This window comes from Solea solea, chromosome 2, assembly GCF_958295425.1.
Source record: "Solea solea chromosome 2, fSolSol10.1, whole genome shotgun sequence".
NCBI classification, from domain to species: domain Eukaryota; kingdom Metazoa; phylum Chordata; class Actinopteri; order Pleuronectiformes; family Soleidae; genus Solea; species Solea solea.
In genome coordinates this window covers 27,559,174-27,847,531 of record NC_081135.1, presented here as the reverse complement: position 1 = coordinate 27,847,531, position 288,358 = coordinate 27,559,174, and the positions used below count along the sequence as shown (strand labels likewise).

The 288,358-nt window shown below is 39.1% G+C and overlaps 1 protein-coding gene across 3 annotated transcripts; it reads right to left on the bottom strand.

Moving 5' to 3' along the window:
* Positions 1–47,747: 47,747 nt before the first annotated feature.
* Positions 47,748–282,002, bottom strand: LOC131446111 (receptor tyrosine-protein kinase erbB-4-like). 3 transcript variants are annotated; one of them, XM_058617115.1, is made up of 29 exons: positions 281,605–282,002; positions 209,215–209,253; positions 171,380–171,531; positions 149,981–150,167; positions 127,956–128,087; positions 125,100–125,165; positions 120,671–120,789; positions 119,801–119,942; positions 117,385–117,498; positions 116,902–117,028; positions 116,300–116,373; positions 111,721–111,811; positions 110,519–110,718; positions 106,458–106,590; positions 102,216–102,309; positions 99,081–99,235; positions 97,735–97,779; positions 94,659–94,791; positions 92,157–92,279; positions 89,456–89,554; positions 85,657–85,842; positions 64,584–64,739; positions 61,843–61,918; positions 58,230–58,376; positions 56,486–56,583; positions 55,669–55,839; positions 51,895–52,144; positions 50,161–50,286; positions 47,748–49,947 (listed from the first exon to the last, which is right to left on the bottom strand). In XM_058617115.1, the coding sequence occupies exons 1-29, from the start codon at positions 281,696–281,698 to the stop codon at positions 49,277–49,279; spliced, it is 4,200 nt and encodes a 1,399-aa protein (XP_058473098.1). In that variant the 5' UTR covers positions 281,699–282,002; the 3' UTR covers positions 47,748–49,276. The 3 variants fall into 3 exon arrangements, with proteins under 3 accessions (XP_058473098.1, XP_058473108.1, XP_058473116.1); XM_058617125.1 differs by having other exon boundaries at positions 85,657–85,839; XM_058617133.1 differs by lacking the exon at positions 209,215–209,253 and having other exon boundaries at positions 281,605–282,001.
* Between the last annotated feature and the right edge of the window lie 6,356 nt (positions 282,003–288,358).

The following is a 288,358-nucleotide window of genomic DNA, read 5'->3' as shown; positions in this document are numbered from 1 at the left end:
CATGGTGTGCATATAAAATAAAATGTAATTGCACTGACCAAAAAGAAAATGAGTCAGTGGGTGCACAGTCGGTCTTCTTTTGGGAGCCAGGTCTGCCTGTGGCGGATTTCCTCAGTCTCAGTCTCAGTCTTAGATCACAGGTCACAGTGCTCAGGTATTCTGACAGCGTGTATTCTCTGTTTAGGGTCAAATAACATTCCAATTTGCTCTGTTTTTTTGATTGATTATTAAAAAATGTGCAAGATCATTTTCCTTCTGTGTTTCAATAATTCGGTTTAGTGGAATTGGGTGTCTGTTTGGTTCTGCTTGTATTTGTGAATGGATTCCCAGACTCAGCTGACTGAGGGGGTCTCTCCCTGTAGAGTCTCTCTGTGGGTGTGGGCTTCGTAATGGAGCATATCGGTGTCACTTTGTGTGGTCAAATTTAAATGCTCTCTTTTGAATTTTCATAATTTGTGGGCATCGGCCTAATTCTGCTCTGTATGTGGAAAATGGATTTGCATAACTCGGCATGTAGAGTTTCAATTTTGTGTTTGTCCCATTTGATAAACTCCTGGTTGTCTAGTGGGCCCAAAATCTGGCAACCATAGAGACAAATGGGTTCTATAACAGAATGCTGTTCATATTTTGAGCCAGTTCTAAATTGAGATGTCCAATTTTACGTTTCTTATGGTGGCATCCTCGCCTCACCACTCTCAGGTGGTTCCCAGCTCTGTTGAAGCTACCTGTGGTGCTGATGTTGAGGCCGAGGTAGCTCGGTAGTCTTTTATAAGAAAGAAAATATATGTGTAGTGTTGGACACTAGTTCCTTTTTGGAATATCTTTTGGAATATCAGCTGTGAGAATTGGTGCAGTAGGTTGAGTTGCTCAAGACTTGACAGAAAGAGAAAGACAGAAAGACCACTGGGAATTTCTAGTGTAGCTGTGCACTGTGATCAGGAGGAGGTTTTTAGACCCTGTAGTAAACTGACTCTTTGCTATGTATTTGGACTTGTTGGATGGGGAACATGGTCACGGATGAACCTATATACCACTATTTATTCCCTGAAGCAGACATCCACTTATTTTCTGGCAGGAAGACAAAAGCTGCTTTTGCACTCTTGCATACCTCTGTGCACAGTGCATAAGTATAGATAATGTGCAACTTTCCAGGACAGCAGGGAATATTGCAGATGGGAAGATGAACTAGCTGTCTGCCCAAAATCCTATTTATCACAAAAAAATCTGCCATTGATGCTTGAGAAGTAAGCCACTAGTAATATGATTCATACTGATCTCTATCCCCGTAATCCCTCTCTGTCATTTTCTCTCCATCTTGGTCTGTCTCTCTACTTCTCTTTCTTTCCTATCTCCCCCTCTCTCTATGAAAGGCCACATCAGCCGCCTCAGCTCCCAGAACAAAAGAAAAAAGCAACAACACAAACTATATCATCAAGCTATGACGCAAAAGCCACCTGATAGCTGAGCTGTGGTGTTGTTATCATCAGTGTGATTCTCTTGCCATCGTCAAAGAACGTGAGCATGAATGCAGAGACAATGAACCTGAGAGTTGGCTTGACTTGTTATTTACAAGTTTCAGTGAAATAAAGATACATAAGGTGAATAAAGGTACCTATTTGTTTTACTGATTCTTGTTTCTTGCCTCATTGCCTGTGGTGTATCCTAAATGCAGAGAAAACGTTAGGGTTGACTGACATGAATATAACGTATATGTTATATGTCAATTTTTGTATTGTACAAAATTGGATCAAATTGATTTAGACTGTGCGTTGTCCCATCTACAGTATGGGCATTGGGCTTTTGCTCCCTTAGTATTATTTAACTTGGTGTATAGCATTTATTCCACATTGTTATGTAAAAAGTACTTACTCCACAGGAAAGCTGTATTTGCTTATCTTTAAATCTTTGCCCTTGCACAGGCAAATATTGCCATGGTTGTAACTTGTATCTCTGATAGATGTTACATATTGTTTGTTCTAGAATACAATACAATACAATGCCTTTACTGTCATTACACAATGTACAGTCTTCTATCTCCTCTTTATAGATCTCAACAAAGTCAATTCTCCACTCCAAAAGTTTGACAAACAACACATTTAAAGTACAGTAGCAAAGTTATAGCAGCATGAAGTCATGGAGATGTAACCCCTGTCTTTTTGTTGAACGTGTGCTTCTTAAAGTTAAAATATAAAATTGAGATGTGCCATTTTTGCGCTTGTGAAAGAACACAATTATGCCTCCACGGTAAGACTACAAAGAACTGTCATCAAACCATTATGTTTCACATGAATAGAGCGACATAATTGCAACAGAGAGTTGACTTAAACAATGACGCCTCCTCGCTTAGACTGTTGCTTAATTAAAATGCAGTGTTGCCCACAATTGGTCTCATTTATCATTGTGCTTGCACGTTATTAGTGTGTTCCGTGAGTGGAAGTCATTTTAAAATGTTCCTTCATTTTTTTTGTATCCTAGCAGGAACGGGGAAATGTTAGCTTTCCTTTTAATATGAGTAAGGGGATGCTCTTACACGGTTAATTAGAAATACAATATTGCCGCTTCTGTTCAAATTTGGAGAAACGTATGTGTAACAATGGGATTCAGTGGCAGCATTGTCTCTTGTCTAATAAATGCCAGGCTAACTCAAAAGTTCCCTAAAGTTTCAGAAGAATATGATAAATATGACACATCCAGTTATGTCTTGGCGTGTCATATTTATCAGCAATGATTTAAAGCATAGACAGCTTCACAAACAGCAAGTCTTTTTGGAATATTCATTGACTTCCTATAGGACATATCTGAATTTTGCTACTGCTGTGTCTTTCTGACAGGGACCAAACAATGATGCCACCTTGACAGAGGACAGAGACACTTAAGTTGTCTCACTATAGCATGTCACATTTTTAAGACTTAGTTGCCCTTTATATCAAACACATTGACACGAGGGGAGCATTAGAAGGAGAAATATGGACCCGAGTGAGAAGTAACGGGCAGGGACACACACAGACGGTGCAACTTGTCCCTGAAGATGTATTCACTCATCATGATATAACTTTCTGGATTGGAAGTGAAAGGATATATAAATGAGTTGTAATGGCCACTTCCACATTAGAATGCCACTTCAGTCTCTGTCTCTGTCTCTCTGTCTCTCTCTCTTGCTGTCTCTCTCTCTCTCTGTCTCTGTGAATAGTTTGTCTAACAAAGCGATAAGTGATAAACACTAAATGCTGAGCAGGTCAAATTCAACACTAATCAGATGAGCTGCATTTCACCAAGACCTATGTAAATGACCATTTAGATTGCATTATTAATCATAATATGTTTGCTGTCAGCCATTATTCAGTGAAGTGCTGGACAATGTTAGATCTTCCCATGGTTGAAATGCTGGAAAAATATTCCCCAGATGAAGTAGCTTGTACAAAATCTTTTGACACCACCAACTGAATCATAATATTTCTGGGAAAAAATAAACAAATTTATCTTTAACAGGTATGGGACAGGTTGATTTGTTATGAAAATATTTAAAGAGTCAGTTTTTATTTTTTTTTAAATTCATATTTAGAGTGGGTTTGCTCGGTTTTACCTTTTGTAAATGCTTAGATTTAGTTTCGTTTTTATTGTTTGTTTTTTTCTAATATGGAGTATTTGCTAGGTGCAAGATTTGTCATAATAAAAAGAAATGTCATAATAATTATTGTGTCATCAAAACACAGCAAAAGATGCCATTTTAAAAATGTATTAGGAACAATGAACAACGATCCCTGAATCACATAGAACAATCTACAAGAAAGTAGACTAAAGTGCAAAAGGTGCATCATACTGCTGAGGTTGTATGCAGTTAGTGTGAAAGGTAAAAATCAAATAGGCAACAGACTAAATACACACATGAACATAACATCATCATTATTATTATTATTATTACTAATAATAATAATAATAATAATAATAATACTAGTATATACTAATAATAATAATAATAATGAAAACAACAATGATAATGATAATAATAATAATAATAATAATAATAATAATGATAAATAACCCTCATGAGACACATTACATTGCTTGTGAGCCAGGAGTCTTTGGAAAAACTAAAAATAAATTAAAACAAATCTATAATAAACCCCTAGACTAGAGGTTTGATTCACTTAGGTGAACCAACTCAACCCAATTAACTAGATAACGAATGTTATGTTTAACTTGAATAACCCTAATGTCCCACATTTTAAACAAAAGCAAATTGAAAACATTTTATAATGAATGGAACATGCTGTCTCAAATACTGCCTTTGAGAATTGCCTGCAGAGAAAAAATAAGTACACTTCATATGAACCCTGCTTTAGACAGGAATCACTTGTTTTGTAAACACACAATTCAGTTTCAATTAGTTATCTTTTTTTTTTTTTTTTTAACTCAAGCTTTTATTTTTAATTCAGTTATCAAAAATGTCTTTTCAATTTCCGTTTTCATTATATGATTAGTTTTGGTTAACTATAATAACCTTGGTCATTGGATTGAGAGAAGATGACGATGTTGTTGTTATGATCCTATTCTGAAAAGAGAGGAAAGAGATTTCATCAGCGTGTCTTGTTTTAGAGCAGCTATTGCCAGCTCACCGTAAATGTATTTCAAAGTACAAACGTACTCATGGAAACTCATAAAAAGTCATGAAAGTTTACAAATCAGTGGCACCTGTTGATCTGTTTGTGTTTGATGGTCAGGTGCTGACCTCTTACCCACCGGTTCAACATGTTATGAATTATGGCTACTTATACAATACATTTATAACAAGTTTGGAAAGAGTTCTTTAAATGTAGGATATCAATATCCAAATTATTCATTTGTTATATAAAGAGCACTGAAGACTAATGCATACAGGTTCTACAATTTGACAGTGGGTCACATGACATGAAAGCTATGAAAAAAAGTAAAAAACAAACAAACCTGTATTTGTAACTTTCTTTGCGGCCTGTCCTCTTACAGACTTGTGTGTGGTTTCGTTTTGTTTGGCAGCATCTTGGCTTGCCAAATTCTCCATATGTGACCAACAATCTGGCAAAACCTGCGCCATTGTTCTCTGTTTCCCTAGGATGGACCTGTAACTGTGAACCACCCACAGCCTTGTGTTCATACATCTTCATTAATACTAATATTGATATTAATATCAATACCGTGATGTTGCGGTTATTGTAACCATCTGCCTCTCTTCTATTAGCGGCTGTTACAATTTTTACATTTATGTATTTGTATGTTTCCACTTTTTGTAAATTTGATGTTTTTTTTGTTATCCGATGACACTGCACGTCTATCCGTCCTGGGAGAGAGACGCCTGTGGCTCTTCCTGAGGTTTTCCCATTTCTTTTCCCCCTGCACAAGCGCTTTTGTGGAGTTTTCCCTCACTCGATGTGAGGCTCTAAGGATATGCGCATATAAAAAGCGAATAAAACCAAAAATATACTTAAAATTAAAAGTGCATCCTGTAAACAGAGGTATTTCCTGTTCATGGAGGTTGTTTGTCCAGTTTGTATCCGGCCATTCTCATAATATCAGCCAGGATTGAATACAGCTCAAATAAAACTCAATGAAACTCAAATAACAAGGTGTTTAAACTGAACAAAAAATAAATAAAATGAAATAAATAAAATAATCTGAAAAGAAAATGGAGGAGCAGTCTTTGAGAGGGCAACTGTTGCCTGGGAGACGAGGAACACTGAGATGTATGCAGGGTTATTATTTGAGCAGGAAGTGCTTTGACTCTGAAGCAAAAACACGAGCAGTAATCAAATACATGAGATGAAGTGGGACGGAGGTGGAGAAAATACTAAGTGCTGCTCCTTAAGAAAGTGAACAGTGTGCCTCATTCTCATTGAGCAATTTAACTACCTTCAATAATTTAACATAATCAAATCATTGTAAATGTGCTCCTCTCCCACGATCTGAGACCTTGGCCTAGCTTAGCTCGATTTTTACTGCATCCTCTGCAGCAGACGTGCATGGCTGCTTTTTGTCTCAGCATCTATTTGAGGGGGTAGAAGGCATTGTAAGCCTCAAGTCTCAGTTGGCATAAATCACAATCATGTGTGCACATTTCTTTTCCTCATGAAATCATTTTTTTTTATATATATATATAACAAGAGTCAATGTTAGTTTTGAATTAAGTCTAAACAAGTAGTTGAAATAACCATCATTACCATAAACTTAATGAGCAGATGTTTGCAGCTTAGTTACCTTTGTCCTCCTCCGCTCAGGGTAGACACACTGCATACAGCAGTAGAATGATATACTGTGTGTTCTTCCCTCGATCCTGATGGTGATAAGAATGAGCATCCTTCCATCTGATCGCAGGTTTTTCCAAGATATAAACTCAGGGTGAGCAATACTGTATGTTTCTTTTTTGCTTTTCTTAAAAAGGTATTTTGCGTTTCAATTCCTCCTCTTGTTCATGTGTATGTGGTTCACTTTATTAGGTAAAGAGGAAGACGTGGCATCTGATGTCGTCTTGGTTTTAATGAGTCACTGTTGCCTTTGTATCATTTTGAACCAGTCTGGCCATACCGGCATCAACAAGACATTTTCACCCATTTAATTCTAACCTTTTCCAGTCCATTCTCTATAAACCCTGGAAATGTGTAAAACTTCCTGTCGATCAACACTTTCTGAAATACTTAGATCGACCCACCTGGCACCGACAACCATGCAGCATTCAAAGATCCAAAAATCCAATCTGATTTTTGAACTTCAGCAGTTCTTGTCTACTTGCTTAAATGCACTGCGTTGGGGTCATGTGATTGGCTGGTTCCATGCCTGCGTTAACAAGCAGTTGAACACGTGTACCCGATGAAGTGGCTGGTGTGTGAAGCATCGGAGGAACATAAGGAAACGTAGGAAACATGTCAGCGATGTAAGAAACCAGGTTCACTGAGAATCAGGGAGGGTTGGTTTGCATGTCTTCTATGTTCTCTTTCTCTCTATCTGTGTGTGTGTGTGTGTGTGTGTGTGTGAACTCCGGGAGAGATTGAAGCCTCTGGAGACAGACAGCCTGTGAAGAAAATCCAATATGTTGTTCCATAATGAAAGCTCTCAAGGGGAATTGTAACACTGCTTAGTGGGCTTTGTACAGTCCATTCAGTCACCGACTGCCAACACGCTGGGCTTTGGAGGCTGTCACCCCTGACTCTCTGAGTTAAAGAGATAGCGATGCCCAAACAGCTGGGAACAGGAACAAGTTTTTAAGCATCGACGCTACAGTTTGCTGACATTTTACAACGTTATACAGTACGACTGCATCAGGTGACTGGATGCAATTGCCGGAAGCCGATAAGCAACATCCAACCGTGTGCCCCGGTGAAACATCCACAGTGCATCGCTCATATTTGTTCAGGGTTTATACAGCTTAGTTGCTGTGACAACGGGTTCACTATCCTAGGAAGACAGCAAATACTCAAACAGCGAATGGTGTGTATATGACACCAAATGGCTCTCAACGGGGGGGGGAGCAAAACTTTACTTCTTGCTCACAGCCAGTTCTTAAACCACTATCTTTGGAAGGGTTCACATCAGCAAATATTAAAATAGCTGCACATGGAAAACATGCAGACACTAACTTTGTTTTCCCTCTGCCATATAGCACCGTGTTAAAGATTGATGCACTGTCAAATAGAGCCCTCACTTTTTCACACAATTTTCCATGAGGCATCAGTCAATCGATTCACCTAAAGACATTTAAGATAATTTACGTTCATCTGTGCTGATCATCCCACACATCAGGTAAAAATCCATACACTTTATCAAGGGGGGTTGGCATGTGAGAGTGCGCGGGGAGGCAGTGACAGACGGTTTCGATCACACTCTATTACCATCTTAAGGCAAGTGATTTTACTTTGCATGGGGCAAAGGCTCAAATGCCGATGTCATTATTGGATTTCCCATGATAATGCCATAAAATGTCATCAGCTGCGAAAGAGATGCATCTATCATGCATGAGCAAGTGTCAGGAGTAATGAAACTTGATTATTGAAGCTCCTGCATGCTTTCCTCGCACAGGTTTGTGTGTCTGTGTACATGTGTGTGTGTGTGTCTGAAAGCGAAAACAGCTTTTAATGTGTAAAATAAATGGCCTGAGGAACAGAGGTTGCAGTAGTAAGAGTAAAGCTACTGTCTATCACATTGTTCTTATTAACCTAAAGGCACAATCTGCCTTATGGTGAGGTATTGTATGTCTGTAGCCCAGCCTCATCAGGGAGGAATGAAGATGTCGTGCTGTGACTACAAGCTACACAACACTGGCTGAACTGTGTGACATTTAAAGCACTGTGTAATGATGTAATGGGTCCTCACAAATATAAAGGCTGAATAGAAGTTGGATCCATTTGGAGCACATCTAAAAAGAAGGTAATGACACGTACCCATGGTGAGGTCAGTCACTTTGAATGAAACATAGAATGACATATATGTGCACTTTGACTTTCAAATGTCAGGGAAACACTTCATGGTAGTTAGTGCCAGCTGCTGCAAGGTATACCAGTGAGAACCTAGAGTTCTCACTGGTATACCTTGCCGCATACCACCGAATGTCGTCCAAAATAGGTTAGTAGTCATTAATCAACATAATATACTATGACTTTTTTAAGCGATTTTGGACGACATACTATACTATGACTTTTTTGACCCATTTTGGACGACTTACTATAGTATGACTTTTTTGAATAATTTTGGACGACATACTATACTATGCCTTTTTTAACCCATTTTGGACGACATACTATAGTATGACTTTTTTGAATAATTTTGGACGACATACTATACTATGACTTTTTTGACCAATTTTGGACGACATACTATACTATGACTTTTTTGACCGATTTTGGACGACATACTATACTATGCCTTTTTTGACCCATTTTGATCGACATACTAAACTATGACTTTTTTGAGCGATTTTGGACGACATACTATAGTATGACTTTTTTGAGCGATTTTGGACGACATACTATACTATGACTTTTTTGACCCATTTTGGACGACATACTATACTATGCCTTTTTTAACCCATTTTGGACGACATACTATAGTATGACTTTTTTGAATAATTTTGGACGACATACTATACTATGACTTTTTTGACCAATTTTGGACGACATACTATACTATGCCTTTTTTAACCCATTTTGGACGACATACTATAGTATGACTTTTTTGACCAATTTTGAACAGCATACTATACTATGCCTTTTTTAACCCATTTTGGACGACATACTATACTATGACTTTTTTGACCGATTTCGACGACATACTATACAATGACTTTATTGAGTGATTTTGGACAAAATAATATACTATGACTTTTTTGACTGATTTTGGACGACATACTATACTATGACTTTTTTGACGACATACTATACTATGCCTTTTTTAACCCATTTTGGACGACAAACTATAGTATGACTTTTTTGAATGATTTTGGACGACATACTATACTATGACTTTTTTGAGCGATTTTGGACGACATACTATAGTATGACTTTTTTGAGCAATTTCGGAGGACATACTATAGTATTCCTTTTTTGAGCGATTTTGGACGACATACTTTACTATGCGTTTTTTAACCCATTTTGGACAATAAACTATACTATGACTTTTTTGAGCGATTTTAGACGACAAACTATACTATGACTTTTTTGAGCGATTTTGGACGACATACTATACTATGACTTTTTTGACCTATTTTGGACGACATACTATACTATGACTTTTTTGACCGATTTAGGACGACATACTTTAGTATGCCTTTTTCAACCCATTTTGGACGACATACTATAGTATGACTTTTTTGACCAATTTTGGACAGCATACTATACTATGCCTTTTTTAACCCATTTTGGACGACATACTATACTATGACTTTTTAGAGCGATTTTGGACGACATACTATACTATGAGCTTTTTGAGTGATTTTGGACAATATACTCTACTATGACTTATGACTGATTCCAGATGACATCAGGTTTTGTGGTCAGATTGATTACTGTGCATAGTGCTCTCAGCTTTCAATTGGCCAAGTGGTCTATGACACTGGCCTTATAGTGCAAGCCTCACCAAATAGACACTGGTTCGAATCCCAATCCCGACAATACCAAAAACTTTCTCAGATTTTACCGGATGACTTCATTGACTTATTTTGCACGACATACTATAGTATGAATTTTTTGACCCATTTTGGACGAAATCCTATAGTATGACTTTTTTGAATGATTTTGGACGACATACTATACTATGACATTTTTGAGCGATTTTGGACGACATACTATACTATGACATTTTTGAGCGATTTTGGACGACATACTATAGTATGACTTTTTTGAGTGATTTTGGACGACATACTTTAGTATGACTTTTTTGACCAATTTTGGACAGCATACTATACTATGCCTTTTTTAACCCATTTTGAACGACATACTATACTATGACTTTTCTGAATGATTTTGGACGACATACTATACTATGCCTTTTTTCACCCATTTTGATCGACATACTAAACTATGACTTTTTTGAGCGATTTTGGACGACGTACTATACTATGACTTTTTTGACCCATTTTGGACGACATACTATACTATGCCTTTTTTAACCCATTTTGGACGACATACTATAGTATGACTTTTTTGACCAATTTTGAACAGCATACTATACTATGCCTTTTTTAACCCATTTTGGACGACATACTATACTATGACTTTTTTGACCGATTTTGGACGACATACTATACTATGACTTTTTTAACCCATTTTGGACGACATACTATACTATGACTTTTTTGACCCATTTTGGACGACATACTATACTATGACTTTTTTGAGCGATTTTGGACGACATACTATAGTATGACTTTTTTGAGCGATTTTGGACGACATACTATAGTATGACTTTTTTAAATAATTTTGGACGACATACTATACTATGCCTTTTTTGACCAATTTTGGACAACATACTATACTATGACTTTTTTGACTGATTTTGGACGACATACTATAGTATGACTTTTTTGAGCGATTTTGGACGACATACTATACTATGACTTTTTTAACCCATTTTGGACGACATACTATACTATGACTTTTTTGACCCATTTTGGACGACATACTATACTATGACTTTTTTGAGCGATTTTGGACGACATACTATACTATGACTTTTTTAAATAATTTTGGACAACATACTATACTATGCCTTTTTTGACCAATTTTGGACGACATACTATAGTATGACTTTTTTAAATAATTTTGGACGACATACTATACTATGCCTTTTTTGACCAATTTTGGACGACATACTATACTATGCCTTTTGTAACCCATTTTGGACGACATACTATAGTATGACTTTTTTAACCCATTTTGGACGACATACTATACTATGACTTTTTTGACCCATTTTGGACGACATACTATACTATGACTTTTTTGAGCGATTTTGGACGACATACTATACTATGACTTTTTTAAATAATTTTGGACAACATACTATACTATGCCTTTTTTGACCAATTTTGGACGACATACTATAGTATGACTTTTTTAAATAATTTTGGACGACATACTATACTATGCCTTTTTTGACCAATTTTGGACGACATACTATACGATGACTTTTTTGACCCATTTTGGACGACATACTATACTATGACTTTTTTGAATGATTTTGGACGACATACTATACTATGCCTTTTTTAACCCATTTTGATCGACATACTAAACTATGACTTTTTTGAGCGATTTTGGACGACATACTATAGTATGACCTTTTTGAGCGATTTTGGACGACATACTATACTATGACTTTTTTGACCCATTTTGGACGACATACTATACTATGCCTTTTTTAACCCATTTTGGACGACAAACTATAGTATGACTTTTTTGACCTATTTTGGACAACATACTATACTATGACTTTTTTAACCCATTTTGGACGACATACTATAGTATGACTTTTTTGACCAATTTTGAACAGCATACTATACTATGCCTTTTTTAACCCATTTTGGACGACATACTATAGTATGACTTTTTTGAATGATTTTGGACGACATACTATACTATGACTTTTTTGACCGATTTTGGACGACATACTATGCTATGACTTTTTTGAATGATTTTGGACGACATACTTTACTATGCCTTTTTTCACCCATTTTGATCGACATACTAAACTATGACTTTTTTGAGCGATTTTGGACGACATACTATAGTATGACTTTTTTGAGCGATTTTGGACGACATACTATACTATGACTTTTTTGACCCATTTTGGACGACATACTATACTATGCCTTTTGTAACCCATTTTGGACGACATACTATAGTATGACTTTTTTGACCAATTTTGAACAGCATACTATACTATGCCTTTTTTAACCCATTTTGGACGACATACTATACTATGACTTTTTAGACCGATTTTGGACGACATACTATACTATGACTTTTTTAACCCATTTTGGACGACATACTATACTATGACTTTTTTAACCCATTTTGGACGACATACTATACTATGACTTTTTTGAGCGATTTTGGACGACATACTATAGTATGACTTTTTTGAGCGATTTTGGACGACATACTATAGTATGACTTTTTTAAATAATTTTGGACGACATACTATACTATGCCTTTTTTGACCAATTTTGAACGACATACTATACTATGACTTTTTTGACCGATTTTGGACGACATACTATACTATGACTTTTTTGAATGATTTTGGACGACATACTTTACTATGACTTTTTTGAGCGATTTTGGACGACATACTATAGTATGACTTTTTTGAGCGATTTTGGACGACATACTATAGTATGACTTTTTTAAATAATTTTGGACGACATACTATACTATGCCTTTTTTGACCAATTTTGGACGACATACTATACGATGACTTTTTTGACCCATTTTGGACGACAAACTATACTATGACTTTTTTGAATGATTTTGGACGACATACTATACTATGCCTTTTTTGACCAAATTTGGACGACATACTATACGATGACTTTTTTGACCCATTTTGGACGACATACTATACTATGACTTTTTTGAATGATTTTGGACGACATACTATACTATGCCTTTTTTGACCCATTTTGATCGACATACTAAACTATGACTTTTTTGAGCGATTTTGGACGACATACTATAGTATGACTTTTTTGAATGATTTTGGACGACATACTATACTATGACTTTTTTGAGCGATTTTGGACGACATACTATAGTATGACTTTTTTGAGCGATTTCGGAGGACATACTATAGTATGACTTTTTTGAGCGATTTTGGACGACATACTTTACTATGCGTTTTTTAACCCATTTTGGACAATAAACTATACTATGACTTTTTTGAGCGATTTTAGACGACAAACTATACTATGACTTTTTTGAGCGATTTTGAACGACATACTATACTATGACTTTTTTGACCTATTTTGGACGACATACTATACTATGACTTTTTTGACCGATTTAGGACGACATACTTTAGTATGCCTTTTTCAACCCATTTTGGACGACATACTATAGTATGACTTTTTTGACCAATTTTGGACAGCATACTATACTATGCCTTTTTTAACCCATTTTGGACGACATACTATAGTATGACTTTTTTGAGCGATTTTGGACGACATACTATAGTATGACTTTTTTAAATAATTTTGGACGACATACTATACTATGCCTTTTTTGACCAATTTTGGACGACATACTATACTATGACTTTTTTGACCGATTTTGGACGACATACTATACTATGACTTTTTTGAATGATTTTGGACGACATACTATACTATGACTATTTTGAGCGATTTTGGACGACATACTATAGTATGACTTTTTTGAGCGATTTTGGACGACATACTATACTATGACTTTTTTGAGCGATTTTGGACGACAAACTATAGTATGACTTTTTTAAATAATTTTGGACGACATACTATACTATGCCTTTTTTGACCAATTTAGGACGACATACTATACGATGACTTTTTTGACCCATTTTGGACGACATACTATACTATGACTTTTTTGAATGATTTTGGACGACATACTATACTATGCCTTTTTTGACCCATTTTGATCGACATACTAAACTATGACTTTTTTGAGCGATTTTGGACGACATACTATAGTATGACTTTTTTGAGCGATTTTGGACGACATACTATACTATGACTTTTTTGACCCATTTTGGACGACATACTATACTATGCCTTTTTTAACCCATTTTGGACGACAAACTATAGTATGACTTTTTTGACCTATTTTGGACGACATACTATACTATGACTTTTTTAACCCATTTTGGACGACATACTATAGTATGACTTTTTTGACCAATTTTGAACAGCATACTATACTATGCCTTTTTTAACCCATTTTGGACGACATACTATACTATGACTTTTTTGACCGATTTTGGACGACATACTATACTATGACTTTTTTGAATGATTTTGGACGACATACTATACTATGCCTTTTTTCACCCATTTTGATCGACAAACTAAACTATGACTTTTTTGAGCGATTTTGGACGACATACTTTACTATGAGTTTTTTAACCCATTTTGGACAATAAACTATACTATGACTTTTTTGAGCGATTTTAGACGACAAACTATACTATGACTTTTTTGACCCATTTTGGACGACATACTATACTATGCCTTTTTTGACCGATTTTGGACGACATACTATACTATGACTTTTTTGACCCATTTTGGACGACATACTATACTATGACTTTTTTGACCCATTTTGGACGACATACTATACTATGACTTTTTTGAGCGATTTTGGACGACATACTATATAGTATGACTTTTTTGAGCGATTTTGGACGACATACTATACTATGACTTTTTTGAGCGATTTTGGACGACATACTATACTATGACTTTTTTGAGCGATTTTGGACGACATACTATAGTATGACTTTTTTAAATAATTTTGGACGACATACTATACTATGCCTTTTTTGACCAATTTTGGACAACATACTATACTATGACTTTTTTGACTGATTTTGGACGACATACTATAGTATGACTTTTTTGAGCGATTTTGGACGACATACTATACTATGACTTTTTTAACCCATTTTGGACGACATACTATACTATGACTTTTTTGACCCATTTTGGACGACATACTATACTATGACTTTTTTGAGCGATTTTGGACGACATACTATACTATGACTTTTTTAAATAATTTTGGACAACATACTATACTATGCCTTTTTTGACCAATTTTGGACGACATACTATAGTATGACTTTTTTAAATAATTTTGGACGACATACTATACTATGCCTTTTTTGACCAATTTTGGACGACATACTATACGATGACTTTTTTGACCCATTTTGGACGACATACTATACTATGACTTTTTTGAGCGATTTTGGACGACATACTATACTATGACTTTTTTAAATAATTTTGGACAACATACTATACTATGCCTTTTTTGACCAATTTTGGACGACATACTATAGTATGACTTTTTTAAATAATTTTGGACGACATACTATACTATGCCTTTTTTGACCAATTTTGGACGACATACTATACGATGACTTTTTTGACCCATTTTGGACGACATACTATACTATGACTTTTTTGAATGATTTTGGACGACATACTATACTATGCCTTTTTTAACCCATTTTGATCGACATACTAAACTATGCCTTTTTTGACCAATTTTGGACGACATACTATACTATGACTTTTTTGACCCATTTTGGACGACATACTATACTATGCCTTTTTTAACCCATTTTGGACGACAAACTATAGTATGACTTTTTTGACCTATTTTGGACGACATACTATAGTATGACTTTTTTGACCAATTTTGAACAGCATACTATACTATGCCTTTTTTAACCCATTTTGGACGACATACTATAGTATGACTTTTTTGAATGATTTTGGACGACATACTATACTATGACTTTTTTGACCGATTTTGGACGACATACTATACTATGACTTTTTTGAATGATTTTGGACGACATACTATACTATGCCTTTTTTCACCCATTTTGATCGACATACTAAACTATGACTTTTTTGAGCGATTTTGGACGACATACTATAGTATGACTTTTTTGAGCGATTTTAGACGACATACTATACTATGACTTTTTTGACCCATTTTGGACGACATACTATACTATGCCTTTTTTAACCCATTTTGGACGACAAACTATAGTATGACTTTTTTGACCTATTTTGGACGACATACTATACTATGACTTTTTTAACCCATTTTGGACGACATACTATAGTATGACTTTTTTGACCAATTTTGAACAGCATACTATACTATGCCTTTTTTAACCCATTTTGGACGACATACTATAGTATGACTTTTTTGAATGATTTTGGACGACATACTATACTATGACTTTTTTGACCGATTTTGGACGACATACTATACTATGACTTTTTTGAATGATTTTGGACGACATACTATACTATGCCTTTTTTCACCCATTTTGATCGACAAACTAAACTATGACTTTTTTGAGCGATTTTGGACGACATACTTTACTATGAGTTTTTTAACCCATTTTGGACAATAAACTATACTATGACTTTTTAGACCGATTTTGGACGACATACTATACTATGACTTTTTTAACCCATTTTGGACGACATACTATACTATGACTTTTTTAACCCATTTTGGACGACATACTATACTAGGACTTTTTTGAGCGATTTTGGACGACATACTATAGTATGACTTTTTTGAGCGATTTTGGACGACATACTATAGTATGACTTTTTTAAATAATTTTGGACGACATACTATACTATGCCTTTTTTGACCAATTTTGAACGACATACTATACTATGACTTTTTTGACCGATTTTGGACGACATACTATACTATGACTTTTTTGAATGATTTTGGACGACATACTTTACTATGACTTTTTTGAGCGATTTTGGACGACATACTATAGTATGACTTTTTTGAGCGATTTTGGACGACATACTATAGTATGACTTTTTTAAATAATTTTGGACGACATACTATACTATGCCTTTTTTGACCAATTTTGGACGACATACTATACGATGACTTTTTTGACCCATTTTGGACGACAAACTATACTATGACTTTTTTGAATGATTTTGGACGACATACTATACTATGCCTTTTTTGACCAAATTTGGACGACATACTATACGATGACTTTTTTGACCCATTTTGGACGACATACTATACTATGACTTTTTTGAATGATTTTGGACGACATACTATACTATGCCTTTTTTGACCCATTTTGATCGACATACTAAACTATGACTTTTTTGAGCGATTTTGGACGACATACTTTACTATGCGTTTTTTAACCCATTTTGGACAATAAACTATACTATGACTTTTTTGAGCGATTTTAGACGACAAACTATACTATGACTTTTTTGAGCGATTTTGGACGACATACTATACTATGACTTTTTTGACCTATTTTGGACGACATACTATACTATGACTTTTTTGACCGATTTAGGACGACATACTTTAGTATGCCTTTTTCAACCCATTTTGGACGACATACTATAGTATGACTTTTTTGACCAATTTTGGACAGCATACTATACTATGCCTTTTTTAACCCATTTTGGACGACATACTATAGTATGACTTTTTTGAGCGATTTTGGACGACATACTATAGTATGACTTTTTAAAATAATTTTGGACGACATACTATACTATGCCTTTTTTGACCAATTTTGGACGACATACTATACTATGACTTTTTTGACCGATTTTGGACGACATACTATAGTATGACTTTTTTGACCAATTTTGAACAGCATACTATACTATGCCTTTTTTAACCCATTTTGGACGACATACTATAGTATGACTTTTTTGAATGATTTTGGACGACATACTATACTATGACTTTTTTGACCGATTTTGGACGACATACTATACTATGACTTTTTTGAATGATTTTGGACGACATACTATACTATGCCTTTTTTCACCCATTTTGATCGACAAACTAAACTATGACTTTTTTGAGCGATTTTGGACGACATACTTTACTATGAGTTTTTTAACCCATTTTGGACAATAAACTATACTATGACTTTTTTGAGCGATTTTAGACGACAAACTATACTATGACTTTTTTGACCCATTTTGGACGACATACTATACTATGCCTTTTTTGACCGATTTTGGACGACATACTATACTATGACTTTTTTGACCCATTTTGGACGACATACTATACTATGACTTTTTTGACCCATTTTGGACGACATACTATACTATGACTTTTTTGAGCGATTTTGGACGACATACTATAGTATGACTTTTTTGAGCGATTTTGGACGACATACTATACTATGACTTTTTTGAGCGATTTTGGACGACATACTATACTATGACTTTTTTGAGCGATTTTGGACGACATACTATAGTATGACTTTTTTAAATAATTTTGGACGACATACTATACTATGCCTTTTTTGACCAATTTTGGACAACATACTATACTATGACTTTTTTGACTGATTTTGGACGACATACTATAGTATGACTTTTTTGAGCGATTTTGGACGACATACTATACTATGACTTTTTTAACCCATTTTGGACGACATACTATACTATGACTTTTTTGACCCATTTTGGACGACATACTATACTATGACTTTTTTGACCCATTTTGGACAACATACTATACTATGCCTTTTTTGACCAATTTTGGACGACATACTATAGTATGACTTTTTTAAATAATTTTGGACGACATACTATACTATGCCTTTTTTGACCAATTTTGGACGACATACTATACGATGACTTTTTTGACCCATTTTGGACGACATACTATACTATGACTTTTTTGAATGATTTTGGACGACATACTATACTATGCCTTTTTTAACCCATTTTGATCGACATACTAAACTATGACTTTTTTGAGCGATTTTGGACGACATACTATAGTATGACTTTTTTGAGCGATTTTGGACGACATACTATACTATGACTTTTTTGACCCATTTTGGACGACATACTATACTATGCCTTTTTTAACCCATTTTGGACGACAAACTATAGTATGACTTTTTTGACCTATTTTGGACGACATACTATACTATGACTTTTTTAACCCATTTTGGACGACATACTATAGTATGACTTTTTTGACCAATTTTGAACAGCATACTATACTATGCCTTTTTTAACCCATTTTGGACGACATACTATAGTATGACTTTTTTGAATGATTTTGGACGACATACTATACTATGACTTTTTTGACCGATTTTGGACGACATACTATACTATGACTTTTTTGAATGATTTTGGACGACATACTATACTATGCCTTTTTTCACCCATTTTGATCGACATACTAAACTATGACTTTTTTGAGCGATTTTGGACGACATACTATAGTATGACTTTTTTGAGCGATTTTGGACGACATACTATACTATGACTTTTTTGACCCATTTTGGACGACATACTATACTATGCCTTTTGTAACCCATTTTGGACGACATACTATAGTATGACTTTTTTGACCAATTTTGAACAGCATACTATACTATGCCTTTTTTAACCCATTTTGGACGACATACTATACTATGACTTTTTAGACCGATTTTGGACGACATACTATACTATGACTTTTTTAACCCATTTTGGACGACATACTATACTATGACTTTTTTAACCCATTTTGGACGACATACTATACTATGACTTTTTTGAGCGATTTTGGACGACATACTATAGTATGACTTTTTTGAGCGATTTTGGACGACATACTTTAGTATGACTTTTTTAAATAATTTTGGACGACATACTATACTATGCCTTTTTTGACCAATTTTGAACGACATACTATACTATGACTTTTTTGACCGATTTTGGACGACATACTATACTATGACTTTTTTGAATGATTTTGGACGACATACTTTACTATGACTTTTTTGAGCGATTTTGGACGACATACTATAGTATGACTTTTTTGAGCGATTTTGGACGACATACTATAGTATGACTTTTTTAAATAATTTTGGACGACATACTATACTATGCCTTTTTTGACCAATTTTGGACGACATACTATACGATGACTTTTTTGACCCATTTTGGACGACAAACTATACTATGACTTTTTTGAATGATTTTGGACGACATACTATACTATGCCTTTTTTGACCAAATTTGGACGACATACTATACGATGACTTTTTTGACCCATTTTGGACGACATACTATACTATGACTTTTTTGAATGATTTTGGACGACATACTATACTATGCCTTTTTTGACCCATTTTGATCGACATACTAAACTATGACTTTTTTGAGCGATTTTGGACGACATACTATAGTATGACTTTTTTGAATGATTTTGGACGACATACTATACTATGACTTTTTTGAGCGATTTTGGACGACATACTATAGTATGACTTTTTTGAGCGATTTCGGAGGACATACTATAGTATGACTTTTTTGAGCGATTTTGGACGACATACTTTACTATGCGTTTTTTAACCCATTTTGGACAATAAACTATACTATGACTTTTTTGAGCGATTTTAGACGACAAACTATACTATGACTTTTTTGAGCGATTTTGGACGACATACTATACTATGACTTTTTTGACCTATTTTGGACGACATACTATACTATGACTTTTTTGACCGATTTAGGACGACATACTTTAGTATGCCTTTTTCAACCCATTTTGGACGACATACTATAGTATGACTTTTTTGACCAATTTTGGACAGCATACTATACTATGCCTTTTTTAACCCATTTTGGACGACATACTATAGTATGACTTTTTTGAGCGATTTTGGATGACATACTATAGTATGACTTTTTTAAATAATTTTGGACGACATACTATACTATGCCTTTTTTGACCAATTTTGGACGACATACTATACTATGACTTTTTTGAATGATTTTGGACGACATACTATACTATGACTATTTTGAGCGATTTTGGACGACATACTATAGTATGACTTTTTTGAGCGATTTTGGACGACATACTATACTATGACTTTTTTGAGCGATTTTGGACGACAAACTATAGTATGACTTTTTTAAATAATTTTGGACGACATACTATACTATGCCTTTTTTGACCAATTTTGGACGACATACTATACGATGACTTTTTTGACCCATTTTGGACGACATACTATACTATGACTTTTTTGAATGATTTTGGACGACATACTATACTATGCCTTTTTTGACCCATTTTGATCGACATACTAAACTATGACTTTTTTGAGCGATTTTGGACGACATACTATAGTATGACTTTTTTGAGCGATTTTGGACGACATACTATACTATGACTTAATTGACCCATTTTGGACGACATACTATACTATGCCTTTTTTAACCCATTTTGGACGACAAACTATAGTATGACTTTTTTGACCTATTTTGGACGACATACTATACTATGACTTTTTTAACCCATTTTGGACGACATACTATAGTATGACTTTTTTGACCAATTTTGAACAGCATACTATACTATGCCTTTTTTAACCCATTTTGGACGACATACTATAGTATGACTTTTTTGAATGATTTTGGACGACATACTATACTATGACTTTTTTGACCGATTTTGGACGACATACTATACTATGACTTTTTTGAATGATTTTGGACGACATACTATACTATGCCTTTTTTCACCCATTTTGATCGACAAACTAAACTATGACTTTTTTGAGCGATTTTGGACGACATACTTTACTATGAGTTTTTTAACCCATTTTGGACAATAAACTATACTATGACTTTTTTGAGCGATTTTAGACGACAAACTATACTATGACTTTTTTGACCCATTTTGGACGACATACTATACTATGCCTTTTTTGACCCATTTTGGACGACATACTATACTATGACTTTTTTGACCCATTTTGGACGACATACTATACTATGACTTTTTTGACCCATTTTGGACGACATACTATACTATGACTTTTTTGAGCGATTTTGGACGACATACTATAGTATGACTTTTTTGAGCGATTTTGGACGACATACTATACTATGACTTTTTTGAGCGATTTTGGACGACATACTATACTATGACTTTTTTGAGCGATTTTGGACGACATACTATAGTATGACTTTTTTAAATAATTTTGGACGACATACTATACTATGCCTTTTTTGACCAATTTTGGACAACATACTATACTATGACTTTTTTGACTGATTTTGGACGACATACTATAGTATGACTTTTTTGAGCGATTTTGGACGACATACTATACTATGACTTTTTTAACCCATTTTGGACGACATACTATACTATGACTTTTTTGACCCATTTTGGACGACATACTATACTATGACTTTTTTGAGCGATTTTGGACGACATACTATACTATGACTTTTTTAAATAATTTTGGACAACATACTATACTATGCCTTTTTTGACCAATTTTGGACGACATACTATAGTATGACTTTTTTAAATAATTTTGGACGACATACTATACTATGCCTTTTTTGACCAATTTTGGACGACATACTATACGATGACTTTTTTGACCCATTTTGGACGACATACTATACTATGACTTTTTTGAATGATTTTGGACGACATACTATACTATGCCTTTTTTAACCCATTTTGATCGACATACTAAACTATGACTTTTTTGAGCGATTTTGGACGACATACTATAGTATGACTTTTTTGAGCGATTTTGGACGACATACTATACTATGACTTTTTTGACCCATTTTGGACGACATACTATACTATGCCTTTTTTAACCCATTTTGGACGACAAACTATAGTATGACTTTTTTGACCTATTTTGGACGACATACTATACTATGACTTTTTTAACCCATTTTGGACGACATACTATAGTATGACTTTTTTGACCAATTTTGAACAGCATACTATACTATGCCTTTTTTAACCCATTTTGGACGACATACTATAGTATGACTTTTTTGAATGATTTTGGACGACATACTATACTATGACTTTTTTGACCGATTTTGGACGACATACTATACTATGACTTTTTTGAATGATTTTGGACGACATACTATACTATGCCTTTTTTCACCCATTTTGATCGACATACTAAACTATGACTTTTTTGAGCGATTTTGGACGACATACTATAGTATGACTTTTTTGACCCATTTTGGACGACATACTATACTATGCCTTTTGTAACCCATTTTGGACGACATACTATAGTATGACTTTTTTGACCAATTTTGAACAGCATACTATACTATGCCTTTTTTAACCCATTTTGGACGACATACTATACTATGACTTTTTAGACCGATTTTGGACGACATACTATACTATGACTTTTTTAACCCATTTTGGACGACATACTATACTATGACTTTTTTAACCCATTTTGGACGACATACTATACTATGACTTTTTTGAGCGATTTTGGACGACATACTATAGTATGACTTTTTTGAGCGATTTTGGACGACATACTTTAGTATGACTTTTTTAAATAATTTTGGACGACATACTATACTATGCCTTTTTTGACCAATTTTGAACGACATACTATACTATGACTTTTTTGACCGATTTTGGACGACATACTATACTATGACTTTTTTGAATGATTTTGGACGACATACTTTACTATGACTTTTTTGAGCGATTTTGGACGACATACTATACTATGCCTTTTTTGACCAATTTTGGACGACATACTATACGATGACTTTTTTGACCCATTTTGGACGACAAACTATACTATGACTTTTTTGAATGATTTTGGACGACATACTATACTATGCCTTTTTTGACCAAATTTGGACGACATACTATACGATGACTTTTTTGACCCATTTTGGACGACATACTATACTATGACTTTTTTGAATGATTTTGGACGACATACTATACTATGCCTTTTTTGACCCATTTTGATCGACATACTAAACTATGACTTTTTTGAGCGATTTTGGACGACATACTATAGTATGACTTTTTTGAATGATTTTGGACGACATACTATACTATGACTTTTTTGAGCGATTTCGGAGGACATACTATAGTATGACTTTTTTGAGCGATTTTGGACGACATACTTTACTATGCGTTTTTCAACCCATTTTGGACAATAAACTATACTATGACTTTTTTGAGCGATTTTAGACGACAAACTATACTATGACTTTTTTGAGCGATTTTGGACGACATACTATACTATGACTTTTTTGACCTATTTTGGACGACATACTATACTATGACTTTTTTGACCGATTTAGGACGACATACTTTAGTATGCCTTTTTCAACCCATTTTGGACGACATACTATAGTATGACTTTTTTGACCAATTTTGGACAGCATACTATACTATGCCTTTTTTAACCCATTTTGGACGACATACTATACTATGACTTTTTAGAGCGATTTTGGACGACATACTATACTATGAGCTTTTTGAGTGATTTTGGACAATATACTCTACTATGACTTTTGACTGATTCCAGATGACATCAGGTTTTGTGGTCACATTGATTACTGTGCATAGTAATCTCAGCTTTCAATTGGCCAAGTGGTCTATGACACTGGCCTTATAGTGCAAGCCTCACCAAATAGACACTGGTTCGAATCCCAATCCCGACAATACCAAAAACTTTCTCAGATTTTACCGGATGACTTCATTGACTTATTTTGCACGACATACTATAGTATGAATTTTTTGACCCATTTTGGACGAAATCCTATAGTATGACTTTTTTGAATGATTTTGGACGACATACTTTACTATGACATTTTTAAGCGATTTTGGACGACATACTATACTATGACATTTTTGAGCGATTTTGGACGACATACTATAGTATGACTTTTTTGAGTGATTTTGGACGACATACTTTAGTATGACTTTTTTGACAAATTTTGGACAGCATACTATACTATGCCTTTTTTAACCCATTTTGGACGACATACTATACTATGACTTTTCTGAATGATTTTGGACGACATACTATACTATGCCTTTTTTCACCCATTTTGATCGACATACTAAACTATGACTTTTTTGAGCGATTTTGGACGACGTACTATACTATGACTTTTTTGACCAATTTTGAACAGCATACTATACTATGCCTTTTTTAACCCATTTTGGACGACATACTATACTATGACTTTTTCGACCGATTTTGGACGACATACTATACTATGACTTTTTTGACCCATTTTGGACGACATACTATACTATGATTTTTTTGACCCATTTTGGACGACATACTATACTATGACTTTTTTGAGCGATTTTGGACGACATACTATAGTATGACTTTTTTAAATAATTTTGGACGACATACTATACTATGCCTTTTTTGACCAATTTTGGACGACATACTATAGTATGACTTTTTTAAATAATTTTGGACGACATACTATACTATGCCTTTTTTGACCAATTTTGGACGACATACTATACGATGACTTTTTTGACCCATTTTGGACGACATACTATACTATGACTTTTTTGAATGATTTTGGACGACATACTATACTATGCCTTTTTTGACCCATTTTGATCGACATACTAAACTATGACTTTTTTGAGCGATTTTGGACGACATACTATAGTATGACTTTTTTGACCAATTTTGAACAGCATACTATACTATGCCTTTTTTAACCCATTTTGGACGACATACTATAGTATGACTTTTTTGAATGATTTTGGACGACATACTATACTATGACTTTTTTGACCGATTTTGGACGACATACTATACTATGACTTTTTTGAATGATTTTGGACGACATACTATACTATGCCTTTTTTCACCCATTTTGATCGACATACTAAACTATGACTTTTTTGAGCGATTTTGGACGACATACTATAGTATGACTTTTTTGACCCATTTTGGACGACATACTATACTATGCCTTTTGTAACCCATTTTGGACGACATACTATAGTATGACTTTTTTGACCAATTTTGAACAGCATACTATACTATGCCTTTTTTAACCCATTTTGGACGACATACTATACTATGACTTTTTAGACCGATTTTGGACGACATACTATACTATGACTTTTTTAACCCATTTTGGACGACATACTATACTATGACTTTTTTAACCCATTTTGGACGACATACTAAACTATGACTTTTTTGAGCGATTTTGGACGACATACTTTAGTATGACTTTTTTAAATAATTTTGGACGACATACTATACTATGCCTTTTTTGACCAATTTTGAACGACATACTATACTATGACTTTTTTGACCCATTTTGGACGACATACTATACTATGACTTTTTTGAATGATTTTGGACGACATACTATACTATGCCTTTTTTCACCCATTTTGATCGACATACTAAACTATGACTTTTTTGAGCGATTTTGGACGACATACTATAGTATGACTTTTTTGAGCGATTTTGGACGACATACTATACTATGACTTTTTTGACCCATTTTGGACGACATACTATACTATGCCTTTTGTAACCCATTTTGGACGACATACTATAGTATGACTTTTTTGAGCGATTTTGGACGACATACTATAGTATGACTTTTTTAAATAATTTTGGACGACATACTATACTATGCCTTTTTTGACCAATTTTGGACGACATACTATACTATGACATTTTTGAGCGATTTTGGACGACATACTATAGTATGACTTTTTTGAGTGATTTTGGACGACATACTATACTATGACATTTTTGAGCGATTTTGGACAGCATACTATACTATGCCTTTTTTAACCCATTTTGGACGACATACTATACTATGACTTTTCTGAATGATTTTGGACGACATACTATACTATGCCTTTTTTCACCCATTTTGATCGACATACTAAACTATGACTTTTTTGAGCGATTTTGGACGACGTACTATACTATGACTTTTTTGACCAATTTTGAACAGCATACTATACTATGCCTTTTTTAACCCATTTTGGACGACATACTATACTATGCCTTTTTTAACCCATTTTGGACGACATACTATAGTATGACTTTTTTGACCAATTTTGAACAGCATACTATACTATGCCTTTTTTAACCCATTTTGGACGACATACTATACTATGACTTTTTTGACCGATTTTGGACGACATACTATACTATGACTTTTTTAACCCATTTTGGACGACATACTATACTATGACTTTTTTGACCCATTTTGGACGACATACTATACTATGACTTTTTTGAGCGATTTTGGACGACATACTATAGTATGACTTTTTTAAATAATTTTGGACGACATACTATACTATGCCTTTTTTGACCAATTTTGAACGACATACTATACTATGACTTTTTTGAGCGATTTTGGACGACATACTATAGTATGACTTTTTTAAATAATTTTGGACGACATACTATACTATGCCTTTTTTGACCAATTTTGGACAACATACTATACTATGACTTTTTTGACTGATTTTGGACGACATACTATAGTATGACTTTTTTGAGCGATTTTGGACGACATACTATACTATGACTTTTTTAACCCATTTTGGACGACATACTATACTATGACTTTTTTGACCCATTTTGGACGACATACTATACTATGACTTTTTTGAGCGATTTTGGACGACATACTATACTATGACTTTTTTAAATAATTTTGGACAACATACTATACTATGCCTTTTTTGACCAATTTTGGACGACATACTATAGTATGACTTTTTTAAATAATTTTGGACGACATACTATACTATGCCTTTTTTGACCAATTTTGGACGACATACTATACGATGACTTTTTTGACCCATTTTGGACGACATACTATACTATGACTTTTTTGAATGATTTTGGACGACATACTATACTATGCCTTTTTTAACCCATTTTGATCGACATACTAAACTATGACTTTTTTGAGCGATTTTGGACGACATACTATAGTATGACTTTTTTGAGCGATTTTGGACGACATACTATACTATGACTTTTTTGACCCATTTTGGACGACATACTATACTATGCCTTTTTTAACCCATTTTGGACGACAAACTATAGTATGACTTTTTTGACCTATTTTGGACGACATACTATACTATGACTTTTTTAACCCATTTTGGACGACATACTATAGTATGACTTTTTTGACCAATTTTGAACAGCATACTATACTATGCCTTTTTTAACCCATTTTGGACGACATACTATAGTATGACTTTTTTGAATGATTTTGGACGACATACTATACTATGACTTTTTTGACCGATTTTGGACGACATACTATACTATGACTTTTTTGAATGATTTTGGACGACATACTATACTATGCCTTTTTTCACCCATTTTGATCGACATACTAAACTATGACTTTTTTGAGCGATTTTGGACGACATACTATAGTATGACTTTTTTGACCCATTTTGGACGACATACTATACTATGCCTTTTGTAACCCATTTTGGACGACATACTATAGTATGACTTTTTTGACCAATTTTGAACAGCATACTATACTATGCCTTTTTTAACCCATTTTGGACGACATACTATACTATGACTTTTTAGACCGATTTTGGACGACATACTATACTATGACTTTTTTAACCCATTTTGGACGACATACTATACTATGACTTTTTTAACCCATTTTGGACGACATACTATACTATGACTTTTTTGAGCGATTTTGGACGACATACTATAGTATGACTTTTTTGAGCGATTTTGGACGACATACTTTAGTATGACTTTTTTAAATAATTTTGGACGACATACTATACTATGCCTTTTTTGACCAATTTTGAACGACATACTATACTATGACTTTTTTGACCGATTTTGGACGACATACTATACTATGACTTTTTTGAATGATTTTGGACGACATACTTTACTATGACTTTTTTGAGCGATTTTGGACGACATACTATACTATGCCTTTTTTGACCAATTTTGGACGACATACTATACGATGACTTTTTTGACCCATTTTGGACGACAAACTATACTATGACTTTTTTGAATGATTTTGGACGACATACTATACTATGCCTTTTTTGACCAAATTTGGACGACATACTATACGATGACTTTTTTGACCCATTTTGGACGACATACTATACTATGACTTTTTTGAATGATTTTGGACGACATACTATACTATGCCTTTTTTGACCCATTTTGATCGACATACTAAACTATGACTTTTTTGAGCGATTTTGGACGACATACTATAGTATGACTTTTTTGAATGATTTTGGACGACATACTATACTATGACTTTTTTGAGCGATTTCGGAGGACATACTATAGTATGACTTTTTTGAGCGATTTTGGACGACATACTTTACTATGCGTTTTTCAACCCATTTTGGACAATAAACTATACTATGACTTTTTTGAGCGATTTTAGACGACAAACTATACTATGACTTTTTTGAGCGATTTTGGACGACATACTATACTATGACTTTTTTGACCTATTTTGGACGACATACTATACTATGACTTTTTTGACCGATTTAGGACGACATACTTTAGTATGCCTTTTTCAACCCATTTTGGACGACATACTATAGTATGACTTTTTTGAATGATTTTGGACGACATACTATACTATGACTTTTTTGAATGATTTTGGACGACATACTATACTATGCCTTTTTTCACCCATTTTGATCGACATACTAAACTATGACTTTTTTGAGCGATTTTGGACGACATACTATAGTATGACTTTTTTGACCCATTTTGGACGACATACTATACTATGCCTTTTGTAACCCATTTTGGACGACATACTATAGTATGACTTTTTTGACCAATTTTGAACAGCATACTATACTATGCCTTTTTTAACCCATTTTGGACGACATACTATACTATGACTTTTTAGACCGATTTTGGACGACATACTATACTATGACTTTTTTAACCCATTTTGGACGACATACTATACTGTGACTTTTTTAACCCATTTTGGACGACATACTATACTATGACTTTTTTGAGCGATTTTGGACGACATACTATAGTATGACTTTTTTGAGCGATTTTGGACGACATACTTTAGTATGACTTTTTTAAATAATTTTGGACGACATACTATACTATGCCTTTTTTGACCAATTTTGAACGACATACTATACTATGACTTTTTTGACCGATTTTGGACGACATACTATACTATGACTTTTTTGAATGATTTTGGACGACATACTTTACTATGACTTTTTTGAGCGATTTTGGACGACATACTATACTATGCCTTTTTTGACCAATTTTGGACGACATACTATACGATGACTTTTTTGACCCATTTTGGACGACAAACTATACTATGACTTTTTTGAATGATTTTGGACGACATACTATACTATGCCTTTTTTGACCAAATTTGGACGACATACTATACGATGACTTTTTTGACCCATTTTGGACGACATACTATACTATGACTTTTTTGAATGATTTTGGACGACATACTATACTATGCCTTTTTTGACCCATTTTGATCGACATACTAAACTATGACTTTTTTGAGCGATTTTGGACGACATACTATAGTATGACTTTTTTGAATGATTTTGGACGACATACTATACTATGACTTTTTTGAGCGATTTCGGAGGACATACTATAGTATGACTTTTTTGAGCGATTTTGGACGACATACTTTACTATGCGTTTTTCAACCCATTTTGGACAATAAACTATACTATGACTTTTTTGAGCGATTTTAGACGACAAACTATACTATGACTTTTTTGAGCGATTTTGGACGACATACTATACTATGACTTTTTTGACCTATTTTGGACGACATACTATACTATGACTTTTTTGACCGATTTAGGACGACATACTTTAGTATGCCTTTTTCAACCCATTTTGGACGACATACTATAGTATGACTTTTTTGACCAATTTTGGACAGCATACTATACTATGCCTTTTTTAACCCATTTTGGACGACATACTATACTATGACTTTTTAGAGCGATTTTGGACGACATACTATACTATGAGCTTTTTGAGTGATTTTGGACAATATACTCTACTATGACTTTTGACTGATTCCAGATGACATCAGGTTTTGTGGTCACATTGATTACTGTGCATAGTAATCTCAGCTTTCAATTGGCCAAGTGGTCTATGACACTGGCCTTATAGTGCAAGCCTCACCAAATAGACACTGGTTCGAATCCCAATCCCGACAATACCAAAAACTTTCTCAGATTTTACCGGATGACTTCATTGACTTATTTTGCACGACATACTATAGTATGAATTTTTTGACCCATTTTGGACGAAATCCTATAGTATGACTTTTTTGAATGATTTTGGACGACATACTTTACTATGACATTTTTAAGCGATTTTGGACGACATACTATACTATGACATTTTTGAGCGATTTTGGACGACATACTATAGTATGACTTTTTTGAGTGATTTTGGACGACATACTTTAGTATGACTTTTTTGACAAATTTTGGACAGCATACTATACTATGCCTTTTTTAACCCATTTTGGACGACATACTATACTATGACTTTTCTGAATGATTTTGGACGACATACTATACTATGCCTTTTTTCACCCATTTTGATCGACATACTAAACTATGACTTTTTTGAGCGATTTTGGACGACGTACTATACTATGACTTTTTTGACCAATTTTGAACAGCATACTATACTATGCCTTTTTTAACCCATTTTGGACGACATACTATACTATGACTTTTTCGACCGATTTTGGACGACATACTATACTATGACTTTTTTGACCCATTTTGGACGACATACTATACTATGATTTTTTTGACCCATTTTGGACGACATACTATACTATGACTTTTTTGAGCGATTTTGGACGACATACTATAGTATGACTTTTTTAAATAATTTTGGACGACATACTATACTATGCCTTTTTTGACCAATTTTGGACGACATACTATAGTATGACTTTTTTAAATAATTTTGGACGACATACTATACTATGCCTTTTTTGACCAATTTTGGACGACATACTATACGATGACTTTTTTGACCCATTTTGGACGACATACTATACTATGACTTTTTTGAATGATTTTGGACGACATACTATACTATGCCTTTTTTGACCCATTTTGATCGACATACTAAACTATGACTTTTTTGAGCGATTTTGGACGACATACTATAGTATGACTTTTTTGACCAATTTTGAACAGCATACTATACTATGCCTTTTTTAACCCATTTTGGACGACATACTATAGTATGACTTTTTTGAATGATTTTGGACGACATACTATACTATGACTTTTTTGACCGATTTTGGACGACATACTATACTATGACTTTTTTGAATGATTTTGGACGACATACTATACTATGCCTTTTTTCACCCATTTTGATCGACATACTAAACTATGACTTTTTTGAGCGATTTTGGACGACATACTATAGTATGACTTTTTTGACCCATTTTGGACGACATACTATACTATGCCTTTTGTAACCCATTTTGGACGACATACTATAGTATGACTTTTTTGACCAATTTTGAACAGCATACTATACTATGCCTTTTTTAACCCATTTTGGACGACATACTATACTATGACTTTTTAGACCGATTTTGGACGACATACTATACTATGACTTTTTTAACCCATTTTGGACGACATACTATACTATGACTTTTTTAACCCATTTTGGACGACATACTAAACTATGACTTTTTTGAGCGATTTTGGACGACATACTTTAGTATGACTTTTTTAAATAATTTTGGACGACATACTATACTATGCCTTTTTTGACCAATTTTGAACGACATACTATACTATGACTTTTTTGACCCATTTTGGACGACATACTATACTATGACTTTTTTGAATGATTTTGGACGACATACTATACTATGCCTTTTTTCACCCATTTTGATCGACATACTAAACTATGACTTTTTTGAGCGATTTTGGACGACATACTATAGTATGACTTTTTTGAGCGATTTTGGACGACATACTATACTATGACTTTTTTGACCCATTTTGGACGACATACTATACTATGCCTTTTGTAACCCATTTTGGACGACATACTATAGTATGACTTTTTTGAGCGATTTTGGACGACATACTATAGTATGACTTTTTTAAATAATTTTGGACGACATACTATACTATGCCTTTTTTGACCAATTTTGGACGACATACTATACTATGACATTTTTGAGCGATTTTGGACGACATACTATAGTATGACTTTTTTGAGTGATTTTGGACGACATACTATACTATGACATTTTTGAGCGATTTTGGACAGCATACTATACTATGCCTTTTTTAACCCATTTTGGACGACATACTATACTATGACTTTTCTGAATGATTTTGGACGACATACTATACTATGCCTTTTTTCACCCATTTTGATCGACATACTAAACTATGACTTTTTTGAGCGATTTTGGACGACGTACTATACTATGACTTTTTTGACCAATTTTGAACAGCATACTATACTATGCCTTTTTTAACCCATTTTGGACGACATACTATACTATGCCTTTTTTAACCCATTTTGGACGACATACTATAGTATGACTTTTTTGACCAATTTTGAACAGCATACTATACTATGCCTTTTTTAACCCATTTTGGACGACATACTATACTATGACTTTTTTGACCGATTTTGGACGACATACTATACTATGACTTTTTTAACCCATTTTGGACGACATACTATACTATGACTTTTTTGACCCATTTTGGACGACATACTATACTATGACTTTTTTGAGCGATTTTGGACGACATACTATAGTATGACTTTTTTAAATAATTTTGGACGACATACTATACTATGCCTTTTTTGACCAATTTTGAACGACATACTATACTATGACTTTTTTGAGCGATTTTGGACGACATACTATAGTATGACTTTTTTAAATAATTTTGGACGACATACTATACTATGCCTTTTTTGACCAATTTTGGACAACATACTATACTATGACTTTTTTGACTGATTTTGGACGACATACTATAGTATGACTTTTTTGAGCGATTTTGGACGACATACTATACTATGACTTTTTTAACCCATTTTGGACGACATACTATACTATGACTTTTTTGACCCATTTTGGACGACATACTATACTATGACTTTTTTGAGCGATTTTGGACGACATACTATACTATGACTTTTTTAAATAATTTTGGACAACATACTATACTATGCCTTTTTTGACCAATTTTGGACGACATACTATAGTATGACTTTTTTAAATAATTTTGGACGACATACTATACTATGCCTTTTTTGACCAATTTTGGACGACATACTATACGATGACTTTTTTGACCCATTTTGGACGACATACTATACTATGACTTTTTTGAATGATTTTGGACGACATACTATACTATGCCTTTTTTAACCCATTTTGATCGACATACTAAACTATGACTTTTTTGAGCGATTTTGGACGACATACTATAGTATGACTTTTTTGAGCGATTTTGGACGACATACTATACTATGACTTTTTTGACCCATTTTGGACGACATACTATACTATGCCTTTTTTAACCCATTTTGGACGACAAACTATAGTATGACTTTTTTGACCTATTTTGGACGACATACTATACTATGACTTTTTTAACCCATTTTGGACGACATACTATAGTATGACTTTTTTGACCAATTTTGAACAGCATACTATACTATGCCTTTTTTAACCCATTTTGGACGACATACTATAGTATGACTTTTTTGAATGATTTTGGACGACATACTATACTATGACTTTTTTGACCGATTTTGGACGACATACTATACTATGACTTTTTTGAATGATTTTGGACGACATACTATACTATGCCTTTTTTCACCCATTTTGATCGACATACTAAACTATGACTTTTTTGAGCGATTTTGGACGACATACTATAGTATGACTTTTTTGACCCATTTTGGACGACATACTATACTATGCCTTTTGTAACCCATTTTGGACGACATACTATAGTATGACTTTTTTGACCAATTTTGAACAGCATACTATACTATGCCTTTTTTAACCCATTTTGGACGACATACTATACTATGACTTTTTAGACCGATTTTGGACGACATACTATACTATGACTTTTTTAACCCATTTTGGACGACATACTATACTATGACTTTTTTAACCCATTTTGGACGACATACTATACTATGACTTTTTTGAGCGATTTTGGACGACATACTATAGTATGACTTTTTTGAGCGATTTTGGACGACATACTTTAGTATGACTTTTTTAAATAATTTTGGACGACATACTATACTATGCCTTTTTTGACCAATTTTGAACGACATACTATACTATGACTTTTTTGACCGATTTTGGACGACATACTATACTATGACTTTTTTGAATGATTTTGGACGACATACTTTACTATGACTTTTTTGAGCGATTTTGGACGACATACTATACTATGCCTTTTTTGACCAATTTTGGACGACATACTATACGATGACTTTTTTGACCCATTTTGGACGACAAACTATACTATGACTTTTTTGAATGATTTTGGACGACATACTATACTATGCCTTTTTTGACCAAATTTGGACGACATACTATACGATGACTTTTTTGACCCATTTTGGACGACATACTATACTATGACTTTTTTGAATGATTTTGGACGACATACTATACTATGCCTTTTTTGACCCATTTTGATCGACATACTAAACTATGACTTTTTTGAGCGATTTTGGACGACATACTATAGTATGACTTTTTTGAATGATTTTGGACGACATACTATACTATGACTTTTTTGAGCGATTTCGGAGGACATACTATAGTATGACTTTTTTGAGCGATTTTGGACGACATACTTTACTATGCGTTTTTCAACCCATTTTGGACAATAAACTATACTATGACTTTTTTGAGCGATTTTAGACGACAAACTATACTATGACTTTTTTGAGCGATTTTGGACGACATACTATACTATGACTTTTTTGACCTATTTTGGACGACATACTATACTATGACTTTTTTGACCGATTTAGGACGACATACTTTAGTATGCCTTTTTCAACCCATTTTGGACGACATACTATAGTATGACTTTTTTGACCAATTTTGGACAGCATACTATACTATGCCTTTTTTAACCCATTTTGGACGACATACTATACTATGACTTTTTAGAGCGATTTTGGACGACATACTATACTATGAGCTTTTTGAGTGATTTTGGACAATATACTCTACTATGACTTTTGACTGATTCCAGATGACATCAGGTTTTGTGGTCACATTGATTACTGTGCATAGTAATCTCAGCTTTCAATTGGCCAAGTGGTCTATGACACTGGCCTTATAGTGCAAGCCTCACCAAATAGACACTGGTTCGAATCCCAATCCCGACAATACCAAAAACTTTCTCAGATTTTACCGGATGACTTCATTGACTTATTTTGCACGACATACTATAGTATGAATTTTTTGACCCATTTTGGACGAAATCCTATAGTATGACTTTTTTGAATGATTTTGGACGACATACTTTACTATGACATTTTTAAGCGATTTTGGACGACATACTATACTATGACATTTTTGAGCGATTTTGGACGACATACTATAGTATGACTTTTTTGAGTGATTTTGGACGACATACTTTAGTATGACTTTTTTGACAAATTTTGGACAGCATACTATACTATGCCTTTTTTAACCCATTTTGGACGACATACTATACTATGACTTTTCTGAATGATTTTGGACGACATACTATACTATGCCTTTTTTCACCCATTTTGATCGACATACTAAACTATGACTTTTTTGAGCGATTTTGGACGACGTACTATACTATGACTTTTTTGACCAATTTTGAACAGCATACTATACTATGCCTTTTTTAACCCATTTTGGACGACATACTATACTATGACTTTTTCGACCGATTTTGGACGACATACTATACTATGACTTTTTTGACCCATTTTGGACGACATACTATACTATGATTTTTTTGACCCATTTTGGACGACATACTATACTATGACTTTTTTGAGCGATTTTGGACGACATACTATAGTATGACTTTTTTAAATAATTTTGGACGACATACTATACTATGCCTTTTTTGACCAATTTTGGACGACATACTATAGTATGACTTTTTTAAATAATTTTGGACGACATACTATACTATGCCTTTTTTGACCAATTTTGGACGACATACTATACGATGACTTTTTTGACCCATTTTGGACGACATACTATACTATGACTTTTTTGAATGATTTTGGACGACATACTATACTATGCCTTTTTTGACCCATTTTGATCGACATACTAAACTATGACTTTTTTGAGCGATTTTGGACGACATACTATAGTATGACTTTTTTGACCAATTTTGAACAGCATACTATACTATGCCTTTTTTAACCCATTTTGGACGACATACTATAGTATGACTTTTTTGAATGATTTTGGACGACATACTATACTATGACTTTTTTGACCGATTTTGGACGACATACTATACTATGACTTTTTTGAATGATTTTGGACGACATACTATACTATGCCTTTTTTCACCCATTTTGATCGACATACTAAACTATGACTTTTTTGAGCGATTTTGGACGACATACTATAGTATGACTTTTTTGACCCATTTTGGACGACATACTATACTATGCCTTTTGTAACCCATTTTGGACGACATACTATAGTATGACTTTTTTGACCAATTTTGAACAGCATACTATACTATGCCTTTTTTAACCCATTTTGGACGACATACTATACTATGACTTTTTAGACCGATTTTGGACGACATACTATACTATGACTTTTTTAACCCATTTTGGACGACATACTATACTATGACTTTTTTAACCCATTTTGGACGACATACTAAACTATGACTTTTTTGAGCGATTTTGGACGACATACTTTAGTATGACTTTTTTAAATAATTTTGGACGACATACTATACTATGCCTTTTTTGACCAATTTTGAACGACATACTATACTATGACTTTTTTGACCCATTTTGGACGACATACTATACTATGACTTTTTTGAATGATTTTGGACGACATACTATACTATGCCTTTTTTCACCCATTTTGATCGACATACTAAACTATGACTTTTTTGAGCGATTTTGGACGACATACTATAGTATGACTTTTTTGAGCGATTTTGGACGACATACTATACTATGACTTTTTTGACCCATTTTGGACGACATACTATACTATGCCTTTTGTAACCCATTTTGGACGACATACTATAGTATGACTTTTTTGAGCGATTTTGGACGACATACTATAGTATGACTTTTTTAAATAATTTTGGACGACATACTATACTATGCCTTTTTTGACCAATTTTGGACGACATACTATACTATGACATTTTTGAGCGATTTTGGACGACATACTATAGTATGACTTTTTTGAGTGATTTTGGACGACATACTATACTATGACATTTTTGAGCGATTTTGGACAGCATACTATACTATGCCTTTTTTAACCCATTTTGGACGACATACTATACTATGACTTTTCTGAATGATTTTGGACGACATACTATACTATGCCTTTTTTCACCCATTTTGATCGACATACTAAACTATGACTTTTTTGAGCGATTTTGGACGACGTACTATACTATGACTTTTTTGACCAATTTTGAACAGCATACTATACTATGCCTTTTTTAACCCATTTTGGACGACATACTATACTATGCCTTTTTTAACCCATTTTGGACGACATACTATAGTATGACTTTTTTGACCAATTTTGAACAGCATACTATACTATGCCTTTTTTAACCCATTTTGGACGACATACTATACTATGACTTTTTTGACCGATTTTGGACGACATACTATACTATGACTTTTTTAACCCATTTTGGACGACATACTATACTATGACTTTTTTGACCCATTTTGGACGACATACTATACTATGACTTTTTTGAGCGATTTTGGACGACATACTATAGTATGACTTTTTTAAATAATTTTGGACGACATACTATACTATGCCTTTTTTGACCAATTTTGAACGACATACTATACTATGACTTTTTTGACCGATTTTGGACGACATACTATACTATGACTTTTTTGAATGATTTTGGACGACATACTATACTATTACTTTTTAGAGCGATTTTGGACGACATACTATAGTATGACTTTTTTGAGCGATTTTGGACGACATACTATAGTATGACTTTTTTGACCAATTTTGGACGACATACTATACGATGACTTTTTTGACCCATTTTGGACGACATACTATACTATGACTTTTTTGAATGATTTTGGACGACATACTATACTATGCCTTTTTTGACCCATTTTGATCGACATACTAAACTATGACTTTTTTGAGCGATTTTGGACGACATACTATAGTATGACTTTTTTGACCAAATTTGGACGACATACTATACGATGACTTTTTTGACCCATTTTGGACGACATACTATACTATGCCTTTTTTGAATGATTTTGGACGACATACTATACTATGCCTTTTTTGACCCATTTTGATCGACAAACTAAACTATGACTTTTTTGAGCGATTTTGGACGACATACTATAGTATGACTTTTTTGAGCGATTTTGGACGACATACTATACTATGCCTTTTTTGACCAAATTTGGACGACATACTATACGATGACTTTTTTGAGCGATTTTGGACGACATACTATACTATGACTTTTTTGAATGATTTTGGACGACATACTATACTATGACTTTTTTGAGCGATTTTGGACGACATACTATAGTATGACTTTTTTGAGCGATTTTGGACGACATACTATAGTATGACTTTTTTAAATAATTTTGGACGACATACTTTACTATGCCTTTTTTGACCAATTTTGGACGACATACTATACGATGACTTTTTTGAATGATTTTGGACGACATACTATACTATGACTTTTTTGAATGATTTTGGACGACATACTATACTATGACTTTTTTGAATGATTTTGGACGACATACTATAGTATGACTTTTTTGAGCGATTTTGGACGACATACTATACTATGACTTTTTTGACCGATTTTGGACGACATACTATACTATGACTATTTTGAATGATTTTGGACGACATACTATGCTATGCCGATTTTCACCCATTTTGATCGACATACTAAACTATGACTTTTTTGAGCGATTTTGGACGACATACTATAGTATGACTTTTTTGAATAATTTTGGACGACATACTATACTATGCCTTTTTTGACCAATTTTGGACGACATACTATACTATGACTTTTTTGACCCATTTTGGACGACATACTATTCTATGACTTTTTTGAATGATTTTGGACGACATACTATACTATGCCTTTTTTGACCCATTTTGATCGACATACTAAACTATGACTTTTTTGAGCGATTTTGGACGACATACTATAGTATGACTTTTTTGAGCGATTTTGGACGACATACTATACTATGACTTTTTTGAGCGATTTTGGACGACGTACTATACGATGACTTTTTTGACCCATTTTGGACGACATACTATACTATGACTTTTTTGAGCGATTTTGGACGACATACTATAGTATGACTTTTTTGAGCGATTTTGGACGACATACTATACTATGCCTTTTTTGACCAAATTTGGACGACATACTATACGATGACTTTTTTGAGCGATTTTGGACGACATACTATACTATGACTTTTTTGAATGATTTTGGACGACATACTATACTATGACTTTTTTGAGCGATTTTGGACGACATACTATAGTATGACTTTTTTGAGCGATTTTGGACGACATACTATAGTATGACTTTTTTAAATAATTTTGGACGACATACTTTACTATGCCTTTTTTGACCAATTTTGGACGACATACTATACGATGACTTTTTCGACCCATTTTGGACGACATACTATACTATGAATTTTTTGAATGATTTTGGACGACCTACTATACTATGCCTTTTTTGACCCATTTTGATCGACATACTAAACTATGACTTTTTTGAGCGATTTTGGACGACATACTATAGTATGACTTTTTTGAGCGATTTTGGACGACATACTATACTATGACTTTTTTGACCGATTTTGGACGACATACTATACTATGACTTTTTTGAATGATTTTGGACGACATACTATACTATGCCTTTTTTCACCCATTTTGATCGACATACTAAACTATGACTTTTTTGAGCGATTTTGGACGACATACTATAGTATGACTTTTTTCAGCGATTTTGGACGACATACTATACTATGACTTTTTTGACCAATTTTGGACGACATACTATACTATGACTATTTTGAATGATTTTGGACGACATACTATACTATGCCTTTTTTGACCCATTTTGATCGACATACTAAACTATGACTTTTTTGAGCGATTTTGGACGACATACTATAATATAACTTTTTTGAATAATTTTGGACGACATACTATACTATGCCTTTTTTGACCGATTTTGGACGACATACTATACTATGACTTTTTTGACCGATTTTGGACGACATACTATAGTATGACTTTTTGAGCGATTTTGCACGACATACTAAACTATGACTTTTTGAGCGATTTTGCACGACATACTATAGTATGACTTTTTTCAGCGATTTTGGACGACATACTATACTATGACTTTTTTGACCGATTTTGGACGACATACTATACTATGACTATTTTGAATGATTTTGGACGACATACTATACTATGCCTTTTTTCACCCATTTTGATCGACATACTAAACTATGACTTTTTTGAGCGATTTTGGACGACATACTATAGTATGACTTTTTTGAATAATTTTGGACGACATACTATACTATGCCTTTTTTGACCGATTTTGGACGACATACTATACTATGACTTTTTTGACCGATTTTGGACGACATACTATAGTATGACTTTTTGAGCGATTTTGCACGACATACTATAGTATGACTTTTTGAGCGATTTTGCACGACATACTAAACTATGACTTTTTGAGCGATTTTGCACGACATACTATAGTATGACTTTTTTCAGCGATTTTGGACGACATACTATACTATGACTTTTTTGACCGATTTTGGACGACATACTATACTATGACTTTTTTGAGCGATTTTGGACGACGTACTATACGATGACTTTTTTAACCCATTTTGGACGACATACTTTTGTATGACTTTTTTGACCAATTTTGAACAGCATACTATACTATGCCTTTTTTAACCCATTTTGGACGACATACTATACTATGACTTTTTTGACCGATTTTGGACGACATACTATACTATGACTTTTTTAACCCATTTTGGACGACATACTATACTATCACTTTTTTGACCCATTTTGGACGACATACTATACTATGACTTTTTTGAGCGATTTTGGACGACATACTATAGTATGACTTTTTTGAGCGATTTTGGACGACATACTATAGTATGACTTTTTAAAATAATTTTGGACGACATACTATACTATGCCTTTTTTGACCAATTTTGGACGACATACTCAACTCTGACTTTTTTGACTGATTTTGGACGACATACTATACTATGACCTGTTTGTGTGATTTTGGACGACATGCTATACTATGACCTTTTTGTGTGATTTTGGACGACATACTATACTATGACCTTTTTAACCGATTTTGGACGGCTATGACCTTTTCTGACCAATGTCGTCCAAGATGTGAAAAAAAAGTTATTGGTAAGTATGTTGTCCAAATTTTGAAAAAAATTGTCATAGGTTAGTATGTTGTTCAAATTTTGAAAAAAAATGTCATAGGTTAGTATGTCGTCCAAAATGTGAAAAAAAAGTCTACCGCTGTATGTCCACCAAAATGTGAAAAAAGTCATAGGTTAGTATCGCGATCAAAATCTGACAAAAAGTCATAGGTTAGTATGTTGTCGAAAATGTGAAAAAAAAAGTCTGCTGCTGTACGTCGTCCAAAATTTGAAAAAAAATGTCATAGGTTAGTATCTCGTCCAAAATCGGTCCAAAATGTGACAAAAATGTCATACTTTAGTATGTTGTCGAAAATTTGACCCAAATGTCATAGTTTAGTATGTAGTCCAAAATTTGACAAAAATTTCATACTTTTTACGTCGTCCAAAATTTGACACAATGTCACAGTTTAGTATGTCGTTTGACCAAATTGTCATAGTTGATGACTAATTTTAATTAAACAGTGCATGTGTATGTAAAAGTGTGAAGTGACCATTGGCCCCCGAACATCTTTACATTATCAAATCTGACCCTCATTAAAAAAAGTTTGGACATCCCCAGTCTAAAAGCTTCACGTTTTAAAGTTTCAATCCACCCAAAATTTTCTAGTTAGGATTAGCTCCTCTTCGTAACACAACACATACAAGATTATACATTCTAAGAAAAAAAAGCACGATTAATTCTTAAATATTGACGGATCTTTATTCATATTGAATTAAAAATATAATTTTGACAGATTCATGTAACAAAAGAGCGGGAATACATATTTCAATGTTCTAGTTTGGGAACTGTGTAAATTAACCAGTGAAAAGACTGATAATAAGTGACAAGGTGAGGTCTATAAAACTTAGTTTTAAATCCCTCCGATCAAACAAAATGAGGAAATGCAATCATGGCAAAAGATAACTTCTTCCAAACTTCGAAGTACATTTAAGCAGATTCTATAACTTTTGAATAGCAAAAAAGAAGGATTTCTTTTCACATTTAAATTCATAAATATTTTTTTAAAAACAGTGCGATTGCCACCAAAATCATCAAAGGAAATGCGACACACTTTACAATAGGGAGTGTAAAATAGGCCATAATAGTATTCATATAGGTGATAGGCAATATATAAAAAATGATGATAACATTTAGCTTAGCTTAAGTTTACACAAACCTTTCATTTTCTGGCTCAGTTCCTGCACAACTTGTGCTTGAGTGTCTTGCAATGAAAATATAATACAACCCACAGTATGTTGCAATTGTGAACTTGTGCATCCTTATTTGCTACAATGCCAGAACAAAAAAGAAAAAAGAAAAGGGTAATATGACGATTTTGGTGCCAGTCCTTGTGTCATGTAGCCTATTATGTAGATATGTAGAAGTGGCAACTGGGCCAAACTCCCAAAACATCATGATAATATCCCATTGAATGAAAATATTAGCTTCTTGTAAAACTGTGACTTATAGACAAGATAGAATATTCAAATTCTGAAGCCAAAGTACCTACCAACCGTTATGTACAATTAGTTGTCACTGATATAAATGATCAGTCGTACAAATATTTCATTCAGATCCAAATTTAACGAAAAGAAAAATGAAAGAAAGACAAATCACACTGCAAGATGATATTGTTACATCATTCGATCAGTATTGCCACAAATGGATACACGGCAGAATATGATCTGAAATTAATGACTGTAGTCATTGGAAATATACATAGGACTATGCAAAGAAACAGTGTATAGATCCTCAAAAACTGAGAGTGTAAAGTGACACTGAAGGGTTAGTGACATTTGTGAGCAAAACACTGACAGGAAATGAGGATTAAATGTTGAATATTCATTATTCATTAGTTCGTGAGTGCACACAGTCTCCGAAAAATTGGCACATTATAGCCAAGAAAATTAAAGAAAAAATAATTCGCTCCTGAAGGTTAAAAGTGTGCTGAAAATACAATCTAATATATATCAAATATCAAATCATATATATATATACATATATATGTATATATATATATAAATACATACACATATGTACATATATATATATATGAAATGTAAGATACAGTAGATAGTTGAGAATGGTGCAAAAGGAAATAAAAACATAATGAAGAAAAACGTTGCTTCAGCTGGAAAAAAGAAGCATCATTGTGCTATTTACAGATACGCTGGCCTTTTTTTTTTAAACCTACCTATAAAAATACTATCCACTTTTTTTTTAATTCATTTTTAGTTTGTTTTTTTTAACAATGGGAAAACTGTTGAGTGACCTATTCTCTGAACGTCTTTATCGTTCGATTAAAAGACAAAATATCACTTTTCCCTTTGTACAGTTTTACCATCCGTTCAGTACATAGTGAACTGTGCTTACTCAACCACTGTCACATTTTATTCATGGCATTGTAGAATATACACATCAGAGTAAAACCAGAACATGTCAGATATACACAGTTTGTTTCCAAAACATTAACGTGTTGGGTTTGATGATGCACTGAAACAAAAAAAACAAAGATTCTCGTTTAGATCATTTAGATCACAGGTGGGTGAATTGTGAGCTCTGAAATCATGATAGGAGTAATAAAAGCATAGAAAAGAAAAATGTTCCTGTCCTATTTCAGAGGACTCACAGAACGTAGCTGAAAAATGGCACCTGCCTTTGCTGTGGAGAACACAACTGCTCTGTCGCTGTCCCACAACCACGTATACTAGTAGGGTTTTTAACCCTGTTTGTTTGTGTGGTAACCAGAGAAAGAGAGACACTTGGTAAGAGACATGTAAAATGTAAAGGAGTTGATGAGAAGCATCTTAACAAGTTTTAGTCTTTGTCAACTTAACAAAAACAATGAGACCCCAAAGAACAAAAGCAAAAAAAGAAAACACTTTACACACTATTTATAATACACGTTTACATATGTTCAAAATACGTGAAAGAAAACCAAAAATATATATAGAAAAAATAAATAGAACTGTTACAGTTAGAATAATGTCAATTTTTTTAGGTGAGCAGTCAGTATTGAGAATGACCGTGCTATTTAAAAGTTACATTTTTCTTCACATGAAATTACGACTTACGACTGTGATCAACCAAGACAACTGCTTTTCCGATTTCCGTGCTCCAGGTGCAGAACAGTGTTGGCTACATACAGTATAATTATACAGTCACCTCTGAGTACACTGAAAGATCTGATCTCATCTGCCACTTACAGTGTACTTACACCTTCTCTCCTGCTTTGTAACACTGATGCTTTGGTCGAGGAACATTGCTGGAATGCTAATACCTCAGTTTCACACTAGATTGCCTGTCGTTCAGGGTTTTCTCACCTGGCGCACAGGGTGAGATGTTGGGTAACATGATTTCCCCACAGAACAAGTGAAAGTGGATGAATTAGCATTCAGAAAGCTAAAAGCCCCTTGTGATGCCCGCCGGCTGACAGAGCCAGCAGGGTTTCTCCTGTAGAAGATTGGCTTTATTTTTCCACAGAGATCCATTACAGAGGCTTTTGGTGACTCTCCACTGCTGTCATTGCACTTAAGCACACAGCCACACAGTAGTCTACGAGTATTACAACTAATACTTTTTATGTGTAATAGTAAAATGAACTTAGGTTAAATAAATGACCTTCAACCGTACCTATAAAGAGACACTCATTGCACACATTTACACAAATATGTTTACATTAGTTTAATCTTAAAACAAGTCAGTTTTAAATCAGCAGAACAGTCTCCTAAGGGTGATCTTGTACAGCAAAATGAGGTTAGTAACAGCAATGTCAATGCCTAAGTGAAACTTAACACAGTGCTGTTTTGGAGACTACAAATATTGAAACCCTGTGCTCCATCTACCAACATGATTCAGCTTTCTTTGACATGCAAGTGTCATTACTGCTGCTGATGTGTTGTTATGGCACTCATCTGTCATCTGTTTATGATATGGTAACATGACGTGCCTCCGCTAACCTGGAGCTAACCCTGATGATTATTATTTCACATAAAACGTGAAATAGGTAGAGAACACGGTGCCAGGCCAACGTTTGTGTTTTGGATAGTAAGTAAGTCATGAGCGTCCTGAATCTTTGCCTCGACCTGCTTTCACTTGAGAAGCACAAGACTGTGTAGTGATGGTTGTGCATTTGTACGCCAGCAGTGAAACAAATAGGCATCAGTTGGTCTCCATGTTTCAGTGTTGTGACATAATTCCCTAAAAGTGGGTGATTTGGAGTAAAACATCCATCAAGGTATTTTTGGATTCAAGTTGCGTTTGTTATACATTATGGTATGGTAAAAGTATCAGTAGTTGCCACTAGAAACAGGTATATTTTGAAAAATACCCCACAACGTATCTGGAAATTATAACTGTATATGCTGAAAATCATTGTATTAAATGATATTGTTGTAAACCACTGGTTTTTAATAACTTTAAATAAGTAAAAACATGGAATATTCATCACACCCCATCTCTGTGGATACATTTGAGAGGGGGTAGACGATGCTCTTTGTTGGTAAAATGCCAAGAGACTTGAGAGCAGAGGAAACTTATTTTCTCATTGTTGTTTTTTACTGTAGTTGCAACATAATGGAGGGAAAAAAAACCCACAAACACTTGCACACACAAACTACCATAAAGGGATGTAAATAACAGCAAAGTCATCTGGCTGTGCTATTAATTGAACAAACCCAGCCTAAATTAGGCTTCAAAGTCACTCGAAAACAGATGCTAGTGTTCTCCATCAGAGCTTATTTGTCATCTGGCAGTATTGTATGAGTATAGAAAGCTAGCCAACAGTGCTTTCAGTGATACTTCTAATGTCTCATTTTTAGTGTAAAACATCAATCCCCTTTTTTTATTTTTGGTGTTCCATGGTAAAACTGTGGACGTTCGAACCGTCTCTCCTCCTGAACCACCTTAACCCCATGACACACAGCGGAGGCTTATCGCGACCACATACATAAGTATATGAACTCAGAGAGATGAACAAACAAATATCCTCATCATTTAATGTACTAAAATTATTCCTGGACATGTAATTGGCATATTTACAGCTCTGCAGGGTAAGCAACCTTGTTATTGCCACTGAGCTCTGGCTGAGTGTCTGTGCCGTTTACCCTGCACTTCATTATTCACATCCACAAGGTGACGAAGTAAACAGAGTCCTGATGCCTAAAAAGAAAGAAAACAACTAAACCCATGCTGATCTGGATTTTAAACTCATATTTTTCCCTTAGACCCTCTTTAAAAAAATCTCCACAATCATGCTTCTCGTCCCATGAAAAAGAGTTGTCCATTCCCATTAAGACATAAATCCTAGTGTCGCAGTTACCACTGGTTATGTCAGTCACAATGGTGCTTACAGTGATCTCATGAAGGCAATATTAAACTGAACGGTTTGCTGGCTCTTCGGAGTGGATTGATGTGGAACAGTAGGGATCTCACCATAGGAAGTTATGGGTCATCTTCTGAGTGCTCAATCTTTTAAATCCCTCTCTAGCCATGCAAGTAATCTGTTGAATGCTTTCCACCAAGTTCAGGGTGATACCACTGCCTTTCACAATAATTCTGTGACATTTTCTCCCCTGCTGAACCGTTTTCTGCACTGCAGCACTGACTGCGTGTTGTAGGCTGTTGTCGGTATGGTAAGACATGTGTGTGATCAATGTTTAAATTCCGTCACTGGTGCAGTAAAATGAATACATTTCGAGCTAAAAAAAACAACAACACATGAACAGGCATGTTCAAGCCACATCTGGGCTCCCCGGTATGACTGAAAGTTTGCTGGTTGGTCACAACATAAAGCATGTGTGTGTCATTTGACAGTTTGCACACAAGCAATAGCAGTGTGTACATACTGCAATATGTAATCTAGCCTTGTGGAAAATGAGATTAAAAGAACATGGTGAAATGGGGAATGGTAATTTATTGGTGTGAATAGAAAAGCATTTATAATTAAAAGGTCATGGCAATAATATTCTCTTTGGGCTCACGTTTGCTTGTTTCTTTTTCTTCTCTTAAGCATCTATTTTTTTTTTTGTGATTGTGTTGTTCCTGTACTCAAGTACACAAGTACTAAAAATGCCATGACACGACGAGACTGAACCCACATTGACGTGATGTGTCTACCTGCTCTGGGGATCAAGTGTGAAGCTGAAAAACTTAGTCGAAGTAAAGTGAGGCTGTCAATGACTATTGTGGTCCTGTAAAGGCAGAACCACCGAGTGAGAATAAAAGACTTGCAATCAGATACAACGGAGAGAAAGGGCTCAGGGACGGTGTGAGAAAAGCCCAGGCAGACAAGTGAAGCAAGGAAACTTAATGACTGTTCATGTTCCAATTATCTCAACACTCTAGTCCCCCCTCAGTTGTACGACAGGTGGGTCACTACACTACAGTGTTCCTCTGTCTGTATGGCGGGGGTGGCAAAACATTGCCGGCTTTCATAGCAGCCTCAGACAAATATTCCTGGTTTTCAGCCACAGCGGGGCGAATGCGTCCATTCTGTCGGTAGAAGAAGCGTGTGCTGCAGTCCTGCAGATACTCAGGGTTGTGCAGCGTGGACTTTGGGGGGAGACTGTGCTGCCAGTATTCAGGATTGTCAAACGTGGCTTTTTTGCCTTTCTTATCATACATGATGGTGTTGCTGGTGACGCCCGAGTGCAGAGCATGTCCCGAATGCCCTGGATGCAGGGTGTGTGATGGATAAGAGGGATGGGGGAGGTGGCCAGGAGGTAGCCCATATCCAGTGGATGAGACGGTGTGGCTCGATGTTGATGGGTTGACTGTCTGCGATACTGTCTGCGCGGCAGTGGACCCGGGGCCAGAGATGGAGACTGTACCAGCCAATCCATTTTTGTCCCCAGGGTTAAGGAGAGAATTCAGGTAGAGCGGTTCATTGACATACTCATCGTCCCTGTGGGTGGACTGGATCTTGGGAGCCGCGGTTGCTCCGGTCATGTGCAGGGTGTGGCAACCTGCTCCATCAATCACTGTATGGGCATCACCATTCCGCCGACGTGTGACAAATGGGTTTTCCTCTACAGGGTTGATGTAGTCTAGAAACAAAAAGACGATAGTATTAGTTTTTTTTTTTTTTTTTAAACTCCATTAAAACATCATACTGCAACACTAATCGATATATAAAACATGTGCATTAAAATGAAGCTTGGTTGCATTACAGATGTCAAAGTTCTTGGACCCTCCACTTAAGTATCCATTAACTTTATGGGCACATTTAATGGTTTTCAGAACTGTCAATTTAATGTAACCTGAGTTGTTCTTGTCTCTCATGGCAGCCATTAAGCCCTCCTGGTCCTTGTCCACTTTTGTCCGCTCTGCTAAAAGACCAGTTGGATCGGCACTGTATCGCTGTCCACTACTGTCGTCCCCTCCACCTTGGCACAAAGAAATGAAGCAGGTTTAAAATAAACAGGTTTAAATTATGGCACATGAAAAACTATCCTGGAGACAAGTAAATCTGTGCCATCATTTTAATGCAGGATACACTTTTGCATTTTCAAAAACATCTCTTTAAAATGCTGACTACATCGATAAGGGACTCTTTTAGTTTTGGAAGGAAACTAGAAATGCATTTTCTTTTCTTCTGGCAATAGACTGGTGAATACCTCTGTATAAACAGAGCCATCACTGTTCACACATGGTCGTATTTAATGTGTAATGAATGATCATAATGCTTATTTGAGGCTAAATTACTTCAACAGAGGAGATTATGTTTTTTGTACTATTTGCCTTCTTGTTTGTGAGCACATTTACTTTCAAATTACAAACCAATATTTTATGAATTCTTGCAGAGGAGTGGGGCATGATCTAAGGAAGAACCCATCCAATTTTGGAGCCGATCTGGCACTGGCGTGTGCTCTAGGGAGATTTTCTCAAATTTTCCAGATAAATAAATGCGGAAGGAGGTAAAAACAAAATCTGCTGCTGAGTAGAAGAAATATAAACCAATGTGTGTTATAATAAGTTTAGGGTTAGTTTTGTGCTTCTGCGTTTGTGTGTGCCCACGGGTGAATAAGTGCAACATCTTGCAGGATGGTCTAAAGAGAACTCAAAGTCACTACTGTTGCCTCTCTCCTGTGGAAAGATATGAGCTTAGACTTTTGGTCCTAATTCCCCAAATCCTCAACTAAACAGCTGAGTGATCCATCATCACAGCACAAATCCAATGGGAAAACGGCAGATATGATCAGTCAAGCAGTGAAGCTGGATGCTTACACAAATAACCATAAACCAATTTTTTTTTCACTTGACATTTAAATGTATTCCTAATAGTGAGGAATTGGGTTTTGATGTAGTAAAAGGGACAATACAAGGATTTTAAAACAAAAAAACAGTAATATGATAAAACTAATATAACATAACTAAATAAAGACAGTTCACTGTCAAGTTAGAACCATAGAACTTATGTGTCACTTTAAACAATAACTTCTCTATCTCATCTCTCTATTGTCATATTACACACTGTACAGTAACCGTCAGATGTTGATGTTAAATAACACCATTAGGTTACTCAGGATATAGTTTTTCCATACGGGCAAAGAGTACACAGAGTTGGTAACATTACATATTCATCTCTCGGCACACAGACCTATGAAGATTACTACTGTGAGGGAAATTCATAAACATTGGTCAGTCTTTAGATTTATTTAATATTATTCATTATAAACTTAGAGCCATTAGCAGTTGTAAGTCCAGTTGTTAGGAGATCATGTTATTGCACAGAGCTATTTTCACGGTTGGCTCCAAGCGGAATTGATTTGTGTTCATTCCTTGCCACTCAGAAGCCACTTATTCCAGATCTTCAGAAGTGGAGGTCATGTCAAGTTGAGTTCACCCCTGTCTTCATGTTTCCTGTTCTCCTTCTTCTTCAACATAACACATAGCGGACCTTCTTGTTTCACTGTTCTCCAAAACCTTGATGGCTTAAAAAATACTATTACTGCTCTGAGTTTCCACAGTTTTCAGTTCACACTAAGCTTTACCTTGACTTGCAGTGAGAGCTGAACATGTCCCAAGGGTGCTTGACCTTGGGGAGGCCTGCTTCCTCAGGGTGCCATTGCAGCGAGGGTCGTCTTGGTTGCCACGAACAAATCCACCACCAAGTTGTCCCCCCGAGGCCAGGTCCTGTGGAGGGAGGGAACTCCCAGATACAGGTGGAACAGAGACCACTCTGGGGAGGGTGGCCAGCATGTCCTCCATGCTGAAACTGGGGTCCTGGTAGCTAAATTGGTTCTAGGTAAACGAAGAGTAGGTAGAGGGGTTAGTCAGGGCATAACTGAAGCGATGTGAGGAGCAGCATCTTCTCTAAGTTAGGAGTGGATTGTCCATCTTTTATAATCTATAAAGTATAATCTAAAGTACAAAATAAAAAACAACAACCATGTAAACTAATATACATTAATCATCAAAAATAAACCAAAGTATCATAGTAAAATATTTTGAATAATAAAACGTGGAATCCTTTGTAGTTTTCCGTGTCATCTGTAATATTTCAAAGTGACAGGCAGGGGAGACAAACAGCAGTGCCAAACAATGATATGGCTGCGTGACTGCCAAGGACAATTTAATTAAAATGTTTTTAATTAAATGGCTCCATGCAGCAAAGTCTGAAGCCATATCAGCCCTGCCCTGCTGTGTACATTTGTGTCTATGCTCATAGCAAAACAGTGCTTTTTAGAACCTCACTGTGAGCTTTATTCTAATTTATCTTTGTTCCTCCTTCTTCCAGCAAATGCTTTGTTTTCTCTTTCATGTCCATGGAGTCTGATAAGCCTGTGATCTTCCTACCATGACAAAAAAACCTGTTATTTTCCTGTTACACACATTTTCTCCTTAGACACAAGGACAAGAAAGTCAAAAGGGACAAACCTCCCTTTATTTCTGGTATGTGTATTAAGACTCAGGGTCATATCCCACTTCTAAACTGTGTTTTTGTACTCTTTTATTGAACTGGGAACCCAATTATTTGTCATCATGTAGGCATGTGCCACGATTTAGCCAGAAGAAGCTTTTTATTTAAAATTAAAGGTGATTTTTTTTTTTTGTCATTCTTCAAAATTCAAAAAGATATCAGCACAAAGGAGCAGCAAAAAGCATCTTCAAAGCAAAGTTTGGGTACTTGCATGTCCTGGTTTGAGTACTAAATTATCAACATCAGTTGATAAAAATTTCAGCACCAACAAAGAAAAATCATGATCTTTAAAGAGTAACTAAACCCCTGGTCTGAGGCTAACTCTGCCCAATGCCTGATGCCTGATTTTGGGGACGGAGTGGCTCAGTGGTTAAGACCGGTACCCTGTGTGCGAAAGACATCATGGTCGCAATGGTCGCAAGTTCGACTCCACCCCTGGCTGATTGTACTCAATTCCATTGTAAGTCGCTTTGGATAAAAGCGTCTGCTAAATGACATGTAATGTAATGTAATGTAATTTTGAAAATCTCCAAAAAGTGGGCAGGGAGTATCGGTGAGTGGGGAGGGGAAGGAGGGGTGAGTGAGTACATTCAGCGTGAGACACACGCATTTCAATAAGTTCACACACTCACACATGACATTTCTCACGCTGATGAGTGATATAAGTCACCACACATAAATTTGTAATCTATGAATCGATGGTGCGAAGGCAGATTGCTCTGCGTAGTTCATTCATTCACACAGCTATCTTGAATTAGCAACCTATCAGCCAATCAGAAAATAGTATTCACTGTTGCTGGGCAGAATGGACTTGCTGCGCTCTGGTGCGCACAGCTCAGCCAAGTTACACTTCACTGCTGCCGTCTCACGTCCGCCCGCTTCCACACAGCTGGACAGCTGGAGTCGCGAGACTAGGTTTTTTTGGGGTACTTCTCGCACGGAAATCCACTGTAAATGTTGTAAACACAACAAACGCAGCAGTATTTCTACTGACCAAATAAACAGGAGCTCGCTGAGCTCGTGAAGACTCGTTCTGTGATGTAGTAAAGTGAAGTATGATGTGGTGTCATCACGGGATCTTTAATTCTGAAAAGTAAACCGGGGGTTTTATTTTCCTACATCCTCTCCTGCTCCTGCCCCCATTGCGGGTGTGGCAAGAGGAGGACGGTTGGTGACGAAAGCCCGGGAAGAGCCAGCTAATACGAAAATTCAAATGTAGTGGGAGGTGTTTAGCCAGAGAAGGCAGTACATGCACTCATTTTTAACACAAAATATGTAATTCAAATACTTTACACAAAACTACCAAGACCAAGACCTGGATCACTGAATAATATTACTGGATAGCCGTATACACTAGTTTTAAACTGAAAAAAGTGGTTTTGGGGTTTAGTTACTCTTTAAATAATATGTAAAGTGGTAAAAGTGTGCCACCAGGGTGACTAGCCTATTGTTTTCTTAAACACTTACCATGAAGACCATTGTGGACTTAATTAATCCTCTGTGTTAAAGTCAAACATTGCAGCTGAAGGAGAACAAGGAGTGTGTTACCATGCTTACACTTGAGGCCGCCACTGAATTAAATACTTTTCTTTATCAAATACAACTCTCAAAATGCCATTGGGCACTGGAATGCACAGTAGCTATGACAATTTCTATTCTTCTTTTCAATTTGTGGGTTTAGAAGGTGTTACTCTGTATTACTGTTAACTATGCAAGTGAAAAGTGAATGAAACCACACAAAGTTAATAATTATGTAGCCAATGTAATATGAAAGCACAACAATAGTAGATAAGTTAACTTTTTATATGTGGTCAAAATAATCTTTCACGCTTCTGAAATGCACCGAACAGACCTGGAACAGTTGTTTATGTTATTGGCATTCAGCAGGTGTTTTTACTCTGACACCAACAAAGGGGGATACTAGAATACAAAATGGCTGAGTTGTTTGGCTGTGTGACTGGTTTTTGTGATGGAAAGGAAGAAGATGAAGATTTGAGCAACTGAAGGAGTCTGGCTGTAAATCCCAGTTTTGAAGAAGGAAATTACTGTAGTTTCACAATGGAGCGAGAAGGAGGACATCAGACAGAGAAGAAGACAGCAGGACGAAGATGAAAGTGAAACGGAGATGGCTGTTTGGCTTTCGTTTTGAGATCTCAAGTCATTTTGTGCTTGAACTGGACAGTCCTGCAGCAGCCTGCACACTGAGGAAACTCATTCCCACATCTGTACAGAAACTAAACTAAATGATCTGAATTGTGAAGGTCACATAATATGATTTATGACATCAAAACTTCCACAAGCAGAAGCTGAGTATCCAGATCAGATATGTACTATAAAGCAGTACAGTGCAGTGCAGATCGTCACAGTGCAGTTTGGAACCATACACCTTGATCTGGCTTGTGTTTCCTTTAAGGGGTGTGTGTGGGCCAGATGGTCAAAGCTGTGTTGTTAAATAGCATGACTTCATACCAGTGTAATACAGTTTGCATGTTTGCAAATAAATTACACAAAGAAGAAGAATGTGACGCAGTAAACAAAAGGTAACAATGGAGGGGACATCCAGCATTTTGCCATCTTTCTTCTTGCCACGTGGCTGTTCATCACAGGAGTAGCAGCTTTGTTTGACAGAAGGCAGAAGGCTGCATGGATTAACACTGCTGATTGCCCTACTATCACACATAAGTGATAATTCAACCAGTTAAGGAACTGCAGTGTGTCCAGCTCCACTCTGTAGGAGCCATACCACTTCTCAACGTCTGACAACGGAGACCCAAAAAATGATGAAATGTACAGAATTTAACTGAAGTGTACCCTGAGGGTTTTTAGAGATTCATATAATAGATACCTTGTTGGAGTCCATGCATGGGCGGGACGTGTATGCCAGTGGTGGAATGTTGAAGGAGTGGGGCACCAGGTACTCGTCAACATCCATCAGATCCTCCAGCTCCTCCTCATCCAGGAGGCTTTGAAAGAACTTGCTGTCGTTGGGGCTGGGCAGCTTCATGCGGTCATCACCCTGAGAAAAGTTGTACATTGTGTGTGTGTGTGTGTGTGTGTAGTGGTTTGTTGTCATGAAACAAAGAAATGGACAAAAAAAATATTTTCAAATGTGTTTGGCACCTCTCCAAAATCATAATCAGTTAATGTTTCATTGGAAAAACAAGATTACAAAAAATGTACTGTATGTTAAGGCTGACATTACTAGTCAAGTTAATTTTTTGGAGTAAATAACAATAATGTATGTAATGACTGGATTAGTATTTTTGTGACATTTTCGGCTTTTACATCTTAATTGGTAAAATATCTTCTCATGCTTTTCTTTTTTATTTAAAGGCTTTAAACACAGGCTGCCTCATTATTACCTTAACATCTGCTGCTGACTAAAGCATGACTTTATACCTCTGACTAAGGCCAGCAATAAAACCAAAACATTTTAAGGTAAAAACACAAATAACTAAATGTCGGTGTATTTCGCCAAAAAGCAATATGCAAAGTAAAATGTAATTTGTTTTGAATTTTAATGTCACCCCCTACCATGCTACACCCTCTATAAACTGGCCAAAACAACAAGAGACACTTTTAGAAGTCGTAACATTTGGTTAACACACTGCAGGACATTTAACTATAGTATACTGTCGGGTAAATCAATGAGGATTACATACCTGGATGACGAGGTATCTCTGGGGATCACGCGCCATTCGAGTGAACTCCGCAGCCAGCTCCTTGAATTTAGGCCGGCTGTCTGCATCAATCATCCAGCCTGTTAAAATATGAAGGATAATGTTTGATCAGTACGAGGCTCCAAATACAGCTATTGATATTTAAACAATGACCATATTAATTAATTATTAAATAATGTCGTGAAATCATATAGTTTTATCTCAATGTGTTTTTAACAGAAAGCAAGGTTCCTCAATAAAGTCCCAAGCTCATATGTGTGCTATTTTACTTTCATCCAAATCCTTTGAGACCTAAAAAACATAACTTTTTTTTTGCACATGCACAAATGTGAATGACAATTGAGAGTGTCACTAAACATGAGACGTCCAGAAGGCTACCTCCACAGCACATCTGTCTTAGTAGTTAGATCAGTGACTGGAAGTTCAACCTACATGTAAGTCAAACATTAAATCAGCGAAGCATGAAAAATTACACTATGACAGATGCAAATATGCTTCCTGTCTCTTAAAGTCTCGGAAGATTCTCAATATAACTCATTTTTTAATGGTATGAAATATTGCCATTTGTTCCACAACGAACAATTACTGATTTTTATATGACATTCTCTTTATTTTAATCACTTTTTCCACTCTAAAGATAAACACTGTTTCATCACTTGAGATGCCATATGGAGTAATGCGCTCTTCTGCCAATTTCTCTGTGAGCACATCGTTCCAGTGCCAAAGCAATCATGTGATCTGGCCCTGAGTAGAGCCTGTTGAGGTGTCCAGGGAAATAAGGCAAAGGGGTCCAAAGAGAGAATGTGGCTTTACACACCATACACATACAGATACAGGAAATTTCATATGTAAAAGGGATCTTTTATCTTGGTGCTTATAGTGTCTTGCCAACAAATCTAAAAGTGCATTGAAAATAAAGAATTGTAGGACTGTATAATGTGCAGACTGTGTGTTTGAGAGGAAGAGCTGTATTGTTGTAGAAAGGGAGGTTATAGACTTGTAAGAATGACCTATCCCCGCTGTGTGTGTATTTGCCAGGTTGGCACAGGTTTGGTGTGTCAGTAAGAGTCAAGGTGACAGTGAGGGCCAGAGGCTTCAGCTTGGAGAGTAGAGGACAAGGCCTTGTGCTGCTGGCACCTCTTCTTCCTGGCAGCAGAAGCCAGAAGTTACAACATCACCAATGACCCCAGTGTCTGACAGTGTGACAGTAGTGACTGAGCTATAAGGCTAACGCGTTGGCAGTGGGCCTCACACTCACAGTCAGCCAGAGAAATGACTTCCTAATTATCGTTAACCACTAATCCTCCTAAACTTCATTATATCTGAAGGGTTTCTCACTCATGAATAAAATAGACATTTCAGACATTAATCTTTGACATCACTTGGACTATTTTTATTTCATAAATCAGTGGTGGCATTCTCTTCATTCTCATAAAGTTAAAAAAAAAAACCGGTTTGTCTCCTGTGTACTGTGACCTCAAAAGCTGGAAATCGTGACTATCAGAAAAATGAAGGTTTAACAATGGCACATTTTCAGGTTGTTGATTGCACCGCTGCCAAACTAATTTGTTACATTTGTTAAATCACAAATCTGTTCACAGTGCATTCTGTCAATCAACTAATATCAGATGGTGTTGGTTTCAGCTCCCTCTGCAACCCTCAAAGGATTAGTGGCATGGATAAAAGATGGATGTATCATTAAGCCACCTCGAGTGGTTCTGCTTACATTTGACCATGACCATGTAGACATCGATGGTACAGATTGGCGGCTGCGGAAGACGTTCTCCTTTCTCTAGCAGGTCTGGGATCTCTCTGGTGGAAATCCCATCATATGGCTTCCCGCCAAAGGTCATCAGCTCCCAGATGGTTACTCCTAAAAAGAAAAAAAAGGGATGCAGGAATGAAAAACAGAAGAGATACACAACAATGTCTTACCAAAAGTGTTACCCCACAACAAAACTGTACGTTTTTCAGCAATAGTTATATGATTTTATTTGAGCCAGAATTCTCAAACTGTCTTGACCCAAATCACAATATAAATCATGACAAGAGCACATTTGTGCATAACTAATTTACAACCATATCTGCAACACCTGATATCATTTTGAATTGGTAGATACATCATTTCCCAGTGTTGTCCTTCATTTTATGCATGCTATTTAAAACATATATAGATAAATCTTAACTTAAATGCTTGGAAAATTCTGCTAATTTATTGAGGACGACAAAAATCTCCCTCTGCTCAACTGTGGGTTCCACTTCAGTCCTTTTTGGGAATCACAGATCTAGTTTATATGCACATCATACATGTAAGAAGTAACCCTTATGAAGCAATATTGAAAATGCAGTTTATTGTGTGAAAACAATTTTGAGCATGACAAGGTGGAAATAAACAAGTAAAAGAGAATCAGTAGAGTGCAGAAAAAAAATTAAATGGGAGAAATAAGTGTAAAAGAGACCTTTAACCTTTTAACACCTAAGCCTTAAAATGTTCGTCTGAACTTTTTTTGTGCTTATTTTAACCATAAAAAGGTGTGTTTTTGCCTATTTTTACAGCATTTCAATATCTGCTAGCTATTTACAATTTACTGCATGTTAAAACAGTGTATTAACAATTTAAAATGAAGAAAAAAGTTTTTGAAATTTGAACAGTATAACATATTTAAAATAATGGAAACTATGTACAATCGTTATTCCAACTCTCTCCTCTCTGGTGACAAAGACACTAATTTGCCGGCTTCCTGCAACAGGGCGAGTGAAATTACCATAATAACCACACGTTCACTTCTCAGCTTTTCAGAAACCGTTGGAATTTTTCTTATAGCACAAACCGTTGCATAATTACGATAATGCAAAGAACGCTTGTGGAAACTTGACGTCTTCGATAAGCTCGGTATTAAAGGGTTAAGAAGGGTAAAGTGTGAGAGTCAAATGCAGAGAAGAAATGAGCAAAAACGGAAAGACAAGGAAGAATAATGCATAAAGATAAGTTCAAGTAAGAAAAGAATAAACATGAGAAAAAAAAGATGAAACCAGGAGATCACAGGGCCGGGGCGAAGATGAAAGATGAAGAAAGTAATAACAAGACAAAGTGTAAAGAGGAGACATAAGGGACATGACTTAGTAGAGGACAGGAGAGGAACTCATCACAGTCTTGAAAGTCATCAGCGAGTCTGAACTTTTAGCACTCATCAGCCTTCATCTTGTTAGTGTTAATGAGCTACTGAATGGAAAGCAGAGTAAATGCATACAATGAGATGGAGGTATAATAGCTACCAGTGATTGATGACCCCAAGGGACATGGATGCACTAAACCACACTGATACACACATTGTTCTCTTGATATAACCAATTTTGTCCATTTCTTTATGAAACATTTTAAGAGTCATTGAAAGACCTCAACGGGAAATTGTTCTTTGAAATACAATATATCCATGAAAGCTGCATTAGACTGAGCATAGTAGTCTTTTGATTTAAAGCTTGCTGATGTGCTGATGCCAACATTACAGGAGTTGAAGTTGTAGCTCAGCACTCAGACAGACCGTGATCTGGATCCGGAACCAAATGTAATCCTATCCAAACCTGGACTTATTTCCATTAATCATTGATAATTGCTGCCACATTTGTATTTTAACTAGCATAGCTTTCGTAGCCTTAATGGCACCAGAGGTGAATCAGGATGACCAATTCAACCGATAAAGTGAATGACACTTCAAAGAAAGATAAGGGAAGGAAAAACAAACTGATAATCAGCGAGAGGTAAGAAAAGCAACTACATATGATGTGACTTGAAAATAAGAGTAAACACAATTTGAATTTACTAAATTAATCTAGCGAGCATACATGGATTCTGTCCACAAAAATACAATGTAGTCCGTCGACGAGGTGCAGACTTTGCTGTGTTTGGTGGCGTTTGTGTTGCGTTTAAAACAACGTTAGGGCACTTTCACGTAGCTGTGCTATGACGAACCCACCCACGTTGAGGAGGTACTATGAAGTAATGGAAAATGATGTGCTTGATATCCAAACCGAGTCGAGTCAAGTAGTGCTAGAACTGTATCAGAACTGAAAAGCATCAGAACTTAAAGGAATACACTATAGTGTCACTGGTGGGCACGTAACAAAAAAAAGAATGAATTTATTTCTCGACTCAGGGGAAACTGAGGTTGGGAAGCACAATTTTTGCAAAAATGCTACCCCTATTCCAGTAATAAAAGGTTAAATGCAAATTGGTGAAATATTCATTTAAGTGCAGTTGTAAATACTGGAGGTGATGAGGAAATATTGACTACATGGTTGCACTTTGAATTTGACACTTCAGCCAAGAGGAGTTTGTGAACGTCCATGTTAGGCTTCAGAAATCAAATAATCAGTTCTAGTATAGTTGAGATAACACCAGTATGGACTCACACTGGTGACAAATTTCTAAAGTTGAGAAAATGACTTGTAGTTCCAGACCTAATGCAGTGAGGATAATTCTAGTGGCACAGAGTGTTTACCCAATTTCAAATCAGAAAGAAACATAACAATCTATAGTGCAATTTGCAGGTCTGGTGATCAGGCTGTCTTATCTTATTCTCATTATACTGGAGAACATGTTGGCCATCCAGGATTCCACTAGTTTGTCTATATGAACTTTGCTTGATGAAAGAACTGAAATGTAGTTAATGCAGTAAGCATATAGATGGTGTGGAATTCTAGTTCTCCTGGCCAACCAGGATCTTTTTAAGCTGTTTAAATGTAAACATTATATTTGCCTGCAACTATCCTTTACCATGCAGCTCCAATTAGTAAATGTCTTGGATGTAGTCTGGACTGGAAGTAACGCCATGTTAAAAAACAGATAACCTACCAAAGTACATAAGGAACACACATGCATCACTTTTTAAAATTACATTTTAAGGTGAAGACATGTTTAAAAGTTACACTGAGGTTAGGGTTAGGCCACTAGTAATTATGGTTAAGGTTAGAGTAAGTCTACAGGAAATTAATGTAAGTCAATGCAATCCACTGAAGTCATGAGAGACAGAGAGAGAGAGAGAGAGAGAGAGAGAGAGAGAGAGAGAGAGAGTGGGGGACTGTGGGGGGGATAGAGGTTTCACAATAGAACTTTGAGTGGTTGTGCTTCTGCACAGAGCATACTTTTATATTTATTTGTTTGGAAGACATGCACTGAAAGTGCCTGACACAGGTTTCAGAAACAAGAACATGATTCTAAATGGAAAATAGCTTAAAGAATTCATCCCATCACCGCCCGGTCTCCTAATAAATAGCACAGTAAAAACCTAATGGATTTATCCACTTCATCTGAGTTCTCACAAGTGAATTTGAAAGCTTACCATAACTCCAAACATCACTCTGGTGAGTAAACTTCCTGTAATGGATACACTCCAAGGCCATCCACTTGATGGGCATCTGACAAAAACAAGCATAGGACTGTGTTATTATAAATATGAAATATCCACATTTAAAGGCTGTTAACAATAGTCAGTGTCTCTTTTGTCACTATAAATACAATTTGGAAGATGATGACATAAGTGCTTGGTTGAGACGACATGCTTTTGCAGAAATGACTACGCAATTCACATTAAGGAGAAAAATTAAAGAAAATCGGGTTTACTGAAAGAATGTTTATTTGGATAAGTCTGGGGCAGATGGAGGGTAGTTTTGTGATAATAATTAAACCCGAACACAGTTCTATTGATTACAGTTATGGAGGTCAAGAGGGGGTGTGTGGAAGGTTAGAGTCCGTCTGCCGTTTGCACAGATTCAATTATTTCCTTGAGAAGAGATGGCTTGAAATCAACAATCAAACTAGAAAGAGATGAACAAAAATGAGAAGAGGCCAGAAGTCCACTTAAAGTGAGCCCAGGTTTTGTGATTTCTGTTCCACAAAATAACAAAATGGTCCAATAGAGCGGAATAGTTTCTCACTTACTCCAATAAAACTGTCATTTGTTCCTCTGTCTGGATATAAAACCCTAATAAATGCTAATGTGTTTTGTTTGTCATTGTTGTCTGTTGCTGAGTGTTAACGGTAAAGTCCAAAGAAGTATTTCAATATTATTGTGTATCAGTGCGGAACCAAAAACCAAATATCATCCACAGCAGACTGTAAAGCAGTTGCTGCTGGCTCAAATGATCGCATAGAACATACAGTACAAGGGTTAGGGTTATACAGTGTAACTATACCAACACATCCATATAAGTGGTTTAATAATACCAGAAATATGACAACTGTGGGGAAATATAATTGCCACTAAGATCCCTGTAACTTCATCCATTCAGACCTTTAAGAAAGAAAGATAAATTTTAGTCCTATTAAAATGATTTTCCACCCACCATCCATTATTTAGACCACTTATCCTTTTAGTGGGATGCAGCGAGAGCGAGAGCCAGTCTGTACTGACATCGGGCAAGAAGCAATACAGACAGGTCGAGTAAAACATTATGCCAATACTATTTTTAAATATTGAAGAAAATTGCATTTTCAAATGTAAAAGGTAAATAGTTTATGGCATTGAGATCAATAGAAATGCAATCTCTTCAATCAGTATGCGGCAACAGCCCTGGCTGAGAGCGACTTACCTAGATCTGCTTATGTACTTCCAGTTCATTTTTTTTCATTTGAAGGCAAATTAAATAATTTATTATTTGCATCCATCTGCCCCTTAACATTTTTAAGCAATCATGCCAACTCTAAAATTAATTAAGGGTTCAGAACTGGGAAAAACCGAGGTCATGGATCCCAAACAAGAAATGGATTAAATGCATAAACTGTTGTTTTTATAAAACCATAAAACCACTCATCTTGTAGAACCTGAACATTTAATTTTCCAAAATCACACTAATCCTTTAACTATTAATCTACTCCTGTTTATTTGGTAGCAACATGATATTACATATAATCAAATATCTCAAAACCTTCTCATAATGCAAATTTTTCAACCTGCCTTTCGCCCTACGTCGGCTGGGACTGGCACCAGTGACCCCCCACGTGGAGGATAAAGTGTTAGTTGATGGATTGAGATTCCAGGTAAAATTAGTGCAAAGATGGTAGCAGACGAATTTCATATCAGTTGTGACAGGTGACACGTGTGACATCTGGTGACGCGAAACACCCTAAATTTGGTCATAATTATAAATCTTCCAACATGGTTGCTCTATGTGCAACTGGGCGAAGAAAGCGAAAACGTACGTTGTAAGTTATGAAAATGTGGGTGACACTTTAATTCAAGCTGTTGAGCACACTTTACTATTAACATTTTTATATTATATAAATTATATTTTATATTTCATATTAAGCTTGGGCATTAGCCAAAGACAAGTAGTTGTGGGTTGTGTTTAATCCCCCGAGTATTACAAGACAACACATATGATCCAGCGATCACAGTTGTGTTAGTAACGTGATGTGAAATTCTGCTATGCATTCAGTGTGAGTGCACCATTATTCAAAACACTTCATTCCGTGGGGTCGGTTAACCTTTAGTGGTTTGGGTGCACCCATGGTAAATTGCCGTGGGAATAATACACAACTCATTATATGGACATCCTGGGGGTGTGTGCTTATAAAGTCACATATTCAGGCTTTTAAAAGTGCATAAAAACGAGCCAAGTGAGCTTTGAACTGTGACATATTTACAAAAATTTCACAAATTCAATCCCATTTTAAACATTTTGAGTACTTTTTGCTCAGGTGTGTTTATATAATTGGTGAAAATGAAAAAAAAAAAAGTTTCCTCAGATTGCTGAAAAAAGGATATAAGACTCTTCAATGCACATTCTTATAGCCTCTGTAAATAGTGTACATTTTATCATAGTAATGGAAAAAAGCAGCAGAAATGCTCTGTGTTGTAAGGGTTAAACTGCTGCAGGTTTACACTGTACCTGTTCTGGCTGCATCTGTCTGTATGTGAGGAACATAATTCAAAAAATACAGAGACAGTTTTGGATGGAATTTGGAGATGGATTTTGCCCCAAGAAATAAATGATGAGGTGCTGATCCAGATAAGGAACCAGTTTCAGGATTTTTTTAAATACAATTACCTACCATGCGAGGCAGGGGAGTATTCTTATTTACCTTTCCTCCATCAGCGTTATATTCCTTCTCATTCACGTCCAGCAGGCGAGCCAAGCCAAAGTCGGTGATCTTAATGTGGTTGGGGGATTTGACCAGGACGTTTCGTGCTGCTAGATCTCTGTGGACCAACCGACGCTCCTCCAGGTACATCATCCCCTGCAACATATAGACACAACGCCCTTTCATATAGGAATCATTTATATACAATACACATTCTGTACATGCAGCAGTATGGAGTGCTTCTTCACATATGCAAGTCTGATACTTGTTCACCATCTGTCTTCATCATTATCATCATCATCATCATCATCATCATCACGATCATCACTACCACCACCAAGACCCATTAGAATTTTTTATAATTACTTGTATCATCATCATTACCACACTGCATTGTTATTTTCATGGTTATAATTCCCATCAATCAACAACTAGACTGTGGAAGAACCCTCGTTATTGCTAAATGCTTCGTGATGCAGTAACAGCTGCATCAACCCAGAGGCAGGTTTTCAATTAAAAACAGGAGCCATAGAAGAGAGGACTGTTGGAGCAACACATTTTATGCAATACATTAACTGAACAATTAAGAAACCACCCCTCTGCTCTTTCTGCCTGTCCCTTCTTTAAATAATGATGATTATCTAAGAGGCAAAGACATTTCTCTCTAACATCAGCATTATACTCTGACCAAGTTTCCATGTACGATTAATCTCCAGCATTCATTTCTAGGGAAGGTTTGGCTTATTTTTCAATGAGCGGGCACAGACCCCCCCTCAACACCACACACTGAGCGTCAAACATTTACAGCAACTGAGACACTGAAACCACAGACACTACAAATAAAACTGTTTGATTGTTTGTTTTCTGCAACACAAATGTGTACATTTATTATTGTCATAACAATGAAAAATGTATGATTATTTTATGAAACAGCTTTTCAAATCTCAGCAGCAAAGTGTTCTCAAATAAAAGCAGACATTTGCAATGCTCTAGGTAAAGTGTTCGCACTGTAAAAAATTTTTTTTCTCTCCTTCAAATGGGTCTTTAAGAGTGTTTTAATCCTTAGTACTCACACGGCACGGCTCTGTGCCGCAGGTGCACACTTGGTAAATTGCCGTGGCAATAATAAACAACTCCTTATGACTTACAGTATATGGACATCCTGAGGGTATGTGTTTATAGGTCACATATTCAGGCTTTAAAAAATGTGATTTTTTCATCTTCTTATGTGTTGTTGAGTCAAAGTTATGATTCATTTTATATCACATTTTTAGTAGTGATATAAAGCAGCAATAATTGTGCGGAAAAAAAGACGTTTTTCTTTACTTTTTGTTCATAAAAATGAGCCAAGTGAATTGTGACAAAAATGTGACAATTCAAATTTTGAGTACATTAGTTCTTTTTGCTCAGGTATGTTTATATAGTTGGTGAAAATTACATGTTTTTTTTCATCAGATTGTCTATTACTGTAATACTGTACGTTTAAAAAATAGTAATGGAAAAAAGCAGCCAAAATGCTCTGTGTTCTATGGGTTAAAGTGTGAGTCAGAGTAAGCAGACCTTATTTTCTCAGGCAGATCCTTGCAAAGTGTAGGAGCCCTACATTCTAGTGACCTGTTAGTCTTTAGGCATAAAACTGGACCTTGGAACAACAAGATATATCAAACGGGGAGATCTAATAAATAACTCTGGGCCAGGCGGCAACAGACAGCAATTTCAAAAAGTCAGAATCAGTGAAAAATATAAATCATCATATTTCTTAATCCAAATTATATTTATGTATGTATTAGTAAGGGATTAAAATACTCAAATCAACATTTAACTACGAAGAAATGTATGACCATAAAATCAATAAAGTCAACTGTAAAAGTCTTATATGATTTCATATAACTGTGACATTTTATTACATGTCACAGACTTTCACTACCCACAGTGCATCACTGCAAGAGCGGATCTGTGGAGGAAGAGTGTTTTGAAAAACAATGACGAACAAAAAGCAACCACTTTGTTTGAACTGGCAAGAGGACAGAAAAAAATTAGGCTTTATTTGAAACCATAAATTGGATTTAGCAGGACTTGGTTCAAGTAGTGGAAGAAAGAGTGGACGGTGGTGGAGAGCTGAGTGGGGGGAGGATATGTGGGGCTGCACGGCGACAGTCTAAGAGGTGAGATAAGGCTATAATCACACTGCCTCATTTGGTTTCCTCTCAGGGGAGAGAGTATGTGGTGTTCAGCACACACCTGCACGTCTGCACACATGCAGCTCACTGGTCAATATCACGGCACGTGAGGGTGTGTGTGACAGCGGAACCACGAAAAAACAACATCAAAAGAAAACAACAACACGCGGTGACCAGCAGCATTCAAATGTGTCATCTGATGATGTGTGATTTTAATTCTTGTCTGTGAGGTTGTTGACTGTGAAAGAGAAAGGTTAGGATTTGAGGAAACCAATGCTTTCCATTGTGTTTGGTTCCCATGTCATCAAGTCTGTGTGTATGCCATGCTATACACGGCCAGGCTTCCGAAAGATTATTACTTGTACGTAAATCATGCCCAGTAATCTCCTAAATTTTCTAGACAATTAAGCAGTGGAGGTAGAATAGATGGCTTGGCAAGCCATGAATTCTAATTTAGCAGCACAATAAGGTTGAGTGGGGGATGTGATGGAAGTGTGCAGTGTGGGAAGTGGCTGCAGACATGCTCGAGGAACACACTTCGTTGTTGTTTTTCAGTTGCCGTCCTCCCACGTGGCAATGAAGAGAGCAACTCACTGCCAGAGGTTTGGCAATGCAGCAAAAGTGAATACGACAGCCAGAGAGATGTCACCTGTGGAAACTATATTTTGTGGGTAAGTCTACCACCAGAGAAAATCCATAGGCTTCAGACAGACTCTGATATGATTGCACCTTCAGACATGAGCTGCTTTTCAATCAGTGGGGATCAGGTCTGTGCCCTAAGCCCTGCACATGGAGCTCTTACATGGAAACTGAAGTCAAGAAATAAACCTTCAGTTCCAGGATCAGAAATACCAAGGCTTAGAAACACATAATTTCAGGAAAATACAATGGCACCTAGTACTACTAGAAAGCCAGGTTCAGCATGTGTTCAGATTGTGACAGCATACAGTTAGACAGACGACAGGAGCTTGAATACATCAGGTTTGACATGGTTATACACTGACCAAACTGCATGAATTGAATTTGTAATGCAGATTTAAAGTTTTGCCCCTATTTGAAAAATAACAGTCTGCTATATTTTATTTCCATCATTTTGGTATATATTTCCTTCTTTTTGATCCCTGTAGTGGCTACAGAAATTCTCCGCTAAAAGATTAACTTCATTTTAGTCAAAGCAAGTAGATTAATTCCTTAGTTCAAGTAGTGGTGACGCAATTCTCATTAATAGAGGAAGAAAGAGAGCAAAGAGTGTACGCACAGTGCTTACTGCCCTTTCACTTGTCAAAAGAATTACTGCTTACCCAGGAAATATTCTGACCTCCTGTCCTGGTTATTTATGTTTATTTCACAGAGTCATGCAAACAAAACATGAGCGGACTGGATTATCCACAGATTTGTTTTGTGATGACAGATTTGGCGACAAATGGCAAAGGGCTGAGATTAAATCACTGGGAGGAGAGTGAGGGGAGGTTGTGCTCATTTTTCAACTACTGGCACTTCTCACTACTGTTTATCCTAGAAACACACACACACACTCACAGAGGGGTAGCTCACACACAGGCGGCAAACACACAGAAATCTATAACCTAGTGATTCATCCTGATGCAATGTTATTCATGAGGAAACACTTCTAATGAGTTTGAACATCCTGGGTTCTATAAATATCATGTGTTCTCCTTTTTTATAATGTGTGTGCATGTGTGTGTATCTCCGTGAGGACCAGAAAACATATAAACCATAGGAAGGGAGGACATTTTGGCTGGTTAAGACTTCAGGGTTGGGCTTAGAATTAGGTTAAGGTTAGGGTTGGTTTAAGGTAGAATGATGTAACCCAGGAAATGACATGCAACCCATAATCATCGGCGGGGGCTGTGTAGAAAAGGTCACAGACTTCCATTTCCTGGGCGTCAACACTGAGGATGACCTGACCTGGGGCTTGAACATGACAGTGCTAGTAAAGAAGGCACAGTAGAGACTCTACTCCCTGAGGGTCCTCAGTAAGAAGAACAACATCACTGCTAGTGTCCTCCTACCGCTCCACCATAGAGAGCCTACTCACTGTGTGTTGTATCCCAGCTGCACTGTGGCAAACAAGAGGGAGCCCCAGAGGGTCATCAAAATGGCTGCGGAAATCATCAGGTGCCCTCTACCCACTCTGGAGGATCTGCACAGTTCTCGCTGCCTCAGGAGAGCCACTAACAATCTCAAAGGACACATCTCACCCCGGTCATTCTCTGTTTGAGCTGCGACCTTCATGCAGACTGTACAGCACCATTAAAACAAGAAGTAACAGATTCAAAAACAGCTTCCATCCAACTGCTGTATGAGCTGCAAATGCAGCAAAAACATCAGGGTCATGATCACTACATGTTTTTACATGAATGTAGTTTGTCCCTTTGAGTTTAACCTCATGACAATGACATCCACCGTACTTTCCCCATTCTTTATCTGCAGAGAGCTGTGAACTCTTTCTGCTGATGGTCTGTCAATCTAAAGAATATAATTCCACATTTCATTCCATTATCAGTGGCAATTGCTCTAAGACTCTAAAATGTCGTCTGTCCTCTTTTCAATACACGACAGTCCTGCCTCAGACCTGTGTCATTTGTTCGGCAATATAGCCCATTTTCATTTGTACATATGCACTGTAAATGAAAAACACTATTAGAGCATTTCAGTCTTACATAATGATCGCGTTTCCTTGTTCTAGTTGTTTGTTTGCAGAATTTATGTATAAATAACTGGGCCTGAAATTAACATCCCCTGTTTCAAAGACCAGCAACTGCCACTGATTACAATATTCTGTATTTTCTGACTTGGAGCATGCAAATGCTTGGGCTGCACATAATTATTCAGCCTTAATAAAATAAAGTACAAAACTCTAGGATCCACTGTGCCACTAAGTGACTTGCAGGTACAGTTGGCTATAATATGTCCTACAATGTAGTGATTTGTCAGCACTATAATGAACCAACCAACCCTATATTTTTTTAAATATATTCTTACTTCTTGAATTGGAACTCAGCACACCAGAGGACTACATACACGGTCTGTACCATAACTAGGTCAGCTGCCCCCAACTTCCGGTCTCCATGCATGGTATCCATTGTCTCAATACATTCTATGACAGATGTTATGTAAATAGGGGCTCATTATAGACTAAAGTCAAACTTTATCTAGTCCACACATAAACTTCAGCAGTCAGTGTGATCAATGGGTTATATATATATATATTTTTTCATCACATACTAAAATTATACATCTCCTTTTAAGTGTAGAGTATCAGGCCCAGTAAAAATGTAAAATGACTCTCATTCACTTTGTGAATTGAAGCCATTTAATTCTGAGCACTGAACACTCAGGAGCAAGAAAACATGACTCGTCTGTGCTGTTTTTCTCTTTTATTATTCAGCCTCTTTGGCACATTTTAACTGGGGTGCAGTATTTCTGGAGGGCACAGGATGTTTTGTTGACTGTCTCTTTTGTGTTATCATATGGTAAATAATTGTCGCAGTTTTAGTGGAGGCTCATGACAACATTGCGGCATCTGTTTGATGTATGCATGTGTCGTTTGGATTAAAACAAAAAAAAGGGGGGGGATTCGAGTACGGATTGGAAAAGGTGAATCACTGTTTAAGAAATGAGGTGAAACGACTTACACCAATGTGGAGGAGAAACGAGGAGAAAGGGGGATGGGGGGTGGGTGATAACACAATAATGATGAAAGAGGTAGGCTTTCATTTCATTTTGAGCTACCATGTCATGATGAATTTAGAAAATGACATTAGGGAGCAGTTTGAATATGAACAATTTGTCTCTGTTCAGACTGGGTTAGCACTGTGAGAGGGGAAACCTTGTCCATATACATTTATTCTCTCTGATGAATGCTTGGTGCCGATTCTGCTGACATACCTACAGAACAGAGGAGGGCTTATCCATCCTCTACAAACACAAAACACTCTCACGAGTGTAACTGAACTGGTAAAATATGCAATCACCACTTTTAATTAATAATAAATTGCCAAAAATGACCTGTAATGGTTACAGAATAAGATACAGGAAGAGAATTCTTATATTAAAAGTGTAAGAGCTGTGGTTAATTTATTGCGTGTTACCGAGTCACACATATTCACATTCAGAGCAAAGTTCTTGAAAAACACGACCAAAAAGAGTGCCGATGGCAGAGAAAAATCAGATAAGTATTAAAATATGAATAAGAAACATCACAAAACTTGAGACAATTTATTTGTGTCTTCAGTGTATTATTTGTGGGCCATGTGTGGTGTTGCTGAGGGCCTGTCAAGCTATCACTCTAAATAGGATTCAACCTCTTTGCTGTAACTGTCACTCTGGCAGCTGAGCAGGGAATGACCTCACTTGGCCACGGCTGTTGTTTTTAAAGATAACAACCTTGCTGTCAGGAAATTCGTGTCTGCTGCTTCCAAATAATCAAGTCAGAATTTAGTCCAAGTTCAGCTCATGAATGTGAGCACACTCAGCCAGAAGTTTGTTTGAATTTTGTATTTTTATTAATTTAAGAAAACAACAAAAGAAATCCATAACCTCTCTATTGACTTCTCATGAGAGTTTCCGCCATATTATTTTGCGAAAGAGAAATTATCATTAGCAGATGTATCTTTTATGCACTAGAGTGTTCTCTGTGCACGTTACACATACATTAACTTGATGTGGAAAAAAAGAGACCTACTGTATATGCACACAAATGTTTGAATGAAGCAAAAAATCAAAAAAAAAAAAAAAAAACTCTAAATCTCATACAATAAACAAGAGGAAAGCATCCAGTGCTCTATGCTTGAGAGAAGACGAGTTGAGTTAATATTTCTGAAGTCTTTCATCCAGCTGCCTCTTATGAATGAATGTATGAAGAGCATCCTTTGACCTCACCACCCACAGGAGGAGGGACAGAGAGAAATGCTCAGGCAGCTCGACAAATAAAGAACAATGTGACAGCAATGCAGATATAGCAGATCTGTTGAACAGCAGTTCAGGGGAGACATTTAAGTATACTGTATTCCTGTTCGCTTAAATAACAATCATTGGCTTCATCACAAAGGAATGTCCAGCAGTGGAGGGATTCATAGTTTTATTTCATTATCTTTTATGATCACTTGTTCACAGAAAGAGTGAACAAGTGATCTCTACACGATTCATGGGTCATGTATTTGTTACGTTTGGCTTGAATTTTACACACTCTTACACTGACTTTTAGTGACCCTTGATTATTTTATACTTATTTCTGCTACTCTCTTTTTCTATATCCTTTCAATTTTGCTTTAAACTTCCCCTGAATGGCTTTTTGTACTCCAGCTATGTGATCTTTCTGGCACAGAGACTGCAAGGATTGCCACGCACACACAAAAAATAGTAAATTATGTTATATCATGTCACTATAACTGAATACGGCAGCAACAAAAAGAAAAACAATGCAAAGGCCAGGGACAACGAAAGGTGTTACTTTGTTCATTTGTGTCGTGTGATCCAGATTACATGGTCCAGTCTTGCTTCTGACGATTTACCACGACCACAGAGTAACTACTGCCACCCTGCCAGCATGCCGGTCTGCCAGGGCCCCAGAGGCACCTTTGGGATCAGGTGGCAGATTCATAACATAAGCCAAAAACATGACCTTGTCCTAAAAGGGCCCAGTCCAGCCCGATGATAGGGGCAAGGGGTGAGTTGAGCTGGAGAAAGAATTAGACACCAGATGGCCATGATAATGTACTTGGCATGGTGTCATTTGTGACTGTCCCTCACTGTCTTGTGCTTTCATGTTTTCATCCTGACTGTTTCTTTTACCGACTTTGCAAATGAGCACACACAGCAGCAAACGCCATTGTCAAAGCACCATTAAGAAGCAGATGTCTGTTCGGTTTCTATCAGTGGCCAAAAAAACTGCAGCCACAACAACGGGTGTCTAGCACAGACCCAATAATTTGTCCCTTTAAATTATAATAGCCTGTAATCACAACAGAGAGAGCTCAACTTGCTAATTAACATAATAATAATCTAACACTCCACAAACAAAATACTATAATAATGCATAGTTATGCGGTAAACTAGAGGTTTATTCTTTAAAGCCAAGATTAGGCTGATTAGGAAATGGCTGTTGCATTGAATGCATTGGCTTTAACTTAACTTACATAATAAACTGTTGGGTAAGTAGATAGTGTGCATGTTAGGCTGCATTTGTCTTTGGAGTTCCTCAATGAACTGCTGTTTGTTTGAATAAAGAATAGATAAAACATACGAATGCATCCATAGCAGTGAAAGAAAAAAAAAATGACAAGCAGCTTTGTTTGATTACTCATTTGTTCCTATTGTTACTGTACACACGAGAATCAGATAAAAATATACTAAACTGATTTTTCGGAATGAACCCTAGAGTTTGCATCCTTGTCAGCCATCTTTAAGGTCATGCCTTACATGCATAAGACCAAAAAGTAGTCTAGTATATATTTAAACTCAGGTACCAATTATTTAAGAGCAGTACAAAAGTCATTGTTTTACACGAGTATTGGCTACACATAATAAATCATTATACAATCTTAAGTGCAAGTATGTTACATTATTGGAAGAATTTACAGTGAAAACATGTTTACTCTCTAGTTCATAATTTCTCATTAAATGTATTGACACTTTTTTTTGTTGTTTACAGATGTTTGTGTCACAAACGCTCATCTACGATTTAAATCCTCACTAATTAGGGTCCTTCAGTGCAACATGCACATGCACACATACACTTGTGTGGATAGAAAGAAGTCAATATGTATTCAGCAAACTGCTTGTGCACACAGGAAATGTTTTTAGAGATTTCCTGCTCTCGTCTACTCTCCCGCCTTGTGGTTGGTGGACCACAGGCGTAATCTCACTTTTAGATGTGAAACATCCAGAGTGTCCCGACTTGTTTAGTTTCTTATACTAGTTTTATTCCATTGTGATTATAATTTTACTAGTAGATGTATTCTTCTATTAGGTGGGAATTGAGAGCCAATTTAAATGCACATGTTGTCAGTCCAACTCTAAACGTATTTGTCTTGGCTTTGAAATTTGAAATTACTTGAAAGAAAGTGATGCTCTGCCAGCAGTGCTGTGATGCGATATTCTCCCTGTCCTTAATCACATTGGTACAGCTTGTGTGTCTGGCATACAACAAGCAAAAAAAGGTTTTGAGTCAGGCGCTGACTCAGGTTGGTGACAGTGACAGCAGCTATTTAGAGGCTACGTTTATTCTAATTACTTTATCTTTAAGTGATGGGACAGTCTTCCTACCTAGTGAGCCGTCTGCTTGTGTGTGTGTGTGTGTGTGTAGGCAGTCAAATCCGTTTGTGCTTTCTAGTGAGGAAATGTGTGGTGATTGCCTCAGGTTGTTTGCAAAGGGGTGGGTGTGCTGAAACACACTGCTGAGACAACTCTTAAGTAAACATCAACTGTGGTTGATATGATCTGCGATTTGCCCACAGGATGGGGCTTTAACTGTGCACGCTTATTTGTGTATTTAAGCAGATATTCCAGAGTAAATGTAAAAAAAAAAAAAAAAAAAAAAAAAAAAAAAGCAAAACACACTATAACACAGAATGTCTGCTTGGAATCACTACCTAAATTCACAGCTGTACATTTTATCCACAACATAGTGCACTATTTGTCATGGGATAGACCAAAATGAAGTGTACATGAACTATATAAACTATACAACGTAACCAGTTGCTCTATATATCATATCCTTTAAGGGTTAGTCTTGTGAAACCAGGGCATTAGAATCACCTTTGTCAGATCAAACATACAACTTTAAGTTATATTTATCAATTAAAATTGAAAGGATAAGTTGTAATAACAGTTATTGTTGGTGAGTTAATATAAACAGTCAATGGTAGCTGTCCAAGTTACATGAGATCATGTAAAGAGCTAATGTAACACTGCCTCTTTTGACCAAATTGGTGAAAAAGGCTTTTTTTTTGGAAAGTAACTGGGTAATGTTACTAACTTCTACTTTTATAGGAAGTTTATTTGTTCCATCTGCACCTCCAACACATTGTGTGTACAAATTAAGATGTAATATCTGAATACATTTACTTCAGAACATGCACATGTCACAAACAGTTTCCCGTTAGAAATCACTGTCCTTTCGAATTATTGCTTTAGGGTCAGGTGAAGATGTTGATGGTATGATATGACTGAGGCAGAGAAAAAGACAGTCTCCTCTCTGGCAACACAATAGTTCCCTGCATTTTTTTCTTACATCAATTATTAGACAACTTTAAAATCATTTGTATTAAAAAAAAAAAAAAAAAAAAAAAAAGAAAGTGAAAATTCACTTTGTGAAATGAACTGTGCAATTCCAATTTGCTGGTTGTCACATAAAACTTAATTCGTTATTTTGGGGTTACCCTGAGGGCAGTGGGGCTGGAAACGGTGAGCTCACATGGCAGAAATAGGGAAGAAAAATTAAAACCTAAAAAAAAAGCTGATAAAGTAAGTAGTGCATAACAGTGGAACTTTAAGTGGGGGGTGCAATGCATCCTTTGTTTAACTCAATTTCAGCCTATAGTAGAAACATGACATCTGTTGTAGTTTATCAATTAACCAAAACATACAGGAAATGTTGATACTCCTCCACAATCACTCGAAATTCACCTGGAGAGTGGATTATGTCAGTAGAAGCCACAGCAGGCTCCTGAGAGCAGTACTCCTGATACTGCTCTCAGTATCAGTGCTGGGGAGAATCTATTATTAAGGCAAATCTATCAGAATCTATTAGTCTATCCCTTCTCATTTCTTCTGCAGGGGGTGACAACTCCAGTGTGGCTGTGCTGTGGTGTGGTGGCATCTCCTGAGTCAGGAGGTGAGGAAGAAAGTGACGAGTGAGGAGGAGAAGGAGGGAAGGGATACACCAAACACCAAAGGCCCTCGGTGAGAAAAGAAAGAGGAACACATACCTTGAATTTTAATATGAATTTAATACTGTGCCAATTGTATGTCCATTTTTTAACATCAAGAAATAAAAAACAAACCAATGATTGGAGAATCACTGGACCAGTTACTTATGTACAGCATTTCATGTTTTTAGCCAGACATTGCCAATTTACAGCACAGCTGGCCGCATCTGTAGAAACTTCTCTGCACACTTGGAAGCCTCAGTCACAAGCAGAGAAAAAAAAAAGCATGCAACAAGGCTCACAACTTCTGAGCAACCGATAAATGGAATAACTGCCACTTAGACCATTAAACCATCTTCTTTCAAGTGTAGAGTAATGAACTATAACGGAGAAATGATAATAATGATGATAGTCATAATTAGTGGGATAATAACAGGGCAATCACTGGGTGCCGTAACGGGAGACATTAGCAGTGATGTATGATTGATCTGTTGTGAGGCTGGCAGCTTGGCAATCATGCAGGAGTTCCCTGGAAGTGTGTAAAGCATTCCAGGGGCATCTGAGTGTACCATTTGTTGAGGCAATTCAAACACACTTGCAAATATTACATGCATAGTGGCCATGTTATCATGCATCAATCGTGCGTACCTGACAGTGCTCTCTAACTAATGCAGCCATGTAAACATAATCTTCCATAATCACTCTAATGACCTCCTGCTTTTAGTACAAGCTCATTTTATCTAGGGGTGTGTTCACACTAGTCTTGTTTGGTGCAGTTAAATCAAACCCTGCCGGTTTACCCCTTAGTGGGGATGAGGGCAACACTTGCTGCTTAGTACCGTCCTGCCAGTGGGCGATACACAGTGGCAAGTCAGTGGTTCCATGGCACTCTGGGCTGGCAATGGTAGCACGGAGAAGGAAGAATTGGGACCTCTCAGACCCAGACAACCTCAAAGGTCATCTGACTCTGTTCTGACTTTCTGTGGTTCGCCCCCTGAGTTCTCTCCGCTCATCACTGAAGATGAGAACACCAAGGCTGTAGCCGCTCCACCACACCCCGACCCCCAAACACTGGCCACCTGCCAGCCTTCAGGGCATTGATCATCACCAGTGCAGCAGGGCAGATGAACATTAGACTGTCGATGTTCCATGATGTAGAAATCAGAAGGATTTGTCTCTTTACTGGTCTACATATCTGACCAATTGCTGAGTGGTATTTCTGATCACATGATCACAATTTATCTAGTTTGAAATTTGGTTTTGTGAATGTGAAGTGTATGAAATTGGTGTAGACCAATAAATTGGACTATTAGGTGTGAAGATACCCCAAAGTTAAAACATGTAACTTCCCCACCTCTACATCATAGAGATGAACCAATTAAATATTTTGATCTAAAACATAGGTAACTCTCATCCTTACAGCAGTTACACAAGTTACTCTGAAGTGGATGGAAGTAGGTCAAAGCAGCTCGCTGAAGGCAACTCTCTGGATTTTTTTATATGAAGAAAGTCAGTTATTTGGATAATGAGAGAAATAAGACGAGAGTTAATATTGGTCTGGAATAACTTGATATTAGGTTATGTGACTGCCTAGAATATGGCACGGTGGCTTATTGGCAATAACCCTTAGTGCTCATGTCGCAGGTTCACCTATGGTATATGGTAAAATATACAACTCCTTATATGGACATCCTGGTGGTGTGTGCGTATAAGTCACATATTCAGGCTTTAAAAATGCTAATTGTGCAGAAGTCACAACTTTTCCTTTTGTTTTTGTTCATAAAATCGAGCCAAGTGAACTTTGAACTGTGGCATACTTCCAAATTTCACAAATTCAACTGATTTTAAATTTTTTTATCAGATTGCCTAGGTTGTGCTGAAAAAAAGATATAAGACACATTCTTATAGCCTCTGTATATACGGTATGTTTATACATAGTAATGGAGAAAAAAAAAAGCCAAAATGCTCTGTTGTGTTCTAAGGGTTAACTGACAATTCATTTTGGCCTACTATATCAATGCTCAACTGCAACAACTAATGGCTCTCAAGTATTGCATATTGGACCTTTAAGTCAATTTCCTGGCCACCACCTTTCTCCCTCACACTCTGTTTTCTTTAATTGTCTTTTTTGTCCCCTACAGTTCCAGTAAATAATACATGTATCTCACCTCAGTCCAAGAGGTGGGTGAGTATGTGCAAATATATGCCTTTATATTATGGACTGTATCTGAACCTGCTTGAATGTTTGCATTCCTGACTGTGTGCCCCCAGGTGTCACTGTGTGTGTATGTGTGGCTGTAGGCGATTGTGTGGTAAGGCTCTGAGAGACTGAGGAACTGGCTGCTGCTCTCAATATTGTACAGCTTTCTCTGCTGAGCTCTGGGATGCCTCCCTGTGTTTGTGTGTGGGAGCAAGAGTGTTAGTGTGTGAGGCCTTTACAGCACGCCCCGGTATGCTGGAAGGGTATGTGAGACGTGCCTGAATTTCATTGAAGTTTAACAAAAGCCATATTGTAACAAGAGGATTCTGTCTCTGCCATGATAACAGCTTCAATAATGCCAAACCCAGTGCCATAATCAGGATAAGCGAGCAGGACAGATTGTCTATGTTTTTGTTTGATTTGCTCAATTTCTTAGATGATACAGATGACACTCCAAAACAACCTTGAGCTGCCGAGACTATTCCTTGGGGGGTATCGGTGAGAATTTGAAAGAGCTGTGAGCTTTCCTGTTTTTGGATTTTTTGATCTATATTTCCACAGACAGGGTCCATGGGCACAGGGGTGCACAACTGGGTGAGGACAAGGAAAATTAAAACATGAACTATTTTTTAATAATGATACTTATAGTTTGACCTAAAAACTATTTTTAAAGACAACAAAGTTCCACTGTGATAAAGAGTATATTAGCATAATACAAAACATTGCATAGTTTACGTTTTTCATCAAGGTGCTACAGTGTTCTTTGAAACATTCTAAGAATTTTCTTTTTTTTTCATTAATGGAAACATCAATGTATTTAATGCACATTAATCATCAATGGTCACATCTATACAGACTGAGAGAGTAAATATTAGTGACCTCTGTGGACATAAGGGAAAATTACAGTGCAGGCCTCACTGCAAAACTATATCCCGTGACCTCCACTCAAATGGCTACATCATAAGTCCACATTTTATTGCTAATTGCAATGAACTGTAATGTGGAGAGGTTGAGATCGTTAAAAGGGTTTAATGGCATGTTGGTTGTGCTTGACTCTGCTTTTTTTCCTCTCAATTACCCTCTTCTCATCTTGCAAGGTGCATTACAACAACAAAAGATGACAGTCAGGATGAGTGAGCTTAAAAACAGCTTCAGCTTATCAACCATAAAAAGGATCTTGAGGTTACAGTGCTCAAGTCACACATGCTGTATATTCTACTTTTGATCTTTTCATCATATAAAATTGTCACTGTATGCATGGATTTTGTATTTAATCCACATTTTTGCAGAACCATGGAGGGAATGCTTATTATAATGTATAATGCACACTACAACAGGAATTGGTTGACTTCAATGTGTATTAAATTGTCAATTGACAGCTGATCACATACTCCCTCAGTCAGCTTGTAGTGATTATTGAAACATTCAATACTGGTGTGAAAGATAGATACACACACACACACATACACCTGATCTCTATTTGCAGATATATGAGTGTAAGTATGTCTATTTCCTCTGGGAAATAAATAGAAAATCACAGGGGAACATGTTCTTTAATGAGTAGTGAGAGGAGGAAATATAGGGCAATGGTTTGATAGGGAATACGTCCCCAGCACAATGGTTCTGTTCAGGAAAAGGTTAAGAAGTAATGGCAAAAGTTGTAGTTTTTTTTTTTTAAATATATATATATATATATGAAACAGATGTAAAAAGTTATGTGTGTGTGTGTATATATATATATATATATATATATATATATATATATATATATATTCATATATACACATTCCTTTTTACATGTGTGTTTGTTCCAGGGCATTACCGCACATATTGTTCTGCTTGTACGTTTGCCAGTGCACATCAGTCCATGTATGCCCTACATGAATCCAATCAAATTATGAGACAGTGAATCTGTTCGTGTTTGCCAGTTTCGATACCTACAGGCCTTCATTTACCTGTGCGAGTGTGTGTCTGTGGCAGTCACTCATTAGTGTAGACCTGTCTCCCTGAGCTGCCGGTCTCATCCATTGTGTGGGCTGCCTGCAGTCATCCATTTCCCCCAATGCCCTACTTGGCCACATCCATCTCCACTCAGCCAAACACTGTTAAAACCACGTCACTGCTGTGTGTGTATATGTGTGATTGAGTGGGGGGGAGACGGGGAATGAAAAAGAGAGGACAAATTCCTCTTGGCTTGTCTGTACTTTTGACTGACAACATGGTAACCGTGAGGTTTGTTGGTGTTTGTGAGGGGTGACTATTTATCTTGTCTGCTGCCTTAAGGTTGGTGCCTTTGCATTCATTAGTATTGCAGGTGATGACATTTCATTAGAGAGATTTGTTTTTTAAAACATAATTTGAATAAACTGTGTGATAAATACTAGTATGATGATTGATGATACAAGTGCATGCATTTTCCACTTCTAATCTGCTGTGTGTCATGGTGACAGCCGATTGAGCAAAGTAGCCCAGATGTCTTCCCTGTTCTCTGGCCAAATCCTCCAGTTCTTGCAGGGAAATCCCTGGGGCATCCCCTGTAATCTCTTCAGCATGTCCTTGGATGTTCCAAAAATGCTGCCAGGGAGATGCATCATCCTCCTTTCCTCGAAGCTCTGGCTTTTTCTCAAACAACCGCGAGCAGTAACGCAGCATCCAGCACCTGGGTGCCTCCCCCACCAATCCTGATACAGTTTAAAACGAAAGAAGCCAGTAGTTTTCTCTTAAGGGGACACGAGCATGACTGTTTTTATTTTCATTAATCCTCTCAGCGGGGAATTTAGCTGATAAAGTTTTCCTTTATTTTACAACGGCTGCTTGATGGCTTGAATCTTAATTTACATGGAAATCTCTTTGTCTTGTATGTTTGACTAACTTTGTTTCTAAGACTTTATTTTGCTGATTTTGAATGCTCTCGCTTTCATTTTGAAGGAAGTGGTCACGTTACTTTTATAGATATCACTGCAACAGTGCCCTGTCATTTGTTTGTTTTAACACACAACCGGAAATACAAGTAGGCAAAGTCAACTCTTTCTTAACCCATTCTTAAAAAGACTTCAAGCTGACTGTTTAATATCACAAAGCACTATTAAATTCTACCTATCAGGGACACCTGTAATAAATACAATGGTTATAGATAGATGGAGGTGTAGACATTTCCATCAAAGACAATATGACACTTTTTGCATTGCCAATCCACTATGAGGACAACTGCAACTGAAATGAATGAAACGCATATAAAGCTGTTCACTCAAATTAAACAAGCCTTTCAGGCAGATATTGCAGGGGAAGGTATTCTGGGAACTCACATGGAACCGTACACTTACAGTGTTTATGCTGTCATGAAAGACAACAACAAAAGAGCTTTAAAAATAATTAGTTTGGAAGTAAAAAAAGAGAAGGCAGAGACGGCGACAGAGAGAGTGGAAAGGGGATAGGCGGTCACTTGATATCTAAGGGTAGGTAGTATCAAAGTCTTGACGCCTGTGATCTCCTCCTCGCTCTGTAATTTAACATGTAGTCTCGGAGCAGGCATATACTATCTGCCAGTGCCTCTCAGAACCAAATGTAATTGAAGTGTTTGCTCTAAAAGACAGAAAGGGAAAAAAACAATAGAGGAACGGAATTGTGGTTGATTTCTAGTCTGCAGCCTAGTGTATTATTCTTACACGTTCGGAGGGAGACAAAAATAACAAAACAAAAATAAAATAACCATATACTGAAATAAATATTGACAGAGAGAGAGTGACAGTTGGGGGAAGGCTGAGTTTTCATTGCAACCCAAGGGATATATGTAATGAGCTGGAAAGGGGCATGTTTGCTTAGTCTGGTTTACACAAAGAAATGACACTGTGATACTCAGAGTGGGGCCTTCGTACCACACAGAGACACAGAGAAAGAGGGAGGGGAAGGAAGGGAGAGAGGGAGAGAGGGAGAGAGGGAGAGAGAGAGAGAGAGAGAGAATACCTGATGTGAGCAACAATGTTGAAGAACATTGGAACAGTTTTCACTGAGACGCTTGCTGATATAACTGAAGTTGTTTAAACCATGGTGTTGTATTGATGGGGTTATTATGCATCATTCTAACACAAGTCTCACAGGGAGCCACTACGATTTCTTTCAAAGGTGGCACGAGTGGAGTTCCCACTAAATAATTAACAGGAAAATAAATCCTGTTGGCAACCACCATTGTTGTGTACAAGCTGCGTGTCTGTGTGCGTATATTATTTTCCATCTTTTCATGTTGTTTAGTGTCTCCACTTGTAATTCAAAAGAATTACTGTGGACGCCTCCACATTGTCCCAGCTTACAAAAGGGAGCCTGTTCACGAACAGTACAGTCAAATTGTAATATCAGAATGCAGACAATAACTGCAATAACAGCATTTTCTACTCGTGTTATCACATCAAGCTTGAGGTTGAGATGAAAGCAACTTCACTTTATACTCTGCAAAACAGTCCTATCACATACTGCATTTTGGTTGAAGAAATTGACAAAAATGGCTCTTCTTTTACCAAATCCTGTGACATTTAAAGATACAGTGCATTCATATACATAGTCATAAACATGTTTGTTGAAAGTGGGCTGTAGGAGTCTGAAAAATGAATGTGGCCTCTAAAAGTGCAGTGACCTAGCTAATTGTAATGCTTTACAAATTTAAAAGCAAAATATTTGTTTGTAAAATGTGAATGGCATAATAATAAAGTAAACATACATATTTTTCGACTGACAAAGTTATATTTATTGCTATTAGATGCTAAAAGGTAGAATGTGTCTCTATGACGAAAAAGGAGCCAACATATGCCTGTCAACCTCTCTGAGTTATTTATACTTAACCCTTAGTTATAAAATGATATTTTGATCCTGTGTGTGTGTGTGCGCTTATAGGTCACATATTCAGGCTTTAAAAAATGTGTTTTTGTCTGTCTTCTTATGTGTTGTGTCAAAGTTATGATTTACTGTACATCACATTTTAGTAGTGATATAACAATAATTGTGCTGAAGTCACAAAATAGACCGTTTTTCTTTTATTTTTGTTCATAAAAACGAGCCAAGCGAACTTTGAACTGTAACGTATTTCCAAATTTCACAAATTCAATCTTTTTGATTAGGTGTGTTTATATAGCTGGTGAAAATTGTTTTTTTCTCCATTAGACTGCCTAGGTTGTGCTGAAAAAAGGATATAAGACACTCTATATTGCACATTCTTATAGCCTCTGTATATACTGTACGTTTAAACATAGTAATGGAAAAAAAGCAGCTGAAATGCTCTGTGATCTAAGGGTTAATACCACACATTCTGATATACCGTTGGGTTTCTATTGTAGTGGCAGCTCTAAATCAAAACATATGATATCGTACTCTATATACATGAAGGGAAAAGGCCAAAGAGTTGGGAAACTAGAATATTTAAAAAGCAAGCAGACATAATGAGGAAAAAGTGATATAGTAGGTTGTAGTAAGGGGCTATGGAAAAATAAAACAGGAAAATAAAAAAATAAAAGAATCTGTGGCATCTGAGTCCTGCATGCATAGTAGCTCTGATGAATCTGCTCATTAGTATGACTCTCAGGGCAGATCGCTCCATTAATAATATATGGTTGTGATGGCAGCCATGACAGAGAGGGAGGGCCACAGAGATGTTGCCTCAGAGAGCGGGGCCCTGTCACATGTAAGCGTCTTGACAGACTCACGAGTCTCTGCACAGCATGAGTGGATGTACACAATGAAAAAATGTGTATGAAAAATGATAAGGAAATAATTTGCAGGAAATTGCACATTTCAGGACTTAAGTGTGAAATAAGTTATCATGAAACGTGCATGCTGTGGATCGGGTCAGTCTATGTCCCAGTTTTCAGGTGGGTGTGATGTATAAGATATAATTTCCACTAATGTAGCTATGGTCTGATTTTTTGTTCTCAGGGCTACAAGGACAAAGAAATCCAATCTTCTTTCCCATTTTTCAAATCAGATCAGATGTATATCCGAAATGTGGCCGTGCAACAAGTGAGAACAGTCAAATTACAACACATGCCAGTATGCATGCGCTGAGCCCCGTCTTCGTCACCCTGCACCAGCAGCACAACAAAGCCAAGCAACAATGGAGCACTGTTCAATCTTCACAACAAACCTGAGATAGCTTCTGTTTCTGACCCGCTTAAATATCAAGTTCACATTGTAGTCAGATGCCAGACACTTACAGTATGTTATGAATGAGAACCGTCAAATCTGATGTCTTCCAAGTCTGAGTTGATTCAGAACTGAACAATGTGGATGTTTAATGTAAACGTAGTGTTTATGTGAATGAGCTCATGCACAGGCATTGTCTTGTGTCTAGTGTCCCCCATGGCTATTTGTTTACACATGAGCTAAAGCCAATTATTGAAAATACAAAACAATAACCACTTGAGCTACATAGTAACAGTAGTAAATTATGTATCATCGGATCTACCCTTTATGAATTATAAATCCCTCCATGTCGACAACTGTTCACAGTGGGCACATGCCATATTTATTCATGTGTATATAGCCAATCTCCATGAATTTTCCACAAAGTAATTTGTGTGATTAATTTTGTACCATGTCAATATTTGTGTTATGCGGCACGGGGAGTTTGTCAGCACGGTAACATTAATGCATGCTTTGATTGCCTTTGGTATAAAAAAGCATTTATACGGTACAGTCATAACTGTGTCCCTACATTTAACTGATAGCTCCAAATTTTTTTTCCCACGGAAGCAAACTGTGGTGCTGTGTGCTGATTTAGCCAGAACGTACAGTAAAAAATATTTGTCTGGATATTAAACCTGGCACTGAATGTAATATTTCTAAATGTATATTTCGTTCTGCTTTTCTTGGCTTTTCAACCACTTTAATTACATGCTCGCGGTGTCTGACAGGTTTATCAGCCACCTATCAAACACAGCATACTTAGAAACATAATTACATCATGTACTCATTGAAACTGAATAAAACATGGTCAATTGTATGTATGTTTAGCAAATATTTTGTTGCGTTGGTCGTGTTGAAGTCAGATAAATGTTGATTTAACCAAAGTAAAAGTGGCTTATTTTTTTCAACTAATATTATTGACAACTAAAACTAATTTATGCATTCTTATATCCATGACCATGTAAATTCCCTGCACTCAAAACACATAAGCTTTAAATTATTAACTTCCTTTCTCTAGAGACGCAGGCAAGGAACACCTTTGTCTGCTTTTGAATCTCCCACACAGAAGCACACATTCTGAGACACTTTGCCAAACCCCTCATTCCTTGTCTCTGGCTATCAGCCTTTCCACTGAACATATCTTTTGTCAGTCCAGAGGCAATGGAGTAATTCACTTGGCCGCGATGAGATGACACATGTTATAACAGAGTGTAGAGGTGATTTGGTTGTCGAACCATTTGATCCAAAGAAAATGGATGTAGTTAAATTTTGAAAGGGGACAGGATGCATGGCATGCTGCGGCAACACAAGCCAAAGGATTCTCGAGCTCTCCAAGTCCAAATAACCACTAATCATTGATTCAGACCATTTGAACAACAGTTGAAGCAGCTAAAAGCTCAAGATGGTGAATTGATAAACAACAATCCATCTTAACAAATACAAAAACAAAAATTAAATCACGAAAATCAGCACTTATATCAGCTGCCAACCCACCAGACTACCAAATACCAAAGCCAAGCAATGGACTAGTCAGCGACAACAAAAAGGGCCAGTCAATTAGGCAATTAATAAACCAAAAACAAGTACACAGCCAGACAATAAACAAATGAAGTTAGGTTTCCCATTCTTACCTTGGCGATCTGGACACACCAGTTGAGCAACAGCTGGGATCCAATATTGTCCTTGTGCTCGTGGACATAGTCGAGCAGGCACCCATGAGGCATCAGTTGTGTGACCAGCTGGATGGTGGGACTCAGGCAGACACCCAGCAGGCGGACCAGGTGGGGGTGCTCCATGCTAGCCATAATCAGGGCCTCCTGAATGAGACAGATATACACTCAGGCATGTGGGGGGAGAGAAGTGGAGGTTGGAGTTGAGATTTGTGATAGTTTGCCAACAGATTCCGCAACGTTGTTTACTGCAGGCATCTGCCAACTGTTTTAGGAAACATAAACATGACTATATCACAGCCATGCTATTTATCTAACAGTCCATTTAAAACAGCTTGAAAATCTGCTTTGAAGTGAGGTACCGTCGTGGACTCCTTTTCTCCGAAAATCAAACAAATAAAGGCAAGATTTAAATATTTTCTGGCTGCCATCATTATTTGAGCTTTTATTAAGGGAAAAAATGACATGGACGTTAACAGTCTACCGCAAACAACGTCTCACAAGGTTTTCTGCACAAATGATGACGATGGGCAACCTTATAAGAAATATTAACCAAGGCTACATTAAGTATTCACATCTTGTATTGCACCCGACCAGGTATTTTGTCAAAATGGACTAGATCCAGAGAAGTCCCGGGTATAAGACTCAGCACACTGATAAAGTCCATCATATTTACAAGTGTAGACTGAACTGCTGAAGATCATAGGAGCCACTATTCTGTTTAAGGCTGAAGTTTCTTTTGAAGAAATCTGCAAGGTTCCACAAAGTCAGAAACAGTAGGTTTTTATTCAGACCCTCAACATCAAAGTGACTTGCATGCTTCACAAGGCTGTTAGCCTTCTTTGTAGCAAATACAAATACAGGTGAGATTGTTGTGAATCACGTAACCCTGCCCACAATGTGCTGAGTTTGTTCTATAATATTTCTGTGATTGCCTATGCCACAAACATACTAAAATACACATACAAATTGTGCTTCAGTGCATTATTAATTAAGGATTTTAATTAGCTTGTTGTCCAAGACCTATAGTGTGCCAGGGCTTCTAGAATAAGATTCAATGTATCCTATATAACTATACACAGTACTTCAGAAATAGTTGACCAATACCTGTGCGCAATGTGCCCAAAAGCATTGCTAACATAATGAATATAGGTGTTTGGGCTTTTTTTTTTTTTTTAGCCTTTAAGGAATAGGACAGTGAAGCGTAAAAAGGGGGGGAAGACATGCAGCAAAGGACTGTGGGTGGATTTGAACTCAGGTCACTGCAATAGGCTGTTGGTCCTATATGGAGGCACCAGCTACCAAACAAGACAATTCTGAATGAGATGGATTGATGTGCAACAAATATACACAGCACAGGAAGGCTGCATGTGTAATTGTGTTTATTGAATCTTAAGTAACTTTTCTGGCATCAATAATTATCCTGTCAGTCCTCATGGAAAACAAACCTGGCCCTAAATACAAAGAAGATCATTTCTGAAGAGCTGGTTGAGTTTACGGCTACAATTTGAACTGTGGTTATGGTTAAGGTTAGGGACAGCACTTCATTTAGGCTGTCCAAATGAATGGAAGTCAGTGCAGTCTCCTAAAAAAGAATAGCCACTTAAACCAGTGTGTGTGTTTGTGTTTTTCCCCTTCTCACCTGTAGAGCGGCCAAAAACACACCATCACAGCCATAGGGTGTCAAAGCCTTTCAAGCCTGCATGTATGCATGTGTGTGGCTATAATCACAACAGTGGCTTCAGGCAAACAGGCCATACCATAGTATGCTATTCCCTTTGAAAGCCAACCTCCTGCTTAAGGCTTGTTTTCTAAACCCCAGAGTACAATCCTCCCCCAAAAAGTATCTTGAGCATGCATTCAACACATTTATAGATTCTGTCTGTTCAACGTTACTATGCAGATTTGCAGTCCTTCACTAAAATCAATATCATCTCAGTACAATTCTCTGTAGGAATGTGCATTCCTTTTATATTCTGACTGTTTTTGATATTTTTTGCAATATTGTAATTTTCAATTAAGTTTAGAAATAATTAATGAATGTTAAGAAAAAAAAAAACATATTTCCCTATGGCCACTGGAGTTATATTTACTTAAAAGTGACCCTGCTGTCAAAATTAAACATTCTCTTTCACACATTTACTATTGGTTTAGATGTCATGATTGAATCTCTCTGCTAATATTCATCACAGCATACACATGCACACAAACACAGGTACTGAAAGACAATCAGTCCTTGGTGACATTCTTCTAACAGTCAGTGGCAAGTTAGAGTGGCCTGAAGGTAGAAGGTAATCAGTCCCGAATCCCCAATCCCTCTGGAAAAATATAGCAAGATAAAGTAAACTAAAGGAGCCAGTGTCCTCTCCTGGTGCACAGGTTGAGCACACCGCTGCTCAGAAAACAATTCCAGAAATGTGGAGACTGGATAAATATGAAAGAATGGCTTCAGTGTAAAACAAGATGGAACTTTTTACCAGGGGAAACAACATAACTGAGGTAATGATCAATAGATTAGCACTTTAGTTTTAGTTTAGCTGCTCAACCAATCTCCCATTTCAGAGTAACTGAGTCATCACACAGTACATTTGTTTTAAAGATCGGTGACATTAGGAATTGCTACTCACATGTGATGTCTGCTCCGCTTCGCAATGCCCAAGCAATCCCTCTTAAACAGGGGTCTCAAAATCAAATGACCATGGGGCCACTGAGCATTTAATGTGGTCAGTAGCTGCAATATAAGCTTAAAATGATATCACGGTATTCTATCATGATATTGCAGTGGTATATATTTCAAAATAAAGGTGCCTGTGTTGATATGAAATGCTATGTAGTTCACACTAACAATGTATTTGTGAAGCCAAATGAATCTATTACTAAAAAATATACAGAAATAACTCGAATTTAACTTGATATTCAGTGGCGGGCCACATGGAATCGATTGGAGGACCTCTGCTCTAAAATCTTTCCTGTTTTTTCACACAAACTCTGTATCTCTGTCTCTCCATAGAGTATTAAGCCTTATATCACCATCTTTAAACTGTCCATGGTGTATGCTCCTCATCTATTGCCGATATCTACTTCTCTGATTGTCAGAGAGGCTTTCAAAGCACATACTGCAGAACACACAGGATATTGAACCCTTACAAATTTCAAAAACCCTTCCTCTTAGAATGTCAAACTAATTGCAAAACATGAGCGCCATTGGGTCCCTCCCGTGTGGACGTCTATATCTGCATGTGTGTTGAAGGAGGTTATTTCATCTGCCTTGCATCATTATGGGGGAAATATTTTTTTTTCACTTTTCCTTTTGAAATGAGCTAAGTTGTGAATGTTTGATAAACAGGGCCTTGCCTTGTGCACTGTGCTAGAAGCCTGTGGTGCTGTGAATATCTATGTGGGTGATGAAGCAGTCCTTGTGGCCCCTGATAATTTAACTTCTGGAGTTCATGTGGCATAAGCTTAGTTTGTGATGCTTCATTTCAAGAGTGGTGCTGATGTATCATTTTTCCTTTTAAATGACTGAGACGTGGTTTTTAGTGTTCTGACGTTTAGTCCCAATCCAAAGACCAGTCATGGTGACGACAATGCCTTGAGTTATATATTATATATGAATATTGTAATAGTCCACCACAAAATATCCACATGTTGCTTGACTTGATCTTGTGTTATCGGCCAAAACGAATGACACGAAAAGTAATTAAAGACTGAAATGGGCGATTTTTGTTTCCTTTTGTTTACACATTTTCAAGATACTCACGTCCATGAACTCTACGTTAGCCTTGGGTCCAGTAGCTTCATTTAGAATTTTAATGGCTACAGGAATCTTCACTGTTTCACCCTCTGGGACCCAGATACCCTAAAGAAACATACACAAAAACAGATGATAAGTCAGTGTACTCAATGCAAAGTCATTAAACTCCCACTCACCAACATTTTATGAAAAGAAAAGAAAGGAGCTATAGATTTTCAAAGGAGGAGCACAAGGATCCACTGCATACCGCTTGATTAAACATTATTGTTGCCTTCATCGAAGACCGAAGGGAACTATGTATCATTTTGGGCTGGAATCATGTGAATTTGCAGCTGCAAATGTGGTCAGCGAGGGAGGGAAATCAAGTGCCTCACAATTATCTCTAAATGTTTCAAATGTGCCTCACCTGAGTTTATCCTCATGTGACAACACATCCCTAGTGATTGCAAGCCCACTTCCACCACAGGGTTAAAACACTTGCTCTCTTAAAGCTGTAATTTCTATGAAATACCCAGTTTTTGATTGAACTCGATCTTTCTACAATTGTGTAAGCAATTATCATTTGGAGCAGTGACTGCCATTTCCTTTTTACTGCATTATGATGTGGTGTTATATATGTGTGTGTATATGTGTATATATATATATATATGTATACACACATTAGGGCTGTAAAGTCCCAGTCGACTGGTCGATTAATCAGTCAATACGTTCTGGTTCGACTCAAATTCGACTTATTACTGTGTTAATTTCATACAGTCTGTGGTTAATTTTATTTCATCTGGAGGAATGTACCAAGTGCTAATGGGGGTGTTTTCAGAGCACCCCTGTTCCACAGATAACAGCGTATGGTGGTTTTATTTAATGTTGAGTTACAGTCAGTCCTCCTCTAACATCCATGTCAAAGACATCGACAGTGTGGCAGCATTTTTCAAAAGTAGATGGCGATAAAAAAGTCAAATGCAAAGTTTGCCAGCAACAATTTGCATATCCCAGCTCGACTACAAACATATCATGTAAAAACGGTAAGCTAACTTGTCTTGGTTATGTTGCTCTGTCCATTTTGAGTACATATCAGAATTGGCATATTTCAATATTTTAATAATCATGGATTTGTTTTATTTGTTTTATAACTGCAGGCACACTCACCCGCAACAACGGCAGCGATCTATTTGTGTCTATATATATACACATATATAGATATACATACATACCGACATATGTATGTATATATATATACATACATATATACACACATATGTATGTATGTATGTATGTATGTATGTATGTATATATATATATATATATATATATATATATATATACACACACACACATACATACTTACATATATATACATACATACATATATACACACATATATACAAACATATATACACAGATATATGTATGTATGTATGTATGTATGTATATATATATATATATATATATATATATATACACACACACACACATACATATATATATATACACACATACATATATATACACATATATATATATATATATATATATATATATACATACATACACACACACAACTGAATTGATGTGACTATGACAACACTATTTTAGGTTTGTAAAACTTGCTTTTGTACATTTTTATCAACTTAAGTTAAAAACGCACACAAAATAGGAACAATAAGAATATCCTCCTTAGGGTCCTCCACACAAAAAAAAAATCTAATTTGGTTGCTCAAGAAAGAGATTGGGATTTTATCAACAGTTAAGTAAATACTGCCAACAACTAATTTAACTAAAAGATAGTTTATGGCTTTGCTATCATTTAATAGATCGGGGGCAATTTCTAAGCAAACTCTAGCTATAATATGACCTGTCCCAGTGTGTCCCTTTTGACATGCTCTATACTTGCTTCACCTGTGTGATTGTACAATGACCTGCTCATCAAAATTTTGCACCACCACTACTGGGCAAAGACTCTCAACCTTTAAGTGTAGCAATGATAGTATTTAATATTTTAGGGAAAGTGAGGAAACCCGCACGGCTAAACACTCAATTTACATGTCAATCTGAGTTCTGAGCCTCATTAGCCATGACCTCTGGATTGTGCCTGGAATAATAAGACCATGTGGTGAAGCATCTGAAATTCGCAGCTGACTGCCCTGAGGGATCTCAGCATCACACCACCGTTCCTCCACTGTGAAAGGATCCAGTGAAGAATTATTTACTGCAATGCCCTGTGACCAGCAGGGAAGCGATGACTCCTAGAACTCACCCATGAGACTCTATTTTCCTTTTGTGTTGAAAGGGGACATCTGCACATCACATATGTTTACCGTATGCCTCTGATCTGGAAATGTGCTATAATGAGAATCAATGGATGCAAATGTCCAAAGACAATGTCAATATGAGAGAGAGAGTTTGTTCTTTCTAATTTCACTGCAGTTCCTCCTACCACTCCCCTAGTCATCATCACGCCAGTGGTGACCTCAGCTCCCTCTCATTTCAGTGTAACCCCAGAGGTCTCGGCCTCTGCTATTACTTATTCTTTTCATCCCTTGCCGCCAGCCTTCTCGCTCACATCCAGTCATTGTCTTGCAATCTGTGATTTTTTTCATGATCTTACTTTGTGATCCCAAGTTTCGGATCATAGTGTATTTGATTATTTGCTATCAAATGAAAGCACATGTAGCATTACTATTTAATGTATGTGTGTGTTTGTTTTTACCTTGTAAACAGTCCCAAATGCGCCAGAGCCGAGGATCTTGACCCTTTTGAGTTCTGTCTCTTTCAGGATACGAAGCTGAGCTTGGTTGGGTGCTGTTCCACTGGGTGTTAAAGGTTCCACCAGCTGAAAACACATAGTAAGAAAGGAGGCATTCAATCAGAGGTTTCTCTTATGCAAATCCTAACGCAGAAATTCCCAAAAATGACATACATTATTTTCTCCCACAGTCCCACTCCTCTATACATCACAACCGTCAAGTCATAATGTAATTTAAATATTAAGAAATAGGTCCTCCTGTTGTCAAGCAGTGACATCATGGTAACACAAAACACTTGATGTGCAGGTGGACTGGCTAATCTATGTACTTCACTTAGCTTAAACGAAAACATTTGGTGTAAAAATCTATTTTTGTTTGTTTTTGAATTGCCCGTTCAGCACTTTCACAGAAAAAAAATCTGTTTCTCAAAATGTGACCTCATTTCCAAGAATTCATGCTGTGCAACTCCTTTATCTCAAGGAAACAACCATTACTGTTACTTCAAACTGCAAAAGAAGTGTTTCATAAATTACATTTTCCATCAAGACAAATGTGAACTCTGGAGTGCCAATTCATTTTTGTATCATGAGTGAGAGATTTAATATGTGAGAAGAAGGGAGAGGTGGATGAAGAGTGAGAGAAAGAGGCAGGGGATGTGGATAATTGTGGCGCTTGAAAAGGATTTGACACTTTTGTTGTCTCATTACTGCTCAAGTGGAGGAATGAACAAATGAAATACCTATTGAGAGAAAAAGGTTATGTGGGTAGGGAGAGAAAGAGGGAGTGCGGAATGGAGATGTGCAGTGAGAGAGGAATAGTGGCAAAAAACAACAACAACAAGGCAGCAACGGAGAAGTGAGCAACTGAATTAGTCAGAGGATGCAAAAGCATAAGAGAGGGAGCAATATAACAAGAATTACAAAAAGAGACGAAGATTAGAGAGGGAGGATGGAGAGCTTGTAAATCAGCCTAGCTGTGGTCGGCAGCTTCTGTCCCTCTGGCTTAGCCACTGATTAAAAAAAACAAAACTCAGTCGTCAAATTTGTAAATGGAATAACAAATCAGCTTCTGCAGGCTGGCAACAAGATGGATGGGGAGGCCACACACCATATAAACAAACAAATGGCAAGACAATACAAATGCCTTAAAAAAAAGTACCCATCCATACACATATACTCTTCAGTATGCTTTTCCACAGTGCAGGGGAGCTGTCCGATGTAAGGAGTTCTGAAACTGCAACTCACTGGAGCTGTTCACTCTTCCACTGTATAGACCAGTGCTGAAGCCAGAGCAAAAAACTATTTGTTCATCGTTTTACCAAAGCACAGACACTTATCGAACATATACGAAAGTTACCGGCAGAATGAGAGAACAAAAACAAAACAAAAAAATACAAATAAAAAGAAAGTTGGTAAATCAGTGACAAAATGGTTTTCAAGTGTTTTCTTGAGATTACAGCCAATGCAAATACATGTTTTTCAAACTAGATAGATGTACTGTATATACATACATAATGTGGTACAAGAATGCTTTCATAACTAAATATTAAGCATTAGTGTAGCCACAAGCCACACGTCTTTTGTCTGAAAGAGTAGGTAACCAACAGTGGCAGAAAATATAATAATGAGCCCCATCAGTGCTATTATTTCATTATAGAAGCTGTCAGACACTTCACACATGCTTGTGTGCTCCGAACAGACAAAAAGCGAAAGCAAACCTTATACTTATGGGCACATAAGTGCATTACATGATGCACTCTTCTCATTTTAACACAAAGAAAGAGGACATTTTTCTCCTCTCATGCTCCGGTCCCCCTACCACTTCCCAGCACACATGTCCTCTCCAGTACACCAGAGCAAAGACAACACCTGAGCCTCCACTCTGGACACTTTCTCTACCTCCACATGCAGTCACCATCTGCAAACCTCATTTTGTATTCTCCCTCTTTCGGGCCTGACTTGTTTTGTGCAGCATGTGCACACAGTCGCAGCGACACACAGCGACACCACAAACACATCCAAGCATCTGAGGTGACACAAATCTACAGACAAACAATTAAGTCAAACTAATTAAGGCAAACATCAACAGACATGTCCCATATTTTGATCTGATTTTCCTCCAAAAGTAATGGAATATTGATCCTTGGGAAAATCATGTGTAACATCTGTCAGAGATAATAAATAATTTCAGAAATTCTGCTGCCTTTTTTGTTTTTTACCTATTCTTTTATGATTTCATAGAGCAGTACTTTTCAGCCATTCTCCTGTCATTTATGGCAGCTCTTGTGTGTCAGTATGCTTACAATTCCCTTACCTTATGGTCAGTAAGAAACAATATCAAAGCTCGACACTGTGCTTGCACAAAGTAAAGTCATCTATGTCTGTTCAGTCTACTGCCAACACACACCATTTTAGCGCGATGTTGCTTTTTTTCCAATCCATTTTTCTATCCACTACTCAGCTCACCTCTGTTTCCAGAAAGCGACGGAGGGCTCTCTTCTTCTTTATGTTCTTCCGGCGCAGAGACACTGCTACGCTCAGTGCCATAATCACCACCATGAAGAGGCCACCGATCACCCCTGCTGCGATCAGAGGGGTTCTGAAGACAAGAAAGAAGAAGGGGCTTAGGAAGTAATTTGTAACTGACGGAAGACAGAAGGGACAGAAATGGATAGAAGGTCGCATCTTCCTTAAACTCTCATGTGGCCACACAAAAACAAGTTTATGTCTATGTGGATGATCCTAAAAAAAAAAAAATCTTTTAATCTGAATTTGCAATGAGCTTCATCCAGTAACAAATATCCCTCCATGCCCTCTCACTAAAACCAAGGCTGAGATCAAAAACATGGAAATTACCATCAAAGTGAATTCTCAGCATCACACTGACGCTGTTATTTGAAATCAAGATTCTAACTAAGTTTCTGATATACTCTCCAAATAAGCAGATGCTCCCACACCACATTGAAAGAACCTAATTTGGTCAAAATGTTTTCAGGTTGTGCTCTATATCAGTAGAAAAAAAGTGCTGTTATTTGGACATGTTTATTACCCGTTTATAACTCTGTATCTCCCTGATTTCTCTTTATTTGCCATCAGGAGAAAATCATGGGGAACTAAAGTCAGTCAGTCAGTCATCATCTACCGCTTTATCCTCTGCCAGAGGGTCGCGGGGGGTGCCTTGGCCAATCTCAGCTACATCGGGCGATAGGCGGGGTACACCCTGGACAGTTCGCCAGTCCATCGCAGGGCCACACACAGATAGAGACAAACAACCATTCACTCTCACACTCACTCCTATGGTCAATTTAGAGTGTCCAATTTACCTAATCCCCACATTGCATGTTTTTGGACTGTGGGAGGAAGCCGGAGAACCCGGAGAGAACCCACGCACACACGGGGAGAACATGCAAACTCCATGCAGAAAGGCCCTTGTTCCAACCGGGGGCTCGAACTCGGGTCTTCTCGCTGCAAGGCGAGAGTGCTAACCACTACACCACCGTGTGACCGGGAACTAAAGTAATCAACCATATTAATAATGTAAAGTAATGTATCAGTAATTATCAAATGTCATCATTACACTGATTCTTTACCAGAGAACGTAATTCTAAAATGTTCAGCTTGTTCCTAACATACTCATCTTTGCTTCACACTGGGCACTCATTGAGAAGGTCAAACCATTCTATTGTCCCTTAAATGTCAGTTTGTAATTGTAAGGATTATTATGTAATCTGAAAAAACATAATTATTTAACCACTCAATGTTGACGAAGTAGCATATATGAAGCCAGCTGTGACAAAAGACGTTTAAACAAATCAGTAATAATTTAACAATTATGGTACATTTACAGTTTTTTTGTGCAAACACAGTTTAAATGTGATTACATAATGAATTACAGAGCTGCTATCAAAAGGGAAACATATATTTGTTTTTATGACAAAATAAAATGTAACAAAGAAAAGATTATCAATTACATTTTTCCCCTATATACCCCCCTATTTATATATGTGTTGTAATAACTTTATGATGCACCTTACGTGTGTAGTTTTCTTGTATTTCATTCTGACTAATAGCCAATGACAGACACAAATCACACATCATTTTGTTTTAAACTACATCAAATGGCTCTTCTTCTTTTAAAGCTTCTGTCAAATAAGTTTCCAGAGTGGCAATTAGATCCATTCCAAAAATTAAACCAACCAACGGTAATTTGATTTTTGTATTTGTATGAATATATGTTAACGTTTCATACCCATCACTGATGGCCAATGTTCAAGGACATAGTCAAGCTAAAAATAGCCTCATAGAATACATGAGCAGTAATGGCCACAAAGGATTTGATGCATGACTAAATGTAATTTGAGCACCAAGATTCACTGTACATTATCCAATTCTCCCTGCATGCTTCACTTACTTAGTTTTTCCAACTGACATTAACAGGTCTCCTGAATGATCACATGAAACTTTAAATTCCCAAGACATACTGCACACTTCAAATATCACCCAGAAAGCCACAGGTCAGTGATGCATTTGATCACATTAAATGCAACATTTCTCCCCAATTACAAGAACATCAGTGTTTTAAAAAAAAAAAAAAAAAAACATGGAACCAATAGGGAACGCAAGAGACAATAGACCGCTGAACTAGATGTAAAGAAAGTGCACAATGGAACACGATTGAAGTATTGCTTGTCTCTTTTATCAGATCAAATACTGCACGAGTAAGTGACAGAAACCGCGTAAATCAGATTAATTAGACATGTACAAACTACATATTCAAGCCAGTAGAACAATGGCCTTTGAAGGATTAGAGTAATCATCTGTTTCTTACATTCATTTTCAGAAGTCAATACATCCAGCAGGTAAAGGATTAAGAAGATGTTTGACACCGGAGCAGGCAGCTTGATCTTGTCAGCTGATAATTATATCTCTTCAATTTCTGTCGTTAATCCTGTTGTCAGTGTCACAAACTGATTCAGGGAGGAAAAACGGGTAGAGATTTTAAAGTATCCTATATACCTTCTTTTACAATCTGGACTCAAGATTCAGTATACGGAGTAAATACTGCGTTAAGATATGTGGAATGCTCACTCTGCTTATCAGCCTTTATTTGTTCTTTGGTTGTTGTTTTTTGTTTTTTTTTTGCGATCATCTCTCTGAGACACAATTCTCAGTGCCACCTGATACCAAACTGTTTCTCTTGTGAAACCTTGAATCCATTTGCAGTAAACTGTTAGCGGCATTTTGTTCGCCTTTCTCCCCCAGAGCCTCAGAACAAAAGCTAAAGCACTACCAATTTATCAAGCACCAGGCAAATTGCTTGTGCACACACATACACACCCACCCTCTCTCTCTCATTCTCTCTGTCTTTCTCTCACATGCACAGAGAGGCTTTAAGGACATTCACAGAATTTTTTGGGGGGGCCTTAAAGCTCACTATTAATCACAGACTATGCTTAACTGTGACACTTGCCTTGCATGTCTATGTGTGTTTACATGTGAGCCTGCATGTGAGTGGGGTTTGAATGAAAAAAAACATTTCTACCTGTCCATCCAGCCAATACAGTCCTGTAGTCTTGGTCCAATGCACCTAGGTAAAGAACATAGGTTGAGCACAAGTTAAACATTTTCATGCAGCATATGAAAATAATGAGACCCCGCTTAAGTGATTCAAGCAAAACATTCACTAACAGTCGGAGTCAAAATCGTTTGACAACAATGGCCGGTGTTTGTGGCTGTGTCGGACAGAAAAACAATCGATTGCAGTTGCCTTTTACACAAGATAACAATTTACACCTGCGCAGCATGCACACAGACGGTCTGTATGCACACTTTCATACACTATTAAAATGAAAAAGTGGCTTCGGACACAGCAGCTGATAACATGGGAGACTAAAAAATCACAATATTCTCTCTTCTATTTTTTGTATCTCAAACTTGATATAAAAGATATAAAGAAATACAATGTCTCCATTTGGGATGTCTGTGGGCGAACGTGAAAAAAATCAATCGAGTCCTGAACTAAAACCCTTTCTACGTCTTTTTCAGCTTCATTCTTTGCTCAGTTTCAGAGTGACAATTTAAAAAGCTATACCTTTGAATAAAAAGCTGTGGATCTTTCACACAGAGTATGCACCACTGGCACAGTATTACAGGACTGACAGACTTGGTGGGTCTTCAGCATGTTTAGAAGACGGGAATATTGGTTTCATTGTGATTCTGTCCGTTTCCCTCTCTATCATTGTCTCTCCGCTTTTCCTCGCCCTCCCTCAGCCTGTGTTTTTGAGAGGCAGACCTGCTTATGAAGCTTTACTTGTGACAAAGTGTCAGCCTGGTGTTTTTCATTTACAGCTACATTGTTATGCTCAGGCGAGCTGGAAGCTGTCACTCAGAGGAGGAGGAATAACATTCAAGGGGGTGACATAAACTCCCACAGGAGTTAAATACAAAATGATGTCTCACCAACCCTTGTAGAATATTACGCTGAGAGATCGCTGGCTAGTGAGCATTGGAGAGTGGCGCGGTACTTCACTAACTCCTCTAACTTGCAACCTTTTCTCTTCTCCTCTCTCATCAGTCACCTTTTTATTTATCTTTTATTCATCTCACCCCTCCTGTGCGATACATAAGATCATCATTTCATGTTACAGACGTTTTGACTTTGTTAGATTCAATTTATGTACAAGTAATTATCTGTCAGACACTTTTTCAAATAACTTCCCGCATAAATCCTCTAACTCGGAATCAAATCAAGTGGTTTTTTTTGTTTTGTCTGGTAAAATAATGCCAATAACACATCGATTTAGAGTAATACATTTTTCTTTTACAGAATTAAAGAATGATGTTTTTGAGAGACAACCTCCCCCTCTAACCAGTCTTGACTGGACTCACCCCTGCGTGCAGTTGGAGTGGCAGGGATGGCATTCATTGTTGGTTTCGGCATACTTGAAGATGAAGCTGTTGGCACCTTGGAGGCCATCAGGACACTTTTCCACACAGTTGGGACCGTCCTTGAAATGAACGCATTTCACACAATGTTCTGGGCCCTACAGGAAGTGACAGAAGGAAAAGTGGTTTTGCAGAAACATCTCATTTTAAATCCTGAATGACATATTGCTGCCATTTTATTAACACTTTATACTTATTTATACACCACTTATTCAGCCATTTAAGCTACCTGATATATATTGTTATCTGCATAATTCCAGCTAATGATAAAAGGTGATCAGGTTATAATATGCCATAACTGGTGTTTTTGAAATTATAGGGACGAGAGACCATTTATGATAAAACCTTCACATCAATTCTGACTTCTTCATGACTCCATGACTAGTGGATGTGGAGACAACATTTCCAGTGTTCACTGTTGAATCTGTCTCTCTCTGGGCAAACTTGCATTCAAAACTGTGACAGTTGTCAGTCTTAAGTTGTGACTCAAAATGGGCTGAGATGTAGTCACCTCCGTTTATAAACTAGAGTGGTTTGTGGGTTTATAGCTACATGAGAGATGTGTCTTGTGCTGCTTTTTTAGCAGCTTTTTAGGTTGTTATTGTTGGAGTTAAATCTGTGCAGCATTGGAGCAGGGGGAGAAACAGCAGAAGGCAACCAACAACAAATGAAAGAGGTAGGACAAGAGACAGGAGAAGTGAAATAAATACAGTTGAAAAGGGAAAGTGAGGCGAGAGAGTGGACATGGATGCAGCATAACAGAGCAGAGGAGAGAGTCATACGAGAGAGTGAGATACAGGGCGAAAAACACAGAGCAAAAAGGAAGGAGAAGGAGGGAGAAGGAGGACGAGAGCAGACAAGACACATAAAGCAGTGTGAGTGGAGCAGGCAGATAATAACCATCGCTCACAGCACACACAATGACCATAACAATCCGCCTAGAACAGGATTTATAGAGCTAATATAGGTAAGGGAGGAAAGCAGGGGAGGAGAAGACAAGAGGCGAAAAGCTCTGCCAGACAGGATCCGTATCATCACCAGGCTTATAGAACATCTCACTGACTGACACACACACACACACACACACACACAATGTATGCAACACAGCGGATGAAAATCAAATCAGCAACCACAACATTTCACTCACATACAGTAGAAGGATGTTCATGCACACATGTAAACATTGCCATATATGTATTTCGTACAGTAACAAATAAAGTACATGGAGAGTAAAGAGAGAACAGAAATTCACACACATACTGTTCTAAATAGAAAATAAAAAGGGAATGGCAAGGTTAAAGGTGAGACTGACGACAGATAACCATGCTTTGACAAGTGGCTGAAGGTTTATGCGATTAAAGTAATGTGGGTGCATGCGCGCAACTTCCGTGTGAGTGTGCGTATACGAATACTTCTCCCCTTCTTACATTCAACACTGCAGTATAATTATGCAAATTGAAAGTCTCACTGCTCTCACTGGCTATAGAGTTGAGCCCTGACCTTTTCTAAGTGTCTACCTATGAGTGTGCTTGTGTGTGTGTGCGCACGCATGTGTGCATCTCTAATAATTCCTGCACATCAACAAGCTAATTTATGTGACAGCACAAACAAACAGTGCTTGGAACAGCGGTACTCTGCATCCGAAAGAGCTGCCATCTCCCATGTCACAGCCACAGTACTCTACTATAGCCTACATTTAAATTAGTCTGCCTGTGTAATCATTTCTGATCACCAGTCTTTATGGTGTCAGAGAGCTTACACTCAAGTCTTAACAGGCAGCCACATAAAAACACGTTTCAGTGCAGGATTAGGTATATCAGGAGGGATTTACAAGATGTTGAATAATGATACAGACAACTTTTCATATTCAAACAAAGAGAAACAGTATCGTGGGCATTAGGATCAATGATAGCTTCTAATAATATGACAATATGATCTTCAGTAGTCTTTCTAAGCATATATTAGGTTTATTTATATTAAGTTTATACTGTATTCAGGTACACAGTATGTGCTATAACAACATACAATATAAATGTCCATGAATTGTTCAACGGTTCTCTCGGCAGGTTTCAGCCTCAGAGGTTGAATACCTGATTTTTGCCACTAGATAGTCAGAACAGAAGAAGCCTCTTCGATGAGAGGTGAAACTTCTTCAACTCAACTCTAGCAAGTCCAGTAGCCTACAGCTAACTACAGAAGAAGTCTACAACCTGGAGGACTGAGAACCTTCACAGACAAATGTCCGTAAAGATCTCAGATGGTATTATTCTGCTAGCAAGAGAGAAGGTTTCAACTTTAACCCTTAGTGCTGACGCGGCACAGATCTGTGCCACAGGTGCACCCATGGCGAATTAAAGTGGGAAAAATACACAACTCCTTATATGGACATCCTGGGGGTGTGTGTTTATAGGTCACATATTCAGGCTTTACGTCTTCTTATCTGTGCATTTTTAGTAGTGAAATGAAGAAGTAATAATTGTGCAGTCACAAAATAAACCGTTTTTCTTTTTTTTTGTTCATGAAAATGAGCCAAGTGAACTTTGAACTGTGACGTATTTCCAAATTTCACAAATTTACTCCAATTTGAAACATGAGTAGTTTTTGCTCTAGTGTGTTTAGATAGTTGGTGTAAATGAAAAAAACATTTTTTTTATCAGATTGCCTACATTCTTAAAGCCTCTGTATATACTGTACATTTTAACATAGTATTGCAGAAGAGCAGCTAAAAGTGACTGACAATTACAAATCAATATAAACAATATAACATAAAGACAATACAATATAAAAAAGGAAACTTAAATATTTAGCTCAAGCTCTAATATACACACACAATCTAAGCATTTTAACCTTTAGACAAACTTAAAAATTGTAACTGATTCACATATTATGACTCAAAGTCTTGGAATGATGCCACCACGTGTACTGCTTTTCATTGAGAAGGCTTTTCCGCTTAGATGAATGAAAATGTACACAATCAGCTCAAACAACAGCCTCTTTGCTGTCTACATGAAGAAGACCAGTGAGTGAAACTAATGCTTCAAACTGCGTCAATATTGTTGCCTATAGAAACAAGCTTACCGGACCGTCGCAGGTCAAAGAGTCATCGTCGGTTCGCTCACACTGGGCGTCACACTCCACACACACAGAGCCATTGGCATACTCTCTAATATCTCTGAAAGGTGGAGGAACGTGGGGAAGAGAGGGATTAGGTTGGGTTGGGGACAGAATGAGAAACAGGGTGAGAGACATGGGGGGAGCAAAACATTATTCCTTCAGACAACATTGTAGAACAGAGACATTAAATCCTGTACAGCATGTTGTTGAAGGGAGCTACAACAATGAGCAAAAGTCATCAGAAAATCAGCAAAAGCTTTATTGCCAAGTACAATTTTACACATACAAGGAATTTGTTCTGGTGTCGGTGCATAACAAACATTCTCTTAATATTAACTAAATAACTAAAAACTAAACTAAATACTAAATATAAAATCTTTGTCACATGAAATCCAACTACTTCAGCATGTTAATATACCTACATTATACAATCATTGTAGTGTCATGTTTTTATATTTATCAGGTGTTAAGAGGACCCACAATTCGTGAGCAACAGCTATAATACCATACCACAAAAGATGAATGTAGTGCATACTGTGTATCAATGTATGTTTGACATTCAAAAAATTAGATAAAAAAACAACTCATGATTTTAAATAGTGTGCTTGCTAAGAAATCCAGCATTTAAAAAATATAAGTAAATTCTGTTTTCAGGGAAAGTTTTCAGTGACTGACAAGAATGTGTAATAAAGATTAAAAAATATTAAAAAACTTGACAGGAGTTCATTAAAGGTTCATGTTTTCTGTCATGAATTGCAGGGAAGTGTTAATCTCATTCAATTTTAAGAAATTTGAGTGAACATTTTCGATCAATAAAGTCTCAGTGAATTCAGGAGTTTGATTTTGAGAGAAAAGAAGATTAATGGACGCGAGTGGTGGATAAATCTGTCTGGATCATCCTGCTAGAATGTTTCTCACAATTATTGAAAACACGGGTTGATAGGTCACATGACCTATCCTAACCCTTTCACTACTACTACTACTACTACTACTACTACTACTACTACTACTACTACTACTACTACTACTACTACTACTACTACTACTACTACTACTACTACTACTACTACTACTACTACTACTACTACTACTACTACTACTCCTCACACACAGGCATTGAAGTTCATTAGTTCACAGAAATTCTGGATGACATCGCACACAGGGTTGACACATTTGAAAGGTTCAATACCAGTGAGGGGTGCAATGTTTTCAAAAATCAATTACATTAAGTGTCTCATTATTCAATTTCTACAATCCCCTTATAATAGCAGAACACAGAGTGGCCTCCAAAAGCCATTAAAATTGACCATAACGCAAGAGTATTGGCACTTTGCCTTTGTCACTACAGGACAAGGAGAAGGACTTCTGGGCACTTGGTCAGTAAAATGAAACAGAATGTTCCATCTCAGAAATAGAAGAAAGAAAAAAAATGCCGCTGTTCCAGTGGGATCTAAATCAAATTAGTATTAATTATGCTTCATCTAGCCTTCAGAAAACCTTCCAGGAGGCAAGGGAGGTAAGCCTTTGTCTGGGTGTGTGCTGGGTGAATTAATGAAGGCTGCAGTGGAAGATATCGCTGATGCTTGTGCTGCTTCCCTGTATTTTGTCTGTCTGTCTGTCTGTGACAAAAGATGCATCAACATATTAGCATGGAGTAAAAAAATTAGAATACATTTAAAAACCAAACAAACATGCACGCACACCAATTCCAAACATATTTCAGATGACTGAACGCACAATGTTCACACAAACAAATATAATTGCCAGTGTAGTATTTTTGAACAATAATCATCCATTGACTTTGTAAATACTTTTGAGACAGAAGTCAATTTCGGCTCCTTGAGTGGTTTCCTGCTGTATGACTGATCGTTGCGACGCAAATAGAGATGAAAGACAAGTAAATGCACAACTTAATAAATACTGCATATTACTTTACGTTTGTCAGTGGTTTTTAAACAAGTTAAAAAAGAAGAAAAAATCAAATTTTTAGTAACATTTTAAACATACTCGACATTCAACCTTGTCCCTTTTACTCCATGTCGTGGTCATGCAGGCTGGGCTGAATGGTACAGTGTGTGGTCGTGCTGGTGACGTGCAGGTGGACAGGTAGGCAGGGCGTGGCCCCGTGCGCAAGCAGTGACTGTGACACGCAGTGACACGCCTAGCCCCCCTGCCCTATAAGCACCTTCATTCCACTCCAATGTGGTTGCCAAACCTTATCGAGTTTGCATTTCAAGGCATCATTCTCACAGTTCTGCGTGATCAAATGTCTAAAATGCTAATTTTAAAAATCCCCAGGCGAGCAGGTCTCATCACCTTTCATTGTGAGGTGGAGAGCATTAAAGAGACCTTGATCAATTTCACTCTCTGCTGGGGTGCCTTCGGAATCAGGAGTTGTACAACAATGTCCTAAATGGTTCCCCTGACTTTTAATATCATGGTGATTTTAATATCAATTTCCTGCTAAACAGGACAAACACTGCAGCCTTTAGCTGTTCTTCAGCTTTATTGTAACTTTAAATGAGCAGGTTATGCATCAGATCTTCCAAGAAGAGATTGGTTTGTAAAATTCCAGGCTGAAATCAGTTGATTTGTTTTTGTTTTTCCTTGATTAGATCTGTGGAACACAATTTACTGCTACCTCACTTTCCTGAACTTCAGAGGGGATGTTTTTGCAGGGCTCTGTCGGCTTCTTCATACAGAAATCAGTTTGATCTTTCCAGCACTAGTAGCCTGCAAGTTATTGTATGAAAGAATGAAGACGGCGAAAATGTGAAAAGCACAGTTACACGGGTGGAATTATAAAGTAAACTCTGAGGACTTCAGGCAGGGAATTCCTGGCAGTTTGATATCATAAACCAAAGTGTGAATTGAATGATCGATAACAGCGAACATGAACGAGAGCGAATATGAAAAATTTCAATGTGGGTCGGCATTCAAGCAGCAATGTACGTAAGTAACGTCTAGCAGGAACACCAGTTAAAACAGCTTGATTAAGTCTTTTTTTTCCTCCGCATTACAAGATTGATAAAAGCTCTGTGACCTCATATGTAGGTGTCGTGTTGAGTGTGGCTGTACCTAAATGGTAAATTGTCTTGTAAAAAACTTCGCGCAAACATAATAAAAGCAGCATAAGTGGAGTCATGGAGTTGGACTAGGTCATTGATTTCCTTCATCCTGAGAACAAGAATGGCATAAGAAGGACTAGCTCCAGGCGGAAAAAAAAGGGTAGCATAAAATATCCAACAAACATGTGGTATTGGTGATAACAGGGATGAGGCAGGGAGCCTTTTTCCCCCCCTCATCCTTTGTGTTTCTGTATCTGTTGATGTCCTCCAGATTTTTTTTTGTTGATTTATCTGGCACACTGTGTGGTTTATTGACAAAGGTGCTGTTGGACCTTCTGTCAATTGCCCCTGACGATGAGAAGGGATAACAGCATCGGGCTGCAGTTTGTCCTATTCAATAATATTATGACTGATCATTCCCTTAATTTTTGTTTTGCTTTCTTCTTCTTTCTCTTTTTATAGTAGATATTAGATATTTTGTCAACCGGCTGCAGCAGTTGCACTCAAGAGGTATCTTGTATAGTATCTTGTCAAGATTAGAAGCTCCACATATCATATGAGGGGGGTCCAGACATTGTAGCTTCCTTTATTTTGATACTAGTGTCTACTGAAGAATGAGTCTATGTACAAAGTGGCATTAAATAAGGCTGTAACAGAAAACAGGTTTTACACTGATGTGGAATAAACAATGAAATGTGCAGTTTATATTACACCATTTACTTTTGGTATGTGAACATCATGTACAACCCAACATGAAAAGGGATTTTTACTATTTGATCAAATGCAGTTTCTCATCTTACATATGATTTTGCGTGTGATTTAACACTATTTGGAAGACATTTTCCAAAATTAACTTGTGCTTTACAGCATGAGCACACATACCTGAGTGCAATAAATAATAGCCTGTATATGTACACAATCCCAAAAATCCCAGAGTCTCCCCTATAGCTTAAGTGGTATAGGAGGACCCTGGTTAAAAATGAGCAAAGGTACATGTGGAATACTTGTGTACATACTGTATGTATTCAATCAATGTCCCAAAGTTTAATCATTCATAATCATCACGTTTTCCCTTGGAGCAAAAACAAATTGGTGTTAATATTACATACAGTACTATACATGCATTTGCAAAGCTTACCCTTCATAAAGATAGCAAGTATCCACACAGGTTCGTCCACGGCTGAAGTATCTGCAGGAGAGGCATTGGTCTGGGCCAGGACCCCAACATCCTGCGTCTGAACACAGTGGGTTACACACCATGTGCTCCCTGGCTGCACAGTACAGAGACAGAGAGAGAGAGAGTATAAAATCAAATGTTGCAGTCATCACAAAGATCTGCTGTGATTTGATGACTATGTTGGTATAGAGACAGGAAATAAACTCTAAAATGCCCCAAATTATCTCAGTATAAAATAACTCAACACGATGACATTATTTATTAAAGGACACAGATGCCATTTGTGAGTCTCAGCCCACACTGAGCAGTTGTTAACTGTTGTAAGAAGGTCTCAAACGATAGCAGGGACAATTGCAATAAAGTGAGGCTTCAACAGTGTTTTCTCATCCAAACCTGGCAAAGCCAAAGAAAATACTGACAAAGCCCGAACCAAACCCGATGCAGTTTTTGTAGTTTGTTTTACTTTCAACATGACACTTAAAAATGACCGCACTCAATGCTCATATTTACTGATTACACACTAATTATTAGAGAAGATTTCCTGGCTTTCATTTTTGGCATCCATCTGAAAATATTACTTTGCTGCTTTCAACACACAGATCCGCAAACACTGTAAACAAAGTAGTTGTTTAGACAGCCACATAGAGCACCATTAAAGCCCACCTTTGATTTGGAAAGATCCAAGTTTGACAAGTGCAATTTTGAATTGCATTCACTCACAGAAAGAAAATGTCTCTCCTTCCAACCTCATTCACAGAGAACAGTCCGTTTACAACTATTCCTGTTTCTGCCATTGCTACTATTTCTATACGACCAAAAGACTTAGGTCATTACATCTACTCTGTTCTATTATCTCCTTGTGTCTGTGTCTCTTATATCTCGCTGCCGCTCTTTTGTCCCCTTTCAGCGCTCAGTGCTACAAAGGTCGGAACATCCGAGAGTGTTACGGCAACAAAATGAGACTGCTGTAGTAACACAGTGACAATGCCACTGATGCACTTTTTTTCATCCCATCTGTGTCAGACGATATGTCCACCTTATTGGTGAATTTACAAACAAGCTTTATGTCTCTCCTCTCGTCTCCTGTCCTCTCCTCTTCTGGCCACACGCAAGCCACGGTCTGCGTCTCAAAATCAGACGTACAGCATATTTCAAAATTCAGACTGAAGGATGCAGATACATGAAGGAAAGTTTCCTTTTGAGGCCAGAGAATGAAAGCTTTGCCTTTCACATGAAACAAAAATACCTCTGTTGGGCTTCCAGTTTTGTAGGAAAAGCGACCAAGCAGAGAGAAATACAACGACTGCATGTGTGCAGACGTGGTATCCTTGTCATGGTGGTAGACAAGGAGATGATCAAAGGAAATAAACAAGGGACGCAAAAAGGGCAGTTGGATTTTAAACTACACAACAAGATGTCAACTGCAGATGTTTCTGATGGAAAACAGAAGCCCATGGGGTTTCAGGTTGGCAGGTGCCTCCAAGAGGAGGGGGAGGAAAGAAGGATGTATAAGGTCAGATGGAAAAAGGAAGGAAGGACGAGGAGCAAAGAAATAAAGAACTCAACCTAAAATCTTAGGAGTAGGTTCCTCGTGTAATACAAAATAAAATCCTTGCTAACAAAAGGTATTTTATTTGAGGTTTTCAAGAACTGTGTGAGATCAACAAGACTCCATATCACAAACATGCTGACAAGAGACTCATGAAAGTCTGCATGAATCCTGAGGGGGGGCGTCTAAAAAGCCAAACATTTTTAAAAGCACCTGCATGGGTTTACTATGTGTGCAGTGCATGGCCTTTAAGGCGTTGCAGAAACAACTGTGGTAGTGAAATATCATGTCCTGCACGGGCAAGGTTTGTTCTCCTGAGTGCCGGTGAACTTTCTCTCCCAAGGTTTGAGATCTTTTCATGCTTCCCTCGACAGCATCATTAAAAACACTTACACTTTGCTAAAGACACATCACTCAAAAGTAAGTTCAAGAACTAAACCACAGGCTTTAAAATTCTCTTTTGTTAAATACTTGTCCTGATTTCTGGTGAATGAAACTTTCTCCATGATCCTTTATTCATGGAAACAAAGTGAGCAGACCTTTTTCTAAGAAACACTCAAACCAAACTGAAGCAAGACCAGACTTGAACTTTTGAAGATAGAACATCATTATCAATCAGATCAAAGAATATCAAAGTATGGTTCATAAAAGTGCAACCAAAGCTCTGTGGCCTTAATGAGTGACCAGACATTTAAATGGTGAGGTTGAACTATTTTTAAAACAGTGACGGAAAAGTGTTGTCTAATTGTTCTTACTTTTGAACTATAGCAAAACTGGAACTTCTTGGATAAATGTTTTTGATGATCAGTTAAACTACCTATGGTCGCAGCTCGCCTCGACTTGACTCGGCACAGTTTAGGTTGGTTTTGTACTACAAACACTGCACGGCTGCAAAAAACTACAACTGTGACTTCGTTTTACACGCAACACACACAAACTGAGTGACTTGTGACTTGTAAAGCAGTTGTTTTCAGTGTAACTGAAACAGTGTAATCATTAGAATCAGTTAATTAAAAATATTTGTTCAGTATCCTTAGAGGTGCAGAGAGCGAGAGAGAGCGAACCATGTCGGAAAGGAGTATGTTACTCTTGAGTCGAACCCAAAGTCTTCACAGGCACTGAAGTGTGAACTGCCCAGGGTAGAGGAGCACATGTAAAGGTCAACTCAAAAATGCAAATACTAATTAATTAGTGATCATTATACGTAAATAAATATCAACAGTGAAATAATACACATTTTCTTTCATTTTGGAACTTGTTTTTATCTCATCAAATTGGTTATTTGCCGTTTCTCTTGATGATTGTGCATTTACAATACAAAAGGATTGTTTTTATGTTGGTAAGAAAACAGCTACCACTCATATGGCGGTCAGAAAGTAAAAGGGATGTCCATGTCATACTGAATGTTCATTGTGTCAATATAGTGTCTAGGAGCTCAGTGAAAATCAAAAAAAAGAGATGACTTGCTCATACAGAAAACAGCGAATCAAAGTAACCAGACGTGGCAGATGTTCCTTTTACTCAAGGTTATCAATTTGATTTCAGTTTGAAAACTTGAAGCATTGATCCAAAAGAGTTTTAGCTAAGCCTGATTTTGTGTCAGGTCAGCAATCTCAATTTCTCACCGACCATTAGTGCCAGAGCTTCTCGTTCCATGAGAAAATCTCAAAAGTAAAAAGTATTTCTCTGTAGTCTTTCAATCTGTACGCCGTCTATAAATGTAAAACAAGTCTAGCAAAGCAGAACATTTCTCTTGATAGCGTCTTGAGCTGCACGTGTGACGCAGAAAGTCAAGAGTTTAAAACAGAAATACAGCGTTAAAACACACTTTGTAACAGTGAGAAGTACAATTATACAAAAGTACAATGACACAAAACCTTTAAGTCAACAGACATACAAAATCAGGGCTTTATCAATTAGTTTAATATTATGTTTCTGTAAAATAAATAATACTAATAAAATTATATACGAGGAATTAATTAAACTGTACATATGTTAATTCCGTTGGCGCTCGACTCTTTAAGTTGTCGTCAATTTTAGTTTTGTCTTACATTTTTCAAATGATTACAGCTTTATTATTTATTTAGAATTTAAGGTTACAAGTGACATGACGCTAAATAATTTCTGAGTAGCTTACATTTCAGCCATGATGGGATTTAAACAAACAAAAAAATTGGCCTTGTTAACAAGATGTAGTGCAGGGCATGACAAATGACTGTTCCTTCAATCTGTTCTGTAACAGGTGTGCTATACCCAAAATGTGTTGTCATTGGGGAATGATGCTGTACACACAGCTATGTTTAAATGTGTATACAGGTTATTTTTTGTCATTAATTAATGTTTCACTGTGGGTTGAAATAAGTTATGAATCCTTGGGATGTACGATCCTCAATGCTGAGCAATTTCTGATGGATGTACACTTCCGTTAAGGCACAGGGAGAAATTAAAACATGAAAATGTGGTTTTTACTTACAGCACTCGACTGGGCTTCTGTTGTTGCGAACCAACACCTTCTGGTTTGCAGCACGGAAGAGTCTCGTCCAGTTGACGGTGTTGTAGTAGCAAAGCTGGCTGTTCTCGGCAATGTGGACATTCCCGGCGCTGATCTCTCTCAGAGACTGAAGCTGCAGTGATGAGATGCCCTGCTGCTTTAACACCAGCAGGGAAATCCCACTGAAAAAGAATGGGTGCAGGTGAGAGACAGAACCAGCAAATACAAAAGTTTGCAAAAAAGACAATCACAATTTAAATATGCCATAGCCATAAAGCCATTGGATATACAGAGGGTATACAAGATCAAGCATGGGCAAAGGTGGGAAACGAGCTGCAATCTCTACGTCAGCCTGCTGTTTCCACGTGTGGATGACACACAAGTACACCTTAATTTGCATTCTCACATACACACATAGAGAGCTCACATATACATTCTGTCGCACAGACACTGTGTATGCTTTTAGAGCAACTTTTACTAAAATGTTAATTTATTTATTCAGATTAAAACGAATAATTTTGCTTCGTAAATGTCAAAACAAAATCATTAAGGGGTATATTTTATTACACGGTGCCCTAATGTTAGTCAATAGGTTTAAAAAGAAAGGAACAAAAAGAAAGCTTGAATATAATGGATTTAGATTACCAAACGCACCAAATTGACTACGGAGAAGGAGAAAATAATAACACAAAGAGCACAAGTGATTACACCTGACTGATGTACAACCTACATATTTAGGAATCTGGAAAAAGCACTACTCTTTGTTAATGTGAATGTGGTTAAGATTAAACCCCTCACATTACTCTCCAGCTGCATGCTGTTGGCTGCATGTCAGACTGGTTCAAAAAACAAAAAAGAACAGACAATAACAAATAAAAGTAAAATAATTCAACTAAATTGAGAAAAATAAATGCTTTCACTGTTCAATACATTTCAATCATGATTGGGATTACATCTGTCAAAGGATTATGTATTTACGGTGAATAAGAAGAATTTTGCCCTGGATTAGTCGAACGTTTTAATACATTTGGATTATGTTTTCATGACATAAACATTAACTAATTATTTTAAACGCTAAAAGTTTCCCATTCCTGTACAAATGCTGAGTTCTATCCATTGCAGTGTGAGATGTAAAGTACACTCAGTTTTATCACAGCAAGGCCATTGTGTTCTCCGGTGTGTACCTGTACAGTGCTCTTCCCCCGATAGTTGCCAGGTTGGAGAAAACACTCAGGTCTGTCATGTTGTCAGGCCAAGACTGGATGTTCAAAAAGCCTAAATGAAGATAAAGATAGAGAGAGAGAGATGTGGCAACATGACTCACTCGTGTACAGACAAAGTATAATCAGTTTCGTGTCATATCCTCTGTTTCATACAGTGCCAACATTAAAAATAAGTGGGGGGAGTTGTCATCTCTCTAAAAATGAGACACGTACCAAGGACCACTGTCTGAAAGCAGAGCACAACTCTGAGGGCAAAGTTGAATAGATCAATATTTTTGCATTTTCTTTATCTGCCCCTCTGCTGCTGAATAATTGAAAAGAATGGCAAAAATGATGGCTGTGCTTCATTTAGCGTTTTCAATAATGGATTCAGAAATATAAAATATTTAGTGTGGGAATGGGTGGGGGGGGTACAATCCTCAACCCGACAATAGATGACAAACCAAACGGTTGGATGAGGTTATGAGACCAAGTGAAAATAGAAAAACAGCTGGAGGAGAAAAGGTGAGAGATGATGAAACATTAAGGGAAAAAATACTTTAGCATTAAAAGAAGACACATAGGCCACAAACTGCTTCTATTCTGCCTTCATGATCGAGGAGTAGTAAACGGAGGTGTTGGATGGGTTAGAAAAACCCTGCGGGTGTGATGGGCAGTGTGGTGCATTCTCAATAAATGAGCAGGATCTGACTCCATGATATTAAACTGCATGATTTCTTCCCACTGGATGCATAATTCTGTTTATTCAGGAAGGGAGGGATGGTGGAGGGAAGAAACAGGGAGCTGCAGAGAAGCATGTTGACAAGAGTGCAATAACCTTGAGCAGTTTGTGGACCATCGTTTTCTTTTTATGTCAATCACAGCTGAGCAGTGGCAGGGTGTGAGCAAATGCTTATTAAGATTGTTTGATGAGGAAACAACAAAAAAAATTTAAAAAAAATCTCAAGTAATTGCTAAGAACAACACACCAGGGCTTATGCAAATGGCCACGATCCAAATTTGAAGCACATTCTTTCAAAACTGTTATTGCTGTAGTTGAGGGGAGGGCTGTTGTTTTTAAATCTATATCTGTATCTAAATCTATAACACAATTCTCATTTAAGAAATATGATAATATTAATTAGACATGGCAGGCCTTCATCTCTTAAATACAAAATACAATTTAGTAATAGATACCATTACAATAGAACATTAATTGAAATGAATTAACAGTTAATAGTTTTTTGGGGTTTTTTGTTCAGTATTTCATCCCTGCCCATGATATTGTGGTGAGCCGTTTGGGATGGGGAGGGCCTCTTAGCCCAGAGGCAGCAGTGCTACAGAATCATTAGTGTTGTACTTGTCGACACTAATTGTCTTAATGACAAAACCTGCAGTGCCGAGGCACCTCACAGCTTCGCCATGGCGCTCTTTCAGGGAGCGAGGGTACTTCCTAATCGAGGTAACAAGCCACTGCCTGCTGCACACTTGTCTCTTCTGATGTAATGCAGCACTGACGCCTACCTGTACTAATTAGCTATACATGAACAAGACGGTAAGAGATTCCAGACTCCAGAAAGATAGAGATATTAGACACCTCTGGGACAACTTGCAGGTACATACATTTGCCAGTAGAATTTTGCATGCACAACTAATTTCCTCAACTGAAACCCGCCTTTAGAAGGAATTTAAAGAACGAAGAGGTTGCCTGTTCGTATCCACGGAATGAGGAGTTAAGCAGATTGAGGAAAGGTAATCCTCCCTTTTGTTGAGACAACTCTGAGTGAAACACTGATCACCTAATGCTGCCTGGGGCTGAGTTATTATACAGTGAATAATGCGAGGGGCTTTCTGTCAATAACGCAGCTTAGTGAGTAACTTCAAAATACGATCACTGGTGTGGAATGCATTCACAGAAGGAAGAATAATAGGAAAATGAAATAAATAATTAATTAGTTATTAATTAAAAAGAAAAAACCTCACTGTACGTCAGGTATGTGCTGCTGAGAGTGTCACAATAATGCACACACAATGTTACAATGTGGTGGCACGTAAAGAAGGTGGCCATGAGCACAAAAGCAAAGGTTAAGAGAGATTAAGTTGTGATGATTACATTTAGAGCAAAAACACTGAGGAAACACTCCACTATGGTGACGTGTTTCAGAGGAACGCCCGCGCTTTCAGTAAAAACCTGACCAGGCGTGTGTCTAGGATGTCACAAAGAAAATAAGAATTACTGAAGGAAAGTGAGAAAGAAAGGACTGGAGAGGGACAGGCGGTGCATGCTGGTGTGTAGGATGAGAGCTGTCCGCCTACACAGTTCATTTGAAAGCAAGAGCAATGCTCCATGTAACCTTAGGGTCATAAAGGCAGGTTGGCTGCCTCAGTCAGCCGACGTTCTCTTGACAGCTTGGAGAGATGACAAGCTGAGCTGACACACTGCGTGGTGCTTGGCCCAATGGTTTGTCCCTTCACTTCCTCTCGAGTGCCACCACTAACCAAAACAAAACCTATGGAATTCAGCGTTGTGAATCGGTCCAGTCCAGTGGTATTTTATTCAAATTCAGAGTAGTCCAGACAGAGAAAAGCTCCTCTTCCATAACGTTGTAATATCTAAAAGTATTCTGTAAAGTGAATGTAACATAACACTACATTTCCATTAAGAAAAATAAATACTCGTCACACACATCATTCCCTTGCTTTGACTGTTCTGAAGACATTTGATTGATCCAGAACTTTTCAAAAATATTTATGTGCGTGTCATTTTTCAGTTTTTCCCACATCAAGTCAAAAAATAAATATTATGCCTACATAACAGCAGAGCCGGCCTCAGGCATAAGCAAACTATGCTGCTGCTTGGGGACCCCGATCACCAGGGGCCCCAGTAGTGTGTGGGAAAAAAACATTTTAAAATATTAAATAAATCTAGATATATTTGGTTATATTTTAGAGTTGAAGATTGCTCATTTAGTCAGGTTTCAAAAACCAAAGTCATTAAAGTGGTTTACTTGTTTAATTAAAGTTCTGTATCACCACACTCAATGCTTCACTTTGAATACCGAAGAGCAAATGAATACTAGGCCACTTTTGTGATTTTACTGCCCTCTAGGGTTAAAAATACAAGAGTGACACTGGTTTGGTGTAAATAATGCAACTATAATAGTCAAGCACCGGCTACACATTCAGCTTAGGGCCCCATAAAGGCTTGGGCAGGCCCTGCATAACAGAAATATTTACTTATTTATTTATTCATTTACATAATTTTAAGAAATTTAAGAATTTTCTCAACATGTGAAGTTACTTTGCTCCGATTTATCATTCTGCTCTAATCCCATGTGCACATCTACTCAATAACTAGTGTCCTCATCGAGTATCACCATGAAGGTGATTAACAACACATATAATTGTTCTGTATTTCCTAAAACGTGGCATAAACTAGCATAGAACATGACAATTATGAATTATTTATCAGTTTTTGGTGGTTTTGATGGCGTCTTGGTACAGATCCAGAATGCTCTCCACCATTTAGTGACCTCTGGTTTAGGCCAGTTCATTACAGCATCTTTGTGCAGGGCTGTATGACCAAAATTATATATCACACAGCTGGGAACATGCGTCGGTTCACGTATACGATCTTAGTAGTCTTGGTACAGCTAAGCCTGAAGTAGGCGTTCTGTTTTTACATACTGGTCTTGCAGTATCTGAAAAAAATAAAAATAAAAAAATACTGCTTTTTGGTATAATACATCCTAATTCATCTTTGTGATGTATGGATTTGTATCAGTTACAAAGGAAATGCTTTAACAGAAGGAAATTCTGTCATTGCCTGGCAACACATATTGGCTGTGCATTTCTACACACTCCCAAATATGACATCTATCAATCTATTTGTTACAAAGGACACAAACATATACGACTTTTTTTTGTTGTTTCAGTAAGTACTCAGTAAGTATTAATCATGCTACTTTTGCTGGAACTGGGGTCACTGTTCAATAAGGCATATGTGTTAGTAAACCCCCTCCATAACTCAAAAAATGTCACCAACAATAATTCAGCTGTAAGGTTTTCTCATTTTTAAGAGGCCCTGCCACATTTGGACATACAAGCTTTCTTTCTGATGGCATTGTCAAACGTCTAAGCTGGAGAAATGACAGTGCACATGTGGCTCAGGAGGGGTGGCGGCATGGGGAAGCTGGAGGATTAACGATGCGCACCACATGTTCTGGATCTTTTCTTCATGGTGCGTGAAGGGAGAACTGGGGCTATGGGACTCAAGGCTAGGGACTCCCAGAGGGAGGAGCAGCAGAGAGACAGAGGAGACTGAAAGACTCATCTGATATTCATCTTGTGCTGCAATGTCTGTCCTTGGTGTGGATTGTGGACAGTCTCGGGGGGGAAGAGGTGAGGTGGACTTGAGCAAACAAACACACACACACACACACACACACACCAACACCACATGGAATAAAAGTGTAAGGGGAGGGAGGGATAAAGGTTGGGGTAACTGTTATTTATTTCTTTGTTTATTCATTTGCATGCATATGCTCAGTATATTGCTCACCTGTGATCTCCCGAACGGTGCGGAATATGTTCAGCTTTTCTGGGTCCAGTGCTTCAATATTGTGATAAACATCCCTGCAAATAATAATGGGATCAGAACATTAAACACACACACACACAAGACCACATAAACCACACAGACCACATAAACTCTGAAAAGCATCTTGTCTCAACAATTGTGTCTACATTTCATATCTATCAAAATTTAACACACACGTTTGGCGGCACCATATTTATTTATTTTTACTATGGACTGTAGTTACAATAAAATAATTTAGATTAATAATGGAATATCTAGGATGCACACATCTGGCTCGCACTATTTTCAATGCATTTGGATTTAAAAGGATTTAAGCAAAATGTACTCTCTGAACCATAGTTTGACCAATTTACCTTTGTAAATATTGAATTGTACTATCTTCTCACATATGGACTTACTAAAAAAAAAACATAACTGAGATTTTATTTAGTAAGCACTTGATATTACTTTCAATCAAAACAACACTCACTAGAGACAATAACAAAATATAAAAACATATGATTACAGTTCCACTTTTCCACCACATCTTTCAACTGATGAAGAAGAATGCTCTCAACTCTCACCCTTTGATTCCAGTAATAAGGAACACCAGGTTGCCATTGATTTTGGTGCAATTGACAAACTTGTCAATGTTGTTGGAGTCCACTGTCTGAGCAGCCTGGAGGCTCGCTGTACCAATGCCATCACATGCTGGAATACACCGTGGGAAATGCATTAGTTTGACACATATTTTTAATAACACCAACATGCTTAAAGAATACAGCTATAAAGGCATGTCATTGCAAGTATATTAAAGGGCTAGTGGCTCAGTTTTCAGTGAGCAATCAAATCAATCTAATATTTAAGTATGATGGACGGACGACCATGGATGTGGGTGATGATGTGATTCGAATTGTTTTATTTCTCTTAAGAAAAAAACGCTTTATTGACTCTTTTCCAGATGTTCAACTGCTTCACTACTCCATCATTGCATTCCTTTTTCTCCTCATCAACTCAAGACATAGCTGCAAAAAAAAGGGCATTACCAAATTATTAATAAACGTTACCTTTCGGGCAAATGTCAGTACAAGGAATGCACATCTTAATACGATTTTCCTCAACCTCCATCTTGTTACTGGGGCACGCTCTTACGCAGGAACTGTGGTCCACCACAAAGTTGTCTGGAAAACAATTCATTGTAACGGTCAAATATTGACGGCTTCTGTTACTGTATAACACTCTGATAACTGATTTTATTCTTTTAACTTTTTGTTTGGGCACAGAATCGGAAGACCAACCCACACTAAAGGAGAAGATGTCATGGTTATGTATCGGGTTTTCCTCTGTGTTTGTGATGTTGGGCATGACTGGCCTGGATCATGAAGTCCTCCCCTTAACACCTCCACTACCTGCAGTTCATCTTCTCATCAAGACTCCAATCCTGCTCAGCTCTTATACCAGGCTCTCTGCACCAGTCTTTGCCAGATTGTTCTGCTACTCAGTGTGGGTCCCATTTTTGGACCAGTTCTCCTGAGTTTCTGTTTGGTCACAGTGTCTCAACTCAGTCTATCCCCCTGCCTGCCTCTGAGCCTGGAAACCCACTTCTCTGCTACTACTCCTCCTGACCAGCCACTGCCTCTGCTCCCCTACCCAGCAAACTTTAAGTTACTTTTCATTATCTTCTGTCAAATAAACTCTCCATACCTGGTCGGTCACTCTGTCTGTGTTCTGCACAATGGGTCCTTTATTGCTATAATTGTATTGCCCCATAACAGAAGATGTTCATGTGCTGTTTTATAAATGGCTGGCAATGGCTGGCAATGGCTCTAGAATGACAAAGAGGAATTATCCACTGACCTACAAAAAAGAGAAAAAAAACCCAAAACAAAACCCTTCAGGCAAGCATCTTATATTTGTCTAAAAGTACATGCTGTCTTTAAGTCCCACTTGCTGCTGGTTGCCCTTTTCACTGAACAACATGGAGCGAGCGTCCAAAGTAAGTGGGGGGTGAGTTGAGTGGTAAGTTGGGCTGTGGTAACAGAACAGTGTAGTAACACCAAGACAAGCTAACATGCAGAGCAGAAGAACAAAGTGATCACCACGGGCTGGATCCTGAATGAATACTTTGCTGCATTTTTGGGAGGGTTTACCCGACATGCTTTCATGGCAAAATGCAAAACTGTGGCTTGATACATGGTCACCTCACAGGAATATAACAGGCAGACCGTCAAACCAACACTGTGAAATTATATGTTTACAATTGACCCTTTCTTTTCCAGGAAGTAGAGTGAAAACCCATTGGTAGAGTACATCTATAAATAAATGTCACAAAATGGTTACATCCGTCAAAGGGGACGGATGCAACTGGAAGAAATATAAAGGCTCTTATTTGTTTTGTTTTGGCATTTATGACATTGTTTTAACGACGAAGGGATTTCTCTTGAAATTATGTTACTGAGGGGGAATGGCTGAGCAAAAATGCTGAGTTGTAAAAGTATTGGAAGAAGGCCATCTTCTCATCATGTCCAATCTTGACAACATGACAGTGTGTGTCTCATATGTACTTAAACCTGCCACTATTGTGTGTTTGTATGAATACTTTATTTTGGATGTTGCCAAGAATTTTAAATTGTCGTGGTGTAATTATGGCAGAAACATAATAATTTTACCTTCAATGTTGTTCTTTATATCATACTTCATGTATCATTTACCTTTCTTACATTTCCCATTTTCCCATGCAAAGCATTTCACAGTAACTGCCATTGTATTCATTGGTTAAGTAGTTTTTTGTATCAACTAACAGACATAAAAAGACATTTAGTAATCTTTTTTTTTTTTTTTTTGCCGTGCGTTTGCTGTCTTGGCCCCTAAACAGTGGAATGATCTGCCTCTTCCCTGTCTGTTTTTAAACCTCTTCTTAAAACTCATCACTTTTCATTGGCCTTTGACACTATTTAAGTTGTTGACATTATTTCATGTTATTTTATTTTTGGTTTTATTGTGTTTTATTGTATGGCCATTACTTTTACTCATGTTTTATGTCTTATGACTTATTTTAGTTGTTTTTCAGATGTATTTTATGGCCTCGTGTGAGCTCTTTATGTCTTTTATTTATTTTTTATTTATTTATTTATCCTGTGCAGCACTTTGGTCCACTGTGGTTGTTTTAAAGTGCTTTATAAATAAAGTTGGATTGGATAAAGGTCTTTCCCTTACAACTAAAGCGAAGACACACATCATGCTGAAATTTCAGTGCCAAAGTTAGTTCAGATATCCTGGTGCCTTGGTGGGAAGTTTTAATAATATGGTTCAACAAACTGTAACTGCAATCAGTAGGTTTACATTTGAATAAAAAAAAAAAAAAATCCAGATTCAGCATGGACATGTAAAGCTACTGATTTCTTAGAAAGATAACTTGTGGTTGTATCCAGGCCTGTTCAGAGTGTATTAGAAGAACATGTATGTATTTCTGTCCATACTTACGTGGACACTTCTTGACACAGAAGGCTCCATAGGTGTACTTTGCCCTGGGGTTATGTTCCAGCTGGAAGGTGGTGGGGTTGTAGACGAATGGCTGGGGGCACTGAGTCACACATGCACCACTGTCATTGAAGTTGATGCAAGCCTGCAGGCACAGAAATATAGGTAGATAAAGGTAGAGCAAGTTACATTAATTAGGGATTATTCGCATATTAAAACCAATGTTAGTGACCAAATTTGACATTATGGACTGTTGCAAATAGAGAATAACCTTCAAAAAGTACAATTCACCCCTTTCAAGTGGGTACATGCTGAAATCTTGTTGGAAAAACATAGATAAAATAATATGGAGATGAGAAAAATATTACTTTGTTTAATGGGTCAATAGAGTTGGCGTAAAACCAAAAATGTTGTGGAAAATAAGGACATGAGACTCAAAATTAATTAGTTAACAGACAACAAAACATTTTTTTTTTTTTAAATGACTTCCTGAGAAATTGAAGCCTTGGAGAACGCAACAAGGAAACACACAACACACAGGGTGAAGCACATAGTAATGACATGTCGTGTCAGGAAGAGTTGCGAGTTAAATGTCATTTACCATACAAGTGACGTATTAACACACACAGACGGAGAACGGAAAGAAGAGAACCCCTTGCAGAAAAAGTATGAAACAAAGGAAGACAGAAGTCACATGTAGACTGTAGACTGAAATCTGTGCAAAAACATGAAATGTAAAAAGTACACTGATTCATGAGTGGTGGGTGCATGATGTCACCATGCCATTAAATGATTTCTTCTTGGAATCCTTGAATGTAACTTTGTGTTTGAGTGTGTGTGTGTGTGTGTGCGTGTTAGAGCTTATTCCCTTACAAAGCAGTCTGTGTCCTTCGGTCCATGGCAGCCACCTGCACACTCACGATGGCAGCAGTCACTTACATAGGGACCAAAGCAACGGCCATCGCACTGCTCCGCACACACCGTCTTAGTTACTGCAGAGATACAGGTGCAAAAAAAGATAATGATAAAGAATGAGACTTACAATATTACCACACAAGTAAACTATTATGGCTAAAGTTGAGATTTGCAAAGTGGGTGAACATTATTTATGCAGGTGTAAGGGCACAGTTATGTAAGATATTCTCACAGTTGTTCCAAGTCTGACTGTCTAACATCTGCCCCGCTAATTGTGTTGTAAAGTCTTAGTATGCATGCAATTACAAATATGCATCTATTGTGAGTGTGGCTCAAGCTGCCACCCACCATCCCTGTTTTGTGCCTCTCTGAGGGTCCCTAGGTGGATAAGACAGCAACGTAACAACTCATATTTGTCGGAGTGCAAAGCCATCACTTCATAGAAAAGCGTATGTCAACCCTGTGCTCGTATGTCTGCTGCATTAATGTGGCATATGCCTGTGTTCCTCACTTCCTGACAGCCATTTGTAAATGTACACAGAAGTCTGCCATTTCACAGACACACACAGCTGGCAAGAGATATGGCTTAAGTGGTTGGTTTGAAAAGGGTGGGTTTGGAAAGTGTCAGCAATGGGATTTACAGTATGCAATTGTTCAAGGAAACTACGGGAAATGTTGGGGAGGGATAAAGTAGTGGAATTAATACAGTAAACAGTAAATAATGAGCTTGGCGAAGACACATAAATTGTGTTTATACACTAAAATGCAGTAGCTACTAAATTACAACAGTTCAAGCATACAGATTTGTGCTGCACCTCAGTTGTTTTGGTTCATCCCCCTTAACATAATGTTTCAAGCATGCGTCTCTGGGCATATGCTGCAATAACTGCCTTTACATGCGGGGCAGATAGTATGCAAGATGCGCGACATGTAATACAAATTAAAGGTCATTATGTTAAACTTATTTCAACATTTTCTAACAAACATAGGTGGAAAATGTCAGTAATTTGATTTAATTGGCAAAAATGAGCCTTTTATATTTATGTCAGGAGCCAGCTCAGCTCTACAGAGGCCACCATTTAGGATGCTTTTGTTTTACAACAGACCACAGTAGATAAACTACACATCTTTTAGTTTTTATGATAACTAAAGGCTACATAGGTTCCCCCAACACTTTAGCGAGGAAAGGTTAAGGTGAGGGACATTCAGCTGCAACATAACTTTAACAAAAATTGTTGCTCAATACATTTTATGCACCGCACCTTTTATTTCCAATAATATGAATATTTATTATATACTGTAGGCTAGTTTACTCCTCCATCAGCCCCAAAAGTTACTGGATATTCAGCTCCATTTCATGATCAGATTTGCTGATGAAGGTGAATCTGATGAGGGTAAAACTGATATCTGAACCTCACAATACTTACAGTATTTCTGAGGAAAAAAAAGAAGCAACTGTGCTTAAGAACACAATTACAAACGGCAACGCGATACTTGTGTTGGTGTATGGATGCACAAGGTGTATTTGATGTCTGCAGTCTCTCCCTCTGGGTCTTGCAGTGACGAGACACTATCAAAGTGATGGATACAAGCCACAGACGACCTGCCAAACACACATGCAAGCTTCACCCTACACGTAGCACACGATCAGCAGCATTCCATTAACGGTGGCTGGGCTAAAATGAAACAGCCCCCTCTACTCTAGACACTTTGTCAAACAAATGACCTTGCCAACAGACAGACACAATGCTGTTGATCAATTTGGCTTTAAACTTCCACTTTGAGAAAAAAAAGGAAACAACGAAAAAGAAACAGGCTGGCGATGACAAATACAAAGGAAATCCATCTCACAAAATATGCCTGGAAGCCTCCATTTGAACAGGCTATGGACAGAAGCATCAGTCATGGGAATCACTGCCTCTCAGTTCCCATTTACATGAGCTTTTTCTGGGGGGTTTTGTATCTAGTTTTTAAAAGAACTTTTTTTTAAATAATGTGATTTTTGCAGTGGAAACACTTTTTATGCTGACATATATTTTACTTAGAACCTATATGTCAATGTAACTGAGTTGCAGATGGATTTAAGTAACCACTGAACTAAATGTTGTTAAGGATCACACGACCACTGCTTTAATATGACATAAGATTGGTGAAAAAAGGTCCTAGTGGTAGGTTTGTGGCTTTGTGTCCCTCCTCTGGCTGCTTCTCTTTGCTAAATTTTAAAGGATCTGCCGCTGCGGTTCTGCAGTGTTGTATTTTGGCAGGGCAGCAAGTACAAGGAAGACAGGTTCTTCAGTTTGTCCTTACATTTAACCACAGTTTTGAGCCACTTTGTTACACAATTTATGGTAATCAGTATACTGACTGAGCCTTTTTCGCCCATTTACTTTATTTTCAACTCAAGTACAGATTTAGATTATTCATGAGAATTTTCCAGCAGTCTGTCAGAACAGAAGACGTCTCCACAGAGAGGCATCCTGCTGACACTTTTCTTGTGTTTTTGTAACAAACCCCAAAATAATTAAAGGAAAACTGAACCCCGATCCGTACAGACAGTCAGCTACAGTATGCTGTGCTTATACAACTTGCAATGGCGCTCAGACTGCACCCAAGCTTTGTTCATCATTTACTGTGAGGAAGAAAATTTCCACTGCAAATTACTTTTTGAATGGATTCACTTTTCCCTTGAGGTGCTGACACCAAACATTGCTGTTTATTGTTCCTATTGAGACAAGTGAGTAATTATTAACGGGAATGTCACCAAGGTATGTTTGGAGTCATTTTTCATTTGACAATTTTGCACTTATTCATATATTCCATGTATTCCATTACAACAAAATTAAAGGCGGTGGGGGTGGAGAAAGGATAAATCATGACACCTACATATGAATGGTGATGGTGAGATAGCTTAACAATGGCTGAGTCAGACAGGCAGGGACAGGGCTCATCTATAGGACTGGTCTGTGGCATGTTGTTAACAGGTCCTATAGGCAAAAAATTCAGCCCTTGTGACCACGGGACAAATACGATGAGACATGCCAGCGTTGGATGTCACAGGTGAAGTGGCCCATGCATAGAGTGATGGAAAGAAAGGTGGAAACAAGGAGAGTGCAATCGAACTGGAGAAGGAAGAAGGGAAGCAAACATTTGAGAAATGAGGCCTGTCTGACTCAATGGGAAAGTTGTAAAGCTTCAGTGTGTTGTATGTATAGAATACCATCAATTTCAACATAATGATAAGAAAAGTGCTTTTTGAAGAAGCCAGCATGCTCAGGACTTATAGATTGACACAGAGATAAGGGAAAACAATAGGTAGGTGTGCGATGCACTTGCATAAACAAGGAGATGGCATCTGTGAAAGCATTTCGGACAGAAGTGTTATCACTTTAAAATGTATTACATTGCCCGTTTAAAGAACTGTACCATAATATTGGCACTTTGTGCTCAGTTTATTGTTTAAAGCTTGAAAACACAAAAACCTAATTATTGGTGTGTCGTGGATGCTTCATTGCTCTGTGTGGTTAATGTCAGAGGGAGAATGATAATGGTTCTCTCTGACAGTGGCACACTACGATAATGATGCTTGTAGCAGTTAACGCAAACCTTCAGTTGGACACGGCACTGACAGGATATTAGTATGCATTTTCAAAATGATTAAAAAGTAGGACAGTAACATTGACATTTTTTGTGTAGCCTCTGTATTTTAAATCTTAATTTTGTTTTGCTTACTTAAAGAGATGCAGTATCTGCTTTGCAGTAGCAGTTCACATGTCCGCTAGTCTACACGCCGATGTGTCCTTGGGCAAGACTTTTAACCCCACCGTTGCTCCTGACAGCTGTGCTGGCAGTGTCCAAATGTGTATAAAAAGATGAGCGATGGAAAAATGTGCTGCACATCGATGTATGAAAGTGTGATTGAATGGGTGAATGGCACAAAGGTGGTGTAAAGCAGCCATCAAAACTAGAAAAACACTATATGAATACAGACCATTTACTTTCTTTCTTATTCATCGAAAGAGGAAGATAATAAAAAAAAGGGTCAACTCATCACATTTTTGTTTGTATATTGGATATTGATGACTGGAATAACATTTTTGTTATGTTACACACAGCCAGGCATGATTGTGCTGCACCGTCTGCATGCCCCGTTCACCTACTCTAGACTTTAGTCACTTAAGAAAAGGCTCATCTGATACAATTAACCCCTTTCTTAATATTTTCATTCATATAGTCACCATTGCATCTCAGTGTTGGACATCATGTTCTGACTGAAAACTGAAGCTTGTGTTGTAAACAATTCATTCTCCCACGGCACTAGATGTCATTTTGAGGAGGCCACTAAAAGGTGATGCGATGTGTCATCAGCTAATAATAGTAATGTACTTACAGCTTTGACACTGGTCCTCCTTCGGTCCCCAGCAACGGCCATTACAGGAACGATGGCACTTTTGACCTACACAGGAATTCAAGGACAGCGGTGATCGGCATTTCAAATGATTGCCTCATCATATAATATGATCAGACTTCAAAAATCCTTATTAGTTGAAAGTGTACAAAAAAACACTGCCCAGCAGCCCAGTTTGCTGTAGGATGTATGAATTGGCTTGGCTTTAAATACAGAGTGTGCATGCCTAAGGTGTTTTCCCTGCAACACGATTAAAACTGCTTTAAGTCCCTAAGATACAATTCATTGCACGTTCATTTCAGGCATTTTGTGAGTGCTTCATAATTATTATGATATGATGTGAATTAGGCGTAATTAGCACTAGAAATGTAGACACTTCTATACTCAGTAGTACAGTGTGAATTAACTGTATGGCATGATTCCCTGATGAGGACACGGTCATTCTCTCGCTATAAATAGTTTACAATTAAAAACATTGTTTGTAACTCTTTGTAGCTTCAACCAAAAATCAGCAATGTGCATTTCAGGTGCAGGTATATCTGCTCTCACTGTTATGTGTTGCTCTACGGGGTTGTTTTGCAAAAATAAGGCACTCCACTTAAAGTCAGCCCAGCATGAAACCTTAGATGAAAGCAGTATAGAAACAAACAGCAGCATCAAACCCTCGGAGCCAGAGTTTTTTTTTGGAGGACTTAATTGACTGTCTAGTAATTGACTGCGGGGGAAGTGAGCCTGGGTAAGTGCAGGACAAGTGTTGTCCTCTGTCCATCAGCCTCTCGAGATGAGGGCTATTACCACTGAAACTGACTCTATTCCCCATCACGAGACTCTCCATCCACAGCCCTGCTTTTCTTCCATGCTTGTGCCACTCTACCACATTTTTCATCTCTTCTTTTCCCCCTCAATTCACCACCCGCTGATCCATCACTCTTCTATGGTTCTCTTTCACTTTTCGTTTGCCCTAGTCTCTTTTAGTCTTTTTCCAGTCCGTCCTTTTTATCTGACGTTTCCCTTAAACGAGTGCTCAAGAAAAAAGGTTGACCATATGAAAAGCAGCACAAACAGGATAGTAACACAAATGTCAACCAGTCATAAGTGGTTGTCTAACAGTGCCAAGTGCAGTGCACATAGCTGCTGCTGCTGCTGCTGCTGCTGCACTTACAGTTACATCTCTGTTCTTCTCTGAGCTGGGTGCCCTGTGAAGTCAAGCCAAAGAGTTTTCATTTAATGTCCAAGGTCTTCACTATCTTAACTTATAAATTCTTCGAGACCTAGAATAAACCTGTCCAACTCCTCTTCCTGCACCATAATCTTTTACAGCTTTCTTAAAAACAGTCTCTGAAGGTTAAGAGTATAAGCTGCCATACCAGGACTGGAGTGGAGTGGGGCAAAAAGATGGAGGGGTTCTCCAACTAAATCAACAGGGCATGCAGACCAGTAAACACAACATTCAAGCCTCGAATAAGTCTCAAGCAATAACAACATAAAGCTAATGTCTCCCCAAAGAATCAACTGAGATTATGCTCTCAATTGTGGATCACTGGTTTGGGGCTGGTTTGATCTTTTGAAAAAGTTTAAGAACTTGCACAGGTCGATCCAGGGGTGATAGGACTTCAAGGAAGAGGATCGAGCAGAATATAAATGCTTGAAAGTTGTTAATCTGCGCCACAAGCCTTCTGTGAAAGCTGTGAGAAGGGATGCAAGGACATATGTAGAGATTATATTTGTATTTTGTTTCATGTTCCAGTGATAATGGCTTTTATTATTATTATGAAATATTGTATTTGTTGATGAACAAGGCCAGACAGCTTAAGGACAGACAGAAAACAACATATAAGCATACAGCTTGAAGATCAAATGAATAACATAACCTTACGAGATTAAGTCTACAAATAATGAGGAATTAGGTCAGAAAAATCTCTTGACAAACTAATATTTTAACCATTACCCTGTACTGTACGTTAGATTAAGTACCATTTGTTTATTTCATCCTAACAAATCCCCTCATAACTCTTCCAGCTAGGCTACAGTGGGGTATTAATGTGACATAATTGACCTCTCCTTGCCATAATGATGACAGAATGGGGTCAAGGTATAATTTTGAGATGACAGTGTTGCAGGAGGTTAATACTTCTCTTTTAGCAGCCCTCCCTGCTTAATGGAACATTGGCGCAACAACAGAAGGGAGAAGGGGAAGTGGAATTTTTTTATAATTATGTGATACAACGTTATGAAATCGAGGTTACTAGTTCAGTCCCCCCGATTGCTCTGAGATATCTTGTATGGCAAAGTGGACGAAGAATAATACTTGCTCCCTTCTCATTTCTGTGAGCAAAAAATGGCACATGTTCTGAAATTGCAATTTTGATTGTGCTTCTTATTTTGTATTTATTATTTATGAATCTCAAAAAAAAAAAAAAACACACGATTTTCAAAAAAAAAGAAAAAAAGAACTCGTACCAATAGTGCACTCTCTATGGAAATAAAGTGCTGGAAATAAGTGAGCAAACCAGACCTCTGTAACCCGCGTTTCCTCCCTGTTTGAGAGAAGCAGCCCAAGGCTACAGGAGCCACTGTTGCTTCACCATTTTTTTTTTTTTTTTAAACTGTCCTTGATGAGTCCAACAATGTGCTGTGCTAAATCAGTGCACTACCCTTTTCAATTCCATCTGCCACAGTGGTGCTCTAGAGTGTCCAGCAGATTACACTTGTGCAGGTTCCAGGTCTGACTGAGTGCGGCTCAACATCAGTGCACTCAGTAAAACTTCCAAAATAGGAAAAAAAAAAAAATTACAAAACCAAATCATCCTATTTGCAGCAATTCGCGAGGTGACTTACATGTGACGCTGCTGTTTGTGGGCACCACCACAGGATGGGCCCGTGGGTTTTTGACAATGTCTTGCCAGTGGATTGTGTCCGCATGACAGAGGAACTTGTTCTGGTCGACATAAACGCCTCCACTCAGGATCTCTGTGGAAAGGAGGCAGAAGACATGTCCAGTGGTTATAAACGTAACATACAAGGCTTCCTGGAGGATAACCATTTGTTTTCAAATTGCAGTCTTGTTCTTGCTTTTCATTCCATATCTAAAAATTGATGATACACTGCATGCAATTTTTGCAGTTATAAGAAGAGGATTGATCGGGACTTCATGTGTTTTTTTGGGGAACAGGTGATGTTGAGAGACACACACTTGATGTTGATAATTGTTGTTATGAGTCATATTGACGATATTACAATCTCCGATCCTTTCTTTTGAGCAGACAGAATCAATTATACCCCACTGCTATCACAAACCAAGTCCATATGGGATTAAGCTCCAATCTGGGACAGAAATCCAGGGACAACAAGTTTGTCATTTTAAATTTAATTAAGGTGTCTGGCAAAAGTCATGTATCTCACCATCATAATCAGTGTTGGGAATAACGGCGTTTAAGTATAACGGCGTTACTAACGGCGTTATTTGTTCAGTAACAGAGTAATCTAATTAATTACTTTTCCTGTCGTTGCAATGAAGCGCAGTGGTGTCGGGCTATCTGACAGCCACACATCAGCTGCTGGGAGAGAGCAGGGGTGGAGATGATTGATGACAACGCCGTTGCAAATGCGATGATTGGCTGGGTGGACAGGTGCCCTGCTCACACTGTCTCACTGTACGGAGAGACAATGACAAGAGACAATGGCGACGAGCCAGGGAAGCGTATCTGCCGCTATGCTCCGCCGAAATGTATTCTGGGATACATGGCCATCCCAAATACGCTTAAGTCACCAGACACTTAATTCAATTTAAAATGACAAACTTGGTAAAAATGGGCGGAGCGAGAACACTTCTGGGTTTGAGAACCGTCCTTGCTGTTCGCTTACTTGAGAATTGGAACAGAACTTGGACTGAGGCTGATGACGTTTTCACAAGTACGGGAGTACGCAAGTACGCACAAGTACACACAAGTATGGATATTGAGAAACAGCCAGTGTGATGAATAGCAGGAAGTAAAGACAGCAAGGCCCAGTTGCAGATTGCCATTATTTACAGAGTTTTTCTTTCTCCCTACAAAAACATTACAGACAAAAGGCTGAAACCAATGACACACATAATCATACATGAGGCTCCCCCACCGGCACCATACAGAAACAGCCAAATGTAATATTGTCCCACAAAAGCCTGATAAATGATACTCCTTGGATAATACGTACTGGTGGTATTACCTCCACAGGCCCCATCCCCCAACATCAGCATTTCCTTTCAATCTTTCACTGTGTGGTGGGAGTTAGTGAGAGAAATTAATCCAGCCTCTCACAGCAGGAGGGATATCGCTAGTAGGAGCCTGTGCCTAAAAATTCAAATAGTTTTACAATAGGATGCTGATTGCAAAGTAGGGCAATGGACAAACCAGGACACAAATGAAAGCACCTGTGACACATAATGCCAGCAGGACATCTCAACCCTGGCTAGGCAGGATGCACGTACAACTTCAAGGCATTCACCTTCAGTCTTCATTTATTTGAAGCCAAAATACGACGTCATCCAAGACATGCATTACCAAGGCTTCCAATGTGCTTTTTAGTCAAGTGTTTAATTTACCAAAGCTGCCTGGCATGCCTATGTCTGGCTTCAAAGCTATAAAATCCATGGAGACATGGAGAACATTTTCAAAAAAATTCAGTAAAAGAAAATACTTATTTATGTGTGTTTTCATCCACTACTAATAAGCAAATACTGGGATTTGTTTCACCAAGATAAGCGGTAGGTAGCACAGTCACAACAGATGAAGGGGCACAAGATGATGACTTAAAGATCACAAACAGAAAATGATTTTTTTTTTGTTAATTTTTCCCCATCTATCATTGTAGAAATATTTGGAATGTTGTCAACACATGGAATTACAATTTCGACAGACTTTCTTCTATCCAGTGCAGTGACATTTCAGTCACAGGATTTAATCCTTTATTTGGTGAATCAGTTTGTTGCTGTTATTTATTTGTTATTGTTCCATCAACCTTTTCAACTTCTTGAATGCAGTATTCCAAGAATGTTCTGAATTATACAGGTTTTTTATGTGCATATCAAAAATGTGGCTAAAAAAACGGGGCTGAGTGATTTGAGCACACATCTTCATAAGATTTTGAACTGCTTGTCTTTTTAATTGACCTTCTAACGACGTGGTGTTTCCACCGGCATGGTTAAGTTGTGTTTCCACTAGCATAGTACCTGATACCAGGTAATTTTTTAGTACCTGCTCTGGCAAGTTTACAAGCGAGCTGAGGTGAAACGTCGCCAAACTGCCGGCCACTGATTGGTGCCGTCACAGGAAGAGATGTACAACCCAAGAAACCTGGGTTAATCTCCGACAATTACCAGGGAAATGTCTAAAATCACAATATTTAACAGAGGAGTCTGGTGCATTTGGTGACAGCACTGTCACAAACCCTGCTGCTGTATTTCAGTCCAGTGACTGTCAGACGGAGTCTGTGCTCCGGTCATGGAGAAAGTACTGAACTAATAGTTTTAATTAACTGATCCTGATGATACACTGAAAACAACTGCTTTACAAGTCAGTAGTCCCTCGTTTGTGTGTAGCGTGTGTAAAACAAAGTCACGTTGAGTAAGTTCTATTTTTGCCGTGGCAAGGCGAGGTGAGCTGGGACCATAGTGGAAAAGGGCCATAAGTCTATAAGCTTTATAAAGCATTAAAAAATCATTTCCAAGACATTGAAATTGATGGAAATAGAATGTATGCATGTATATATTACTTTTGCTTGCCTTAACTGTCACATACACACACATACATCACTCATACTTCCACGTACAACTTGGTGTTCTTGCCCAAGGACTCTTAACATGGAGAAAATGGCGCTCAAACCACTAACATTGCATTGTGTCATTTGCTTCTGCATAAAACTGTCACATTAAGATAAAAAAAAGCCAACAGGTACAGTTTAAACAGACACAGTGCTTTGGAATGGCACATGTCATGTTTTTATACTTGAGATTTATATATGAGATTAATTTGTTTTCCAAGTTACTGTGCACAGACAGAGCAATGCTGTCCACTGTTTGATGATCTCTGGAATGTTTGCCCATGAACAAATACAAAGTTTTCCAAGGATTTATCCCGTAAGCAAATGTAAACAAAAAACACAAATTAAATAAGCAGCTACTTGTCCACCAAAGATTGATTCTTGTGCGAAATGTGTCAAAGCCAGCTGATATTATTTCTAGCTGGGGCTGAGAGGCATTCATAATCCCACAACACATTGTATAAACAGATGGAAGTGTGACCGTTCGACACTGTCATAGCAAGTGACCCTCAGCACTACCCAGGCTGCTTCTCCATTCTCTAATATGCTCTCATACATGGTGGGTTGGTGCTGCACAAACACACTAATTTGCAATAAGACATGACCAAGTTCAGAAGAGCTTAATTGACTCCTTGGTGACACTTAGCCCAGAGTAGGCACAGTGGATCCTATGAACATTTTGTTACAAAGAAACATTACATAATACCCACAATAACATGCTAATCTCATGCAAGCTTTGCCTTCATTACAAGCATATGCATGGCTTGCACATTTGTTTTGTGCACTTGGTGGCCAGGGGGAGCTCAATGGTTAAATCCTGTTGTTGATTGTTTAGTGGGTAGAGAAAATGTCTTAATTAGTTTGTTCACGTAGCTGCAGCTCGTATTTCCTAAGTACTCCCTCCCCTCCTGCCTTGTCCCAAGAGCAAACCCAAGTGTCTCTGAATGAGGGTACGGTTTCAAAACAGCATACCAGTCTTCAGTATCAGCTTGCATGACCGTTGGTGGAAAACAATATGAAAATCAGGGAGGCAGAACAAATGTATGCGGGCAATTGTTTGATGGTAAGTGCTTGTTGTGATTTTCTTTTTTTTTTAATTTATTGCAGTGTGGGGATGAGTTTGATTAAGACTGGGAGGCAAACAGCAAACCAATGATTAGAAAAAAGCCATATTAATGAGTTTGTGAGGGAATTGGTGTTGTGTGCACTATTTAATGAAGAAATATGTAGGACAATAGCAGCAGTATAATAAACGGTTGATTTGCTCCAGTGTTGGAGGACTGCATTATTGAATACCCCTACCAGGGTTTATTCTTCTGCATACAGAGGAAAAGATCCATGTGCTGGATTACTCCCATCAATACATACAAGAAAACACATTTGCTCAATGTCTAAACTTAGTTAATTATGTCTGCGAGCTGTAGATAGGTACACATAAACATGACAAACATCATACAGCACTGAGATTTAGCAAGGCCAAACAGTCAGTTGGACAGCAGAAAGAAAGACAGAAAGTCAGCAAGAGATTCAGAAGGACACTCAGTCTGGCAATTACAATAGACAGACAAGTATTCAATCAAAAAGACAGAGGTTTCTACTCTCCTCATTCTGGGTTGTATCCCCCTGGTTCTCCACTGTACTTCTTATTGACTCTGAAAGCTTCAGTTTGGCATCAGCTCAATGATACAGAGGGAAGACACACTGCAGGAAGAGGAGTCTGCATTCTGGGTCAAAGAGGCTAAATGCAGGGGCAGATATCGTGCTGTACACCCTGGCAGCAGTGGAAGGTTGGAGTTAGTTGCTGGGTTGCACTCGACAGATAGATGGGCAGACATGCAGAGAACAACATGCACACACACAGACTTCCACACATTAGTAATGAGCCCCCATCACTGTCTGTGCCTTGAGTATCAATTAAATACCAGTTTGCTTTATTAGTGGTATTAAAACCAGAAGGCCACTCGTTTCAACAAAAAAACTGGTGAAATATGGGTGGAAAATACCAGCACTGCTTTATTTTCACCTATTATGGTATTAGATTTTTATCAGTGTTATCAAACATCTTTTAAGAAGCAAACCACACTGTAAATAATTGAGCAAACAAAAATCAAAATACAGTGATGGACAGTGATTTCAAGCCCGTGTCTATTTCTGGTCCATTGAGCTGTCGTTCCAAAACTCAGTAGCCAATAAGCAGGCAGCTTCCTTAGGCCTGTCCATGGTTGATATTTTATTTGCAATTTGTGTATTTTGATTCTGTGGTTAACTGTGTAATATTGACACAAATCTAAATCCATACACGATCAACTGCTACAAATCACTTGAGAAAGATACATTTCTAGAAAGAAAGAAAGAAAGAAAAAAATAAAGAAAGAAAGAAAATCTATTTAATGTCATAAACTCACTCTGGAGCCACAAAATGTGTCAAATAAAAAACAACACTGACAATAAGCTTTAGGAGAAAATATTTCTAGACTCCCTCTCTATTTCTATCACTCATGTTGCAACATAATGCTGTGTCAATCAATGTGCTCAGAGTTTGTTATTAGACGACAGGTTTCAGTCCTCCTGTCCCCACAATACCTGTAGATGCTAATGTGCGTGTGTGTCTGTGTTTTACATTTTAGCTGAAGATGTGGAGTTTGTTAGTATTAACAGCTCTCGTTTTCAAGTGTGATTCATGAAACTTGCGTATCTCACCCATTGATTAGGCTTTAATAAATGCCATGGCTGAAAACAATCGCAATCTGAATACCACATCCCAACTGCTGGGTTCCTGTATGCAAGGGTTTCCTCCCACCATCAAAACATGTATGTAAGAATTTGCAGCGGCTCTGACGTTGTAATTTCATGGAGTAATTTCACTTGTATAATGACAACACAGATCTTTTCCAGTTTTATGGTATAGAGATGCACAATACGACAAAAAAGGTATTTTTTTCTGAGGCAGAAATTAACATAATGTCTGAACTATTCTGTCTGGCAATGTGAAGAGTAGAATTAAAGGTAGTTTGGAAAGAAATTTGAGAAAGTACTCGTGAAATTGTTGTGTGTGTCACTATATAAACAAATACATTTTGTTGTAATACTAACCAGCTGATTTCTTATAATAAAAATAAAATGTTGCATAGTGTGAAATGTATCTCAGCATACATGATAAAAATTCATCAGCTATATTTTTTGTTCCCTCAAGGCCAATGGATGAAGTGCCTGCCTCGGGGAGACTATGCAATTTTAACTCCGTTAACAGTCTCCAAGCAAAATGTGGTGCCCACTCAAATGTAATTGCACTTATCCATGTTAAAGCATTTAACCGAAAAGAGCAACTGCATTCATTCAGTTTTATAAAACTGCTTTACCAAAGGTTCAGCAGAGATGGTGTTTCCTGGCATAAACACTAAACTTGTCAGGACCAGGAGAATAAAACCTGGTCCTGACAAGGATATGTGGGCTCTCTGGGGACCTGTCCGGTTAAACCTTGCCTTTGTCCCTAACTGGGATTGGCTCTAGCTCTAGTTAGGTTAAGGTAGGATAGCGCTTAAGCTGAACAAAGTGTAACGGATGTCTATTGCACGGGCTGTGGTGAATGTCATGTACTTTCAATTTAGACTAGATCAGAAGATATAGTTTTGCTCATGAAGGATATAATTGACATGGACAACAGTTAGGAAAAGTAACAAAATATTTATTGGCAGGAAGCCACTCTTAACTCTTTAACAAAAATAGTTCAGCTATGACTGAATTTATATTTTTTTTCATAACAACTTAGAATTTATCAATAACAACCTCAGTTGTCAACAACATCAAAATAAACAAATGTACACAAGGAATGCTGTTCAAATGAAATTAAAAAAACAGCCAAAAGTAATAAACAAAGTCCAATAGAATCCAAAAATAAAGTCAATCCGTAAAGTCATCAGTGTGTGTATTAGTCTCTTAATGTAATTGTTCATCTACCTGGGTAGTGTGATTTTGTTTCTTATCTATATGATGTAATAAATATGCTTTCTCCAGATGCTTGATGAAGCTGCTTCCGACGTCACTCTCCACGAATGTAAGACGGTGCTCTGCTCCACGTTCCTCGAGTCTGGGCTCTAGCTCGCCATCAGAATCGATTCATACACAGAAAAAAAAACCTGCATAGAGCAGGTGTTTTCCTTTAGATCTACCATTTACCTTTTTTTAACATTAATCTAAATGACTGTACAGTATTTATCTTTTTTAACTTAAATCAATGAACGTTAACCATTCACATTAACAATGTATCATATACGGCTATAAAATTAATTTTTAAACAGCCCACACACAAAATGGTGTGTACAGTGGTCCCTCACTATAACAAGTTCACCTTTCACAGCCTCCCTGTTTTTTTCTTTAGAACAATTTTTTTACAGCGTACTAACACGCATTGTGTTCTGCGTCCTGCACTATTATAGTCACTATTAATAATTTCGTATGTGTTCTCATAGGTTGATAATTAAAATCAAAATTAAATTTGTTATTTCTAATAGCTAGGAAAACGTTTATATTTTTATTTCTCAAACAAATATAAGAGCCTGAAAACAAGTTTTTTTTTTTTTTGGTTTCATTCTATAATACTTTTATGTTTTAAAATCTATGATGGTTTGAACTTTGAGAGTGTTTAAACGAGTGAGAAATGTGAGAAAATGGTAATGTCTGTGTGAGAAGAGTGTATAAAGTGTGTGGTGAGGGGTTTTACAGCCTTAAAACATATATAATAATTGTAACAAATAAAGCTGACTACTTCATGCTGATATCTCCTGTAGTGGTTACGTAACCCCCGCGATAAAGGGGGACCACTGTATATGAAATATTCTTAAATGTTCTTAACTTTAACACTGCATGGTGCACACAAATCATGAATTAATTCACATATCAATCATGTTCGAGAATGATTAATTGAATTAATGTCTCCAAGTAACCCAAATGCACAAAATTGCATTGTTTTAGCTCACAAGACCAACTCGTTTAACTTTGTAACATTAGCTAGCATATAGCAATAGCACAGGTGATATATATATCAGAACACATTGTATAGCAATAGGTTAATTGCTAACACATAGCACTAGTTCGCTTAGCAGAGATAATTATCCACAAAGAAATACAAAAAAATAAGCACATTCTCAAATTCAACACATTCATATATACCCCCAGTTGGTTTTAAACATTCTCTCAGAAGTGTAACAGCACATAAGATTGATATATTAATGAAATAAATGAGTAATTAGCCGAGGTCGGCTGCCGTTAGCATGCTATGCTAAGCGCTAATGATTACTACTTACCGGAGTTTTCCCTCGACAAAACACGATAAAATGACGATGTCCGGCAACCCAAAACACCTTCTCCTAGGTGCGGATACCTTCCAGAACTAATAACAAAAATAATGTTAAAAAAAACAAAATAATGTTTTATCCAGTCTTTATCTAATTATCACCATTAACTTGCTCATGGCTATAGCATGACTGTTCTCATCAGTGTCGCTGCACGAAAAAAACTGACAAGCCCGGGAAAAAAAAACAAAGGAAGTGCGACCGTGACTAGCGCTTGTGTGTAACTAATGCGCACCCTGCTGGTAAAAATAAGGTACTACATCAAAATACAACTCATTCAAACTGTATAGCTCAACATTGTTAAACTCAAACAATTTGGAATTACACTGTGTGTAACTAAAGGTTGTTACAAAAGGAAAAACAAACTGCTATTGTTACACGTTTATTTTTTCCAAGCATGTGTGATACTCACAAAATAAACTATGATGGTTTTGTTGAGATATCATTTATTTAGTTAATGTGAAAGTCACTATTTGATTTATTGTGTTGTTTTTGTATTAGCCCACATGTTGAATAGAAACATAGTAACATGCTGTTGCACCGAACAGACAGTAGGTGGCAGCACTGACCAGTAGAGTGACTGGAAGTTTAATAGTGCGTCGCGGAGATGGAGCTCATAATCCAGCTGAATGGAGAACGAGCAACATGCACTCTGCGTCGCTGATTTGTGTTTAACTTTCAGGTCAGTTATATGTGACTTAAGATGTTTGACAAGTTCTTAGGAATCCCCGGTGAGGTATAATTTGTGTGACAAGTGTTTTAAGTTTTAAATATGTAAATGTTGTGGTACGTGACCGGCGCGATTGGGAAAATGGCGTCCGCCGCCGTAGCCACTTTACTTGTGTTTGTTGCTGTTGGCTCCTGGGCATTTGTGCATTATTTTTGTATATATGAAAATGAGTTGTGTGTAATATGTTCGGATCTGTGAAAGGTAAAGGTAATGTGCAGATTAGCCTTCGGTAAGGATGCACATTCCTAGTTTAAGTTCAGGTAGTATAGCAGCGAGTATTGTCAGCCATTTTGATTTTGTTTCATGTCATGTTAATGTTTAATTGCAAGAAAGAAGAATTCTGTTTAATCAAGTACAGACTTGAAATAAAATGTACAAATACAATATAAATACTCTTGATGAAAGAGATAGAAATAGCGGTGTTTAATAGAGAATTGAATGCATGATAGAAGAAAGATGAATGATTGTTTTGAAACATATTTGTTTTCTTGATTGTGTGAAAGTACATGAAACAGACACATGTGAGTATGTGATTAACAATGTGGTTATGACCAGTGTTTAAATGCAGAAATAACAGAAATAATTCAGGATTGTAATTAAAATGTTAAAATGTCAGTATGTAAATAAATATAATCCAGCTGAATGGAGAACGAGCAACATGCACTCTGCGTCGCTGATTTGTGTTTAACTTTCAGAGGGATTGTCTATATATCTGTCAGCGGGGAACGAGCCGGGACCCGCTACACATGGTATAATTAAGCATTGAGCAATCATACTTTGTGAAACTTTTGAAAATGCTGAGCAGGCCCTGATGATTATTTGTGGTAAGGTGGCAGGACAAATAAAGGTAAAGGAAAGGTTGGGAAGATACTCAATAGGCAAGTTTTTCAGGAGGAATAATAAATAAGGTAAGGAACAACATGAGAGCATTTTTCCTCAGGTGACTCATAAAGTCAATGCTGTATCATCAGACCACGTCAGTAAGAGCAATCCGCAGATGCTTACAAAGAGAAGAGAATTTTACAGTATTGCACATTTGAGAGGTTGATGCAAAAACCAATTATCTACACATATGTGGAAAAGGGTGATATGGTCTGAAGAGTCATCTTTCATCATGTTCTTGACAAGTATGCAAGTGCATGTGTGGCCTACAGTAACATAAATGCATAGGCCTTAATGTTTGGCTCCTTCAGCATATGGATCCCATGGATTTGTGCTGTAAGGGGAATTGTTCTGAGATAGTTTGGGGCCACTTGTCAATTTAAAAGGGAAGGTCACAGCAATTCATTCAAGTGACCAGCGGTAACCTTTATGCTACGAAGGATGATGGTGCCCATATTCATAAGGCACAGTGGGTCCTTAAAGGGTTGGGAGAAAATGTTGATAATAATGTAAACTATATGCTATAATCATAGCAGTCATCTCAACCTCACTTGAACACCAGTTGGCTTTTCTACAGTGTGTTAAACTGCACTCTCCACAACCACCATCAAAACAGCAAATAAAGGAATACCATTTGAAAGAAACAGGGTTTTCCCTTCGGTAGAGTTCAGAGAATTTATACCAAGGTGCACTGGAGCTAAGTCAACATTTACCGTTGATTGCATCTGCATACGGATGGAAACTTATACATGGAAACGTACACATTCAGTGAGCTATAGCATGGTTACTGACATTCATGGCTGTGGGGCCGCAGAAGCACACAGCATCACACACTGCATCGCACACAGAAAAACAGCAGTCGAGAGTAAACCCTTTTGAGAGAAATAAGGCTGTGAGTAAAACATTAACACAGAAAAGGAGAGGAGAAAAAATATTGTGTTTTTAAATGGACACAAGAGAGAAACCAAAACCAGAAACTAGACTGTACACATGCAGTATGACAAATTATGGTCTGGAATATACATTTGTCAAACTGAACAAGCTGCATTATGAGAATTTTTGACTTGTCACATTGAAGCTACTGTTAGACAACCTTTTCATGTTATTGTCCAATGTCTAAAATTGAATTTAAATAATTCATAAATATTTGTAATATATAATAAATAAATAAAATAAGTTTTTTATTTTATCCTTTGTGTCATTCTGAAGGAGAGATGTTGCTGAGCTATGGTAGAAGACATGAGGGCATTGGCCACAGCCCCATCCCCCAAACATATGCCTCTCCTCTGCCAGGGTAATTGCATTCACAGGCTGCAGATTAAATTTGGCCCATCCCTCACACAATTGTTTCCTACAAGTCTTTATGAAAAACAGCCGAGATTTAGGGATTATGGAATTATACTCGAGCGAGGCAAAGCATCTGCTTAAAGACAAGACAGGAAAATCATGACACAATGATTTTCGAGGGGGCATACTTGCTTATTTCCAACTTAAAACTGTGATAAAACCTTAGTAATCTGAGCTTTATGGATAGCGTGGAGCGGGAGAAAACCATATTCTAATACCTTGAGATAAGAAATCTAAGCAAAAGAAAGAAAAACAAAGATAAATAGAAAACAGAATAAAAGTGAGACAGAAAAGATTATCAAGGAGACAAACAAGTGGGTGATAAAAAAAAAAAAAGAGTAAAAGCACCGACAATTGCTGGTGCTGAGGGCCACTTAGCTTATCAAGCCTGACGTGTGATCAGTCTGCCATCGGAATTAAAATGAGCCACACACTCTGAAATGTGCAAAACAGAACAGGGTCTGAGCAAGGCAGAGAGAAACAAAAAGGAAATGTGGAGAGACTGAAAGGAGAGAACGTATCTCACCAAAAGCATACCAAGTTTATGTTGGTTTTAGTTCAGAGGAATCAGGCCTCAAGTCAGTGCATGGTTTGCTAAGGCAACAACACATCATTGAGGTCTGGAGTACAGACCATGACACAGCACTCAACTCCACCTTTTCTTGAGGTGAGAAAGTCCATCCAGAAGACTGGGTAGCAGAGTTCAAGTGAAACCCATGATACCACAGAAGAGCTTTGACAGACTCTAGGCCTGCTTTCATCTAACACATGAAGCCCCACCTCAACAGCAATGGATGTGAGCTGCTGCAACTTTGGACCAGTTCCCCTGGTCACCCTTTGTCAAGTGACTTCTCAGAAGACTGCTGAAGCTGCTGAAGTTGTTTATGAGACGCAATATATTTGAATTATTTGTTACAGAAACATTGGAGGGTGTGTGTTGATGCAACACCCAGGAGATGCACAAAGAGATGCACAAAGTGTGCAGTAAAGCTGTTCCAAGTATATGGAACTACTCCATCCAAATACAAATAAAGGCTGAGAAAAAAGCATTCTAACAGGCCAAAGCTGTTTCCCCTTTGCCAGTAAGGGTTGTAGCACAAGAGTACACCATCAGAACTACTTATGAGGCAGTCGAAGAACTTTAGAAGAAACACTGCCTCACACACACGTTCCCTGCAGCAGAACCCAGGAAGCTGTGTCTGGCAATTTCTGTAACCTTCCAAAACTAGCAAGGCGTACAGAGGTGAGAAAGTTCTTTCTCATGTTCTCTATTGCCTTACTTACACAACTTCTCATGTCTACAGCTATTTCCAAAACTCCAGTAGTGACCTTTGGTCTTGGCAATTTATCAATATGTTTCAAATTTCTGCATTCAGCAGAGTCAAGATCAACACAGTGGCTTCAAGACTGCACTGAACATGATGTTGTAACTTGGGAAATGTATGGTTTTGCCTCTTGTTTGCTTGTAATTGCAACAGAATGGATAACATAAATTACATGAATAATAAAATCTGTTGTCCTTTTTTTTGTACTGTTTTCCACATTATGACAGAAAAACAGTGATGCAGATATACTTTTTCATTCTGACTATCTGACTATTCTTGACTATCAATTCTAGTCAACATGTGAATTAAGGATTAGTCCTGCTGTTTCTTTTTAGTTTTTTCCACTGTCCTCAAGGTAAGAGTGCATCCTGTGTACGATGACAGGCATCATTTCATTGAGTGAAAACACAAGGAGGAGCAAATGCTTTCAGACCACAGCTATGACCAAACCAACCTCTCTATATGGGCAATAAAATGCACCCTCTGGCCTGGTTGTTGCAATAACGGACTATAATAAAAAATAATAATAAAAAAAATAAAAATATGTATGTATGTATGTATATATATATATATATATATATATGTATATATATATATATATATATATATATATATATATATATATATATATATATATGATAGTATCATGGTGGTTTCACCTGGTAGTGGAGAACCAAATGTGGTGATAACTGACACTGAGCTCCAGAGAAATACCACACATGGATGCCCCCACAACAAATAAATGTATTATCAAGTTGCAGCAGAGAAGTCAGGAAATGCTTCTTTTTTTAAAAAAAACCAACTTATATTTGGTGAAGTCATGCCCAGTGTTGCATATAGTAACACCCACTGTATCTCTGTGGAGACCTGAGATGAACAGAAAAGCCCTTTTTCATGTCCCATTACCCACCACTGCCTCCATCAATAGCTGCTCCACTTACCCAAGGCTTTGGCCTAAGAGGCAAAAAATAAGCATATTAATTATTAAGCTGCCATGGGAGAAAGGGGGAGGGGTGGTAGGGTTGGAGGGTAATACGTGTGGCTATGTGTGTGTCAGTGCTAAGGCAGTGTTATTAAATTCGTTTTAGGAGCACGGCTTCTGTTAATCTCACGGAAAGCACGAACTAAAGCCAACAATTTCAATTTGCCGTTCAAATTTGAAATTTCACACTTTATAGTGGACTGTATCTCTCGTGAATAAGTGAAAGACCTACAGCTGAAACACTTTTGTGGAGCTTAGAGTTCCTGTAAGGTAACCACAGACACACATTTACATATCATATCAAATTGATAACATGCAAAACACATGCACATAAGTAAAACAACAACACCAAACAGAAAAAAAGGGACACCGTTCTGCCTGCGTGGTTTCCAGTATTGTTTATATTAACATGAAACACCTTATGTGTCAGCACTGAAACTGTTTTAGCACTTAAAGTCCACAGGTGTCCATTTAGGCCTCATCACTAAGTTAATAGAAAGTGACATTTCCCTCAGTGGTTTTTGAGGCCCACCAAGCTGTCAGTCAGTTCCTATTTTATTTGCTTTCCCACTCACTTTGCTCCTCCTCTGAGATGAGCACTGAGCAGCACCGACATCAAAGACCTGTCTGAAACACAGTCTGGCCTTCGAAATCAAAGCGAGAACTGCATGTCATGGGTGCAGAGGCATGCCCTGCCATGGTAACGCTGCAATGACAGCCAGGCAGCGACAGAAAATGAGCAATGGCAATCAAAGTGAGTGTTTTTTTTGATTCAAATGTAAGTCCAACAATAATGGATAAATATAAAATATAAGTTACAATATTGCTATTCCAAGTGAACAGCTGTTCTTAATTAAATCTATAGTCTTTTATAAAAAGAAACAAAAAAAGATTATGAAAAGTAACACACATTCAAATAATTGCCATGTATTCTTCCTATCACAGTTTCACATGTCATTCCCTTTAAAATCCAGATGTGCCTGAATCAGGGACATTGCTATTTGAATGGTGAAGGCAGGAGTGAACGATTCTCTGCTGAGGAGACGCATCTGCCTGTGCACGAGGTGAGGATGCATGAGCAGAATAAATGCAAATAAAAATCAGAGCTGAAAAAGTAAGAGTTTAAGGGACTTGAAAGAAAGTCAGGTCAAAGTCAGGGTTTGAAGTTAAGAACGAAGCGCCAGAAGTTAATGTGACGAGACAGGAGCGCACAGACTCACATGATGTCACATCATCTATAGTTTTACAGACAACACACGGCTGCGTGGGACGCGTTATTTTGATTCTCAGCTGAATCAGCAGTATAAACTTTTACTCATGGAGCAGAGGAAGAGGCAGGAATACAGCAGCAGATACGAGTCCTGTAACCTTGCCATTGAGCTCTGAAGGATGTGCGTGTTTGTCTCTGAGCTTAACGCAAACAGGCCACGGCAGCCAGCAACCCCCTTTCCACACTAGCGCATAGTGAACACACCTATGTAGGCGTATCTAATGCGCCATTTAAATAAGCATGAAAATACTGTGCCATTGACTTTAGACCAGGTTTTTCTTGGTTGGATGAGCACAAGTGACAACTGCGTCGTTTGGGAAACCAGCAATGACACAGTGTTCAACAGATGAATTATCTAATTAACCGCCCTTAACATCTTGTATGTATTATTTCGCCATAATTACTGTTCTCTGATGTTATTGTCTCTTGAAGTACACTCCACTGAGAATTCCACAGTAAGAGGCATAACATCCACCTCGGGACACACTGTTTCATGTTGGCCTAAATGTTCAAAAACAAAAAGAAAAAAAAGAAAATAATAATAATTTGACAGATAATGCATACAGCAGTGAAACTGTGAATCAGTTATCCTTAGGTTGTTGTATCAGGGCCACATGGTTGGTGTAGCGGTTTGCACTTTCGCCTTTGCAGCAAGAAAACCTGGGTTTGTGACCATAAATTGTCTGTAGATGTGAGAGTGGATGGATGTTGGCTGAACTGAGAGAACAGGTAGTTGTAGTATCATTAATCAATGGTTCTGCTCAGTATCAGTTAAATAACAAATAACAGTGAAAATATCTAGATGTACTGAGGAGAGCCAAAGTCTCTGGGATGGCACTGTGGAGCTGCTGCACTGACGCAGCAGCATATTAAAATTCAAAACAAAGGGAGCAGGAAATATGCTAAATTATTACATGTGAGCATAAAAGTTATTTTTAACACTTAATGCAAGTGTTTTGCTCAGTCCTTAGAAACATATGTGAATTTAAACAACCAGAGAGCAACTTAATCCCCAGCACACATGCTCAAGCAGACACAGTCACACTCAAGTCACTCTTATCCGGTCCCCTGTCTCCTGACGGAACAACAGAAGAGGTTTCAACTCTATGTGAACATCTCCCTGCTGAGGTCTGAGCCACTGTTAGATCATTGCAGATCTTATCGTGATATAAACCATAGCCTGGGGGGGATGGAAGTACTGAAGAGGGAGAGAATGTGTTTTGATTATTAATTGGCATTAAAATTCCTTCCACACCTACTTTAACTTTTAATGAGCTGAAAAAAAAAAAAAATTGACTCCCACGTCAAGAAGGCCGTAAAGGTTCCGTTTGGAAGGCAAATTGGTAGTAAAGGGCAAGTAGTCATGTTTAGGCAAGCTGGGAGATTTTTCTGGAGCAGGAGTGAAACACAGGTGAGGTTTGGCCTTGACAATATTTGTAATCATGCAAGGCTAATTAGGAGTTTTTGGGCTTAGCCAGTATGAATTATTTAATTCAACACAAGTGAATTCTATTCATACGCTAGCATTCTTGCATGCAAAACAAATAAAAATCTCTTTAATTCTGACTTAAAGATGCACACAGATGATTAATGTTTAACAATCTGAAAGATCAGACTGCTACATTGCCTCTTAGAAGAGCAGCATCAAACAGATGCTTGACATTTCTACATTTAAATCAGGTACTAAGCACATGTTCAAATGATATCTTTCCCAAAATAATTCCCAAAACAAAAGGTCAAAATACAATTCATATCCATCTCAAATACAGGGAAAAACATGTGGTAATTGGAAGCGTTGCATAGTGTCCAGTAGTGTTTATTTTATTATTATTATTATTATTATTATTATTATTATTATTATTATTAGTATTATTATTATTATTTTACACACATGCATACAATTGGCAAACATCTATTGTATATTATTCTCTCCTTTCTTGTGGTAGGTTGTACTGTTGAGCCCATTAATATTTCATAAAGCCAAATTGTCTTCTGCTTATTAAATCTCAAACGTTATTAAAGATTGGTAAACACAACAAATAACAAAAGCCAAAACAAGCAATATCCAACGTGAGCAACAGATGTTAATGGGTCTATGGAAAAAAATATAAGAAATAAAAAAAAAAAAAGAGTGTTAAATCAAAAAAGTAAGACATTGTGGAGGATAGGGTTATGTTTGTGATGTGGAAAACTAAGAACATCATTGGTGGAGGTACAGATCAAAAGTAAAAGACGACTACCATGCTTTGGTAGCCAATTTAGTTGAGCACCAGTTGTCCTATAGAATAAATACCGAACCACTTGCTCTGACAGTCCCTCTATCTCTGTCACAAGGTAGAATTAAAGAGCAATCAATTAATGGCAGCCCTCACTGCTGGCCCATTCCGGACTTCAATTTAACATGTGCCTTGTCGCGGTCCACATTAGAGGCTCACAAATGTGACAATATGAATGTCATCCTTCAAAAACAAAGTCCCACTTGCTCCCTTCTCGAAGTGGTGAAATATTGAGTGTGACACGGGAGTAATTGGATGGGAAGTAATCAATTAGGCACACAAATGAAGGAGACCTGAGGTCTGTGGGCTGTCAGGCAAAAGGCTTGACCGAGTCCCGGTGATGTGCACTCAACCAGTCTAGCCTGCCTCCTGTGGCAGAGTTGCTCTTTCTTCTCCTTGAAGTTAGACAGTGAATGAAAGTCTCAGGGATCAGAGAGGCAGCAATTTTACACCCCACTCTCACCAGTCCCTTGTCTGGGGGGAAAACTACTGACTGGAATCGTCCCTTTCACCTTGCCCCTTTCCATCCCATTGTTTCCCCACCTCCCCTGTGCATCGCAGTCATACGCTACTGAAAAGGACATGTTCAGCACATACATACCTTCACCAAGAAGGTTTTGGAGACCATGGAGTAGGACTCAGGTGCTACAAATGACGTTGTATTGCATGTATTGTGTGGAAGACATCAATGTGACAAATCAAGACAGCCGACCGGGATACGATGAGAGACAGAGAGCCAAAGGAAGACGGATAAAAAGATGGAGTAAGGACAGCAAAAGAGATGGATAAATGGAGAGCAGATGGGCCATGAGGGAGTGAATAACGCCTTGGCGTAAAACACAGGCGTGTGTACATGCATGCGACGAGAGAGGATCATTCAGCAGATGGGGCCTCAGATTGGATGCCTCATTTTGGACAGACGCAGTGCAGGCGTAGGGCGGTTAGAAAAATGAATCAACAACACTAAACAAATCTGTAAAAAATGATACTAGATGAAATGAGGGAAAGGGAGGGGGTGGCAGTAAACTGTGTTAAATCAAAAAGCTCAACTGTGTTGTGCTTCTTATTGAGGCTGTTATTATTTTGCCAGGGAAGCAGCCTGCAATTACCATGTGAATGCACAGAGGCAGTGCAGGGTTCATGAGAACCCTGATGGAAATACTGAAAATGGAAGCAGGAAGGAAGACGCTGCGGGTCAACGTGCGTAAAAATACAGATAAGGAACTTTTGAAATGTCAGGAAGTAGCTGTGTTTAACCTTTCTTTTGGTTGGCTACAGGGGAAAGGGTAGAAAGAAAGGTATCCATTTGAAGTTTCTCTGTGCACTCAGCACAAGGTTTATGTAGACCCAAAACACATAAAAACTGGATAACCTTGTGGGAACAGCTCTTTGTTTTGGGAGTTGAATACCAACAAACTGACTTTGGAAACAGATACTGTACAAAACTTGAACACAATATCAAACAAACAACTAAACTTCCCATATTTAAGCAAGTGGTGGCTTTTTACATTTATTTTTCACTTCTACACACCCCTGTGAGCACACCATTCCTCCACTTTTCCCAGCGTGACCGTGCCTGATATTTCATATTCATGAGGATAACTTGGCTAAGCTTGATTGAAAGGTGCATTGTAGGGAGTCCTATCCCTACTCCGCCAGAGACCTCCTCCGCCCTGTTCTCCACTCCCCTCAAATCCAAGAGTCCGCTTACTCCTTGTAGAGAGCACACCAGAAAAAAAAATCAATAGGTGCAATGCTACAATATACTAGCGACAAATTGATTTCATCCCAAGGCAATTTTGACCCAAGTAGAAATGCAGCTGTGGAGATCATTGCCTTCTCTCGATTAACCCCTTATGTAGTTAATGAGTTTCAGTCCCTTACATATATGTTCCTTATGGATTTTATTGATCATTTTACACTTCTCCTTTGAGCAGAAAACAATGGGCTAATAGGACAGCAGCATCAGAGGCCTTATAATGAATGAGACGAGCTTGTCCTGGCCTTGAAATCAGCAAATAGTTCAGATGTGCACTGAGATGTACAGCAGCTCACTGTAGAATGACAACAAACTGGGACAAAAGTCGATAGATTCTCAAAGAACCGTCCCTATGTGCCCTAACTTGACCCGTATACCGAAATTTGGATATTCATTTGAACTCTGGGGAGAAGAAAACGGTGATGTTAAGTGGAGGACACAAGCAGCTTGATGTGCCACAGAAAAGAGCAGCTTCTGTCACACATCTCTCCTCCTGTGGTGATGATGGAACAACACATGACACCAGCTGACATTAAAACACAGATATGAGACTGCAGAAAATAAGAGAGACTGCATTTCATTTGGACCTGGTTAACGTTGTAGGTTGGGTTCCGCTCCCAGAGTTAGTGGCACAGTACAAAGATGAAAGAACCACGCAATATGTGGAGTTTGTATGTTCACCCTGTGTGCGTGTGGGTTTTGTCGGGGTACTCTGGTGATTGTTCGTCTCTATACTTTGGCCCTGCGATAGACTGGCGTCCTGTCCACCTTTTGCCGTATGTCAGCTGGGATTGGCACCAGCAGCCTCGTGACATTCAAGTGGAGGATAAATAGGGAGATGATGAATGAATGAATGATAACAAAACAAACGTGTTACCATATTGTTTTTTTTTCATTTGTTCTTTTTTTTTATCATTAATAAGAAAGTGAACAGACTATATTCTGTTCCTTTTGAGAACAAAAGACACAAGTGTATAACTCAGTCAAAGTAATATGAAGAGTCATGAAGTAGAGCAGATTCAGGCCATGGCTGTTGTGCATAGCTTCCCCTTAACTTTATGGCTCGGGGCCATGGATAGCACATCAAACAGCAACTTCACACAAAGTCCAGATCCCTCTGCACTGGCTTCAACTTGGCACCACAATGAAAAGGACAGGCTTGGCAAAAAAAAAGAGCTGCTAGTGGAGCTGGACAAATGCAATTCCCTACGTATGGCGCAACATGCAAGAAAGAACACAAGATGGAACATAACACACACGCACATACTGTAGCCGCGCATACACTCAAACGAATGTGTTACTTCCTGCGACTCAGGGGATCACCGGGAAGGAACAGTTGTAGAGAAGAATGAGAGACATCTGAATTATTTAGAAAGGGGATTTGGAAGTAGCAAAGACACGAGCCTAAAGTGATACATCTACTTTGCAAATCTAAATAAAGTCTAGTCGAAGGCTAAATTGAAATCTGGTAAAACAGACAGTTGTAAAAAACAAATTCTAGTGCAAAGTGATGGCACCATGTCTCTCAATTTGCCTCAGGACCTTTATAATTCATTTGACATTGTGTTTATATAAAACATGCAATTTGTGCTTTTGAGCAGTATTACCCCCAAACATCATTAGGTGGAAGCATTAGTGAACAATGTGACCCCAGTCCAGCCCTAATGCACTCGGGGCTCATTCACACAGAAACACACAGCATGCAAAACACACTATACTGACAGCCCTCATCAATGAGGATGACACTTTGTGGGGCGAGCTAATAAATCATTGAAATCTTATTTCTTGTGCTTCTGTACATGTGAAAGATAATGAGGGACATAATTATGTTTTATCTGCAACGGTGGGCAGAGTTTTCACCATCGACACAACTGACCATTATTTACTCAAGGCTTCTCTGGTCGTTGTTATTAAATCTAAACACGCATTGCTTCTTTTTTCATTTTTTAAGCTCAGAAAAATTCTGAAGTTGAATTTAGCATTGCATTGACTACACAACGACCCCTGATCCTGTGTTTCACACATCACAAGCAGGCCTAGGCCCTGGCATGCCCCACTTAGTCATGTTGTGGAGAAGCTGTACTTCTTATAAGTGAGGAACTTTATTTCTTACTGACCTTCGGGTCAGGATGCCTGAAGAGAGCCTGGCAGAACAAGATCCATTGTTCATCAAGAGGCAGAGCCACCCACATACGTTTTGCCTCTTTGCACACTGTTTATCAGTAATCACATTCACTGTTTTCTCATTCCTCTGAGGAAACAGGCTCAGATCAATTGCAGAGCGTGTTGTAAATGAGACAAGAATACTTTTTGTGTGAAATAACAGACAAGCAGGAGTGAAATAACAGATAAGACAGACTGAGAGATGGGGTGGGGGGGGGGGCTTAATTGTGCAAACATCACCAGTTGTGATTTGGGAAAAGAAGAAGCATGCAGTCTGCATTTCCCCATCTTTTCTAAAGCTGATAGAAGCCAGTAAACAGCTCCCAGCACATTTGGCCAATTTATTGATTCAACCGTGAAATGTACACTCCGTCCTGCATTTTCTACTGCAATTGTATTTTGGTGACAGTGTTTCCTGAAAGCACCAATGTAACCACCTGTTATATTGTGCAATGAAAACAGAGTAGACAACACTGTGCAAGAAAAACACATTTGATTAACAATGGTGCCTCAACATGGGGATCTAATCACAGCTGAATTCAGCAGTAGGACTTAGTAATCATTAACACTAAGGATAGCAATTAGAAAGAAGGTAATGGAGTGAAGTGAATAAGTCTGTGAAGAATTATTTAAATCCACCTCCAGGCTGTCACCCACTAAATGTGCAGAAAACACAAATCCAGTCTAATCCAATCTGATTTTTTTTTAATAAAGCACGTTTAAAAAAACAGTTGACTAAAGTGCTATAAACAAAATTCAAAGATAGACTTTGAAATATGAATTGGTTTCCACCATTATCTGCTCCTTTTTAATTACTGATTGGTCTTTAATTAATGCCGATACAACTGTAATTGAGGGTGCCGGTGCAAGTGCACATACATGCATACACACACCGAGCCCTCATCATGAGACCATGATTCCAACACGTTCAGTGACACAGCACACACAAGACAAAGCAGGTAATAATTGAGCCACTCACCTGTGAGGTTTCTCAAACCAAGTTGGCGCAGGCCAAAGTTCCCATCGCGCCTGTAGTTGAGGAAGACCGCAAGGGAGTACCGATCCTCGTACAGCTTGGTTCCCCGTATGATTCTCAAGTTCTCTAAAGGCAGGTAGTCAAACTGGTTGAGGGCCACCAACACATAGCCTGTCACTTCTCGGATGGACTGCAAAGAATCGTAGGGAGAAAGGAGTATTAGGGTGTGTTTTGGCTGAGCGCCATCATGTGGTTTCAATAAAACCCTTCAAAATGTTTTTAAAAAGTGAAGTCATTTTTAAAGAGAGAGAAAAGGGCTAATACTCTTTCATGATCTTGTGCTTCTAGGCATTTTCAGACACGTCATATGTGTCCTTATGTAATGTGTGTACCTGTAGACAGCCCATAGTTGAAAGAAAATCATAGTTTTTACTCTTGCGTTTCAACATTTTCCGCAATGAGTTTCCTTCAAACGTGAGAGAAATAGAAAGGGTGGGGGAAAGAGAATGCACTACAGAAGAAAGAAACTAACTAAATAGAGAGGAATGAACAATGAAAGTCAAAGGCATATGTCAGATCACTGACAGCGTCTATCTTCAAGGTCACTTTACACATACTAAATCATGCCAGTGAGTTGAGTTAAAGCATCTGAGCAAGGATAATGTGCACCAGGGCTTGTGACCCCGCTGCAAAACTTGGCAAAAGGTTCAGAGCTTATGTCAGGGGCTCGGCCTAGGGTGACTGAGCCACAAGGACAGCCATTGCTTCACACTTTAAATGTCATTTAGGAGGGGGTGTAACAACTGTCGAGAATTTGGCAAGGAGCCACCCAGTTGGAGCTGCTGTTGCATGAGTCAAAGTGACAGCCCATGTCCTCTGTCTCCCATCTACCATCATGGTGGCTGTCATTAGCAGACAGGCGGTCAGAATGTTTTTTTTCTTTTTTCCACGACGGGTCGCTGATGCTGATAATCAACAAGTCTGTGTGTGAAGTGCGGCTGCCACTGATGTACTGAGCTGAAATAAGTCCGAAGGAAGTCCTTAACAGCGTAGTCATGGCGGTTGACAGCTGTCAGAGAGTATGGCCATCAGCCGCATGTAAGCCACAGCCATAGTTCCGTCATCATTACCCTGCTGATTACCATTATTAGAAACACACATGTCGGTCGGTGTCTGTTGAGTCTATGTGCCTTTGTGTGAATGAGTGGTTTATATATTCAGTCTGTGCCTCTGCATGTTTATCAGTTTTTAAGACTCGAGTCTCTCAGATAATCACTAAGGATACTTTTTGGAGTTCTGTGCAGTCGGTGATTGCTGTGAGCACGTTATTTGTTGTAAATCACAAATACATCTACATGCATAAGTGTCCCACAGCATGTTGAGCTTCTCTGATGTCCGGGCATGTACCACTTTGTTGAGCCATCTGAGTGAACACAGAATTAGACAGTCAGGATTTTCCCATTTTGACTTTATTTCCACAGCCAAGAGCTGCAGATGAGTCACATTCACTCAGCTGGGAGCGTGAAGGTCTTTTCAACATGGGTACAGCTCCAAGTCTGTGTAGACCAGTGACATTGTCCTGGGCACTGTGCCATAATCTTTCCTCCAAATGTACAATCCAGATGCTAAGAATGGCATACAACAATAAGTGCAATCAGCTCTGGCTGACTGCTCTGAGCATACACAATAGCCGATAATTATTTCAGGGCACACACTTTTTCTTCTGAGCCTGTTTATTACCCGACTCACAAGATTGCTGGTTTGTTATTTTCAAGCCACCAAATCGATACTTTCCCAAGTGCAGCTTTGCAGAGGGAAATAAAACAAGGGAGGGAGAAGATGGCAGGTACACACGCTTTTCTTCCCCGCGGATTGTTTGTCCAATAATGAACTGCATGAAAAAAAAAAGGGAAACAACATGTAGCGATTACATGCACGTGCTGAGCTAATGGCTGAATTTGCTCTGCGTGGTCACTTTCATTAAACATAGATCAACAAAACAAGCATTCCAGCCCACCAGCCCCTACCCGGGCGGCAGCACTGATACAGGCCAAGAGCATGGCAATCCTGAATTACATCAAACTCTATCACATGCAAGTCCCTCAAGGAATAAATCTGGACTGTTATATTAAAAAAACACACAAGGGTCCATCACTGTGTGATACAGAAGCAATACAGGGTTTGGTACAGGTGCTAGTATAATTGCATTTTTAATTCTGGCTGTGTTATAGTTTTTTTTTTTTTTTTAGTCATTTGCATGACCTCCTTTATTTAGCTTCTGTGTAAGTAGAGCACTAAATTACCCGCTAAATATAACAACATGACCCATTGTTGTCCTGGATTTCTTCAAGTGAAAATAGTTCTTCAACTATATACTATCTATCTTACTGAAATAACTCAAGTTGTAATACTTGCTCTGCCCTTACTTTAGATTCCTCTTCAGGATTTGTTTGTGCCATTTCTAAAATGGCAGTGAAAAGGTCTTGATAATTAGTAATTACTTCACTTAGTTGGCTAAAAGCTCTTTTACACTAAACTCTACAGCAACCCTCCAACTCACTCCAACCCCAGACGCACACCCCTCATACCTCACCGGAGATCAGTGCGTCACAGTCCCTGTAACAGTGAACAAAAGAGACGGAGAGCACCAGATTCACTAGATTAACAGGGATTTCTCCCTCCTCTCTCCTCTCTAAACCGGAGCATTTGTGAACGGAAGTGTGGGAGCGGAACAAACCCTTGACTTGAGTCACTGAGACGTGTGTGGTTTTAAAATCAAGTCCTTCAATCCCCCAACTCCTAAAAGATGAAGAGAGGGAGGGAGGTTTTGGGCTTGAGTCAGTGGAGGAAGAAAAGAGAAAGGATAGAGTTGGAAAGGGAGGCAGAGAAGGAGGGCTACACACTGCAGGAGGAGCCCAGTCAAGTGGATCGGACTGAGTCTATGTATATTTTAATACATAATTAAAAACACACCTGTTCTGGTTCAGGGAAAGAGACAAGGAGAGCAATGGGTGTGAGGAGAGGTGAAGTGTTGGGGGAGGGGTGCCGGGCTGAAAGTGTAATGACACCATTAGCATGTTTGAAGAGACTGAACACACGTTAGTGTGATTGCCTTTCATTTCCATACATATTGAGGTGTAGTGATGTGCTCTGGAGGGCTGCGGTCATTGAAGTCAGATACACAAGTGTGCAATGGGAAAGCTTAAGGCTTGCCTTGCATCACCAAGCCTTCATCCTCTATTTCCATAACTCTTCCCTAAACACTTAGCCTCAGCCCAAATCCACATCCATAAGCAGACACAGCATCCGGATGGAGTGCTTACAAGTGTAACTAAGCCATCCTGCTTGGTTTTCCCTGGAGTTCATACTCAGTATAAAGGACAAGCCACTGGAAGTATTTCTGTTAATAGTCACAGTTTAGAAAGACATTCATTTCTGAAACAAAACCTTTCAAAATGAGTGTTAAATCCCCATTCAGTATAATGTATGTATATCTCTCACTAAGTCAGTGATAATATGACTTAATATGCATACTGGTGCTGTTTGAGTGTCATCCACCAGGGGCACTGTCCCTAATGGAGGTTTGGAGTGTTCTACTCATACTAAGACTCAAACAGGTTGGGTTAAATTTCCTATAAGTCACAAAAGTACCCAAACAACAGCTCTGCAGATGAGCAGGTCCCTGGTAACACCTCGTGTCCCTCTAGAGCGGCTCAACCCAACATGACTCACTTCATACACCTGCAGTCAGTTGCAAGAGTATGTGCATGTGCATCGCTCAAGTGTCAGTAGTATTGGACAGGATTACTATGATGAATCATGTTTGAAGATGAAGAGGAACACTCCTCTCTGATTCGCACATAACACATCTCATGCTTTCATGAAACACAGCTGTGTGCACATGTTTGTGTGTGTGTGTGTGTTGATTGGCTTATTTTCCCCCTTTTTTGTGGATTGCTACTACAACCACTACAAAGAACAAGCGGAATAAAGGGTTTTAAACATCTCTGTTGGTGTTCCATGTCCTTCCCTTGCCTCTGTAGTCAGTCACTGTCAGCTACTTCCAAGAGCAGTCTTCTGTTTCATTATTTCTCCAAGGATTTTCCTGGCAAATTTGAGCAAATTAAATTAAATGTCCCCCCTCTATTAAAAATGTAAACACAATTAAAGGTAACATAAAAATGAATATATATGAAAATGTATAATACAGAAGCTATTTGGCACGTGATTTTTTTCTTTGGCTTCTCCTTAGACGTACATGGGCTAACTGAAGAGATAGGCAAGAATGGTGGACTTTGAAAACACACAGCTCAGCAAGTGTGCATGTATGTTGAGGTAATGTGCAATGTTCTCCGTTTTAGTGTCAGTGTCAGTGTGACAGTTGGTTGTCATAGCATGATGGCAAGAGGTGCACCAATCATTGACTACAGAAAAGGCTCAATTGAGAGAGCAGACATGGGTGGACAAACTAAACAGAAAGGCCTCAGACTAAAAGCTTTCTTAAAGCTACGATGTAATTGTTATTTAAATACTCAAAGCATGTACAGGTCACCCTCTACAGCTGCATTTGCATCCAATTTAGATTAGAGCGCAGCTTGTGTCACATTTTTCCGATCCCCAAGCTGAATCTGAAAGGCATTCTGTTTTTGTGTCCACACCCAATTCAAGCCAGATGCAGTTAATGAACGCTGCACCCTATCCCTGACACGCAATTTTTACACACAATGGTTACTGCTTCATTTCCCTGTTTTGCAGGCTTGTGTAAGGTGACTGACTGAATGTGTACACATGTGTACTTGGGCTGGCCCAGCTATTGTGACAGCACCAAACCTAAATCAAATGATGTGTCTGAACCCAGCCTAAACCATTGGTTTCACTTGGGTTTCCGACAGGCTTCTGTCAGAGAAAGCCATAAGGGATACTTGAGAGGGACCTCAGAGTAGTCAAAATTTACAGTCAAATATGGTTTGAAATGTATTAATTAATATTTAATGAGAGTTTTTGCTCTCACAAGTAAGTCATACAATCAAACTGAGGACTATTTTTAGTCAACATAACCTTCCTGATGCCTGTGAGCTTCATTTTTCATGTTCAATGTATTTATTAGGATAAACCCCTTGAGATGCGGCATCTCTATTCAAGGGATCTCAGCATAATATATGACAAACATTACAAACACCCCAAAAAAAACTAAAACAAGAATATGTGCCAAAAATAGTGGCCAATAACAGATAGACAGTCAAATGTAAGTGAATCTCCAAATATAGTAAACTATAATACCAGTAGGTAAATTGAAACAAAACAAAATCAATAACAGTTTAATTGAAAACAAGAGCAGTCTGTCACAAGGAACAACAACAGAGTAAGTTTGAACAATCCCAGCGATGTAATAAACTGGATATCAGCTGGTAAACGATTGCAATCTGTTGGAGCTTTAAACATAAAGGATCTGCTGCCAATAGATTTCTCCACATGCTGAGGGACACAGAGGTAACAATGAGTAATTTCACACTTATCCACAAATTATACAATATACTGTTTTAAATAAAGTGGACAATTAAAATGAATGCATTTAAATCTACTTCGAAACCGATGAATGTGTCATCAGACATGCGTACAAAGTGTTTTGTACTTTGTGTGGTGATGAGTGAGAAAAGGGCAAACCTACGGAGTCTGTACGAAGTGGAACCAGGTCAGATTTAGAAGTGGTTTGAAGAATAACGTCACAATGTGTGTGTTTTAAATGACATGCGTGAGTGGAGCCATATAGCAAGATATGTTCAACTTTGTGGAGATGAGTGTTTGCTTTAAATTTTTGTTTGGTGCCAAAGGGCATAAGACTTATGTAAGACAAATAATGTATTATATCATTATATATCATAAAAATACTGCAATATGTTGACATCAAATTGAAGAGAAGTTTGAATTTATAACAGATCTGGTTTTGACGTAAATATTACAGAGTCATCAGCATAAAGTTTTACATAGATTGAGAAGAGAAGTGGTCTTAATGTTGAACCCTGAGGCATTCCCCTTGTCCATGGCCCTCAAAATCGACACAACACAAATCCCATTGATTGACCAACTCAGTATTTTTCTCTATTCCTTGTTCTAACCATTGTTTTCCTTAAAAGATCAATTATTTATTTTTCCATGTCAGACACACCTGACAGGATGAAAAATAACGGAATATTTTTTATTTTTTTTAGGTTAGTTGTTATTTAGGACTGAGAAAATGGTTGGCTGGACCATCACCTGTTCAGGGTGCGGGTAATTGATATTGATCCACGGAAGTACTCGATTAATGTCAGAATGATTCAGTGTACAAATGAGGTCAGCCACAATTGTCTAAAATGTTGTGCCTTTTCTGAAAATGCTGTATATACTGTTACATACACTGAATACATACTGTTAATGTTCACTGCATCTACTCTCATTTGAGACACAACCTCCGCTTTGTTTTCCCGTATCTGAGAACCATCAGTCACTGACACTGATGCATGAGGTTGGCAAAGCGACACTAGTCTGCGTTTATTGTCCTTAATCAGATCCTTCCCTTGAAACTTCAGAATGAATGAATGACTTTGCTGTCCTCTCAAATGTATTTCATATATTTGAAAAATGGTTCTGAAGTATACGCAAGAAATGATATACTGAGACAAAACTTTTATTTTAAACAAACACACAGCACTGTCCTTTTTTATGGGAATGAAGACCAAGTATTTCCTTCTTTTTTTATATTAAATATATTCAGTTTATCCTGAATTGATGGCCTTTCCAAGGCACTGTGAACAGGCAAATGACACACACACGGTTTCTCTCACTATGTCTCATCATAGCACATTTCACCATTCCTGACAGTCCTGATTGAGCTCAGACGCCCCCCATCATTAAGACTGACTTTAACCTTTGACTTGTGACTGAAATGAATAGAATAGGTGGTCACCTCGTGCTATGACAACCATTAATACAGAGCATGGAGCGAGAGACATGCTAATATATAATAAGTAGTTTAATATATACTTTATTGCCTATTATTTCCTGTAATCTATCTGTGGCACATCTGCAACTATTCAGTAAACATTAACAGCACAGCATCTAATGCCATATCCAGTTCTGTACCCAAATTCTGGGATCATTTCTAATAAATACCATTGAAAATAAAAAGTCAGTAATGATGACCAGCACTGGAATCATTATATCTGTAGATTATCTTTTGTGTACAAAGTCTGCCAAGTTACGGCAGTCATTAGCCACCTTCTAATTTTTTTCCCTACAAGCTTCAGTTAGTTCCACACTTCTCAGTGGTTGAACACGAGCCTACCAAATCTCCACTGTTGTGTAGCTGACAGTTTAATTTGCAATGTACTGCCACGTTGCAGGCAGCCTCAATTTCATCCTCCATTTATCTCCAGCATCATACCTTGAGAGGAGAGATAAAGACAGATAGAAAAGGAGAACAGTGGAGTGACACCACTCCCCAGGAGAAGAAACCGCGACTTCATCTGCGCACGGGTAATGAGTGGACTCCTGCGGGGAATTATCCAAATGGACTAATTTGTAATTGATTCAGTGCATTAATTACCGGCCTGGTTACGCCTGTGTCATGGTTAATATTGTGCCGATCTGACGAGGCTGGGAGGCCTGTCTGCATTGGGACTGTTCGGGTGAAGCAGCCATTATTCAATTATGCCGCACATATCAGCAGCAAGGCAAGACTTAATCCAAGAATAATCACTTCCCCACGCTCTGCGACTAGAAGTAGGCGGAGGCTTTTGGGGTGGGAGGTAGTCCCATGTATTCCAGCTTCATAATCAAGCCTGGGAACCAAATGGCTTTGGTGCTTTTGAGTTTTCATCATCTACCAAGATCATTATGGACTTTAATTACATTTTTTTCAATTGTACACTGTGTTAGTGATATACTGTATGATAGATTCTAGTTACCATTTGTGTGATTTCACCCACTTCCATTGCCTTTGACTTGATTAAAAGCTTAAATAATTCAATTCCATGTTTTTTACAGACCTTTAGCGTCACTGCATTGATATAATGCCATATGTATCATCCTGGCATGGTACTCGTTTTGCAATTTTATGGAAAGTATAAATCAACAGAGTATACTAGAAGTGGATGTCGCTGCCACGATTTAAGTGTAATTGCACTGTATGTCACCATATATATCCCCCAACCCTGGCTCTACTTCTCCGGACCATTTGGTATCCTTTGGTAAAAGCATCATAAACATGATGTATACAGTTTACTGGAGCAGATGGCCGTGTGCATCACTGTCTACTGTAATGTTTTATGGGCTAAAAGAAAAATAGATATAACAAATGTCTCTCTCATTGTTAAGTTAGTAATTAGTCCTTTAATATTCTCTTTGTAAATGAGCATAAAGGACATATGCTCAGAACGTGTATGTTTTTGTTCAAGCTCACATAATGCATATTAAAGAAGAAAAAAGTCCCACAAATATGTGGTATGAAAGGTGAAAGCACCAGGCCAACTGGGTAACTTTTCTTTACTGCTGAGACATAGTCTGTACCGTAATTGTGCACCATGAAAACAATTTTTTCAAGTGAGTGCTGTCCATGTGACCACGTGTCCATGTGTGTTACTTGCAAAGCACTGTACAGTCCCTTTTCCTTATCAACTTTTTGTTCGACAACAATCTCCGTTCAGCCTTGAGCAAGGGAAGAAGACAGAGTAGAGGACTCTCTTTCTCTCACACTTGATTATAGTTCTGCTTTGATCTGTGGCGGCCATCCTCTAACCACTCTCTAAGAGTTTGGACCCAGCACAACATAACACAAAACAACACCCATGGCCCTGGAGTAACCTTCACTGTTTGTTTTAGTATGGCAATCTAAAGATTGCCTTCAGGGGCCTTAAATAATCTAGTCTGCCCTCTGTGGGGCACATTTACCTTTTATTTGGACAAGGCTTTTAATGCAGAAACACAGGAAACTGAGATTCAAACCTGCTCAGAAAACCTGCCAAGACATTATCCCTAAATGAAGAAACAACAGTACAGGTGGACAGATATATACTGTATATTCGGGCCTGCATGGGGGTCATTCTAAATTAATCAGAAAGTTAATAATCTAGTGGTTTAGAGGGGAAAAAACTACCATGATGATGCTTTGATTATTTTAGCAAATGACCAAGAGTCTTCTTTTTTAATACTTTTTATTTAAGTGACGCACCAAACACCCTCTAGGTGTGATATGCTGGTTTTAGCACAATCACATTAGAAGTCAAGTCAGACACTTGGTCCAGGGGGTTTGTCACACAGCGGTCCTGTTACTTTAGCCCAACACTAGTACCCCAGCGAGACTGTTAAACGTTGCTGTGGGGGAGTCTTGGCCACACTTAATGGCCCTAACAGCATTATTAGCTAATAAAGGTTGATGGGCCTCACAGCTCTATAAATTTAGGAGGACAGAAGATGAAGAAGCAGTGGTTGTGTTAAGGTGAGGTCTCAGTCTGCAAATGTATGCATACACAAAGACAGAACCTGCATGGGAATCATTTAAAGATAGCGACCTTTTTGTTTGGATCGAGCGCTCGAGTCGGATGCCTGGATGTATTTATGTTATGCTATATTTATAGATTTATGGGACTTTCCAGAAAATGAATGCTTCATAAAGTGAGAGAGTGAGTACGGGCCACATGGTGGTCCAGTGGTTAGCACTGAAGGTCATTGGTTTGGATCCCATTTTGACCAAGGGCCTTTCTGTGTGGAGTTTGCATGTTCTCCCTGAATGTGTGTGGCTTCTGGGCAGGTACTCTGGCTTGCTCCCATAAATAATAATACTACTAATAATTATAGTATACAAATTAGGTTCACTGGACATTCTAAACTGACTATAGGTGTGAAAATGAGAGAGAATAGTTGTTGTCAGAACATATTCAGTCACGTACAGCTGTCAGTTATTTATTGCTGTACTCTACATGAGACGTACAGATTAATTTATTATATCTGCTCTATCAAGACAAACAAATAGTCCAGGTCACAACTGACTTTGTAATGTTGTTGGCACTGAGTCAACTGTTACTGAAGCTCAGTGATCGGCACAAAAACAAACTGGCAAAGCACCTCTTACCGCCAGTCAGTCCAAACAAAAGACAACAACAGGGTTAAACATGGCAGAAGAAAGAAGGGGAAGTAAAATAATGTGACAGGCCAGACCATATTACTTCCAAAAATTGCTTAATATGCCCTCTGTGTATCTCGTCGGAGTTAAGCAATGACCTAATAAAAGAAATAAAAGATTTGGAATGAAATAGGTGATGTGGCATACTATTCTGACCAGAGAAGAAATATCTGAAATTGAAGATAAAGGTCTTGGTCTCTCTACAGGGACCCAAGGAATCAGTTTTCTGACCCACTTGGCTGTCCTCTCTCACTCTCCCCATCTTACTCACTCACTCACTTTCTCACTCATACACACACACACACACACATGCGTGTGCGCAGTAGTGGCCATATCCAGCCCATGGAGTGTAATTTGGCATCCAGACCTATCAGCATTTCTAAGAATTAAACAAACCCAGATAACAGCCATGTTTAATTGGGATGTGGAAGTGGCACAGTGAAATTAGAGCACGGCATTATGAAATGATGTGAGACTTTGAGTGTTGCTTACAGATCTGCAAATGAACTGCAAGGATTAAACCTTTTTTTACACTAATGTTGGCAGATTTGTAACCCTGCAACATTACTTCGACTGCACAGATCATACACAGGTGCTAGAACGGTGTCACACTGATTCAGCTGCATGTGCAGATTGTTGACATAATAATGAAAGGACACGATCTTGAAGGCCACTCGCACAGAAGCAAACCAGTGTTATTTTGCCAGTTATGCTGGACTCGGGAGCAGCTGTCTATGTTTAAAGAAATAAAGATAAATATTTTAACAGTTTTAATGGATATATTCTGTATCCCTAACTACAAGTCTTAATGGTGTAGCAGATAACTAGTTCATAGCTGGAAATAGGAGCCGTGGGATCCTCTGTGGTTTGTGACATTTTTACATTAATCTATATCAGAGGTAGTTCAGATTGAGTACATTTCCTGGAGCCGAGGTCCAGAACATCCAGGTCCAGAAGGTCTAACAAGTATAGTCGTTTAAGTCTATTTAAATATGTGCATCAGCACGTGTGCAGTCCACAACTTGAATTATTATTTTTGCCGGATGAAAAGACAGGCCAACAAAACAAAAAATAAAACACTTTAGATACACATATAACAGCAGTGGAATGAATTATACTGAATCAAGTTCACTATTTTTAACATTTAGTTGACTAAAAACCCTTTAATCTTGTTTGAAAACTGCACTTACTACATTTCTCTTCTCAGATCACACCACTTTTCTCTTTTTTTTTTTTTTCTTTTCTTTACTCAGCTCTCATCTCTCCCTGGAGTGTGGGATTCACTCACTCTGTTGTTCACACATATGTTTCACTTCGGGTTTGCCTCTGATGCCATTTTTATGTTTAAATATTCGTCTGAACTAAATGCCAGGACTCTTCAGTATGAAGCTGCGTCCGTCCCTGTTGGTCCTGAAACATATTTCACAATAATAGCCTGAATGGATCCAGGGAAATGAAATGACAGAGTGCTTTTACTTTGAAATATAAACCGTTTTGTATTTGTGGCATACGTATGTGACGGATAATGCGAAGTTGAAACTGTGGTGAATATATTGCTGTGAAATGTGAGCAGTCCGCAATGAAACCAGTGTGTTTAACTCACTGTGGCCACAGTAATGTAGCACTGCTCAGGGGGTGTATTATAACCTTGTGTCTAGTAAACACAATTATGGCTACATCTCATGTCACCACACAAGAACCAACATTTGGCAACAAGGAAATGTAAAAAAAGAACTACTTTAAGAGGCATTTAATGCCTGAACAAGTTGACTAGATAAAAATAAAGGAGTTATCAACTGCTTGCAAGTGTAATCACGATGCATTGTATTTGTTTAGGAGCAACACTGATCAGCTCTATCTGGAATATCTGGACTCCATCCAACTTTTCCTCCATTTTTTAGTTTCCCACTCTGGTTTTTTTTATTGCCACATCTCTTTTTGATCTCTTTTTTGGGGGGATCTTGCTCATACAGTACACTGCAGATGTCAATGAAAGAGCCGTAAATGTCAGACCAATTTTTACTTCCCAGATAGTTGTGCACACAGCTAGACAAAAGCCTGTGTAATTAGAGTGGTAGTCACTGGTCCATTAGTGATAAAGACATGATGGCTCGCAAGGGTGGAGCTGGCACACAATGCATTCATTTCATGGTAAAAGCTGCAATTATTCTAAAAGAGACCCCTTTTCTTATTCTCTGTCTATTGCACAGTTTCTTTATGTTTCCCCTTCTTCCCATCTCTTTCGCGGTCCTTTTATCTGCAATATGACACTGTCAGGCAATGGGATATTATCAGCATTAAACAGTGTCATCATCTCAATGAGCAATTAAGTTATTCTCTCATCTATTTGGAAAAAGTCAGATCCACTGTGAATAGAACAAAAAAAGACTTCCCTCCCTCGCCACCTCTGTCCCATTAGTGTCTTGTGCTCTTATAGACATTTTGGTTTCTTTTGTGGTTCCTCCCTGAATGACACAGCTGACAAATAGTGGGAACAATTAAAGTGTTAGCTCTGTGTTTCGTTTTTTCACCCAGCCAAAAAAGTAATGACTGGACTGACGGATCAGCATGCAATATATAAATCTTGGTTTGATGTGTGGACAGACATGTGCACACACAGCTTTAATTATACTAGGGAGTAACACTTACACTGGCTGTCCACTTCAAGTGCAAAAATCAACAAGAACATCCCGATAATAAGTTAAATTGTGTATCTATAATGTATCAACTGGTTGGTTGGGTGGTTTATTGGATGATTACGTTTCTCTTTTTTTATTCAGAGTTGTTTGAAATAACTAAAGGATTGTGAAGAGACACATTCTTCCATCACGCTTTCCAAAAACGATGGGCTTTTCTGGTTATTTCCTATTTTCCCACTCAAGCAAGTACAGTTAATGTGTAAAACTCTACTATTATTAACAATAATAATAATCATAATTTGTTTGCATATGCTTTGATGCATGGGCCTTATCAGAAGCAGAATAACACGTTTGCAAAACCACCCTGTATTGCCCAGGCCACCCTGCGTATCACAGTATGTTCAGTGCAATGAGTGTTGCTTGATATACGCAAACAGTGCCAGACAGAAAGACCAAAAGCCAGGGACAGAAAGTGATACTCTGCTTGTCGTTGACACTTTGTTTTCATCCCTTCCAAGATAATTTGGCTTGCATGGGTCAGCAACCCTGACCGCAACACCCTCCCATGCCACGTAAAACCTCTCAACCCCCTCCAATTTCTGCTGGCTATTTATTCCCAAAACCCACTGGTGAAATTGGCTGAGGGCTAATCAACATTTAGCTCCTCTGAGTGTGTTATTACACACCAATTGATGGATGGTACAATTATACCCTGTGTCACTTAGCTAAATGGCTATGTAATCCTAATGAGTTTTTATTCAAACACGGACTAGTTAGCACAAGGAGAGCTGGAGGAGGAGGATAGGTGTGTGTGCGTGCGTGTGTGCATGTGTGCACGCATGTGTGCGTGTGGGGTGATGAAGCCATATATAATAACAAAAGGACGAAAGGAGACAAAGATGGGGAGAGGGGAAAAGGCCGAAAAAAGAGAAAAGGAATGAGAGAGGGGGGGGAGCAGAGAGATTGGGAATAGTTTCAATGGCAATCAGCAACAATGGTAAGTAAAACATTAAACCTGGCCATAGGAAAAAAACAGTCTTCTTCCCAGTCTCCATGGCCAAGTGGAAGAGAATTGCTGGTACAAATACCGGAACAGGTAAAGGGTTTTGGTGCCCCTGGGTAAAGTACCCAGTCACCATTGCTCCCTGGGAGCGGATAAGTGTTGTCCTGTGTGTGTGTGTGTGTTCACTACTTCCTACCTAGTGTGTACAAAGGAGGGGTTAAATGCAGAGGTCAAATTCACTATCACAAATTGGTATGTGTGCAAATAAAAATGAATTCTAATTCTAATTAAAAAATATGACAAACTCTTATATCATCCCCTACTGTTGGGCTCTAAGACATGAGTCTGGGTGGTGAGATTATTATTAATAATCCCTTGATGTGATGTATTCAATAATAATAGGATAATAACCAGGTAGAAAGATGACGGTTTTTTTTCTACTGAGGATGATGAACAACAACATAGTTAGGCTGTCTTGCATTATCATGCACAAGCTCACTGCCCCAGATGAAATATATTAAGAGTGGAGACCTAAATAAAGAAAGAGAGTAGAAAGTAGTAGCAGAGCTGGTGGCAATTTTCAATACTGTTATCAGCATCGTGTTGTTAATGAGGAGGATGGAGTCTGCATCCATCTGAGCTATTGTGCTCTGCCCATTTGAGCTTCAAAAACGAGCCATTCTTGAAAAGGACTCCCTCATCTCAATTCCTGTGGGTGTAGATTGATTTTGAACCTCCCCCCTGAGAAGTTGGTCTATATCGTTCACTTTTCTGACAGGTCACAGAGAGGCAGATGTGGCAGTTGAAAGGGTGGGCTATTGTCAGATGCAAGGTTCAGCTTCTCCTCTCCGATGCCTCTCCATTCAGTGTGGCACTGCTCTGTTACGATAAGTCCCAGCACTTCAACTTCTGGTGTGAGTGTGTGTGAGTGTGTGTTTGTGTGTTATTTTTCCGGATGAGTAGTCCTAATGGAGACCAAAACCTTGTCCTAATGACGCAGAACCACATTTCTGAGGGCCTGGTTAAGTTTAGGGCTCAGATTTGAGTTGCAGTTAAATAAATGTTAGGGGTTAGGCATTAACTAGTTATGGCTATGGTTAGGGATAATACTTTATTTAGACTGTCCAAATAAATAGATGTAATTGCAAGTTTCAGTAAATGTAATGTGTTTCCCCGCACACACACACACACACACACACACACTGTCAGGGTGTTTTTTTGAAAGTTTCAACATACTGTGGGTAGACCAGCAGCAGTTTTCTGCCCTTTGTGAACCAGTTCAGATCTTCCAAGAATCATCTCCAAACAAGGAAGCAGAACTGATTCCGGCAGTTAGCTATGAGCCAAATTTAGTTGATTTTCTCTTATTGCCTTCTACAAGGTCAGAAGTTTTAGCAAACACATCGTGAAAAGTTTTTTTTTTTTTTTCCTGTATTTTCTCTCAACCAAACAGACTTTTAACCTCACTTATTCATCAGTGCTGTTTCAGTGCTCTATCAATTCAGATCATTTTCAAAAGATGGGATTAAAAAAAAAAATGCGCTAACTAACAGTGCTACTCTTCTTAGGACATAAATAAAGTGTTATCCCAAACCTTAACCATCACCAGCTCATGCCTAAACTAAGCACAGTTGAAATTGGAGCCCTACATTTCATCAGTTCTTTTTGGAATCTAATAATGTGACTATGGTAGAGATATTTTTTTAAAGCTGAGAACTCTTCAACTATCCAACCAGCACTTAAAGCACCAACCAATCAACTCACATTCTGCAAATATTCCAGAAAAGGCACAAGCCAATCAAGTGTATGCATTTAGGCTTCAAGCTGAGCTTTACACGACAAGGGCATTTCCCCCATTGCTGCTGGTTTGTCGGTCACAGTGCACACATTAATGGCAAACACAGCCGGCATGCCGTTATCAACACCTTCAATGAAATACTGGTCATGAATGACTCTGCGTCAAACAGGCCCAACAGCAGGTGCTAATGCAACACATACGTGTGAGTGTTCTGGCTTAAAACAGCATTGGAATGCAGTATAATGTTTGTGTCTTTATGTTTCTTTAAGAAACAGCTATTTATAAGCCATAAATAGCTTTTCTTTGCAACCACAAAAAAGGAGATCAAATGGAAAAATTATGTGTTCATCAAACAGGAGGGGAGACTTCTTTTTTTTTTTTTACTTTATCCCATGATCCCAAGCTACTATAAGATGTCACTCAACTCCATCTTGTCTTATGGTTTTGATTGAAACCACATGAAATTGCATACCTGCATTTAAATGACTCTATGTGAAATATTTTATTTTGAGTTGATATGTGTCTCTGGAGGAGGTAAGAAAAAAAAAGAATTCAAAAATCCTTTTCTAAGTTGACAAATCAAAAAAATATTACGAAGCCAGAGTCGATTTAAAACTTAGCCCTGGTTGCCACTTTTCATTTAAAAGTAGAAGGAAAGAAATTCAAAAAGTAAGCTGCAGAAAATAACTTCATATATCAGTGAGTAAAAGGTTTCTAGGGACTGTTTAATTTTCTTTTATCTTCTTCTTCGTCTCTGCTGTCTATTCAAACTAGTTCCTGGTGAAACTTCTTCACCCCATTTCCCTCCCTAACCTTTCTCCTCAGGATTTCTGTCTTTCAACGGTCTCATTTCCCACCACACACTGTCCTTCTTCGTGTCAAATTAAAGTGATGGAAATGGACTTGAGGGGATGCTAATTGCAATTGTCAATCCAATCTAGGTCGGGGCTGAAAGACAGGGGCTCCCTAGCACTTCATCAGTCTTCATTAATATTGAAGGAGTTTGCTGAGGAGCAGGGGGGCAACATTATCTGCACTCATCTAACGGTGCATCAAAAATTAGGAAGATGGAGAGCGCACGGGTGGCACCTGAGGGACAAAAATGATGAAATGTGTCAAAAAAACGCTACATCCCACAACATTCATGTTCACGTGTGATCAGGTGACAGTATGGTTACGGTACGGTGCGTTACACCATGCCTTCAAAAAACCTGCATGAAACTATCTGAATCTCACTCATGTTGCTTTTTATTGTGTCACAGCACATCGACCCATCTCATAATGACGCACGATAAATCACATCACTGTGATGTTTTTGACACACACCCAGTGGCAACTTAATGTTCATTTGTTAGGCCAACTCATGTAACAATTTATGATGCATTCATCAGTCTGTCAGTTTTAAAGTTTTAAAGGCAAAATATGTCTAAAAAAAAACACGGCCTAATGATTTGTTATACATTTATGACATTGTCACATGAGTGCATGCGCACACACACACACACACATACTCACACACAGACACACACATGCAGTCGGCTAGTTACTCTGGGCAGCAACAACTACTTGATAACTCTGTTGCACAGGCCCAGATGGTCAATGCACCCCCTCTGGCAAGGAAGGCAAAATTATGCTTTACCAAATGAGACATAAACTTGCAGCATGCAGTTGCAGCAGTTCATCAAATCAACAGATATATTCCCTGCATGTTTGTGGTTAACCATCAGTGATTTTAAATAGCTCCTAATTTCAGGAGAAAGAAAACTGAGGAAAAAAGGTAAGTCTGAAGGGTGATGAAGCTCCTGTTGTGTCTTAGTGAACACTTTTTTCTGTAAATTGGCTACTAATCAATCATTTTATGATATGCTATACACGTGTCAAATAACATGGAGTGTGATGTGAAAATGCAAACGAGTGCTGCTACAGACATCACCGACATCTGCAGTTCCCTTTGGCCATTCTGAGCCCCATTATAAGTTCCAGCTCATTGTTTAACAACTCGGTGTTTTGACTCGCACTCACTACTGTAATTGGGTCATTTGCAGCTGCAGCAGGCAGCTGTTTTTAGTGGGGAAAAAAAAGCTCCACAAGCCCACTTCTCGACAACAAATGGCAGACGAAGTTAGCAGCCAGCTGGTAAACACATATCACTCATCACAGCTGAAGAGCAACATATTACCTTCAGGAGTTGGCAGTTACCAAAAACTGAGATAAAAAAAAACAAAAAAAACTGGACATAGGCTCATTACTTGGTCATAAACACGGCTCCAAATGAACAAGTTTGTTGTCCCCGAGGTGCTGAAAAACTCAGCAACATTTTGTCAACATGTTCTTCACATTAACACAGCAAAATACGGACTTCTTTACTTCTTTATCCTCCACGTTAGCGTCGTGGGAGGGCTGGAGTCAATCCCGGCTGATATCGGGCGAATGGCAGGGTACACCCTGGACAGGTCGAACCACCATGTTCTCTCACACTCACACCTACAGTCAGTTTAGAGTTCCCGGTTAACCCCTGAAAACCCACGTGAACACGGGGAGAACATGCAAACACCACGATAACCTCCTTGTTGTGTTTATAAGTTGTTTCTGTTGCAACACAAAGGTTACAGCAAGGTTTTTTTCTCTTTTAATCCAAACATCTCCCTCCATTTAACCTTTGTGTTGCTGCTGACCTTGCAGCACAATCTCATATTGTGTTTTCACCCTCTCTAGCAGTAGTGACTATACAGCAGGATAACACACATCTGATCTCTGCCTAAGGTTAATGTTACCAATGCAGACATATTGCATTCTCGCCTTTCTCTTGGCCCAACATGTTCACTTAAAAATGCTTGTACTTGCCGTTCACTGAGATACATTTTCAGTGGTTCTATCTAACTACTGTACTATTGTACAGAAAAACATATTAAAATAAGGAGTTTAACACGTCTTGGCTGCCTGCGCTCTTATTAACATCGGTAACCAGGCACCTCTAGTCACGCGCATTCCATGTCTCTTTTTTCCTGTTGACTAGTGCAGTAACACTGGTGTTGGTCTGGTACACATCACAGTGACAGCGGGGGGGTCAAGTGCAGGGTCAAGTAAATATTTCACAAATGAGTCATTTAGAGCCATGTTAACAGACCACCATCACTATTACACGGCAACTGAGGCAAACAACTTAAAACAACAGCTACTTTCTTCTTTTTTTTTTCATTCAGGGCATCATAAAATACAAATGGCTTTACAGTTCAGTGGAATCTGTCTTAAACACTGCATGCAGTCTTTACACTGTTTGGTAAAGTGTTTGTGACCTTGTTTAGTCTGCATGCCCATGGGAGCACATTGATCGTAGGTGTGAATTTAAGTAAACTTGGTTGTTTCATCTCTGTGTGTTGACCCTGCGATGGACTGGCGACCTGTCCAGGGCGCCCTATGTCCAGGGATTGGCCCCAGCGGCCCCACGACCCTCACATGGAGGATAAAGCAGTAGACGATAAATGAATATATGAATGTGACAACGATAACAAAGCAAGTTCCATTTAAAACTAAGAAGGACAGGTAATTTATTTGAATGTGTGCTGGTAACACAATCTGATAATAAAGTCTTGATAAACTTACATTCTAACAATTATTCTTACATCAATAACTCAAGGTCTGTTAAAAAATATCTAATATTTCAACTTGGAGGGATTCACGTTTACTAATGGTTAGAAATGTCAAGACAAACAATACGACTTGACGGTGACTGTGAGCTCCTTCTGAGACTGGGAAGATAGGAGAGGGAAAATTAATATTTCATAATCACAGATCTGTTTATGAGCGTACGCGAGAAAGTGATATGAGGGGAAAAGAGAGACGCTAAAGCGCATCTTTGCGATCCTCTGTGTCCCATTCGATTAAAAGAAGCCATCACACTCGACACTGCGCTGAGCTGAGGATAACCTGTCATTTCATTTTGTTGATTTGCATGCACTCAAGATGCAAATGCATGTTCTGCTTATAATAAGATTCAGAGGAATGGGAATATGGATTTAAGAGTGATTTAAACACAGGCGATGTAAACACTGATGGTGAGGCTCACTGGTGGGGTTTTGTTTTGAATGTGAATATGTGCGAGAAGGGATAAACCTCAGTGCGCAAATGCTGTTATTAATCACTGCGCAAGCATTGATTCATTGGTCGTCGAGGCAGTTTGGAAGATGGACTCTATTTACTGCTGAGGTTGTTTGAGGGGTTTGGGGAGGCAGCCATCAATCTCCTGGCTATCTTGAAACGACGGCGCCAATGCATAGGCATCACTTTCAATCACCGCGTAGAGACAGCTGGTATGGTAAGCTGCTACACAATAGTCTTTTCTTCATTCATTTCCCTCTTCTCTGTCTCAAGGTGATTATTTTTTTTTTCCTTCCCTAAGGAAACATGTTATTAATGTGTGTTATCATAATAATAATATCATTCCCTAAAAATACACACATTGGCCTGCCCTCTTGCTCCCCTGCTGTTTGGCACCCTGTGTTCTTAATTAGCATCTTCAATTAACCCATGTTAATTGCCAGCCACAGAGAGGTGGAGGAACCGAGCACGCCGCCACGACAGGGAGCTACTCTGTAAATGACTGGTGGTGTATGGAGGTATGCAGCTAAAAAGGAAATTGCGGTGAAAAGAACCTTTCACCTCAAATTGCCAATGCCACTTATGTGCAAGATTGCTTGTACAAATAACAATAAACAGGAGCACAGTGAAAGCGTCTTTGTTGTTTCAAAATACAGATACAGGTGATGTGTAGTTACAACCATCACGCTTAGTTTAGAAATACATCTCTCCCCATTATACCATCTATTTTAATCTAAGTCTGCAGGGCATATTACCTCAGCCGGAGTCTAATGCTCCCTCTTACTCAATATCATCTTGGTTTTAATTTGTGAGACAGGAGGTGTGTGTGTGTGTGTGGGGGGGTGTCATCAGTATTGTTCTGTACAATGTAGAACACTTAATGACTGTGCTTTGTTTTGCATGGATCGATCTTGATTTTCTTTTCTTTTCTTTTTTTTTTTGTCCACGCAGACTAAATCTACAAGATGTCCAACCCTATTAGTTTTACCTGATGTAAATCAATCCTTTAGCAATATTAACGTGAAATGATCACTGGAAAAAGCACAACATAAAAAACTAAATATGAAAACTAAGCTTGCCTGGTCGGGGGGGACTGCCTTTTCTGTAAAGTCTCTGTGGCACAGTTCATCCTCACAGCAATTCCTGCCTATTAACACAGTCAGCATTGTAGCGCAACACCAGGGGAACTCCTCAGCCCCCTAGATAGACTGAAATCAATTGGAGTCAGATGGCATTCACTGTGCAGAGTGCAGCCAGCATAGTCTAGGGTGAGCTCTTGAGAAGAGAGGGGCCAACAAAGGTCAAGAGCAGTAGCTGCTTTCACCAAGAAACATATTCTTCTCCCAGCAAATGTCTCTACATTACCGTCCTTTTATCACCGCTCTTTATACTGCATCTAACACGTTATCCAGGTAACAAGGTTTAAAGTGAAGATGGCGATTACAGTCCTCAAGTTTACATTGAACCTTTTACCAATTCTAGACTATTATTGATATAGTTGATCTAACGCCAAACCTATTGAAGAAATGACAGTAACTCCCACTGGTAGGCTTTGTACAAAATCCTTCTAGACACACGGCAAGGTTAAGTAAGTCCAAACTGCACTGGAAAAACGTTAATCAGTAATTAACGAGAAAACTCACAAGTAAAAGATATATGTCTCAAACTTAATCTACACCAAACTTTTCACACATTTGGTTCTTACCCTGAGAAAGGTGAGGTCCCGACTGCGGTCGATGCTCGTGATCTCAAGGTTGCCCATGACGACTTCACAGTTCTCATAGTATTTCCTCAGGGTGCGATATTGCTGCTCCAGGTCCGACAGTGTGCTCAGTTTGTTCTCTGTACCAGCACATACTAGGAAAAGAAGAAGCAGAGACGGAATTAATACAGCTGTAGCTGAGAGTGAGACAGTCACACACATGATTAAGCACCGCCAGTTTCAAAGACTAACAGGGTCAACAGTTTTGCATTAAAAACAGCTTGAGCACTGACCGTGAATGCCACAGTGTAGGTCACCGTGCTCATATTTCTCAACAATTTCATCCGAGAAGAAAAATGTCAGTTTGTGTTTCAGTGTGTCAAAAAGAATGCACTGTGCACGTCGGTCCATAGACACCTGCTTAACTGCCCAGGTCATGTAAGGCGAGAGAGCCAATGGATCTGATTGCATCCTAACCCAATGTCACATGACCCTCAGGACCCTCAGGTCAGACGAAAGCTCTTTAGCAGCTTGGTGGGCTGTTCACGTGACGAGTGATTAAATGGTGGTTTTTTTCCACCCATCACAAACCTCTCACCCCCCCATGATGACACAAACCACACACCCGATCAGCTGCAGCTGCCTGGTGACACATGAAGCGTAGGCCTTTGTGGCATCATCATTTGTTTTTGCAGGTAGACATTCTTCATATACAGTGTATATGCATATACAGTAAATTCCAGTCAAGTACTTTGCAGGCTGTGCATACAAATAGTCAGCAAAGCCAAAACGGAAAAAATGGCCAAATGACACAGTATATTTGATAATTTTCCTGTGCTGCAGTCTTACCAGATGTATGGCCATTATTTGTTTTGAATTATTTTTGACTGTAGATTTGTTTTGCCCTCTGTACTATTCGTTTCCAAATGAATTTACTCATCTATAAATACTCTAAATTGTATTTTTGCTTATTACAGTGCTATCAAAAAGTAAAATCATTTAAAAAATATGTTGATGCCTGAAAAAATACTGGATACACAAATGTTTCAAACTGCAATGTAGAAACATGTAAGTAAAAGATATTTTTAGCTTCTAAGTCTCTTCTGTGTCCCTTTTTTGTGACACTTTGGGCCATGCAAATTATGGAATATGAATACTTGCATCTTTGAAGTATTATAGTGTCATTTGTTTAATCTGTATTGCCATTGTAGTTTGGCTTCTCCCACCTGCACCCTCATAATGACCAGAGCGCCAACAGTGTAACAGGGAGGCCAGGGACTTGTCACAATGTCTCCCATGAACAGTTACCTCTCTCTGAACACCTTCACACTGAAAGGTCTTTAATGACACTTTTCATTTTAATTCAGTGTTCTGTGCAGATCCTACCCTATACTTTTCTTACCTATTTTAAAAGCTTATAATTTCCTCAGTTCATTCTAAGTGTTTGCACTTTCAGCAACCAATAAACTAGGCCAAACTCATTTACCCCTTTCCCTCGTGCAGGTACTTGGGTGGCAAAATTGTTCAATTCCTTTTCCTATTACCTTCTGTCGTTACACCGCAGATACATAGAAGGCGAGTTCAGCCTCAAGGCAATACAGGCTGGAGAGACAAATGGGATTGTGTCCAAACACTTCCACATCTAAGTAGATATGAGATAAGTGGAATTATTCCAATGTGACCTAGACAATACTTGTATGGCTCTTGGTGATTAGCTAGACTGAACATAGCATAACGTGCTGCTCAGGAATGATATATGACAGACCAGGGTGTTTTCAATAACAGTTAGCGTGGGCTTGAGGGAACCGGGACGGATGGTAGAGGGGCTCATAAAGTGAGGATAGGTGTAATAAACTATTATTGCACCCTTGAGGCAGGGTGCTGAGATCAGAGCAAAAGGCCATTGTGGCATGGGATGTGTAGTTAAATTTATTTTTTTTTATACCTATTTGGTTCCCCAAGCATGCCTTCAGTAAGCCCACAGACTTTTGGAAACTGCCTGGTGCAGTGTGAAGTCTGTATGTGTTTTCCCCGTGTGTGATTTATAATAAAACGCTGAATTCCTATAGCTCCGCATGAGACTGCGATGGTGCTGAGTGCCAAGTGAACCACAACGAAACCATCTGTGCTGTGTGGAGTGCATATATAGAGGAAGTGTAAAGTGTTGAATGTTTGGCACTATTATCCTACGAGTGATAGGTCTGTGCGTTTGTGCGCATGAATGTAGGATAGGTGTAAATAAAAGCCCTCAGGATGTGTTTTCTCCCTCTTGCTGCACAATCGAATCCATTGTGCTCAATATGTTTCATCTGAGCCTATAGATCACAATAAAGGGGTTTATAAAGTGCAGTGTCTGCTCTTCATATCAGTGTGACCTACCTACCCAGAAGAACATGCTAGAAGACACTGGCTTGTCAAGTGTTTAACACAGTGCATAATGTAGGAATAGCTTGCAAGAGCAGCTCAATCTTTATATTATGTAAAACATGTGGCTGAAGATAATTTATATTATGTTTGATGGATTTCCCTCCTTTCTACACTTAAAACAAATGAGATTTACTACTGTATACACATATTTTTAGTGACTTGGCTGTGTGAGTAAAGAATCGATGGATTAATGAATGAGGATTTTTCAATACACATAATTAATGAAAAGATTATGAGCCAACGGGTGAAAATTTACATCTGCATCAAATTATATAGTCTGAAGGGAAATCTACCAATAATTTTTTTTTTCTTCCGTAATGCTTGTATATAATGAACTTGTGAGTACCCTTGTTCTATCCTTTTAAAACTATTGGGGCATAGACAATGAATATTCATGGCAATCAAATGGATGGACGGATGGATGGATTACATAGGCACTGCGCTGCACTGCTGTGGTGCCTCTTCCTTGCCCCATTCATTTCATGCGTTCTGTACACAACAACTTCATCAACGGTGCCTGGTGCAATTATTGAATGCCTATAAAGCTGGCAAGTCTCCGATGTTTATAGGTTGCTACAAAGGGAAGCCGACAAAAGGTCATCCCAATAGCCAGTCACTGACTGAATCAAATAAAGCCGCAAATGTCACTTCCATAAGTAAACACTGTCAATAGCTGAGCCTGGCTAACGTGGCTCGAGTAAACAGGAGGACCGTGTAGAAGTTAAACGTTAAACACTGTCTCGTACACGGAGTGAATTTTCTGCCAGGCACACATCTGTCTGTCACATCTGAAGCCAGAGATGTCCTTTGTCCCCTAATGTCCCTCAAATGAGCTTTGGTGGTTAAGTGTGAGTTACAAGCCACTGCTTCTCATGGTAATCATTGCACAGATTATTGTCCATCTGCTGAGCAGCTTAATATGCATCAGAAACAATAACCAGATGAGTGTTCGTGATGATGCCACGGTCCAGTAATGCTAACCTCCTCACTATCCTCTGAGCTGGTCACCTACCAACAACGCTGTTGCTGTCTCCATATGTTCCATCATAAATTAGCATTCATGCCCTTGCGGGTCCACACAGCCGCAACACCTTGTCAGAGTTTTCCACTGACAGTGGCCTACAGCAGCCGCTGTATTTATAGAGGCTGATTGCGTGCATCTTATATTAAATGTCGCTGATGCGTTGTGCATGGGTGCGAGCTGCGAGCTGCGCCTTTACTGTACAGCTGACTCTCACAGCTCTCATGCAGACAGTGGTTCCTTTGCTCAGCAGCCATTTTGACACATTTAACAGAAAAAGCATGGGTGCGACATATCAAATTAACGATGGCTCTGCTCACTACATGCAAATTAGACCAGTGTCACAGTGAACCAGCATGCACAGAAGCTAAATGGACCTCGGCCATCGTTAATTCGATGATTACACTTGTGATTTTCCTACCACGACCTGTCAAAATGGCTGATGGGCAAAGGGCCCATTATTTTTCGCAAATCAAGCTCAGAAAAAAAAGTGCTATCTGCCCAGCAATAAACAGCTAGCAAACAAGATGCAATTGGGAACAGATTTTATTTTTTTTGCCTCATTATAAAATGAAAATTAGAGATTCAGTTGGTTAGGATCAGTGAAGACTAGGTCACAATCTGGTACAGATTGGGTGTTTCGGGCTGTGGTACTGACATTAATAACCGTGAACTTATGCATGTTATATTCTTGCCCCTGTCTGTGTGTGTGTGTGTGTGTGTGTGTGTTGCCAGTGTTCCTCACAGTTACTGTTGCCTTTAAAAGGTGCAAATGGCCACATTTTTCCTTTCTTTAAAACCCACTTGCCCAGGTAGAATGTGTCAGTTCAACAGCCAGTACAAGTATGAAGGCTGCACCCTGTCCATTCAATATCTCTCACCACTTCTGTATCTAAACTTGTCTCCGGTCAATAAAAATGTGCAGCCGACAACAGATCTAGTGAGTGTGTGTGTATTTATGTGTGCGTGCTTGTTTTTCTTACCTCTTTAGGACATGTTTCTGGTATGAACACAAACATTGTTAGAGTGGTCACCTCTGGAGTGGGAGGTTGGTGGTTTAAACACCGGCTGCTTCATACCAAAGACATGAAAAATGGTATCTACATCCTCTCTGCTTACCAGTCAGCATGAAAGGAGGCAGTAGGGGGCATGCAAGGGGCAATACTCTGCCATGGACTAGCATCTTATATGAGAGGAGTATATATTCCCCCGAGTGCATTCGTGCAACAAAAACCAGAGATAAGCATTGACTGTATGCCCCTTAGAGGAGTGTAACTGACTATCTGCTATATCTGCTTTATTTACGACCAGCATGCGTCATAGCCTGGTCCTAATGAGGAAGATCCTCATCTCTGAGTCTCTGGTTAAAATCAGATTTAATTGCTTTTAGGTTAAGCTAGTGATTTAGTGATGATGTTTTGTTAATATATAATAATGCAAATTTGTTTTGGGGTGTTTACGTCAGAGGACACAAACCTGAGTCATGCAGTTCCTCTCTGGGAGAATTACTGAGCATAAACTGGGTCCTGTGATAGGTGCCGGTCAAATCAGTTCACATTTTTACCTTCGAGGCGGTTGTGAGAAATATTAATGACAAAGTTGTGCAAAGGTAGAAATGAAGTGCCTTACAAATATTGAAAATATACACACAGCAATTAACTTAGGACATTGTCTTTGAGCATGAGCGCATGACCACCAGCTGCTGATATCCCGCCATCATTCCAATTATGCATCAACCACTGGAGGGCAAAATGAAACAGGTTCAGAGAGATGCTGACAATAAGATGCATGCAATATATGGTGCATTTCAAAAGTAAATAGCACTGAAAGCACCTTCATACTTTCTTCCCAGAGCCTTCATTAACGAGTAAGTGGGTGGAGTACAATTGTACGTGTGTGTGTGTGTGTTGGGCTGAAGAAAGAAAGCAACCGTTAGTGAAAAGATAGGCATCCTGAGACCAAGTCAAGTGCGTGTATATCAGCACATTTGATGATTACTATATTTCATATCAGAGAGGTTTCATTGAGTTTCTTTTTTCTTCTTTTTTTTTTTACTCTGAGACTTGTTGCTAACAGGGCTCTTTGTGTGCTAATGGCAGAAACAGTAAACCCCTGAGGTTACTCAAATCCCCATAGTCTGCTAAAGAGAAGCAGTAGACAGGCTGAGCAATGGGGTCAGATTATCCGCTCACATCCTAAAGTGGTGCAAATGTGTGTGTGACAGTGTCAGTGGCGTGTGTGAAAGGGGGAGAAAACTTGGTGCATGTGCATCCCTGCAGAGGCATTGAGCTTTTCTGTATTTGTGAACAGGTTGACCAACTTCAGTGGACCTCAGGGGGTGATCAGTTGAGTACACAGAACACACACATCACTGCTGTTTAGATTTAGTTTATTATGAACTAAGGCTGGGTAGTCTACGGTGTTTTTAAATTATACCAATATTTCCAAATGAAGTATGGAACCATCCAGTACTGTTTATGTCATCATTCTTCAGACGAGAGGAGACTGGAGTTGCCCTCTCTCAGCTCAAATTCGGAGTTGCGTCCTTAAGATGAAATATACACTAATAAGCAGAAAATCATTTGTTTGTGGCCACAATATTCACAAACAATAATGTTAACAGTGAGTTGCCTATTGGTTTACATTAAATATTACTATGGCACTGCCAGCCTCTGTTTATGCAGTGTTTTTTCTTATTTTACAAAGCAACATCACACAGAAAAAAGGTGAGAAGAAAATGTAAAACGCAATGCCCAAAGGTCAGACCTCTAACAAATTAGTCATTTCTTTTTTAAGAAAGTCTATGGAAATATAAATAGCACAGGCTCATTTATGCTAAAATATTTCACATGGGCTTAAGACCATTAACATTTTGCTTCTACCTGTCTCTTTTGGTCTCCTGCCAGTTTTGACCCCAATTTTGAAATCTCCCCTCAATTTGATTTTTCATTCACAATTTTGTGCATGACTTCCTCCTTAAAACAACCTCTTTCCCCCTACAGTATAGCGCACAATCACGTCAGTAGGTCAGATATTTAAGGGTGAATCTGAAAATTGCTGTTAGAAAGAGGACTTATGATGTCATGTGTTAGCTGCTCTCCTTTGGTGCTATTTATCATCAATGAGTCGCACCACTTCAGTTTCCCCCTCAACATGAAGAGTCACATTCAGGAGTAACATCCTCTACTTTTGGCCATTGAACAAATCCACTGGGGCAGCTGTGTGTTACACAAACTGCAGAGAGGCTCCACAAGGACAGTTGTTGAGGAGTGGGACATTGTTACTCTCCAGCTATACAAGCCTTTTTCGAGCCTGTCTGGGATTAGAATCACTGACCTTCCACATGCTCACCTGCTCCTCTTGCCTCTGGGCTTCCACCACTTTGTTTTCCCCCCATTTCCATCCCATTCGCTGCCTCGCTGTCGCTGGACACTATTCCAGCCTCCATAGGAGTGAATGAAATCCGTGCTGATGGTTTTTCTTTTTTATGCCATATCTGGGAGGACACTCTATCAATTAAGTTAGCAGGCTATTCAAAGTGTTGCCTCATATCCTTCATGCCTCCAGCTCATAACACTTTTCAGCCCCCATGTGTGGTCCTATCCATGAATCTTAATCTCATACCCAAACAGTTGTCATCAATTATCCTGGCTGCTACTGCTAACTCTTCCCCTGCCTCCCATTTTTCCCCATTAAAAAAAAAAGAGGCTTTTTCTCCTCAACACTGTGATGGAATTGCCTCGCTCACTTGCTTGGGAAATGATTTTCTCAGCAGGCTTGCATGCATGTGTATCCCTTTGTTTACCGTTTATGTGCCTTCAATAATATACATTTCTTTGTGTGAGCTGATTGTTCAGTGGGTAGCTATTTACAGATGATCCCTGAAGTCTTCCTTGCAACGTTTGCGAGCAGACAGCTCAGGAGGCAGGAGAGAGCTCAGCAGTCTCTATAGCATCAACAGAAAATAAATAGATAAAAAAAGAGATAACTTTAGACACTTTACAGCACACTATACAGAGCTACTCTCCAATGATCCATGTAGTATTTCTAATAGACATTTTTTTTTTATCCTACATAATGCAATGTTAGAATGTACATAACGTATGTAAATCAGCAAAACCTAACTCAACGAATGCACAAATCAGGAAAAAAGTCATTTGGACCCACAAGTGGGACAGAACACACAACCTTATCAAGAATCTACGTGGTCACTGAACAGGAAAGAGAGAGGGAGAGACTGCAACGTCCCTTGTCTGCAACTTAAAATGGTGCTTATACATAGTACCCCAGCATTTCTCTAACACAAACAACAGAGCCCTGATTCAAGGGTAATCACAAGGAAAAACTGATTTCAGGAAGGTGTCTCCAGAAGGCATGGCAATAAAAACCTAAAAAAAAAACAGTGGAGTTCAAAATATACAGCCTAGAAGCCCATCACAGTGTCTAAAGTAATAACAGTGAGGGTGCAGTGAGAGCAGCTTGGTCTTACATTCACCACAACAACCTACCACAGGAACTTTTCTCACTCACCTGGGATTTTGAAAAAACAAAATTACCCAGGGAAAAACTTTCCCTGAAAGAAGTGCCTATTTCAGATTACCAGAATTACCATTTTGCCAATTTAGCGAGGCTAAAGGGGTCTGAATAATCTGAATACTCGCTATATAATATGTAGTGAGTATTCTTACCCCTGTGGCGACTCTTTTTCAAAAAAGCCATTAGCAACACATCTAGCAACTTTTTCTGGTGTTATTAGACTTTTGGAGACATTGATGTCTACAGGTCTATGCAAACCGGATTGGACAAAAGTGTGAATAATTCATATTTATGACGTACCCTCCCATGCACAACAAATAAATTATGAGCCCCCCTGTTTATTTAAGTAACATGTTTTGGGGAAACAAACACAATCAAGTGTTTATGCAGCCTATCAGAAAGTGCCATGATTTGTCATTCGAGGGCCAAACAGCCATGTGTGAAGTGATCAGCATGGTAAGATCATTTATTCCATTAAACCACTGAGACATACTCACAAGCAGATACAGTCAGCTGAATGTTTATGTGTAAAACATCAAAATGACAAGAAGACACTGGTGGAGGTATTTATGTCAGCATTAGTGTTACTCACTGGTAATAACAGTAATAAAACTCAAGGCCACCTTACAGCACCATGGCCTAAGGAAACTGTGTTGCCTTCGATTGCAAAATTTAGAGTTTACGATGGGATATTAAGGTTGTTTTTTTTTTTGTTTTTAAGTCTGAATATGTTCTATATTGCAGTTAGTGAGGCCTGCCAAGCTACTTCAAATTACTCAGTTAAGGTTTTGTTCTCTGTTGGATATATTCCAGCACCTGTTGTTAAAAACTCAAAAGCCTCAAAAAACACATTTTTGTTTTAAAATGCTTTAAATGCAAATCAGATGTTTATACAATTTTGAGTGTACGAGGACAAGTACAGGTTTGGTGATACTTTCTTAAGACTTGCATTAGACTGTAACCTCTGCAAATGATATCAACAACTCGATCTACAATTATGTGAATATACTCAGTCACATACCACCAAGGGAGGTGACCCAAAATGAAGAAGATGATGTGCTGCTGTACGTCTACATGCAGAAGAAGAAAATATCTTAAATAATCTTAACTGAGCTTCTACAATTTTTTTTTTTGTAGAAATTTTTTGGGAATTTTCAACATATAAAAAACTAATTCTAAACTCCCTAAAAAACTTGTGTGCTTGAGTTTGAATAGCTTGTGTTTGTTTACAACCTGGCTTCTATGACCTATCACTTGATTGTTATTTACGAGAGGTGGAGATTACTTGAATAACATGGCCTGACGCACAGCAAGCTCAAACGCACTAGATATAGATGACAAGCAAACAATTTACACATACTAGTCCAACACTAACAGAACCAAGGTCGCCCTCAGTCCAGTACCCCTCGACGCTCAAACGCCAGCGAGGACCAATATTCTCCCGTGTCCAGCCTCTTATTCTATCACTCTCCTTAACCCTCTTCGATTTTTGTGCTGCCTCTGCCATGATATGCACTCAATCAATAGTTCCACCGGTGTAAATGTGTTGCTTCGTTCGCCTCGTCGTTCGAACGGTGGGGGGGGGGGGGGGGGAGGCAGATCTGTGACGTATGCTGTAAAGTTGAATTTTGTCAACCAAAAGTTCCTACATTGTGTCACCTGGGGCAGAGAGACAGGAGCACGCCGTGCAGCACGGATCTTTGGTCAGATTTAAATTGAAAACGTCCTGGTACATGTCGGATCACATATGTATTAGACATCCACGTTACCGGGCTTCTTTATTGCTGTGCTCACCCGGAGAGGAGCTTGCTTGTGATCACGTTGTCCTTGTCACCTTGCATTCCATTTAATTTGCAGCCGGACCACCCGTTTCATCACGGCCCAAGATCGATTATAATTTGTTTTAAAGCTTAGTGGATGAATGTAAATAGCCAGGTGCTGACGCTTAAAAAGAGAGAAGCTAACACACAGGGAGGCCATGCAATCAGCTGGGAGCAGATAGTGAATGTGGGGTTGCCTGTAATCTATGTTCTTATTAGAGGAGAGAGCAAATACATCTTGTAATAAGATATCAGACTCAGCCATAAATTAGGCGGCACAGAGCTGCAGTGGTCAGGCAAAATGGAGCGATCTGTGTGTATTTATAGTAAACCGTGTTTACAGTGTGTAGAAAAAAATAGAAGCAAAAAGGGAGGACATGAAAAGAGGTTAAAAAAGGATATGTTGAACCCTCTCACTCAAAAGATTTATACTGTATAGTCACACATTCACACCAGCAGAGTAAGCAAAGCTCTAGGTTTCAGCAAAAGGAGATTCACTCACAAAACAAACTGCATCCACGTTGTGATTGCAAAATGTCAAAACAACAAGCAGGCATAGTGTGAGCAGTCCATTAGCAAAGCAGCAGCAGCAGCAGCAGCAGCAGCAGCAGCATCCTTAGGCCGCTTTCACACTGAATGTGTGTGCAGTGCCTGACAACAGCAACGTTGATCCGCCGCGTCTCACATGTCTGTCATTCACATCGGGTTAGTGTCTCCCTCTCACCTGCCCACAGTGCTGCTGTAGAGCTTCTGCTATGTTTTGCATCGGAAAATTGTAAAACATACTTTGAAATATTCTAAATACTCCTCTGTACTCAACTAAATGCCAGAGCTTTTCAGTATGGAGCCGCACGTCCATCTGTGCAACCCATCTTTCACAATAAAACGTTTGGAAATGCTAGAGTGCTCTTACTCTGAAACAGGAAGTGTGACATATGAGACAAATAGTAAAACTGTGAAGTAAAGTCATTTTCATTGTGTATTTTTGCACACGCTCACATCACGTGTTCTGTGGCTGCATTCGCATTATTATTATTATTCTTTCACTTCTGCTGTGTTACGCCTGCTGTCAACACTATTCCAGTGTTCCTAAAATGGGGGAACACTGGAAAGTGTGCTGACCCACTTTTAGTTGCAAAACTCCAGGGCTGTATTTTGGTCTGGATGGGAAGAAACAACTTTTGAAAATAATGAAGGAGACACTCACATTCGATTTCTAATTCATCACTCATACGCACATAGCTCACGGCTCAACTAGCAAAAGTAACAGTTCCACTTTTTCATCAGTAGAAGCAAAGAAATCCCTGGGTTTAATCTTCCCTATTGCTGTTCATTGTTTATAGTATTTTCTTTTTTTTGCAACTAGGAAACACAATGAAAATAGAAAATCAGCCCTCTGTTTCATGTCACTGTAGTTACACATGAAATCAAGGGAGAAAAGAATCACAACATGCAAGTAATGTTTATGCAAATGTTTAAATTTTTTTTCTTAATTAAATGTGGGTGCAGTTAACTTACACGTTTTGTAAGTTGCAATTATGTTTATACTGTGACAATTTCAATAGGGATGTTTATGTTTGCTTATGGTTATGTTGGCACTGACAAACCTTGTTTAGATATTGACAATGTTGTGCCTAGTTAACAGCAACACATATAGATAGAGATATATCTGTATATCTATATATATATATATATATATCTACGTATATCTATCTCTCTCTCTCTATATATATATATACATATATATCGATATCTATCTATCTATCTCTATATCTATATACTGTATATACTGTATATATATATATATATATATATATATATATATATATATATATATATATATATATATACTGTATATACTGTATATATATATACCAAAAGGCTGAACATAACTTGTTTCTTTTTTTTGGTTCCATTTTATTCCCTGGTTTGACAACAAAACAGCCTGCTTGCCTTTCCATGTACTTGTTCAATTTCCTGCCATGATTATACCTCTTTCTTCATAATATCCTGTTGATATTACTTTATTTATTATTGTGTGGGAAAAAAAAAATTGTCACTGCTTTCTGATCCAAAAAAGATTACATCAAAAAATGCTGCCTCCATGTCTATTTCCAAGCTGGGTTTTAAGTGTCCAAATGAGAGTAAACTGTGTCAAAATATTATCCTGCCAATTAACAGATCTGAATCCACCATCCCACCAAGAAATGTGTCCAAATCCATGGGATTGCAGGATGTATTGTGCCATGATGTCCATTTTCATGACTAAATGCTCACTGGCAACTCTTTACACTGGTCCCACTTGAAGAAGAATAACAGACTTCCATTTATATTAAAATATTTGTAAGATAAATATATATATATATATATATATATATATATATATATAATAGAAATCATGTATTGACAATGTAAACATGGTTCCAGATGCTCTGGAACCATGTATACAGAGCATCTGTATACATGGTGGTTATTGTACGTTGTACAGATCACCATGTCATCGGAGCCTACAGCAGAGCAGTTGGGTGACCATGATGAATATTTTGGATCCCTGGAACAACAAGCTCCTCCTGCATAAACGCCATCATCCAGTGAACCGGAACCAACAGCTCACTTCTTTCACTGCTTTCATACAATTTTGTGTATTTTCATTTTTTTTTTTTTTACAGCTAATGGGGAGATGCATCTTTGTTAGAATGCGTACATGTGGGAAGCTCTTGGGTTATTTATTAATTGTGCTCCAGTGGCCTGTTGTGTAATTGTTTCTTCCATCACACTGGAAGTGGCTGGCCAGAGGAGCTTAGTTTTAATTTTCCTCGGCCACAGCCAAGGGATTAGGTGTGCTTTCCCTTGGCAGGGCTGTTTGGCAGCGACAATTATCTTCAGTGACTTACGAGGCTTATTGAACATTAGCATGCAATTATCTTTGATGGTCTAACGTTCCTGCTGGCTGACAACACCCATGATTCCCTGTTTGGATTTTTGGTGTAAGGCGACGATATGAATATCAAGGTGCAAGGAGAGCAGGGAAAATAAAAACGTCATCTCCTTGAAATGGACTCTCCATAAAGCCGGTGACGCCCTAAAACATGTTTAAATCCCGATTGATTTGGAAATGCTCTGCGTCATTCATCATACACGACGATGAATTTCGCAGATTGTTTTGCCTCACACTCGTCAATATGCCCGAGGTGTATGCCCATTGTGTGCAAGGAGTGATCACCGGCCGTGCCAAGTGCCACACAAACATTCATCTATTCATCTGAACATTTTGAAAATGGCACCAAAGCAACTCCCTTCCTCTAAGAGGATGTTTCATCCAACTTCACAACATAATGTCATTTCTTTCACAGAAGGGTAGGAAGAAAATAAACACAATAATAATAAATTATAATCTATACTGTAGATGCGAAAATTCGAATTGCAATAAAAGTTGTGAAATATATGTAGGGAACGTAGATTTAGATTATTGAAACAGACTAACACAAAAACACACAGCCTCACCCTCGTATATATATATATAAAACAAATATGTAGTGCTCAATGTGCAATTTAAATTTTTCAATAGCCCCTCAAGCTAGAATAATATTCATTATTTATGGCGAACCTGTCAACAAACAGCTTACAGCCAGATGTACACTTTCACACGCTCGGTTTTTATTATGGATTTTATTTACATTAGTGACATAGTTAAGTCTCTCCGCAGACTGCTGATGACTTCTACACTTTCAGTGCAAATGGTTTCCTGTTATTTCTACATTATTTATAATGCAAGGCGGATAAACAGCCACAGCTGAGTACAACAGCCATAAACACTGACAGCAACCTGCAGATGTGACACATCAAATAAATAAAAGTTGCTAAACCACTTCACTTTTCCAACACCTGTATCCTCTTCAGTGCTGTGCTCATCCCACACTGGTTTCAGGAAGCGTTTTATCCGAGCTGCAGTCAGTCGTCTTTCTTCTTGATTATTTCAAATTCCCCAGATGACACAAATTAGAGGCAACTCGATTATACAACTCTACTCCACTTTGGACCGTGTAATTCTGTTGCACCTCTCCTCCTCTCTGTTCCCTGCTCTCGTTCTATCACCCATTTCCTCTGATTGCCTTTTGCTCACTCCCCATGTAAAGTCACCTCAGTGAGTGTGAGTGAGGGAGAAGATCAATTCTCTCCCTCATCAGCATTCAATATGTTAGTCAATGGCAAGAAATGAAGAGGAGACAACTCTATTGATGATTGAAGAGGTGTTGTCACAACTGATTTTCTCTTTATATCTTGCTCACCTGGGGCCCTGTGATAACATTGGTATTGATTCTAACTAGGTGGTGTTGGCTGATTCAATAAAGGCAGAGGTGTAGCTGGAATCAAATACAATTACATCTATGTACCGCTTTCTACTGTTGTGGCAGCCACGCTGGAGACAGCGGATGTTAAAACTAACCATGTCTTAAACCAAGTGATTGATTTGTGTGAGTGTAAAAGACTACAGAGCTTGGTGTTAAGGCCAAGTCACTATTTTTTTTTTTTTTGCATTTTCTGTTGTCTGTTGGTTATAAACCAGCTCATTGCGTCCTCTCATTCAATAATTGCAGACACACATTCAGGGAACCTGCTAAAGGTTAATAACCAATAACCAATGAACACTTGCTGTAGATGCATTGGATGGTTAACCACAGCACAGAAAGACTTAACCCTCCAGAATACCACAATTGTGGCATGTGCAGTACGTAAATTGTTTTTACAAGGTTCTGTGTTTTAGTTTTAGACATATATGTTTTATGTTGTGTAGCTGTTTTAGTAAAAAACTGTGCTAATATTTACAGTGTAAATAAAACAAAGAAAAACAACCATGTAATAATTAGTAAAAGTGGAAAACAAAACAACGGTATAAACGACGCCACAACAAATACAAGTTTGCCTGTTGCCTACATCATTGCACAGAGCTTACTACAGGTAGTAAAGTTTAAAAACAATATCTATCTACTATGCTGGTGCTTGCACTCACTCCACATGTTAACGGTGGCTTTTATTACTCACATGACGATGAGCAACATGCAGGCAACAGTCCGCTGGTCATTTTGAGTTTTAAAACAGTTCATATTCTGAATACACGAGTCCAGATGTCTGAATTTGGCTCACAGCTGCCGTAGCATGTTGTGTGATGGCCGTCACATGATGTCGAGACGCCAGGTCGCAGCATCGCGTGGACATTCAAAAGGACCACATACATTCATTCATTCATACATTCTCCGTTAGCCAGTGTGTGTTTATGTATCACTTCAACAGGCACATGAAGACAGAATGACTCTTATAAAACCAGTCCCAGGTGAACTCAATCTGAAAGGACTGCCGCAGTAATTTCTAGTCGCATCCTTATATCCTATGTAGGCCAGTCATATCTCCAGGACCTCTGTTATCTCCAAAGTCTTACATGGTTAGGCATCATTCTCCTCATCGCTCTATGTTTGGTGATATTTGTTTTTCAGTCCAGATTATCTGAGTGATAAATAGAACTAATCATACTTAACGAATCTTAACAGCAAATCTCTGCAACTGAAGATATTTTTTTTCCATTCCCCACACATTAATGTTAAAAGTACGGGATCAGCTATATTTTACCCATTAACTGATAAGACATGAGGAGAAGCAGAGAGGGTTGAAACCTGTTTCAAAGAAGCAGTTGCTCTGAAGAAGGTAAAACGGAACGTTTCTTAGGGAAGTTTGTCACAAGTGTAGCTGTCAGGTGTGTAGCATAAGCACAAAGAGCAAAGCTAATGTGGCAGACCGTGTAAGACAAACAGAGACACGGCTTGCTGAGAGACAAAAAGCTTGTTGAGCTATAAATGCACGTACATGTTATGCATCCTGACACATAATTTGATTTTAATGAGCAAGTCACAAAGAATGAAGCTCAAAGACCCTGTTTCCATCAGCGTCCATCTGCAGAGCCGGGCTAATGAAGTGCCTGGCACATAGCACCTGGGATGGGAGAGGAGGATGTGTGCGTTTACTCTAAATTGTGCATCAGAACAACATGTCAGTTGTCTCCTTTAAAGTAATGCATGCTTTATGCAAAGATAATTACATATGACATAAAATATAATTTCAGTCTGAACTATTCCAAAGTGGAATCGTTAGGGCTCTGCATTTGTGATTGTATCTGTCAGGGAAAGAGACAGTCGTCGTTTTTGTTGTATAAGCATACAGCATAATCCATACTTAAGACAAAATAAGGATTTTTTTTTTTTTTTACCTGATACAGACAGTCAAGGTCAGAATAAATCTTAATGATTTTTGATGATCCGTGGGCTTTTCTCACGGATTTTTAGATGGCAATGATCTAAAAACATCGCTGGGCATGAGCCAACGTGTGGGTATGACACATTATCCATTTACCTGGGAGTGACAAGTACACAACAGAGCAATACTCGTTATAATCCTCGAGTCGTAATTCTTGATATGAGCGCAGACTTGTGAAATGCAGCCCATTTCAACTATTGTTTGGACTACATTATTACCATCATGGAAAAGGGGGACCAGGTGAGCCGGTTTCTCCCCGGGCTGAAGCAACTAATTAAATGAGATTGATGAAGAAACAGTTGAGAGAAGATGTGAAGCCAAACTACTGAGACAAATCAGCCAAATCATCCCAGGCAAGCTGTCAGGGGCTTGGTAGTACTTTGTGTATCGTAAAATGGATCCCCTTTTAATATTTTTTCACAGGATTCAGTGTGTGTGTGTGTGTGTGTAGGTGTGGTGGCAAGGGAGAGTAAGACTGTTACCCTTCACATACCTAATGGATACATGCAAACAGACAGAGTCTGGTCTCATTCACTTTCCCCCCAGTCTCACACTCTCTCGTGCACGTTTGCTTTGTTTCTCCCCGGCTCACACACAACCACAGGCGTTATGTACACACATCTAAACAAGATGCTTAAGTACCGCATGCATTCACCCCAAGGAGGCGGCTTTTTCTGAGTGCCTTCCAGACAGTAGCGTGCAGATGTATGATTGCTCACACGTCTCACACAAATGACACAGCCAGAAGTCACTTTTACCTGCAGTGGAGTTGCATGTCAAACTGACCCAGGATGTCCTGTTGCAGCATCTTATCTGCCCACTAAGGTACTGTGAAAACACGCTTCAATAATTCTGCTCCGGACAAATTAGAATACGTTCTGAGGTCCAGCATGCTTAACAAAAACACATGTGGTCTTGAATAACATTCAAACTGACAGTTTGTGCATACAACTTCACATGTGTCTGTACATAGAATTATTTTTGAGGACAAAAGGACACTCTGCGACAGATGCAGATGATTTTAGAGTCCTGTATATTTTACATGCATGAATCAGAGAGTGGCGGTGTGCGACACTGGGCGCGGTGTTATTATGTGGCTGTTTTGAGCAAAGTTGTCATGTCGCGTTCCCATTTAGATAGCCTCTCCTCAGGGGGAAACACTTGTTTCGTGAGTCTGTCGCGTACACTCACGGCATGGCAACCTTAATCTCGTCAAAGGGAGAAAAGAGAACGAGCAGAGAGTTGTGTAGCAAGTGTAGAAATAGTCTGTGGCGTGTTCGCGCTCGTGTTTCTACCCCCGTCCTTGTGTGAGCTCATGCATACCATTTCCTATGTTCTCTCGCAATATATGCCTGTGATTGTGTGAACCGTGAAAATTGAATGAAACCAACTGGTAGTGAATGAGTGCAATACATGGTGTTTCCATCTTGGCACTCCTTCGGCAAAGCCAGTCCCTTCATTTTTGAGTCAGTGTTATAAAGTTCAGGCACACGCCACAAAAAGTATTGACCTTTCTGCCCGAATGCTGTCAGAATTGATAATCAAGGAATTAAGTGAATTAGAGGCTAGCAAGGGCATTTAAAGAGAGTGAGGGATGGATATGTGAGAGGGACTATAATGAAGTCAATGGCGCAAGAGTAATGCCCCATCACCCGGCACCGACCGCACCTCCACCATGCACACCTCCCCACTCCTCCCCTCCTGCTGCAATACCTCTGGGCATCAGGGCAGAAGATATTAAAAAACGGGGGCACATCCTTTTCAAGGACGATTAGATATTTTCTCCCCCTTTGTCTCCTTATTTACACTCCGCTGAGACGACTCGCAGGAGCTAACATGCAAAGCTCGTCCTTATTTACTACGGTGACGCCTGGCGTTTCCTTCTGTTTTTAACATAAAACAAAAAAAAAAGAAAAAAACGACTTCCCTGCCTTCTCAACCTAGAGCTAAGCTCAAATTAAAGCCTGTGAGTTGGCAGCCGCCTCTGACAGCCATATGCCACTTGATGATAGTAAGTGAAAAAACCGGAGGAGAAATAGCTGTAGAGGCAGTGCTCTGCAGCATGAGCTCCGTGAGCAGTACACCTTCCCATTAACACCCATTTGCAGTGATGCTTCAGCTACATGCACAGGCCAGAGTCGACACAGCTCTCAGTAAGTATCCGAGTACGTATGGATGAAAATAACACTCGGAGAGATCAAACGAGCGCTTGCATTTTGACGATGACGGAGGACGGAAAATAACGCTTCTCAATTCCCCTCTCGTGTTCCCACCTGCTTCTGTCTTTGAAACAAAATGTAATTTCAAAACTTGGCGATATGACGCCGTCGATGCGTAACATACATCTGTTCTTAGCGCACAGATGTTTGTGTTGGGTTTTTTAGGCTTCGTCACACAAAGAGCTTACTCATACAAAAAGCAAACATAGTCAAAGTAAGCGCTGTACTGTTGTAGGCTTATTCTCAGGAGAAACATTCATGAGCTGACAACCAAAATCGGGACTCAGCTCTGACCAACTTTGCTGAGCACATGGTGCTTTGTGTGCGTGTAAAACTTACTTCTTTTCATCCTGACAATATTATCTGCTTTCTCAATGTGACATTTCCTTGTCCATACAATCTTTTTAACTAAAAGTGACTGGCGACCTTAGGCAAACTTCCATCACTGTTCATCTGACTATACGCAAAGGGCATTGGTGGGCACAAGTGAGACCGACAAAAGGGAACATGCTCCAGCCACTGCAGGGTGACTGCCTGACTGAATTAATCACATCTGTCCCACGGTTTGGCATGTTGATTTTCTCTGCCTCCTCAGTCTGTTCCAAGAGAATAAAAGTTACAGTACATGTGCAGCTTGAAAGAAAACCCAATTGACTCTATGTGCAGTGTCTTCCTGGTAACTAATATTAGATGATGCTACAGTCAGTGTTTGCAGAAGTTACCAAGAGTGTGTGATGTAGTGGTTTATTTAGTGAAAGTTGTCCTCAGAGGGATGTTTGCAATGTTCCACTTTTGTCCCCTCATGATTATTTAAACATTTTAGAACATTTTGAATCCCTCAGGGCTAACTTTTAAAATGAAAATGTAAACAATGTCAGTCTATATCAGACACTTTACTTAAAAGTACTGGTTTATGCTTTCATGACAGTTGCATGTGACATCAATTGTATTTGGAGTCATAAACAGATCAAATGTTTTTCTTCTTGAACGATAGGAGTTTTTTTCGCTGTCACTGGTTTAGGGAGATAAGATGAGCATTTGGATGGTTGTTTTTTGTTTTTTTTTCTTTTTGTCAAACAACCTGAACTTCTGTGGGCAAACTGACCTGGGTCAGGCTGCCACAGCAGCACACCAGACAAACCTCATCAAGTTCAGTTTAATCAAACTTAGATGAGAACATGTCCTTGTACTTTGGTCTGAGAATCAAAGCTTCTCCGTCATCATTGGGAGATTTTATTTCATAACCACTTGAAAGCTTGCTTTGGGTCTTTTAACCACGAAAAGTAACCTTCTGGAGCCAGAGGAAGCAGCCCAGCATGTAGGAAGGGGCTTGGAAGATGAGGGAGCACACCGCCTGTCAAGCAACCTTCTGTCCCTGACAAAAAAAAAAAGAAAAACTTCTCCCAAATTAGTTTTGATTATATCTACTTAACAAACTTGGAATGTGTTTACAGAAATCAAAGCATGTCCCATGGAGTTGGAAGAAAAAAAGTCGAGAATGTGGTGATGAATGAGTCAGCTCCCCCTCCAGTGTCCTCGCTCTCCGTTTCTTTCACTCCCCCTCTCTCGCTTCTATTACTGCCCATCTCTCCATCTAATTAGATTTATCTGTAACCTTACTGTTCCTGCCCTGCTTTCAGTTTTCTTTGTCTAGCAGCATCACTTGATCCCGTGTACCGCAGCTCACTTTGCAAATGGGATTTCAACCAACCACAGGGAGTTGTTATTTTCACTCCGAACTTCTTTCTAATACAGTGGAAACTAACATGCGGTAGGAAGCAGGCCGTTTGAGGGATGCAGAGAGGCTTGCATAGCGTTGGTGTTGAAAAATATTTAAGTAAAGAAAAAAAATACACACCATGTTTCCATTATGACTAGTCTCTTTAGAGAACTTGTGTAACAGCTGGGAGTAAAGGGCAAATCTGTCAATGAATCCCCGTTTGGTTCTTCTTCTCCAGTGCCTCTGAAGGCTTTCTCCTTCATCTCTCTGACTGATGTATTTTTAAGCAAAGTCTAAACCCAACATGAAAATGAGCATGGGGTCTGCTCTCTGTTCAGAGACAGAGAGACAGAGTTACTGTATTTCTTGAGATGGATGAGTAAATAGCCCCTAAGGTTGTACAGACACACCGCTTTCTCCTACTCCTACCTAGATATCATCGCCGTCTTCCCATTATTTCCCTTCTTCATTTCTTTAAAGAGAAAGACTCATTATACAGTTATTGTGAGGACATGATTGAATGGACTGAGCATGTGTCGTTTTCGTTGCCGTTTAAAGTGAAGCATAAACAAACAAGACGCCTTTGTAATGACGTAGTCTCCTGTCTTCTGCGAACAGAGTTTTGAACAGTTTTAATTGCTGATTTGTGTGTTAGCTTTTAGGTTTTTGACTTTTATGACTCAAGAATTTGATTTGAACAAATGAGCTCACTCCACCCTCTTACTTAGTGGGCAGTTTCACTATGAGTCAGTTTAATTATTAGAATTATTTTGTTTGTTTGTTTGTTTCGGGGGCATCTTTATTAAATGATTTTCATTTTCAGACCCTTCACTTAAAGTGTATCACCAGCAGTCAATTCATAAGTTATATTGACATTCTAGTTTAGTTAGGCCACAAATATTGGGGAATGAAATCACGGATGTTTTATTTTACATATTCAATGAATAAATTGCTGAATACTTTGCATAGAAAAAGTTCCCTCGTTCCATGTGCCTCTCCGTGATTAAAAATGGCTTTCAAAAACAAACTCATACACAGACCACCTGCAGCAAAACAGCTGCACATCATCAGCCCACTAGGACCCTCAGATAAGTGCACTTCCCCATCCACCATTGCTCTTCTTGTCAATGCATCTCTCATCCACTTACTGTAAGTAGAGGTGATGAGATTGTGGGTGAAAGGGCCCGCCAGTGGTCACTGATCCCATCACGTAACCTGTTTTCCCAGTGTGAAGGTCAACTGGCTCCAGCAAGCGATGCAGGAGAAGCAGCATGAGAGAGTGTATTTTAGTGCATTCATGTGTGTATTTGAGGACACACACTGGTGTGTATGTGTGTGTGTGTGTGCATTCCGAAGATTAATTGGCCTGTGGTGGTCCAACATTCGAGAGCAGAGTAGATATCGGAGCACTCCTGGTCAAAAAAGCAACTGCTGTGTGTTGAGATACAGTTTTCTTATTCTGGAGATGAACTCTGCTGGCCCCGCTCCTTAGAGAGGGAGCAAGGGAGCAAACACAGCGATGAAAACAGTGATACAAAAAGAGAAATACTGACCAGCAGGTGCTGAAGACAAAGGGGCGCTAAAGTGTGAAAAACTTGAGCCTGATTGAGAATCACAGAGCAGGAGAAGTTGCGGAAAACAGAGTAATGGAGAGAAATATGTCCACAACAAACCTGCGATCTGTCGGTTGAATGCTTCTAAGGAACCAAAAATCAATCACGACACGGCAATGCAGAAACCAGCAGGATGCCACCCAAACACAATGAACTGCCCATGGTAATTGAGATAGAGGCACAAACCATGTTCTGTATAACAGTCACATTCATCTCCCACCAACCCCCACTTCCCCCGCCTGGCTTTGACTCCAAAAAGAAACATTTCCCTAGTCGACTTGTGGGCCTCGAGGTGACAAAACTGTCCCTATTGTTCTGGTATTCAGTGGTCTTTACTCAGCATTCCCTTCGGGCAATGTGTGGCTGTATGTGTTTTTATATTGCTGGATGTCAGCAGGGAAAACACAGACAAGGAAATTTAAGGAGAGCTGAAGGTATAGCCATAAAACAGGCATCTCTACAGGAACTGGGGAATGGTGGTGGTTTAATGTTGGCGTGGATCATTTAGGTTACCAGAAAAAAACATGCAAAAATCATTTGATATTTTCTTCTTAGATTCTTTCTGATAAAGAATACACATACCTAGTATATATGCTCTCTCTCACACACACACACACACACACACACACACATTTTCACACCATCTGCTGTTCTTTTAGCCAGTAAGGGAGGATATGTTACCGACATAGAACTCTCCTCCCTCGACTCTTCTCTCCTCCATATCTTTGAGGAATGCCTTTGAAGATGATAAAATGCCATTTTTCATTGTGCCCTCTGCAAGACATCTCCTATCTCACATCTTTATTCGGTTCAGTCAGACCAGCCATCACAACTGTGCATGTAGACAAATGCATGCCGTACTAAACAAAGGGTCTAGTTTTCAGGTGCTGTGGCTGGATATCAAAACTGGTCAGCCTTGACCCCGGCAGTGTCCCAGTCAGGGTTGTTTGTATTCCAGCTGCCATCACAATGTGAAAAAAGGCCGGGGGCAGTGATCAGGGAATGAGTTGAGTGCAGTAGATGGATTTTTGGCTGGAAATATTTGAGTGGCATCGAAAAATAAACATATCTGTTTCAAAAATGGGAAACTTCACTTACTTTGTGATTATCTAGAGTTATCAAATATTATATGTTCCGATACAACTGTGAGGTAAAGTGTGGATATCTGTGTGATTGACGTCTCCTTAGAAAACAGCCCTGTTCAACTTCCATTCACAAAAAACTAAATGTTGTGGGAGTGAGATTTAAGTCGTGGGAGTCTCAAATATCTATCTTCAGAAGTGGAGGCAGATGACAGCAACAAAGTGCAGCATCTAATTCAGACATGAATACTTAGAGTAAATGTTAGGCTACATCATTTGAAATACTTGTCAGCATAGCTTCATATCAGCCAGTGGCAGCTCCATCAACACACACTTCACACCCACGATGAGTTCAAGATTCCCAAGTTAACGACTGCCAGTTGGTTGTTTATTTAAGATGCAGTAGACAAGAGTCAGAGAGACAAATGGACTTACATATGCAGATGGACAGAGAAAAGAAAAGAAAAGACAAGACAGTTTATCAAATCTGGGTTGCCAGTTCCGTCTCAGACAAAAAAAAAAGGCTGAATTGTGGCACTAACTGCATTCCATATGAAGAATTTATTGTCTGAAATCATGACAATTTCTAGGTAATGATACAATGCACTACACAAAGGAGTAGGATATAATACAGGTTTACATTTATTCTTGAATTCTCCATTCATTGCTTTACTCTTCCCACACATAATATGTATAATAAAATAAGCATGGGAAGTCCGGTAGAGATGCACTCGTTGACAAAACCACATCGCGGGTCAAAAATGATACTTGATGCATATGCATGCATGGTGGGCATATTTACATATGTTAACAAACAGCCGCGGGGGAGAGGACGGAGCCCCAAAGAGACAGTGAGAGTGGAGAAATAAACTGAGCCGAGACGCCGGCTAAGATCTACATAATGCGACAAAGGAAGGGGGATGATGTTTCGTGTCAAAGTACTTTCTAATATTCACACATTACATTTCCCAACTTAACTGGAATCTGTCAGGGCACATTGGCCGTGAGTGGCATCACAGCAGCAGCTGGGCTGTTTCCCCATCGCTGATGAGATGCAATAAAAAGAGAGGGAGAAATAGAGAGAAAAGTGGATTGCAATGTACTCAATGAAAGGCAATTGGGAGTCAATAGGAGTCAGAAACGCATTACTGGAAGCATGGCTTGAGTAAACCTGTAAAGGGAAGATTGTTTAAGACAATTACACAAGCCCATTTAAATCCAACTGTTCCCTCTGGGTTGTGTCTCTCTCATCTTCTCCATCTCCCTGTCTATTTATCTGCCTCTTGCACACTCATACACAATATTCATATATCTAATATTGCTTTTTTTCTTTTTTTTTTAACGTGAATACATTACATTTTTTTACACAACTAATCTTGTCAGGGATTCCGCAGCTCAATGTTATGACATTGGCTCTACCCTCAAAGATTTCACATCACCTCTGTACTGATTTGTAGTTTCTATCAAACACACACACACACACACACAAATAGAGTATTAATAAAGAGCTGTAAAACAATGCCATATACATCGCTGTATCCATGGCAAATAATGGAAATGTGTCTCTCACACACACAAACACACACAAATGAAGAGTGTTGTTGTGTTGGGGTTAGTAAGCCTGTAAAGACAGTACTGTGCAAAGTTAGATTTATTTTTTTAGCAATAAGATCATGACTATACAGGATAATTATTAAGTGTATTGGCCATATCAGCCAACTCCATTCAGGGTTCACTTACAGCAGGCAAATGGATGATCGTCCCCCCCCTTAATAACAATCATGTGTACAGTATAAAAATGTGTTCGTAAGACACACGTCTCCCATTCATGGTGCTGTCTTGTTCACTTAGGGATCAGTTTGGGGTTCATTGTTTTGAACAAGCTACACTATATAACATGGGATGATGATGTTTGCCATCGAAGCTCTGACCTTGTTGCTCTCAACACGGGAACACCAAGATTAGCACAGCAGGGGAAGCAATGACATTAATGCATTAATATCCCTTATAGGGAGAGACTCGACACCTTAATGGTAGATACTGAGATGGAGGCAGAGGTTTGTAAGTAAGCAGTGAGGTGCACCGCCATACACACACATGCACAGTTTAACCGTGAATAACTCTGTGGCGTTTCTTGGAGTGTGTGATCTTGAAGCTAAGCTTTAGTCGCCCTAATTCAGTGTGTGTTTAATGATTTGTGTACAATCTTAGACAATATGTCACACTGACTGCAGCAAAAGACAGAAGGGAAGCCAGACAGACAGAGGGAACGACAGGAAGCTCCTTTTAGACAGCCAAAGGTAATTAAGTCTTTTTCGGGGAATTAGTCCATAATTACGAGTCATCATTCTGCAGTATTTCACCAATAAAAGGCTTAGTTAGCTTTCAGCTGGCATTACTTGATGCCATTTAGCCTTAATCAGTTACAGCAAAGTCAAACACATTTTGAAGCTGTCATTTTTATGGACACAGAATGTACACAGGCAGGAAACTGGATGTGTACTATTACACTGATCAAAGTAAAGGCCACGATTGGACCACATGAAAAGAGAGGACCATGCTTTTATGCAAAAGTAAATGTATGTTCTCGTTGGCGGTCTATTGTAGGTGGTTTGTCTTAAAAGATAAGCTTAATGCACATGCATGAGAAAAAAGGTTTTTCCCCTAATCCCCAGAGAAGAGTTATGACCTAATGGTATTAAGACATAGCATACACATAGGTTGGAAATGCAATGGTGATAGTAAAATGTAAGATTTTGATGCGAGGGTGGATAAAAGAGCAAGCTGTTTTTTGCCATTATGGTTCATTGATGACATCAGTTTTTGCAGTGATTAATTTCTTCCCTCATTGTCTTTGAATACCAATGCAGAACAATGAACCTTTCCTGTTTTAATTACAAGGGACCGGTCTCCCATTTGTCACTGATGATTTAAAACATTTTGCATCGTAAACTACCTTCATTCTATTCAGGCGCTCTCCCTTGTGCGTGCCACTCAGAAGACATTAATGCGGGGTGATAATGAGATGACAGCCCGATGAAAACGTATTCACACATACAGCGTTCCTCTGCAAATGTGCATATGGTAACATTCATAGCCAAAATGCAGTAACACACTTGCACACAAACACACTGGGATTATAGCTGGGAACATCTGGAGCTGAAGTCGATTAGAAGTCAAACCCCAAAGCTGGCAGCGAACCAATCGCAGAAGGTGACAGATCTAGGCAAAAACTGTTATCTCCATCACTGGCCTGCTCTCTTTCCTCTGAACCCTCCACCACCTCTGAAACTCACCACAATGACTTTGAAAAGGAGTCGAAGGCTCTCTCCTCAAGTGCTGTGGGGACTAGGAAGTTGAACACCAAAGTCAAACCAATATCACCGATAAGTGAAGCTAATTCTGAAATTTGTTTGTTTGTTGTTTACTATATATGAGCGCCAGTGATGATGCCATCATATCTTATCTAACTTTTTACAGTCAACAATCATTTTAGCCAAAACTCAACAAAATGCAGTACTTTCTGTTACAGTGTTAGCACACAGATTTCCATTCTGATACCTCATTGTCACCGAAGTAGAGAAATCATCTTTTTTTTTGTGTCTGATCTCAACATGCATTAGTAACACCACAAAATGACTGAGGTAAATGCAAGTGTAGGAGGTAAAAAGAGGGCTTATGATGGGCCCCATGCGATGGTTATTATTCCTCTTGCCTTCCACATCAACTTCTCCCTTTCCGTCCCCGTTACTCACCATAATACACAGAGCAGCAGAAATGACATGAAAAAAAAGAAATTGCATTCCACTCAAAATAAAAATAAAAAGGCAGAGTGTATGAGCTGTGATGGATTCAAAGACATGTGGTGCATTTGTGTATGTGCCAAAAAAGAAAGATGAGAGAAGACAGGGACATATGCGTCAGTAATCTTTTAAAAATGTCTCACTTGGTGAGACCCTTTTAGGTGTGACTGCAACATCAGCTTTTTTCTGCTTGACATTTATAGAGGTTTCCATCCCATGAGTATTTAAAGTCACGCATGAAGGGAAATGCACACACACACAGACAGACAGACAGACAGACAGACACACACCTTTGACAAAAGTTTAGTGCTTAGTTAATAGGGAAAGAATGAAGAATGATTTAGAAATAACTACATTATAAGTCATTATTAAGAGGTTCTCTAATGACTTCAACACTAGGACAAGTACATAACAATGTGTTACTAAAGAAAAATACACATTTTGATTAATCATGAAGTAGTTCATACAAATATGTGAATTGACATTTCTGCAGCACACACCAGTAACTATAAATGTAATAGTGCCAACTTAAAAAACCTTTTATGCACTTGAACAGTAGTATTATGGTGTAAAGTGGTAGTGCAACAACATCATGACATTGAAATAAAATAATATGTATAAGGGTTATAATTATAATTATATAAATAATTTAAAAAATTTTTTAAACCTTATTTGTAATTTTCCAAGTTCAATTCTGTTGAGATCTCTGCATGCAAAGGCACTCCTGCTTGTAACTGTAGCAATTTTTTTTTTTTGTCCCCAGACAGGACAATCTTTCCTCTTATCAGAATGTGCACACATTTCCCCCTGCATTCTGAATTTACTTAACTTAAATGAATTGATGCCTTTGTAATAACGGAGATTAAAAAACAGAGACCAGGGCATGCATTTCTTGGCGACATTACAGGCCGCGCAAATGCATTCATATGCACGGGTAGACCATCAAGGGGTGATAGCGGGGACCACAGAGCGCTGTGGATTATCTGTTTTCAGACAGATGTTCTTCCCAGTCATTTGCCTGTACACTGGTGAAGGGTATAATCAAATGATAGGATGGATCCATGCTAAAAGTACACATTTGCATCTTTCAGTGGCTCCTGCAACCATGCTGGTATCATGGAAGAAATGACTGCAGACCGGTCTTTATAATGGATGAGAAATTGTGCACTGATGGGAATTTGCTGACTGGTGTGTGGGTATGTTTTATTTCTATCAATACTGCTATAACACACTATTGTTCTGTAAGTGTTTTATCAGATTTTGAACATGGATGCAGCAGTTTGGCCCGAGTCAGCCTCAAGATCATAAGTCAACTACTGTATGTGTGGTAGAACAGTCTGGCTCACTTCCCTGGTGAGAACTCATCTAAAGCGTGTTTGTTGAGTTATAGGTTAGGGCTCTGTGAAGATCAGGGAATTCCTATCACACCATTTATGTATGCATGGACATGAACATGACTTTTTCCAAGACAAATCAGTCATAAACAGAAAAAACCTCTCTAAGGGTTACCTGCACATACTTTTGTATGTTTAATAATACATATAATAATACTTTTTTGATTAATAATATTACAAACTAGAGAACCAAATGTGTGAACACACCAAACCTTCAAGGACACACAACAGCACAACATTATTAGTTAGAACAGTCCGGCAGAGAAATCATAATCTAGTGCTGTATCGTATAAAAAGGACCAATTGATTGTCCACTTATGTAACAATTTCTCCAACTTTTTTGAACAGGTCTACCGATCGCTAAGTTCCCATAGCTTCTTTATTGTGGGGTTGAACAAAGGTTACATGTTTCCTTTTCCCAGAATACTTGTGACAGTCAGGCGAGATAAGTTTTAACTTGATCAGCTAAAGCGAACAGGTTTTGTTAGTTGGTGGGATATGCTGAATGCTATAAAGCTGAATGGTTGCTTTAGGCACATTATAGACAGTAAGGATAATGTCAACCAACCCGGGCTTGGAACAACAAAACGCTACGTTAGAAAGGGCAAACTTTACAAGTCACAGAGGGAAAACACCATCAGCCCCACAGGCATAGAGCGCCTATACGATAGAGCCAACTTTGGGCTAGCTGACAAAAATATATATATATATATCTCCCATGACAGCTCTTTCACACAGCTATTTTTCTCATCTGTCAGGGGCCAAGCCTCTCAAGGTGTATTATCATTTAGTGCAGTGGAGAAGTTTTCTGCTGGTGAATTGATTTTGTGGGTTGAAGGCTACCCGTCCCCTGAGCTTCCTCCAGCTAACCCAGCCAGACCGAACCCGATGCAATTGTGCCCACATATTCTCTCTGTTCTCGTCCAAAAACGGAGAGGGGTGAGCACAAAAAGCCCTCTTCACAGGAGAAGTGTAACACCCTTCTTGAAGGAAAAATAAGACCTTCCATCTCTCTCCTTTTCCCTCTCCCCAGATGGTGCCTTGCTCTCAAAGGTAGCAGACAGGAGAGTAGAAATCAATTCCATGGAGCCACCAGATGAAAGTAAGAAAGAAAAGCAGCAGAGGAGGACAGAGGGCCTGCATGAAGATTCCACCGAGCGAAAAGTAAAAATAACCAGTGGTTATACACTGGCCTTTCACTTGTTTCTTTACATGCATAATACAGCCATAAACTATATGGCAAAAGTAGTAGGTGGCAGGACATGTAAACAAAGAAAGTTCTCACAGCAAACACATGTTTCCATCCTCTCAAGAAGAAAGAAAAAATAGGTTCAGTCCAAACACTGTTTTGCAGTATTGTCTAGTAGCACACGTGTCTCAAAGCCTCCATATCATGTTCAATTAGTGTTCCTGTGCCAAAATACTATACGCTTTTATAAGGTGGACTTAAAGAAAGAAAGAATCTCTTTCAACTTTTTGTAGACTGTAAAAAACAAAGGTTTTATTTTCAGAGTGAACTGATTCTGTGTCTCCACAGAATGTGTGTGTGTGTGTGTGAGCTGCAGTGGTAATTCCAGTCAAAGCAGTTAATTCATGTCAACACATATACACACCCTGCTATTACATTGTTGACTGTTGGCATGGACACGTGGCATCAAGCCAAGAGAGAGAGAGAGAGAGGGAGAGAGAGTGAGAGGGAGCAAGAGAGCTTGTGACTGAGAAAAAAACAGATACTAAAATAATGACAGGAACAAATCCAAAAAATATGAAACACACATACGCACGTGCACACACACACACACACACACACACACACACACACACGCCACACTTGAATCTGACAGGGATCCCAAACGGCCCACTTACAGGCTGGCTTTTGGCACTCTGTGCACTATCTACACAATCTGCATCACTGCTCTTGTGTGTTTGTCTTTAGGTGTAAGTGTGTGTGTGTGTGTTTGTGCATCTAGACCAGAGAGTGCCAAAAGCTCTCAACCAGCATTAGGATTAACCTACTGATTGATTCTGGCACCACACATATAAATAGGAGAGAGAGAGAGAGAGTTAGAAATGAGGAAAAAGTGCATCCTTGTGGAAAGAAGGTGGAATAGAGACGGAGGCAACACAGAAATACACATACTGTACAAATGCAAGATGTGTGTGTGTGTGTGTGTCTGTGAGTTAATATTAAAACCAGAAAAAAATAAAGAGACTGAGCAAGAGAGGTCTCAGAATATGAGAGTCTGCATTCAAAACCACACCAAAGAAACACACTGTGAATCGTAGCAACTTCTAATATCTTCCACTCACATTTCCCTAAATTCCAGCAGAAGATAAAGAAGAAGAAAAATGCACTTCACAGCCTGATTGAGCTGACAAGATATCATTGGATTACAAAGCTCATTTCACCGCAGGTTCAACGCTTGACACACCAGCGCCTGGGTTGGTCAGGCATGCAGATGGAGATGGAGCGGGATCTGCGCTTCTCTCCTACCCATCACTGTCTGTGGCATTTGCAAAGGGCATATGCAGGAAGCCTGAGACATGACAAACTCCAGCTCCATCTGCATCCCATGATTGCTCTGTGGACTGAATGTAACGGACGCTTTCCAAACCACTGGAGCGACGGGCCACTTTAGTGACGAGGCAGCGGAAGTTACACACAGGTAGAATCCATTAGTGCGATATTTAGTGCATTAACGCGGTTCCTCTGTCGCCCACGTTCTCGCCAACTGATGGCGTAAAACATTGGACGGCGAGAGCGTCGGCCATTACTGCGGAAAAAAAAATTAAAAATTAAAAAGACACTCAGTCTAGCAAGACAAAACAAAGATGTACTTGAGGGTAATTGGACGAGCAGGCACGGCACTGCTGGACTGGAAATGGGACGAAATAAGAAAACGAAGAGAGATACAAGGCGAGGGAATGCATCAAAGCTTTATCAACTACGCATTAAGGAGCAGGTCTACTTTCTCAAGTACTTAGCCCTTACTTGGACTCCAGAGACACCCCGCCTACTATTGTGAAGAGAAAACTTGTGTTCTCTTTCATGGTACACGTGTACCTCTGATGTGTAGAGAGGACTGTGATGTTCCTTATGGCAGGCCCTGGTGATTTGACAAGACTGATGGTACATCTGCAGGAGACAATATTAATGATGCACTGGCCGTGGTTACAAGCTGCCTCTCTGCTGAACAGACACACACGCGCGTGTGTGCCATGGATCACACAGGCGTGCACGCGGGTGCGCACACACACACACACACATCGTTGTAATTCATGTTGGGTAGGACTCAGTGAAGATGGACAAGACAGAAAGAGAAGGTGGAGGAAGCAGAGACGAGGGCAACACAGCCTAGGACACAGAGAGAGCTCAGGGGGTGGACGGAGCTTGTGTAGTGCGTTGGGGGGCTGAGGGGGGGGGCATCTGTCTACTGTTTAATTTGCCATCTGTGTGGTGTGCTACTGCCAGGGTCCCTAATCAGGCAATCAATCACACCCCCATAAAAACGCTGTCAATTATATCCCATCCCTCGGCTGACAGTGGCCATAGTGCCATTCAGAAAAGTTGTTGCCATGTGCAATGTTTAGGTGAAACTAAGAATATTTGTTTTTCTTTTTAAGGGTCAAAACAGCCCTTTCTTATTTAATAGTATTTTTAACAACAGTACACAACTCCGGCTTTGGATGATTACTATGATTTTTTACATTAAATGCATTCATATTTAAAAAGTATATAGGTTCCCCATCTTCTCAACTACAGTATATATGAAAACACTTTTCTTTATATTCACATCCTCTCCTCCTTTGTGACCCTTTCTGTGTGGCGTTTGCATGTGTGTGGGTATTCCCCGTGTTCTCAGGCTTCTTCCCACAGTCCAAAAACATGCAATAGGGGGATTAGGTAATTTGGACACTCTAAATTGACCGTGTGAGAGTGGATGGTTGTTTGTCTCTATATGTGTCCCTGTGATGGACTGGCGATCTGTCCACGGTGTACCGCACCTATCGCCCTATATGTCAGCTGAGATTGGCTCAGCTCTCCCCGCGATCCCTCATGTGGAGGATAAAGCGGAAGGAAATGGATGGATGGATGGATGGATGAATTGGTACTTGCGCGTCAGTAGCCAGAACATTTTCCATTCTCAATGTTTGCTCATATCCTTGCACAACTGTTACAAAATGATTACATGATCCACTAGTTTAAAGCAAAAGACAGATTTGATTTCTGAAACACTACTTATGTCCTGGTAGCCATATAAATACATTTGTCTGGGGTAAAAAAGAAAGGGAAAAAAATAACCAGCCTCTGTTGTCCTCACAATATAGTAGGATTTGGCAGTTGTAGCAGTTGCAGTGTAGCCTGCTGCAACCTTTTCCCGACTCCAACTACACCAGAATTTTTTTGTTTTCCCAAACAACTTTATTTATTGATGGCTATCCAGATGTGTAAAAAAAAAAAAAAAAATCAGACACTGATTATGGACTCAAGCTTTAACCGCAAATATCTGGCCAATCTAGGGCCGAGTTACATGTTGTGATTTAGTCCATAATTTATCCTAAATATCACAGGACTTGCTGTTCTGTGAGTGGTCCATGTGCACTTACTGCGTCCGCACCTGGTAATCATCTCATTTAGTGACAACGATCATCAATATCATCTCCAAAAGAAACATAAGTGTTTTATCGTACACAGACATTCATTTTAGGTATCAGTGTGAACAGATTAAAAGTCTGTATCCATACAGTAAATTAAACATTTGTGTGTAGCCCATTTGAAAGAAACATAAACTTGAGTCTCACAAAAAGGGAAGTATCAACGGTAACAATCAACCACAGATGATAGAGGACGCACACAAACCTCCAATTACATTAAATAAATTCACATATGCTCCTAATTAAATCAACCAATTAAATTCTGCTGTAGAAGAACTCAGGAGGCACAACAACATGCTTTACATCACTGAGCCATTCGCCATACATTTGCGGCCGAATTGGTCTATAAATAAAGTCAATGCCACCTGCAAGTGGCGCACTAAAACAAAAAATGCCTGCTTTCTCCTTTCAATTAACAGCGCGTCGAGCAAGGAGCCCACAAACTGGAGTGCTGCGCATTAATCCAGCAGTAAACATTAACGCCTACTAACAGAGTGAGCTGTCAACCCAAACCATGTGTCTGTTGTCTGTCTGTCTTCCTTTGTGCATTCAAGAAAAAAAAAGAAAAAAAATAAATACTTAAACTCCACCGTTTGTTTCTTACAGTTTACATTACCACTGAGGTAAATCCTTATGACTTATACTAGTGCTGCAGAATAACCAGTATCTGTATATTGTAAGAAAACAGTCTATGCCCCTCCCTCCATGTTGCTCAGCATCCAAACTGAAATTCCACACAGTAATTCACATTAATTAATATGAACAAATTAAAACAGCGGTTAGAACTCAAATACATTCTTCATTGGTATGCAACATATTGATGACTGAATAATCTTGCTGTGTTGAATAGGCAGCAGCAACTTTAACTCATTTGTCAGTCCACTGCTCCTCTCCCTGTGTCAATCTAACCAACTCTCTTCTCTTTCACTGAGGTGAAAAAAGCCTGTCAAGCACATTCATTAACAGATTAATTGACTCTTCATCACAATTTGTGCTCGACACTCACACAACACCAGATGCACACTTCTTCAGTCCCCACAGATATGACCTAGGCGCTGCACCATTTGGGTCCCTTTAATTGTGAATAGTGCCTCAGTATGAGCAAATTAAAAACATCCATCTTTGAAAGAGCCCATCACTGAAGTGTTTAAAAAGCTAGACGTTTGTAAAGAACAGTTAAACAAGGCGAAATAAATGTTGTCTGAAATTATCCTTTTTTTTTTTTTATGGTTGAGTGAGGCCATAAATTGAATAAAGGCTGTTTTTAACACATTTCTCACTGTGTTAACAAAGGATATTGTGATTGAGGCCAAATTTTAAGTCACATTTTTGTGTAGGATGTTAAAAAAAACAATCTGCATCCAGCTTTAATTGTGGCATTCATTAAGCTGCATCCTGTCGAATCCATCCATCTTCTACCACTTTATCCTCCACATGAGAGTCGCGGGTGCTAATCCCCTATAGGGCGAAAGGCGGTGGGGTAGCCTTGACCAGTCCATCACAGGGCCTCAAAGAGACAAACAACCACCCACTCTCACACCTATGGTCAACTTAGAGTGTCCAATTTGCCTAATACACAAATCTGCATGTTTTTGGACTGTGGGAGAACCCGTGGACCCACACCAGGTTAGAAACCCAGGTCTTCTTGCTGCAAAGGCAAGAGTGCTAACCACTACACCTGTGAAATCTAAAATTCTAAAATTGCAAAAAAAAAAACTCCCACAGCAACAATGAATGTGAAACTCAGTGAAAACTAAAGCCAATAATACTCACTTATGGTTTCTTAAGTATCACTATTCAAACCAACACGGGGAATTGCTGCTTTCAGCTTTAACAAGAAGGTTAATCACACACTTTTCACACAAAGGACTTTTAAAAAGTGACATAATGAGCTTAGTCACACGCTTGAGGAAATTAGCATCTGAGCTTTTTCATCACGGTTTAGCAGAGATTTTGTGGCTTCAATCACCTGAAGAAACAGGTTTTCCAGCAGGTGCACATGTTACAAAAGATAATCTTGTAACCTGTACGGCAAATTCAGCCATACATCATTCTGATGTGGATGGAAATGTGTTTATAAAACATCTGCTCGGTCAATATAGAAAAAATGTTTATATTGTGGTCACAGCAGAACAAGGTATAGCTCTTTGGTCTTCCTGCCATTGTGCTGCTTAGCTTGCAGGTTCCATTTTTCCCCCCTTCAAGAAAAGGTGAATAATTTGAGCTTTTAGAAGCCAGAGCCTCAAGCAAGAAGTGGCACAGGTCAGAGATCACAATTCAGAGGTCATCCTTAATCTGAGCCAGTGTACCTGTAGAAATTACACATCAGTAAGAATTTGTGCTGAGTTTTACATTTACCCATGGCATCACTACAAACTGAAACACAAAGGCTGCCCATGCAGGCGGGGGGGGGGGGGGGGGACCTCCAGACATGCGAGTGTTTGGACTTGGTGGAAGTCAAGCAGAAGATTTACTTTTCACCCTTTTTTTGGAGAAGAAATACTAGTTGGAGGGGTGAGAGGAAGGCAAGGAGCACAACATGTAATCCATGTCAGACACTTTTCAGCTGTATGTGTCAAACTCAAACAATGATTCCGTTTTTAAATGTAGTCAGCTGAAAGGAACTTCATTTTAAAACATAACTCTACATTCTTACCTGTGTAATAATTGTCAGTAAAAGCCAGCAGTCATTTGGAATACCAAGGAAAATTTTCTAGTTTTGTTTTCTGACAATGAATGAATAACTGATGCTAATAAAAGCACAAACAGTAAACCGGGTCTCTCCTGGGTGTTTTTTTTTTCTTTTTCTATTAAAGATCTGAGTCAATTCTGGATAAGAACATTTAAGACAAATAGTAAATCTGGAAATGAAATACTTAAATATGTAGCAAACATCAGTTTTATCATTATACTGGTTAAATAAGTACAAATGTTTGAAAGGCTTGTGCAGGTGAGCTCCACCCACACACACACACACACACACACACACACACACAGAGAGAGAACCACCAGTGGAGTGGATTAATGGTACTTTGTTGTCATTATTTTTTAAAAACAAAAAAGAAGTTATACACTTATAGAAGCATATTATTTTGCCGTCGGTGAGGTTTAGGAGGAAATTGCCGCGTGTCATATAGTGAGCTGCTTGTGCAGATGACCTATGGGTTCTTTTTGTCACAAGAGAGAAGTCTCAAATAATGAGCTGCTGAGAAAATGATAGAGGCTTTAGGCAGCAACAATGGAAAAGAAAATAAATGCCAGCATTTAAACCTCGCTGAATGAGGGTTAGTGGAGCGGCGAAAATCCATAACTACTGATGTTGCCAAAAGGGCAATAGCAATAGATTCAATTAGTGGGTAAAGATTGTGATTTGTATTAAAACATATTTTTCATTTTCACATGCTACTCTAGTTAAGTGTGTGATTTCTCTTTGTCCTTGAACATGCGTGAATATGTCACCCATCTTTCCACACTCGCGGAGGGGGGGGAAAAAAAGAAGAATGAATTCTTATGAACAGAAGACAGGAGAAAAGACACTTAAGGGAAGGGAGATAACGAGACATAGGAGAAACAGATTAGGAACAGGTGTCAGTATAAAACAATGAGGACACAAAATGAAATGAAAGTTTAGACATAATCCACACAAGGTATGGAACGACAAAAAAATACAGCCCAAGAGAATACAACACTAGAAAATGCACAACTCTAGAAAACCAAATCCAAATATAATGGGATAAGAAAAGCCCAAGGTGAGTAATCCAAGATCATGACAGAATCTATATCCCCCATCTCTCTGTCTCTCTCTCTCTCCCACCCACACACAGTTAATACATCTGTCTTGGCCTCCATTGAAAATAAGCTGAGCATCACTCTTACAACCACTGTCTCCACTTGGCAAACTGGAAAAACACATGCACTCTGCACTCACAGCATGAATGTCTACGAGCAGCTATAGCCAAGCGCGCGTCCACACACACACACACACACATGGAAACACATCAAACGTTAAGTGAGCACACGGGGAGTATACATAAATGAATTCATAAACTCAAAGATGCCTTTGGTACCCATTCATATGAATAAGAGAAGTGCCCATACCACTCGATATGATCCATCCTCATAGAGAGAGCCAGAGCTTTCATCAGTCAACGATAAATCAATTCAAGATTACAAACAAGGCCACGGAACACACAGACAATCAATGCCTTTTTCCTCAAGTCAAAGCTTTAATGCACTGCTGTATTCAGAGCACTCATTTGACCTAAACGATGATGAAACTTTAATGCTGCATTCAACAAACCAGTATGCCAAATGGATTTTGTGGTCATCTTAGTGGAATTTCTGAACAGTCTGTTGCTGCGGAATAAAAGAGGAAAGCTGCCTGGACCATGAATTATGAATTGTTCTCAAGTTTGCTGAGCTTTGTTTGCTTTTTTTTTTTTAGTTTGATCCAATGGGAGATAATGATGACAGAGAGATTATAAACTGTTTTTTTTAATACATTTATGAAGAGGTTCACAGGAATACCAATGTGTTCTTCTGAATTCCTTTGTTCACAGATTAAGCACTGGCACTGCTTTGTCAAGTCTAGCCTTCTGTGGCCTTTTAACCTTCAGCCTCACTGAGGCATGGAAGGATCACAGGAATCTGGTTGGAGAAATGTTTTGGCAACATCGTGCTGGCCTATCGTTGTCTACTAATAGAAGGATAATGTTTTCAGTACATCAAGGCATGTGCATTCAACCCACGACAACTTTGAATCAGACAGGAAGCCACCTAAATTCAAAGTAGTACACATTCAAGGCTGACCATTCAGACAAAGTGTTTTAATTGATGCCCCTAAATTCACGAGACGGAGGGGCAGCAAGACGAAGAGGAAAAAGAGAGAAGCTAAAAAAAAGCTTCTCCTCCTTTTCAAACAACCCTCAGGAGTGTCCAGACTAGAAGGTATTCAAGTGCTAAATCCCTTTAATCTCACACATCAAAAAGCAGCTCACTTCCAGCACTTAGCTGTCTGTAGCTTCTGGAAAAAGACAAAAAAAAAAAACAACAACAACCTGCAGCATGATTTCTTCAACACAAAACCAGATCCTGGCATTAAATCAGCAGGCATTATACAGTACATATACATCTTGTGTGTGTTTTTATCTGTTTCTGTCAATGCATAAAATATACCCTCCACCTTGTTTACATCCCTTCAGTGTAATATTTTGAAGTCATAATATGCACAACATTGTTTACCTTTTTGTTTGCTGTGAGATGCATCTGTTTGTCGCTTCCCTACAACAACAAAAAAAAACAAAAAACAAATATCACTCTGTGTCCACAAACCCCTTTCCCCCCAGAAAAAAAAAAGATGTGTATGGTAATTTGTGGGAGACAATACCAGTGACAACCCCGAGCGTTTGTAAAACACGGAAGTCAGTCAAATGGATAAATTAGTGTCACCGCTCTTGTCCGCATCCCTGTTGGGGGTTATCTCCCTTTCTCATCATACAAACATGCATCATGTTTGATGGCTCCGGGCGACTTTTTCTGTCAACTCAAACCAGCAGCTTTACAAGCACAGCTGCTGCACTATTAATCATGGAACCTTTGTACATTCTCACACACGCCGCACACTGTCTGTGGCTGGTAAAAAGAAGAGCCTACCAGTACCAAGACAAAAGGAACAGAAGAGGTCTACGACTAATTGTGAACACTGCTGCCAAATGAAACAATCAGGCAGTCATTTCTCGTGCATGTGTGTACGCCTGTGTGCACACACACAAGCATTGTTGTGTCTCAAAAGCCCATGACAAGTGTCAGTCAGGCTCCTGTCAGCGCTTCAAGATGATGGAAGCATTTCAGAGGATGAGTAATTACAATTGCAACATAAAAAAAAAAAAAAAACAGGCGACGGGGTCAGCGCCGAACTAACCGCGGAGAGACTGCGAGCTCCGGACACGCTGTGCCAAAATTGTGAAACGTGTTTTTGTTTGAATAAATCAAGAAATCGAATTAATTTACTCAAATGGATATGTTTGGCCTCAACACTTGGAAATCAATGCGGGCTGCAATATTTGTTCTGCATATTATCAATATTCAGCCTGTAACCCGAAACAGCAAAAATAATAAATGCGGCAATAAAACCACAGCTCTGAAACACACATCATGCTGCCGAAAAGACCATTTTCACCCTCAGGCGGTGAGGGTTATGAGCAGTGGTTATGTGATCTGACACATAATTCTGTTATTATGCTGTTTGTTGTTTTTATTTTACCCTTTGAATGTCCTTTAATATATTTTTTACTAATGCAGTGTTTATTGCCACAAGCGCTGCATTTTTCAAATGTAACCGACTACGCACAATGACTGCAACTCCAATTAGTAATCGAAACAATATTTAAGACATTCGCCACAGGAGACACGCAAACCAATGACACACCGCCTGCCCTCAGTCTTTTAGCTGATTGATAACACTACGTCAAAATGGATTGATAAACAATGTCAAAGTGACACATTAACTGTCAGCATGTATATGATGGTGAATATGATGTTTTTATGGTTTATAAAGGTTTAGTATATTTGACCAAAAAATGAAACTGATTTGAACACTGTATCCATTGTGATTTAATTTGTAGTTTAAACATAAACTGTCAATCTATCAATGCAGTCAAACCAAATGATGATAATAATGGTCAATAACCCAGTTGACAATCCATCAAATCCCCAGTGGAAAATCTCCACTTGGTGGTGGATAGATCATTTGGTAAACTGTTCCACAGGGCCCAGTCCTGCATCACAAGGATACAACAGTGTGATTAGGTGATTGTCGCACATTGTCCGGCACGTTATGCACATTTTTTCCCCGTAGACCTCCTTTGGGTCCATGTCCCCCGGCTACTTGTCACTCTCAGTCACCCCGGTCTATGGATAATAGCTCAGTGGAGGTCATCAATCATCACAGTCAAACCAAAATGCTCTGACAAAGTATGCAGCTTTTCATGATGAATTCTCATTATTATAATATCCCCCAAAGAGTATATGCCCTCCCTCCCATTTTGTCCACATGTGCACCTTTGCAGATAAGTTTGGATCCACTCCATACAAATGACATGTGATAGCCTGTATTGATTTCACAGTGTGTTCTGATTATGTTGCCCCCAGAGAGCAAACAGTGACTGGAGAACCATGCTGTGAGAGCTATGCAGTGCTTTCACTTGAATTGGCTAGATGAAAAGATTAATCACTGCTGGGCTATAAAGTGATAGATATAAATGATTACATTTGAAATGTACCTTTATTCAGATCCGAGGAGAATACAGATGAATTGAGCTGGTGGAGGTTTCAAGAGACACAAAAGCCAACACCAAAGGTAAAGGCAGAAGAATAGTACCACACAAGTGTCACATTATGTAAATGGAGCATCGCTAAGGAACAGAGAGAAAGAAATCTCAATGTAAGCTGTGGAGTGTGCGTGTGTGTGTGTGTGAAAGACGTTAATGCTGCCGTCTACTGAACTATCTGTGATAAGGTCTGATTTTCAAATGCCACTTTTACTGATTTTCATATGTCAAATGTAAATTTCAAAGGGCAAATTTGTACAGTTCACAAAGACAAATGCATTATTGTATGCATTTGGAAAAAGTGGAACATACTGCTGATATTAAAACAAAAATGGTGCATGTTTGAAATGAAATCACTTGCATATTTTCATATGATCACTCAGTAAAATATCATTGATATTGTTAATAAAAAAAAACTTCATATCATTAGGAGTACGCACTGACATTAATGTGCGTGCAATTGAAAGCATAATGTTCATAATTCAAATGGTAAATGGCATTACATGCAAACACGTTCATATGTTAGCCCTCCATATTATTCTTGAGCTTGAAGAATCTAAATATAAGCTATAAGTTGGCAGAATGTGTAACACCAGTCCAGTTTTAGCTATTTTAATATGGACTAAATATTTAAAATATTGCTATGAACATCACTAACATCTTCTGGTATCTTTTATTTACTGAAAAGGTCATAATAATTTAGTGTGTAATGATTTAGTAAATATCTAGAGACATACACGCCTCATATGGATAAGACGAGTGCTGGCACTTATTTTTTTTCCCCACTTCATGCACTGATTAAATCCTAAGAAAAGTGTTTAACCGCATAACAAATCAAGTGGGAAGCAGGCTCATTTTCCCACAGATTTCCATTCAAATGGAATCTTTGTTTTGCCCCTTGGTGGTTATTCACTATATTCTTACTACTTGATTAGCATCACCTGCAAACCAGAAACCCTTCTTCCATTTCTATAAAATGTTTGGATCCTCCCACTGGTCCTTCACTGTCTTCCATCAGTCAAGACAGCACATTGTTTTCGTTCATTAATGGGGACATATGAGCAAGGCCTTGATGGGCTGGACTGTCATCAAATGTAATGTATCTAAATGGTTTTGTCCTTGTGAAGGCAAGTGGAGCTGAAACAAAGGAGACTGCCCGGGCGTTTTATTGACTGTGTGTGTGTGTGTGTCTCATGTTTTTGTTGTGCAAGTGTGTACGAGAGAGACTTTAAAAGCAGACCTCAAGTGGAAATGTGTCAATTTCAGTTCTTCCATCAAACTTAAACCCGTCTATGTTCTTCAATTTCTCGGGGTACGCGTGAAGAAGTGTGCCAATAAAGCACAGACGGGCTTTTGTATGCACGTTAATGCGGAGAATTTATGTCTACACACATCTGTAGTCCTGGTGAATCATTAACACACAAGAAGGTAACAAATTAAAGGCAGAATGTGAAGAGATTAGTCCACAGGGAGGCTTAGAATATGCACAAGTGAGGTGTTCTGTTTAAACATATGCTAATTTTCCCTCATGATAAAGCCCACACATGAAAATTGATTTTCTGCACTCCGCTATTCTATAACTCGTCCTATATTTCTTGTGTAGTCTAGAGTAGCTCCGGTTTATTCTTAAATACCTTTGGCTTCTCGTGTTGCCAAAACAAATAATAGTTGAATAGGTGAATTTAAACATTTGTGTAACTCATTACAGTTCATTTACATTTACGCCACCTTTCATTAATAGTCGATCCTTGAGGCTGTTTTAAAAAACACAGCATGCTTTAACAAAAGGAAATGACATGGCCCTTAATCCGGAAAGAGGAAGGCTGTTATGGATTTCACTGAAAGACACAAGTGGGGAAGCACAACAGCGACAGACTGAGTTCAGCTTTTCTAGTTTAAGAAATTATAATAATAATAACAATAATTACATGTAAAACAATCTTTAAGATTCTGTGGGTAGTGTATATATTATATAGAGAAAAGTTGTATCAATGTCAACAGCTTTGTACATCCAAGCGAAGAAAAATAATCCAATCTCTCCCTCCCTCTTGACCCACTGATATCAGTATAGATTATTTAACGATTAAACTACTGTATGCTCCTACAGATGACCACAACAACAAAGATGAGACTGGCAAATGTTGTGGATAATATCTGAGTATAGTGGCAGGAGGTTTGAGTGTTGGGCTGCATTGGTATATTTGTTTTAAGACCTGAAAATTGTATGTATGAGGGCTAAATGCTGCAGGATTTTCAAACACCTATTAACAGCATTTTGTATTAGGTGACTCACGACCACTTCCTGATCCAATGTATTCAAGTTTCCTAATTTAATTTCATTTGTTTCATCTTGCTCAATACTCTTAACTGACAACAATCGCACAATAGCCCCACGCTGATAGACACTTATCTCAAATGATGAAAAAGTTTAACATGGTCATAGCAAATTTGGTTACATTTCAAGTTAAAAACAGAGTCGTCTAACCCCCTTCGTCATGAAAAAGTCTTCCTCAGACAGGAAATAAAGATCTTAGACAGCAAAATATGGACCAGATTCTATGACCATTGCAAGCTAAAAGAAAACAAGCTAGTAGATTCCAGGCATCCGACACAAATAAAATACTATTAATAAAAATAATAAAAACATATTAGATTAAACCTAATTTGTCCAGGGTGGACAGAACTTTTTTAAGGAGACAGGGGCCCAATTTAGAAAAAGAGCAACTCCTCATAATTATTAATTGGGGGAAAATGTTTCAGTGCAAGATTTGCACTGAAACATTTTCCCCCAATTAATAATGCTTTCAACATATTTATTTATATCAACAAACATACCCTCATGCGAGTCTCTACAAAAAAAGTTACACTAGAAAAAAATGAAATTACGATTGCAATGCAATACATGGTATTCTTGGGCATCAGCACGCACTTTCAATTCAGAATAGTAAAATATACATTTGAACAATAAATGGACAAAAATGTCTTCTTGTTTGTCTTTGTAAAAAAATTAAAAAAAATAAAAAATATATGGCCTCCATCCCCAACTGCTGTCAGAGTTAAGACCTGGTTTTAGGGTTAGAATTGGGTTTAATTCACGGTTAAGCACTTGGTTGTGATGGTTAAAGTTAAGGTAAGGGGATAGGGAATGCATTGTGTCCATGATGTGTTGGATGTGCTGTGCAACTTCCTTGAGCGATGCATATCAGCGCGTTGATTTATTTTATGTGTATTCTGTCAGGACAAATTTGAAGTTGTGCGGCTTGTGGCTCTACCACCTGCTCCTGCACTGTTATATGGTTATTTAGTTAAAGGAAGACATAGGCTGTCACTCAGGTCATGATCTCTTTCCTGACCTCCTCACCAGCCATCCATGGGTCAGCACTAATGAGTGGCAGGTCGGTCAAATGGGACGCCACTGCTATGTCAACCCGACGTCCTACTGTCCTCCTGCTAACGCTCTCTCTCTCTCACACACACACAAACACACACACACACACACACATACCAAACTGCAAACATTGCTCTGCCTGCCATAAGAATGGCCAACACTTGGTTGATTAAAAAAGAAAGGAAATATGTTAAATATCCGTCAGAAGAGAGAGAAAGAGAGCAGTGTCCATACATGTGTAATATTTTTGACAGTTCTGTCTCCCTACCATGTGTTTGAATAATTGGGTGTGATATATTTGATAAATGGTGGGTATGTGTGTGTGGGGGGGTGCTTGCATGCATACCTGTCATGAAAAACACCATCACTGGTGACAGAGGATGGACGCTCACACACAAACACACAGCTATTCTTCCTAGGACACTGCACTGTCTTCTATTCCTTTTGACAGCCTTAACAAAGCTTTATCCCTCACCTTAACCCAACTGCAGCTCAAATCTTGGCCGTGAAGGTCATCAGTGTCATAGAAATAAGGTTCAGGGTTTCTCCATTCGGACTACTGGTCCAGAAAAAGTCCTAAAGAGGTAACAAATACAAGTACATGCATGCACAGACACACAGACACACAGTCTCTCTCTCTCACCAACCTGGTCTATCTGTGCCCTACCCTGTTAACCCTTTACCAAGCAAATACATATATTTGGTAACATCTGAAACCACGTTACCGTGTATTACTATGATCTGAGACACTTGTATTTCAAACCAGCCAATCAGAAGAGATCCAGCTATGACCATTCAGTGCAGTCTCAAAAGGAAACAGTACGGCCATATGACTCGATCTTCTCAGAAATAATAATAATAATATCTCAGAAACTAATGATGGTAAGTTGATGAAATCAATCAGGTGTGTTGTAGCAGGGAAACATCTCAAACATGGATTGGAAAACACTGTTCTATAATGTTCTACAATAATGTTCCTTTCACTTTATTTGTGTTTTTATAGTCTTGTTCTATCCTCCAATAACAACTCTAGTGTTTTTAATTTCCAAGTATTTCAATGAGTGTCCTGTAAAGTGTTAACTATCGCTGCCAGTTCTCCCTCTGTTGCTCCTCTGTTTATACCAACACTAGGTTACTCACTACTTAACTTCTCCTGGGCTCAGCATATTAAGGAATTAATTTGCTGAAGCACACACCACATGCACAAGGCTGTCAACATTGTTCTTTGAATGCAATAATGCAGTCATAACCATGGAGTGATTTCAAACATCATCTCAGACTACAGTATGTTTTAAATTCAAAATGAGCCTGAAGATTAAATCAAAGCAAATTTACTTTCTATGATTGCATTTGCTTTATGACTCCTACCCTACCCCACCCCTCTCTCGCTTCCCCCGTCTCTCACTGACTCTTGCCATCTTTGTTTCTTTAAATATTCTGTTTTTTGTTGTTTTTTTTTTCTTTCCTCACAGGATGTAAAACACCATTCTGATCTCTTTCCGCTGCACTGCCTTGGCTGGACCTGTGGGCCTTTGCACACTCGCTTGTTTACTTTTCCGCATGCTCGTGCTCAAGTTCCAGGTATCCATGCCAACAGTCAACAACGTAATGGGAGGGTGTATGTGCGCTGACATCTTTATGAGCTGCTGTGACCGGAATTACCGCTGCGACACATTCAAACACATGGACACAGCAGAACTCAGACGGCTGTGTTTGAGCCACTAAGAGCTGATTCTGTTATGCAGCTCCACAATGAGTTGTACATGCACACGAACAATGACAAACTGAACTGGGCCCTTTTTCAAACAACACCTCATTATCATACGAATGAACCTACTAAATACCCACTCTTGATTAAGCAAAGAATGTACACTGAGGAAATTACCAGGGAGCAGGTGTTTATTTATTTTATGAAAAATGTGTGTCTCAAGACATAAACTGAATTAAAACAAACAAAGCCACGTTGTACATCGGAAAAGTTTACCCATCAAACTATAATCTGTGTGCGAAATGAAATGGAAGACAATCCTCCCTTGTCCATTAAGGCTGCGAATAAGGCTACTAAAGGCCAAATGCAGTTTCACGTTATCAATCACACTATGTTCTTAGCTCATTGATGCTGAATTTCTCTGTGAGATGAATAAAGTATCTATCTATCTATCTATCTAAGGAGGCTGAGTGGTGCAGATAGCAATAAGATTTGGATTCAGGAATTGCCCTGTTGAAGACGCTAAAAAAACTCCTTGTTTATTCTCAAGTCGCAAGTAGAAAGATGTCAATCGAAGGGCAAATGAGGATGTCCCTGCCTCGATCTCACGTCATGAAGAAGTTCTCTTCGTAAATCCACACAGTTCTCGCCCTAACCAGGTGCTTTCTTGTTCTTAATTCCAAACAAATGTTACTCACCATGCCTAAACGGAACCACATTCATAACCAGAAAATCCTGATTTCATTCCTCATTTCAGCCAAAATCACTAGACTTGGTTAAAACCTATTGAGAGGCATGTCTGTAGACATGTAATTAAGTAAAGTCAAAACACACCCTTTCCTATTAAGGCCAAAGCTAAGGCTACTAGAGGCAAACAGCAGTGTCACGTTATCAGTCACACTCAGACATTAGCTCTTCGATTGAAGGAGGCCGAGTTGAGCAGGGACACGGAAAGATTCAGAATACAGAAAGTGTTCCGTGTTGAGACAATCCAAATGCACTGCATCCTCGTGTTAATTATAAATTCCAAGCTGAAAGCTGTAGCTCAAAAGAGTCAGGAGGGATTTCCCTGTCTGGACCATAAATCACGAACAAACAGTTTTAGTAATGCATTTCCATCAACATTTAAATCCGGTATGATGATTGTACTACTTTGTTTTTAAGAACGCATATACTTGCCTTGTTTCAGCAGGCTCTGAAACGCATTCATTTCATTGAAAGTAAAGGTCATCTTATGTTACCTTTGTCAGAAAAAAAAAAGAAGCTATTTTAAATAGTATTTCACTTATTAATTTCCTCTCTGTTCTTGATATACAGTATTTCCAGAGGTTCAGAAAGTTAAGCTGCCTATGTGCCAAATTTGAATATCACATTGTTTCAACTTTCCTTCCAAGTTTTTCCCCTATTTCTTGCTTTCCTCTTTTTCCTGTGTCCTGTTCTTGTCTTTCATCTAATCCTCATTACATACTGTGGAAACCTTCAACACCGCTGTGCCTCAGATCATCTCAACCTAATTACCCTGCCTGTCTGCATCTACCTACAGTCAGCCTCAGCACATACACCTACAGCACTTTTATGCTCAGCCGTACCTACACGCAACGATATAGATAGAACAGAGTTAGAAATCTCTCATGTGTCATATCAAATGTCCTATTTCTTTCGCGCTGGCACGTATCTTGAACCCAGATAAACAGATGAGCAATTACCACGAGGAGAAAATAAGAGCAAGAACACACATGACTTAAAAGTCTGCAGGTCAACTATGTGCTAACTAAGTCAGCAACCTCATGTTCAACCAGTTACACTGGATTACAGTGCAGAGTAAACAAAACTGCACAACTTTGGCAGTTAACTCTCAAAATCTGTGTCTGGCAATGCCACTCCCATATCAGACACAGCTTTTATCTGACGTCTCTGACACTTACACATATGCTTTTGTGTAGGTGTGGTCGACTCTTGTTATTTACTGTACTACTGCAAAAAGCTGCAAGGAAAACAAAAAGACATGTGCTTTGGTTTGATTACACATTTGCATAGAAATAATAGAAATCTGGTTCAAAGGAGTGAGCTCACTTGTGGTATCTTTGTGAGAACCAAAAACACAATCTTTGAAAGTATGGACTTTTCAGGGTTAGAACTTGGTTTTAGGGTTAGGGTTAGAATTGGGTTAAGGTTAGGGCTAGAGAATGCATTATGTCTATGAGTGTCCTCACTACGAATGCTGAGCAAACGTGCATGCGTGCATGGATGTGTGTGTGTGTGTGTGTGAATACTGTGTTTTCCTAAGTGAAGTCAGTCGACCAATGTAAATATTGCCCTAACTGCCCCATGAATGCAAGGGTTTTGCACAAAGATTTGTCCGTGTGTGCTTTCATTAGATCAGACAAACACAACGGTCTGTACCAATGTAAATAAAGATATGTGCATGCAGCTGAGATAATGTGTGAGTGCACTGTATGTGTGCACGCAGCTTTGGTAATGTGTGAGTGCACGCAGTTGTATCAATGATCAACCTTTTAAATTAGATTAAATCAAGAAAAAAAAACACCCAACACCCAATGTTGTTCCCTGTGTGCTTCTGGGGTGTATTGTGTTATGTGAAGATAATTCAATTTACCATATGCACACAGAAACATATTCTCTCTACTAATATGTATGGCAGCCCTTAAACTGTGTGTCACTTAACTGTTTAGATACAAATGCGTCTTTGTCTTTGCATATATATATATATATATATATATATATATATATATATATATATATATATATATATATACATATACATATATATATATATACATACATATATATATATATATATATGTATATATGCATGTATGTGTAATGTATATGTGTATACTGTATGTATGTGTCTCTAGTGAGTGTTTAGCCTTTTGTTCCGGAACCTAATCACATTCATAACCAGGAAATCACCCTTATTTCTTTAAGTGCCAAAAACAAAGGCAATTGGACTTCTGTTACTGTAGGTTCCTGAAGTTCTTGTTCTTTCAAGAACTTAACAACCTAACCTAAGTCTACTTGCCTATATTTTTAAAGGACTATATAACAAGACCTGGATGACTGAGAACCTTCGCATGCACGCACTCATTTCCTCATTTCAGCCATAGGCACCACAAGCGGTTAAAATATCAACACATTGATATGGATATAAATGATGTAAATTTGGTTCAGGAGAGTAAGCCTATGTGGTTTTCAGGAACATACATGGCAACATGTGATCCTGGCAACTGGGTTGTTGCTAATGTGTGTGTATGTGTGTGTGTGTGAACAGTCTATGCATTTAAAAGTGTAACCCATAAAGGAAAACTGTGTTACTCATCACATCTGCGGTCATCATTGAGGCTGCACCAATGGGGATGAATAAAGACATGGCATATTTACCTGCAAGATAAAACAAGAGAAAGCATTGTTAGATGACAGCCTGCACTGTACATTTATTGTTTCTTTTCTGGGCTTTTCTGTAGTTTTATTGGACTAACTGTTGATATACACAATTCAGGTTTAGTTCTCCCAGTTCTAGATACATATATAATACTTTTCTACTTTCTACTTCTTTGGATGTTGTTTATATCAAACACAGATTTGGCAGATTTCGGCAGAAATGCGTCAGAACAGAAGTGGAACATACGCCAGGATTTCATTTCATTATGGGCAAGAAAATTGAAAGGGAGGCGAACAAATGATTAGGATTGGCGAGTAGAGTTTAACCCGTGTTTTCCCCCTTACATGTTCTTTATTCCTCTTTTTTTTCCTCATTCTTCTCCTACCAGACAGACTGGTTGCCTATTTGGTTTGGCAGCAACAGCTAAACGCAATCTCTGTGTATCCGAGGTCCTGGTGATGCTTAACCCATTCAAGGCGGTGAAATGGGGAAATCAATCACTAGTTTGAGGGTACAAAAAGGCTTGTCCTGCTATCTGTCACTTAAACACCTATTGCTGTAGCTGGATAACATGGAAAGGAAACCCGGGGGAATGAAAAAGAGGTCAAACCCATTTAGGCAACCATGGGAAAAATGTCACACAAAAACAATGTGCTTAAGTGGTTTGACCCCTTAAAATGCTAGTTCTTTGGTGTTGGGAAGTGTAGAAACCATCATCCAAGCACACAGAATGTATTCATGTTCATCATTTTTTAAGAAAGGTGAAACACAAAAACAATTATTGCCGAGTTGTGCTCACATTTGCTATGTCTACATATTAATTTCTCAATCATTTACTGAAATGTTTCCATATGTTATACAAGATATTTTTTTAAAAACTGTCGATGATTCTGCTTGTGACTTTTTTCCAAGGCAATTGTTCCTTTACTTAACCACTGACCCATTTAATTACATTTTACCTAATTTGTATTCTATTGAGTTTTTACTTCCTTGAACAGTGTTTTCAGGCTCTCATTTACTGCAAATTACAACCTGTATAGGCAGCGGATACATATTTTTCATCCAGACTATATCTGGCGGAATTTTGAATCAGTGCACCATTTCCCCCCCATAAACCATTGGTCACTCACTAGAAGAGCACAAGACCGTCATTTCTGTCTAAAACTTCCATGCATTAATATGAAGATGTAACAAATACATATGTGCTCATACATAACGCTCTTTAAACCACTTGGTCCTCCTTTTTTTTTTCCATTGTCTTCCAAAATAACCCAAACAGCATTTCCAATGTTAGCAGGGCCTCATAATTCACAGTTGTGTGGTCACTGATTACATTTTTTGGTTACAGATTAAAAAGTTAGTATTAAATTGGCCTTTCCTAAATAATAAGATTTAATTTGGATGAAAATGTGAACAGCAGAAACATTGATGACCAAAGTTGTGACAGTTCAAATTTAAATTTAATTGTCTTTTGGTCATGTCAGAAACCCCAGGGATGAGGAGCGCCAGTGCACTCCTGTTCCCTGTAACCACATGTGCAGTTTGGCTGCTTATCAAAAAACATTAATAGATTGGGTGGAAATGTTCCTATTGTCTTACTACTATAATTATGCAGATGCCTTCTTAAGCCACGGGGATGAAGTTAAACATATTGCAGTCTTGAGACAGCCATGTTTGACTGTCTGTCTGTGAGCAGCATAACTCAAAAGTAAAGTGGATCATTTGGTGAAATCTCTGGGCAATCTAAAGTTACGGTCCAAAAAAGAATTCATTACATTTTGGTGGTGATCTGGACATCGATCCAGAATTAGATTCTCTTTAATCACTCATTAAACTTGGGAGATAAACCACTGCCAAAGGCTCTGAGCAGCCTTGGCAGGGGTTTGCACTCTCTAAGTGCTTTTAATGGTTAATCATGGATTTGAATAAAAAAAATAAAATAAAAAAAAATAAATAAAACATCCTTGAACAGCCATCCATCTTTAGCCTCCATACATGACCTATGAGGCTAACCATCTGCACATTTAAATAAAAACACTGTGTAATTAATTGAAATATATGCATCACAGTTAAAGAAGACCATTCAATTTCAAACTGCAAACTCATGCCAAAATAATTACAATTTCTGTTGATTATGTATGTGAGGGGGGGCACAGCTTTTTTGGGGGGGGCTACTGTAAGAGGAGAGACGGAGGCCACCATGATGAAGTGTAGGGCAATAACCCCCCTCCCCCCCGTACAGGGAAGACAGCCAATACTCACCAGAGCGACATATCCTTCCCCAGATAATGGAATTGCCTGGCTATAATAATAATTTGAATTTCACGCCCTGGTGCCTCAGTATGGAGGGACCGCTGGAGCAGTGGCATAAATTAGCCTCCATGCACTGAGCTGATCGATGTCTGCCCCTTACGCCACCTATTGATCTGAGACAATGGGTGCGAGTATAACCTACATCTGTGCACATACATGCACAAAAGCATTTCATTCACCAAAACTTTGCAGGAAATGTTGAAATATTGTATAGGTTCATGGTTCAGGCCTCTATGCCTAACTAGTCTATGACAGGAAGGTGCTTAGGACAGGTGGGAAATGTGAGTTTCACAATTGAGAAATAAGACAAACATTCTCCCAATCAATGCATTCAAATATACAAAACAACAGTACAGTTCCTATTCCTACGTAACTTTCCCGCTGGAGTGAGGAACCAAGTTTGCAAAGCTTGCTCACCTCTGCAGCTTTGAGAAAAATAAAAGATATATTTTACTTTGAGTGTTTGCAACATTTGCATGTTTTGTGTCACTTGCGCATAACCTAAAGCACTTAGTGGGAAAAACCAAAATGAGCTGGGTCGCGAATGTGAGCAGCAAGATTAAAGGGATCTTAAACATTACCACTTTAAAGTGTATCTTTTTGGTGCTGTACTGTAGGATTTGGCAGGGGTGGATAAAAAAAACAAAACAAAAAACAGTTTGATGTCATTTTATCAATTTATCATAAAAGAGGAAAGTACACAAATAATGACTGGGTAAACACAGTGTATTACTGTACATTATTGACAGAGTACAGAGATACAGCAAAGAATAAGAAGCCTCAGTGCTGAAAAATGAATCATTACGCTTTGATACTTGATGCAGAAAAAAAACATTCTGTCAAAAATGTATTCAGAAAGCGGGCTGATAGCTCCTCGCAACACAATTATGCACACGCGCACAACTACTGAGAATTATTCACAATCATGCATTTACACATTCAGAGATATGTGTGTGGACTGGAATGAGCAAAACAGAGCAGAGTCCCACTCAAATACAGACACACTAATTAACCAAGTTTCCCAAATGAGCCACTTCACTGGAATAATCACATCTGAGAGCCATTTAAAGCACCCACTGCACAGTGGGCGCCCTCACCAAATTAAACCTCATCAAAAAAAAAGAGCAAAAAACACCACATTGGAGTATTGAAAATTTCATCAAATTCAGCAATCAATAGTGGCAGAAGCAGGCAAATCTGTCTGACAGAGAGACAGGGGAGGTAATTTCTCTGACCTTTCTGAAGGTCTGTGACTGGGTGCAGTGGGGGGATTGGGACTAATAATGATGAAAATCAATTCTCAGTTCAGCTCCTTTAGCCGGTGTTAGGGGTGAGAGATGTTGAGGAATCAATGTGAGTGTCATGACTGAGAAAGAAAGTGCAAGGCACATGGCTGTCCACATATCATGCAAGGAGGTAATGGCTTCGTGTTTGGGCATGTCCTGGGTATAAACTGCTCAGACTGTATTTGCATTGCACAAGGAAATCATGGAAACATCCCTCCACCAGTATGCAACTGGTGTGCAGCTGCATAATGTGGGGTACAGACATCCTACTAACAGCCAAGTTACTAATTTCGAGCTGCTATGACCATGTTTTGCCATGAGATTATGCAGCTTAAATTGACCTGTTGAAATCTTGTCAGGTACCTTCTTGAGGTCAGAATGTTATGAAACTTTCATGGGCCTCTGACAGACAGACAGACTGAAGTGCACTGATTTTACTCTGCCATTTACATACACAGCATATTACTCTAAGGTAACTTTGAATAACTTAAATAATGTCATTTGTGGTAGTCACGCCACACTTGACAATCAAACTCACAATTCAAAAGTCACAGAATTGCCTCAGAAAAGGATGCCACTGTTGCATGCGGTAAACAACATTGACGGTTAAGAAACTAGACAGGACCAGTTTAGCTGCTTTCCCACGCCAACACAGTGGTGTCACTAGATTACACAGACACATGGAGAGGAATTCAGTAAGAGATTGCTTTCCCATTTTCTGCTTTCCCAAGTCAGTTGGATTGTCTGGGAGCAGAAAACCTCTGCTGGTGTCAATGATGCCTTTCTTAGATTTGAGAGAAGGGACCCTGGCAATCAAGAACCTTTGTTGAGAAATGAAACAAATGTGTATATCATTTATAGGGACATTTGACAAAATGTACAGAGTAGATTTGAGCCACCTATGATTAACTCTGGTAACCATTCTTTAAAACCTTTAGCACCAGTCCATAAAACATTTGGGAATAGATTTCACTGAATTGTGTGTCCTTTTTTTCTTTTCTTTACCGGCATATTGTATTTAATGCCATAACACAATTTTACATTTGAATAGAGTCTCAAGGAGAAAATGAAGGATCATTTTCTGACGCTGTGCAGAAAAGAGCAATTGGGCTGCCAGTTCTTTCCAAAGCTATTTAATATACTTTTGATCTATGCAACTGTGAGTGTTACTTTCACACTTACAAAACGAAACACAAAGACTTTCACCAAAAGACATTATGTCTGAGTGATGCAGCACGCTGCAACACTGGTCAGCGAGGACGGCTGTGATCATGCTGAAAAAGCTGGGCTTTCTTTCCTTCACACATTTTTATTCCAGTCTCATTATCTATCAGAAGAGGGCTGAGTTGATGCACGTTGACAGACACAGGGTTGAACCATGAAAAGAAGACACATGTAGACATAATGCCAGCCATATTATTATTTTTTCCCCCATCCCTCCTTGACAAGAAAAAAACAGCTGAAGGGCATGAATTGCATTAAGAATTCCCTTTCAACCTTTCAGCCGTACAGGCCATGTTCCCTCAGAACCAAGCAGAATCACAGGCTTACTGACAATAACACAACACAGTCAGTAACCCAGATGGACATGCAAGGATTCAGTGGAGGGCTCTTCACCCCGCAAAACATTTACAGTATGTACCAAAGCCTAGTCAATTTGGTGTTTTATTAGTCAGAGACAGTTTATTTATCATGTTTTACCACGTCTTGAGGGCCGAAAACGAAATAATGAAGATGATAGTGATGATAGTTGTTATTCATGTTATTGATTGTTGAAATACACCAGTTTGACCAACCATTGCAGGTCTCCGTCTCTCCTCTATAGTTTTCTCCTTTCCTTTCTTCTTTTCAACCACCTCTCCTTCCTTCACTAACCCCCTTTCCTTCCCCATCCTCTCTCCTCTCTTGTACCAGTCGAGGCACTGTTGCCAAGTGCTTGCTCATTGTGTTCCTCTTGGGTTTCTCTGTAATAATTGTAAGGTCTTACCATGTAAAGTGCCTTGAGATAATATACAATATAATAATAAAATAAAATTGATTTGAATATATCCTGGGTTTCTACCATGTGACTATTAATAGAATACTTCATTGATTTGCATGTGGCTTTGTATTGCTATTATAGCAGTCGTATATTTAATTAAATTGTGCTTCCCTCCCTCAGTTTTCCACTGACTTGTAAAAGAAAATCAGTTTTTTCCCTTTCCAATTTTGCCCCACACTCAGTCAAATGAAGCAAATCACGTCATTTGACGCAGCGTAGGGCAAACGTCAGTTAATTTTTTAGACTTACCCAGAGGGGGACGAGACTTCATTCCCAGAATGTAAACACGGTGTCCGCCATCTTTGCTAACAGTTACGCTAACCGGCTCTTGCTCTACAGAGTCAACTGAGAACGACAATGATGAAATGTAGTTTTCAAACTGATATGGCTGCAAGGGAAAAGACCTGCATTTTGGTGAAAACTAGAATTAGGCGGCTGGCGGCACCGGCCTCTGGTTGCGCCGATCACCGGTCGCAGGGAGCATTGGTCACACTGAGCACCGGTCACAGGAAGAACCGGCCTCGGGCCGTGGGTGGCGAGTATTTGTTTTGTATTTTTATATTAATTATATATTTAATTCCTCATTATGATATCTGTGTCTGCTTCGAAGAGACAGCGAGACTCTTGCGGGGCAGCGAGCGCAGTGCATGCTGGGAGTTGTTGTCGTTCATCTATGTGAGCCAAAATTACATTTTTCTGCCTTTCTCGGCCAAGAAGGCACCTGCTTCAAATATAATTTGTATAATTTTTAAGTTTTAATAGACATTCATCTTTCCAACGGTGAAATATGCCTTTCAGGACACGCCATCATTAACCTCCCTTTTGGCTGATATTATCACTTTGATATCGTATGCTTCAGTTGTAAATTAAACACTTGTGAGACACATTTCCTAATAACTATATTACAAAATGAAATCCAACCCAGTCTAATTTTGAAATTATTCTGATCTTTATGAGTGCGAATCCTGATTGAAATTGGCCAAAGGTTATTGGACCATGATAATATACTTTATTTAAAAATGTGTCTCTCCCAGAGCTCAAGACTAGTTCTTGAGCAAAGGTGTCAAATATCATGGTAACTCATTCGGTTAGGATGCCATCTTATCTATCTAGCTCTGCACGTCTCTAATTAAAATGACCATTAAATGAAGAAAAAATAAACATTTATTTCCTGAACCAATACTGTGGTTCCAAAGTTAGTAAAATCTGCACCCAGCTGCAGGCTCCAGCCCACTGGCTTACAGGCATCTGTGTGGCGATACCATATGGTGTTTCCTAATGAGGAGGTTTTGGGTGCCGCTATCTGTATTCCACTCTCACTTCCTCTCCCCACAGGAAGACCCCCCACCCCCCGCTTATAAGGAATGCACTGCACATTGCTGGCCCACTTTGTAAAAGAAAGTCTCCTTGAATCATTGGAGCTGCGAGTTTCTGTTTTCAGTCAATCCTCTGTGCACAGTGGGAAGCTTATTAGCCAAGCTGAGGTATTACAAAAGGATTCAAGTAAGAGAGAAGCAATTGTCTAAAGCCCTCTACTTGGTTTTGTCTTTTCCCAACCCCTAACTTAAGTCAGACACATGTCCTGGGGAAAAAAAAAAAATCATTCCTGTGAGGATAGATAAATTAAGGTCAGATTAATCTAGTTACACATTTGCACAAAATACTATTAAGGTTCAAATATTAATTCAAAATAATGATTCATCAAGTTTCACATAGTGCTACATTTTGTAAAGGTCAAATATCTCAAACCCATTTCCTCTGTGAAAATGAGAAAATTAAAATCAATTCACTGCGTAAAATGGAAAGACAGAACGAAAGTATACAGCTATTCAGTCTTTTATCACATGACTTAATCAAAGTGTACATATGTTATCAGTGTAATGAGAAAACTGAATCAGTGTGTGCTTAATTTGAACTACATTGGACACAAAAGGCACAATCAAATTCAGTTTAATTTCACGGAAATGAAAACAATATCAGATTTCTTTGTTAATTCATTTTTTCCCTTTGGTGCTCTCCAGCTTTGATGTTAAAGTTGAACCGAAATATAAAAAGCTCTGTTGCCAGGAACTTTTTTTCCAGCACAATAAAAAAGAGATCACTTTTGGCACTTCCAAAGAGTTGCTATATGAACCGTAACAATGAGGCGAATGACTGACAGCTGTCAGCTCATGTGCTGGGGAGATGACTCTAGTAAAATCCGAATAAAATCCCTTTGTTCCTACAAATTCTTGGCTGTTCTTTTTAACTAGGTGAACCAAAAAACCTTCAGAAAAGAGCAGGTGAGAACATTGTCTACCCGCCCTTCTCTCATCAATAACCATGGTGAATAAATACCCTGTTCTTTTGATGTTTAACCAGATAATTATGTGGTGGGTTGCAGCACTGAGAGCTCAGTAGCAGGGCAGCTTTCCTCTTGGCTTGCCAATGGGTTGCTAACCCAGGCATGACATTAGGCACTCCTCATCAATCTTAATGAGCACTGCAACACCACTGGACTTAACAATGAGGCTCACTTCACACATGCACATGCCCTCAGTGTGCATGTGTGCACCCTAGGTGTCACAGTCATATAGGCAATGGACAGACAGACAGACACACAGACAGATTTGTAGACAGATAGATAGTTTATTAATCCCTTTGGGAAGTTCCCTGTGGGAAAATTAGGTTCCAGTGGTGCAGCAGCGTACATCTCTCTCTTTCTCCATCTCTCCATATATTATACATATACAGTATATATATATATATACATATATATACATACATACATACATATATGTTCTCCGGTTACTGACGACATTGTGCTGTGGATGGCTGGCATAGTCCAAGATGGCCAGCAGTTTCTTCACTGTCCTCTTCTCTGCCACTGTCACCAGAGAGTCCAGCTTCATGCCACCCACAGCCTGGAGGAGTCCCTCTCCGATGTGCCGCCACCCCGGCACTCCGCAGTGTAGAGCAAACCACTGGCGATAACTGATAAAACATTCCCAGGAGTTTCCTGCATATGCTAACTGATTACAGCTGCCTGATACCCAATGATTGCACTTTGTCCCTTCCCGTCGAGGTGGTCACTGTTATTGGTTTGGTTTCTGATATGTTGAGCTGCAGGTGGTTTATGTGGCACCAGATGACAAATTTCCTCACCAGACTCCTGTATTCCTCCTCCTGGTTCCCCCTGATACACCGCGTGATGGCCACCTCAGAGTTGTAGCTGTACAGGGTGAAGAAAAGCGGGGCCAACACAGTCCCCTGAGGTGCTCCTGTGCAGCAATTTCAGATGTGATGTCCTTCGAGCTGACTGTGCTGCTCCCCTTATCAAGTAGCCCCATACAAGAGGTAGAGGACAGGTGTGACATGAGTACCACAGGTCTGTAGTTGTTTACCTCGCTGGGCCAGATCTTGTTTTGGAACTGGACGTGGAATGGGTTGAAGACGTACTGTAAACTCTCCACTTTTAATAGCTGGAGACCCACCTGTCCAGGCCAGCTGAATTCCTGGGGTAAAGCTTAACTCCGTTCACTTCTGACCTGGTCCAAAGTGATGGTTGGAGGAGGATGAAAGGAGGGGAAGGGAGAAGAGGTGGGGGGGATGATGGATGGAGGAGAGAAGTCTGTGGTGACGGTGGATAGGGGGTGTTGAAGTCCCAGGCATTAAAGAAGAAGAGGGGGTGGGAGCTTGGTGGGGACTGGTCAAACTTGTTAATGGAGGTTTGAAGGTTGTTTGCCTTTTCCACTGCCCACCCCCCTTCTTTCCGTGCTGACTTCATCGCCTCCTTGTCCTTGTTTTTGAAGGCTGCCTTCTTCTTAGTGAGGACCATCTGGACTCTGTAGTCCATTCCAGTCCGTGGTCTCAAAACAGTCTCTTAGGGTATCTTCTGCTTAGGGATATTTTGGGACAGACTGTCTTTGCATTACACAAGTGTACTGTGGCTGCAGGTAAACCAGATTGTGATCAGACTTCCTTTGTGGGAGGAGGGGGGTGGCACTGTATGCATCCCTGGCAAGACTGAACTCCCTAGGTAGACAGTATGGCCGGAGGCTGAAGGCTATCAGTTCTAGATCCTGGAAACATAAGATCCCCTTCATAGAACATGTCCTGGGTTATACCATCTGCTGTTAATATAAATGATGAGTCCTCCTCCATTGATTTTCCCGCAAGCTTTAGGGTTTCTGTCGGTGTGAAACCTTGGCAAATCATACTAGTGCCCGGTGTGCAACTGGTTTGCCAGGTCTCCATTAACAAAAACAAGCTGCTCTCTCGATAAATCCAGTTATTCGCCAGTGTGGCAATATTCCCCATCAATATGGTGGGGACTGTTGGTTTAAAATGCCTTTGCTTAGACGTTAGCCTAGCCTTTTCTTTAACACTGGCCTTGCAGCCACATTGCTTCCTCCTTAGCTCGACTGGAATGTGGTGCCTTACACCAGCTTGCACCATCTTCTTCACCAGCAGTCCCTCTCTTTAATTAACAAGAGAACAGGCTCCTGGACGTTCTGCAGAATGACACATATCCACAGGATGTTTAAGACACACTAGACCTGTGCTAGAGAAGCAGGAATAGTGAAATAGAAAGAAAAAACAAACAAATGCAAATGCAGCGCTGCAGAGTAACTGGACAGGCTGCTGTCTCTCACAGCGCCTAGAGTCTAGGTATATTCGTCCTCAAGATGTTTTTTTCTTATATTTAATCTTTACATTGCACATTTTACTATATCAATATGAGCTGTCACTCTGGCGACCCGCAAAGGGAGAAGACAAAAGTGTATGAGCCGTGCTAATATTCATACGCAGTTTCACTCGATTTTGCAAGTGAGAACTTTTGAGGAGATTGTCATTCAGTATTGACATTATTGAACTGTCAACAACGCAGCCACCTCTTCACATCTACACACAATGCTGACCCATTTAACTGCATTCTGTAAAGAAACTATTAAGCCAACACTCAGCTTCAATCAACAACAGTGGGTTTGAACTTTCTTATCAGACTGAACATTAAAATAACATTAAAAAAAGAAGAAGATACAAATAAAAATGAAGAAACAAATTGTAAACCGCTCCTCGTCAACTCCAATAATTGCAACTAAGTAAACATTGTAGATATTTTTGCTTGGAGATGAATACATAGAAAATATGATCTCATTACGGTTGACGTAGCAGGATTTATTACTTTGTCCTGCAGCTATTTCACACAAGTGACTGATTTCTACTGCACATTGACTTCTGCTGGAGAAGTCTCATATCATGCCATCAGTTTTCTCTCCAAGGAAAATGTTTTCTTTTACAAAAGATAATATATCAAACATGTTAGCAAATTTGTAATTTACAAAAAAATGATTCACAGTTAAAAGAAGAGTATTCCATTTAATGTATTTTCAGAAATATTATCTACATATGGAAGCAACACAAATTCTTAGATTTGACCCAGCTGAGTCTAGTTGTGTCTTACACATGCTATAAAACATGTGTACACACACACACACATGCAAAGGGCTTGCAATCGTGTATGTTACATGTCCTTGGAGCAAATGCTTTCAACTGCAGCAGGTTGACATTGTTCAGCACTAAATGTGAACAAATTAAATGAGGCAATTAAAGAGTGAATAAGCCAGCGTTAATAATTGCCACCCGATATGCCAGCAGCAATCATAATGAAGCTGCCATTCTGCTCGACTGGTTCAGTAGTGCTCCACAAGCAACCACAAGATAGCGCATGTGCATGTGTGGGTATAGAGCATCATGCACCGCTTAGGCCAAACTCTGAATCCATTCTCCAGAAACACTTCACAAACCTTCAGGCTGGAGTTTCAATGTGCCCCTGTCAGGATCAGTGTCAAGCCGGGAGAGAGTCACAGAAAGGGAGAAAGACAGACAGACAGTAACACAAAATGCACTGCAACATAAAATCTGGATTAGGGGAGAGGATGATTTAATCTGAGTGAGATAAGGTAAAAGACATACACAAATACACAAGCAGGCAGACGTACGCACACACGCGCGCACACACACGGGCAAAAAAAGAACAGAGAAGGCAAGAGGCAGTCTGGCAGAAAATTGAGACGGTCCGCCATTTTCGACTCTCCCTCATCCCTCTGGGTTTATGGCCCATGAAGCCTCTTGTCATTGGGACTCGCCAGAGAGCTGAGTTAACAGGGCCTGTCGTAGCCCACCAGCACAAGAGATATTCCCCTTCATCATTAACCTACCTCAGAGACATGAGAGTACATGTCTAAGGTATGAGCTAATTCAAGAGCAAATTACAGTTCACACACAAAAAAACACCAAACTAACCTGTAGAGCCTGTTTGATAATATCTGCTCATGTAAATGAAAAAAAAAATAAAATACTGTCATGCAGGTCATGCAGTAAGCGATGACATGATTTTGTTAAAAAAAAAAAAACAACATGATCATAAGATAAAGGTGTGATTATCTGAGGAAGAAGACAAAATGCTTTTTTTTTTCAAAGTGGCTTGTATTTGTACCTTTGTCAATAGGTCTTGGCATTTCTATGTGTGCTGGTTTGTTATTGTTGTGTAAAATATTTGCACATCTCCTTTAAAATGCTTTAACGCTTACAAATATTTCTACTTCTGTAATATAATTACACAAAAAACTTTTCAAGCACTTCTCATGACAATGTGATTAGTTAAAGGCAGGAACTGTGCAGTCCATCCACAAGACTAATTCATCCTCTCTTTTATAAAGCAGACAGAGGACAAGAGTATCTTGTAATCTTTAATTAAATGATTCACATAGAAATGTGGGGACATTTTTTTGTCCTATAATTACTCTACATAATGTAAAAAAAATGCCCATTAAAACGTTTAGTTTAGGAGGTGATGTGTACACAATCTGTTGGTCGAGTGCCACCTCTCAGGGTTTTTTTTTTTTGCTTATAATTGCTTTTGGAGTAGGGGAGTTGCCCAAGTTCCATGTGTGAGAGGTGTAACAGACATCAGGATTTCCAAAGAAATTCCTCAGTCACATAATACTGTGCGCTATACCTCCATCATTCTTACTGCACTGCTGCAGTAAACAACCTGGCCTTGAAACTCCCCGTTTTTAAGCCAACCATTTTCACACACTCTCAATCTCTTCTCCTGTCACAGGGGACTGAGGCAGTCAGTGCTGACCAACCGCCATGCAGTCCCACTCTGTTTATCTGTTTGTAATCATTGCCTTTCCTCTGCGGGGACAAACGGAATCCAATCAGTCTAGCTAAGGAATGACAGGGTCACAGACCTGACACACTGGCTAGCTATCTATTTGTCAGTGGTGTCAAATGGCGGGGTGGTCCAAAGTATTGCTGGGCCAACACATCAGTCTGGTGTATCACTGATCGGTGAGGGAGTGGCAAGTGAGAGGGAGAGACAGGGGGGTGAAAAGAAGTGTGAGGGACAGGACGAATATACAGTGAACCACGGGGCACGCGGTTATCATTGTTACTGAAATTTGCATGTCTGCCTTTTCAAAAACTAACTAATTAACCTAGTAAAACAAAACAAAAAAAAACATCCAGGTAAACACAAAAACATGAACAAGGGTCAGCTTGTGTGTTAGCGGTGGGGATTCTCTTAATAGTAAAGGGGAATTGATAGATACAGAGGTGTGTAAAAGCCCACTGGGGGCCCATCTCAGTGTGACCTCTGTTAACAACACCCAGGGTATCCGAGTGCAAAATGAGCAGTGTGCGCATGCAGGTGTGCTTGTGTATGTGTACATGTGTGCTTGAATGTGGCGGAAACACAGGTCTCTGTATCTCTCTGAATATGTCCTATTTATGTGTGTTTAATTCAAAAAAGCAACCACAGTAAGTAGCAACTTCGATGCAGTACACAGTTTTGTATAATCCGTGGTCTCCGTTTTCATTCATTCATTCATTTTCTACAGCTTGCTCCTCCAAATAAGGGTCACTGAGGGCTGGAGACAATCCCAGCTGAGGACAAAAGGGTGAAACATGACTGCGGGCCTAAGGCTGGACCATGATCCGAACCGGTGACCTTCTTGCTGTAAGGCAACAATGCTAGCCACTGTGAAGAGCCATTATTTTTTGACTTCCCTGTATGTTTGTCCCTATATGTGTGCACATGTACTGTATGCAAGCACATGAGGCTTCATTGCTTTACAATTACAAGATAGAAGCAGTAACAAAGTAGCAGAGGTTAAGGGTGAAAGGTTTATCTGTGTGGTACCAATAATTCCTTAAGAATTGGCAGCATTACAGGCAGTTAGCATCAATAATTAGCTCACTATAGGAAGTCAATACGCTCCCCAGAGATTTAGGAGGCCATAACCCAAATGCCTTGTGACTGCTTGGCCTGCTGAGGGACCTCAAATAGGCAGATAAATCACCCAGTGTAGAATGAGAATGTGAGATATCCTGACACACTCTGACTCACACATACTGCGTAATCACACAAAGTCAGAGATGCACACATGCGCTCCACAATCTTAGTTCGTAATATTAGTGTTGATAAAAGCTGCAAACATACATGACACGGGCTGGTTTTAAAGTCTGCAGGATACTATTGTGTCACGCTGATATTCCTCATCATATACTGTACGTCGACAGCATTATGTCTCTCCTTGTGAGGCCTATATTTAGATGTTGACAATATTCCAAAGTCCCACAAATGGAAAATAAATGTCAGAGTAAACAGGAGTAGGAATTACTTTGAAAGCATGATGCAAATGATGCTTTTATATTATTACGGAAATAAATCCTTTGTGACATACAAACACAACAGGAGCCAGCTGATCAGTTAAAATGTGTGTTTAATGCAATTCAAAAACTGAGATCTGCATTTAGATCTGTATACCTGATACAGATCTGAATGGATAACCAGCACTATGTCATTCTGTTGGGAGCATTTTCCTGACATACAGTAGTAGTCCTTCCTCTTGGCAACTTAGAGGGAGGGGTCCACAAAAATCTATATTAAGTTATGACAGCCCCTGCGTTCATCCAGCACAGGGGTGCACTGAATGATTTGATAAAAGAAAAATATGGCGATGCAACTGTTGTTTATGGTCACCTGGTCTCTTTCAGTGAAACACCTGTGAGGAAATGTCTTTTGGAAGAATAAAGTGTCACAGATTCATATGTGGTAGAAGTCATTCACGGGGTTTGTTGTGACCTTAATGTTCTTAAGTAATTTATTTCCAATGCATCGCATTGAGAGGTGTGTACTCCTTTTGTGAAGTAACAGTTTGGAGGCAAATGTAATTGTAAAGTTTAAATGAATGTAAAGGAAAGGAAAGCTATATGCATTGCCCACATGTTTGGTATAACAATTTCCCAGAATATGAAAAGTAAAACTTAATTGCTTAGTGATTTCAGGTGATACAATTAGTGAGTTTAATGGAGGCATGCCTTGCAAGGAATAATGACAAAAAAAAAAAAAACTTGTCCAGGAAGGTTAAAGTACTTAAAGTATCGCTCAATCTTTGTCAGACTGCTGAGCCACATGAACAAATTATACCTACATATCGAATAAATAAATAAGCAAACAAACACATAAATGAATTCATCCAATGCACTCTGCTGGTTGAGAGAAACCTCATTGTCACGAGCAGTGCCTCACTAATGGTTTTTACCCTCTGAAAGCAAATTTCACTGGGCACTGGGTCGTAAACAATTATTCTAGTCTTGTGGCATGCATGGCACAGATTGTTGTGTAGGAATAAGAGGTGGTGTCATGTTACAGTGATAAGGAGACAAGTACAAGATAACCCCGCCTGGAAGAGCAGCGTCAAGCCACGTATGGTGTTATCACCTCCTTTTCAGGGAGGCTGAGGTGGGTGGAGAGATGGACATCGGAGGAAAAGAGGAGGAGGGGAGGAGGGGAGGAGAAGGAGCATGGGCAGTGAAGAAGAGACAAGAAAGGATGGAGAACAAAACGGGGTGAAACCATGGGAAAGAGAAAATGAGAAAAGCAGAGAGGACAGGATGAGGAGAGGGGTGGAGAGAAAGAGAAGGTGAAAACATATTAGAAAAAAGCTGTAGAATGAATTAAAGAAACAAACAGAAAGGGCAACCTTAAATAAGTCTGTGACAACCAGACAGAACCAAGTACACAAGTTAAAGATAGGATTCATAACAAAGCATGATTCTCTACATCACTTTATGATTTCAAAGACAAGACATTAAGACACATTTAAAGTCAGGCATTGAATAATAATCATGTTTCTGTCATCAATACTTGGTCAGCCATACAATTACTTATAACTTACTGCCATCTCCTCCAGCCTTAAAATAATATTGTGGGTGTCTAGTGGATGTAATTGAATAAAGGAAAAAAAAGATCAGTGGGATCTGGTTTCATTTGTCCAGATAAAAAAATAAATGAAAAGAAGACAGAAATTACTTTAGTTAGCCAAGTATTGCTAATGCATTGCTCATTCATTACTGAATAATCAGTGAGCGCTTTCACTGATTCTGTATCAATGTGCTTTTGAAAACTGTCTTCTTTTCTTTTTTATTGGACACATGGAAACTTGAAATGAAAAAAAACAACACAGCAATAGTGAAGAGAGGACCTGAGCCTTGAAATGAGACTGTCTGAGAACTGTGCAGGTAAAAGGTCATCACTGTTGCTGCTTTGATCAAATTAGAGTGATGTTTGTGTCTAAAAATAAATGCATCCCAGTGGAATGAAACAGACACGCAAACTCTTTGATCAAGACTTGTGAACATCGATATACCAATAAATCAAGTCAAAGTGTGTTTTTCCCTTCAAAGTCAAAGACGACATTATAATTTGGCTTAAATATAATTCCAAAAATGTCCAGTCAGTAATGACAGAAGACTGAAGCCCAAAACCACACACCATTTCAAAGCCTTTTTTCAAACAGAGATACAGCATGCACACGTATATAGAATCACAATTAGGTCACTCGTGCTGATTCATTTATTATTCAAGGGGAGCCGTAGCTTTGAATTTAGCATTGAGGTTTTCCTCTTCATTAGTGATCTAGGAGCCTTCAGCAGGCCCAAAAATTCCCTTGGATTTTCTTGAAAATGAACTGGCAAAAACATCAAGAGGAAGAAAGACCCTCTTCCAAAGTCCCAGAAACAGTGTCTTTGCAAAAAAGCTGATGTTGCAAAACGTGACAGCCTCAAAGAGATGGCATGAACAACAATAAGGCCTTCACGAGAAAGAAAAAAAGAAAGACCTGACAACAGGTTCTTTGGAAATCTCTCAGGAGCAGTTTCTTTTTCTCTGTGTGCCCAAGCACACAAAAGATGTGAAAAAGATGCCTTTAAGCAATGAGATTCAAAGTTGCCAAAGTGAGAGATTTGTTGTCTTTATCTTGCTTAAGGGTTTCTGGTGAAGCCAGATTGTTTTTTAATCCCCGAGGCACATGATCTGAAGGCGCTGTATTAATACAGGTCCAGATCTGTCAGCCCATCAATCAACACTGAGTGCTTCTTCGACCGCTATCACTTACAAGTTTGACTGTGGCAAATAAAACACGCGGGACCATGACACCTTTTACAACCTTTCACAATATCTAGAAGACTTTATTTATTTTTTAGAGTTTAACTAACATTTACTTTACTTATGAGCATGGAATGGAATGGAATGGAACATGTGAAGTGTAGATATGAGTGTATAATGCAATAAAATGTCATTAATAATATCACACTACTGCGTAATTGGCCTTTTCTTAAATTCTGAGATTCAGCTACTGGCTCCTGTAGACACATTTGGCTCAAACTCTTCTGCTTCTACTTATTTTCTATGGAAGAAAAGTCACAGTTGTAATATTATTGATTGATCAATGTAGCAGCTCTCATGTCTTCAGAAGGAATTGACTTGCCTTGTATAACTTCAATATGCACACACCATTTCTTTGGGGGCCAAGCCAAGTCTTCATTTGCTCGCTATGTTAGACATGTGTTGGATTTGTTCAGTTTGAAACACACAGAGTGTATTATTACTATAAGTAAACACTATGCTAAAATATTTCAAACTACTGTTGTTCAGTTAGATATAGAGAGGTAAGAATTTATTAATTCAGCCATAAACACAATGCATCCTCACATGAGACCAGTTTAAACCATCTTTCAAGCAAAAAGACACTCAAGGATGGCAAAGAAGTGGCAGAAGATGAGTAAGACTGATAAATAATGTGCTCTTCTGTTGAGTGATTTTTTTTTTTTATTTTTTTTTTTAAATCCTGCAAATCAAATACTTCAAAAATACATCTATGCAATTTTATATACAGTCAAAACCATATTTCACTCCTGGCGAGTTATTATTGATCCGTTATAGTTGAGGTGTGCTTTATCCTCGCACAATAATGACTTCAATGACTAAAAGTAGAAAACTAAAGCAACTGTGGCCAAAGCCTTGTTTTACATATATTTTATGTGTAGATATGTGTAAATATGACTTAAAGGGTATCGTCACTAACTCTTCCTTAGGCTAAAATGCCAAGAGGTGGGCTGAGAGATGAGTGAGAAAGAGGAGGAGGGAGGGAGAATGGCGAGTAGTGCACTAGCTGATGTTTGACCAGGGAGGCAGTGGATACACAGGTTGTTTATCACAACTTTCAATACTAAACCAGAGGTGGGAAATTATTTTCCCCAAGGGGCAATATGAGAAAGTGAAGATATTGTTTTGATTTGTGTTGTAAAGGGCCGGCTCAATTAAATTCTGCTCATTATTAATTTTATCTCTTTATAAAAAGCAGTAAATGGTATAATTGTGGTAATAATAGGGCAGGAAACAAACATACAAAATGAATAGCAGACTTCACTAAAAACTATTACTAACTAAAGCTATTGAAAATGTGAAAGTACAATCATATAATATAATATAATATAAAATAAAGGAATTCTACTACACTGTAATGTGGTGTAGTGTGGTCTACTGTAGTGAGTGTATTGTCAGTGACCACAATGACACCCCCCCCACCCCATCGGTGCAGTGTGCACCTGCGTAAATGCACACGCACACGCACTCTCATGCATCACACTGGAAGAGTGCCGGTGATTCACTGGTTAGATCATAAACAGGGAAGGGGATAATGTTGTTTGAAAGAGGCTGCACACGCTCTGTGTGAAGAGAAGGAGCAGACAAATCAGCTGCTCAAGATATGTATTGTATGTAAGCACAATAGTGCCAAGTACCTGAGTATATTTTAATTTTGGCAGGGTCATTACATTACATTACATGTCATTTAGCAGACGCTTTTATCCAAAGCGACTTACAATAACCTACCAGGGTCAAGGGTCAACCTACCACACACACACACAGAGCAGAACAGGTGGAATTCCCCAGATGTACAAACCAGACAGCCCACAAGCTGGCAACTAGCAGACTGTACTCATCAGGAAACAGAGGGCTAGAGTGAAAGTGAGGTTGATTAGGGATTGTCAGCAGTCCGCCTACTGTGGCCCCTTAACCCTGGGATACATTCTCCGTAGCCTGTCCAACATAAGGGTGTTTATGCCAGAAACAGTCATCACTGCTTGTGTGTCGTTCAAGGGCTCACATACATTTCCACAGTGTTGACACATCTCTAGATTGTTGCAACCAAATGCCCAACACACATGCATTGGATGCATCTCAGAGAAGACTGACCAGACAAGTTGACAGAATCAGGCCCTGTCATACCACCACAGCTTTGGCACCGTTCCAGTTCCTTAACTGAATGGCACAATCCCATCCAAAATAAAGTGGTTCAGACCCTGAGTAGTTGGTTTTCAACACTGCCACCGTCGCGTTTACTTCTGCTCATGCTGTCTGTGCTTCTTCATAGGGCATGCTGCACCATGAGGTCCACAGGGTGACTCACAAGAGTACGAATAAGGCTTCACTCCTGACAGGACTCATTACAAAAGATGATACCAAACCGTTCCTGTGAGGTTTGGCAAACTGCAGCATGGCAAGGCCACAGAAGCAGTAACTTTGACTTATGCCAAAGCTTTACACGCATAGATAACAGCCGTGTCTAATGATCATACACATGTGATCCTTCCCTTGGATTTCACTGGATGTTTTAAATGATTGATTTCAATTGTATGGCATTTACTTTGGTGGTATTTTTTGGCAGTAGAGGATTTGAGAGTCTATACTTCTCAATAAAACAGGCTAACTCCACTTACAACCACGTTGTGAAAAAGCAAACAAGAGAAAGTGTCAGAGACATTAATCAAGGGGTTACTTTGTTTTTATTGAATTTCTCCTGAACTGCTTAAAATTTGAAAAGACAGATTAGTCAGCCATGACGGGTGTAACCTGGGAGCCGTGACAGGTACAGTCTGGGGGGCGGGGGTCTGAACACCGCCAACAAACACCACTGCTACCCCCTCCAATATAAAGAAAATGGACACTGTCACTTATTAGCTCATCCCCCTCATGAGCATCGATAATCCACAGTCATTATAAAGACTAACTCCAGCAGAAAGGTTACCAATCCATTGCATCGGGGGAAAGATGTGGCATTTAGAAGTGAAACCCTAAAGCTGCATCAATCACGAAACAGCAGCAGTTAAAGCACAACTTCAGGGAGAACAAGCAAAAGGTTAGCGGGAAAAAAAATGACCTGTTAAACAACAACAACAAAAGACAGACGCTTGTGGTACCACCACGTATGGCTGTTCATGTTCAGTGACAAAGGTAACTATAGCGTCATTTGCAGATTTGTATTCTAAATGTGTACATTTCCATTTGAAAATAGATTTTCTTTATGGTTCAACACACAATTACTATCATCTCCTATGTAAAAGACTCCAAGGTTTATATGCAGTGCATTGGTAATCTGATATGCTTACTGTAGGTACGGGAAGAAAAAGTGATTTTAAGTTATTATTTGCTAATTATTATTTCCTGTACGGATGGCGACAACAGATGAAAGGTGGTAGTATGGTGATCCATAAATGATGAGAGCTGCAATTTGCTTGAATTTAATTCAGTCAGTATTCACCCTGAAATTACTTTTTACCGCACTTAAAATCAGGTGAGAGGATCACGTGTAAAATGGTAGACATTAGCTTGAGCATCACAATAGATGCGACATTCTGATTTTGGCAGAAACACCACAGTTAAAACCCACTCATGAACAAATTTGTTCTTGAATGAAAACCCTTGGAATTGCCGCCTTTGTGGCAGTGAAGCAGTCACGTCACCTTGTAGCTGAAACAATTCAAATGTTGCGATGATTTAAAGGTGTAAGTGAGTGCAGGAATTGTTGAACAAACACAATAGCTGTGAATTGATTTATCTATGAGAACATTCTCATTGGGGTGTGAGGGGCCGAAACAAAGCGCTGTGTTAATTCACTTAACCTCAATTGTTCAGTGCTGTCACACACAGACGGTTATTGATTTCTTTGCAGCTGAGATTCAAACTCTCTCACTCACTCACTCACCCACACCCACACAAATGAATGCATGTACGCACAAAACATGCACGCAACTGCACACCAATGAGCCCCAGCAGTGAGTAAATGTGAGAGATTAATGAAGAGAGAGAGAGTGATGCATCAGCTCTGATCAGAAAAGAGCAGTGGACCTTAAGAGTCAGTCAATAACCAGAGAGAGTAACACAGAGACATAGATGTATGAAGCACGATCCAATGCACATGGGAATGCACAGTCTTGCTCAGAAATGAGCAGAATTATAACAAAGCAATATCCCACACTTTACCATATACACATGCAATTAATCCAGCATTACAATGTCATGAATACTGAGGCATCAAATGTTTACATCGTTCAAAAATAGGCAGACTGACCACTCAAACATGGGGTTCATACATCACACATTGCGTTATCCCGTTGACTTTCAATTCTGCTTTAATCATCATTAAAAAGGGATTATGTGTTTCATGACTTTTTCAGGTTAAAGGCCTTTCAACCAAAGTGATGAATCGCTCCTTCTCTAGCATCAGATGTATTAATAATGATGGCAAAGTTGAGGAATAACATTAATTAAGCATCAGTTTCCAAAAAAAGATGCATGACCACACACCCACAAGTCACCATGGCTGGATGATGTATTAGATTTTTCCCTATTAAAAAAAATATTGAAAATAATCTTCCTTACGATTAGAGGACCTTTGTCTACACTTAAAATTATAAAACACTCAGTTAACAGTCATGGTGATCACCAGTTTCATATTAGGAAACAAACAGCAACCTCCATCTACCTTACATGACATTGTTCGAGAACATGTCCTGATACGACTACACTGTTAAAAAACGATGAGGCATTAGTTGATTTATCTTGTGTGAAAATGTGTGGTGGTGATTCTTAAAATATGTAGTGTGCCCTTAGTTCCCTAAAAGGTCAACAGAACCATTAACCAAAAGAGTGGCTGTTAAAATCAAGCTGGTCCCAGCGATGTGAATTCTCCTGAAACACAGCACTCTGGACAGCACACCCATACAGGAGAAATAATTCTTGTGTCCACACAAATCATGACAAATCACTTCGCCCTAGACAATGGAACAGAAGCAATATAGGCTTTGATTACTGTGAAGGTTGAGGAGGAAATACAGGTGGAAAATAAAAGAGAAAAGCCACTGTGGGGCGTGTGTGAAGGGACAGGGGCAGTGGGCTGGTGTTGGGGGAGGAAGCACATGTCGTGTAGGTGTGTGCGAGTGTGTGTAGCTGCATCAGAGTCTAATGGTTTATCATAGTGCTATATGATTCCTATCATAGCCTTCCTGTATTCCCTCACACACCAACACATGCACACACTCGGCACTACACGTGGAGATTACATCGACCGAAAAGCCCAGAAACCATTTAAAAACAAAACCCATGATAGCATTTGTGTCTCCATGCTCGTCTCGGGGGATCTGGGTCACGGGCTGTGTTGACGTTGTGGCCAGAGCCTGGTAGTCTTCAGAGAAAACCAGTCTGTTACCGGTTTCCAAAATCCACAGCAAAGCAACACAACCCCACTAACCCACCCCTTACAAAGCCATCTGCAGCGTCATCTGCTCCAACATAAAGTGTAATACTGAATGAATGAATGAATCCCTGGCAGTACGAGGAGACTCTATGGTCCAATGTTCCCATAACCTATGAATAATGCAAGAGTGCAGTCGATGGAAAAGGTGAGATAATTAGCTTTGTTGTAATAAAAATTCGTAACCGTTCCATTCTGCATTTTACATCATCAGATAAGTGTGTTTGCAGCACTGTCTTGTATGAGGTAGTGAAGCAGCACGGAACAGAAGCTCTGCGGTCGCTGCCGCTTGGTTCCAGACTGCGTCAGTGAATGCAATTAGAGATTCAAGTAAATGTGCTAAACGACAGAAAACTTGTGTCATTGAATATTTTTTTTTTGCATAATAACATGTCTGACAATCTGTCTCAGAAACACATTCTCTACCAGCTTGAAATACTGAGGAAGTTTAAAAGAGGATTTGACTTCAAAATGAGGCGGCATTAAAAATGCACTTCTTGACCGATGGTGCTTATCGGCAAATAAAGTTTTAACAACAGTCTTAAACTTGGTGTGAAATGCAATTAAGCAAAACATCAACGAGTGTAATAGTGAAGGGCAATGACAAGAAATGATGCATGACTTGAGGTGGTTATTATTTCAAACTGAGTAATGGTGTGAGCACACCTAACTTTTTTTTTCACACAACGATTGCATTCACAGTCAGTAGAAGCAAATTCCCCTTCAATCGCAAAGGTTGAATCCTTTAAAGACCCAAAATGGTTTCCTTTTTTCCAATCAGCTGCATAAAATCAAATATTACCTTTTCTGTTTAGAGAAGGTGACATTTGGGATATGCCAACACTGGCGTATGAAACAGTGGCTGTTGAGCGAAATCCAAAATATAAATAACAACTATTTAAGCAAAGATTAAGACCAGTGAGGGGTAAATGAGAGGTATTTGAACTTAAAAACATGAACAAATCGTCCAGCTTGTTAAAAATCAACTTGTCTAGAGATTCTGCAATTAAGGGCAGTCATTTCACTCTTCTTAACACTGGGGGGATAATATCTGTGATTCTGGCATAACAGTGCAATCACTGAATAAAACCAAAATCATTCAGTTGCCTTAGCACACTAAAAGGTATTAACACTTATTTCCTTTCATTAGTATGTCATCACAGACCTTGGTGGATCTATGTGATGTTCCCAAGTTTAATACAGGCACTCCCACTGACACCCATGCACTCCAACTCACCATACAACACCTCTCCTGTTCTTTTTCCCCAGACTTATTTCAGCGAGCATGAGACACCAGAGGATCTCATTCATCAGGTTTTTACTAGCTACATAAACAGATGGGGTTTTGAGCAAACTCCTGTGGTTTCCCTCCCGAGACGTACTGTACTTCACATAGCACATCCAGAGAAGAAAAAGCTTTGAATTTGTTGGGTAGAGATTGTATCTGGATTCATATCAGCAGTAAAAAGCAATTGTTGTTATTCTCGCTTTCCCTGTAGGATTCACACATACACACACAGCTATCCTTTAAAGGACTCTAATTGACTTCCATTCATTTATGGTAGCCTAATCAAAGAGTTATCCCTCACCTTAAAGTCCCTGTAAAGTGATAAAAATATCTATTCTGACATGAAAATGTGTTAGTAACCATTTAACCAAAGGTGAGTGATTAAAAAAAATGATAATTTAGTTTTACATCGTGTAAAATTCAGCACTCTTCTCTGAGACGGTGGCCATTGCACACACTATTCTGGTCTGCCCACTCAAGTGGGGACCAGTGGTTGTACAGCATATTAAAGTAAATCCTCAGATCGCATGTATAGAAGCAACATTTTCAGCATTTTGGTGGTACTTTAACGACATATTGCACATAAACAGAGCTAGTTTAGCAGCAGCCCACACCCTCTCTCTTCCTCGTTATCAGCAGCACCTGCGGCCTCACAGCAGGAGTCTGCTCCTCCTTCTGTACTTCTTCCCCACTTTATTTCCTCATCTTAAGGAATTTTAGGTGAATTTTAAGTGCCAGAGCTTTTCTGTGTGTTTTTACATCAAGGTAAGACACATTTTCAGGACAACGATGGGCAGTTGTGTGGGAGCGAGTGCAGTGACTCACAGGAAACTGTTGATAAAGTAAAGATAGAATAATAGAATAAGAGGGTTTTTATACTGTTACAGGGTTTGAGGAGGAGTTATCCTACCTATGGCTCCTGTGCATCATGGAGCCATATTTTTAGACACACCTAAAAAATCCTGTGTATTTGCTTTATAGGGTCCTAAACAAGTTAATGCCTAACCCTTAACCCAGACATGTCTTCAGTCCGGCCCACATTTTCTATGGCCCGCAGCTTTGGTTTGGTTTTATAATCTATTATTTATGGCCTGGGGCGGACTTGGACAGGAAATCGGCCCTGGCATTTAGGCGTTTTTCTAAATACAATCCCCATTAGCTCAGCTGGTAAGGAGTTGTGCTCCTGATGCTCTGGTTCGAATCCCGGCAGTGACACACGGATACATTCCTTCACCAACTGCAAAATTGTAATAAAACAGTGCATTTATTGAATTCAACCTATAACTGTTGGAGTTATGTGCCTGTGCATATTACACACCTGCAAATAGAACTTTATGTTGACTCCAGAATTGTTTTATTGTTTTGTTTTTTTCTCCATTTGTTCACTCCTGTATGTCTTAGATTTGGTTACATTGCCATTTAAAAATGATAATTGAGACAATGAAAATACAAATGTGATCAAACAGGGCATTCGTATGTAACCTTTGCTGTTAGACATGTCAGAAGGGACCGTTGGCTCCCAGGAATCTTCACATTATCAAATCAAGTTTGGACACGCCTGCTTTAACCTAAACCCCCCCCCCCCCCCCCCCCCCCATGTACTTGCTGTTGTGATTAAAAAACTTAAGAGTTATGGTAAGGAAACTGACAAATGACTACTTCACTGTTCAGGGTGAAGTGTAAACACAGAGCCACACAGAAACTGTGAGCGATCACAGACTCTATTGCTGTATGTGACGTGTAAAAATGGCAACGGGCTGAAGTGTGAAGATAACGCCTGGTGTTTAGAAATTGACAGGAGTCACAATCTGGTGAGAAGCGAACCATGTCCAGCCACTCCTACGTGAAAATACACACTCAGCCATACGACATCATTTGACATCTTATGGAAATATTTAGCTCTATACAGTTTACCAAATAAAACATAAAGGGAGAACAAACCGCTATTGATTCCCTTTTGGGGTTGGCAGAGCATAATAAATACATAAAATAAAAAATACCATAGAGCAGTGCGACTCCCAGATGGATATGATGATGGGAGCTTTTACAAAAATGGACGTGCCTGAGAGATGACATCGGCTGTTAGCAGGCAGCACAGCAAAGTTTGCCATTGAAACAGACACTGAGATCCATGTCAGCTCTAACCTTTTCGGCTCGAATGTTTGAACAGAGAAGGCACTCTTCTGTTTCCCAAGGGAGCTGAACACAAAGGCAGATACAGGGACTTGTGCCAGAATCTGTCCGAATTTATACACTTTCTCCACTCTGCTCAGCTGGGATCTGTTAAAGTCATTATAACATCTTCTCAGCTTTTGCAGAGGGCTCCGATTACACTGGGTCAGACCACATTGTATTTATTATGTCTTCATTGTACCATTAACCTAATGGATCCGAGGCCAGATTATAATGATGAGTAGTGTGAATCTAATGGACATGCTGCCTGGACAAGCCAAGACATCACTTGGGCTCATCTTTTCCCCGGCAACATTTCTCCCCTGGCATAATTTAAGCCGCTGTGTAGGGTCTTAATCCAAGTACCTGGACCTAATGAGAACTAAAACTGTTTGTGTGTATCTTTGCCTGCTCTTATGTATTACCCTGAGGACATTGTAGATATCATCGTATGATCACTATTTTAATAAACCAAAGCAGACCTTGCATGCATATATGATGCAATTTATTCCATTCTTAACTGGGCCATTACGTTCTTACCACTCCATTTCACTGGCTCCATGCATGTGATGCACATTTGCCCCGAGGCCTTGCAGCAGGAACCCATATCAACCTACAGCTTGCGACAAGAGAAATTAACTGAAACACTGAGAAGAGGAGTTACATATGAGACCTATTAATTCACCTTGTTGTACATTTGTTAGTCTTCCTTGAAGCGGTGAAGAATTAAGTTGGCACTTTTAAACATAGACACTAATGCCATTAAGTTCCACGCAGATACCACGGTTGGTCGTTTACACGTACCCAAAAAAAGACCAGCATATCACTGCTTCAGTGTGGGATTATAGACAGCAGGCTGGCATTCCAAGGTTGCATCACATTCGAGCTGAATATCATCACAACAACAGAAATGTTCTTCTCTCAAACTGTAAACACGGACACACAACGAGACTTGATCAATACGACACATGACACACCACGGGTTATTTGGAATTTCACACTTTCTCACCTCACTCTGATGTTATTTCATGAGGAAGAAGGCAAAGGCACTACAGCGTGGGAACAATAAAAGGCAACTGGCTTACTTATACACACCTTGCTCTATTCACAATTATGCTCTGCAGTGATATAAAATAAAATTAAAAAGAAATAAAAAAAAAAAAATTCGGGAGTCATGGTCATCCTTTGTAATATTCAGCCAGAACTGGATGTAGGATTTATTAGTTTGATGAGTGACATCTTGTCCCAACACTAACTTCTGTTCACAGCTGTAACTTGTTTCTTGGTTGACATTTCAAAAAAAACTCTTGTGAATCCTATTTCGCAGACAGTTCAGGAGGTGGACTGGCTTTAGAAACCCTCACACAAACAGAAGAGTCTGGGCCGAGCATCCTCTCAATTTTCTGGGGGCAAAATTCATGTAGCCTGAGCCCACCGTAATACAACGTCTGTGTTTGTTCAACCTGTTGTTTGACATATTGATCCAGCTCTGAGGTTACATTTCTACCTTTATACTTTTACGAGGCTAAAGGCAAAAACACAATGCCTCCCTCCCCCTATTCCATGCTCATATACAGAACAGCAAATGATGGTACATATCCTACATTGACCAGGCTGTATAAAATGGGCTTATGTTAAAAAAAAAAAAAAAAAAGATCTACAAGGCTATCCATTCACGCTAAGCCTTGTCTTTGCCTATGCTTATTGGTTTTCTCATTCCCCTCTTAAATCTCTACGCACAGTTCAATTTAATTCACAAATAAAAACCTCATTGTGTTTAATTATATATTTCCCACTATTGACTTGAACTTCAATACTGCTGGTTCACAGTTCATTAAAAGTCAGCCGAGTCTGAAACTGGTCAATATTATTAAACTAATGGCCTTGGTAAAAAATGGGGTTACTACTTGCAATCTCAGCAACTACTTATACTGTTTTTCTTTTTCTTTTTCTTTTTTTTTTTACAAGCAAAGTCCCCAAACCATCTGTTAAGAAGTATCCAAATGAGCAAGTTGAAAGGACATTGCATATTGGCCACAGAAGAAAAGTGGTGGGCTTGCGCATAAAACGTGTGAGAATTGTGATGAAGGAATAAATCAGGACTTAATGTTTTACTGGACCTGGTGAGCAGGCACTTATGTGCATCCTGAGAGCCACTCCTCACACCGGGTCACAACACATAAATAACATAAAAAGTTCCTCGATGGAGCAGGGAGTGTGGCTGCTATTGTTACTAAACCTACAAGTGTTAACAGCCCACATGGTTAGAAGAGTGAACGAAATAATCCAATTTGTAATGATTGCAGCAAGAAGAAATGAATGCCAAAATGTTTAGAACGCGCTCACCGCTCTTTCCGAGCTGCAATTACATCAGCCATCGACGGCTAATTGACCTGTTCTTCATGCCTAGAAAGTTGTTTTCAGGCACAAGACACTCAAAATAGATGCAAGATGTGTGAAACAGCATGAGTTCACAAGAACGCACTGTCTTAACAAGTTGACCCACAGCAGACTAACCGCTATTGTCTGCGATACAGACTTGCGTAAGACAAGAAGAGGATGCGGCACAATGAAGTACACTGTCACCGACTATGAGGCCATGTTAACACACACACACACACACACACACACAGACACAGCAGTGCCTCTGTGACATGTACAGACACACACGCGCACAATAGATTTAGTAAACCCCTTGTTACCAAAGCACAGATGCAACATTGTGGCACGCAAACATTTTATTGCATATAAAAAAAAAAAATGTGGAAAATTAGAACGAGATAATGAGTTGCCTTATTTGTGATTATTCTCTTTATTTTGCAAAGGTTGTCATCATTTCACAAAGTGAGCGGTCTGTGGTATTTGTATCAAAGCATAGACGCTCTGGGTTTTCAGACTGCTATAGAGGCTTCAGCATACTGTGGGCCAAGTGTCCAAGAACACAGGGTGACCATTGAGGATCTAGGTGCCTTAAAACACTTGTGACTTGTATTCCACCATGAACACAGTCCTGTGTGAACACTGACAACAACAAGAAGGGGATTGCAATGGTCATATTTTGGCTGGCATACGAGTCTGAGCAAATGGTGCATTTCAGAGCCAGCTAACTATCATTGCTTATCTTTAATACAACTTGTGATATCATTTTTTTTTTTCCACAATACTATTTGCTGCTTTTGTAGGGTACTTACTGCAGTGACAAGAGTATCTGGAAAACAACAGCAGGACAATGGGTCCCTTTTTTTCATCGCATTTAATTTCAGGGTCGTTTTTTGAGAGGCGGTGTGCTCATATGGTCTCAGTCGGCCAGCAGATAATCCTTTCACTCATATCCGCAAGGGCACACATGGCAACACTCACATGTGCCAGGTGACACAGCTAACGGTGCCAAAGGAGACACATTATATCATATCCGATTTCATGTGGAGCTGACTCTCTAATAGTCAGCCAGTCTGACTATTGTGAGTTAACACAAGATTTGACTGCTAAACAAGACTTTCCCACTGTTGGTGGAGGTCTCATATAGGATGACAGTTATTATAAAACATCACAAACAGTATATCAAGAAATGTATGATTCACCGTGTCAAATTATTCTATATCCCTCAATTGCACCGAAGCATAAAATAATCGGCATAACGACTCTATGAGCATACACACTGACAAAGGTCAAATGACTTTGCTCCTTAAGCATGTGTGCCTGTGCATAAGCGCATAGTGTTTATTTGCTGGGACTTGTGGCTAAAGAAGTGACTGAGCTTATTATCATGCTAGGAGCATCATCCCCCCATCCAACACCCAACCAAGTCTCGACCCAGACAGACTCTACCCTTACAGCACGCACACACACACACACACACACACCCACGGTACAGCCAGGGCACCCGTTACTGTGGTAACAGTTCATCTCTCCTATCGGTCTCAGTCCTGACTGAACTCCACACCAGAGTAAAGTGTATCTACACTGATCTGGCAGTATTGCTGGGGATGATTATGAAATGTGAGATAAAGCAGGCTACCTCTGTCCATCAGATAACGTTGTGTTGGGTAGAAGCATAGCTTTGCATGGTTTTAGAGGGTATTGTGCACCACAGCATTTTCACGTCAGGGAATGATCACACAACATCCAAACAAAGAGAGTGGATAGCTGACTTCTCCAGATGTATTTAAGAATTTTATTCTTAAAGAGCTTAAAGGTGATTTAAAAGGGAAAAGCATCAAACGAGTATCACTGGACATGATTATGTGTTATCTGTATCTCTACAACGTTGGTCTATATGCAAATATTCAATTATCGGTTTTGATTGATAACATTTGCTCCTCTCAGTAAAACAGACAGGAATCATTTTCAAGAACACTCATTTTCTTTTGGTTTGATTCACTTTGAGAATCCCCCTAGCTATGTATGAAAATAACATCAATTCAAAGTTCATACACTGTGCCTTTTTCCAGTCCCACTGACCTGAAAGAATCCTCTGTTCTTAAAGTATTTTACCGAGGTCTACATTATAAGGCACATCTCATCCCCCTTTTCCATCTTTTTTTTGCCACAGAGCACTAATGTCTCTACAACTCAAGTGTCCAACTGCCCTCTGTCTGACCCTCCACTGCCACTTTGTATGGCTCATAAACCTCCGTGCCTCTCACCCCCTACAAGTACTGCCACCCACCCAGCACCACCATGGGTATAACACCAGCCCTAGCCACTCCAACACAACCGAGTGACCAAACTCAATTACATGTCCCATTTATCTCTGCTGGGGCCGCCTGGCCCTGTGGCTCCAGTGTAAATCTCTGGTCCCAGTCAATAATCTATTCTCCCACTCGTCCAAGGGCCCTCCATTGTCATTAGACATCCGTTTGGCAGAGGGACGATAAATGAGAGGGGTGGGGGGTGGTGGGAAAATAGAACAGAAGGGGGAGAAAGTGAAGTGGTGGGACTGAGAAACCAGAAGCCATCCATCTACCCAACGACTTGTGGTCACAGTTCATTATAGGTCGTAACGCAACCCAGCATCACACACAGCTAGTGTTAAGCCCTTGCAATGCTCTGACGAAGGTCAGGTTGGGGCCCCCTGTCCAGTCTCATGTGTTAACTAGTCCTGTGAATCTAAAGCACCCAGAATAGACTTCTGTTAAAGCCTCATTTCCATCAACTCAGTTTCCAGCCAGTACAGAAAATAACAGCTTGAGACTTAAAGGAGGAAGTTGCAAAGCGAGAGAGCCACAGTCATCTCAGCTCTTTAACTACAAAACAGACCTGCAGTGTTGCTGTCTCAAAGTATGAGTGTGTACACTCCAAACAGTGAGTCGATGATAACCAACACAGGTATCAGATGTCAAACTATAGATGTCATATTAGATAGATAATTACAGCTGATATAGTGGTGTTGGCTGCTATTGTGCTCTCCTGCAAACTCCAGGCAAAGCAATCTAATTAAATGATGAGAGGGCATATTCATCCTGTTGTCTGAGAGTCCACTGGTGATGGATGGGATAATGAGTTTCCTGAAGAGCAGCAGACTGGGATAATGAGTTTTATCCAAGAGAGGCTCACAGGGTGCTCAAGGAGGGCCGCTGCATCCCAAGCTAGGTGACAAACAACTCAAGACACTCAGTCAAGTGTGCCTGCAGTTGAGGAAATGGCATCATAAATGTTAGCCAAAGCAGCCTATTATTTTGTGTGACTGGCTGTTAGTATTGAAAACCGCCAGATATGGTGACATAGCAATCTGTAGCTGTGACCATCATTCTGAATGATAGGGAGGTGTCCTCTAGCATCACTAGCAGACATATAAAATAATGGTTCATTCTGTGTGTGTGTGTGTCCTCGTGAGTCAGTTGGCATCTTCCCTCCCTGTAAGAGCACTTTACCATGCAGAATACAGGTGGGCTGATGTTAAAATGAAGATTTCATGGTTGCTGTCAGCTGTCCAACGGGGAAATTGTCCTCAGACAGTATGGCTACACCACTCTCGGTTTTCTTTCTGTCTTTGTGTGTCTGTTGTGTTCGTATAGGCTACTGCAGCTGGCAAACAACTTATAGCATACCAACTATGTGGACAGCCACCACACTGCTGCAGGCGGCTCAGTAAGATAGGATGAGGCAAAGCTGCACACGTCTTTACAGTGGTCATAAAGGCACAATGAAGACACTTCTTACTGCAGCTTTATGTCAGCTGGCAGCTGCTGCCAGTTCCAACATGTACAAGTTACGGATGAGTACAATAAACAAGAGAATCAGCAACAGAGCACATATTGGTATGTGTACATTTGTGTGTGCGTGGATTGAATATGTCAAACCAATCTACACTTGGGAGCAGAACAGTGTTATACCAGACCTTTAAAGTCATAGCACAAACATAAAAACCACCAGGGATGTACCAGTGGAGGGACAACAGCTAACAAAGGTAGAAGAAGGGAGGAGTGTATTCAAGTCATAACTTCATGCTATGCCACTGACCATACGTCATTACATCAACTGCCAGTTTTAAAAGTCTGATGTTGGACCTGATAACAGAGGTGTGCTTCTCAGACGTCTGGATTCATTTTTGCGGTATTAGGTTTTACACAAAGCACTCAACATCTCAGAAAACAGTCCTTACTAAGAATACTCACAGTTTGAAACTATATATTATCTGGGTAAGAGATGTGCTGTTATCATTAATCATAGGAATTCATAGACGAGACTGTAACATAACTACAATATTTGTCAGAAAAGCAAACCAAAGAAGAGAGTAAGACCGAGGTTATAATAACAAACACATTGCGGATTCTGCGAAATGGCCAACTGGCACCGGCTGCAGCCATTATAAAAGGCAAACTAAATTTAAAAAGATAGGACTGGCAGTAACTGTGCTGCAGCAGTAAGATTGGCAGTGTGGACATACGCGGTTCAGTGAGGTAGCCATCACAAACAGGTGAAGTAAGCAGTTGCCCCAGGCATAAGGGCTGCAAACTGTCCAATGGCAAAAATAAAAAAAATAAAATAAAATAAAATAAAAAAAGAATCTATCAACTTAGTCATCTCATCTTGAAAAATACATCACCTGCCATGAAGCTCAGCATTTACAAGACATCAGACAGACAAAATGCTGGAGTAACGTCTATACGAACAAAATGCCCTCGGGCCTGCACGATGTCTGAGAGCGCAGAGAGGGAGACATTGAGGAGAGCAGATAGAAACTCTATGTGCTGAAAAAGTCAAGCCTTTCGGAGAAGACGGACAGAGGTAACCTATGAAACAAAATCTCCTGCCCTTAAAAAAAAAACCTTAATCATCACTTTGGCTGTTTGTGCCATCTCTTTGCAAAGCGTGCCTACTGAAATAGCACTCTTATTGCATCATGTACACCAGGCAACAATAATACTGTAATGCCAGCACCATATTGAATCTACGTCGTTATGGTTACATAACACGTGTTTTAACTTCGGATACTGTAGGTTCTGGCAAAAAATTGGTTTACAATTTAAAACAATGTAAATAGTTATACTTATTGTAATTATAAGGATGAGCAATAATAATAATAATAATAATAATAATGGGTTAGATTGTACAGTCATTGATAAAATAAACTGGTTATGTCACATGGAAAACAAAGAGCAGTTTCTTCTCTCAGTCCTGTCTTTTGTAAATCGATCCATCCACTCCAGTCAGCTGACCACGCGTGAAGTTTGTTTTACTCTGTCACACAATTGTTGGTGCCATGGTCACTGATCCTCTACTTACACATGTGCGAGCACCTTATTATTGACTGTGAAAAGGCATTGTTTTCTCATCCCTTAATCACAAACCACCCTGTAATCTACACTGTGAGGCTCAAGCAGCAAACTGACTGACAATTGTATGCTGGTTCACAACTGGACGTTTTACTTTGCAATAGCCATGTGGCCCATTGTTAAAATAAAACTAAAACTAAAAAGAATGTATTTTGAGAGTGCAATTCACCACCAAGGCCACATCTATACAACATCAGATTACCTCCAAAATTGAATAGTTTAAATAATCCACACCTGCACAAAATGGAATCAAAATGTCTTCCTAAATTTTTTGCATAATTCTTCTCAAAAACAGACAGACAATTGTCAGCAAACACATTGGAAGTGGGTTCAGATAAGAAAGAAAAAATGTCCGTAGCGTCATACAAACATGATCCCTGGCTACCCTGGCTATAAATTATCTTTGGCATGAAACATTGACCTGCTGGTGCTGATCCCTGGAGAGGTGAGCATGAGGAGCTGCAGAGCTGACAGGGACAGGGAATTAAACAGTGAGAGCCAGGAACAGATCTCCGCTGTGGTGTCCCACAGGCGCAGGTAGATTTTCATATCACACGATAATCCGTGACTTACTACAAAGAAAGGAAAATGTCTTGCCGCACATGCGATAACAGCGCAGCTTTGTTCCTTGAAGTATCACATGTCACAGGAAAGTTCACATGGGTCACACAAACGGGCTACATTTATTGGAGCAAATTGAAAAGATGAGGAACACGCGGGATATATACAGTCGTATACTTGCAGACGTATAAAGTTCACACCTCTCTGTTTCATTATTCTAACACCATCATGGTATTGTAAATGGGGCAACTCATTTGTAATGAAACTGTAGACTATGTTTCCGTCCGTGAAATGTGTTCTCCAGTAACGGCTTCCTCAGCAATATTACATGTAAGAGATATCTGGATATAACACTAAACTTATGGGAGTTTTAACACAATTTATTTTGTTAGCTAAGTATATAAAATGTCTAATTAACTTGAAACAACAGTATCTTATAATGAGGCTTTGGGCCAAAGATTTTTTTTTTTCTTCTTTTTAAATCCCCATTCCATTACATTTTAATTAACACTACAAGGATCCAGTGTCCTTTAATGACACTGCTTGGAGGAGACATGCACAGTCATGAACAATCAATAACTGTTAAAGAAAAGTGGGAAGATTTGTCATCAAACTGAACATGGGGATACTGGAAATCTGGAAATTTTAAGTCCTTATTTGGCACTACATCCAAATTAACTTTGATTTAGAATCAGTTTCAACATTTTCTCATGTTGTGCCACTACAATTTATGGAAGGCCACAACCTTATTATGCCATGTGCATCTTCATGGAAACGTGTGGTTCTAATTCAGAAATGATGCTGACCTGAATGATCTAGTGCACTGACATGTTGTCCCGTTCTGCTTTCAGTGATATCCAGACATTTGTAAAGGTCCAGGAGAACAACTGCAGGAATTAATGGAGCTTTGCTTGCAGCAACAAAGGGAAACAAAAATCAATTTACAGAAAAGAGGAAAAGAAAAGAAAAGAAAGGAACAAAAAGTAATGTTGTAAATGTGTCACACTAAAGTCAATAATTAGAATATGTTCAGCAGAGGATGTAATGTTTATCCTTTTTTTAAAATTGAGAAACACAAGACAAAAACAACATTCATTCATCCTTTCCGGTAATTGTTTTCCGCAGTGTTTTTAATTTCACAATTCAGTGTTTTTAATACTTGTTATTGATATCTTAAGAGGACTGACCTGCATTTGTTTTTGAATGCAGGACGTGATGATTGTATCATGATAAAAAAAAAGGCCAAGTGCCTTCATATTGTCATGATGATGTTAACTCATGACTTTGACCCAGTTTGAGGCTTAAGAGTGACAGTCACAAGGCTGTGTTTTCTAATATCTGTCCATGCGCTGACAGAATCAGGCTGCCCGTTCCCTCTTACCACAGAGTGGACCCTCGGTCCTGATGAGCATGAATATTCATAGCACAAACAGTATCAGTGGGATCACTTTTTTTTAAATGGACATGGTAATCACTTTACTAAGATCCATGCAGATGGATATAATCACATCTCAATTTTTGTATGTGTGCTTTAGAGCTTGTCAGTGTCAGGCTTAATAGCAGATAAACATCCATAGCCTTTTGGTCATTTAATTTAATTTAATTTAATTTAATTTAATTTAATTTAATTTAATTTAATTTAATTTAATTTAATTTAATAGAGAAATACAATTAAAACAAAGAACACAAATATATATATTTCTTGTGAAATTAATTTTTCACAATACTTATGCAGTATTTGTTTCCTTCTGTGTAATTTACAACTATCTGAAATATTTGAGAGATACTTTGATCATCCATATGTCATCCCTTAGAAGGGCTTTAGTTATTTATCTGCCATAGGAGAAGGAGTAGGCGATATTTCTTTTTATGTCCTTTTGCTGCTTGAATACACAAATCCTCTTTGGTGTGACATGTAAAACTGGATTTTGTGTGACAATAAGCAAAAATAAAAGGAAGCAAAAGAAGTGGATAGCAAAAAAAAAGAAAAACAGTACAACATGGAATCTGGGCAAATGTGTACATAGTGTAAGGAAATAGGAGCTTTTAGGATGACCATAGTTTTTGTATCAGTTAAACCATTAAGATAAATTAACCCTCAACAACACATATATATATAAATCAAAAATTCCAAAGCAGAAGACTCTTGTGTATCACCACTATGCTGCTGCTGCTACTACAGTGCTAGGTCTGTACAGTTGGAAGCCTTTTTTGGCCACAACATGTCATCCAAGCTTCCCTCTGATCTTGGTGGTGTGAATGCTGCATATTCTTGAATATATTTATCATCACCCTTCAATGTACTTCTGTCCATCTGTCTATGTGTTGCCCTCCCTCTCTTGAGGAGATGGTAATGGAATCCAAGCAGAAGTCTGATTAAAAGAACATGTCCTCCTTGGAGACCACCCGACAGTTTCCCTTTTTTCTTCTCTTCCTTTCCTCAGAGCATCAGAAACCTTGGGTATGGGAACAGAAGGGTCTGATAGCAGGCTCACACAGAGCAGGCTAATTAAATTAAACCTCCTTTTATTAAAAGAGGAATGAACTTAACGCTTTTATCCCAACTCTGCCATCAAAGGAGGAGGGAAAATAAGGAAGCAAAGAGGAAAACACACAACCTAAAGATATGAATTTCTTCCTGTTACATTACATTCACACTACCCCTGAGCTACAGTCAACCTCGTACTAGAAATAAAGTAGTAAATATATTTTTTTTTTTTACAAGAGTGGATGAGTTCATTAAAATGGTATAAACTTTTGTCATCGTGCAGAACAGGCTTGTTGTCTTAACAGATGACTCCTGACACATGTGCATCACACAATCCTTGCCCTCGTTGTGCATTGATTGATATTCAGTTTACTGAACGCTCTTCTCCAACCTGTGTCACTGCAGCACACTGAATTCTTGTTGGGTAAATAATGGCGTAATGAGTCCCGCCAACAGTTATTATATTAGGGGAAAAGGATTTCAGGTAGACGAGTTTAGGTTAGTGAATTCTTCTTCGCGGTTCAACAAAAAACGACTGCAGAATAAATATGTGGCGATGTAACCCCCAACTATAGAAAATAGATTTTTATATGATTTAATATTTATAGCCAAGGAGGAAAAAAAACGATTACCCAGTCATGGCCTGAAAGCTTCTGGTTGGAAGATTTCAGTATATTAAAGAGGGAACTGCCCCTTTTTAACCTGTGGCTATGGAAAACTAGATGCATGCCCTTCAACGCTCAGCAATTTTCTCTCATTTGTTGAATTTTTTCAGTGTAGCAAGAGGCTTCTGGACTTAAGTGTGAGTCCATAATTTTCCAAATCTCAGAAGGAGGAAATGAAAGGTATTGGAGAGGGGCAAAGGGCAGAAGGAGAAGGTCCAAGGGATTATCATAAATTTACATGATCAGCCGCGCTCCTTTATATGCAGAGAGTTTGGGAATCTGAGAGGAGAAGAAAACAAGTCTAATACAGAGGCATGTCTTCTACGGACGGTTAAGTGCCACCAGATAATCAATCTCCAGTATTTGATGTCCATGTAACGAAAATTTTAAAATCCATTTCCTTTCATTTACATGAGACAAATCCCACTGAATACACAATATTTTATGGTGTGCCAGGTCAACTGGAGCTGTATGACATTGGCCATAAGGAAAAGAAGGAAGTGCCGTTCTGCTCCAGTTCAACAGGCCAAAGACAGAACAAGAGAGAGGCAGGGAAAAAGGGAAAGTGGGGAAAAAGAGCCTCTTCTCTCATCCTCATTATGTAAACGAGGTGCATGACTGTTCAGTGGGTCCCTCGAGAGTTAATTACTAGTGGCTTCTCAGCCTAATTGGCTGAAACTACAGAATTTGCCATTTCTTATTTCCATGCTCACTCTCCCCTACCCACTCTCTCTCTTGTTCTGTCTCTCTCTTTTTTCTCGCTCTCTCAAGAACATTTTTCCTCTCCCACTTTTCAACCTGTTTTCTTGTTTCCTTCTGCCTCCTCAGCATCAGCCTTCCAGCTTAGCATCATGCCAGTCGCAAAAATCTGGCACTGATGTTTAATTTGAGCATCTGGTCCAGCTGGCAGTGGATAAGCAGATTTTTACATTGCTAATTCCAACTATTTGGCCAGACTGATCACTACTGGATGAAGAGGAGATACGTGGGCCCATCACTCAGAAACAAAAAAAAAGGAGAGCTGGCATCTCGTCTATTTCTAAATGGAAGCAAATTAAATTCAAAAAGACACGTTGGGAGTCAGAAATAAAGTGGATAGCACTACAAGGATATCAAAAAAACAATAATAAACTAGGGCAGGGAAGGGGGCGAACTAGAGATCCAGTAGGCTTTGATTTTCATAGGACATGTGCAATGTAGCCAAATGCTATTTTGGACAGGTTATACACATGTTCAACAGTTAATACATTCATCAGGATACTGCTGCTTATATTCAAGGCTGAAGGGCCTTGCAGATTCGTGATGTGACCGTCAACCTCCGTGTGGTTTGCCAAAATGAGAAGGAAGTCACCAGTAACTGCATTTATTTGCTGTTACTGTACATTACAGTTAAAGAGAAGAAAGAAAACACGTTGGCCTGCTTATAAAGCCTCATTCATCATATTTAGGATGTGCACTAAATAACGTACGGCACATATCATAAATAACGTACAACACATTCACACGCTGACTTGTTATGCGTCTATATCTGTATATACCTTCACACGTTCTATTTTGGGTACACGGGACAATGTAAGTACAAGGACGGTGCACACAAACAGTTGTGTACAACAAAAATGTGTGTAAACTTATCTTAGTGGTTGCCAAAAAAAAAAAAATATTGACACAGATGCTGTTGTATTTACTATATCACATGCAGGGCACAAACAAGGTGAGACGGTCATTTTTAGTCGATAGATGCCTGTCAAGCCAAAAAACTCTTTTATTTTTTAATTATCAGGAGAATATACTATACAACTGTTGGTGTCAACACTCATCCACCTACACAGACCTGACAGGAGGTGTGACCGGAAAGCATCTGTAAGGATGAGCAATATCTGTTTATTAAGGATTTATCTGATTGATGGTTTAACACTACAATTGTAAGAGATAGAAAAGAATGTCTTACACAGGAAGGACAGACATTAAATTTATGGAAATGACAAAAAGGGGAAACAATTTTCAACAAAAGCTTGATGGTTTAACACTAAAATTGTAAAAGATAAAAAAAAAAAATGTCTTACACAGGAAGGACAGACATTAAATTCATGGAAATGACAAAAACAATTTTCAACAAAAGCCAAAAGCTAAAACCTGCACGTTCAGCCACAAAGATCTCCTGACAAGAAATAGCTTAAAAGCAGAAGTAGAGTTCCTTTATAGTTAATGCATTTTAGGATTGCACTTTAGTAATGCTTTTCCTTTGAGGAAAACCACTCACTCACTGACAGGTACTGACTTTCTTCTACACACGTTTATTTACCCTGCTTGTGTGCCTCACTTTTGATCTCATAAAATGAAATGTGAAATTATTTGATTCACAACTTTTCTTCGCAGCTTCCTCCACATCTCAAGTTGTCGTCTGCATGGACCACAATGCTATTTAGTCCATGTTTGTGTCTAAACCACGATGTCCTTTATAATGGACAATGGACAAAACAACAACGAAAAACATCAGAAATCTCAAAACATATTTTGAATTTTTATATGTATATACTGTGTATATATATAAAATATTCTAATAATAATAAATTAGCTATGGAAATACTCTAAAGAGCTTGATAGCAACGTTCAGTAAAAATTAATGAAATTAGACGGGAGTCAATTAAATGTTCCCCCATTTGCCGAAGAACACAGAGCCATCCAAATAGAAACACAGAGGGACTTAACGGCCCTTTTTTTTTATTGTGAATGCACTGGTCGGGGCCCGACAGTGGCGGGGACAAAATGTGATTAGCTGTGCTTGTAGTTCAAAGACTCATCACAAATTTTGGTTGCTCTGTATGGGAGTATCTGTACTTCCACAGCTGTGTTTTTAGAGATAAGTGCCGCATTCGACGTGTTTTGCAATACTTTTCATTCATTGTAATGAGCAGGTATTAAAAGAGAAAAATGACAAAGCATGAAAACAGAGGGACACGGAGGGAAAAGAATGACAGTAACATAATAATGATAATGGCAGAAGAAAAAAAACGGGGAGGAAATAAAGACATTAAGCCCATTAAAGAGAAATGTCATTCGGAAATGTCTTTCTGCTCTGAAAGTGTCAGACTCTCAATTTATGGAACAATTCATTTTACCGTCCTTATTTCAACTGTAGCATATTCACAACAAACAGAGTGTATGGAGCCTGTTGACAATATTCACTTTGGTTCTTGATGACAACACTGTGGACTCATGCTTTCATGTGAGGAGTTCTACAACAAAACCCAGCATTTTTAGGGACGTTATTTATCTCAGTTCATGTCCCGACAGCCAAGCAGAGGAAAAAAAAAAGGCCAGTATCCTGAGACATTTTCACAACCACTGATCTGACCAGTAAGGACCAGATTGCTTTGATCGTTTGAAAACTGACATAATTTCTTTTCTACCTGGGTCGAGGCCGGTGTGGTGAGCTCAGCTCTAAGGTTTCCTGTGCTCCTGTCAGGTGAATGAATGAATGTCCTACATTTAATTGACTCTCCAAACTTTTTTCCCCAGACTGCAGTTTAGTTTTGTTCTTCAGAGCATTTATTTGACAGTCACAGTAGAGGAAGATGAATGAGATGGCTGACTAAAAGTCTCGCCAGCCCTCAGTAACCATCCGCTCCTGCCATCCTTCCCTCTCTCCTTCCTATGATTTCTACTACCTCCTTCCATCCTTGCTGCTCCTCACTCACTGTGAACAGCATCGGCAGAGCGGAGGATGTTGGCAGTGGCAGCAGCAGTGGTATTTAGGAAACAGCTGCTTACCTCCTACTTTCCTCACCCTGCACTTATTACAGTGATTATCAGCACTGTCAGTCAGAGCACCCTGTGCATCCCATAAGCCCGCTGTCCCACCCTTCTGTGGCCTAGAGGACTGTGCCGATAAATGGATTCAGCATTCCCACGAGATGGATGGAAATGAAGGAGATGGTGGCTGGAAGAGGGAGCAGAGGAAAAAAACAGAGAAGGGAAAAAAAGCAGCAAGGGAGCAGGCGAGCGGCCGCTCTCTCCATGAGCTACCGTCTACATATGATATGGATGAAATGTCCTGAGAATGGAAGTGGAACTGTCGAGTGTAACCAGCTATAATAAAGTGTATGAAGCCATCAACTATAGTCAGACACTGTGAACTAAAGTTTTACAGGGCACATTTTTATAAACATCCGTGGTCTTTTTTTTTTTTGTCTTGAACGTGTTAAAGATGTACATTTCATTGTATTGAGAAGCAAACAGAAGAGGGTTATTTTGGGGTTTAGATGCATCACCTATGACAGTTTACAACAGGTTCACAACAGAGGTCTATAGGTCAGGCCTGGACACTGCCTTGTTTGGGCTCTGGTCAGTCCAGAGAATGTATGTATATATATATATGTATGTATATATATATATATATATATATATATATATATATAGTTTTAGCAACTATGCTTGTCTTTCAGGGACAAGGCACCTGGACAAATGGGAGACAGGTCTTTTCTGTCTATTACTAGGTGGCTTCTATATTAAAATAGAATACCTAAAATGGGCAAATGTGAGGTATAGGATGATGTGACAGAACTTTTAAAAGCATGGCCCTGCTCTTATGCGGGCAGAATAGTTCAAAGATTCGGCAGGAACATTCTCCCAAGCTGCTGCAGAAGCTTGGTCTGATGCCTGGCTTGTAACCAAATAAAATCCCCTTTTGTTTGGTACAAGTCCTGTGTCAGCGAGGTTTCTTTCTACAACTCATCACCTATCGTTCGTAAGAAGGAAAGAGGCCTGACTAAAAAACGACAGTGTTTATAAGTCACATATTCAGGCTCTAAAGAATGTTTTTTTTTTCGTCTTCATATGTGTTGTTGAGCCAAAGTTATGATTCATTTTATATCACATTTTTAGCAGTGATATAAAGTAGCAATACTTTTGCAGAGGTCACAAAATAGACCGTTTTTCTTTGATTTTTTTTGTTCATAAAAACGAGCCAACTGTGACATATTTCCAAATTTCACAAGTGCAATCCGATTTTAAACATTTTGAGTACTTTTTTGCTCAGGTGTTTTTATATAGTTGGTGAAAATGACATTTTCTAAGCTGCCTAGGTTGTGCTGAAAAAAAGGATATAAGACACTCTATATTGCACATTCTTATAGCCTTTAAACAAATGGAACAAAGCAGCCGTGTTCATGGGTTAATATGCACATCACAAATTTCCTTCATTTTAAATTCAGCTTCAGATCAAACAGGAGCACCAAGCTGTTCACATGTGTGTGGATTTTATGAACCAGTTTGACTTTTTTTGCATCAGAAATTAAAAGGTCAACAGTTGTGCAGAAGTGAAATTAACTCCTTTTTTGACTGCGCAGCGAGAACACTGAGTGCTCGCACTAACTAGATAAATACCAATAGGCATAATGTTTGCAAGCAAGAAACAATTTAAGAGGTTTTTTTTTTATTTATTTATTTTAGTTTTTTGAATAATCTATGTGGGAAAGACAGGGAAGTTTTTATTCCCTCTCTAAATTACAGACTAAGCATACAAATAGGCCCAATTTGTAGCATGTACTGTAGATAAAACCCTTGGATACGCTACCTCTTAGATTTAAAACCACACAAAAGGACGGGGAAAGTGCTGTCCTTCGATACATCATTAACCCATGTCACTGGCCCAAAGAAACAGTCGCCGTGGCAGCTGAAATAAGGGCCATGCCAAAACCTTTGATCTGTCTCTCTGCTATTGCCAATAATATGGACGGGCCTAACACAGTGAGTTTGTTAGATGACGCTAATGAGAAAGACTAAGGTAGTCCTAACAAAATATTTCCAACTCTAATCTACACTGAACTCAAACAGTGTAGAATGAATGGAAAACAATCTGTGTCTGCCTTTGAGGGTGAAGTTGAAGAATACTTATGGGTTTGTGCTTTTCTACAAGCTGGGCTACCACGCTCCTACTACACTGCAGCAGATCAAAGTTAATTCCCCTTTTAATTAAGCTGAGATTGGATGAGAGCAGGCAGGGACTGGCTTTTGTTTTCCTTTGTGCCTGCAAACTTTAAGAGCTGTGTATCTGTGTGTGCGTGCGTGAGCGCGTGTGGTGTGTGTGTGTGTGTGTGTGTTACTAGTTTTCTTTCCGTCTTAAGAACCTTTTCTGGTAAAAACACTGACATTGACAGGACCAGTAGTCCTCATGGATACCAAAGCTTGGTTCTAATGAGTCATTTCTGAGGAACTGTTTAATATTACCATTAAGTTATTAAATATGTTCTGGTTAGGGTGAGGCAGTGAGCGGTTATGGATACGGTTAGGGATAAGGTTTTGTTTAGGCTACAAGAGTGTGCGCATGTGTGTCGTTACTAGTTGCTTTCTCCCTCTTTCTCTCTTGACACAATCTGCCTGCATGTGGCCCAGCATAAGCACAGCCGTGCTCTGTAATGAGACTCCTTCTGCCGCTGTGTTTTTCCATGGACATGTCCATGTGTTGTGATGCTAATGAGCCCTCACTACCACAAAACACCCCCCTTTAATTGTCCACTTTGATCTACCACTAATCCAGCTAATTAGGAGCCCAACTTTAGAAGTTAAACGCTTAGCTTTCACCTCAGAGTGTGCCCCTGCCTATGTGCCCCACACACACAAGGGAAGGTGCAAAAAAAGATACACATTCAAACAGAAATAAACTGTCAGTTTCACTCTGAAATTGACAGAGGTTGGGTGAAGTGAATTTGGTTGCATTCACTGCATTAGCCACATTATCAGCAAACACGCAAACACACAGTCCAGTAAATGAATGTCCAAACAGACGGTGGATCATGTTTCAAACAGATGTAAAAATCTGCACAGATTACCACCTTGGTTTGCGTCATTCATTCTGCATAAATGCATGTGTACATGCACAGACAGATTAACATAATGTATGAACAACTTCAGCACAAAGACTTGTGCAAACACGCGCTGACAAAATCAGAGGGACACATCTGGCGACGCGTCTTTGCTCTCCAATGCGTTTGTGCCGCTGCCTTGTGGGTTGCACACAATCTGCAAATCAGCATCAAGGCCACAAGACAGTGGATAAAGTGTGTTGATTCACAAAGCAGCAGAATCAGCCATTTTTCCGCCCTCATTCTACTTGGAGTGGATTTGTACATCCTTAAAGAATTAAGACACCTTGTTCATACCTGCCGTTATACATGTGACTCATGTATGCACATCCGTTGCCTATGCAAGGCCCAAATGTTTGTCCAATCATGACAGATGGGCCCAGTGTAAGTGAGAGAGGCCGAGTTGACCAAATGTATGCTCCATGCTCCATGAAGATCCTCTGTTCCACACCCTGTCAGGCTCTGAGTGACAGAGTCAAAGTAAATGTAATTCACCTCGACACGAATATGAAAATAATATTATCAGATTCCATTTGTCCATCAAAATCTAGCCACCAGTGCCTAGTATTCTATTAGATCAAGAGAGCTGGCACTGCTCTAAACATGGCAATGAACACAATCGCTGTTATGATCATAAAAATAAGTGTTGGAAAATGGTGTCAAAACGTCCACATGCGTCTGACCATTCTGTAAAAGTGGCACAACCAGCTACAGCAGCAACGCAGACAGACAGACAGACACGCACACAGTAAGTCGATTTATAAACACGTGTGTGAATCTTTCCTCTGTGGCCTGTGCCAGTTCTGGTCAGCAGTGTTGCCCCTACTCTCTATGTATGAGAGAAAAGACAAAACTGAGTACAGTTAGTAGGCATGGCAACAGAGCAATCTGCCTCAGAAACAACCATCACGTTGGTATCGTGCAATTTGGTCAGAAACCATCTCGCGCTTTTCTTTAGCTCTTATTTTAATGTGTGCCGTACTAAAAATGTGGTGTTATTTACTTTAACAAAAAAGCCACAAACAGAAAAGTCATTTAGATAAATGCTTGACTGAGGAAACTACAGTGGTATTTAAACAACATTTAGCACTGGTCAAATGAAGAGGTTCTGACTTAATTAAAAAGAGAGTGAATCTTGAAGAAAACAACTGGCTCTTAACTGCATTCAGAGTCACAAAGGGACTTGGCTTTATCGGCTTCTGTGAGTAATCAATATTAATTGCTGGCCAAAAAGAAAGATGGAAAAACACAAGAGAGGCCTTCAGGCCTCTCATCAACGACCATAAACCACACATGGTCACTTCTCATTATTATCAAACTAAGTTGTGATTAGCTATAGGCACCAGTTGTTGTCATTCCACTGAGAGAAGTTTGGCTGCACTTCATCAGCACATCGATTGCTAGTATCACAAGAGGGAACGAGGAACAGGAATCACAGGAATCAATCTGTTGGTAAATAAATGAAAGGAAACAAGTTGTGTTTTCCTTGTAGTAGTTTATATTGTATATCAATCAGACCAGACTGATTTAATTTATTTGCTAAGCTCCTTGATTACACACACAAACACATAAATGGGGAGTAATGCGGTAGCGGTGACGTTGGAGGGGGGAAGAGAGCGGAGGTCTACAACCCGACACAGCACAGCCAGGGGATCCCATGCCAAACGGAGCATGGCCTTTAAGCTGAACCTTCTGTCAGATATGCCAGTTTGACGGACGATTCTGGCCCAAGTGACATTTCTCCAGGGTGAGAAAGAGGGGACAAAAGTGAGAGACATTTCAGGATGCTAAAGAAGAGGAGGATAAAAAGCACAGAATAGCATCCATAAGCATAAAGGGTAAGGTGTTATTTCGGAGTCAATCTTGTGTTATTCCGCAAGGTGTGAAGTGCAGTGCAAGTGTCTTTGATTGCAGGTAGATTTAGTCAACTTTAGTCAAATTTGTATTTAAAATCCAATATTAGCGGCATTGGTGCTTTGTTCCAGTTTGAACTACATTTAAAATTTAGCGCAAAATTAGCACAACAGCTGCTAATTTCCTCCAAGTGTCGCTTTGCTTTGAGTTTGGCTCTGCATGGTTTACAGAGGGTTTTGTCTTCCATAACATTGTACGTGAAATTCGACCACGTCGTGTCTTCTCTTTCTTCCTCGCACAGTCATTTCTGCCGCTTCCCCGTTGTGTCCTCCTCCGTGTTGACATCCGGGTAGATCAACCTAACCTCCATACTTGGACCTCTTCTTATTAATCTAGTTTTTATTCATTGATAGAAGTGTCAGTAGATATTTGTCACATCAACTTTTTACTTAACTTGTCCCTTGAGAAACACAATCCCCTACTATTACTAGATTTTTCATCCATCCGCCAATAAAGTCTGCGTCTGTAGTGTTCTGGTAATGTAGCGGAATGTACCACATGTCACCTGCAAGGGTGTCAAACAAACAAGAGATCAGAGGTGAACGGACAGGGAGGGAGAGCTCGTTTATTGGCTTGGAGCTCATTAGCGTCACACCCATTGCTGACCTGCCAACTCGGCTGCCCCTCTCCATCATTCAGCCCCCTGAGACAGTCTGTCTGTCAGCGCAGAGAGGCAGCCAACATGCCCCACAGAACAAACACACCCACTGCCAATGTCTGCTCAGTCTTTATTTATCCATTTGCTGCCTGTCTGTGTCTCAAGTATGAAAGGACAGGTAAACAACTGTAAGAGACCTTGCGAGTTGTACTATGCCAAATAAAACACAATTCTGGACTGCGCCGTTCTATTCTATTGTCTAACCAACCTGTTCAATTCTGAACAAAACTCAATACTGTATTTAAAATGCTGCCGTCTGAATAAATGTTTACTTCTCCATGCAGCCTGAGTTTGTAAATTCATGCCGAGATATATATATATATATATATATAAACACCTTTACTGTTAGCTACTGCTTTGTGATTACTTGTATTGACTGGGGTTTCAGTCATGACCATGTTGTTCAATTTTAGATTTGAAGCAGTAATGGTGCTTTTCCACTATTACTACTATGCAATAGCACAACTCGCCTCGGCGCGGCTCGTTTCTACTCTGTTATTTTTCTTTTCCATGAGGGAAAGTGCCTGGTATTTTTTTAGTACCTGCTCTGGCGAGGTTCCAAGTGAGCTGAGACGATACTAAAACTGAACAATGCAAAACTGTCCAACTAAAAAGACTTAAATAATCTTTAAAACATGCGTTAATCTCCAACATTTAGCAGATCAAGGAGTTAAGAAGAAAAATATATATACCATCATTGTAAACACATATTATTTAAATAAATTTGTCTTTGAAAATGAATTAATAAAGTACAACTACAACTGATTCAAAGTATGGTTGTCATAATGAGGTTTAGGTTTTTGTCCTTTATGTTCTTAACGATGACCCAGCAGCAGGAAATCATTCACGATTAATTTAGCTTTTTATTGTGGACGGCAAACTAGGGCTTCTCACTTCAGCGCTCTTCTCATCCCCTTTTTATTCATCACATCCCCTAAATAAAAGTGCTTGTCAGCTGGACCCTGACATAACGGCGTCCCTCTCCTACTCCCTTCAATACTTGTGTTGTCCTCTCTGTAATAGGCTGTGTTATGTAAAGCTCGTTGTCAATAATGGCCAATCTCAGGGTAAATGTGTTTCCTGCTTTTTCCTGCCTCACCTCTCTTGCTCCAATATTTGACCTCTGAACTTTTCCCCAATGCCTGCCTGCCTGCCTGCCTGCCTGCCTGCCTGTCTGCCTCCCTCCCACTGATGGCATGTTTGAATTGGCATGAACAAGTGTTTTGTCTGGGCGCTCGTTTCAATTACAGCAAGTTAGTTAGGGAAATGCTGGGGGCAGATGGTGGATGTGAAGAGGATGGGAACTGATGATAACGCTGTGTGGACCTTCCCCTTCTGGCAACCAACCTGCGGCCTGGAGCCATATTACAGTATATAAAATGTGTGTGGCTGAAAGGTGTATGCATAATACTTATGTGCACTTAACGCCAAACAATGAAAAACCAAAGCCACACACACTTCGATGACTAATAGATAAATGAATCTTTCCCACCAGGGAGGTTAGATAGAGTGATCGACACACACACACACACACACACACACACACACATTTTGTTAATGACTCCTGCTGACTCCGTAAAAGGAACAAAAAGGGACATTGTACGCTGTCGGTAAACTCATCTCACCTGCTTGACCCACAAATCACTGCCTAATATAGACTGACAGAGAAGAAGCACACAGCGGATCCGTGTCACACAATCAACATGTATCACTCAATTAACACATATTAAGACTCAGTCAGCCCTATTACACATAGTATCGTGAGATTTCCTAATTTATCATTTACCAGTCCAGTACCAGCAGCTCATGAAATTTGGTGAAGTTTCAGCACACAGGAAGCTTCCGAGTTTGCCTCACTGGATCCAGTGTCGGCACACACAGAAAACAGGCTTCTACTGTAGATGTGGTGATTACTGTGCGTACAAATCCAATCTGACAAACAACCCTCTAACACTGTCTAACCCCTCGAGCCATTCACTAACGTTGCAGGCGACAGTACCTTCATGAGCTCACTCCTTTCCCCTCCCAAAACCACAGTGCACGGAAGAGTGGAACTTAAGTGTGTGCAGTAGTGGAGCGGCACCATCGGCCCTCTGCGTTTACAGCATCTGCCACATTCTGTCACTCTTTTTTTGGCATTAGTCACGACGACACTATAAAACCTTTTTTTTCCGTGCCTCGACGTCTGACTGTGTGAACTTCCTCTTCTTCTCTCGTCTCTCTGCGTTTGCCATGACTTTGCGGTCACTCCTGATCAGTGAATACTAATCTGGGCTGTTTTTCTGACTATTTATAATCAAGTACGGGGTTTTACTTGAAGACTGCAATAGCGGCTCTGAATTGCAAGTTGATTGTGATGAATAAAGGGAATCAGAAATCAGGACATTTATGTGCGTCAGCACTGTCTGTATTTTGTACGCCCGCGCGCTCTCTTTCATCCACATTTGTCATGTTTGCATCAGTGATGGATATAATTTGGTTTCACCCGATATTGCACCCGTTTCCATCCTCCACCCTGTCAAAGATTCCAGGTGGTAGGGGTTTGGACTTTAGTTAGCAGGTGATTTGGTGTCAGGGGCTCACACACAGTACAGCACAGCAGCAGACTTCCAGTTTTGATAGAAAACAGCACAATTCCACAATTGCACATTGATTTCCACAGCAGAAGGTGATGGCAGAGAAATAAAGGAACAAAAGGCACTGCCATGGAAGAGTGAGATCTGCGCTTGTGTTAGTTACAACCTCCTGTTCTATTCCAAGCAGATTTTTGTGTTTCTTGGTTTGTTTTGTAAGACAGACATCCTACCTTATAACAGTGATTCAGTGGCATAAGGAGCATTCATTCATTTTACTTGTGGCCACAGGCAAAATACCAGCCGTGGTCAAAACCTACAGATTTTTCATCTTGCCAATGACTTGCACACACACACACCATGAGGTTAAAACCAATGTAATGTGAACATAAATTATGTATTTGTGTACAGAGTGGGAGAGTAAGACCTGCATAAGTGGTCACTCGAGACATGATGTGGAAAGTTAGACAAATTCTAATGCCAGGGGGCGAATTTGTGTACTTTGCACTGTAAATGTAATCATGATTCATGTCAAATCTTAATGCCAGTTATGAACAGCGCCTCAGTTTTACCTGAGCGGTTATTTAAATCATGTAATTAAAAAGTTTAACTCCTGTGTCACACACACACACTTGTGCACATCCCGCTTTTAACTTTGTGTCTCTATTATCAGACTTGTCATTCGGTAGGAGTGTGTGAGTGTTTGTGTGTGTGTGTGTGTGTGTGAGGCAGAAGTTCAGGCTAGCCCCTGAGGGCCCTCTACATTTGAGTCTCCATTAGGCTGATGAGCTTTGGCAGCTGAAGTTGCTGGAGTTAGTGTGGAGCTTCAACCCTCCTCATGGCTAGGCCTAATTAAACCTGGACCTCAGCCCTAATTTAAAGATAATTAGCTGTAAGGGTTAGCTACCACAGGCTGATGTGTGTGTGTGCTGTGTAATGTGTGCTAAATGTTGGTTATTCAGTCACAGATCAGGTGAATGAAATGCACACATCGTATGCAACTGAGAGAATTTTATTACCCGGGTGCACAGAAGTTTGCTCACAGAGAAGTCCTCATGGAGGCTCAATCTAATTAAGTGCATTTTAAAGCTCACTGAACGACAATACTAAACAAACTAAGCGTGCGAAAATCATACAAATCGAGAATCAGTCAATCACAAACGTCTGGATACAAGTGGGTAAGTCAACAAGTGACGGCGAGGAGAGGCGAGCGTGAGCTTGTGTTTTTTGTGAGACACAAAAGAGTCAAACTGGTGCTCTGCGATAAACTGTCGGACTGCTGGGACCAGCCTCATGTTTGCCCATTAAGCTATACTGACAGTTTGACATTTCTCAGGGTAGAGGGCTCTGATTCGGGAATGTTTTATTCATCCTATTGACTTCACATTGCAGCCAAGTCAAGACGGAGAGCAAAAGCCTCGAGTGTGGTAGTCAGTGGCGAGCAGGAGAGCGGCAGGTACCTGTTGTTGTTGTGTTTCTGTTGAGATCGCACCGACACAACTCTGGAGACACTTTGGTGACACATATACAATATGCTCATCACCGTGTAGACAGAGTGATTGGGACGTAAAGCCAACACAGAGAGAAGGAATCAGGCTATTTACTGGGAAGCATCGAGTGGGTGGCATTACCTTCCTCACCGACTTTTGCACTTTCTTCAATTAGACCTCAAGAAAGTGAGAGGACATTCACACTACTTAAATTTTAGAGAGGGACACGCAAAGCTTAAACCTTCAAGCTTTGTGTTTTGCCATCCAAGGTTGGGGCGAAATTCAAAAGGACCTGTGAACAACTGTGGGTAAAAGGATAGTCATGCTTTAACTGGACCTTGCTTCATCATTCCTTTATCAAAGAAAATTATTTTATAAGTTCTTCAAGCATTTTAATGTAGGAGGTAAAAAAACACACACACACATGCAGTTATAAATAAAAGGTATTAAAGTCAACAATAGCATATATCAGGTTTTGGTTCAACACCAATAAGAAATGCAACATTTTTTAATCATACCGCTGATCTTTGAGTGTGTGTGTGTGTGTGTGTGTGTGTGTTTTCACTCTTAATTAACATGTCAGAGAGTGTAAACATTTGGAACCGTTTTCAAATTGACTCTGCCCCGGTCTGACTCGACAAGGCCCTGTGCACGTTCAGACCATGTTCAAGAGACAAGTGCTTCCCTCATTTCCAGGCAAGTCACGTGGAGCTGGGAGCCAGGAGCCACAGCGGGAGCCTCCTCCAGGACAAAGCACTTGGAGCAGGGGCACACAGAAGGCCTTGTTCATCCTTTGCCTGGCTCAAAGTCAAGTGAGTGTTTGCTTACTGGGAGGACCAGGACCCCCTGGAGGGGGATGCAGCACGCAGTCAGTTCTCTGCTGAACTTGGAGACACATATTCACTGGACTCACTTAAAAAGTACATTTATGATCAAACCTCTGTCTGAAGAAAACTTCTGCTGTAAGTGTTCCAAACCCGTCATCAGTGGAAAATGCACCTGTATGTTTATGTGCTCTAAAAGAAACACGTCTGGCCGTAGTGGAATAGCCACGGGGTGATGCAAGGGAAAACTACAAACAGGTGCATCACTTCAGGAAGAGGTTACTCATCCCAGCAAACCTAGCAAGGTATGATGGTGAACAGTATTGATTACGCACAGCTTTCTGTCTTTGCCTCTTGCTTTCCCTGTCTGCCTCTCCCCAGCATCTGGCTAAATCTCACCAGTGTCCTTGCTATCGCCCTCGGGTGAAGTGGGCCATGTCAAATCTGAATCCATCAATCACTCAGTGCCAGTCATGTTGAGAGAGAGTGGAGGGGATGGAAAGGCAGAGGGGAAGAGACGAACATAGAAAAAGATGTGTGGGACAGCTAGGGTGACGTATCGCCACCAGTCCTTCCTATCTCGCCTTATTTACTTTCTCTTGCAAAATTTAGAGTCGGACGTCACACCAAAATAGGAACTCTTCACTTGTTATAATAAAGAGGTTCACGGAGGCAGGAGAGGAGAGAAGAGAAAAGTCAGTGGCAGCAGACAAGATGGGGAAACACAAGAAACGCGGGGAATAAAAAGAAGAGCATGAAACAATACATGTGTGATCACAGAAGCCAAAAAGAAGAAGCAATGGGTGAGCCTGTCAGCAGATCTGTGTGCGTCTGTGAGAGAGAGAGAGAGAGAGAGAGAGGGGGAGAGAGAGAGAGAGAGAGAGAGAGAGAGAGAGAGAGAGAGAGAGAGAGAGAGAGAGAGAGAGAGAAGAATGAAGTATCCCTGTCAGAGTCCCAGCTCCCCCTCTGGGCTGCTGCTGATTAATTGTCCGTCCAGCTCCTGTGATAGCAACCACTTTAACCAAGACTCCCAAGACACTCACCCATGTCCTCTCCCTGCCGAAAGACACCTCTCCCCCTGTGCGCCAGGCTGCCAGGCTGCCCCTCTCTGGCTAAAATTAGGAGAATTCTTCTCTTTTTTTCTTTTTTTTTTTAACTCCCCCCATCCTCCATCCTTTTATTTCTTACTCTGGCTGCAGCGAATAATCTTATATCAGCACTCTATTCACCTTGCCATCGGGGATGATGTCTCTCTATGGGAGGGAGGTTTTGTAACAAAGGCAGGGGGACTGAAAACAATATGATATGCAGTGTGCCCCCCCCCCCCCCCCCCCCATGTGTTTACACATGCACGAGTGACATGCTGAGAAACACACTCCTGTCTCAGGTGAACAGTCCAGCAGGATTGGCTTTGGACCCTGGTTGCACTTAGTCAGCTTCTTTCACCTTTTGATATACACCTTTTTTGCCCACCCATTCCATCACAAACCCTCCGTCCCTTGTCACTAGTGCCTGCAAAAAAGGGGGGAAAAAAAATAATTTTCCATTCTGATCAGCAGCTTTGGAAATAAGACAGGAGAAAGAGGAATGTCCAGGGCATTTTTTTTTTAGTACAGTTCAATCTTAACTTTTATGCATAAATTTTAAAAACTGCTTTTCTACACTGAACAGTAACTGCCACACTCAGCACTGCCCCCTGCTTCCCCTCCCTCCTTGCCACGCTGCAGAACCGTAGCATCCATCCGGATGGCTATATAGCCAGCCCCCAAAAGCAGCCAAGGTCAATTGCCTTTCCTGCTCTTCTCATCTCGTGCTTTATGTACGTTCACATTCGGGGAACGAGAGCTGCGCTATTTCTGCTCTGCTGCAAGGTGACTGCTGCCTCACACCAGCGACAGCCACACTAATGCAGGATAGGAAGAGGGGGTTTTTCCCCTTTGAGCTAGACTCTTATTTTGAAAGCAAATTATTCCAAAAAAACACAACAAAAACAAACATGCAGGAAACTTACAATGTCATCTGTCATAACAACCATCTACTTATCCTGTTTAAAAGACCAAGAATTTTATTGAACAACCACAGAAAAATGATGAAATCTGTAGCAGAGTTGAATATACCTTTGGCTCATGATGAAGGAGCATAAATGACCATAATGTGGGCTTTGAAAGAGCTGTTGATCAATACTAATGACTCAATTACTCCACCAGGCTCTGAGATTCCTGTATTTCAGTGCCTCTCTCTCCCCATCTCCATCTACCTCCCTCTTTCTCTCTCTCTCTCTAAACAAATATACAAAACTACAACCAAAAGCGGATCTTTCAGCGTAAACACCACGGCCGCTGTCATCATTTTGGAAAAGGACGGGATGTCAAACTATTTAAACCAAAACAAGATGACTACCATCATCATCCATAAACACATAAAATATCTCATTATAATTGTGAGAATAATTGCCATGTTTGTTCTTGGTGTTTGTCTGGAATCGATGTCAGTCTGATCTAATGAAAAGTAGGAAATCAAAACTGATCGGTCGTTTTTTCTCTCTCTCTCTCTGTCTCTTTTTTTTCCATTGTTTCAGCACCGAGCTGCATTGATAAATGGACGTCTGGTTCTTTCATCAATGCAGCCACTGTTTATCTACGCCCTTGATGAATAACAACTATTTGACGAATATTCAGACCAAGACTTACTCGTGCACCTCAGCCATAGTTTATACTGTGCTTGTTGTACAATATATTCCACATTTCGCTCTCATGGTGTTCAGTAGTTAGATCATAGTGATTTGATATTAATATTGATGGTATTGCAGTAAGATTTTTTATGGTATAACTTTCATTTTTTTTCCACAGAAGTGATAGCAAGCTCGCCGCAGCCATTTCTCAACCGCGCATAGATAAACTGTTTCAGTAAAGCCGGAATATCTCCCTCTCTCTCTCTCACTCCCTCTCTCTCTCCCTCTCTTACTCCCAGATGTCTCCTTACAGCTGCCATGACTGACTGCAAACTCATTTATTACAGGTCACAAACGCCAAGTGCTTCATTTAAAAGGACGCCATCCTCCCCACCCCACCATCTCCTCTAACACAAGTGAAAAATCGACCTGCAAGAATAGCATACAGGGCATGCTGCTCCATTACCGCTAAACAGAGGCCAACTGCACCCAAAAGACAGGGATGTGGTGTGAGCGGTGAGGGCAAACACAGAAAAGAGAGAGGGGGGATGTTTGGTGGCATCTTTCATTCATACGGCGCAACCGTTCCAACTGTGGCGAGAGCCATATCACAGTCAGAGCAAGGCTCCAATGAGGCCTCTTTCTTTCATTCTCGACAGAAGTCTTGACCGACCGATCAAGTCCTTTTTTGTTCTTTCACTTACGCTAACCTTTAAACCACGTATCACATCCTGAGGCCGTTTCATATTTATTCAGGCATACAAATCACCAAATCTCGAATTTTCACGAAGCCCGTGTTCTGCCGGCCATATCCGATACCACTCAAAGCCCGTCTGTAATTACATTGTAAATGCAGATTAGCTATGAATATTTTAGAAGGGGATTACTAAAAGAGGAAAGAGACAGAGCGGGAGGGAGTCGGGAGAAATCAGCCCTTTAACACACACACACACACACACACCCACATGCAGAACTGCATGAAAAGCTCATTTGAAGGTAGAGCTAGTCTTTCATGCGCAAGTTGTCAGGCTATTATCATCCTTTCATATATTCCCCACCATTATTAACTGCGAACGGGGAATAGAAAAATATCACAAAAAAAAAAGAAAAGTGGGAATAAAACACATCACTCCAATATGTCAGGCTGTCACTTCAGGGAGGGAAAAAAAGGCAGGGCAAACCAACTCTTATCATTGGACTCTTATTCTTTAACTAGGCAGTAATGAGTGTGTCTTAACAAAGAATAGCCATAATTTCCATTGTCATTCGAATGCTCCCACATTATGTGGAGGCTTACAAAGCCACAGATGAAGGCAGAGGGTGGGCGGAGGAAGAGGAACAAGCAGACACTGAAGCAGAAAGAGTCTCCGGAGCATGGTTAGTCTGTCAGTCACCCCTCTATACCCCCCCTCCCCACACACACACGCCCAACCACGCTGCTGAGAAACACACTCACCACACGCACAGATATACACATACACTGTGTGCGCACGTGTTTGCCAGACTGTTTGTCACCACATTTTAAAAACCCTAAAATGTGGTTGTCAGACGGGGTTTGAGCCTGACAGCTTCCTGCAGCCCTGCAAGAGGATGCGGAGGACAGACGGGCTTATTGTGAAAAGAGCAGCGGCAGCAACAAAGGGGATCAGAACTCTTACAAAGTGACAGACAAGACATACATGATGCCTTCAGCTTTCCACGTTGTTTTCGTGAGCAAAGAAGTGAGGCTTACAAGAGTCTGGCTAGATCTCATACATTTGCTTTTCACTCGGAGTGATGGCCCAGAGTGAAGGCAGTAGGAGAGCGTGGGCATGTGTGTGGAAATGTGTGGGAGTGAGGCTCGCTTGCACCACTCTGCAGTGGTGGGTATCAGTGTGTGAATCCCACTGGAAAAACAAAGTGAAACTTTTCCTAGAATATTACACAGGCGTCACAGAGTGGAAAAAAAGGAAATATAAAAATGTTAATGCAACTGTTTTCTATTTTCTGTGACATGCTATTATGATTTTTGTTGACACTCTATGATTTAAAAACATATCTAAAAACTATACTGTGCGGGGAACAAGGAGGCAGGAGTCAGCTATTTTCTTTTTCAAATTACATTAATAGCAGGGAAGTGGACTTTCCTTTTTTTTATACAGCTAACTATTTCACTGTTAGTGGACTTAAAGCATTTAATAGGCACTGTGGAAGTAGGGATTTCTTTGACAGTTTCCTCCACTGTGCATTTCACTTCATCTTGAGTGTTTATTTGTGTCAATTCTATTACAGCGCACAGATTGCTATTAAAATTCTATGTTTTTATTCTTGTTTGTGCTGCAAGTTCCTCTTTGTGGCCAGAAACATACATTTGCCAACAAATTAAACTGCGCTGGACTCATTTCTGTTGAAATCTTCGTCTCCGATCTGTCTAAACTCGTCAAGGATATCAAGAAGGACCTCGCTTCTTGTTAATGAAGGACTTTGGTTGCTGCGCATTCAGCACTCAGGGCCTGTGTTGCACAGAGGCTACCAGTATTTCTATTTCCATGTCTCTCTCTCTCTCCCTCTCCCTCTCAGTCCCTCCTCTTTCATTCCCATTCACAAAGCTCGCTCAACTCACCAAAAGCAAAAAGAGAAAACATGAAAGCATAGAAGAACAGCAACAAGTATTCCACTTTGAAGAAACCTAATCAACACCACAGTAATCCAATTGCATGTAAGCCTCGCTTCAAACACGTTTGCATTTTCAATACATGTGTAATAAATAGCTGGCCACATTAGGCACGAGCAGACACTGGTGACACTGCAATCCAATTATGACATCCTTCACAAAAAGGACACGACGATGATGCATGGTAAAACACGCGCGCATGTATGGTGCGTTTCTAAACGCAGGTGATAAATGGGGGTTGCGGCGCTCGTAAAGGTCACGTAGGATATGATCCAATCACTTCTGCAGGCTGCAGACAGTCCGACTAGTTACGAGCCCATCAACATGTCAAAAGTGGAACAACAGTGTCCACAGTTGTGTCCTCAGAACATAACGGTGGTTTTAATGTCGTCCCGTCACCCACGACAAAGAAATCTGTAGTAATCGAATGCATTTATAAAAAAATACGATGGTGGTTTAAGAGGTCCCTGTGGTAGTAATTAAATAATATTAAAGTAATATCACAGCAGATTAAAAACAAAAAAACACCATTAGGGACAAGAAGGTCATAGACTACTGCACATACACCTTCAGTCCCTGCTGGAATATTAGAGTGATTTTTCAACAGGGAATCGTGGGTAGCATTATGGGTGCTACCACATGCATTATTGATGCCAACGGTCCAAAAGCAGTTTGTTGAGGAGAGGGGAGATTTATAACAAAGTTAATGGTTTTCACTTGTCTGCAATAAAACCAGAGAGTGGATTACACAAACAGAAGGTGTGTTATTTTTTATCTGACTGCAGGCTGAAATCCAGAGAAAACAATTGAAATGGTTAGAATTTCTTTTTCTGCAGTTAATGTCTCTCGGCTTTTTCTTCTTTTTTTTTGTTCCTCTCTTTATGGATGTCGGTATAGAATGGAACAATTATTATATGTGTTTATCACTGTCAAAGGGAGGGAAGATCAATAACCTAAAGTTAAAAATAATTTTTCTTTTTATTATTTCATATAATTTCAGCGGAGTATAATAATAGTAAAGGGTAATTTGGTGTTCACTTTTTTTTAGTTGGGCCACACGGTGGTGTAGTGGTTAGCACTCTCGCCTTGCAGCGAGAAGACCCGGGTTCGAGCCCCGGTTGGAACAAGGGCCTTTCTGCATGGAGTTTGCATGTTCTCCCCGTGTGTGCGTGGGTTCTCTCCGGGTACTCCGGCTTCCTCCCACAGTCCAAAAACATGCAATGTGGGGATAGGTAAATTGGACACTCCAAATTGACCATAGGAGTGAGTGTGAGAGTGAATGGTTGTTTGTCTCTATCTGTGTGTGGCCCTGCGATGGACTGGCGAACTGTCCAGGGTGTACCCCGCCTATCGCCTGATGTAGCTGAGATTGGCACAGCACCCCCCGCGACCCTCTGGTTGAGGATAAAGCGGTAGATGATGACTGACTGACTGACTGACTGACTGACTTTTTTTTAGTTGCCATATGGGTGTATGGCCTTTCACAGATAGAGACGGAGAAAAAGAAAACAAAGAGATTCCTTTTTCTGACAAATGGAAGTGGATCACCTCCTAATCAAAGACTGCCATTCTTCCAATAAAACGCCCGGTGACAGTGGAGGGCAAAAGCTCCTTTAACTGGCGACAGAAGGCAGAGATAGGACTGTAAGAGGGCTTTGTGGTGAAGCGGAGCTGTGTGGGCCGCCAAATGAGACACCATTCTTTCCCATTGCTACAGAAATGAAGAAAAAAAAAAAAAAAAAAAAGTACAACGATGAATAGTGTACATGAAATGTCAGTCGTGAGAGTGCAAAAGAGAGAGAGGACAAGGAAAGAAATAATAAATCCCACTGGTTCCTTTTTGGAGCCAAGTCTCTCCGTGTGCCTCATTTGACCCCTTGTAAATATTTTGATGTACTGTGAACTCACATATCAGCCACACACTGGAAGTGCACTGTCACTTTCAATCCCGTGAGCAGTGGGAGTCGCACAGAGGAAATAAAGGATGAGCTGCAGTGGGAAGTAAAACCACCAACCTTCCTTCAATTATCGTTTTAATTTCTACACGGTTCAACCCCTGGGGGTCAGACTTCCATGAGGACAGAATGAATCGCTTAAAGCTGTAAAACAGGGTCGATTAAGGACCATAAGCTACATTGCGGTGTTAATCCTATACTAATTGAAAAAGCACACACACATCTGCAGTCAGAGGAGGTGATATGAAATTACCCCTGTGTACAAAACAAATGAATATTCATAAATATCGCTGGAGTTTCGGAATGTGGCCATATGGTTCAGAACTGGCAGCTGTATGCGTTTATCACTTCTGTCCTCCAGATCCAGCATAAAGCTGCAGTCACACCAGGAGCAGAGACCAGAGTGTGTGGGGGACACTGTGGCACACTCAGCGTGTGGGAATGTTGCACACAACATGCTTGAAGGTACAGGTTCTCTCTCACTCACTCACACACACACACACACACACACACACGTACACAAACACACTCTTATAAAGCAAGTGTCTGACCCGAACGCTTAAGGTGAACCTAATTCAAACCCTAACCCTGAAACAAAATCTTAATTCTGAAAAAGGCTTTTTAAGGTCTGACAACATGAGTGAGGCAAAATGTGTCACAAAGATGCAAACACACACACACACACACACACCATCAGTCTGCCTTTCTCTGCCGGTGACAGAGCTTAATCCACACACACACACACACACACACAGATTCACACGCTGATATTCATAAGCTGCTCGTCTTCGCGTGAGACTTTGTTTTTACTTTAACTTCCAAAGACATTTTATTAGACGTGGAGCTTTACTTTGTGAAAGAGAATTATCTCTGTCATTCACGCTGCTTTCCCTCATTTCTTAGAGACACATCAGACAGATTATTGAAACACACACACACACACACACACACACACACATAGTGGCTTTTCCATTAGATTTGTTCTGTCACATTAAAGTGTTATTTCAATTGAAGGAAATGCAGCTTGCTTTAGCTCCAAATATGTAAAAACAATTCAATCTAAAACTAAAAGTTAAGCCAATACCTGCTCAACTGTGTGCCATATTTTTTCTCAATCGTCTAAATGACCCTGCCATCCAAAACCAAATGTGCTCTAATGTACCATACATGAGGGTCATGCTGAGATGAACCAATGTGATTCCAACTGTCCTTTAAAAGGTGAAACAACCGGTGGGAGTAATTAATTTGACTGCGTCCTGTTATCATTGACATAGGTCATTGCCATAAGCTTTAAATGACTGAAGGACATCACTCTCTGTCTCTCAGCACATCTTTGGAATGATATCACCCTTCTGTTCTTTTTGAGGTAAACACGTGTTACAGTGGTCGACCTGTGTTAACCTGGGTGCTCAAGACATGCAGTGCAAACATGTCTTTGGCACAAGTGTTTGCTTTTTTCCCTCCTTCAAACGAAACGGAAGGGAGATTGTTTGGAGGAGACCAACAAAGCACAGATAGATGCTGGGAGACAACCAAAAAACACATATTGTGATCATTTGACAGACATTTTCAACACTGGTCGTTTTTATGTTGGTTAGTCATCTTCAGTTAAATATTCCCAAATCATAAACATTAATTTTTACTTTAAATATGTAGTCAAATCAGGTTCACAGTGCCATCGTTCAAAACACTCTCTCTCTATGTCTCTTTCTCTCTCTCTGTGTCTCTCTCTCACACACACACACACACACGATCACTTGCTGATCGCAGCTGTAAGTTCCTGCATGTGCGTAAAAGGAGCGCCGCTGCGCTCTGCAAACGGTACTGCCTCTGCCAACGAGGTGTGCGCACCACCAGCGCTGCTTGTCAAACTGTGGCCCACATGATCCCCCCAGGGGGGCCTCACTTTAAAATGAGGAATAATGTAATTTCACGGTAATCCGCTTTGCCTTTATCCCGAACACTGAATGCATATGGATTAAAGTTCACCAGTAATCAGCCGTATGCACAGGTGCTGCTGCGCGGAGACACAACAACGACACACGGGTGATTTCAACCTTAAAGTTGTCCGTGGACAATTTGCGTCACAGAAAAGACAACGCGTCCAAACTGTAGTGCAGTTAAATACGATCAGCGATACAATTTAAACCGATGCAGGGATTTCAGTCTATTTTATCCGGGGGTGCATTAATCTGCAGGAGGAGGGAAAACTGTGAGAAGGGAACTTTTGAGAGGAGAAGAAATAAAAAGAAATAAAATGAGGTTGTTACTGTGTGTTTATCCACATCGAGTCTAAAGGACACGTGTGTTGGACATGAAATGATTTCTCTCCAAAATCAACAGTGCCGCTCTGTGCACGAAGAAGACAGAGCAGCTCGTTCGCTTGGATCCATTCAGTACAAACACAGTATGCACAGCGTCAACCAGCAGTCAGTCCTGACCGTGTCGCCTGTGTGTTCTCCCTCCATAACGCCATCCTTCCCTGTCTGTGCACTTGTTCAAGGCGTTTCGGCGACACCATGATTCACTGTTGACAGTGAAAATCACGGCAGCTGGTCGTCTTGTCACGCGCTTAAAAAGAACATCCACGGAAAAGTGTGCCCAATGGATGGAGGTGCCACTGCGCTCAGTGCGCACTGAGCAGCTCCACAGAGGGGGGAACAAGCGGACGGCGTTCACTCACCTGACTGAGAGGAGCTCGCCCCAAACAGGACGCAAGTCAGGAGAAAGCCGAAGCAACACAGGACAGTCGTTGGTTTCATGGTTGTGCTTGGCATTTTATCTCCTTTAAATTCACATGTCCAGCGGCGTATCCTTCCTTGAAACAGTCACAGCGGGTGAATTGTTTGCGCGTGGCGCCTCCTCACTCTGTGAGTTTGAGGACTTCAGTGGCTAAGTTTGCAGTTTGTTCGACTCTTCTCCACCTCGCCACTCGGCGCTTGCGGGCTCAGTGTGTGAGTGACGTGAACGCAGAAACAGTCGAGGCACTGGTTTCCAAATGCGCGCACTGTAAACGTTGTCTAAACACTGTAAAGCACTACTCATACTATTACTCCCGGAGTTGGATACAATGTGCAGCTGAAGAGTCGCGTTCCTCAGACACACCTCCGGTCCCTCTCAACTCCTCCTACAGTCACTGTGATTGGCACAGGTGCCCGACGATCACTCCAAATCCCGCCAGCAACTGCTCCATGCGCGCCACCGTTGGCTCAACGGAAGACGCCAAAAAACTGACTCTGTGTGACGGCTCCGCTGCACCTGCCATGCTGAACACGGTGAAGAAGAAGAAGAAGAAGAAGAAAACAGTGCGAGGAAAAGATAAAGGTGTAATTGGTGAAAGTGAATGTGGCCTCATTAATCTCGTTTGAAGATTGTACCCTGCACTTAGATTAACAGTGATTAAATCACAATTAGACATTACATTGTCTCTCAATATTAAAGTATAAACATCTGGATTAAAAAACAAACAAAAAAACAACAGTTATAACCCAGTTTTTTATGCTGCATGTTAAGTTTCCCATTCCCCCTCACTCAACACAGCACACACTGTTGTTGCAGGCAATATCTCTCCATATCCAGGGTAATTATTTCCCCGGGGTTGGCCTGGTGTAAATGACATAAATAGAAGTCAAATAAAAGGTTTACTTATGCTATTGTGCACACTGAGCTATTTGTAATAGTTGGAAGCAGTCACCTTGCAGTAGCACACACACACACACACACACACAAGGAACTATGTTAACGGCAGCATAGGAAACAATGTGACAAAAGGTTATTTCTTTATGAAGCAGCTGCTCCCTACGTGGGTAAACGTGGGAGAAGAAGGTTGAAGACCTCCTGGAGTTACAATATGTTCACACATCTGGACAGAAATCACACACACACACACACACACACATTGTTGAGTTTGTCATAGACTAAAGGAATGAAGCACAATAAACACATTCAGAGAACAACTGTATTTACCCGTGTATAAGAACGATAAATAACCTAAATGCACCAGACATTATACTTTCAATCACGACCAGGTCTTTTAAGGGACGATATTTATGCTTTTCACAAAGCAGGTATTTATATTGACTGCGAGAGGACATTACATCACAGCGTACACCAAAGCAATCATGTACTCCAGGCCACAAACATCCTTCTTCTTTAAGCTGGTCACTCATCCCCAAAGATCATTCAAGGCTTTTGTATTCTTCTAATAAGGAGGCGTTCCACTCTCTCTCCCACACACACACACACAGGCACACATACTCAGCAGCCTGCTTTCTGTGATCCTGGAAGAGTGAGCTGCACTTCCCTGTGCCACGCATACCTAACACTTCCACACACTTTTCACTTTGAAGAAAGTCAGACGATTTTTCTTTTTTTCTTTTTGTTTTTTAGCTTGGTGGCAGAATGAATAGTGCACTGAACTGTGAGGGACACTTTTTGAACCTCCGCTGCAGTATTGACCCTTCACCAGTGGGGGGCAGTCCATTCCTCACCTCATAGGTCACAACACCAGCACACTGGCACAGTGGGAAAGGGAATGTGGGGGGTGGGAGGTGGGGTGGAATCCAAGCTGCCACCAGCGAGTTTCCTGACTCTCTGTGTGACATTGGCTTCTAGTCACACAGCAGCACGATTAAATATTTCTCAGCACAAATGAGCTTTTAATATCACTGACACCGAGAATTTATTAAGAAATATTGAAAAATGAGATCTGGCAGCGTGGAGGACGAGGAGAAGCCTCACTCTAAATATGGCTCAAAGGGCTGCTGTTTGTCATTTTTAATAGCAAAAATGAAATTGAGCAACATTGTGCGTTTTCATTACACATTACGCTTTAAGAGGCAACCTTCTGACAGCAACGTCCTAACGCTGTCAATTAGGTCATTTATTCCGGGCGATTACGAGAGAGGACGAGACAAGCTTTCATGTGTTCTGCTCGGCCTTCCCCGGTGTCTGCCGTGCAGCTAATCTAATACATAACCCCCTGATTTGTTTAATGGATGAGACTTTGCTGCTGCAAGAGGCATGCCAATAAAAACCGGGGCCCTCCAGAGGCGATTGTGCCTCATAATGATGCCAGACACACAATGTGAGAGTTATGAAGCAATTTTTTATCATGCGGCACATTGTTTTGCTCTGTTGGTGCCGTGCAAGTAAAGGCAATCTCTCCCTGCAGCACAGCACTTCTCCCCCACACTTAGATAAACCTTCAGTATGATAAACTGTCCCGGCCACATGTTGCAAAGATGAAGGAAGCTCAGGATTGAAATATGTGTCCTGTACTCGCTAGTAAGTCACAGTCAACAGATACTTTTGGTCAACTCTTTCTTTGTTGCTGCTGTTATTATCCATATTCTTCATTATGACCAGGAGATAATCGAACCATGTTTGAAACATACAGTCATTACTCAAACACTGGGAAACCAGCAGAAAGGAGACATTAAACACAAACATGTGCCTCACAGAGACATCGCTTACTTCTGTCTACACGTGCAGGTGATGCCATGACCGTCAACACAGAAACTGGGATTTCCAATAGAAGCCTTGACAGCAAAATACTTTACAATCAGCACTTTGTAACAAAGTGAGAAACAGTTAAGTCATGTGCGTCTGTACAAAAGACCTTCTGATTACAAACAGCAGCACACATTGTCCTTCAGGCCTCTGTGAGCCCCTATCTTTCCCAACTGAGAAAACAGTTGAATATTTCTCTCTTTTTTTTAAATTGCATTTCCATTTTGTTCGATGCTACAGCTGCAAACGCTTACAGGCATTTGTTACTGTCAAAACAAAATGGTTCGTTGAATCGATAATACTGAAGTTTGTCTGAGGAAAGCAATAAAAGGGCTAAAAGACTATCACAACACCTCAAAGTATTTCAGTCTTTTTTTACACAGTGACGGGAAAACTAGATCAATATCTGTATGATCACCTGCTCTAATTGCTGTGATGAATGATGATAACAAGGTCTATATGTACTTGTAACACACAAAAACCCAGTTTTTGCCTTTATGCTACTCCATTTAAAATGTGCAAATATTATTCATATGTTCTCACGTCTGATCAGATCTGAGTCCGGGACAGATTCTCGTTCCATAATGACAAGTACAAACATCAGCGGTGACAATTTCCAGCCATAGATTGCCATTGATTATATCTGTGTCAGTTGACATCTCAGGCTACAGGCTGTTAATATACAACAGGGGATAGATAAAAAAAAAAAAAGAGAGATGACATAATTTGACATGTTGACAGACGAAAAATCCTTTCCAGAAAAAGGAAAAGACAAAACTGGCCACGGCGAGTGTACCGCTGAGGTAGAGTGAGACAAACTGGTGGACTGCGTGCAGGGGTCTCAGGTGTGCAGCCAGACCTCCATGGTCGACCTGTTACTCACACACACATGCACACGACAGGGGGAGAGGAAAAAAACACAAAAGTCTGCTCCAACTGGAGGAGATGAAGAAGAAGATGGAGGCCAAGTGCTTCTTCATCACAACGCTCTCAGGTCGTGGCAGATTGTATCACCCGCTGCTGGGTAAAGCAGTCAGGTCTGATAGTATTGCTTGGTAAAAAAATAATAACAAATAATGTCACACAGAGACAGAACAATACCAAGAAGAAGAATCACCAAAGGTTACACACTGCAGCAATAAATGTCAAAAAATGTACGAGATCCTTGTGTTTAATGTTGTTTTTGATGTTCCTACAGATGCTGACAACCATTATGAGAGCGCTCTAATCTGTTGTTTCCCCGGTTGTTACTACAGTATGTGTGCATGAGGCAAACTTCTTCATTTTTTTCTTTAAAATGCTTTGGGGCTGTTTTTGTTTGCTCTCATACTCATGTGTTTTTTTATTTTTGCGTTTCATGTCTCACCTCCGATCTTTTCAGACCTACTCACAGTTTTTGGTGCAACGTCACTGGTAAGAGGAATGGGCTCTACACGCTCAGTAAATCAAATGATGAATAAAGATGAATAATAAAGGAGGAATGCATATTCCTCATTAGAAAGAGTCACCTAATGTCATTGAAACAGTACACCTGTGATGTTATACCTTGAATTATAATTGTGTATTATGTAGTCTAAAACCAGCAGTGCTACAGTACAGTACATTAACAGAAACAATGGTGTATTTTAATGTACTAGGATTGATAAAAGTGTTTTTTTCTTAGTATTAGAACTTTAATGTTTTGTTTCATCCTTTCTTTTTTAATAAAATCTAGTCCATGATGCTTGCATCGTACTTGTACTAAAGAAAATGAAGTTTTTTTTAGTCCAAACCTATTTGGACCTTGCCACTGGCTTGATTCTGAGCTTATACATGTCTTAAAACATCCCCACAGTTGCTTACTAGTTGCATCACCTTCAAATGCATCACTAACATGATATATGCAAGATCAGTCCTCAGACCACGAAACGTTCTGTAACGGGTAACTAAATGAGAATAATATTTGTACAACAAAACCAGTCTGAATTGTCATGGGTGAATCACGAAGCCTTGTGATTCACATCAGAAGATGCATTTAGATTAAAAAAAAAAAAGAAAAAACAGATCGGCTGAGATGGTACAGGCGTTTTATCCACTGCAGAATAAATGATCTCAAATTGTAACCGCTGACGACACTGCCGCGAGCCACGCTGATGTGATTAACTGCTGTCCTGCAGGACTGCGTTGCATTAGACTTGTTGCAGAAAGTTCAGACGGGAAAATCTAATGAGGTAACAATAAAATCACGTTATGATTTTAAAGAGAGTTAGGGTTAGGCTCACAGTATCCTCCCAACTGTCACTGCTATGCTTTACGTCTCCACGGATTTTATTCATAAGGGGGAAAAAGAATGAATTTCCCAGCTGTTTGCAAAAAAAAAGCTCAAGGATGACATATTCTCATTATATTGTACTAAATATGTGAAAGGGAAATCAAAATGGTGAGACTGCACTTTAACTTTGACAAACACAATACATTGAATGACTGAGTTAATGTCTTATTTGAGTGCAATTCCTACTTAAAAGACAACCACCACAACTAGTCTCTGAGGCAAGTCTGATTCTGTCTCCAAAGCTCCAAACAACAACCTGCACGGAAGATAAACGTGCAATGTTGTCATCAGTGCTCTCGTCCAGCTGGGTATGAATCATAAAAAGGTTTCCGATTTCCTTGGACTCATTTATTCAGCCCGTCACCCCTCTGGAGTGGAAAGTGGAAGCAACAGGAATCAGTTGGCTTTGTGGGACACGTGCAGACCCATATTTAAAGTAAAACATAGACACAAAAACAAAACACACTCTCCAAGTGTGCATGCTGTTCGTCTACAGCTGTTTCCCTTTACATTGCGTCCTCTCCTCAAACTCACACAGTGGCTGAAGAGTCGAGTGAAACTCTGAATGGCTCTGCACAAGTCTGACTCAGTGAGCAATAAGCAGATTTAGCACATTACACACACATGATTATGTGGCCATTTTCTCAGTGAATGAGTCTCATCAGAAGTCAGTGAAGAAGCCACTGAGTGTGTAATTGTTTCCCATTAGGAGGGCGGTGGGGGTGGGAGAGCATTGACTGCCATCACGCTGCATCTCACTGTGGAGTTTGCTGACGAATGTTCACTGTCCACTGAGTGCATCAAGGCAAATTCTGCGGTGGCTCGTGATGGAATTGCTCAAAAGACCAAAACCGCCAGATCATTTTTAGGGTGAGGTTGATGCATCGGGTCTCTCTCTCTTTTTCTTTTTTTTTTTTTCTCTTCTCTTTCCTTGCAAGAATGTGATAGCGGGGCAAGAGTTCAGACAGCGGTGGATTCACTGTGACACCAAACGGTAAATGTTCTCATCAGTCACAGGAGTCTCTAGGAGCACTAATGTCTGCATGTACTGTATGTAATGATCTTTACAAAGCTGTGTGGGGATTTATTAGCCATGGCTTTTATGTAATAAAAGTGTAATGTGCCTTCATTTGTAGGACTTTAATCAATCAAAGAGATCTGTGTGTGTGTGTGTGTGTGTGTCTGTCTGTCCGTCTCTCTTTCTCTCTCACACACACACACTCACTGGTTTCCCTGACTTCAGAGGACATTGCATTGACTTATATTCATTCCTAGAGACTTTCTCTAACTGTAACCACTATGGCCTAATCCTGACCCTGACCCTGACCCTGACCCTGACCCTGACCCTGACCCCTAACCTTAACCTCAGCCTAACTTTAAAACATTTCTTTGTTAAAATGTTTAAAATGTAGTCATTTACGTTGAGGACACTCACAATTAAATGCCTTTACCCTAAACCTGAAATATTCTACTCAAGTAAAAGTACCAATAAATTTGTACTTAAGTACAAGTAAAAGTACTGGTCTAAAATGTACTCCAGTTAAAGTGACTTAAAATGTAACAAAGTACGTTACCTCCCAAAAAACATACTTCAGTAAAAGTAAAATGACAAAAT

What these genes read in the sequence shown, in the direction of transcription:
- LOC131446111 (XM_058617115.1), bottom strand. Translation starts at nt 281,698, where the DNA reads ATGCCAAGCACAACCATGAAACCAACGACTGTCCTGTGTTGCTTCGGC. An exon ending in ACTTGCTATCTTTATGAAGG is followed by an intron (nt 102,310 to 106,457) that starts GTAAGCTTTGCA and finishes TCCACCTTTCAG; the next exon opens with AGATATTAGAGAGTATGCCA. An exon ending in CTTTGACCTGCGACGGTCCG is followed by an intron (nt 99,236 to 102,215) that starts GTAAGCTTGTTT and finishes CACTTCCTGTAG; the next exon opens with GGCCCAGAACATTGTGTGAA.